This window comes from Antechinus flavipes, chromosome 2 (genome assembly GCF_016432865.1).
Source record: "Antechinus flavipes isolate AdamAnt ecotype Samford, QLD, Australia chromosome 2, AdamAnt_v2, whole genome shotgun sequence".
NCBI classification, from domain to species: domain Eukaryota; kingdom Metazoa; phylum Chordata; class Mammalia; order Dasyuromorphia; family Dasyuridae; genus Antechinus; species Antechinus flavipes.
The window spans coordinates 509638667-509927024 of NC_067399.1; the positions used below are offsets into that span (position 1 = coordinate 509638667).

Below are 288358 nucleotides of genomic sequence, written 5' to 3' on the forward strand. Positions count from 1 at the left end.
GTTTTCTTGGTAAAAATACTAGAGTGGGTTTGCCACTTCCTTCTCCAGCTTACTTTATAGATGAAGAAACTGAGGCAAACAAGATTAAGTGACTTGTCCAACATCAGACAACTAGGGAGTGTTTGAATCCAGATGAGTCTTCCTGATTCCAGGCCTGGCATTCTATTCATTGTGCCACCTGGCTGCCCCTCTCCTTATTTAAATAGTAAACACAAATGGAAAATAGCAAAGGGTAAGAGGCAAATTTAAGTGTAACCGTTATTTAATATCTAAAAATTTCAGGGCTTCTTTCCAAATATGCATCTTAACAAATAGATCACTTAAAATGTTTATCATAACTAATTTTATATGATGCATAAACAACCAAATACTTACTTCCAGGAGGGTCTGTCTATTCATGTTGATGAAGGAGTCACCTAATCTGATTCATGAGAGGATGTTTCAACTACACACATACACACATAGATATATATGATTACAATGAAGCCAATTCAAGCAAAGTGCATTCTATCTCACAGAATATATCTGAGTATATTCTAAGTGTAATCTGGTCTCACTAAAACTCATCTTAGGCTGGAATCTTAATTTTTTTCCTTTGACTCTTTGGTCATTATCAATATAGTTTTTTGGGTCAATGGAAACATAACAGTAGAAACTTTCCTGTCAGATCTGGTCTCGATGATATTCCTTCAACAATATCCCTTCAGATATAGCCAGGGACATTGGAGATAGAACCATTAATTTCTAATTTTATTTGAATTAAATTCCTTTCTGCAGAAATTATTCGTTCAATCAATGTTTTGGGTCCCTACCCTTGCTTGCCTCCCCTTCCCAAAGAGATCCTTGGAATACCTCCCTTAGATGTTTTAGAACCTGAGGAAAGCATCAGAAAACATACCTATGGGAGGCAGAGCCAAGATGGCAGAGGACAGACAGCTATCCAGCTGAACTCTCCTAATATTCCCCTCCAAATAATTTTAAAATAAGATCTCAAATTGAATTTTGGAGTGATGGAGTCAATTAAAGGTCAGGGCAAGACATTTATTCTAAGATTACTTAGGAGGTCAGTAGGAGAGGTTTGTGATACTAGAGTGGCCACCAGCATGGAACATACATGTTCTACAGGTCCTAGAAACAACAGTAACAAGTGACAGCAGCAGCAGCACAAGCAGCTTTAAAAGCTCTCAGCTTAGAGACAATAAGGAGGTTGCACAACTGGTCAGAGAGTGTTTAAAGGGAATCTTTTCTGTCATTGGATGTAGCTGATGCTGTTTGGCATTTCTATTGCCCGAATGGAAGTGGTGGGCAATGCTTAAACCTCACTCTTTTTAGAACTGGTTCAAAAAGGGAAGAACACACACACACACACACATACACACACACACACACACACAGACACACACACACACACACACCAGGGAAATAGGAAGGAAGAGAACAAGGAGGGTAGCAATTAAAGGGAGGATAAATTAAGGGAGGCAGTGATCAGAAGCAAAACATACTTTTGAGGAGAGGCAGGAGAGAGATGGGGGAGAGAGAAGCAGAGAGAGAGAAAAAGAGGAGAAGGAGAGAGGGAGAAAGGAGAAAACAGAGAGGAGGGGGCAGAGAGGAAGAGGAAGAGAGAGAAATAGAAGAAATAGAATGGAAGGAAATAAACAGATAGTAATTATGACTATGAATATTAATGGGATGAACTCACCCACAAAATGGAAAAAGATAGCAGAATAGATTAGAAACCAAAATCTAACAAAAATGTTATTTACCAGAGTTTACCAGAGACACAATTGAAACCAGAGTGACACAATTGAAACCAGAGTTAAAATAAGAAGAGGGAGAAAAATTTATTATGCCCCAGCTGAAAAAAAACAAAACAAAACAGGATTAGTAGTCACTACTTCAAACAAAATAAAAGCAAATATAGATCTAATTAAAAGAGATAATCAGGAAAACTACATTTTGATAAAAGTTATCATAGACAATGAAATAACATCAAAAATTTTCACATCAAGTGTTTTTGGTAAAGACCTCTTTTCTCAACTATATGGAGGACTGAGTCAAATTTATAAAAACAAGAGCCACTCTCCAGTTGATAAATTAAATACGATGTGAACAGGCAGTTTTCAGAAGATATTAAAATTATCTATAGTTATAATAAAAAAATACTCAAAATCACTAATCATTGGTGAAATATAGTCAAAACAATTTTGTGGTACCATTTTACACCTATAAAAGTTACAAATACTGGAAGAAATGAGGGAAAATAACTACACTAATGAATTGTTGGTGGAGTTGTGATCTGATCCAATAATTCTAGAGAATAATTTGGAACTATGCCTAAAGGGTTATCATATCCTTTGACCCAGTAATACCATTACTATATCTATACTCTAAAAAGATCAAAGGAAAAGGAAAAGGACATGTATGTACACAAATATTTGTAGCAGTTCTTTTTGTGGTGACAAAGAATTGGACATTGAAAGGGTGCTCATCATTTGAGGAATGGCTGAACAAGTTGTGGCATATGATAATGACAGAAGGATTAGGGGGTGGAGTAAGACCAAGCCAGGATCACTTTTGCAGCGGATGAGGAGAAGGGAGGTTGTGGAGAGCTTGTGTCTATTCCCTTCACTTCTACCCTTAAAGACCAAGAATAAAGACCAAGGACTTTTGCTTATCCTGATTCCGGCTGATTCTAAGGTATCCAGGGTGCTAACTCGGTCTTCACACATCCTTTTATTTTTATTTTTTTTATTATAGCTTTTTATTTGCAAGATATATGCATGGGTAATTTTTCAGCATCGCCAATTGCAAAACCTTTTGTTCCAACTTTTCCCCTCCTTCCTCCTACCCCCTCCCCCAGATGGCAGGTTGACCAATACATGTTAAATATGTTAAAGTATAAATTAAATACAAAATAAGCATACACGTCCAAACAGTTATTGTGCTGTGCAAAAAGAATTGGACTTTGAAATAGTGTACAATTAGCCTGTGAAGGAAATCAAAAGTGCAGGCAGACAAAAATAGAGGGATTGGGAATTCTATGCAGTGGTTCATAGTCATCTCCCAGAGTTCTTTCACTGGGTGTAGCTGGTTCAGTTCATTACTGCTCTATTGGAACTGATTTGGGTCATCTCATTGATAAAGAGTACCACATTCACCAGAATTGATCATCATATAGTATTGTCTTTGAAATATATAATGATCTCCTGGTCTTGCTCATTTCACTCAGTATCAGTTCATGTAAGTCTCTCCAGGCCTCTCTGAAATCATCCTGTTGGTCATTTCTTACCAAACAATAATATTCCATAATATTCATATACCATAATTTATTCAGCCATTCTCCAATTGATGGGCATCCACTTAGTTTCCAGTTTCTGGCCACTATAAAGAGACCTGCCACAAACATTGGTGCACATACAGGTCCCTTTCGCTTCTTTAAAAATCTCTTTGGGATATAAGAAAGACAAGGTTCTTCTCAGTGGTTCAGTGATCTAATGCAATCTCAATAGATTTTGGACAGAAAATTCTATCTGCATCAAAAAAAGAACTAAGGAGACTGAATGTAAATCAACACATGCTATGTTCACTTCTTTTTTCTGTTTTTTTTTTTAAATCTCTACCATAGTTTTTCCCTTTTGCTCTGATTTTTCTCTCCTAACACAATTAATAAAGCAATATATATATATTTTAAAAAGAAACAAAAAAAAAACAACTCTTTTCATTCTCAGTTCCTAATCTTGGGAAATACTTAATCCTCTGGGATTAATTTTAGACCAAAGATACTATTTTACAAAGTAGATTTAAGGAATTCATGGGATCATAGGTTTCCAATTAATAGGGATCTTAGAGATCACCTATTTCAATCTACTCATTTTACAGATGAAGAAACTGAGGTCCTGAAGGGTAAGATTATTTTTCTAAGGTTATACAGGTGAGAAGTGGCAGAATCAGAATTTGAAGCCAGGTCTTTTTACTGTATTTCCACTGTACCATACTCCAAATCAATTCAATTCAACAAACACAAAGCAGCTATCATGGGTAGTGCAACATAGACTTTGCTTTCAAATACCTTACAATTTAATAGGAAGAATCAGGCTAATATCAAAATAACTGATAGTAAAAAAAATCAATAAACATCTATAAAGTGCCTATCAGTATAGTGCTATACTGAGCACTAGGGATACAAATATGAAAAAAAAAAAGATGATCTCTGCCCAATAATTTACTAATGGAGAAAGACAACATAAAAGAAAAAGATGTAAGTGGTCAGGGGAGACATAGTGAAACCTAGAAATCCAAAATGAGTATAGCTTGGTGAGAAATCAGTGATATAGGCTAGATGGCTATTTATTGCACTGGGCAGGACACCAAGCCAAAACACTCAGTTCCTAAGTATCACTAAGTGCCTTGGATACCTTCAGTAGGAGGCCTCACAGGCATAGCAAACTAAATATATCCAAAGAGAATTTATCTTTCCCCAAAACCTTTCCTTAGCTTAACTTTTCTGTTAGAGTTGAGGTAATCATTATCCTTCCTTTCACCCAAGCTGCCAATCTCAGTGTTACCCTTGACTTCTCATTTGTTCTTAACTAACAGAGCCAATATGTTATTAAATCTTGTCAGTTTTATCTTAATGATATCTTTTCTATATGTCCCCTTTTCGCCATTCACATAATCACTCCCCACATCCAAGATCTCATCATTTCTCACCTGGACTAACACAAGAACTTTCTAACTGGTCTCCTTGCCTCAAGTGTCTCCCGCTCCACTCAGTTGTCAAAGTGATTTTCCTTAAATGTGAGTCTGAGTCTCCCTCTCTTACTTAAAGAACCCTGTTGTCTCCTCATTAGCTTCAGGGTCAAATATAAAATTTTCTGGTAGTCCTTAAATCATATCCTCTCCCTTCTTACCTTCCCACTCATCTTATGGACTGCACCCACACAGCCATGGACTGTAATCCAGCTACACTTTATTCTAAGTTCCTCTCACATAACATTCCATCTTTACACTCTGCTTTTGCACTGGTCATCCCTGTATTCCTAGAATACTAAATACCTCCTCACCTTCAAGCTTCTGAGGCTTTCTTTATGGTTCAGCTTAAATCATACTTTCTCTAGGAGACTCTTCCTGAACTTTCTCCCTCCCCTCTCCTTTTCTGCCCGCTATAAAATTACCTTCCATTTCTTCTGTATATATCTTGCAGGCACATCATAAACATATTTTTTTTCACCATTAGAATGTAAGCTCTTTGTGACCTGAACCGTGGTTTTTTTTTTTTTTTTTACTTTCTTTGTATCCCTGGTGTTTAGTCAGGGCCGGGTACCTATTAATCATTTAATAATGATTACTTAATTGAATTCTGTGCCTCATTTGGTCTTTTAGCATTCTTTCCCTAATCATTGTTCTCAGCCACTGTACCACAGTCATTCATCCTACTTCCTGCTGCTCGGATCTCCTTCCCCACAGGATAGGGCAGCAGGTCCATGGAGACATGACACTGGAATCCTGGCTGACAATATTGAGGCTTTTCAAGATTCCAGAATGTATCAGGGCTGGTTATGCCTTCTGTTGTTTGCCACCAGGGTCTCATAGCACCACCCTCCTTATGAATAGTCTCTTTGGGTGACTGTGGAAAACACCTTTCCCTTGACTCATAAGTCTGTTTTCAACATAGGGTCATCTCATGGTGAGTCCATTCCAATGACCTCCTTCTACGTCTCCCATTTAAAGAGTGCTTCTCACTGAGTCTTTTTGGGATTCTGGGCACATACATTATTATTTTTTTTTTACTTTCTGCTTCCTATAGTCCTCTAGGGTTGCTGCACTGAGTTTTGAGAAGTTATAATTTTTCCTAAAAGAGTCCTCCTGGCATGGATGACTGTGGCCAGAAAGAAAGGCCCATATTAAAGGACCTATATTGACTTTTGCTGTCTCTTCTTACATTTTGAAGCATAAAATTTACTTTTGCCCTTAGATAATATACAACCTGTTTGATAGAGATGTGAAAATGTTAATTCTTGGGTTAATAGAACACAAAGGATTGGGGCTACTCAGCAGGAGCTCTGATTGGTTGTACTGAAGTTTCTGCCAAACAGAGTGAGATCATGGAGATGTCCTTTTGAAAAGAGATCAATTCTAATGTAACTAGTTCTGAAATCCCTTTGGAAGATATTATTCCACCTTTATAACAAAGTACCACAGGGATGCCCAGTCTAAAAGGCAGTGAATGGCAATTAAACATTTCTCTCATGTCACTAACAGGGTAAGATGCCCAAAGATCCATCTTCCCTCAAAGAAATCCTAGGAGCTCTGGAGATCTTAGGATTGATTAAACCTTTCAACGATCACCTAGTCAATGGCTGTGGGTCTCATTAGAGCCCCTACTCAAAGATCCTGAGAACAGGTATGTGGCTACTACCAAGGGACAAGGGAAAAGGTATCTCATTTTTTATATTATCTCCTTTACTTGAAATTAGGAGATTTTCATCTTTCTTTAACAAGACAGGGTACCACAGCAGAAAAGGCTGAGAGTGATCATTACATTCTTGTCCACTTCCATGATCCACTGTCAGCAATCTGACATTATAAGAGTTAGTCTTATAGACTATCTCTTTATCTCTTCTTTAAAAAGGGACAAAAAAACCAAAAAACATTGCTTTTTTTATGTCCATTGCTTTCATATCAGCTTCCCTTAATTTCTTGTATTCTTACAAAGATTTTTATTGACTCTTATTGGATTTTATTGGTTTTCATTGGTTGATCTATTGGCATTCAGTGTAAATCCACAACCTCCATGCCAAATGGATGAATGAACATATGAATAAAAAAAATTATTAAGCACTTAATATGTTGGTCAGTCTGTCAGTGGGAAAGAGGTTCATAATGGGTATCTCAGATAAGAGTGAAATCCTTTTAACTTCTTTTCCTTGTTTTCCCCTAAAATTAAAAAAAAAATTTTGAGTTCTTCCATTCAATATTTAGCATCAGTTATTTGGTGAGATGATACCAGAGGATCTCAAAGTTGACACACAGTCTTCCCTGAGTTCCCATCAATTGTCTGAGATTCACAAAGAGTAAAATTTACAAAATTAGGGTTTGCATATTGACTCCCCATGTAGATGTCATAATGAGAGAGCCAGAGCCAGAATTTCATAAACATCCTTTCCAATTTTGCATTCTGCTGCTGCTTTACCTATCCTTCATATATCTTCCTGGTTTTCTGGGATGCTCAGGTATCCACATCTAATTTTCCCCAAAACTGTTAGTACTTTTCCTCTGGAGTAGGATGCAGTCATTGGTGCCTAAGTTCAAGGGGGTCAACCTTACTTTATTATTTATTAGGTAATTAGGGCCAGTATCCCTGAAGAACTTATCTTGCACCCGCCTCAGACAATTATTACCTATGTGACTCTGGGAAAGTCATTTAACCCCGTTTGCTTCAGTGTCCTCATCTATAAAATGAGCTGGAGGAGGAAATGGCAAATCATTCCAGTATCTTAGAAGAAAATCCCAAAATGGAAACACAGAGTCAGACACAATTGAAATGATTGAATAATGAAATGTTCCAGGCACTGTGTTAAGCTCTAGGTATATAAAGAAAGGCAAAGACAGCTCCTAATCTCAAAGAAATCACAATCTAATGGAGGAAACAACAGGCAAACACTTATATACAAACAAGTTATGTACAGTTGTCCTTTCTACATCACAACTTTTCCCCCATCATGGTTCTGATATATTGTGGGTTGGCATGAAAAATCAAATGGAATTTTGGTAGAAGTTTACAGAAGCTTCATATGACATACAAAGCCAACAGAAGACCCCTCCAAAAATGTAGAAACTCAGAAATGCACAAAATATATGTATAGTATCATATAATATCAACATAGTTGATCTTTTAATGCTATAACAATTCAGACTTCTTCTGTGGTACAAAGGGAGGGCTAAAACATTTTACGAGAATTTTCCAGATCACAGGAATTTTGCAACCTTAACTTCTGCTAGGTAGAAGAGATAACTCCATAGGATAAATAGAAGTTGATCAACAGAGGAAAGGCAACTAGAATATTAAGGGAATTCAGAAAAACTTTTTATAGAAGGTTAAATTTTAGCTGGAACTTAAAAGAAGCCAGAAAAACTGAGAAACAAAGATGAGAAGGGATGTCATTCCAAGCATGGGAGAACAAACTATTTTCTCTCTTTATCTTTCCCTCTAAGTTCCCCTTCCCCCTTCTTCCTTTTTCCTATCTCCATGTTCAGTGAAATGTATTTCTATAACCAATTGTGTGTGTATGTTCTTCCTTTATTTGACCAGTTTAAAGAGTGTTCCCTTCACTTGCTCCTTTTTGTTTGTATAGATATTTAATTGTACACACTGATAATGTGAGATAATTTCCTCCAAGCTTCCTTTCCTTTTTCTCCACCTTCACTCTCCTCAGTGTATTCTTTTTTTTTTTTTTAATTTTTTTTCTTCAGATCATTAAGATATAACAGATCCTCTTCCAAGGCTTGTCTAATTGTATCTTCCTCTATGAAGCCTGATGATAATAGAGTTCAGAAGGAACACATGTATCATCTCCCCATATTTGAATGTAAGTGGTTTATCTTGTTCATTAATGTTTAACTTTTTTTATTTTTCTCTTTGCTTCTGTTTTTGAACTTCAAAGTTTCTCTGCGGTTCTAGCTTTTACATGAGGCATGCTTGGAAGAATGCTTGGAAGTCTTTTATTTCATTAAATATCATTTCCTCCCTGTAATATTATAGTTGATTTTGGAGGATATGTTATTCTTGATTGTAAGCTCTGCCTTCTGGAATATCTTATTTCAAGTTTACCACTCATTTTTGGTAGTTGCTGCTAAAGCCTGGGTGGTCCTGACTGGCTTCTTGGTATTCAAATTCTTTGAGACTGCTTACAATGTTTTCCTTTGACTTAGAAACTCTGGATTTTGACTATGATCTTTCTGAGAGTTTTCATTTTGAGGTTTCTTTTAGGAGGTTACGAGTAGATTCTTCCTATTTCTACTCTGCTGGGATTCAAAATGATCTAGGCAATTTTCTTTCACTATTTCTTGTGTTCATAATGTCCAGATAGATCAATGATTCTTAAATACTCCCCTTCAAATCTGTTTTCTAGGTCAGTTGTTTTTGCTATGAGATATTTTAATTTTTTTAGCCATTAGACTTTGTTTTAAATATTTCTTGTTGCTTCATAAAGTCTTTGATTTTTATTTGGTCTGTTACAATTTTCAGAGAGTTTGTTGTTAATTCCCTTTCTAATTGTTCTATAGCTCATTTCTTTTGCAAATTTTTTATTCAAATATTTTCATTCCATTGATTAAAAAAAACACTTTTAGACTTAAAAAAATCTCTTATTTTATCTTTTCCAAGAATTCTAGTTGAGTCTGAGACAGGTGTTATTCTCTGAGATCTTGCCTCTAGATATTTTGAAGTCCCTTTTTCCGAAGTCATGTCTAAAGCATTCCTGCTACCATAGTGGCTCATTATGGTGGGATTCTTTTTTTTTTCCCAAAGTTTCCAGCTTTTGTCCTGACTTTGAGCTTGACATTAGGACTGGGCTATGACATACCTCTGGGATGGTTCTGTCGCTGCTTTATTGGAATATTGATTGTTGTGTTATTTCAGTATCTCTGGGACCAGCTGGGGTCCTTCAAGCTTTCTGTTCTCCCAGACTTACCTGATCCTGATCCAAGGAAAAGCCTATTGCTACCCCCCGGTCTGAGCTCTGATATTGCCTGACCTTGATTTAGGTCTGAGTAATAGTAATATGCTACTGACTCAGCCACTGTGATCCATCTAGGAAACTCTGTTGGTTGAAAAGGCAGAATCACAGCTTCCCTTTTGGTCTCAGCTTCCTTCCCTGGTTATTCTCTGTAGCCTGTCTTAGATGCTGGAAGTGAGATCCTGCTCTGAACCTAGACTGAGGTCTCAATCATACACTTCTATTCCTGTCTTCTGAAATCTCCATACATGGCCTCCTTATCCAGAGACCCTTCTATTCTGTGCAAGTTCCCTTCTCACTCTGCCCTGGATCTGTGATCTGAAAGTGAGTATGGGCAGTAAAGCTTCTAGCTCATACTTATCCCCATGGCAGTATCACAAGTATGGGTCCAGGGCTTCCTCTTACCCTTGTGTACAGCCTTCTTTTGGGTGCTGGAACAGCATGTTACTGAACTGACTCATCCCTAGTGTCCATAGACTTTGTCTGTCTCCCTCTGCCAAGCTGGATGGGCCAGATGACTAATTTTGACTTTTCCTGGATTTCCCCATCAGCATTTGGTCTGGTACATTTTTCTATATGTGTCTGGAGGCATCACCTCACTGCTGCCTATAGTCAATCATCTCTACTTTGCCCCACCTTATTTATCTTCCCAAAATACAAGGCTGCTTCCTCCCCCTCTACTCTACATTTATCTATCTATTATACTAGATTTGAATAAAGTATATTTGTCTATATATGATCTTTCTGAGGGTTTTCATTTTGATGTTTCTTTTAGGAGGTTACCAGTGGATTCTTCCTATTTCTACTTTGCTTATCATTCAAAATGATCTAGGCAATTGTCTAGATCAATATTCTAGTTATGGATCTATTCTACTAATGCCTCCTTGCTTCAGAATACCTAGTTCATCTTTCTTGTTGCCCATGATATACTTGTATATCGACATCTGAGGCTATAGATCTTCCTTAGATTTTGTCACTTATTAATTTCTGAGTTTCTCTACTTCTATTTTTCTTTCTTCATTGTACTTTCTATCACATCTAGTTTTATGGATTTATGTAGGTACTTTTATTCCCACCCCTTTCTTTTTAGATATAATGTCCTTTTATTAGATTTGAAAAACTCTAGACAAATAATTAAAAAAATTAATCCTTATTAAGTATACTCTATTCCTGTTCAGGAATCTATCACTGCATATAATGCTAATATCTCTGACCAGATCTTCCCATTCAATTCCCCAGGAAACAAATCCAAAAATCCAAAAATTTAGCCTCAGCCATCTCATCTGCTCTGTAATGAGTCTGGGACTTCAGGGACTCTGACTCCAGGCCTTCTCTGATTCCAGGAAGATTATCATCTGGAATCTCCTGGTTCAATCTTTCCGTGACTTCCAATTATATCCCTTCTGAAAAAGGAAACAGAAGAAAGACAGAATATCATAGGATGGATATGTCATGGCTCAAGTTTAGTTCATCCTGAGTCTCCAGGACCTGTGGTTTAGATGCAAATTTTTCTGGCATAGAAAAACTTAGGTAGGAATTACAGTGCTTTTAATGAGCAAAGGGATCAAGAAAGGATATGGAAGAGGGGAAGATAAGGCAGTGATGAGTTCCCTCTGGGTCTTCCATTGTGGTGACAGGCCCAGGCCAGCCATGCTACCTTTCTCTCCCAGCAAGGTTTCTGCCTCTGTGGACTTTGTCACCATGCTCCCATTCATGTCTGTCAAACTTGTAACTTAGGGCCAAGTTTTTTGTGCCAGTTCCTTCTTTCTGATTCACTCACCACTAAGCTTGTTGTGTTGGGTTTGGCATGGGTTTCTTAATTGTTGTTCTTAGCTAAAGAGATTATCCATCTAAAAATCAGGTTCCAACCTCAATTAGGGACCGAGGTAAATCTTATGGCCATTACCTGGGCTTAACTCTTGAACTCATGATCAAGCTTCTCTTACCTTACTTCCTCACTTTATCTCCCTTATAACTACCATTAATAAGCCATGATTTCCTCTTATCATTGTCCTCTTGAGGTCTTGAGGTCCTGAGGTTTAACCTTATCTATCTGGGCTATTTATCTTGGCCCTGATGTCTAGACTCAAGGCATTTTCTCCTAGTCTGGTAAATGTTATATTTCCTAGTCCTGCTGCTCAAATGCATTCCACACACCTGCTTTTTCTATCCTTTTGGGAAGGGATGGGGAAGGAAAAAGGGCATCATAGGAGTGAAAGTCCTTTAAGTTGAAACTTAATGAATCCTGATAAAGACTAATGTTCAGGGCCCAGATACAGATAAAGAGTTAGTTATGAGTAAGAAGTATAAAGTCTATATGAAGAAAGGTGACTACCTATCCCCCAGTATGTTATGGTGACATTTCTAAAGAAACTATAAGAAAATAATAGTTCCAAGACCAGAAATGGAAATTGGGCTAGTGATCTAATATGAAGCCCTGCAAATAAAAGAATCCCAGACAGGATTCAGCATCATGTCTCTGAATAACTTTCTGGTGTTCTTGTAGTGAGGGTAGAGGCAGACAATTTATAGATTATCTCTGGGAATTCGCCTTTCTTTTCTTCAGTATTTTATTCTTGACCCTAATATGTCCCCTGAGATTCCAGTGAGAGAATAATTGGGAATAGTAAAATATCTACCTTTTTAAAAGTGCCTATTGTTTTGGTCTCCCTGACCACCCCACCCCATCCTCTGCTCCAGTCAGGATAGTCAGTAATTTTATAAGTAGCCAGTGTAAAGAGGCAATAACAGGAAATAAGATAGGCAAAGAGGAATCTGGATTTTCCATACAAACTATCCCAAAGATCAAAAGAGCATAATTTGCAGATGTTATTTTTATTGTCATTAAATTTTTAAAAAATATATCTATTTTTTCCAAATACATGCAGATAGTTTTCAACATTCAACTTTGCAAAAGTTTGTATTCCAAATTTTTCTTCCTCCTTCCTGCCCTCTTCCTCCCCTAGATAGCAAGCAATTTAATATAAATTAAACATGTACAATTCTTCTAAGCATATTTCCATATTTATCATGCTGGTCAAGAAAAATCAGATCAAAAGGGAAAAAACACAAGAAAGAATAAAACAAGCAAACAACAACAACAACAACAAAGATGAAAATACTGTGCGTTGATCCACATTCAGTCTCTGGATGTGGACAGCTCTTTCCATCACAAGTCTCTTGGAGTTTGCAGATGCTATTTTAATCAAAATTCATATTCTAGTACCATGTGATGAATCAGGAGAAGCCATCTAGGCACTGATGTCAAGGGACTGGTATTATAATATGTAAATTCCAGACAAATTCTAGATCTCCACAGTTCCATGGAACATCAAATAGGTGCCTGATAACCTTGAGGTGATGACTGAAGTTTTACCAGTTACTTTGAGATTGCTAGGATATGGTAATAAACTAACCTCAAAGTGGCACAAATAGGAATTAGTCTGTGTTCCCCCAAAACCCTTTATACTAAGACCTCAGAATTGTGTGCTCATCCCACTCTCCTACCCCCAACACTTTCCCCTCTCTATGTGGACTGTGCCTAGTGCTCCCAGCTGGAATCCATGGTTAAGTGAGTGATAATTATCTGCCTTTCTTCCCTCCCCATACCATTCTCTATGCTATTTATCTCCTCACTATTCCATTCCCTCTTCTGCCTATTCCTTGCTGTTTCCCTCCCTTCTTTTCCTGATTTGTCTCTGCCTTTTGGGGCTTTTTGCCTTCATATTCTTTGTGCCTAATTAAAGTGTGATTGCCACCCCATTTCCCACTACCAATCATGGTACCCAAAACCTGGCCATCCATGTCCCCGTTTCATAATTTTATAAATTAGTGACCAATTGACCACCTCTTGTGTAATAAACTTCAGTATTCATTCTTGTTCACTCAACTTTTTACACTCACAAGACTCCCTTATCAGTTAGTCTCAGATCCAGACAAACCCAGGTCCAGATAAGACTATGATGACATTTTCTATAGGAAGAACACTGAGAGAACAGAGCATACTGAGAGATGAGTCTGGCAGGAAACTCAAGAAAGGCCATCAGAGAACAAAAGAGAGGCTTAGAAATGGAAACTTAGAGAAAGCACTAGTTTATTTGCCAAGTTTCTGGGCCTCATTTTCCCTCTCTTGCTATGTTCTCCCCAAGGTTAACCTTCCACAGGTCAGAGGTCTCTGCATTCCCGGGATAGCTCAGCTTCTTTCCCAGGGAAGGAGGCACTTCTAGTCCTGGGACACACCTGCCTATGTTGTGGGTGAGTCATTCTGTTCACCTCCGGAGTCAGCCAATCGCTTTCTCTATAGGGGGAATCTGTTAAGGTAAGAGGAGAAGGGGCCGTATAACCCTCTGGTTTCTCTGGTGGAAGCACCATAGCAGAGAACCAGGCGCCTAAGGCTGGATAAAGTGGGAAACAGATTATCCGTTTTTTCTTCTCTGCTTCCCTCCCCCCTCTCTTCTTCCCAATTTAGGATTCAGAAATTCTTGAACGAGCCAGAGTCAAGATGTAGAACTGAAATGGTAATTTCTCATGCCCAGAGTTATAACTTAGAATTCTGGTACCTAGAACAAACTTAGTTGAGAAAGGCGGGAGATGGAAAAATGGAAGATACGAAGATCCTGGGACATTCCAAGGCTCCCATATACTACTACCACTGGAAATATTGGGCATCCTGGGTTGTTTGCATCCCTCACACATACCCACGTCATGCCAGGAAGTGCACAGGAGGCCTGCCCTAATCACATGGAATTGTATTATTGGCTTGGTAAGGGAGAGAAGGATCAGGAAGCAAGGCATGATGGGGAACAAACTTTCAGGGATGGGGAGGTGGCTGAGAGCTTTGCAATGAAGGGAAACATACACACTGCTTCCCCTAGGGAGCTGACATTTGGGTAAGCATAAATTTAGGGAGAAATCCCTCCCTCCTCAGTCCCTGATGGCTCCATGGAATTGTGATTCTGCTTTGGCACCTTAGAGACACAGGTACTATAATAGAGTCTTACATCATTACCAGCCATCATTTCTTAGAATTAGTGTAGAGCCCCCAGATCTATATCTAATCTTCCTGGCCCCCTTATCTTCTATTTCTAGACCCTTTACCTCCGGGAAATCATCTCTCTTGAGCTGGCCAGAAAAAGGTGCAGGGAGGATGTAAAGGATCATCTGGCCTCTTTCTCTAAAATTCTGTGAGGATGTGAGTTTGGCTCTCACTGTAAACTTGTGAGCCCTGGATTCCTGTTTCATTCTTGGACTATGAGTAATCACCTGGAGACAGAGGAAAAATCTCCTGCTGGCACTCACTGCCCTGTGTTCTCAGCCTGGCTTCTTTGCTAGGAGATTGATCACAGTCCCAAAGTAACCTTTCTACCACACACACACACACACACACACACACACACACACACACATATACACAAAGACACACAGACACACACATAAATCTACACACACACAGACACACACATACACACATATACACAAAGACACACAGACACACACATAGATACACACACACACATATTCTCTCTCTCTCTCTCTCTTTCTCTCTCTCTCTCTCTCTCTCTCTCTCTCTCTCTCTCTCTCTCTCTCTCACACACACACACACACACACACACACTCCCCTTCATGTCCTGAGACTTAACTTTCCCTCCTTTATACTTGCTCCACTCCAGCCTTCCAACTCGAAGTTGCTGGAAGGGCAGCAGGCCAATGTAAGCAGCACGAGAAAAGCCAGTCATTCAAATATTTACTAAGTATATACTAAACATTTACTAAAATGGAGTGACCGTTCCATTTTGGAATTTGTAACAAAGGAGAAGAAATCTGCTCATAGTTTTGACAGATACTCCAGGTTTGGGGAAAGCAGATTTAGAGCTAGAAGGAACCTTTGACACCATGTAGACCCTGCCCTTATTTTCCAGATAAGGAAATTGAGGTTCAGAGACCCGTGTCCAGAACCATAGATAGTGTGTGTGAGAGGTAAGAATTAAATATGGGTCTTTCTTGTATCTGTCTAGCACTCCAGTCACACCAGCTTACCCCGATATCTTTTCTCTATCCAGATATCAAATATCTCAGATGAAAGGAGAGGTGACCTAAAATTCAGTGGAAGAATTATACACAGCAAGTTAGGGAGTTCTCAGGAATGAAATTCTGAAGATGTAAGGAAACATTCTGATGAAATGGGAAAGAGGATCTAAGAGAGTGATATGAATCCTAGAGACCTCATTGACCAATTTTGGTTTTTAAAAAGCATGAGAATGTAAATCTCTATTAGCCAAAGATAGAATATGAAAGCAAGGGCCAGAGACATAATTAAACTGGCAAGGTTGTATAAGAATAGTATCAGGATTGCTTATGCTAGATTTTTCTCATTTGCTTCAGTTTATTCTATGAATGAAAAAAAAAGATTTGTTTATTTTTAAAATAAGATACACTGGGGAAAAGAGGAATATTAGAGAAAAGTATGGGAATCATTGCTCAGTATGGATGGGAAGATGATAATGTATGATTTAGAGAAGACTAGGTGTTTCAATTCCTACTTTGTTTCTATTTTCCTTACAAAAGAGAATGATCTCTAGGCTGGAAAAGACAGAACCAAAATGGTTAATAAGAAGTTGAAATTCAAAATAAGTAGGAAGATGTAAGACAATGTTTGACAAAAACCATCCCAAGAGTAGAATAGTAAGGATTTTGACCAGGCCACCAGCACTGAACTTCTTTTAGTTCTCTTCTATATATTAAAAAAAGTTGCTTCAATGATCCTTTTTTTAATGACCCAACCACTCATGACTCCATACAAAAGGAAAGCCAAAGTGAAGGATTTTGGCAAGATGGCAGAATAGGTTAGTAAATTTCAAGGTCTCTTGATCTCCCCCACAAATAGAACAAATTTGTGCCTTAGGGTGAACATAGACTGGTGAAAAATCAAGAAGACTTAGGGTAGAATAGGGATCCTCCTGATATAATCATAGAAAGACTGGAGAAGATCCAAAGAAAGAGCTGGATTAACCTGTGTGATGTGCAAGTACCTTGGGACTATCTCCACAGAAACACCAAGTGGGGGGCCCTGAAGTGAGGACTGGAGCCTCAGCAGGAACCACAGAAACTTTTATCTCCTGCACTGTTTGTAATGTTGGGATCTGAGTCTGGGAAACTGAGGGGATCTCAACTGATCAGGAAAGCCAGACTCAGTTGTGCTGCTGAGATAAGGCCCTGGGCGAGAATGGATATATGGATTGCTGCTAGAGATGTTTGTATTTTCTTAAATTTGACCCAAGAGAATATTGTGTAAAAATGTTGAGTGCAGGATCAGTGGGGCAGAGCCGCTGCGGGCTGTGAGCACTTGCTGAAAGGTGGAGCTCTTGGTTTGGGGTTCCTGATCAGAGGCAAGAGCTGAAGTGAAGTCAGAGACACCATCCCTCCCAACCCAGGATTAGAGATGCTTACACAAATACCTTTTATTTAAAAAAAAAACATTGAGCCAACAAAGAAGAATCCCACCATAGAAACATACTATGAGAACAGGAAAGAACAGGGTTCATCTTCAGAGGAGGACAGTGAAGTAAAAAAAAAAAAAAAAAAAAAAAAAACTTGCACACCAAAGAATAACATAAAAGGGCTCCCTGCCCAGAGAGATTTTATTGAAGAACTCAAAGAATAATTTAGAAGTCAAATGAGAGACATAGAGGAAAAACAAAACAAACATGTAAAAAACCTTCCCCAAAAAAAGATTATTAAAAAAAAAAAACTTAACCAAGTAGAAAAAGACCTACAGAGTTTCAAAGATGAAAGTAATGCTTTGAAAATTCGAGTTAAGCAAGGGGAAGCCAGTGAAGCTCTGAGAAAACAAAAAATAACAAAACAGATTATAAAGAATGAAAAAAATAGAACAATGTAAAACATCTTCTAAGAAAAATGACAAATTGGAGAACAAATCAAGAAGAGAAAATGTAAGAATAATTGAATTATCTGAAAGTTGTGACCTAAAAAATTGACTTTGACACAATAATGCAAGAAATAATCCAAGAAAATTGTCCTGGAATGATAAAACATGAGGGGAAAGTAGAAACAGAAAAATTCCACCAATCCCCATTTCAATGAGATCTTTATGGAAAACACATAGGAACATTATTGTCAAATTTCAAACCCCCCAGATTAAGGTGAACATTTTGCAAGAAACAAGAAAAAAAAATTCAAATACATTGGAACTACAATAAGAATTATATAGGACTTAGCAGCAGCCACAATAAAAGACCACAAGTCCTGGAATCATATCTACTGACAATCAAAAGAATCAGACCTGTGGCCAAAATATCACATCCAGCAAAATTATCTATAATATTGAATGAGAAAAAAATGGATATTCAATGAACTTTCAGATTTTCAGGACTTTCTATCAACCAAACCAGAACTTAATAGAAAATTTAACACATAAGAGTCAATATCAAAGATCAATTTCAAGGAACTCAAAATGGATAAATTATTTATTTAAAAAAATGGGAAATTTATAGCATATGTTTAAGATTGATATCAACAATACAACCGTTCAAAGGAAAGATTGGGGCAGAGTTAAGGTAAAAATAATTATATGATACAAATGAAGTGCAGAAAAAGAGACATAGAGGAATTAGATGGGGGAGGAGAGCTCATAATTCTGACAACCTATTCAGAATGCATCAGGAATGGGTTCAATAGGCAACACTACATATATACTATGAAGAGTTTAGCATCCTCCAAAATCTATAAAGAAATAGGGGGGGAGGGATAGGCAGACAAGGAAGTAAGGACTGAGGGAAGAAGACAAGGGAAGGGTCCATGGATGAGGGAGGTTAAGTAATAACAGGCAAGTTAGGAGCATAATTAAAGCAAAGCAGGAATAGGAAAGATAAGTGTGTGTGTTTGTGTCAGGGTATGTGTGTGTATATGTAAGTGCATGTATATATCTACATATGTATATATAATTATATCCTTTCTTAACTACAGCCTGCTTAAGGTACATGGCAGAGAACAAAAGAACAATTTACAAGGAAGTAAAGAAAAGATGGACACTCATGAATATGATTTCTTTTACTAATATATGTTTTGTCTTGAACAGGTATTTGTTATATATTTTGAATTCTCCCTGATGATCTTATGGGCACATGACAGTGTTCTCTTTTGTTTTGTATTCATTTTCTGTTTTTCTTTTTCCTTATTCTGTTTTTTTAAAAATAAAATAAATTTGGAAAAAAAACAAAAGGAAAGCCAAATTTTTAACAAATTTAGCAAATAAGCAGAGTTAAACAACAACAAATCTACATATTTTCTATATTTAAAAATGTATGTTTCATTATATACCTAGAGTCCATTACCTCTCTATGAGGAAGTGTATACCAGGATTTTTCATCAGACCTCTGGAGTCATAGTTAATCATTGCCTTGATCAGTGCTCTAAAGTCTTTTAATATGTGTATTGTTTTCTTGTCTCTGCTCATATTTGCATTAGTAAATATAAGTCTTTTCATGTTTCTACTTATCATATTTGTCATTTCTTAATATTCCATTGCTTTCATTCTTAGGTATTTTAAAATTGCTTTTTTTACAATGTTATATATAATTTGTTATGATTCTACTCACTTTGTTCTGTATCAATTCATACAAATCTTTCCAGATTCCTCCAAAATCATAAGGTGAGTTTTTTTTGGTAATGTTATTGTGACAGGATTGGATTAGATAATACCAGGGTTCCCATTTAGTTCTGGACATGTAAGCTTCTGACCCTCCCCAAACTCACCAGAAGATGGTTAGCATTTTCTCTCCATACTTAAAATACTATATTCATCCATGTATAGGCCTTTTCTGGATCTGTTTCCAGCCTCTGTTCAACAAAACAAAGTTGGGGGTAATCCCCAACTTTGTTTTTTTCCCCTTTAAAAAAATTTTTAATTAAAGCTTTTTAATTTTCAAAAAACATGCATGGATAAGTTTTCAACATCAACCCTTGTAAAACCTTGTGTTTTCTCCCCACTCCTTCCCCACAGATAGGAAGTAATGCAATTTATGTTAAACATGGTAAAAATATATTAAATCCAATATATGCATACATAATTATACAATTATCTTGCTGCACAAGAAAAATCTAATCAAAAAGGAAAAAAATGAGAAAGAAAATAAAATACAAGCAAACAACAACAAAAAGAGTGAGAATATTATGTTGTGATCCACACTCACTTCCCACACTCCTCTCTTTGGGATGGCTCTCCTCATCGCAAAATCATTGGAAGTGGCCTGGATCATTTCACTGTTGAAAAGATCTTCATCCATCAGAATTGATCAACATATAATCTTTTTGCTGTGTACAATAATCTCCTGGTTCTGCTCATTTCACTTTAGCATCAATTCATATAAGTCTCTGCAGGCCTTTCTGAAGTCATCCTGCCAATCATTTCTTACAAAACAATAATATTCCATAACATTCATATACCATAACTTATTCAGCCATTCTCCAACTGATGGGCATCCACTCAGTTTCCAGTTTCTGGCCACTACAAAGAGGGCTGCCACAAACATTTTTGCACATGTGGGGTCTCTTTCCCTTTAAGATCTCTTTGGGATATAATCCCAGTAGTAACACTCCTGGATCAAAAGGTATGAAGTTTGATAGCCCTTTAGTCATAGTTCCATATTGCTCTCCAGAATGATCCCCAACTTTGAAGAGGAAGATACAGAGAGCAAGAATCTAGAATTGATAAGGAGCAAAAGAAAACTCTGGGATGATCCAGTTTGAATATGGAAATGTCTCATGGAGATAGTGCCTATTTTCACAAAGGAAGCTGGTCCTTGATGGATGGTGAAGAGTAGTTTGTCCCCACTAAGTCTAGCATGGAAGCTGTATTCTAAGTGATTCAAGTCATATACAGGTAAATAACCCATCACATTCAGGGATGTTGTAAGCAGAAGTATAGCAGTTACTACTAACCAGAGATTCCTTTGTCAATCAGATCCTTTACAGCTTCTCAGGAAAATAGATTGATATTACAGGCAAACTCCACTGCTTCCTTTTGTGGTCAATATCCCAGACTCAAAATAGAGTTGTTCAGGACCAGGGACAGAAACTTCTGATCAAAAGCCTATCATGAATGAATGCATTTAGAATCATTCCTACAGGGTTAAGTCTTCAGTGTTGTGTTCTTGTTCAGCTTATTTTTATATCCCCACGAACAAGGTGGAGGAAGAGTGCAGGGAAAAGTAAGAGAAACAAAGAGAAGAAGAGATGGGAGATGATAAGTACTGACAGCCTGGAAGCTTTGCTGAGGGGCCTGACTTTGTGCAAGTTGGTTTTGTCTGAGTCATTACCCATCCTTTACCAACAGTACTAAGCCTTGTCCAGGTGTGGAACCATATTATGGTGAATTGAGGTGAGATATGGACTCTTCTTGCCTTTCTGATTTTCCGACTACTATTCTCCATATATTCTGCAATCCCACTATGCTGGGGTACTTACCATTCCTCAAACATGACACTTCATCTCCCTTCTCAATGCCTTTTCATTGGCTATCTCTCTTCTCTAAGATGCTCCACTTCCTCATTTCTGCCTCTTGGTTTCCTTCAAGACTCAGATAAGCTCTTACGTTCTGAAAGGTTCCCTTGCTACTAATGCCTTCCCCTCTCAAATTATCTTTCATCTATGTTCTTGGTATATTGCCTCTCCCATTAGAAGGTAAACTTCTTGAGGGCAGGGACTGTTTTTGCCTTTCTTTCTATCCTGACTTTTGAGCACAGTGCCTAATACATAGTCCTTAATAAATGCTTGTTGACCAACATTATACAGATTGGGAAACTGAGGCCCAAAACAATCAATGATTTGCCTAGGGTCATAGAGATAGCAAATTGCAGGCTTGTCAAATCTCAGACCTGCCTCCAAGAGTGCTTTCCATTGTACTTGACTGATATCTTTTATACAGAAAGCAGGAAGGCTATAATTTCTCTTTGGAAAAATCATTCTGGGTAAGGAATAGCAGAAGCTTCCCTAGTACTTGAACAAAAGAAATTTCATCCCTGAGAAGGAAAAAGTTCCAAGGGGTAACAAGTCTTAAATGTAAGATTAGAAACAATTTATCTCAATTAAAGCCTTCACAGAGTAGATTCCCTAGTCAGAGTTTTACCTTCCTCCAATTTATTCTCAGTTCATTCCTCTTACTACAACCATTATTCCGTTAACTCCTCCCTGTTCTCTCAGTCCATCCCTCATTCTTCTCATGGCTTGTAGTAGTTAAATGTAAGGAACTCATAGCTACACTGAGTTGAATATAAATCAGTCCTATGTCACAGCAGTTTGACTATAAGATATTTCTGATCTTCCTTGTTAACTCAGATAAGAGATGGGGATGACTTGGGATCCCTGATGCTAAGCTCTTCTTCACTTTTAGGGTGATAATTGTTATCTTGGATGTGAGAGATTTCTTTGAAGAGTGCAGAAGCACCTTCGTTTTACAAAGGGGACATTGTAAACAAAACTCCCACCAGTCCAGAAAAATCAGCTCCAAATATAGCATAGAAATTGTCTTTAGCTTTTTTTTTTTTTTTTTTTTTTTTAAATAGCAGACATTTTCCACTGGATTCCTTGACAGCCTGAGGTAAAAGAGGCAGCTGACTCATGGTATTGTGGAAAGATTTGGAACGGGAGGATTTTAGTTTGGACCCCAATCTGCTACTTAACTACTTGAATGAATTAAAAAAAAAATCACCCACTATTTCTGAGTCTCAGTTTCCTCATCTTTAAAATGGAGAGTTTTAAACTAGATGATCTCTCAGGGTCTTTTTATATCTAAATTCTATGATTTTATGTAACAGTTTGCAGGATAGAGCTTATATACATCAAACATCAGCCATGGTATTTGACTACATGACCTCCAATGTTCCTCTCAGTTCTTTGAGCTCCTCCTCTCCATCAGAGCAGATCCAATCAAGGCAGAAAAACTCTGTCTACCTGAAACCTCAGGTAAGAGTCCCCTGGTGACTTTTTTTGAGGGGGGATCCTAGGAGAAGAGGAAAAGAGGAGGATTGGGGGTGGAAAGGGATGCTTCCTTTTTTTTACAAAGGCTCCTGAGTGGGGCGGGGCTGTTGGGGTAGCGTCCACCAGGTGAAGCAGGTGAGCCAGACAAAGGGACCCGGATGGAGAGAACCGCGCCCTGTACCCCCCTCCCTTTAGGCCGATTTGAGGGCGGAGCTGGGCGGGGATGCTTGGGTTCCTCCAGCAACAGTCTCAGCCTAACTAACAACCAAGCTAGGAAGGACGCTGGGTTGGCTGTGGCTGCTTTGGATTTTCAGATGGCTCTCTCAGACTCTAAGGGGAACTCTCAGATACCTTCCTCTGCTGCTTCCTCCCGATCAGATATTTTGATTGGTGAGTGATTTGGAACTAGGCTCTTGGTGGTGGATGGGGAAATGGTTGGAGATGGGGCAGAGCAGGACTAGGAAGACTTTACCTGAACCCAGGTCACGTCAGGCCCTTTCCAAAGGCCACAGACACTTAAGAGTACTTCTTTTCTCCCCCTCCTTCACTTCCACCCCTCGGCACACGGCGGCCTCGCAGGTCACCACCTTGCCAGTTAGAAGAGTCTTTATCAGGAGCACTATCTCCTCCTCCCTTTCATAGTAACCAGCACTTGAATTGCAGAGTAGGAAGCCAAAGAACAGAGTGGGAGGGGAGAAGAGGGTTTTTTGTTAAGGGAAGAATCAGTTCTTTTGGATTGGATAGAGGGATTTATGTGCAAGTCTCAATATGAAGCCCTCTTTCTCATAAACCAGAGAGATCCTTTTCACTCCCACTCCCCATCAGTGTTTCCATTAAAAAAACAAGTTTTACCATCTCTGCTGGAGTTTAAGGTGACCAGCAGTTTATACTAAGGAACATTCCATATGCACCCCAAATACATATTGACACAAAACAGAATGTGATAGGGGCAAAAGAGAGATTCAGATTAAATATTTTAGGAAAATTTGAGGAAGGAGAGATTATTTTCAGTTAGAGAGGATTTCTTACTTTCCTTTGATGAAAGTTTTCTGCAGGAGATAGGATTTGATCTAATCCTTGAGGGAAGGTGCTTGTGAGTAGAAATATATAGTAGGTCCCAGGCATGGGGAATAGTCTATGGGAATTTATTTTTTCTCAAGGACCCGACAGGAGGAAGTTGCTAAAAGAAGATTAGATTTTCCCAGTCCTGTAGGAGACAAGGAAGAGATTTTAAAGTCTTCTATCAGGGGCATGCTACAGTCTTGATTATTCAATTTTCAGTGATTTGTTGTTTTGTTGATTTTCTAGACTTTAGAAAATGATTGAGAAAATATGAATTGTGCAGATTAAACTTAAAAGTGTGTCTTTTGGGGGGGGTTAGGTAGAGTTACCAGCATATCCATGCCTATACTGCACTCCTAAACTACTCACCCAACTGAAAAGATCCAGAGGGCAAGGAGAGGTATTTATGTGTTTCTTATTTCTTACCCCAATCCTATTCTGGATTCAGACCTCTTGTAGCAGCCTAATCATACCCTGAGTTGATGGGGCTTCTTCAGATCCTTGGTCAAACCAACAAACCAACAAGGACTCTCAGAATCTAGGAAGAATTCTCTATAGATGAAGCTTGTCAGGCAGGTAACACTTTGCCCCCACCTGGCCCTGTGAATTTAGACACATAACTTCACCACAGTTGGATTTAATTGTTTCATCTGTAAAATGAGAGCATTGGGCTAGGTGATCTTCAAAGACCCCTTCCAATTCCAGATATTACAATTAATTTCATCCAGGTTTATGGTATCTTGTGTTGTTTTCCAAGGAATAAAATGAAAGTTTGCTATTAAACCAAACAACAAATCTGCAGAAGGAAATACTTATTTAGTTTATATTAGACATTTCAAGTTTTTTTGCATTCCAACAATACCACTAGTCGCATGTCTGAGCCCTTAAAATATCTTTAAATATTTCAGACGTAACGTTAAGAATTTATTTGATCATGTTCATCAGGGTTAGCTGTATTTTATTTTAAGATAATACCTACAGAAAGTGAAAGATAAGCTGTTTTGCAGATTTCTGATTTTGACATTCAGATCCCAGGATCTTAGAATTGAAATATATTTTATAAATTAATTCTACTTTGTTTCCAATGCAGAAAAGTTAGATTCCTCTGCTGGAATATTGAATTCCACTTCGACTCCCCATAAAAACCATTATTGTCAATTAATTAGTCCTATAATGGAATAGGCATCCTACCCCATGTCCTATTCAGTAGGCCAGGCAGGATTCATCCTGGATGAGATTGTCTTCATGAGTGGGCTGAAAAAGAGATTATTCCACGCCTGAGTGGAGGGGCTATTGAAAAGTAGATGGCTCCCTCTAACTTCTACTCTTTCAATTTAGAGTTCAGAGGCATGTTCTATTCTTTGACTCTAAAATATGTTTTGATTTTGGGAGCATAAGGTTTGAAATGAAAGGAAGCACTCCTTGGAAAGAAGTGAGGAGGAAATGTGAGGAGGAGATTATGGAGTATCCAATAGCTTGCTCAGAATACCAGGCTCACAGAAAGCATTCAAGAATCTCATCAGGATTAAAGGACTCTTGGGTGATTTATAGAGAGATTAAAAAAAAGGAACCAGGGTATAAGGGTTAGATACGACCAAAGTCACATATGACTTTATTTACTAAACATTTAGAATGTCATAATTAGTAGTAATCCTTCTATTTACAGTGACTCTTTCAAAGTTCAAAGTTCAAAGTCATTTGCAGACATCATTTATCTCCATCTTAAATCAGTTCAGCCATCTGGTTTTTCCCCCTTTTAAACTCTTCCTTTATGATATCTTCCCAAATTACTTGATTATTGAATAATATTATTCTAACATTTTGCATCTGCCTTCTGCTTTGTTTCATTTGAGCTTCTTTGAATTTTGATCAGCATTTTTGTGTCAGTTGTTGAGTCATGGTAACATCTGATGGATATACTTATTGAAAAAAGTCTCACTTTGCAAAAAATCAGATCCAGTTAAAAAACCAAGGTTCAAAGAAAGGAGGCACTGATGTGTATTTTTAAAAGGGAAAAACTTCACAAGAGGTATTTAGCAGCCCAGGAATTTTTCAGAGGCTGCACAATTCATTCCAAAAATACAACTCAATGTGCCCAAGGGGAGACTTGGTTTGAGGTACATGGGCATTAGATGTGTGCTGGAGTTCTCAGCATCTGCGTGGTGTCATTTCCCCAGATGTGGCCTTGGCTTGGGTCAGCCTTCAAAGAGCCAGGCACATGGTAAGTTGTTCTGTTTGATCCATTTTGCAATTAGATCTCTCTCCTGGGGTCTTTCTCTGGCATTGGAGCTCAGGGGCTTTGCTTGGATGGTTTGCGCTGAAGTAGCTAATCAGAGGATCCGGCTAATTTGGATCTTTTCCAGATTGGGGGTTGTTGATTGGCCGGGGGCTTTGAGGCTCAGCTGCCCTTTGGGAGGTGGCTGGGAAGGCAGTTGCTTGATGCTATAGTGACCTTGGAGCTCTCTAATATAAGCTTGGGCTGCTTAGTGATAAGTCCTTTGTAGGCAATTATCTAGCACGTGGGTGAATACGAATAATGGGAAAGCAGTGGGGTCTGTCTTATCTTCACTGCCTGCTGAATACTTTCCAAGACAGTGGGCATGTCCCAGCTTGCAAACTGTTTGCCTTTCTCCTCTGAGAGGCGGTGAGAAATAAATAGTAGCATTAATTAGAGCCAGGCTGTGTGCTAGTCTAGAAAAACAAGCACCCACCACCTACTCAACCCTGCCATGGAAGCAGCTGGTAAAATGGGACATATGTCCTTGCAGAGAATCAGTGTGCTTTCTCACAGTTACAGCGGATGGAGAATGAACTGGACACCCCCAGCTGGCACAGCATCAGCAGCCAGAGCTGCGGATCACTTGATTTTGGGCACGACAAGCTGTTTTCTTGGTGAGTGGAGATGGGCAAGGGTTGGGCTGGGCCTATATTTATTGAAATAGGAGGGAATGCAATGCCAGTGATCTGAAGGATCCCAATATCTAGAGCTTTGAAAGTTGATCTTGATGAATTCTATCATGGATGGAAGGACTAGTATTTCAGGATCCTGTGTGAAAGATAGTAATATTAAGAGCTAGCACTTATATAGAGAACTTTGAGATTTGTAAAATATTTCATATTTTCTCATTTGATTCTTACAGCTGCATTGCAATTATAATAACGAGGTGGTAGATGCTATTATCAATTGCATTATTTTACAGATGAGGAAACTGAGCCAAGGAGATTAACAGTCAAAGACTGTTTCTATAGTAGGGAAAGAGGTAGAACTATTTTAGCTTTTTTTCCTAACCCAAACACATCCCTGCTAAGAAATCAAAACCCTATTACAGGGGTCCTCAAACTACGGCCTGCAGGCCAGAGGCAGCAGCTAAGGACGATTATCCCCCTCACCCAGGGCTATGAAGTTTCTTTATTTAAAGGCTCACAAAGCAAAGTTTTTGTTTTTACTCTAGTCCGGCCCTCCAACAGTCTGAGGGACAGTGAACTGGCCCCCTATTTAAAAAGTTTGAGGACCCATGCCTATAACATATAAACCTGTTTTTCTAAGGAATTTGGTTTTTCGTTAAATCCAAAGCCCAACAAAGTAATTTGCATTCTTACTGCCAAAATCTTGGGCACCAAATTGCAAAGTCTGGTGTGAGAAATATTTTTTCTCTCCTGTGCTCTGCATTTCACCCGCAAGCCTTAGAGGGTTGTGATTAGCTAATTCCCAATTAGCTCTAGCTTTGACTGGTCCAAAGTTAAGTCTACAACTGACCTTTCAAAATCATAATGGACAGAATTTAGAGATGGAAGGGATTTTGGAAATTGTTTCATCCAACCCCTGAATTTTACAGATGTGGAAACTGAGACCCATAGAGATTATGGTTTGCTTGAATAGCACAGCAACCAGCACTCAAACTATGGTCATCTCCCAATTTAGTGCTTTTTCTGTATCCCACAGCCTCTCACAAGGCTATGCCAGTCAAAATATTTCCCAAATTTGATTGTTGAAACACAGGATTAGAGGTCAAGTTTTGATGGGAAAGATGGATTTCTTTCATAAGAAACTGTTCCATCGCTCCAGCACAGCTACTTTTTATTCCTGTTTGCCTTATCATCTACACGTGGACATACTATAACTGAGATTAGATAAAGCATAAAGGATGATTATCCAATACACATTTTCAGTACTGGAGATTCATTCACATGATATGTCAGGGATGTCTTGATAACATGCTATTATACAATATTAGATCTGGAAGTCTCCTTAGAATACAGGGGCCCTTAACCTTTCTTTGACAGACCCCTTATCAGAATGCTTTACTGCTTTCATAATGGAAGGCTATGCTAGATTCCAGTTAGCAGTCAGTGAAAATAAAGATGGCATTTTTCCCCTTCATCCAAATTCATGAAACTTCCAAAATCTGTCCATGGTCAATGAATATCAGATTAAGAATCCCTGATCTAGTCTAAAAATATAAAACCTGCAAAGTCAGGGAGAGGGAAAATGATTTGCTTTAGACTTCATGGTGGAGCAAAAAATCGAACCTGGGTCTCCTGACTTTTAGTATAGTATTCTTTCTAACGGGTTACCTTGAGAATCTAAATTTTTTTTTTTTTTTTGGCAAAGAAAAACCATTTGTGGCTAAGATGTGATTTCAATGAAGGATATAATATCTCATTTTGGGAGCTGATATTCTGATTCAGGCCTACCTGGCTTACTCTAAAGTAAGGGCCATTCTTGCATCCTTGCAGCAAATGAGGAGACAGAAACTATGGGTTTTTTCTTTGTTTCATTTTTTGTTTTTTGTTTCTTTAGCTGAGCTAGCTACTATTCCACCTTACACCAACAAACCATCACAGGGTTAATGCAAATCTGCAAACATAGTAGTTTGCACCTTGGAGCTGGCTGAGAGAAGAGTGGAGGGAGGTGGTTTGGAAGTTCTCCTACTTTGATATAACTCACAAGACAACGATGCTGTTTATTTGGTTTTATTTTCACATTCACTATGTATTTGTTTTCATAATTTTGCTTTTATTGGCAGTAAAGTGTTTAAAGTGACTGCTCTGTTGTATTTATTGATGCCGTTTCTTCCTGGAGAGGCGGTAATCTGCAGCTGTCTGGTGAAGACAGCTTAATATCTGGGCTGTTTTTCTGTTAATGGAAAAAAAAAGAGCACTATAGCAGCCATCTATTATAAGGGAATTGATGCTGGACTTCTCCTCTCATTCCTGTGTATAGAGACACTCCTCCCTCCACCTCTCCCCCCCTCTCCCCCTCCCCCCCACACTCACACACACACACACACACACACACACACGTCCTTCCTTTATAAGAGCAGACTTGTAGTGAAAAGATGGTGACAATTTAGCCTACTTTTGATTAATTTGAGAGTTTTGAGTTTTGGGGGAGGGATAAGGCCTTAAAATAAGGCCCTCCCTTCACTGAGAGCTTTAGCTATTAAAGCACATATTTGCATTTTGGGAGTTTCCCTTAGGTATACAGGGTGAATGGTGAGAATAATGGCAGAGGGAAACATTATTTGGGATATTGTAGAGTTGAGTTTTTAGATCCTGAGTGGATTCTTTTTTTATGAATTTAAGATTTTTCTGAGAAGAGTGGGGGTAGGTTGAAAATATATCTTTTTTCTCTATTTAGTTGCACTTTCTCTCCAAATTAGGACCCTGCCTGTGATGGAAGCTCTAAGGGCCAGCTTGAAGAAATCAGGGACATTCCTAATCATGCACAGGTTTTCCTTAGTGAACTTCTAGAGATCGGTCATTCAGGGATTTATCCCAAGTTTTAGAGTTTGTTTATACTTTTATTTTCCATCTCCTGGGGAATGATTTTAATAAATTTATTCCCTAGGGAATGGACTATAACTTTAAAAACCTTTTTCAAGCTTCAACCTCTGCCTATGTTATTTAAAAACAAAATCCCAAGAAGAAAGTGATTCATTTAAGCCTTACTTAGTGATATTCCAGACAATATAAGAGATCAAAGTATCATTCCCTTTGTGGTATCTAAGAAGCCAGGGGGGTCCTTAGGATATGGCCAAGCTGGACAGCAGCAGCAAGGCTGGAATCTTTCCCATCAAGGTAATATATCTATTTCAGAACTTACTTGTAAGGATGAGGAATGATCTGCATATTAGGAAACAGCCTGAGCATGGGAAGTAGGTGATACCCACTGATGGTAAGCATCTCAGCTGATGGGGAGCAGACCATCTTTGGAAGCAGTTTCCTTCTTATTGAGCCTCAGATTATCTTTGAAACTGGAGCCGTTTTCATTGAGTCTGTTATGATGGGAAAACTATCACTTATAATGTTGTAACACCTTGGGTAACTTGAATGTATGAAAGAATAGAGGCTGGGGAATATTTGTTAAGTGCTTAATAACACTTAATAAGTGTTAAGTGCAAAAGCAGTGTGGTGAGTGCTAGGGATACAAATGGAAAAAGCAAGATAGTCCTTGCTTTCAAGGAGCTTCTATTCACAAAGGGAAGTTTTAATTCCAAGTCTGATGTAAAAAGTAGTCATGTATCTTCTTTAATGTGCATTCATTGATAAAAACCATTTCCACTTCTGATGTTGAGCCATTTGACAAGTATTAAAGATTTTGGTGGTGAGAACTTCCCTTTTCTAAACCTCAGTTTCCTTATCTACAAAATGGGAATAAACTTCACTCTAATGGCACCAGAAGAGCCATGTGATATAGGAAGAGGCAAGCTCAGATTTCTGAATTCTAGCTTCAAGTCCTTCCACTGCTACTTAATGATTCTGTGAGGCCTGTGCCAGGGAGTTAAGCTCTTCCTACCCCCAGACAACTTTTTAAAACTGGGAGAACTGTTGCAAATTTGCATTGATAAGCTCCCAGAAGCTCTCCATACAGAAAAGAAATCACACATCTAATTTTTAAAAATATCTTTTTATTTTTCCAAATACATGCAAAGATAGTTTTCAGCATTCACCCTTGTAAAACCTTGTGTTACAAATTTTTCTCCTTCTTTCCCCCCACTCTCTCCCATAGACAGCAAGCAATTCAATCTAGGTTAAACATGTGCATTTTTTCTAAACATTTTCATATTCGTCAAGCTGCTCAAGAAAAATCAGATCAAAAGGTGAAAAAAAGGGGAAAAATAGGAAAAAACCCAAGCAAATAATAACAACAAAAGTAAGGTGAAAATATTATGCTTTGATCCATTTTCAGTCTTCATAGTTCTCTGGATGCAAATGGCTCTTTCCAGCACAAGTATATTGAATTTCCTTGAATCACTTCATTGTTGAAAAAAGCCAACTCCATCACAGCTGCTTATCCCATAATCTTCTTGTTGCTGTGTACAATGTTCTCTTGGTCCTACTTACTTCACTTAGTATCAGTTCATATGAGCATTTCCAGACTTTTCTGAAATCATCCTGCTGATCATTTCTTATAGAACAACAATATTCCATTACATTCATATACTATAACTTATTCATCCATTCCCCAAATGATGGGCATCCACTTGGTTTCCGGTTTCTTGCTACTGCAAAAATGGCTGCTATAAACCTTTTTGCACATGTGGGTCCTTTTCCCTTTTTTATGATCTCTTTGGGTTACAGATCCAGTAGAGGTACACATATCTAGTTATAAGAAAATCATTGTCCCATTTGACTTCACAGAGTTTTGTGAGAATCAAATAAGAAAAGTATGTGTATATTTAATATTGTTATATATTTAATTTTGTATTTAATATTTAACTTTTTAAATTTAATATTTGTTTTTAATTTAATTTTGTATTTGATATTGGTAGACATAGTTTTTATTTATTTAATATTATATATAGACAATATGATATATAATAAATAATGTAATATTCATAAAAGCTCTTTTAAAAATGTGAAATATTATACAAATGTGACTGTTAAGCAATCACATGAGAATGGGTGATCTGTCCCAAGGAGAGGACAGATCTGAATTTTCCCCATTACTCTTTTAGCTCCTGTGCCTCCAACTTTTTTTGTTGTTCCTTTCTTGTGAATTGTTGAATACAGAAATGATAACCCCGGTATAACTAATTTAGTAGCCAATTTTGAGCTCATCTGGCCATTCTGTGTCTTCTGAGAACCCCTATAAATAGTATCAGGTAATTTAACCTATGGCCAAAGGTGTTCATTGTATTTGAAACCAAAATTTGTATTCTTTGTTTCTAATTCATTTGTGAAATACTTTTATTTTCTCTCAAGTTTCTTTTTGGAAATCCAGGGTTGTATTAGAGCAGCTATGGGACACAACGTATAGAGTGCTGGGCCCAAAGTCAGGAAGACTCCTCTTCTTGAGTTCAAATCTAGCCTCAAACACTACTAACTATGTGACCCTGGATAAGTCATTTAACACTATTTGCCTCAGTTCCCATCGCTAAAAAAAAGCTGGAGAAGGAAATGGCAAAATACTTCAGTATCTCTGCCAAGAAGACCTAAAATAGTATCGTGAAGAGTTGGACACAACTAAACAACAAATGTAGCATTTCCATTGAAAGGATTTTTTTGCCTCCTCCCCCAATTAATCAAGGAATCATTTTGCTGTAGAATGGCCTATCCATTCCCTCATTCTCATTCCCTAAGATAAACTTCCCGAATAAACTTCTTAAAGAGGAATTCCCAACTGTGTAATGGAAAAATCTTGCCAGAAATTATTACAAGAGGAGATCCCCTTCTATACACAAACACATTAGTTTGGTCATAAGCAGGAAAAAAGGACAGGCTTTTTATCTAAAACAGGATGAGGAAGGAAAAACTATGTCTGCATCCAAGGGTTCATAGAAGAATAAATATGAAGAATATATTCTTAGAAACTAGGACGAGAGGAAGAAATAAGATCACATTCTGATTTGAGATGGTGTCCAGCTCATCTTATAGATGGGGAAACTGAGCCCAGAGAGAGAATGTAATTTGGTTAAGGGCATTAGGTTACTGACATGAGTTTAGGTTAGAAACTATAGTCCTTGAATCCTAAATGCCTTTAGAAATAAGGCCAGAATTTGGAGGCCTCTGAAAAACCTGTCCCAACTTTTCAGTTGAACTTTCTAGAAAGAATCTAATAGAGTTGTTAGTATATCCAGTTATAGAACCATACATCTAATTCACTTTTTCACCTTTCTCTTGCCTGAGGCTTTCTGATAGGGATGATTTAAATCAATAGCATAGGAACTAGCTGTTCTGTTGATCTGTGTGCTATATGGCTTTTAGAAGGTGTAGTATGAGTTAACTTGAGAAAGAATCCTATGGACCCAATGTTTTCTAAAACTCTCAGGCTTATGAACTTAAGTATTAAATAAGATCTTAACCAACACCAAGGTCACAGGTTAGTTTTGTGTTTTGTATTGTCATAGACTTATTCCTCTAGCTTAGTCAGAGGGGATCTGGACAAGAGAGAAAGGAAGGGGATACTCAGAGAAGCCGGTCTCCGCTAAGGGAGTTCAATTCCTATGATGATGGTGGGTCAAGAGCATTCTCCTATATTATGGTTATGTTGTCATAATGTTCTCTTAGAATTCTCCCTCTTGGAGAGGTTAGACTTTAAAGTTTTTGGTGGTGTTTTTTTTTTTTTTTTTGCCAGCCTCAGGTTTGACAGGCCCAAATTGCCTGTGTGGTTTCAGGGTGGCAGTAGATCTGATTTGCTTTAAGGGATGGAGACATGGCTTGTGTTTAGATCAGTAGCTGAATGCTGGATTGCAAACACATATGTAGTAGATTCCTTGGAGTGCTTTTACACCCTCTGCAATAGGGACTTTACTTCAGCATTAACCTGTTGCTTTGCTCCTATCCTAATAGAGTCCCATTATAGGAATTTCCCCTAAGCACTTGTTGTTCTATCATGTCTGACTCTTTGTGAGTCCATTTGGAGTTTTCTTGGCAAAGACACTGGAATGGTTTGTCATTTCCTTTTCCATCTCATTTTACAGGTGAGGAAACTGAGGCAAACAGGGTGAAGTGACTCTCCCAAGCTCACATAGCTAGAAAGAGTCTGAAGTCATATTTGAGCTCAGGAAGATGAGTCTTCCCGACTCCAGGCCTGGCATTTTGTGCACTGCACACCCGACTGCACCACCCAACCTGTTCTCAAACCCTGCTAACAAGGCAGTTGTAGACTCATTATTATATATTTAATCTTTCTTGAGAATGGAGGGAGGGACAGAATGAGTGAAGAAGAAGAGGTATGATTGTACAGTTTACTTCCTATGAAGAAAGAGTTTCTCTATGGAAAGTTAGGACTACAAGTCAGCAAATTTGAATTCAAATCCTAACTATTGCTATGTGATGTTGAGCTGGAATGACCTTCATCTTCATGCTCTCCACCTGTGAAATGGTAATAAAATTGGTCCTTCTCTTACCATTACCTGAGTGAAGTACTTGGAAGTGGAGCCTTAGGAGAAAATTTCTGTAATAAATTTTAGCCCAGATGATGATAAGCATACATACCAAGAGACCACTTTTCCTACCGAGCCTGTCCACCCTGGAAACAAAAGTGTTCAATGTGATATCATCATCACTCGTCAGGTGGTCCCATCTTGAATATAGCCTGCTGAGTTTGTCTTAAACCATAGGCATCTTGAATCCATAGAATCCGAGACATGGAAGGGGCATCCTTCATGGATCAGGTCGAGTTCCCTGCTTTTGGTCTTGGAGTTTTGGTTTTAGATGGTATTCTTCTGTAAGCTTGGATTCTTCTTAACTTGATTGGTTGGGTTGACTTTTGTGTGTTTTTCCTTTTTCCTCATAAGGGAAGACTGGCACAATGCTAGTCCTGTCTATGCCAAACTGAGGATGCCTCATTTTCCTGAGGACTACAACATGGCAGCTGCATCAGTATCACCCTGGGTCTTTCGGGAGTCAGTTATCTTCAGAGAAGAACCAGATGGCAAGACTTACGGTGGACGAGTAACTCATTTGAATCCTGTGATCTTTGGCCCAATGTGGAAAGAGCAGGACTTCAACTACGCACCTGAACCAGAGGGAATGTGTACAACTAGTGACTGGCCCTCCAAAATGCCCGTCTTTATTCCCATTCAGGCAGGAAGCCATCCTCAGTTCTTGAACCACCCAAGTGATTCCTGGAGGGAAACGTCACTTCAGCCAGTTGAGTCTCCCACTAATTTCCAGAGATGGCCATTGACAGGGGTAAAGAGAGCTTTCCCTGAATCTCAGCTGGAGCAGCTGAGGGAGAAGATCCAAGCACAGAAACATCGACATGCTAATGTTTTCCCTACCTCCTTCCAAGCTCGCTCTGGGACCCCTCAAACTCTGCCCTGGAAGCACGTGCCAAAGAGAAGCGTCTCCAAAATGAAGTTAGGTGCTTCTAAGCCAGCCCACCCGGGCCAAGTCTCAGCTTCCAACCCAGATCCCTCTGACACTCACCATGCCGTTTCCCATAAATTTATACCAAAGAGAAAGAGCTACAGAGTTAGATTTGCATTATCAACACCAATAGACCCACGTAAGTAACACTACTTGCTTTCAATAGGGAACTATGGTGGGCAGATGGAGGAAAGGAACTGGTGTGGGAGGGCAGGGTTAGGCTGGAGAGCCACAAAAGCCATGAAAGACAAAATGAGGTCATGGGATAGAAAGAATAAGAGAGTGCTTCTTCTGCATTCACAGGATCAGGGTTCAAATTCTGCCTTGGACACACTCTGTGCAACCTTGGGGCAAGTCATTTAAATTTCCTGCTTTTTTAAATATGTAAAATGAGGGTATTGGTCCAAGTGGTCTCTGAGATCTCTTTCAGCTTTAGGTTTTGATTCTGCTGAGAAAGAAAGCAGAAAGTAGTCTGGTAGAGATAATGTTAACATTTACTTATTACTAATAATAATATGAGGAGTATATAAGGGAGGTACCAGATAGAATTCGAAGATCATTGACCCCTCTGGTATAGCTACTTTATATAAACAAGTTGGCCAATGGCATCAGGAGGAGAAACATTAAGGAAAGGGGGAAGAATTGGATCATGAGAAGCAGTGTAAGATGTCACCATTTCAGAAAAAGTGAGGTTCAGAGAGGAATCTATGCAAGGATGGCTATAATGACCAATATTTAAGCATATAATACTTCGGAGGAGTTACAAAAATAGTGTGTTGTTCAATTATATCCAGCTCTTCATTTGGGGTGTTCTTGGCAAAGATGTTGAAATGGTTTTCCATTTACCTCTCCAAGCTCATTACAGATCCGGTCTCCCCCGCAACCTCGAAATCTTGTCAGTACTTGGCACAGTGTCCTGCCCCAGTAGGTGCTAATGGAATATTTATGAGATAATTAAATGAATATTAACCATCCTTGTCATAGTCTTTGAGTTTTCTTGGTAAATATTCTAGAGTGGTTTGCCATTTCTTTCTCCAGCTCATTTTATAGATGAGAAACTGAGACAAGCAGGGTTAAGTGACTTGCCCAGGATCCCAGAGGAAGGATTTAAACTCAGGAAAATGAGTCATACCAGTTTCCACCCCAATGTTCTACCCACTGCACTACCCAATCGCCCTATCTTACCAACTCCTTACCAACAGACACGTCAATTAGCATCTAATATACTTCTCATGATGCTTCATCTAATTATGATTCTTTTATACAGAATTTCTCAAAGAATAATTAGTATTTGCAGTAGGGTGCAGTCGAATCTCAATTACTTATCCTTTTTGTACCTATCCTCAAATGTGCTTTTAGGCTGTATTCCCAGAAATCTTGAATTGGTCTCACATTAGTATTAAACCATTAAGTATACATTAATATTATAGATGTTATATGTAATTACATATTGTATACACAATATTCTTTAAGCAAAAGTCCCTTTCACCTGGCATATAGTGGGTACTCAATGGATATTTGCTAATACAAATTGAAAACATGGCCTTATAATAGCAAGAGCACAAATCTCTTTTAGCCTTTGACTCTTCTCCTTTCTTCTTTTTCACTGGTGCTTCTAGCTCTACCCAAACTTGATCTAGTTCTTTTGATTCCAAAGCCAACAATCTTTCCATTTCATTTTTTTTTTTTTTTGGATTGGGCTAATCCCCACAATTACTTTCCCATAGAGCTGCATATATTGAACTGTGTGTGTGTGTGTGTGTGTGTGTGTGTGTTTATGTCACTAGAAACTAGGCTCTTGGCAGAAGATAATATCATTATTTTAAATAATATCTTACAAATAGTAATTAATAAAAATTTCTTAGTTTGTGTGTGATTCTTTGAGGGGTCAAGACTGACAAAAATCTCTCTGTATTCCTCCCCCATTGAATCTAGTATGAAAGTAGATAGGTCAACCTCAAGCTGAACTGTCAGGGCTGACTTCTGTTTGATTGATAAAGATGATGGCAGGAGCTTTTCCCTTTTGCAGCCATCTCTAATTTAATGTCCCTATGGTCATTAGCAGCATTCTGAAATGGCTTGAGTGTACTCACCCCCACCCCCTCACAGCCTGACTTTGGCAGTTGGCTGAGTATTAAATGCTGTTGGCCATTGCTAATGGCTCTGTTGAAGATTCCAGTGACATCTGACCAATTTATAAGCCATTTTTTCCCCTACCTGTAGGGATTGCTGAATATCCATTAACGCAACACTGCCAGCAATTATTGTTCATTCTGTGATCTCAATCTATAAGTCCCATCATTTACAGGCTGGTGTCATTTATATTTTCTAAAGTGTCTGCATTTTAATCTCCCTACTTATCCCAGCTCTGGGAACGAGGTGCTTTGTCTGGCTTGGTTCAGAGAGGAAGGAGAAGCCCTTTTAAGGAGTTTGTAAAGAGTCTTTCCCTACCATTCAAGTGTTTTTGTTGGGAAGAACCCAAGCCCACTCCTGTCTAAGAAAGAGTTGATATTTGTAGCATCTTATGAAAACTGAAGAATCAGGCAAACATCCTTTACTAGGTTACTGGCCTTGTAATTTCAAGCATGGAAAAAAAAAAGATCTTCTGGTTTTGTTGTATTAGGCAGCCATAAATTGTCCCCTAACCGGCCACAGACTGATCCTCTAAGATGGCAGCATCCTGTAATAGCAAGATCACTATGCCAGGAAACTCAGATTTTAGTCCTGGTTCTTTCCCTAATGGATGTGTGACCTTTAGCAAGTCATTGACAATCTCTTCCCTAGTAAAAATAAGGGACCTGATTGAATCAGGTGTTCTCTCAGATTTTTTCTAGCCTCAATAATCTTTGATTCCAGCCCTGACTGCAGACTCTTCTGTCAGCCCTGGTGTGCTACTGAGCTGTTTGTCTCAATCAATCAGCAATCATTTATTAAATGCCTACTGTGTAGGTCCAGTACTGTGCTAGGCAATGGGGATAGAAATTCAAAAGCAGTGTAGGTCCTACTCTAAATAAAAGAGCTTATATGTGTGTATGTGTGCATATATATACATACACATCTGTCTATCTGTCTATCTATTGGTATAGAAAAGACATATAAAAATAAAATACAAGGTAACCTTGAAGAAGTTGGTGGTAGTAGCAACTGAAAAAACTGGCAAATCTTCACCCTTTCCATTACCTTTCCCCTTCCTAGGGTAGATTGTGTTTGAACTATATTTTGAAGTAATATGAGGCTAACAGGAGGCAGTCTAAGTTAGGGGAGGAGTCTAGGGATGGAACACGATCACAGCAAAGGTAAAGAAATGAAAAGTGCGACTGTGCAAGATTATGGCTGATTCAGCACATTCTAACTCTGCCAATGGAAATATGGGTTCTAAAACCCTGTTCTACTCAACTGATAGTATCTATCTAGATGAGGAAGGGAAGGCAAAGGAAGGGAATAAGTATTAAGTACCTACTTTATACATTAGGTATTATGCTAAACATTTCACAAATATTATCTCATTAATCTTCATAATAAGCCTGAGAGGTAAAGTTATTTTCATTCTCATTTTACAGATGAGGAAACTGAGCCAAGAGAGTTAAATAATTTGCCCAGGGTCACACAACTAATAAGTGTCTGAAACAGGATTTGAACTCAGGCTTTTCTAAACCAGGACAATGTTCTACTATGCCATGTGCTTTCTTTTTTAAGGACTCCATGAATAATTTTCAATGGTGATACATTATAAAGATCTTAATGAGTTCTTTTCATCAGTCACTTTCTAGGACCATGTCACTCTCTTCACTACCAAGGTCCCTGAGAATCAATAGAAAGAGGAGCATGCAATGGAAGGAATATGTTCACCTCTATTGTTTTGGTGTCTAACTTGATGGAATCTGGCCATCATTTCTAAGTTGTCACTCTACTAATTTCCAAATGAGACAAATAGGTGGTACAGCAGATAGAGTCCTGGACCTGGAGTCAAGAAGACTCATATTCTTGAATTCAAATCTGGTTTCATTTGTAAAATAAGCTGGAGAAGGAAATAGCAAACTACGATAGTGTCTTTGCCAAGAAAACCCAAATGGGGTCATGAAGAATCAAACAACAATTACAATGACAACAATTTCTAAATTGAATATATACATAGCCAGCTGTCAGTTATATGTATAAGGGTTGAAAAGCAGTAATCCAGATGGTAAAACTATTTTGGGGTCATTTCCCAAATCATTTCTGTATTTAACTCGAAATGTATAGTATAACTAGGCATTAAATCTAGCTTTCAGTTATGTTGATCTTAGATTAATGCAAAAATGAGTTTGGGGGTATCAGAAAGAAGACAGCCTAAAATTAAGTGAATGCTTGTATAGGAGTGACCAATTGCCCTAGAACTCAGGGGATTTTAACTTGGGGTTTATGGATTTTTTTTTTGAATAACCATATTTCAATATAATTGATTTCTTTTGTAGGCCAATGTATTTTATTTTATGAATTTAAAAATATTCTGAAAAAAGGTTCATAGGCTTCTCCAGACTGTAAGCCTCCCCCGCATACCCCCCCAACACACACAGAGTTAGCTCCTGCCTCAGATAATCACACATAGATAATGGAGGTTGGGTTGTTTTTGTTTTGTTTATTTTTAGGGTTTTGAAGTAGTTTTAGGAGTGGTTATTGCATACAGTGTCTCTACTAGATTGTATCCTCTATAATTTATTAATTATAATAATAGCTCACCTTTTGATAGCAATTTAGATTTTACAAAGTTCGTTTCTCACAACAACTCTGAGAGATATGTTGTATACTTTATTACACCCATTTTACAGATGAGAAGGCAACCTCTGAGTAAATGGCTTGCTCAAGATCACACAACTAGTGATTAAAGATGAGGAGTCATATCTAGGGATCTTGACTCTAAAATAAAAGAGCTCTTTCTGTTATTACATCATGTGATCCCATTCCTGAGCTTCTTTGACTCAATAACTAATTTTATCGTGATGCTTATTTAACTTTAGGCTTGTAAATGAAATAGGTACCTTGGTAATTATTGTAGTCAATTATTGCTTTATCTCTCTCTCCCTGTCCTTTTTCTCTCTCCATCCTTTTCTCTGTCTGTCTCCTCTCTTACTCCAAACACCATCAAGATCAAAGGGATAAAACTAGAGTGACCACAAACTGCCAGGTATCTTCTCAGTCACCTTCTCTTGGAAAACATCTAAAAGGCCAAGGTAAGTTGTTTTTGTTGCTGTTTTGTTTTGTTTTTAAAGGGGGGGGGCAAAGAGACTTCAAAGTCAAATAAAAGCTTTAAAGAAAAACAAAATCACTTTGGTTAATAGTCTAGAGAAATTTAGATGGAATAATGAGGAGATGGGGGGGGGCGGGTAGGTTAGAGTAGGATGCAGCTCTATGGATTCTCTTTGTGACCTTTAAAAAGTCCCCGACCTGGGCCAAGTAGGATAGATGAGCTTATTCAATTAGGAGTCAGTAAACATTCTGGCAGTATTATTAATACTCCAGATCCCTGCTAGGACATCATCTTTGGGAGGCTAGCCAGGATGACTCTTTGCACAGGTTAAGAACTGATTTTACCAAAGTGAATTTTCTTCTGGAATAAATGATACCGATTGATACACGAAATTCTGTATCTGCTGATGAATTTTAATAGAGTTTTCTGTCTCTTTCTGGGCTTTCATTTTCCTATATGCAAAGTAGGAACTACAATCCTAAATTGCTTCAAGAGTAGTTACCTTAAAAATATCTTCTGTTAAATACCTTGGATCTGTAATCCAAAGTTACTATTCACAGAATTGTTAATTAGTAACTTAACCATTTCTGTTCATAGAACCGAGCAACAAAAGTTTGTGTAAAAAGTGAAAATAATGTCTTACTATATATTCATATAAATGGTGCAAGATGTTTCTAGGTGAAAAGGGAAGGCTTAAATGGTTGGGGGGGGAGAGAGGGTGTCAGTTGTTATTAGATCAGACATGTTTATGAATCACCAAAGGAATACTGAACCAGAGTGGGGGAGAAATCCTTCAGAGCTTATTCAGTACTTTGAATGTGAATTTAGGGATGCTGTGAGCATAATCTGCTGTGTGCAAAAAAAAAAAAAAAAGGTTATTTAAAATGCTTAAAATATAAAATAATTTTCTTCCTTCATCATGCCCTCCCCCTTTTTGTTTTAATGGATCATTTGAAAAATGACCTGCTCTCTTTCTGAGACTGGGTCACAAGACCATGCCATGTGGCACATTCATCATTGTAGCCGCCAATGTCACCAAGTCCGTGTTGACCATTAGTTCCTGTCAGTGACGAAGTCAAAGCAGGGCTCAAAAGAGATGAATTGGGGGTCAGGGGTCAGAGTCACAAGACCTGGGAATTGGATGAATTATAAATTTGCTGTAGTTAACAAAAAATTAAATCACAATAGTTATAAAATATTCATCTGTCCAGGCAGCAGGAAAATGGAGCCGAATGTTTAATTTTAGTTGATAGCACCTTGCTTTGCATTTTTTATCAGAGATTAAGTTGTTGCCAAGTCTTTGATCCCATACTTAGGGATTTAATTCATTTTCATAGACTAAAAATTCTTTTAAAAATTTAATTAAGATTAGATTACTTGGGGTGGGGAAGAATTAGGGTGAAGGATGTATCCAAAGGGCTCATTAATTTGTTTGCTACTCCCAGGGCAATCTTATAGTCAAGCTAAACATTTGGATGAGTGAAAATTTGAGTTGGGGGTGCTTAATATAAGAGTGGGCATGCCAGAAACTACATCTAATGCCAACTGGAAACTTCAGATGATGTTAAGCAGCTTCCATTATTCCTGGCCAGATGGGTTCCATGAGTGATCTTAATGATTCCTGGGAATTAAAGATTAGGTCAGAGGTGGAAACTGTTGGAGCTTGAACCTAATGGATCCAAGTGAAGTGAAAGGGATGGGAGGATTAATGCAAACCTTATATTCAGGATAATTTACATCTCAAAAGAGCAAGGAAAATATTCCTGTTTAATGGAAAAAGCATTGGACTTGGAAATAGAAACTTGATGCTAATTCCAGTTCTGGCACTGTGTGAGGTTGGGCAAGTCATTTTACTTTTCAGAGTTTTCTTTTCTTCATTGATAAAATGGAATATGATCTAAATGCATTGGGATGACACATTGGATATGTGTAGGGCCTGGAATCAGAAAGACTCATCTTTCCAAGTTCAAATCTGGCCTCAGAAACTTACTAGCTGTGTGGCCCTGGACAAGTCATTTAACCTTGTTTACCTCAGTTTCCTCATCTGTAAAATGATATGGAGAAGGAAAGTACTTCATTGTTTGTCAGAAGAACTCTAAATTGGGTCACGAAGAATCAGATACAACCAAAATAAATAAAAACACAACGAATTATCTAAATGACTTTTAAGTTTCCTTCTGACAGTCTGTAATTCTGCTCTTAGGTTTCATTTCGATAATAAAGATGCTTGCAATTTCTGAATTTTGTTAACTCAGTTGAACAGAGAATTGTACTAATAGAGATGATGATGATAGCAATGATAATATTAACAGTCTGAGTCAATATGTATCCCAGACACAAACTGAGGTGGATTCCATTATAGATGACTATTCCTTGGCCCTGGCCACGGGCTAACGCCATTCTATGGATGTGTATCTGTGGACACACAATGATTTTCTCATTCACACCAGCTCTTTCATGTCCTTTTTACATCCCTATTTCTTTGCACATAATAGGTTTATTTAAACTTTTTGAATTGAATTGGTCACAGGGAGAACTTGGAGAAAATACAGGCACAACTCAAAGTGTTTGCTAGCAGTCATGATAGGTAAGAGTCAACACTCTCATCTGTGATCTATACTTAGGATAATTCCTCCCTAAGTGTCCAGTGGCCTAGAATCATGGACACTGATGCTGCTTGTGTTGAGTTAATCCTTATTCTAGAACTTCCAGTTCCCAGGAAGGAAGATCGAAGTAGCAAATCCTGTCCTGAGGCAATCCTCTGACAAAAAAGGCCAATAGCTTATTGCCAAGGTCAGCATTGGCTGAGGATAACAGGAACCCGACTTTGTCAACTTAATGCCAGCCTGTCAGTGGATTTGGAGAGATCAGAGATCTTCTGGATTATTTACATCCTTTATTGGCAATCCTGCAATCTGAGGGGGTCAACAAAGCTTTATTGAATAGAATGAGAGAGAGAAAGAAAGAGACAGAGACAGAGAGGAAAAAGAGAGAGAGAGACAGAGAGAGACAGAGAGGGGAGAGAGAGAAACATCTCAAGTGTCTGTTGGTAGAGATTGTCTATGTATTTGTAATGATCTTGGTGCTGCTATCGGCATCTGGTGAATGTAATCTGAAATTATGAAGTAAAACCTTGATAAATGGTGTTTATTATATGACAACATTTATTAAAGAAAACTCATTTGTGTTTGTGATGTGGTAGATCGTTTATTTTTGCATTATACAGGGCCTCTCATTCTGCCTGGGCTAGGAGCTTTCATTGATTCTCTTTCTCTGTTCCTGCTGACTTGCACCAGTTTAAAATCAAATTAGTTTACTCTCATGAGGTGCAAATCATCAAAAATAAAATGATATTTCCATTAACACTCACTCTGGCTCACCAGGCAGTCCATTGAGCTTGAGTTACGTTAGTGATGATGCTCTCCCCTTGGCTAAGGAGGCGGTTTGGTTTGCAGGATAGGCCTCCCATTAGGTTAACAAGTTGCTGTGCTGGGAAGGCCAAAAGAGTCAAGGAAGCCAATTCATTTTGGTCAGTCCCCAGGCCTTGGCTTTCTCATTTGTTAATAAAGAGCATGGTGAGCAGAGGTGAGCATGGTGAGCAGAGGTAAGCGTTTGAGGAAATGCCATTCTCCTCATCTCCTGAATGGTTTGGTATTTTATTATTTTCAAAACACATTCACATCCACTTTCTCATTTGATGCTTATTAAGCAGCTCTGTGTGCTAAGTAGGGAAGGTGGTGGCCCTCCAGTAACAGCTGAGGAGAACAAAGCTGAGAAGGGGAGGGGAGTAATTTGCCTGTGGTCCTCAGGGAAGACATGGCAGGACTAGGGCCCACATTCTTTCCTCCACTATAGGGTACCTATGCATGGAGAGCTCACAGCTCACATTAAGCCTGTGAAGCATGATTTCCTTTTCTCATGACAAACCTTCAGGGTAAGCATTTTAAATATTCTTGCCATTTTTTCAGATGAAGGAAGAGAAGTTCAACTTATCCGTTATATGTGGCTAATTAATGTGGTAGAATTGGGACTCCATCAGCCTAACCTGAGCTTCCCTGTCCCCAGTGCTCCAGAGGAGCTCCGCTGCATCTAGGGGCTGTATGTTTTTTCTTTAAGATGCTAAGGTGACCGGCGTTTCTGCATGGAGAAAGGGACAGAGGCTTGCGAGGCTCCTCCTTGGGCCCCCTCCCACGTTTCTCCAGCTCCAGAAAAGGGCTCTCTCTGGAGGCCTGGCCACCACAAAGGAGTCAGGTATTTGGGGCTGCTCTGGAAATGGAATTCTCTCCTGAGTTTCTACTTCAGTTGTGGTTAGGAGGTACACATGTTGTATGGGGAGGGAAGGGAGGAACTGGACAAGAAACTAGAAGAGAACTGAACCCATACTATCTGGGGCCCTTCTCCAGAATATCTCCTATGCTGACCCATCAGTGATACCTGAAGTTAGAGAGCATCAAGTGCTTCATATCTGTGGGGGGTAAACATTGCCCTCTCCAAGGATCCATTTTCAAATATGAAACTTTTTAGGGAGAATTTTTTTGGGGGGGATTTCTTAAATTCTAACTAACCATTACCAAAAAAATTCAAATAAATCAAAAATTTTAAAAGATCACACATATAAATTATAAATCATTAGGAATTTGTTTTTTAAGTCAAATTAGTAAATGTTATCAGAATTCTTTTCCTGGTCTCTTTGACACTTTTCTTCTGTGCCTTAAAATCTATTGTTGCTAATTGTATAGCTTTGGAAAAATAATCTGTGTGTGTGTAATATTGTAGTTCTGATTCTGCTTTCTTTATGCTCTAGTGCTTTGCTTCCTATACGTCTTTCTGTATTCATATGTCAGTGGGAATAAGATTATCAGTCAGTTTCCTCCCTGACATGTGAGATGGGGCAATGTATAGATCCTAGCCACCTGGGGATGTGAGAGAAATATTTCAAACTTAGTAGGGACTATGTAATCGTGGGATGTCTGACACTGTGACTTCTGGGTAAAGGCTATGGGGAATAAATCTGGGCAAAGTCCTTTCTCAATACCCCCTTGAATTTCATCCCCATGGTGGCTTGTCTTGATCTTTCTCCCAACATTGCTCTATCTCCTCTTGCTTCCTTAATATTTCTGTGACTATGTTTTCAGGACTAACAGAGAAGACTCAAAAATCTGAGCACATACCACCCTCCCCCCGAGATATAAACAACCAGAAAGGAGCAGCTCCTCTCCGTGGGAACTCCCAGAACTCTCCAGAAAGTTCAGCACAAATAGGCTGTGGTGGTTCTGAATCATTCCATAGGATCTTAAACTTTTTGAAAAATCTCCAATCACATGTTCAAGAAAAGGCAGATCACAAAAGAACACGGCCCCAGTCTCCAAAGATCACATCTACCAAGAAAGCAGGCAAGTCAGAATGTCATTCAAAATCTCAAAATGCAGCAGTGAGAAGGAATCTTCAATTTGTCTCAGGAGGAAAGAACCTCTCTTCAAGGATGGGTAGTTCTAGGGCATCAAAAGCACCTGGAAAAGAAAATGCCTGCCAAGGGACTCTCAAAAAAACAAATAAGGGTGCCCTTCGTCCCTGTGTCACTGCAGAAATGCAGGAATTGATGAATCAAAAAGTATCTGAAAGAAAGAAAAGATGCCTTGAAGCCAAAATATATGTAAAGAAAGCCTTGGAGTCAAGAGATAAGTTGCGGGATGTAAAAGAGAAAGAAATTCCATTCAAGAAGTTGAATGCCAAAGCCTTACAAATGTCATTCAAGAATATTGGTTCTGAACAACAATCTCACCTTTCCAAAGTAAGTGCTTGATGGGAAGATTGTTGGCTGGGTGGTTCTGGCCCCTGGTCTTTTATCCTCTGGTGTATTAGCCTAGTGATTTAAATTAGAGCATACAGGGCCCAATCCAAGAGTCAGTATGCAAGCAGACAAGTGCCACTCTTTTCCATGATCATAGCAATGTCATTCATCTTGGAAAAATGTCTTTCATGTCATTTGGAAGGATCAGGAATATTCAGTTCAGGTAATCCCCACTGATGGAGGGACAATGCAGAGTTTTCATATATTCTTAAGAGGTCAAGATTTCCATCTTAGAATGTAAGATAGTGCTTTGAAGATGAGGGTGTGGATGTTGGGAGAAAATTTTACCTTACTGTGCTCCCTTAATCCAGATTGAAGATAACCTTCCACGTTGAAAAAGGACTCTCATATGTCTCTTCCACCTTTTTCCCAAGCAGAAACTTATGATGCCTTTCCCTTTTTTCAGTGTTGATGCTTCACATACACCGATACTAGACAAGTGTTTGTTGAAATATTGGTTATTTTTCCCACTTAGGCCCAGAAAGCCACGGAAAACAAAAGGGAGGCTGCTCAAGACCATGAAAAGCAGATACTGGGCACTGTGTTAAATAATAAAGAGCTTCAAGACAGGTGGGTATAAAGTAAACATTTATTGAGTGCCTACTGTGTCAGAGTATGTGGAACATACACAAATCAGATAAGCCACTGTGCCTGAAATGGTTGGTTTGAGCAAGGAGATGACACAAATAACAGATAACCGTGAAGTACAATACTGTGTAGTGAGTGCATTTGTGAGGTGTGATGTCAAATGGAAGTGAGGTCCAAGGGGGATGACAGCTCCATGAAGGAGATGGGATATATGTGGAACTTTAAAGATTGGGGAGGGATTAAGTAGGCAAAGAGGGTGAGGAAAGCTATTCTGGCCATAGAGAACAGCGTAACAAGGAGTGGAGGCAGGGGGAAAGGGTATGGCATGTTTGGGGAAGACAGAGAAGTCAGGTTTGTCTGGGTACAGAAGACCCGAGGATGGGGACCCATAAGAGAACGCTGCAAAGGAAGGCAAGGGCCAGATCGTGAAGGTCTTTGAATGCCAGACAAAGGAGCAGAGGAAAGACATGGCCAAATGGGGCAGAAGAGAGATTATTCTGACAACCACGGGGCAGAGAGGAAGTAGATGGGTGGGAAGATCCGTAGGACACTATTGCCAAGAATAAGTAGGCAGAAATGTGGTAAGGCAATAGCAGGGGAATAGAGAGAAAGCGATTATTAGAGAAATTATGTGGTGAACAGGAGTTGGTTATATGAAGTCAGAGAGAGAGAAGACTCAGAAAGGCTCCTTAAATGACTCCTTAAGTTAGGAAGGCTGCAGAAGGAACTCTCGCTCTGTCTCATGAGCACAGTGAGGGCATTTCAGGGGCATGAATCAGAAGGGGAGCCTTGTTAAGAATTGGCTCGGGAGAATGTGAACTTATATTACTGCTCAGAGGTTTCAGTTTTCAAATTCTGCCTATGGGCACATATACCCTTGCTTGACTTCTCAATGTGCAAGAATGAGGATACTTCAGGAGCTTTGTTTCTTAGTTATAAAAATGTGGGGTTTGAAAGCTATCTTATCAATTTTAAAATGGACACTAGAATGAAAGAGATGAAATAGAATGAAGAGAATAAACTGAAAACCTCTCCTTCCTCCTTATGTAAAGTTCAGATTATGTTATTGCTAGGGAGAAGGAGTTTAACCAAAAAGAAAATGCCCTGAGACTTGGCTTATTGTCCAAACCCAACTCTAAGAATGGAGCTGCTTTCTTTTCTTCAACCCCTTTAGTTTCATTTGGACTCTATAGTTCTGAACTACCAGCATCCCACCATGGCTTAGGTAGGATTAAGTTTGTAGCATGGGGAATTAACTGGATACAAAGGCTGAGATGTCTGGCATCTGAATCTGAAGGTGGAAGCAGCATCAAGGCAGACTAAAGACTTACCTCTCTGCTCCTTTGCTCTGGACACAGCTCATTTCACTGAGTCTTTTTCTCCTATGGTCTAGCTGTTTCTTCTGTCTTCCTCAGTGGTCTAAATGGATGTGTGTGGGGCATAAAATCTGCATCTCTCAGTTCTCAGGAAAATTCTAAATGGCTTTCTTTGCTCTACAGTTCTGCAGAGACTCCATCAAGGCTTTTCCTGAAGCTAAGACTTGACTGACTGCCAGGAACATTTTGGGGATGGAGGTGGGAAAAGGATCTCCAGTAATAGGAAATTGTTCTCAGCTTTCCTTTCTTTTGGTTTTGCAAATGTTCTTCTTATCTCCTCCATCAGATTATGAGCTCCTTGAGAGAAGAGACTTTGATTTTCAGGTATCCTGAGCACTTAGCACAGTGCCTGACTCATAGTAGGTGTTGAATAAATACTTATTAATCACTTTACTATGAACAGTCTCAAAGCCAGAAAGCATTCTCTTGCATGTTCATGAAACCTTTTTATTTTCAAATATTAACTTAAAGAAGATATCCCTTTAATTAAAAAAAATCTGATTAATACTATTTTACATTTCCAGATAGGATACAACTCTGATTCTTGTGTACATGAGCAGTGGTATTTCCCTTATAATAAAGAACAGTCAGTGTCTGACATTATATACAGTTTTCCACAGCTATAGTTCCAACCCTCAATTCCCTAAAGAGGAAAAACTAATTAAGAGTACAGTATAGTGGAAAGAACATTGGGGAGAGGTCATGGAGCTGGCTTTGGAGGAAAAAAACCTGGAACCCTGGAACATACTGGCTCTGAGACCCTGAACAATTTACTATTCTTTGGTACCTCCAGACACAGAGCAGTTGTTGATCTATTTTGGTAGAAGTAGTTTTCTCATTAGTTCAGCTCAGCAATAAAATTACAGGCTCAATCTAATCCCCCCAAAAAGGACATTGGATTTAGACTCAGGAAACTTAGGTTGAAAACTGATTTTGACTTTTACAGTCTGTGTGATCTTAGACAAGACATAAGCTTAGACCTCAAGCTACATTGTGTGAAAATGGGGGATAATGATAATATTTTAATAGCATCTGCTGTGTCTTGGGCACTTTACAATGTGCTTTTCAAAGACTGTCACTTATTTGATCCTCACGGCAACCTTGGGAGTTAATGCTGTTGTTGTACTCATGTTATAGTTAAGGAAACTTGAGGCAGACAGCACTTTAGAAAACTTTCAAGTGTTTTTGAATTGTTTGTTACTGTTAGTAGTTTTTATTTGAATATTTTTCTTCTCAATTATTTTTTCAGAACTTCCCATGATATTAAAACTCCAGTTACAGTTGGGGCTTCTAAAAGTGGGGTTAACCCTGCTCTGCCGGTCTTCAAAAGTATATCCCCTAGACCCTTGAAACAGCAAGGCTTGGACCCTCCTAGATCTTTACCTCCAGCTTTGACTCTTCAGTCACATCATCTTGAAAACTTGAGGAAGACTCAGAGTTCTATTGTACCTAACAAAGAATCAAACTCTGTACCCTACCAACACAATCAGGCGAGGATCCGGATTCTCGAGGCCACTGCTAAGGTGTTGAAGGAGAGAATTGAATTTCTGACTGAGAAGTTAAACCTCCCAGGAGTATGTCTGACACTTAATGGCAAATCTGAGAAGTGCATGAATGTACAAAGCACCAATATCTCATCAGTTCAGGAGTGCCCCACAATGATAGTATCATCTTGTTCTCTTGTACTTGGGCAGTCTTCCAGTCCAACTGCCTTGGGAACCCCTGGAGGTAATGAACCAGAAGTGAACAAGCCCCTCAGTGACAGAGAGAAAGAGATGACTCAGAAAGGTAGAAAAGATGGAGTGGAAATGGAAACAAAGGCCCCAGCTGTTCTCAGTCCTGCTGCACCTGCTGAAATGTTATCCTGTAGCAGCCCACGATTGAATAAACAACCAAGTCCTTGCCTTGAGGAAGTAATGAAACCTATACCTGATGGTAGGTCTATGCTAATCACAGTTCAATAGAATACTTTGACTTATATCAGTTTTAAAAAACGGAAATAGTAATTCAATTTATATCTAGATAAGTCATATATGTGAAATTGTGTCTATAGAATGAAAGCAAAAATTCAAAGAAGGTATGAGTCCCATTTTTAAAAGCCTTAATACCTACAAATTTTTTTTAAAAGATGGATATTATAGACTTTTTCTTTTCTTTTTAAGGAACACATCTATATTGGAACACATCTCTGAAATTTATAGTTATACTGTGGTTATGTCTTATGTTATTCCATGGAATCTAGTCTTTAACCTTAAATAAATCTTAAATTTACCTTAAATTAATCTTTAATGAATCTTCAATCTTTTTCCTTCTTGTATACTTCACTTGATGAGAAAAACTTTCCTTTTGCTTTGTATACAGGTAGGCACTTCATCATATTCAACAAAATATTTATCATGGAAATTCATAAACAACTGGATCAACATGTTAAGGGCATAAAATGAGGTCTAAATGGCTCCACAACCCATTTATTTAGTCTGATTGTCTTTTTCTGGCTCCACAAATACTAAAATAACATATATTCTTTGGCTATACTGAGACAGAAGCCTCTTCCTGTTTCATTTCAATGAGACAGAGTAGTTATTACCTCTAATAAATTTTATAGCTGAAGTAGTAACAAAAAATGCCAAAAATTAAGTGTACTACTTATGGTTCTGTTTCTACTATTTGTGAAACTACTTATCTAAAACTGAATACATAAGCACAAAATCAGTCTGATTGAGCCTAATTTTTTCCTTCCCAAACTCCACCCCCCAATATGTATGAAATTCACATATACTTATGGAAATATTTTTCCCTCCCAAATGGTCCAAATGAATGGTTCCTAAAATGAATGAAGCCTCTTAAGTAATTGTCTGTAAAAGTAAATATAAAGCAATAGAAATCCTAACCCTGTTACAATAACTTATTCTCCTATCTCTATAGAGAGACAAAGATAATTTCTCAACTCCTGGATTGGGGAAGAGATGGAACCTAAATCCAGATTCTCTGATATCTCATCTTCTCACCCCTTCAGTGCTTTGGATTGTAGATATAAGATGCTAGAAAGTTGATCAAGAGAAACAATAAATCCATATCTGTATGAATTATACATAAGCAATTTTGTGATAAACTTATAGTTTTGGAGAGAGCACTTTTTCTCTTTTTTACCTATACATAGTGTTTCCTTAATTTTTATTCCTTAATCCTGTTAACTTTAGAAAATAAGGTATAATCATATTTTCTACTTGTCCCTCTTTTCAAAGATTTTACTCTGACTGAGGATTCTGAAATGGAAGAGTGGGCACCAGAAGATAAATTCACCTGTATTCCTAGTTTCTTCACAAGAAGGTATGTCAACCTGGAGTTGGTCTGAAACTTAAGACAACCCTTATGTAGGCTGTTAAGCAGGATCAGATTCTATGATCAATTCTGTGATTCTTGATTGAACTCGGTAGTCTCTAAGAGAACCAGGATGTCTGGGAACAATTTTGGAAGAGAAGAGTCCTGTAGTGTTCCAATGTTATTCACTGAAAAAAATTTGTGACAATATTTTGCCTCTTAGATACAAAAAAATCACTCTTGTTAATCATCCTTTATTACAAGGAGAGAGAGAGAGAGAGAGAGAGAGAGAGAGAGAGAGAGAGAGAGAGAGAGAGAGAGAAGGAAGAAGGAAGGAAGGGAAAGAGGAGGGACATGATGAATTGGGCTCTTGCATCTGGGATGTATTGTATGGAACCCTCCATTCTTTCCACCCAGTTGTGTGACTGAGTACTCCTGGCTATGAAACAGGTCAAGGTAAATTGGTGCCCACAGGAATTGACCCACGCCCTTATGCTTGGTGGTTCTGTTTGCCAGCTACTGACCTAATTAAACACAGACCTATAGTGGTGAGCTTAGTAGTGTCCCAGTCCCCCGTTCTGAGGTTGTTTTTCAGTGAATGGCCTTGCCATCTTTGTGCTGTTGCAAGTCTCTGTGGCGACACTATAGAAACTTTACAGAAAACCTCTTTTCCTGGAATGAATAACCACCAACACAACCAAATAGCCCTTGAGTCGCACCGTTAGGATGTTGGGATTGGCCTGCCCCAAGCTGGGCCGGAGAAATGGACAGTGTGGCTAAGCGCAGTGTCGCAGAGAGCACTGGGTTTGGAACCAGGAAGCCTGGAGGCTTGTTGGGCCTCAGTTTCCCTATCTATAAAGCCCGTAGCTTGGACCAGAGGGAATCTGAGTTTTCCTCCAGCTCTGACATTCTGTGATCTGTGCTTCTGGGAAAGTCTGCTGCATCACACAGTGAGAAGGGTCTCTCTTATTACCCAGAGAGGGGGGAATTAGTTTAATCACGAGACACAAAGGGGCAGTAGTTACCTAAAGCAGTAGGATAAGAGACAGGATGAATAACTATCCCCTAAGAGTCCTGAAGAATCCTAGTTAGGAGAATTCTGAAGGTTAGGAACGAGCCACGGGCTTCATTACTGTCAGAGTTCCTGAGGAAGAACCAGAATGGGCTTTTTGTGGCAGCTGGAGAGTCAATATATATTGGAAGCTGACATTTTCCTGTTTTATGCTCTCATGTTCTGAGCACCTCGGTCTGTGCAGGAGGCTGTTAATCCTTGACAGGGATGAGAGAAGGGGAGGCATAGGCCTAACCCAGGCTGGGCTGCAGATGAAGCAGGCATAAGCTTCCACCATGACAGCTCCAGGCTGACTGGCATCCAGAGAGATAACACTGTCACAGGTGGGGATTATGGCCCAGGCCATTGTGAAACTAGATAGGTGCACGAGAAAGAACCCTAGGCTAGGAATCAGGTGGAATCTATCCATTATGGTTAACTTTAAGCTGTTGAGCAGGTTACTTGCTTCTCAGGATGAGGGTTGTGGACCCGAGGCTGGAAGTATTGCTATTCCCAAAATTCTGGGTTCTGAATACTGACCTGTAGGCTCTAAGGGGAAATAGTAACGGAAGTAGTGGTAGCAGCTGACCGGCCAGCAAATGATGCTTACTACCTCTCCTCCAGGCAGGTGCATGTTACTTCACCTCTTGATACTGCCTTAGAGTATTGTACAATAAGGAAAAAACCCTCTAAATTTGGAGTTGTAGGCCCTGGGTCAATCCTGCCTTTATCACTTACTGTCTTGGGTGAATCACTTAACCCTTCTGGGATTTAGTGAAGATTGACTGCTAACGTCCCTTGCAGTTATATATCTATAATTTTTTGTGGGTTTTGCTTTAACATCAGCTATTTTTTGTAGGAGGAATGAATCAATTACACACTAGAATGAGGGTAAAAATTCACCATTTTTAATGTGAGGCTAGTGGACAGTATCTACAGGGATAAAACTGTCATCAGGGGCGATATCATGGGTAGAAATCCTGACATAAACCATTGTGAAGATTCTCTTGTGTGGGAGAAAGTATTGTTCTGAGACCCAAAAAACATTGGTTCTAAGTTCAGCTCCATTGCTGGCTTACTTTGAATCCTGGGAAAGTTGCTTCCCCATTTGTTCAATAATGAATAGAACCAGCTACACCCAGCGAAAGAACTCTGAGAAATGAGTATGAACTACTACATAGAATTCCCAATCCCTCTATTTTTGTCTGCCTGCATTTTTGATTTCCTTCACAGGTTAATTCTACATTATTTCAAAGTCCGATTTTTCTTGTGCAGCAAAATAACTGTATGGATATGTATACATTTATTGTGTTTAACATATACTTTAACATGTTTACCATGTATTGGTCTACTTAACATCTGGGGGAGGGGAGAGGGGGAAGGAAATTGGAACAAAAGGTTTTGCAATTGTCAATGATGAAAAATTACCCATAAATATATCTTGTAAACAAATAGCTATAATAAAAAAGAAAAGAAAGATGCTTCCTTTCTCTGGGAGCCAGTTTTTTTTTTCTATAAATCAGAATTAAGAGAATCATTTTCTAACTAGTGAGTCTTTGAAAAGGAAGGAGAGGGAACTGGGACAATAATAGGTTAGTGTATTATTTAAATAAGACAGTAGGAGAGTTTATCCATATGTCTAGGTTGACTTTATAGCCGTCAGCTTTAAGCTAATATATAGCTGGAGGATTCCCAGGTTTTCTTGAAAAGAAGCAGCTTATATGTCCCTAATTAAGATACCATTCTACTCACCATACCAGTTTTCTCATACCTTTTGATACTTCTCAAACCTTCAATGACTCTCCCTTTTCCCACTCCCTCCCAAAGAGCATCTTGTCTCATATTTCCCTGAAAAATTGAGACAATTCATTAAGAACTTCCCATTTCTACCCATTTCATATCATTCATAACTCTTGACCTTTTTGAATATATTTTTCTTCACCTTTATTTCATATGAAGAGGTGGCCTTTCTCATTGCCAAGGCAAGTCTTCTACATGCACAAAGGATCCCATTCCATGATACCTTTTCCAACAAATTGTCCCCTCTATCACCCCAACTCTGTCCCTAACCTTCACTATCTCCCTGTCTCCTGGCTGCTTCCCTACTTCCATACAAACATGTCCATGTCTCTCCCATCCTCAAAAAACTTTCACCTGATCCATTCATCCCATATATCTCCTCCATTTCATGACTAAACTCTCCTTTGCCATTTCCAGGCTCACTTTGACTATTGCTCAGTAACCTCTCCTTCTGAGGTTCTTTCGATCCATATTTACTACTCAATCAACATTCTGGCTATTTACTGATGTGCAAGATGTGCTCCCTTTTTTTCTTCAATGAATTCACTGATTTTCAATAGTTTTCTTTTTCTCTTCCCCAACTTTGTCTTTATATTAGAAGACTTCAACATATACATTAAGATTTCCTCAAGTAACTTAACTTCTTAGTTCTTTAATGTTTTTTATTTCACATGACTTCATCAGTTTAACTCACAAGGATGATTATACCCTTGATTGATACACCTATAAATGTACCAGTTTCCTGTTTGGGGATCCTAAAATTCCTTTATCTAATCACAATCTATTGTCATTCCATTTCTTCCTCTGTTTTGCCCTATATTCTGTTCTTTGGACTCACCATAATCTTCAATCCTTCTACCACTCAGTTTTTTACTAGGCCATGATTCCTGCACTGACTGAACTCTCTTCCCTTCCCTAACCCTTTGATGAACCACTTCAATTATGCCTTCTCCTCCCCATTCTCACTCTCCCTTTTTCTCTCCTTCCCTTCCTCTCTCTTCTTTTTAGTTCCTTGCCCCCTTATGCTGCCAACTAGATTCTCATTATCATCTGCCTTTATTCCTAATTGCATGCTATTAAATGAAGCTAGAGAAAATAATGAAATCTTGCTGACTGGGATTACTACAAATTTATGTTGCAGAATTTTAAAATAGCTTTCTATTTTCCCAAATATAAGCAAAGATAGTTTTCAGCATTCACCTTTATAAAACTTTTGTGTTCCAAATTTTTCTCCTTCTTTTCTCCCTGCATAGAGAACATAGCAATACAATATAGGTTCAACATGTGCAATTCTTCTAAACATATTTCCATGTTCATCATGCTGCAGGAGAAAAATCAGATCAAAAGGTGAAAAAAGCCACAGGAGAAAAAAATACAAGCAAAGAAACAACAAAAAATTGAAAATACTGTGCTTTGATCCGCATTCAGTCTCCATAGTTTTCTGAATGCAGATGGCTCTTTCCATTATAAGTCTTTTGGAACTGCCTTGAATCATCTCATTGTTGAAAAGAGCCAAATCCATCACAGTTGATCATCCCACAATCTTGTTGTTGCTGTGTACAATGTTCTCTTGGTTCTGCTCACTTCACTCAGCATCAATTCATATAAGTCTCTTCAGGCTTTTCTGAAATCAGCCTGCTCATCACTTCTTATAGAATAATAATATTCCATTGTATTCATATACCGTAACTTAATCAACCATTCCCCAACTGATGGGTATCCACTCAGTTTCCAATTCCTTGCCACTAGAAAAAGGGCTGCCACAAACATTTTTGCACCTGTGGGTCTTTCCTCTTTTTGTGATCTCTTTGGAATACAGACCTAGTAGAGATAAGTCACAGAATTTTAATTGGGTCTTCACTATGGCTAGGAATAGCTTTTACCCATATCTAATTGATTCAGTATTCTACCCACCACAGTGACTTTTCTAAATCTTTTGATTCTTTCTCAAACCTCTGGCTTCTCTTATCCCTATTCGCTCAGCTGAAAATCATGTTTCATATTTCTGCCATACTTTATTTCTTCTATGGTCTTCTGGTGGGATGCAAAGATAGAAGGGAGGGTCTGAATTCTCTTCCCAGGAAAATGACCCAAGATTTGTGATACTTTGGTTTCTTAAAGTGGTCATTATCAGACATGTCAGTGCTGGAATTGAAAGAACACTGTTTTAAGTCAGAAAACTCAAGTTCTAATCATACTTCTTATTATCTTATGACTTTAGATAAGTTATTTAACCTCTTTTGATCTCCATTTCTTCATTTCTAAAATAAAGGATTACATTACATGAAATTCAAGATCTTTTTGAGCTTTAAATATAGTGAAATTCACTGATAATAAACATTTATGTTGCACTTATTAATAATGATACTTTACATTGCTTAGCATCTTAAAGTTTAAAAAGAATTTTCCTCATAATAATCTTGTAAGAAAAGTTGCAGTGGTCTTATTAGAATAAGTAAACTTAGCATCTAGTAAACTGAGGATCAGAATAAACTGAGGATCAGAGAATTTGAATGATTTCCTTTGATTACATAGCTAGTAAATACCAGACCAGGGGAAAGTGTTTATAACATTTGGAAGCATATGCAACCCCCAGATGTTTGTAACATGTAGAACACACCTAACTCCTACTCCAGTAATCACACAAACTGGCTTTAGATAGTAGGATGAAAAAAAGTTCAGTTGGTTATTGATTTCGCAGACAAAAACAAAGAAAAATGAGATATAACTTGGAACCCTGCACAAATTCCAGAGTGTATAGAAGCCCCTTCAAAATCTTGCTAAGAGTTCCAAGACTACTTCTGGACTAAGTTATAAAGTGACTTCTAATATCAGCTGAAGGCTCCTATGTTTAAATGATTGGCATAGAGAATAAGGAGCTTTTACTTCACTCCCAGTTTGTGGTTAATTTAGGAATAGACAAAAGAACACACTGTTTCTCTTGGTATTAAAAGTACTTAAAAAATAACATTCATTCCTTTGCTTCTATGGATTGGATCCTCTTTTTGTTCTGGGAACACTTGCTTGATAATGGCTTTAGTTTGATGTGGGTAGGTGTGAGACAGAGAGAGAGAGAGAGAGAGAGAGAGAGAGAGAGAGAGAGAGAGAGAGAGAGAGAGAGAGAGAGAGAGAGAAACAGACAGAGACACAGAGAGAGAAATATGAAATGAAGGGTGGGGAGAGGGAGATGGAGTGAATTCAGGTCTATGTCCTACAAAAAAAGATGTCCAAAAGTGATTCTTTAATAAGAACTTTTATAAAAACTAAAATCCCTTACAGAAAGGGTATATGAGGGATGTTTCTCTTGCTAAACGTTGCTGTGTTCTGGTAACAAACATGTCATCTGGTAATATAGGAACAGAGGTAATATTTGATGCTGCTCCACTAGAACTGGAGAAATTGCCATTAATTTAATGCAAAGGCTTTGTTTTGTAGAGATAAAATGACTTACTCTAAAATTGTTCTAAAGCATTTCTTGGCATCTCAACATTGTTCATGGAAACTGTTTGGAACTGATTTTACACTTGCTAAATAAGTTTGTTGATGTTTTCCCTCAAATTCTCCCCCTCTTCCTATCCTGTCTTCCTTAGTAACAACTTTGCAATTTATCCAGCAGTGAGACTTGGATTCACAGATGATTTATGCAACTGATTTGCTCTAACTAGAGTTATAAAGAGAAATGTAAATCCCCCAGAGTTTTCACCCCTTTTAGCACAGCAGAGAGGGGATTTATTAAAGAACTCCTTTATGCAAGACAGTGTGTGAGGGATATAAAAACAGAAATAAAACCTCCCCTGCTATCATTCTACTCAAGTGAAATAATAGATCTATAGTGTTTTGGAAATCTTAACAAATAATATATTTCAGCTGTTACTCGTTATCATCATTATTGAGGAATGCTCTGTGTGTGTGTGTGTGTGTGTGTGTGTGTGTGTGTATGAGAGAGAGAGAGAGAGAGAGAGAGAGAGAGAGAGAGAGAGAGAGAGAGAAGAGAGAGAGAGAGAGAGAGAGAGAGAGAGAGAGAGAGAGAGAGAGAGAGAGAGAAACAGACAGAGACACAGAGAGAGAAATATGAAATGAAGGGTGGGGAGAGGGAGATGGAGTGAATTCAGGTCTATGTCCTACAAAAAAAGATGTCCAAAAGTGATTCTTTAATAAGAACTTTTATAAAAACTAAAATCCCTTACAGAAAGGGTATATGAGGGATGTTTCTCTTGCTAAACGTTGCTGTGTTCTGGTAACAAACATGTCATCTGGTAATATAGGAACAGAGGTAATATTTGATGCTGCTCCACTAGAACTGGAGAAATTGCCATTAATTTAATGCAAAGGCTTTGTTTTGTAGAGATAAAATGACTTACTCTAAAATTGTTCTAAAGCATTTCTTGGCATCTCAACATTGTTCATGGAAACTGTTTGGAACTGATTTTACACTTGCTAAATAAGTTTGTTGATGTTTTCCCTCAAATTCTCCCCCTCTTCCTATCCTGTCTTCCTTAGTAACAACTTTGCAATTTATCCAGCAGTGAGACTTGGATTCACAGATGATTTATGCAACTGATTTGCTCTAACTAGAGTTATAAAGAGAAATGTAAATCCCCCAGAGTTTTCACCCCTTTTAGCACAGCAGAGAGGGGATTTATTAAAGAACTCCTTTATGCAAGACAGTGTGTGAGGGATATAAAAACAGAAATAAAACCTCCCCTGCTATCATTCTACTCAAGTGAAATAATAGATCTATAGTGTTTTGGAAATCTTAACAAATAATATATTTCAGCTGTTACTCGTTATCATCATTATTGAGGAATGCTCTGTGTGTGTGTGTGTGTGTGTGTGTGTGTGTGTGTGTATGAGAGAGAGAGAGAGAGAGAGAGAGAGAGAGAGAGAGAGACAGAGAAGAGAGAGAGAGAGACAGAGAGAGAGAGATATCCATGGATAATTAAGACAGGAGTGAAAGCACAAAGAACTATGGAGAGGAGGCTCAGGGATGGCTTCCTGAAGGAGGTTATCTCCTGAACTGAGCCTCAAATCTCTGCGATAAAGATTCTTTCCAGAAAGCAATAAACTGGGAAAACATTTTTATAGTCAAAGATTCTGATAAAGGCCTCATTTCCAAAATATATAGAGAATTGACTCTAATTTATAAGAAATCAAGTCATTTCCAATTGATAAAGGTCAAAAGATATGAACAGACAATTCTCAGACGAAAAAATTAAAACTGTTTCTAGCCATATGAAAAGATGCTCCAAGTCATTATTAATCAGAGAAATGCAAATTAAGACAACTCTGAGATACCATTACACACCTGTCAGATTGGCTAGAATGACAGGGAAAGATAATGCGGAATGTTGGAGGGGATGTGGGAAAACAGGAACACTGATACATTGTTGGTGGAATTGTGAATACATCAAGCCATTCTGGAGAGCAGTTTGGAACTATGCTCAAAAAGTTATCAAGCTGTGCATACCCTTTGATCCAGCAATGTTTCTATTGGGCTTATACCCCAAAGAGATACTAGAGAAGGGAAAGGGACCTGTATGTGACAAAATGTTTGTGGCAGCCCTGTTTGTAGTGGCTAGAAGCTGGAAAATGAGTGGATGCCCATCAATTGGAGAATGGCTGAATCAACTGTGGTATATGAATATTATGGAATATTATTGTTCTGTAAGAAATGACCAACAGGATGAATACAGAGAGGCTTGGAAAGACTTACATGAACTGAAGCTGAGTGAAATGAGCAGGACCAGGAGATCATTATATACTTCAACAACAATACTATATGATGATCAATTCTGATGGACGTGGCCCTCTTCAACAATGAGATGAACCAAATCAGTTCCAATAGAGCAGTAATGAACTGAACCAGCTACACCCAGCGAAAGAACTCAGGGAAATGAGTCTGAACCACTACATAGAATTCCCAATCCCTATACTTTTGTCCACTTGCATTTTTGATTTCCTTCACAGATTAATTGTACACTATTTCAAAGTCTGATTCTTTTTGTACAGCAAAATAACTGTATGGACATGTACATATATTTTTTGTACTTAACTTATACTTTAACATATTTAGCATGTATTGGTCAACTTACCATCTAGGGGAGGGGTTGGGGAAAGGAGGGGAAAAATTGGAACAAAAGGTTTGGCAATTGCCAATGCTGAAAAATTACCCATGTATATTTTGTGTAAATAAAAAGCTATAATAATTTTTAAAAAGATTCTTTCCAGAACTGTAAGGTGGCTTGTATGAATGAAGTGAGGCAGAAAATGGAATCTCAAATTTAGAGAAGAGTTAAGAATCAAGGTCGACTGAAAAATAGAATTCATAAAGGGGGATTCTATGAAAAAAAGTCTGAGAAAAAGTAGATGGGAGACAGATTTTTGAAGGTGAAAGAACTGGTTTCCAGGAGATTAAAATAAGAACGGGAAGCTAGAATTTGATGCCCTTACAGTAGGGACTGTTTCATTGTTTTATATCTCCAGGGCCAAGCACACAGTACAGTACTAGGTTCTTAATAAAATGTATTAATCAATTGATTATTTGCTTTTTCTAATTCCTACTAATTCTTAAATAGGTAGTGGTCTTCATATAGTCCCAGTTGCCTGTAGAACCCTAGTTTTATAAAGATAGGTTACTTAACTAGCATTTCTAGTAATCACACTAGTTTTCCTGAGTAGTTTCTTTCTTTTTATTGTTAATTAATTTTTTCAATTAACAATTAACTTTTTCTCTGCCACCTACTGAGAAGAAATACAAAGTCCTTATAATAGTCAAGAAAATCAAATTCACACATTGACCAATGTCTGAAATATCTGTTTTATTCTGCATATTGAGTCTATCACATCTCTGTCAGGAAGCGAGTAGCATTCTTCAATGCTGGTCTTCTGGAATTGTGGCTGGTCATTGCATTGATCTATTTCCTTGAAGCTTTCCAGGTTGTTTGCTTTCATAATGTTATTGAAACTATGACCCTCAAAATTTTTAAAACTTGGAGTCTTCAATGTGTTTTCATATTCATCATCTGATTTTTTCGTGACATTAATAAGTTAGTAGAATAACGATTATTACTTTCTTTACAGATGAGAAAACTTAGGGTCCAGAGATTAGATGACTTGCCCAAAGATATATAATTAGTTAGTGTCTGAATTGAGACTATAATTAAGGTCTCAAGTCCAGGCATCTTTCTGCTACTGACTTAAAATGGTCACTGCCATGGCTTGGTCTTTGAAAGGACCAAAAGCCGTTGCCATTTCAGGCAAGAGAAAATAGGAACTTTTTCTTCTCTAAGATAAGGATTGGTTGTTTGCTTTATTTCTGAATCTTTGATTCATAGAGTAAAAATCTCAGATCTAGAAAGAGACTTTAGAGATTATTTAGTCTAGCCATCATGAATGAAAACTCTTTTTGCTCTCCCTGTAATTATCTAATTTACAAGTCACTGTGGTTCTTCATTTCTTTTGCTATAAAATGAGGAGGCTGGACTCAATGATCCCAAATTTTCCCTTTTAATTCCTATGTTCTATTTGAACATTCTAAGTTCTCATATTCTATGTTCTAAGGTTTCTTCCATCTCTAATATTATAGCATTCTGTGTTCTCTTATAATGGTAGTTCTACTGCAGGGAACTAGGTAAACTGATAATGAAGTCGAAATGGGGACAAAAAACACATTTTGACATTTGCTGGGGAGAGGGATTACAAAGAGCTTTGGCAGAGGATTTGTCAAGGCTCTTTCTAGCTTTGTCTAGGCCATAGAGGAGAGGGGTTTCCTCTTCTTAATTCACTGGCTTAAATACCTGGGAGTTGGGGGATAGGCTTATTGACTGCTATTGATTTTGGAAACCTATGTGACCTGCCACCAGCCAAAGTATCTTATGTCTAGCTAGCATTCTGTAGTCTACAATATGGGTGGGACATTTTGAAGAACACTTAGACCCCAAGAATCACTGAGATTCCTAGAAGGGATGGAATAGTTCTCTTCTTTTACACTTATAGTTCGTGGAGGATAGTAATCTCTTCTAGTCTCTTCTAAGTCCCACTGTCTGCAGGCAGCATGTGAAGCCCTAATTACTATAAGCTATTTTTAATCAATCTAGCAGTTTCTGGGTCACTTTGTGCCAGGAATAACAGAAAAGCTTATTAATGAGAAATATGAAATGAGATTTAGCTAAGCTGATTACAGACAAAAAAGAAAAATCGTGCACATTTCCATACTTAATTTTTTCTATGCTTAAAGAAAATCCACAGTATAAACAGCTACTGTTTCTGTCTACTATACTCAGTCTTTGTTCTATCTATTTTGGACTTATTACCTTAAAGAATTGACTTTCCTCCTAATACATTTTTAAAAATCTATGTACTTTGCTAAGCTTACTTTTTTATTTATGTAGAGCTTCAGTTCAAGTCATGAACTAGCAACAAGCTATTCTTAGCTTTGACTCCAGAATTCCTCATTGCTGTGGCCCTGATCTTGTGGAGCTGAAACAACAAGGGTGAGGTTATAGGTAGAACTAACTTTTTCCTTCTTGTAATGGAGTGTCAGCAACCAAATCATTCTTAAGATATTTCTCAGGTATTAATTAATTTCTGGTTTGGAAAATGGAATGTTAGCTGAGGTCTTAGATAATGTCTGAGACATTTGCTCATAAGACCAATATCACAGGACCGATCTCTGTGTTTAGGGACTATTAACTTTATAAATACATTTTTTTAGGGTATAGATTTTTAGTTCTCCCCCAATATATCTGGCCTACTTGAAATTTCTACCATAAGCAGGAAGAAAGAAACATTAAAATTTTTGGACTTGACCAATGCAGAAATTCATTTTGCTTGTTTATTCATATGTTGCAAGGATTTTCTTTTTTTTCCTTCCTCCTTTTTCTCCCCCCTTTCCCCCCCAGTGGTAGAAGTCAGTGGGAGAGAGAGAAAAAAATCCATTTTCACTCATTAAAAAAAATTATTCTTATTTTTTTTTACTATAAGTCATAAGCATAGGTGAAAGAAAAAGAAAAAACTTTTTTTTAACTAAAAATAACTAAAAGTTCTTCTTCTACTGGGGTTGGGGAAAAAGAATGGAGTCATCTTTAGAGATTGATAAAACAACAGGTAGTTGCTCAGGAATATCCTTTTTTTTCTGTTGTTCTCTTCTCGTCCATGTCCTTCACATTTTTTTGTAATATTCATTTCAATTTGTTTCTATTCATCAGCCATTTTTTTTTCTTTCCAGGATTACCTGATTCTACATGGCATAGTAGATAGAATAGTAGACTTGAAATCAGGAAAACCTTGATTCAAATCCAACCTCAGGGAGAATCTTTGTGGCCCAGTCATCTCATTTCTAAAGTGAGGGGGTTGGACATGATGGCCTTGAAATTTCCTTATAGTTTTCAGTCTATGTGCCTATTATTTTTGTAAGCTTTTCCTACTTTGTCCATAGACAAGCAGTAGGCTTCTCTAGCCTTGTATTTTCAAATAATATATGAGCTCCTTAAGATCAGAGACCATTATCATCTTTCTTTGCTTCTCCAATAGCACAGAATGGGGTACAGAAAAAAGTTACTTACCTAGTACTAGGGTGGGTACACTGAAAATATCTAATGAATTCCTAATGAAATAAATTGTACATCTAAAACACAGGCCATGCCTTAGGTTTATGCTTAAGTATTGCAGAGCTTATGAAAGAACTAAATTCTTAATTTTCCTCTTTACTTCTTATATATAATAATGAATTAATTGATCTCCTCTTTCTCCCTGATTTCTTTTTTTGTGTGTGTGTTCATATTTGTATAACCATTCATAATACATTGTTTTCATTGGCTGCAAGTTATTCCTTTCCCTCTGGCAGTCAGTACATTTTTCACAGAAACAAATAAAAACACTGACATATTTTATTATTTTTATTATACCTTTTTATTTACAAAACATATGCATGGGTAATTTTTTCAGCATTGACCTTTACAAAACCTTCTGTTCCAAATTTTCCCCTTCTTCCCCCCAACTTCTCCCCTAGATGGCAGGTAGTCTAATACATGTTAAATATGCTAAATTATATGTTAAATCCAATATATGTATGTGTATATATATATATATATACACACACACACACACACACATATATATGTATATATATATATATGTATATATGTAGTTATTTTGCTGCACAAGAAAAATCAGATCTAGAAAGAAAAAACTAAGAAGGAAAACAAAAATGTAAGCAAACAATAACAGAAAGAGTGAAAATGCTATGTTGTGTTCCACACTCAGTTCCCACAGTCCTCTCGCTGGGTGTAGATGGCTCTCTTCATTACTGGACAATTGGAATTGGTTTGAATCAACTCATTGTTGAGAAGAGCCACGTCCATCTGAATTGATCATTGTATAGTCTTGTTCTTGCCATGTATAATGATCTCCTGGTTCTGCTCATTTCACTCAGCATCAGTTCATGTAAGTCTCTCCGAGCCTCTCTGTATTCATCCTGCTGGTCATTTCTTACAGAACAATAATATTCCATAACATTCATATACCACAATTTACCCAGCCATTCTCCATTTGATGGGCATCCATTCATTTTCCAGCTTCTAGCCACTACAAACAGGGCTGCCACAAACATTTTGGCACATACAGGTCCCTTTCCCTTCTTTAAGATCTTTTTGGGATATAAGCCCAGTAGAAACACTTCTGGGTCAAAGGGTATGCACAGTTTGATAACTTTTTGGGCATAGTTCCAAATTGCTCTCCAGAATGGCTGGATCCATTCACAATTCCACTAACAATGTATCAGCACTCACATATTTAATTATTAAGAACAGTTGGAAAGGGCTAGTAATCTATAGAAGCTATATGGTCTAATGAGTAGATAGAGAGCCAGCCTCTAGATCAGGAAGACCAGGATTCAAGTCTTCCATATGGTACCTTTCAATACTCTGGGCCACTCTCTTAAGTTTCTAAGTTGTAAACAAGGTACCAAATCTACATTAGTGGAAGGAATTTTCTATACAAATGTAATCAAAGGTTCAATCATTTCTAAAGGAAAATAAGAGTATATCTAGAGAGCAAAGATCTCATTGGAAAAGTTTATGTTCGAGGGATAATGAGCATGACATGGTTTTTTGATGAGAATATTTTATCGCCTGTATTTTAATTTTATTTTTTTAATACTAGCCTTTTATTTTCAAAATACATGCTAAGATAGTTTTCAACATTCACCCTTGCAAAACCCTGTGTTGCAAGTTTTCTCCCTCCCTTCCCTGAACCCTCTCCTCATAAACAGCAAGCAATCCAATATATGTTAAATATGTACACTCACTTCTTCTATACATATTTCCACATTTTTCATGCTGCATAAGAAAAATCAGAAAAAGAGCAAGTAAACAACAATAAAAAGGTAAAAATACTGTGTTGTGATCCACATTAAAGTTCCCATAGTTCTCTTTCTGGATGCAGATGGCTCTCTCCCTCACGAGTCCATTAGAATTGGCCTGAATCATGTCATTGTTGAAAAGAGCCAAATCCATCAATGTTGATCATCACATAGTCTTGTTGTTGCTGTGTACAATGATCTCTTGGTTCTACTCATTTTATTCAACATCAGTTCATGTAAGTCATTGCAGACCTTTCTGAAATTATCCTGCTGATCGTTTCCTGTAGAATGATAATATTCCATAACATGCATATACCATAACTTATTCGATCATACCCCAACTAATGGGCATCTACTCAGTTTTCAGTTCTTTACCACTACAAACATTTTTGCACATGTTTCCCCTCTTCATGATAGCCCTTTGGGGGTTATCACACTTTGGGCATAGTGTGAGTATTTTTAAGACAGAAAATAAAATTAGTGAGATGACAGGAAGTTTGTGATATTTTCACTAATGTGTCCTTCAGTACTATTCATGGAAAGTGAGTCATGTTAGGTTCAATGTCCGCTTAATATAGATACATATTGTAACTACAAAAGTATAGTTATTTAAGGTTGTCTTGGAATCATTATCAACTGTAGATTTCATCTGGTGGCTGTTCAGTATTCTCAGGTACACTTTGTTTCATGCAAAAGATTTGATTGTCTCCAGTGACAGAGCTCCTTAGCTTTCTCTGCTATTCTGCCTTATGGTTAAAAGCCTAATGAATTGGCCAAAGGCAGTTGCCTTGGTTTTATAAGCAAAAACTTATTTCATTTACTAGCAGAGTTCTAGTGATTACTTTCCCTCCAGTCTTCCCTATTTCCTCCTGAGCCACCACTAATAGTATACAAAAGCCACTTTCACCAAGTATTGACCTTTATTTATCATTTGTAGTCTAGTATAAATACTGTGTCTTTTAAGTTTTCCTATCAGGGCTTACTCAGATTCTCACAGTTCTTAAAAAAAAACAACCTCTCTCCTCTCCTCTCTCTCATCCCTAGGCTATTCCACATTCCCTATACTCTCTGTTGAATTCTATAGAGACCATGTTTCATTTGCTACTTTTGCTACTCACAACATAAAGTTCTATAGGTATAATGTGTTTGTATGTCACAGTTCACAGAAAGAATTTGAAAAGCAAGATAGCTTCATTGATCCTTCTGGAATTCAGATGGAAGAAGAATTGTCTGAATGTTCTCTTGGAATCTCTGAATCCTATAATGACATCAAGATACAAGACTTTCCCACCAGAAAAAATGAATTTTCAAGCTCTTCAAGCAAACATATGGGTAAGAGTGTATTTAATGAATTTATTGGATTGAAAGATCTATTATAGTTCCACCATGAGTCGGATAAGCAGCTTACCATCATTTTCATTTCTTTAGAAGAAAAATGTTATCTAAATATGACGTTGTTCTATGTGTAGCTTTAAAAAAAAAAAGGCCAGTGTTAGATGAATAGTAAAGAATGTTGTGATTGGTAATTTTAGAGCCAGTAAATGTCCAAGAGGAAGACGATTTGGTTAATTTCTTTTTCTACAGAGGACTTGCAAGAAGTATTACACTAATGAAAATAAACATAGACATCCCCTATTTGAATCATTTGGCTTAAAGGTTAAAGTGATTTCCTCTTGGGTCCAGTTAACTTTGCCACAAACAGCTTTCATTTACCTATGAATGGTTCAGTACAATTTCATGCTTTCTGCTGGTGAACCATCTCTGAGCAGGCCTCCACTAGAGAGGTTTTCTATGAAATAAACAAGCCATACAAGGATTTATTATTTATTGTTACACTCATTGCCCTAATGAGTCATTGTGCTCTATTCATTGAAATAAAATAGCCCTGGTCAAATTTCTTTTTTTTTTCTTTTCTTTTTTTTTTTTTAATAACTTTTTATTGGTAGAACCCATGCCAGGGTAATTTTTTACAACATTATCCCTTGCACTCACTTCTGTTCCGATTTTTCCCCTCCCCCAGATGGCAAGCAGTCCTTTACATGTTAAATAGGTTACAGTATATCCTAGATACAATATATGTGTGCAGAACCAAATAGTTTTCTTGTTGCACAGGGAGAATTGGATTCAGAAGGTATAAATAACTCTGGTCAAATTTCAAAAGAGCTATAGAGTAGGGGTCTACAGGTGGGAGCCACGGCTTGACCAGAAAGGAGTTGTTGCCTGACCACAAGACATATCTCGAGGATAGGAAGCCAGACAATATCTACTCAATGGTAGTCAGTTCTGAGAGCTTGCCTCCAACATAGCAGTACCTATTTATACACCAGTTAGCTCAGGTTAGATTGTTGTCCCTCGTTCTCAGAGAGCCAAAACGACATCACGAAGTTAGAGTTTGAGTTATGACCTGTCTGACTATGGCTGATCAAACCAATAGGAACTCGGAAGGCTCTGCCACAAGTTGGACATAAATAGTTCCTATGAACATTTGAGAGGCTTCTCTAACTTTATACTTCTACCGTTTCTTCTGAGATGATTCAATTCTGCTTCCTTCACAGAGCACAGAGCCCTCTGACGAGGGCACACTGTGCTGGGCGGTCCTGTGCTAGTATCTCCCATGTCGTACAATTCTATGTTTTCTAATTCTAAAGTTTTAAATAGAGAACTTGAAAGTGTCCTTGTATCACTTTTTCTGACCACCTTATGAGCATTTGCCTTGTGTGAGTTCTTCATAAAATAGTCTATTTGGCATTTGAACAATGGGGACGTGCTCTTTGCAGTAGAATTGGAATGTTTGACAGTTTAGCTCAGTCCCATACCTTATCCTGCCAGGTGAATATCCACAAGCATCCTCCCCCAACCCCCAGCAAACTCCCATTTCTGAGTCAGGCATTGGCTCCTTAGGGTATAACCTAATCATACCCCCAAGGATCCAAACAGCAGGAGTAGCAGGTGAGGTGAGGAAAATTTCAGTCCCTTCCCCCTCTGCTTACCTGATGGCCACTCTGGTTAAGGTAGAACAGAATGAGCCTCACAGAATGAGTAGGCATGGATGGGCTGTACCTCAGATTTCATGGTGCTATCCTTCCCAGCCAAACCCATTTTTCTTCCAAACTTCCTTATATTTGTTGAGGTCTCCATCTGATCATACAGATTTACAACCTAAGTGTAGTTTTTCAATTCCCAACTCTCACTCACCCCACAATCCAACCAGTTGCCTTTTTTTTAGCCTCCCAATATTTATCCTTTTTTCTATCCTCTTTACTACTATAAATCAGCCTCTCGTTATATTTTGACTGGACTATTACAATGCTTCATAATTGTTTTTCCTTCCTCGTAGCCTCTCTTTTACCCATCCTTCACAGTCCATCTAACTGATTTTCTTCAAGTGTATGTCAAACTGTCATTCTCTCAATAAATTCCAGTGATTTTCTATTGACCCTAAAACCAAATACTATTTCATCTTTATCTTATCCTTTTATATATATATATATTTTTTTTTGGAGTATTTTATTATATATAATTAGAATAGTAAAATTCAAAATAGTTCATCAATTATAGAACATAGCAAAGATAGGGCTCTTTTTTTTATTAGTAGAGGTGCAAAGTCAAATAATAAGACCACTGTTGCCAACAATGGGACCCTGTCATCCTGGCTAACATTTTCTGGTAATTTCTGGCAGTTCAATAGTGACACTGTATGATCTAGGAAGAAAGTTAATGAATCTATAAGGGAACAAAATTTACAGTGTTAGGGATCAGAAAATTGATCAGTAGTTATCAGTGCCATTCATAATAAATACATTCCTTCCTTCTCTAAATGATGTCACTGCTAAAAGAATTGCCCACTGTGACAATAGATTGAGCTAGCATGGGACAGAGGGTGGGGAAATATATGATACACACTAGCTTTATGACCATGGAAAGTAACTTATATTCCCAATGTCCTGGGAATTACCCAGCTACATCCATGGAGAGTGAGTGCTTATACAAGTTACAGAGAAATTGAAGATCTGCACTGGGTGAAAGGAGATTTTGCTCCAGGATTTTTCTGCCCAAGTAGAATTAGAGAGTATGGGAGACAAGAGTCCAAAGGCAACAGTGAGCCAGAATTTACATCAGTTAGGTCTAGGAAATTTTAATATTTATTTTAAGGGTAATTTTTACTTTTAAAATGAGTACATAAAGAAGGCACCTCAGGAGGGTATGAAGAGCCCTGAAAATGAAGTCAGGAGACCCAAGTTCAAATCCCCTTTTGATTTAGGGATTTACTTACTAACTATGTAGTATTGAGAAAATAATTTGGTCAAAGGGTTCTTTTGAGGCTCAAGTGAGATAATGTATATATAATACTTTGTAACCTATAAAGCAATATACAAGACATTCTGTATAATTTGAATTTAAAAATTATTATTAATACTTTGGATAAATTACTTATCTGAGCCTCATTGAGATTGTGATATATTTAAGCACAATGAAGGAAAGTTTTTAAAAACAGATATACAATAACTTCTTTATGGTGTTAGTGATACCTTAATGCCTAGCTATTTATTTGTGAAAATAAAAAGAGGTGGTTTGAAAAATGGAACTGTTTTTTATCACAAGATGACAATTGAGCAGGTTGACAGCTTGAAAGGGTTAAGCAAAAACAGAATGGGTGGAGCCAGTTTCACTCCTGGGAGACCTTAGTTTGCTTTGACCAAGTCATAGCAGATGGTACATTGTTTTAAGAGCTTTAGAGAGACAAAAGAACAAGCTCAGACAACCTGTACTTCAATAGATACTTAGAAAAAAATATAAAAGAGCTCTTGCTCTTAACTAGAGTTTTTTTCAGTTACTTCTCTGAGAAGAAAAAGAGTTTGTATAGTCAGCTGAGCCAGGTATGTGAGTCGTTGACACAACTGGAGAAGAGTACTAGGCTGTGGGGAAGATTGTATTTTCTGTCATGGGAAGTGTCTATGATATTCAGTCTCTTGTTGCTGGTGTCCTGGTTCAAAGGGAAATATTTTGGGGCAGCTAGGTGGCACAGTGGGTAGAGCACCAGCCCTGAAGTCAGCAGAACCTGAGTTAAAATCTGACCTCAGACACAACACTTCCTGGCTGTGTGACCCTAGGCAAGTCACTTAACCCCAACTGCCTCAGTCAAAAAAAAAAAAGGAAATATTTTATACGTAAACTAATGTTAACACGCCTTACTGCAACAGATTAGGTTGAGGGTTAGATTACTTTTTTGACCCAGTTAACTTTGTCACCCAATATACCATAACCATCTTTTAGTCAGTTACTATAGGGAGAAAACCCTGAAGACCTGAAGAGAGGAGGGTAAGAAGTAGAGACGAGCCATTGAATAGATGGCCTAACTTTCTGGCAAAGATGTCACCCATTCGTTGAGTATATTGCAAATTACACACACACACACACACACACACACACACACAGTATTCAAATAAAAGAAATAATCATATCTGTGGGTAAAATCTGACTTTTTGTTCCCTCCTTCATTGAACTCTAAAACAATTATCACTTCCACATCTTGACTTTCCCCATTGTTGACATAGGAAGTTAAATGGGAATTGTGGGGGGAGTTTTGCAGAAGCTACAGATGACAAATGGAAGCCAATAACATAGAAAAAGTTTAGAAACTGAAGATGTATAATACATATTACATATTATATTATATTATACAATATTATACAATATAAAACATACACACACGCACACAGTTGTATAATATCAATCCAAGATTTACAATAAGATACTTGTGAATATCCTGTATAAGAAAAAAGAAAAAAATTTTGACTTCTCTGATGTGAAGGACCAAAAATTTTTACGCAGATTTCCCCCTGTATATAGAAGAGTTAACTGTCCTGCAATATAACTGTGATCTCAGATATTTGAGTTTCTCCTCCAGTAATATAGATGGCAACCTATCTATGCTGTCCGACCTGCCCATATCCTTTTGTTAAGTACATGACAGGTGGCTTATCCAACCTACTGGGGATCTTGAGTTTTCTTGACCTCCTGCTTATTCAGGCAATATATTCACTAACTATCCAAAACTGGTTTTGCAGCTAGCCCATCTTTTTCAATTGATCAAGCACTATTATCAGTACTGAATTCATGTGGATTGCACATTCATTACTGATAGAATAAAACAAGTTTGTGAGACAACCCAGTACAAATACTATTATCTTTATTTTATCATGTGATCCAGAAAATAGACTGCTTCCTAAAGGCTACCTAGCTAAGTTCAGAAAGATTTATCACCAAGTAAGTCAACTTACAATTTGGTAATAATAAATTTTTGGACAATGGCAAGTCATGAAATAGAAAACAACCAAACTACAAAATGGTCCTCAGTCCTAACTTTTTTTTAGTTTATGGCAAAGAAGGAAGTGCAGCAAGGTAAGAAGTGAGAGCCATGGATATTTAGAGATTTGTGTTTTTGGAGGATATATTCATACCACAAATCCATGGGTCAATTAGAATATGATTAAGGAACATGAGGCACAGGAACTGTGACTTGCCAAGGTCACACACCTGGTTGGCATCTAGTTGGTGGACCAAAATCTTAAAAAAGATGTTGTGTCCAAATACTTTTTTTCTTTTCATTTTATCATGTTGGCTCTTGACCACCTATTTAAAAACATGAGGCTCTAGACTAAATACTATTTAGTGAATGACTTAAGTTTATAGGGTAGATATAAGGGTTTTTTATAAAATGTCCCAAATTACTGTGATGCTTTAACTTGGCCAACACCACAAACAAACAAATATCCTAATGTAGAAATGCTTTTTATTATGTGAGCAGCTAGCTAGCTTTCTAGTGGAAAGCGCATAGGTAGATTCCTATCAGCAGAGGGGGCTACTCTCTCAATTGAAAATCCATTAAGCATTGCTACTCTAAAATCAAAGACTGTAATTGTTGATTGATATTTTTCCTGAGATAAATATTTAAAGGGAAGATAGCCCCCATACTATTTGTTTTCTAAAAATTATTTTATGTGGGTTGAATGAGTGATCATGTGGCTAATTGAAGCCAGTTGAACTTTTAAAAAAATATTTTTAAATAATTCTTATTTTTCATTCTGAAAATAACAAAGACCAATTAGAATGATCATTTGCATAAAGGCAGAACAGGAAGTGAGGATTGTGCATGAAACCATAGGTTGATTTTGTACAATTGACTTTTCTTTTTTGATAAATAAGATCATCCAGAAGCCATCAGTAGAAAAACCCTTATGAATTAACAACTTTCATTTTCAATGATATTGTTATAAAATGACTAATTAGGCCCAGAATCCTAGGACAGGCAAGCTTTCCCCCTGGAAATCTAGGACTGACTTGGAGCCTAGCGTGTAGGTTCTCTTAGCCAGTTTCTTTTTCCAGAGAATAGAGTAGATAGGTTATCTCTTTTTTTCCTCCTCACTCCAAATATACCTTTTGCCTCCAAAGAGAGACCCACATGACTAAAAACCTGAATAGAAGAAAAGAAATCCATTATTCATTCTGGATGTCCTTAAAGGTATCTTTATTAGGCAATTCCTACGGAGTACCCTAGGTAAATCCCACTAAGAAAGCAGATGATAATGGTTTTATTCACTCCTCTCCTCCCTTCCTTCCTCCTAATATGCCTGTTAGGACAGGTCACGTAGGAAGCCCAACTAGATTTTTACAAATTTATGCTGCTTGTGATCAGGGAGATAGAATGAGAAAGTCAGTGCAAGGATGAATTAGTACAGTCTATCCCCACTGGGCTGGGGTGTGGATCAGGGTATTATCTTTTATAAAGGGAGAACAACAGATTGTTATAACATAGATGACTAGCAGAAAAAAAGAACAGATTTTCTCATACTTTCATTAAGTAGTTAGTACATACAAGAATAAAGTAAAATATGAAACCTGTGCTCAGGAAGTTTATAATATAGAAGAGGTATAAAACATTTGCAAATAATTATAATAGGGCAAAATGCAAGTAGTATGAAGGAAAGGGCCAAAGTAGTATAAGAAATTTGTGCTTGGAAAGGTAGCTTCCAGTTGGGCTCTAGTATCTTGGAATGAGGCAATTCAGATCTTCTATTATGGGATGGGCAATATTATCTTTTTTAAAAAAGATCAACAGTTCAGTCCATTTGACCATCTGATTAATTGAGAATCTGAGGCCTTTTGGGGAGGTGAGAAAGTTAAAAATGACTACTTGAATTGACATGTACTATTGGCAAGAGAATAAATATGTATATAGGGCCTACCATATGCCAGGTACTAAAATAAAAACCTTTACAAATACTATGTTATCTGACAATCACATAACTTATTGTCTATGTACATTTCTTCTATTCTGTATTTATATAACTCTAACAAATTTGTAGAACTTTTTATTTATCTCTATTAAATTTAATCTTTTTTGGATTATAAAAAAATGAGTGCTAACTTGCTGAAACCCTTGATACAAAGAGAGACTGTTCCAAGTCTTTGGATACCACCAGGGAATTACAGGATTCTATGGTGCTCTAGTTTCTCCCCAGAGGCTCTGCCCTCAGAGGGACAAGCATGAAACTGAGAATTGGACTAATTGTTGACCAGGAGAAGAAATGAAACAAAGCTTTCTTTAAGCAGCAGTACTGCTTCTGCTTACTCACATGGTTCATAAGATCTCCCAAGCCACCTTTCATCCTAGAATGCATGCTGTGCTGTTCTGTTCTAGCAAAGGCTATATATAAAACTACAGTTTGTCCAAAATGCAGTTCCTGGCCATAGATCTCCAGCACGGATGGAAGGGATGGCACCTTAGGGTTATAGTTCTGGAGCCCCAACTTCCTTATATTTCAGCCAAAGAAGCTGAAGCTCTGGGGAGTGAATGAATTGCTTGGGGTCATACAGGTCATGTGCAATATTTAAATCGAGATCCTCTGCTTCTATATATCTTTCCATTGTCTACTGTACCATGCTGCTTCCTAGGATATAGGAGAGTCATAGTGCACTTGCACAAAAGTGCACACACACATACACATATGTATACACATGGACTCATATACATATAACTTTAATACAGATATTTATGTATAAACAGAGTAATGAGGATTAATTTGACTCCCATTAAGCTTATTTTCAAGAGAAATAAAAAAGGGTGAAGTTGATTCTACAAATATATTATTATCTTCCCTCCTTTCAGAAGGAAAAATCTCAATTGGATATCTTAAAATGGCAATATTGTTTTCACCAAGAGAAATTCACAAAGGCACTAGACTTTGGCAGGATTCTCCATTGTATTTGGTTAAATGAATGCTAAATCAAATTAATATTTCATTTGTACTCATATTTTTGGAAAAATCCATTCTTGCCTTTTCAGATCTGCCTACCATTAGCCCCAAAAGTTTTTGATTCTGAGATTTTAACATCTGCTGACAATAATCATAAGGACAAGAAGGATGGTTATAGAGTCACTGATACAGTAACGTCTTTTACAGTCAACTGTCAATTATTTGTGGGCAGATTATCCATATCACAACCTCATGGCATGTTACCTGGTTCTCGCCCAAGTAGGGGTCAGAGAGCCTTGTGCTCCATGTTACATATGAAGGGAGATGTGACTCTTCACTGGTGGAGAGAATGTTGAGTATGATGCTATATACTTGTTATAAGGGACTTCTTGATATGGTCCCAAACACACTTAGGGAGAGATGTGTCAAGAAAAGCAGCAGACTTGCAGCAGAAGCTAGCTCTCCAACATGTCCCTGCTCCCTAGAGCATGTCTCCCTAGAGAATATTAGAATGAACCAAATTGGGGACAGCTAAATGGTGCATGAATAAAGCACTGGCCCTGGAATCAGGAGGACTTCAGTTCAAATCTGGCCTTGGACACTTAACACTTCCTAACTGTGTGACTCTGAGCAATTCACTCAATCCCAGTTGCCTCACAAAAGAAAAAAAAAGATTTTTTAAAATCTTTAAAACAACCCCCACCTCTCCCCCAAAAAAAGAATGAACCAATTTGGGTAAGATTCAGTCCTCCCTCTTGGCTTGAGCTGAGATATATCTCACTCTTAGCTGAAGAGCTCATTAATTTTTATGTATTTTCTGATATATTCTAATCTGTCCAACATCTCCAGTTTCTATTTGCCCATTTTGGATGGTTAAATGGGTTTGCTTGCTTTTTACTATTTGTGATGGTCTCTTATTTAAGCAACATTTAGAAGAAAAGAGTTAAGCGTTGGTGAAAGTAAACTACAATTGACTTTTTCCCTTAAAAATGATCAGGGGAGAAAGAGGTTTTTCTTCTGAACTCAGACTCACTTTGCCAGGTAACAGACAGATGTTGTATTCAATTTCCAATTGAATAGATCTAATTGAATGATTCCCCTTTCTTCCTGTGAGGAGATAAATGAAAAGCAGCTATTTTTAATATCTTTGGGCCTCTGTTTTCTCACCTATAAAATAACTATAGTAATCTGTTTTGTTCTGCTTATGGTTATTTTTTGAGTATCAAAATAAATCAGAGCTGCAAAAATCCTGTTGTTTATATCTTTCCCACATCTCTTATATCTATATAGCTACCACCCAGAGCTCAAGCCTTGAACCATTCTAAGAGACCTCCAAAACCATTTTGTATTCTGTAAATATCTGTATTCAAATATGTTGTTTCCCTTTAATAGAATTTAAGTTTTCTTAGGAGTAAAGCCTATTGGAATTATATCTTTGTTTCTTTAGCATCCAGCATGGTGTCAGTCACATGAATAATTAAAAAGGATTGTTGATTGATTGGATCAAAATGTATAAAAGCCCCTTATAAATGAGGTCACAGATGATAAGTTTCTTTTAATACACATTATTTGTTTTTCATTTTTTTTCAGAGGAATATGAAAGTTGCAACAAATATTCCAAAGATGTCTGCATGGACTATTTAAGCAGCATGCAACAGAAATCTCTTAACTTTCTTCAGAAAATGAAGGTATGATTTTGTTTCCTAGGAATTTTTCTATATTCCCTCAGACAGCTATTTGCTAATGTAAGGTTATAGATATTTTAGTTTTTAATATAAAAATCATTTTTATAAACTTCTCCTTTGTTAGCCTTTAACATTCTAAAACATCAAAGCCTTAAGTTATGAAAACTATAATTTTATTTCAACAGGTTATAGTTATCTTGAAGCCCCAAGTTCTAGATAAAATGCTGATCTGAGCACAGGGATAATTGTTTTATTTAATCAGTCAATAAAAAAGCTTTTATTAAGGGACTTCTGCATGCTAAGCATCGTGCTTAGACACTGGGAATACAGATTTTTTCTTGACCAATGAAAGAGAACTTGAGGTTCTTATTCTTGAGAATGGCTGGTCTCCCCTCTGAAAAGTATCCCTTCATTCCAGATCTGAATAACTGCAAAATTGGTAAGTTAGTGTAACTGACATCTGCATCCCAGTATTCTCATGGCCTATAAGTTAGAGGTTCAATAATGTTTTTTTCTTTAAAAAAATTTTTTTTCTCCAGTTACATGTAAAAAAAAACAATCTTTTTGGATATTTCCTTATGAATTATGTTGGGAGTGAAAAATCAGAACAAAAGGAAAAACCATGAGAAAAAAAATAGAAGAAATAAAGTGAACATAGCATGTGATGACTTCATTCAGTCCCATAGTTCTCTCTCTAGATGTAGATGAGTTTTCTAGGATTGCCTTGGAAGACTGAACCATTGAGAAGAACCAAATCTGTCATAATTGATCACCACACAATCTTGCTGTTTCTATTAATAATGTATTCTGGTTCTGCTTGTTTCACTCAGCATCAGTTTGTGTAAATCTTTCCAGGACTTCCTAAAATCAGCCTGTTCATCATCTTTAGAGAAAAAAAAAATATTCCATTACTTTCACATACCATAACTTATTCAGCCATTACCCAGTTTATAGTCGTCTACTCATTTTCCAATTATTTGCCATCACAAAAAGGGTTGCTACAAACATTTTTACACTTGTGGGTCCTTTTGTCTTTTTTTTTTCTTTGGGATACAGACTGGCTGGATCAGTGGCACTGGCTGGATCAAAGGGCATGCAGAGTTTTATAGCCCTGTGGACATGGTTCCAAATTGCTTTCCAGAATGGTTGGATCAAATCACAATTCTAGCACAATGCATCCATGTCCCAATTTTCCCAGATCTCCTCCAACATTTATTATTATCTTTTCCTGTCATCTTAACCAAGCTGAGGTAGTACCTCAGAGTTGTTTTAATTTGCATTTTTCTAATCAATAGTGACTTAGAGCAGTTTTTCATATGATTATAGATAGCTTTAATTTCTTCATCTGAAAATTCAGTGATGTTTCATTGAGAGAGATATTTCAAGACTGTTGTGGTTTTCTTCCTCATATAGTTACATCAGATAAAACAGGAAAGAGAGTTAGAAATTCTGAAGCATAGAGCAGAACTGGAAGCTGCAGAAACTCAGAAATCTTTGGATGAATTGGTCCTTAGGAATCATTTGAAGGTGAGTCCTAAGGTAGGCAAAGTATTCCTGTTTCATTATGCCTTTCTAAAGAGGAGGATATACATTGATTACTATCCTTAGTGGAAAGAGACAATTACAAAACTCTTGCTTCTGTTTGCATGTATGCTCTCAAGGTTAATTTTGCTTCAAGTCTCCTTTTTAAGAATTATATGTATATCAAATATTTTCTAAGCCTGTTTTCATAATGTAAAATTCAAGATTTATGAGATTCAAACATACTTCAAATATGCAAATGTGCTTTCATTTATTAATGACTATAGGTAAACTTTTGCTTTAAAATAAAGTTTTGGAAACATATTAACAGATGTTTCAGTTGATGTGCAGCCTCATCAAAGTAGATATTCTTTCCAGTAATGGATATAGTAACACCCCCATGTCTTCTCATCTGATATAACTCATCTGTCCTCCCCTAAATCCTTCACGGGAGTCTACCAACCCAAAGTGTTGCAGTAGCTCCTATAGATCTCTTGAGATTTCATGGATAGCAAAGGAGCATGCAGCCTATCCATTGGTATTCCTCACTCTTTCTATAGGCTACCTTCTTTTCCAATAATATATCTTCCTGATAGCATCTGTCAAAGCCACTTTTCATGTGCTTTGTAGTTCTTTATCTCTTTATTGAAAGAAGGAACGTATGTTCTCTGAGAACAAGATTAGTCATCACATTCCATCTGAGTTCCCTGATTTTTATTGTATTTATTATATATACTATTTTTCTGTCTTTTCTTTCTTTGCTTTGTATCAGTTCATATTAATCTTTCTACATTTCTCTGAATTCCTTATATTTACCATTTATAATAGTGCAATACTTTCTATTATATTCATTTGCCACTATTGATTTATCCATTCCCCATATATGGGCATTTACTTTATTTTCATTTTTTGGTTCTAAATTCCCCAACTTTAATTCTTCAGAGATTGTGATACTTCATGACTCACATGAGTTTTTCTTTTTTCTTTTAAATTAGATTTCTTGATTTTCAAACAAAGTTCTGCCTTTTATCCCTCCAACTTCTGCCATTGAGAAGGCAAGCGGGGAGGGGAGGGGGGTTATTACAAATATGTAATGTATGTACTCAAAACAAATTCTTGTATTGATCATATTCAACATAATGTCAGTGTCTGTACTCTTGAGTTCATCATTTTTCTCCTGGGTCTCAGGCATGCTTCATCATGAGAATTCTAGAAAGATGGTTGGTCATTGTGTTGCTCAGAGTTACCAGGTCTTTCAAATACAACTTTATAATGTTGTTATTATATAAATCGTTCTCTGGTTTTTGCTCACTTTAGTCTATATCAGTTCCTAAGAGTTTTACCAGGTTTCTCCAAAACTATTCTCCTTATCATTTCTTAGAGCACAATAGTATTTCATCACATTCATATGCTGTAACTTGTTCATCTATTCCCTGATCAGAATCTCCTCAGTTTCCAATTTTTTCACCACAACAAAAAGAGTTGCTATAAGTATTTTTGTACATATAAGAGATGTGTTTTTGATAAGAAATTATGGGTTAAGTTGAATAATCTGAGATTTGATACCAGTAATTCAAAGAAAAATATATTCAAGGCCATTCCATATAAATACCATTTAGCACTCATTAAGCATTTCATTGATGATGACACATTCTATCAAGTATCATAAAAAGAAAAGTGCAAAGAATTGGTCCTTTTCCTCTAGCAACTCCTAATGGAAGTCAGCTGTAGGGGTACCTATATAGATCAGCCATAAGGATAGCAGAATAGAAACAATTACACTAATCAAATTGCCCACAATTTGATCAAAAGCTATATAGTTTCCAGATTTTCAGAAAGGAGTTGTCAAACAGTTATGTTTAAAAAACAAAATTTTATCTCTGACTCCCTAGCCTAATGACTATTTGGTTTTCCCCCCTTTTAATCAGATTTTATTCATTGGTCAACAGAACATTTCAGAAACTACTAACATGAAAGTATTTAAATATGTCTGTACATACTAGTCCTTCTTCCCTTTCTCTCTTCCTTGCTTTCCTTCTTATATCCCCCTTCAGTCCATATTTTGGTCTTTCTTTCATATTTCCAGTTTCAGAATTAGAGGCAGCTAGCTGAATAATGTGCTGGGCCTGGAGTCGGAAAAGCTGACTTCAAATGTCAGCTCAGACGCTTATTATCTCTGTTTACCTCAGTTTCCCCAACTGTAAAATGGAGATAGTAACACCTTCTCTCCCAGGGCTGTTTGAGGAACAAATGGTCCCTGCTCTTAAGAAACTCATATTCTAGTAGGGAAGACAACATGCAAAACTATGCAAAAAGATATATATGTATATACGTATATAAAAGATCTATGCAGTATAAATGGGATGTAGTTTCAGAGAGAAGGCATTATCAGTGAGGAGTTATTGGTAGAAAACGGAGAAAGGATTCTTGCAGAAGTTAGGATTTGAAGGAAGCTTGGTAAGCCAGGAGGGAAAGAAGAGGGAGTAGAGCTTTCCAGGTATTTAGGATACCCAATGAAAAGATGTGGGATTGGAAGAGACAGTGTTACATGTGAGGGGTATTGAGAAGGCCAGTGCTTGTTGGTGGAGTTGTGAAATGATCCAACCCTTCTGGAGAGCAATTTGAGACTTTGCCCAAAGGATTCTAAAACTCTGCAGACCCTTTGATCCAGCAGTCTTGCTACTGATTCTGTATCCCAAGGAGATCATAAAAGAGAGAAAAGGACCCACATGTGCAAAAATGTTTGTAGCAGCCCTTTTTGTAGTGGCCAGGAACTGGAAACTGATTCTGTTGGGAAATGAATGAATAAATTATGGTATGTGAATGGAATGGAATATTATTGTTCTATAAGAAATGATGAGCAAGCTGGTTTCAGAAAAGTCTGAAAAGATTTACATGAACTCGTGCTGAGTAAAGGGAGCAGAACCAAGAGAACATTTACACAATAATCGTAAGATTATGTGCTGATCATTTGTTATAGACTCAGTCCTTCTCATTAACGCAGTGATTCAAGGCAATTCTAGTAGACATGGGGTAGAAAATACACATCCAGAAAGAGAACTATAGAGACTGAGTGTGGATCAAAGCATAGCATATTCCACCTTTTTGGTTGGTGGTTTGTTTTTTCTTTCTCATGGTTTTTTCCCTTCTGGTCTGATTTTCCTTTCCCAATATGGCAAATAGAGAAATAGGTTCAAATGGATTGTAACCTATATCAGATTGCTTGCTGTCTTGGGGAGGGAAAGGACAGGAAAATAATTTGGAATACAAGTCTTACAAAAATGAATGTTGAAAACTATCTTTACATGTATTCGGAAAGACAAAATATTATTGAGTAAGGAAAAAAGGCCAGTGCTGCTGTGGATGACCAAGAACATGGAGGGAAGGAAAGTATAAGAATATTAGAAAAGTAGGAAGGGAAAAAGTTATGAAGGGCTTTAAAAGCCAAACAGAATTTTCTATTTGACCCTGGAGAGAATATAGGGGGACCATAGCATTGATGGAGCAAGGAGAATGATGAGCTTTAGGAAAATCACTTTGGCATGAGTGCCAGATGTCAGGAGGAAGGACTAGAGTGAGACACCAGCCAGGAAGAACATCAATCAGAAGCCACAAACTATTGCAATAGTCCAGGCAAGCTTGAGGTGATGAGGCCCTTCATCAGAGTGGCAGCTTGTGTGAATGGAGATGGTCAAGAAATATTGCTAAAAAAGAAATGACAGGACTTACCAAAAGGAGTGGAATAAATGCCAGGGGAGGTCTGACCAGTACATTGAGGTTGTGAGCTTGTGTTAATAGTTCCAGTGATTATGTGATTTAATCCCAAATATCTGCCCTGTGCCCTGCCTTCACTGGGTCCTTATTTTTCAAACATTTTCTTGCCCATTTCTGTAATCATCTTAACTCTGGTATTTTGCTTTTTGTTCCCAGCAGGCTATTTCTCTCTCCTATTTACTTAAAGAAAACAAATTAAATTCTAGATAAAACAAACAGTTCTATTTGCAAAGTAGAAAAAAATAAATGTACATGAAACCTTCAATTGCCATCACATTTTGTTTGCCCTTACTTTCAGGAATATAATGAATTTGACATAAAATTGTCAAAACTGTCATCCTCTTTTGACTTTATCTAAAAGGCTTTTTTGTTTTTGTTTTTTCTGTTGGGCCTTGTCTTCACCACAGTCCCTTTTCCATTCACCTAGTACTATCTGTGAGGCAAGATAGATAGAAAAATAAAAGTCATCAGAGATCAGATAATTTTCTCAAGATTAGACTACATCTTCCAACTGGCTATGATCAGATTTTTAAAATATAGCTTCAGTGCATTTGAAACTACTCGTTTTATATATAGCATTTTCCCAATTATATATTAAGTCAATTAAAAAATAATAGCTTTTTATTTTAAAAATACATGGAAAACTAGTTTTCAACCTTCACTTTTATAAAACTGTGTTCGAAATTTTTCTCCCTGCCTTTTCCCCACCTTCTCCCCTAGACAGCAAGTAATGCAATATATGTTAAACATGTGCAATTCTTCTATACATATTTCTACATTTATCTTGTTGCACAACAAAAATTAGATCAAAAAGGAAAAAAGAGAAAGAAAACAAAATGTTAGCAAACAACAAAGAAGGTGGAAAAACTACATTTAGTCCCGACAGTTTTCTTTCAAAAAAAAAGATGCAGATGGCTCTTTCCATCATAAGTCTATTTAAATTGGCCTGAATCACTTCATTGTTGAAAAGAGCCACATCTATCAGAATTGATCATCACATAGTCTTGTTGCTATGTATAATGTTCTTTTGGTTCTACTCACTTCACTTAACATCAGTCCATGTAAGTCTCTCCAGGCCTTGTAAAATCAATTTTTTACAAAATTTTGAGTTCTAAATTTTTCTCCTTTTCTCTATCCCTTCTCTTCTTCCCAAAATTATAAGCAATTTGATATAGGCTAGATATGGGCAATCATTTAAAACATATTTCCATATTAGTCATATTGTAAAAAAAGAAAGGAAAGAAACAGACCAAAAGGAAAAAAAAACATATAAAAATAAAGTAAAAATAGTATGCTTTGATCTGCAGATCAAATTCTTTATCTTGATATGGATAGCATCTTCCATGTTGAGTCCTTTGTAAATTATCTTGGATCATTATATCACTAAAAAAAGCTAAGTCATTCTTAGTTGATTACGACATAATAGAAATTATATTTTTAAATTATCTAACCATAAAGCATATATACAAAAATATATCGACTAGTCCTTTTTGTTGTAGCAAAGAACTGAAAACAGTGAGTGCCCATCAAATAAGTAAGTGTTTAAAAGATTATTGTTGATATAGAAATATAATTGGAGTTATGAATTGGTCCAAATATTTTAGAAAACAAATTAGAACTGTATCCAAAGAATTATAAAACTGTGCATAGCCTTTGATCTAGGTCTTTCACACTAGTACTGTAATTCAAGGAGATCAAAGTAAATGGGAAAGACCTATTTATAGAAAAATATTTTTTTGTGGTGAAAGAATTGGAAATTGTGGAATGGTTGAGCAAATTGTGGTATATGATTGTGATAGCATATTATTGTACTATAAGAAATAATAAACAGTATGTCCTGAAAAGATCTTAAAGGAGGGAAAGGGATCCACATGTGCAAAAATGTTTGTGGCAGTTCTTTTTGCAGTGGCAAGAAACTGGAAACTGAGTGAATGCCCATCAATTGGAGAATGGTGAATAAGTTATGGTGTGTGAATGTTATGGAATATTATTGTTCTATAAAAAACTATCAGCAGGATGATTTCAGAGAGGCCTGGAGAGACTTACATGATCTGATGCCAAGTGAAATGAGCAGGACCAGAAGATCATCATATACAGCAACAACAAGATTCTATGATGATTAATTCTGATGGACATTGCTTTTTTCAGCAATGAGATAATCGAGGCCAGTTCCAATGATCTTGTGATGAAGAGAGCCATCTACACCCAGAGAGAGGGCTGTGGGAACTGAGTGTGGATCACAACGTAGCATTTTCACTTTTTTTGTTGTTGTTTGCTTGCATTTTATTTTTTTTCTCATTTTTTTCTTTTTTGATTAGATTTTTCTCGTATAGCAAGATAATTGTATAAGTATGTATGCATATATTGGATTTAACATATATATATATATATATATATATTACCATGTTTAACATATATTGGATTACTTGCCATTTAGGAAAGGGGATGGAAGAAAGGTGGGGGAAAAATTGGAATACAAGGTTTTGCGAGGATTAATGTTGAAAAATTATCCATGCATATGTTTCAAATTTTAATAAATTTTTAAAAAGAAAAAAGAAAAAGTGTTTTGGGTTTAAGGCATGCCCCTAGTCTATAAACTTCCAGATATCTTAGGATGTTTCCGTGATCAAAATTTACATTCCTTTGGGCAAAACACCCATAGGTAAGGATATGATATTCTATGTGAACAGAAGGAAGGTGAAAAAAAAGGGAAAAGGAAGGGGAAAAGAAAAATAAAATTGGACAACAGACAAATGAAATCTCCATTATATATATATTTTATGAAAAGCTATGGGTCAAATCAAAGTTTAAATCAATTCAGTGACCAATCTTGATTTCAGATGACTGGTGATGAGTAGAGAATTGGTGGACTATGGTTTGTTATTTCCTTAAGTCAAAGGCTTTGGGCCAGTTACATGAAGAACTCATAAAATGTCATCCTCCTGATTGTTATAAATGCTTATATTCAATGTAGTAGAAAGAGTAATGAATTTAGAAAAAGCTGGATTTAAACCCTCCTCCCGACACTTATCTCTGTAACCTTAAACAACTCACTTAACCCCTTCTCAGTTCTAAAATAAGAATAATAGTAACACTTTCATTTCCTTTATCAAACATTTGTACTAGAGAAATAACTTGTAAATTTTAAAATACACTTATGGCTGCTGTTGTTATTGTTATTATTATTATTACTTCAGCAGTCTTTGCACGGCAGCCACATCCATAGAACTGAACTAGACAATAAAGCAGAGAAATGGAAGATGCCAAAGACCCATGGAGGCCTGGAATCCACAGACTGTCTAACTGGGCTGTCATCTATGGGCAGGTAGGATGGACTCATCAATCCCAAAGCCAGACAAGTGATTTGACCTAAGCAGTGACATATCTCACAGCATTGTGCTGGCATCCACCTTAGTCTGCCTGCATGAAGGACTGACCCTAGCCTGTACTATGTGGGGTGCAGCTAAGCTGGCCCATCAGCAGGAAAATCAGAGTTGTCCCTCTTCTAGGACATGAGTATTCCTGACAGCTTAAGCAGAGGATGTCCCTCTCCAAAACCTAAATGGTATGTGCATACCACATGTGTACTGGGGCAGGATGTCATAAAATTACCTGTGTGCTTTTTATTACTATTTCTGTGTCCCCAGATCATATTCCAGCAGAACCAGTAGTCCAACAGTTTCCACCTGGGAAAGTGAGCCAAGGAGAAATTTATTGGGTTGCACAGGTAGGATTTTTTGAGGCTATCTCGTTGATGTTTATGTTCTTTGGTTACTGTGCCTTCTATAATTATTGAAAGGAGAGCTATTAAATTGATATACATTGTCACAGAATATATAACCAGACTCAAACTTTTACACACACACACACATCCCTTCATGTCCTGAGACTTAACCTCACCTCACCCCTTTTGGTAGAACATTCACTGACACAGGCTTGATTGAACTTTTTTTCTGTCTTAAGATGCTGATAAGGAAAGAAGAAAGCAAGACTGTACCACATCATCCCACTCCACTACATGGTTCTCATCAGCTTTTGGTTATCCAAGTAGCAAGGTATTCTCTAAAGAAGACTCCATGGACAGCAGCAGCCAGGTATGGCTCAGAACCAAATTCCAAATTCTCTTACAGGTTATTAATTCACATCCACTGTCCCAATGCTGTTTATTCCTCTAAGTCTCCTATCCTTCATACTTGAATCTCTTCTCAGAGGCTACACTTAGGAGCCCCTCAACCTTGGATTAATTCTCATAATATCTTACCACCTTCCAAGGCTTGTTGCCTAAACTCTATTTAGTCTCTTCATTTCAAGGGTGAGGTCTCCCATGTCTTTCATACTGAAAGTAAACTAATTTGTCTAGTGGCAAAGGGATAGGCTTTTTACTCTCAGATGATATGGACATTTTGATAGAGGTTTTCTGGAGATCATGAATTCTACCCTAGTTCTCTAATCCATTAGTAATTCTGATGATGGAACAACTTCAGGACAGAGTGTAGAGGAAATATTTGGGATCTTTTGGGACCTTCTAGAAGCACATTTCACATCTCAAAGGGAGATGACTTATTTCTGACAGTATCCTTTTTTTTTTTTTTTTTTTTTTTTTTGGACAGTATCCTTGAGACACTTCTTTTGGCCACTTGAAAAAAAAAATGTAAATCTCTTCTTCCATTGCTTTTAGAAGAATGAAATCTATCGGTCTAGCCTCTTCGACCACTTTAGCCTGAGGATGACTGATCAGTATTTAAAGGAAGAAGAGCTGAGAGCGCAGTACCAGATAGCCCTCCTCAAGCTCCGGGAGAAAGCCCTAGAGGAGAAAGTTATAGCTGAATTGTCATGGCTAGAGCAACAGAAAGCGTGAGCTAATCTTTACTTAAACCTGAGAATATGCTTCCTTGTTTTTCCATCTGTCTGGCTGTTTTAATATGTAATCTAAGAATTTTGGCTCTAGAGGGGATACTAAAGATCATCTGGAATCAGATGATGATTTGCCTCTGCCTAAGCTGTATCATTTATAGAAGATTCAATGAGCAAACTGTCAGAACCACATTTTTAAAGGGAGAAAAATCTGTAATTCAAAAGTATTTTGTACTTCAAGTATAATAATAATGTGTCTGATTTAGCTTTGATGTAGCCTCCAAGCTATATCCCTAGCAATGGGAGTAGACTCCATTGAACTGAGCTAATTTATATTTTCTTGTCTAGTGGGCTTCATGACCCAGGGTATTTGTGAGAAGATTAGATGGAGAAAGAGAGAGAGTTAGCAAGAGTGAATGAGTGTGTGTGTGTGTGTGTGTGTGTGTGTGTGTGTGTGTTTAGCTTAATCAGTGAACAGAGTGTGAGGAGTTAATCTTGTAATGGGAGAAAAAAGGGTTCATCAGTTGCTCAATCAACAAGTATTTAGTAAGTCTTTACTATGTATCAGGCACTGAATTTTAAGTGCTGGTGATAAAAAGAAAGGCAAAAATATAATCCTTGCCCTCATGGAACTCACATTCTTGTGGGAGAAATAATATACAAGTTACTATATGTAAAATGTATATACCCATAGATATAATAATATATATTATAAATGGGAGATAATCTCAAAAGGAAGGCACTAATAGTGGGGAATGAGAGAAACCAAGAAAGCCTTCTTGTAGAAGATGAGATTTGAATTGAATCTTGAAGGAGGTTGGGAGGCAGAGGCGAGGAGGGAGAGCATTCCAGGTGAGGAAGACAGTGTGTACAAGAAAATGCATGATGTTGGAGTGTTGCATGTAAGGAAAGGCTTAGAAAGATGGTATCATTGACTTATAGAGTATGTGGAAGGAAATGCAGTGTAAGAAAACTAGAAAGATAGGAAGAGATAAGGGAGTGAAGGTCTCTAAAAGCCAAATTGAGAACTATTATGGAAGTAATAGGGAGCCAGTTGAGTTGATGGAATGAGAAAAGATGACATGATTGACCTGTGCTTTAGGAAGATCACTTTGACAGATGAATAGAGGGTGGATTAGAATGGAAAGAGATCTGAGATAGAGAGGACAACTCTCAGATTATTGCAATAATTCAGGCAAGAGCTGATAAGGGCAACAGTTGTGTGAATAGAGAGAAGGGGACATATATGAGAAAAGTTACAAAGGTAAAGTTGATAGGACTTGGAAGCAGGTCAGATAGGTGCAGGCAGTGAAAATTAAGAGTTGAGGATGCTATCAAGCCTGGGTGACTGGGAAGATGGTGATACCATTAACAGTAGTAGCAAAGTTTGGAAGAGGGAAAGGTTTTGGCAGAATGACACTGAAGACTAACTTTAGTTTTGAATATGTTGAGTTTGGTATTCCTATGAGAAAAATCCAATTTTGGATATTCAGAAGACAATTGGTGGTAGTGACTAGAAGTCAGGAGAGAAATTAGAGTTTGGAAAAATTGATCTGAGGATCATCTGGTTGGAGATTATAATTGAATCTATGGTAGCTCAAGAGATAATGTAGAAGGTAAAAAGCTAAGAGCCAAGGACAGATATTGAGGGGAAGAACATAGACTCAATAAAGGAGGCTGAGAAGGAGAGATCAGATGTCTAGGAGATCTAGGAAAAGAGCATTGCTGCAGGACGGGGAGAAGAATGTGCATGGGAGACTTGCAGAGGGTTGAAAAGGTTTGGAGTAGTTATTGTGGTAAGTGGAATAATGCCTTGATTTTGGAGGTGGAAAGAGATTACCTTGCTGCCATGAAGCTTCAGATAAAATTACATCACATAAATTTATATTAAATATAGTCAATCCAGTTTAATGCTTTTTTTCAGCACATGAACAGGAGCAATGATAGGGTAAAGCACGAGCATTTCAAGGTCATAGCTTGGTAAGAAGTCACAGTAAATGACAGGAAAATGGGATAAGGGGACTTACATGTAGAAGAGGATAGGATAAAGTTGAACTAATTCTCCAAGGGGTTAAGAAAGGAAAGGGAAGAGAATATTGGCTAGGAAAGAACTAAAGGGTAAAAGGACTAGAAGTCTTGGTGAAGATGAAGAATAGGTGGTGTAATAATAAAGCAGAGAAAAAAATGGAATGATAAAATATGGCGATGGAGAGTATCATCATCTCTATATGAAAGGGAAGGTAGAGTAAAGGAGTAGATCATGGGAAATGAATAGATTGAGGAACAATACAGTTTAGGATGTTTGAAGGGTTTTGAAGGAAAAATATGTATGTTGAATTCCCTGACGTTAAGAACTGACATAAAAGAGACAGACATTAGCCAGGCACTAAATTCATTAAGTATGTTAGGGAGAGAGCTTGGAGTTTGGTGAATAATAGTAACCTGAATCTTAATTAGATAATAAATTTGAATTGAATAAACTTCAAAGGGGGAAGAGTCTAGAACTGGCAGCTGGGAACAAGGAATATATTGACTTCCTCCCCTAAGGAGTCAAGAGATATTAATAAAAGTTCAACTATTCCTGAGTGACCAAGGATTTCATGTCAGAGGAGGTATCCAATGAAAACCAAAAGATAGAAGAAGTTAAAAAGGAAAGATTTAAAATGAAAGCAAATTAGTTAACTCTATAGGATTCCAAAGAGTACCATGAAAGGGGATGGGCAGATGGAATGGGACATAGGGAATTAAGAGTTGAGGGAGAGATTATTATTCCTTGAGAAATGATTCCAGATAATCAATGGCTAAATTATCAAGTCTTTTGGCAGGTTCAGGGTTGGACCTGAGTTTTTGGCTAGGAAACAGAGGTTTCTCTCTTTCTGTGAAGGTCACTGGTCTAAATAAAAATAGATCTTGTGAGCTTATTCTCTTTATATATGTAATCTAATCTAAGCCAACTAGACTAGAGCTAACTAAAATAAATTGAGTCATTTTCAAATTATTCTTTCCAAATTATTCCCAGAGAACTTTTCTTTACTGCTTCCCTGCTTCTGTTGTCTTGGTTCAGTCACGCAGAATCAGAAGTGTTTAAAGTTACTGGAAACAATGCATTCCAGAATATTAATAATTTTAAAATTATCTGTGGCCCATACTAGTGACATGAATAACTGAGGTTTGACATAAGGCTAATGTTTAGAAGCCACTGTTTTTAGAATGACATGTTTAGAATGTTATGATAATCTTTGCAATTCTCACTACTTCTAGGTGTTTGGGGAACAAAAGAGATCACAGCTTAATGACTGAGGAACAGCACCAAATACTAATGGATCTGAAGAAAGAACAGGTAGGCCATCGGCAAGATAATAATACTGTTTCCTCAGAGGTCATCAGGAGCTGGCTCTGAGATTTCAATGCAAAGCTGGAATATCTAACACTTTGTGTTTGCATTAAGCTTCACATGTCAGCATGGTGGAAGATAGCAATAAATAATGCAAAAACAAAGAATGCAACATGGTGCACAGGAAAGAGTTGAGTTTGGATTTAGGACATAAATATGGATCTAGAATCTGCCACTTAGGAGCTGTGTGACTTTGGATAATATCCAAGTTTGGATCAACCACTTCCAAAGTCACTTTTAGGTTCAAATCTATGGCCTATGAAAATTTAGGACAATGATATCCACCCTTTGGACAACCACAAATGCTTATTTTAGATTCTGGTTTCATTGACTAGCTATAGAAAAGGTAAACTGAATTCTATGTCTGTTAGAATTGAAGACCATATCAGTTGTGAAAATAATGTCAAATTTGCCTTAGAAATACTATTTGCAGACAGCTTTGGGTCATACTCACAGCCAAAAACTTTATAAGAATTTTCTTAAGAATTTTAAATGCATAAATCACTAAAGAGTTAGCCAAAGATCTTATCTTTAAATTTCTCACCTTCTCTTCCTTCAGAAGTCTGCTTCTGTCTTCTCTTTGGTGTTCATCCTGTATACTTGCTAAGCTGGGTATTTCTTCCCACTTCCTTGCTTATCAAATTGAGGTTCTCTCTCTCTCTCTCTGGTTCCCAGCCTCACATCTTGTCCTGGCCATGTTCTCCTTGTGTATCTTATCCTCTTGGACCTGAGGGGACAACTGGTTAATCTGGTCTGCTAATTTGTGCTAATGTCAGAGGGCTCCTGGTACACTCTGTCAACTGAATTGCTGGAGCCTTTTGGAGATGACAAGTCTCATTGTTGTTATCTAATCCATTGTGACTCTAATCATGGGAATTTCAGGAGTAGGCAGAGGTAACTACATGGCAGAATGGTGGGGGCTTTAGCTTTCTTGTCTGGCACTGTGTCTATGGCTCTAAGTTTATTTCACCAAAATGAAGAGCCAGCTTTGTGATGCTAAATATGGCTATTTGTCTATGATTACTAATTTTCAATATGGAAAAGATATATAGAATTAATGACACTGGGTGAGAGACAATTAGAGGCTTTCTTTGGACAAAGTGGTTTTTAGATCACTGAGATTCTATTTTAATGTCCTTTGAAAGATTTTTGCTAGGTGACATCTTAGTGATTTGAAAGAAAGAATGTGCTCTTTCTCTTGGGCAGGACCAGATTGCTGATAATAGGTGATATTTGTTCATGGACTTTTATCTAGGAAATCTAAATGCTTTGCAAACATTAATTAAAGTTTATGATGGGTCCTTTTCCTTGCTTGCAGAAGAGTAATTTATTTTTTTGATATTCCATGTTTGAATCTCTGCCCCAGTTCATAAAGCAAGATGAAAAATATGACTATTAGATTCTCAGTAATTGATACATAAATACTATTGGTGGAAAAAAAAAGCAAAATTGTAGTTTCTATCAGCTTGTGGCATAGTCCTATTGGGATAACATATCTTTGCTCGTGGAACTGAAGATGTTTCAAAGAATAACTAAAATGATCATGGGTATGATTTAGTTTTTGATAAGATCTGTGATTTTATCAGTATATGGAGTTCTAGGTTAGAGAAAAATGAAATAATATTCTATAATCTGAAGAAATGCATGCATTTATTATTCATTCAACAACAGTTTTAAAAACCACCTACTATATGTATTAGGGACTAGAAGAAATACCAAAATAATTAAGACATAATCTCTTACTACAGCGCTTATAGGCAGAGAAAGAAATAGGATCAAAATTCATGTTGTGAACAGACTTGCAACCAAATCCAAGAATCATGGGGAAGGTGAGAACCAAGTGGGTAATTTGAGAATAAAATGTGATCCTACTTCAACATATAATAACATTAGATAACTCATTTCAACAGACAATCCTAACCTTTCCCCTATTTTGCTCCCTTATTTCTTCCTTCAGACACAGACCCTGGGGTTATTATCCTTTGTATTATTTATTTCTTTGTTAGAGTATTCCTCCTCTCACTCTCCATCCAATATTCCTTCTTTTTAAAAACTGCATTTAATGCTGTTTTGGTGTTACCAGAGCTAGGACTAATGGTAGAGAAAGTTAAAAGTTGCTTTGGGCATAATACATGGGCAGAACTGTAATGAGAAATGTGTTTGTACTTGATCTTTTTTTTTTTTTCAATGTACATCTTAATTCCAGAAAATTCCCATTCTCTACTATATGGTTATTTTTGCGGCAGATCATGTATATCGTGGAGACCAAATGGGACAATGAATGGATATGGAATTGTCCCCAAAGCTGGGAAGACCTGATTCAAGTGCTGTCTCTGCTGTAAACTGTCTTTGTGACAATAAACAAATCATGCTAGCTTTCAATGTCTCAGACAGTTCTCTAAGAAGATAAGCTAAGTTACAGAGACAGTGCTCACCTGCAGAAGAAACTGCTTAGATAGTGAAATCACAGGTTTAGTCTCTGTCTCTTTGGTCTCTAAAGGCCTGTGGTGGACAGTAATATAAGGGCACAGTTTTTCAGATGTCAGCGTACATGATTTTCACACCTCTCCAAGACACACAAATGCCTCTTCTTGGCTCTGATGAGGACTAATGCCTATTTCATCCTTCTTTATCTTATTCAGGCGGAACTTAAACACCAACAGAACATTTATGAAGTGGCTCATCAGGAGAGAAAATTTTTGTTGACACAACAAAAGGACCTCTCAACAATACAGCAGTCAACAAGCGATCTTCAATCGGAATTTACTGTCCTAGCCAGCAGACACCAGGTGAACTTCCCCTAAAAATGACCACAGGGAGCTGCCTTCTAAGCTTTTCCACTTGTCCTGTATCTGTACGTGGAGAGGGGAAAGGCCTGTATTCCTTACCTATATTCCATCATCTCAAACGATAAGCTCCCAAGGATCAGTTTGGGGCATTCCATTACTACCACTAATGGAGACGCCTCCCTTAATATGACTTAAGGGTTGAGTATGGCCTTCCTGCTGCTGTGATCTAATCATTATAACCTACTGGGTACTCTGCTGTGGCTAGGTCTCTCTGAACTGAAGCTGGACCTGATTACAGACACATTGTCCTCGTTGGGCCCCTACTCAAAGTCTTTCTGGCTTGGCAAGACTTACCGAAGCTTACACTTGGCTAGCAAACCCTTTGTAAACTCTAGGCCACTTTGCCTCCCAATGAGATATTAGAGCAGAACTGCAGCAGGAGCTCTTATTCATAAATATATAAACATAAAAATATATATATATAAAAACACAGAAAAGTTATTTGTTGAAACATTAAATGATATCATTCTTTTTTTTTTTTTAACCATTTTATACCTTCTAGGAAATCATTCTTCTTTGGTATGGAAATATTGCCACAGATAAGGGGAGAATATAATGCTGAATCATTGATTTTGTGTGAGATATTTAGTCTCTAAGCCTGAATGTATGATTTTCTAAATCTCCATTTGAGAGTGCCATATCATTTTATGTATACTGAATTATGTTTGTCATTAGATGGTCAAATGTCCATTTAGAAAGATAGATCTTATGATCTATCTTGGAGTGTATCAGTTTGATTCTACTTTACAGTCATGTCCTTCCTCTCCAAACCTGGCTGATAAGTACCTCTGGAACACAAGAATGGGGAAGGGGAACTAGGTTAGAAAATATAGGTGATTAAATGAAGCTTGCTTCTATTGTAAGGGACAAATCTTTTAAGTTTATGGCCTCTACCCCAGATTTTTCAACAAACTTTTATTAATTACCTAAAACAATTAGCTAGAAGGCACTCTTCTAGGCACTAGGAATGTTAAGACAAATAAGGACAATAGTACTTGCTCTCAATTGGTTAGTAGCATCATTTTAGTTGGCAAAGGATAACACATTCATAGAGCATCGTGTAGGAGACAGCAGTGCACTAAAAGCCAAGAAGCAGGGGATCTAGTCTTGCCTCTATCACTGGATAACTGGATAATTTTTTCCTTTTCTCTGGGCTTCAGTTTCCTTTTCTGTAAAATGATGGGATTGGACTGGGTAAATGACCTTTGATCTTTCAAAAATTGTTTTATTGATACTTTTTATTTTATATCACTTATTTCTTTTTAAAAAGTGAGATTTCAACTAACAAAAATCTATTTTCTCTCCTTTCTGCCTACCTATTAAGGAAAAAAAAGGCTTGTAACAAATATGCATGGCCAAACATAATAAACTCCTGCATTTAGCTATGTCTAAAAAAATTATGTCTCAATTGATTCTCATGAATCAACCAATTTTCTGTTAGGAAGTAGGTAGCATGCTTTATCATAGGTCCTCTGAAATTGCTGTTCCAATGATTTCTAATCTTCTGGTTCTAATGCTTTGTGATTGTTCAAATCTTTTTCTTCTTAATTTGATGATTTCTGTTTTAAAATTACATTTATTTCTTAATATATTCTTCCTCCTTCTACTACCAAGAGAACTGTCCAAGTTTTAAAACGAAAAGAAGGGGAAAATAGGCAAAATAGCCAAATCAGTGGGGCATCCATCTCAATATTATGCAATATTCTATATACCCTAAACCCCCAACTCAGCAATGAATGGTAAAAGATACATTTTCTCTTTGGCCATCCTTCAGCAAGTGTTCCATTTTGTTGTTAACTTTGTTTACATTGTTTTGTGGCAATTGTGCATATTGTTTTTCTGGTTGTGTATTTGCCTCATTTTGCTTAGTTCATATAAGTTTCCCATGCTTCTCTGAATTCTTTATATTCATTATATACAGTGCAGTAAGTAGTACATTGCATTTGTATCCCACAGTTTCTTAAATCATTCCCCAGTTATTAGCCACTGATTTTGTTTCCAGCTTTTGATTACCACAAAAAAGTGCTGTGGTGATTATTTTGGAGAGATATTCAAGATATTCTCTTCTTTCACTTGAGGAATATTTTATGATTCTAAGATTCTGAACCAATATTTCTGTGAGGAACTGAAGGAAATTAATTAATAAAGTTAAGATCAGAGAGGGATCCTTAGAGTAGAAAGTATTCTTGACTTTAAAAGAAAACATCCTTGCTCTAGGAAATAATCCATGAGAAATTAACACTGTGTTAGATTAATCTGCTCCAACAAAAACGCATTTATGCTTGTTTGTATGCATGTGTATGTGTTTAACATATATATATATGCATACATACATATATATACATATTCTTCCTTTGCTGTTGACTTATTTGTCCCTCAGTTCTTTTGCCCTTTCCCCTGTGCAAGTATATAATCTCTTTGCCAATTATGTGCATTTTTATCTTTTTTTGTGTGCTTATTTTTTTAATAGCTTTTTATGTAAAAAGTTATATGCATGGGTAATTTTACAGCATTGACAATTGCCAAACCTTTTGTTCCAATTTTTCCCCTCCTTCCCCTCCCCTAAATGACAGGATGACCAGTAGATGTTAAATATAATAAAGTATAAATTAGGTACATAATAAGTATACATGACCAAACTGTTATTTTGCTGTACAAAAAGAATCGGACTCTGAAATATTGTACAATTAGCCTGTGAAGGAAATTCAAAATGCAGGCAGGCAAAAATAATAGGGATTGGGAATTCAATGTAATGGTTCTTAGTCATCTCCCAGAGTTCTTTTGTAGCTGGTTCAGTTCATTACTGCTCCACTGGAACTGATTCGGTTCATCTCATTGCTGAAGATGGCCAGGTCCATCAGAATTGATCATCATATAGTATTGTTGTTGAAGTATATAATGATCTCCTGGCCCTGCTCGTTTCACTCAGCATCAGTTCATGTAAGTCTCTCCAGGCCTTTCTGAAATCATCCTGCTGGTCATTTCTTACCGAACAATAATATTTCATAATATTCATATACCACAATTTATTCAGCCATTCTCCAATTGATGGGCATCCACTCAGTTTCCAGTTTCTGGCCACTACAAAGAGAGCTGCCATAAACATTCGTGCACATACTGGTCCCTTTCCCTTCTTTATGATCTCTTTGGGATATAAATCCAGTTATCTTTTTTTTTTTAACCTAATAGTGAATTCTGCCTGTTTTCACTGACAAGGATTGAAATGTTAAAGAATGGAGACAATGTAAATCAACACATTCTCATGTTCAATTTTTTTCTTTTTCTTCTGTTTTTTTCTCTCGTAGTTTTTCCCTTTTGTTCTGATTTTTCTCTCCCAACATGATTCATAAATAAACTATGTGTATTTAAAATTAATGTACATGTTATCACCAGAAAACAAAAAAACTGAGGGGCCTATATCATGAGACGTAGATTTTGAACATTGCCAAAGAAAAATTTTGGTTTGCTAATGATGAAAATAAAAAAGATATCATGGAATAATCTGAACTATTTTTTTGGTAGTTTTCTAGTCCCTGGTCAGAAGCCATAGAAATCCAGAAGTCCGAAGATGAGAGAATCTTCAGACTTGAGAGGTTGGTTAGCAGTCCAGAGGGTTTGTTGTCTTCAACATCATCTTACACAGAAAGATCCTCTTCAGTCTTGCCTGACCTTGGGGAAAACCTGAAATGCTATGAGAACACACAGTGAGTGTGATTTGATTTCTTTTGGGGGGTGGTTAAGTAACCTGAACCTTAACATTAAAAATCATTTTTGGTGCACCTGTCTGCATGTGGTGCTGTGCTGTGCTCTACTCTACAGGGATGATTAATCCACTTAACTCTTACCTTCTGGAAACTTAGTGTCAGACTGATCTGCAAAAATAAATGAAACTAAGGCATATGGACAAAGGGATTTCTTAGATATGAAAGTGGAGTCTCCTTAGTATCCATCTTCTCTTTGCGAATATATGGATTTTTGAAATCTTCCTTCTTCAGTCCCTGATACTGTCCCCTAATCCCTACTTGCCTTTGGGATTTAGGAAGCTGGAGTCTGGCATGAAGAATATGGTCTGGTTCAATGAGTACATAAATATTGAGACCAGAATTATATTTCTGTGAAGTCCCAATAAATTGATTGTTTATTTCCTTAAATATAGAGAAGGATAGACACACAGCATTGTATAACATTATCCATTCTTTGAGTTCCCTATAGGAAAGAAATTATTGGCAGTTATGCTGAATTACTCCAGATGACCCCTTTGAATAGCTATTAAATGAGAGTAAGTTGTTTGGCAAAGGTAGGGATTGGCCTTACTATTCATCAAGGAATTTCTTTAAAAACACTGTATAAATCCTAATTTTCCCTTTGAAATGAAAATTGGTTTAATTAAAGTGGATTACTGACCTCTAGGAAAGTGCATCTCCATTTAAAGGGCCTGGCTTCCTTTCAGTGGCTGGCTACCTAAAATGACTTTATAATCTATAAACGTTGTTGCACTCATAAATCATGACCTATTTCCCTACCCTTCAAATATTAATGCTCAATCAATGCAATAGATAATGTGAATGATGATGGAGATGTGACAATTGAAGGAGAGGTATATTGAGAAAGGGAGCTTCACACAGAGCAATGGTCTGCCAAAGCAGATTCAGTGATAAACCACTAGCCACTTACATAAAGTCCTGGGATATTTGGAGCATTATTTATTTTAGGTAAAGGTCAGGGACTATTTAAAAAATCTGTCTGAGTAAAAGGAAGTAATTCCCTATTCCAACAGCCCATGCGTCAGTACTGTACTTTGCTTCCCTATGGGTGCAGTTTTCAAATAAATCTCAGCTTGAAACTGATCTATAATTCATGTTCCTATTGATTACAAGTCATAGGCATCTTTAAAAAGGTTTCTTGGCTGCACTTTTCCTGCTTATTACTGAGAAGGTTGCTTATGGTGACACAGTGACCATTAGCCCAAGTAGTTAGCAGATTCTGCAGATTCTTTCCAAGATGGAAAGTGCTTCTTGAGTCTTGGGAACTGGATGTCAGCTTTGGGGAAAGCAGAGAGAGGGTTCATGAAGTGAGAGGTGGGAAGGATTTGAGTAAATTTTGGGAAAAAAACTGTAGCCAGATCAGCACTAAATAAATTAATGGAGATTTTTTTCTTCTTCTTTAGTCTATTTCTTCTAATGTAGACCCATAGACTGGAAAGGGAAATAGAGGAGTCTTCAACTTCCCTCTCATAGGAGAAACAAACAAATCTGGACCATTACTGTTGTGTGACTATACCCAATCTATCCTAAACCCATATAGTCTTAATTCTTGATATTAAAAACCTTTATCCAATACCTTATTCCATGTGTCATTATCTGCAGTGCTAAGTTCAACATGGTACATAAAGAATCAAGTAGAAAGAGTCTACACTGTCCTTGGAAAGCATAAATATATGAGATAAAGAAATATTAAATGTGTCTATTAAACTCTTTATACATATCCCACAAAAATCCAGAATGAGTACAAGGAATAAAATCTCAGTATGATGTAGTTTATTAATGTATTATATGGATGAGAGTAAATAAAGTTCAGTATAGTATACCATACAGTGTCATTCATATACAGAATAGAAAAGACCTTAATTTCACTATACCTATACCCTGGTCCCACTTCTTCCACTAGTTGGCCAACCTACTTTATAGCATTTCATTTCACTTTGTTTAGCCTCTGTATCATTATCTGTAATGTATCTATAACATGCCTGCCCTATCTCACAAGACTATTGTGAGAATTAAGTATCATGCACATAATAAGCATTCAGTAATTATTAACTAGTTAAAGTGAAATAATTTAAACAAAATCCCCCAGAGTGTCAGTAGTACTATATCGGTATTAAGGTGTATTGTTATAACTGAAAAACAGGTATAGCCAAGAGTTTACTATATGGAAAAAAGGAAAGGTATGACTGAAAGATATCATTTTTCATCTATATGGAAAAAATCTATATATTTCTTTGCATAGGGATAGTGACAATGAATATCTTCATGATAATATGTTGCCTACAGACAATAGGCTTAATTTATTAGAACTCTTCAGAATCATTAAAGGGGGCATTTTTCTGGATGCTTGGAAGTAAAACACCTGAACAGGTAATGGCAGGATTCTGGGAATGGAAATGAAGAAGTTGAATAGCCATCTCTTTTCTTCGCCTTATATCAGTCAAATTCTTTTAGAATTAGAGATAACATAGGCTCACCAACAAAAAATCCTGAGCCCTTTGTAAAAAAAATTTTTATTTTTCACTAGAGTTTTAAAAGGTAACTTGCTTTGGATATGTAGGAAAACCAACTTTCTTTCCAGTGGTCTCAGAGAGTTGGCTATTGGAAAGATTTGGCCATATATATCTCTTTCCTAACTCACGGGTGAAGCAGTCCAAGTCATGAAGTATACCTTGTACAGCAATTTTGTACTGTGACAGGTACAGCAGGAACACCTGCCTACATGTGAAGAAGTGAAAAGGCCTTAAACTACAGTTGCTTAATTATTTTTGTGTCATGGACCCTTTTGGTAGTCTGTTGAAGCCTATGTCAGGATAATGGCTTTAAATGCATAAAATATATAGGATTATAAGGCAATCCAATTATATTAAAAATAGCTATCTTAATTTTTTTTTTTTAAATTGAGACCTCTGATTAAGAAACCTTGGCCTAAAAAATGACAATCAGATCTTAGAGTTGTAGGGGACTTTAGAAATTATCTAATGCAAATTTCCACATAATGCTGGAATCTGTTTTTTAGCATTCCCAATAAGTAGTTATTATAATCTCCATTTGAAGATCTCTAATGATAAAGAGCAGTAATTCACAATGTAGAACATTCCATTTTTGGACAGTTCTCATAGTTGAGCTTATGATGAACTAAACTCTCTCCTTATAACTTTTATCCTTGGATCTTGATTAGTTCTCTAATTTGGAGATACCTAGAACAAATTTAATAGCTCTTTCTAATGACAGTTCTTCAGATGTGTAATGACAATTGTGCTCTCAATTTAACGTTCCCATTTCTTCAACTATTCTTTAAATTTCATGCTTTGTAGTTCCCTTTCCATCCTGATACTGACCGTCCCCTAAATGAATTAAGGACTCAATATTTCTCTTATAATTTGAAGTTGACTCTTCTGCACTTTGAAAAAGCACAATCACAATCATTGAGAGCCAGTTAAAGGCAGGCATTTTGATGACATATTATAGAAGTGACTCATGTTTAAAGGGTCTAATGTCATATTTGGGCAGACCCTAAAAGTCATGACAAGATTTATTTGTAGTGATTTCTAGGTGGGGGAAGAGAGAAAGATATCCTATTGAGAATGTATGTAGAGAAATGTGAGGATACTTTCAAGTTAAGTCTCTCAGGCTCTGTAATAACATGCTGACTTAGAAATACGTGCTCCAGAAACCAGACTAACAGGAAACCTGGAGGTGTTCTAAACTCCCCCCCTCATCAGATTGACTGGAAAGGCAGAGTCTCAATGGGTGGAGTTTGAAATAATTTTGGGGGGTGAGTGTAGGTTAGGAGATTTGTTTTAGGCATTTATTGAAAGCAAGATGATGATGTTCCTCATGACTCACAGGCTGCAATTGTTTTAAGCAATGTGGATAGGTTCCACTAAATTACCCATTGTCACTCATCCATTTCTCCTTTTAACAAAAAGCATGCAGCTTTGGTTAAGGAAGAAGCAGTATATGAGTGGGAAATAATTCAAATTTGCACAGTCCACATAGGGATGATGCTATAACCTCAGTTTCACTAACATGGTGATCTAACTACTGTATACTGACTATTAAAGAATTCTTCACCTAAGAATCTACCACACTTATCCAAACAGCAAAAGAACAAGCATCATCTCTGCCCTTCCCAGTCCCCCAACTAGGAATGACAATGCAGCAGAGCCCTGGGGGCACCGAGTCCCATCAGGATGGTGGTTCCCATAAGAGGAGCATGATCTGGGTTAGAAAACATTAATTGATCTTTTGAACTGCCTTGCAGCCTTCTTGCTGAGAGGGAGATCCAGGGGAAACCTGATGAGGACTCATGCCTACAGCCACAGTGGCTGAAGGGGGGAAAGGACAGATCAATGGTCAGTAACATACCTGACCACAGGGAGCAAACTCTGGGCCAGTTCGTGAAGAATGACAACCAGGAAAATAAAGGTACTGTTGATTTTGCAGCTGATGATACTTCCATGAGGGGAAAATGAAAGGCATGCAGACTTTATCATTAAGGAAAAATATATTTTGCTTAACAGGTATCTGATCCCAAACCATTATCCTTTTACAGCAGTAATTCAAATGGTCTTTTAAAAGAAAAACACTAATGGTACTGCGGTATCCCTTGTATCTGAAGATGATTCTGCTGGTCATATGCATCAACATGGGCTACAATGAGTCATCTACAATCTTTCATCTGGTCTCCCTAGTTACCAACATTTGTGAAACAGGTGGCTGTAGCTTGGGATATTGCCTGTGATCCTGAAATGAAGCTTTTCTCTATGTAAACCTAGATGGCTAGGGTAGGAACTGCACCGATGGCAATGGCCTAAGATAATTGGACCTGAACATTCTCAAACTAGAAAAAGTCTTTTTCCCATAAATATCAACTTAAGACTATTTTTAAGATAGCACCTATATGAAATACATAGACATGGGGTATTGTTATAGATTCTTTCTGGCCATGTGACAATCTCCACCTTCTCTCTGCTGAAAATGATAGGGCAGATGAAATAATTTTGACAGCTCTTTCCCACCCCCATCCCTACCTCTCATTTGAACAAATACTGATACAGACATCTCCTCTGAAACTATTTGATTAATTTTTCTGTGGACATTTTGGAAATTAGTCTGAAGAAATTACTTATTCACTAATGGTACCAACAGATAAGTTTTCCTTTTGGAGGTATAATTGTATCACTTTACCTATTATTGTGAAAATATACTGGATGCCATACAAAATCTTTACAATACCAAGTAGATACTTGGGATACAATTCTAATTCAAGAATATATTAATCACCTCCTAAATTTAGTCCTTTTCTAACACTATTCTTTTTTATGAATGCTTAAAAATTCAGATAGAAGGTAATAAGAAGAGAAATTGGTTCTCTCCCCTCTTCTCCTGTGGTAATAAACATTTCACTTGCTCATTGCAGGATCTACCTTCTTGTCATTCAAGTGCCATGCTATTTCCTGATACATGTTAAGATGTTACATCCCAGGTTTTATGAATTGATTTCTTATACATCTTTGGTATTAGATATCAAAATACCTAGGATACAGAGATGGAAATGTACTACTTTAGGCTTGAACTGCAATTGATTCTCCCAGTTCCTGTTTTTCAAAAGTTAGTATTTTGGTGGTTCTTTAATCGTAGCAGTGTTTTTAAAATAAGCATCAAATACTAATTTAACTCATAGACTAATGACAATGAAATGCTTCTTCCCTGCCTCAGTTTCTTAGTTTTATTCTCATACAAATAACCTTTCAGAGATATGCTGAATTTTCTAGATTAGCTGCATAAAAAACACCTACATATGTAAATATATGTGTATATCTATACAAACATATATGTATTTGTGGGTATATGTATGTGATATATGTGAATACATGTATGTGTATATCTATCATACATATATATTAAAAATACACACAAACACATACATACACTGGTGTAGCATATTGGAGAGATGATGAAAGGCCTCCAACCAAACCAGTTTACTGTGATGCCTGAAAATTCCCGTCATTAATCACACAAATCATAGGTTAAGGCTAGAAATGTCTTTTTAAATACAAATCAAGTGAGAAAGGATGGGAATTATGCCATTATTGTCCACTGACATCTAATTATGGAATAATTAGATTAACTAGCAGAGAAAGGGTTTTTAAAGGAGATAGAATGTTAAGAGTAAGAAAAACAGAAACAAAACACTGGCTCAGATGGATTCAAATTCAGATTCTGATTCTTGACCTGAATTACCTGGCATGAGTAACTTTCTTGGACCTCAGTTTCTCATATATAAAATGAGAAGGTTGGACTATATGGCCTTCAAAGCCTATTCTAGCTCATTGATCTCTGATCCTATTAGAGAAAGGGATAGGACCATAAACTGGTCAGTTTACAAAAAAACATTTTTATATAAAATTCTGAGTTCCAGATCCCTTCCTCTCCCTCCTTGAGATAGTAAGCAATCAGATATGTCATACATATGCAATTATATAAAAGATTTCCATATTAGTTTTTATAAAGCAAGATGTAAATAAAAACGAAGTGAAAAATAACATGCTTCAGCCTCAGGAGGGTGGATAGTATTAGTCTTTTAGGATTGTCTTGCTGAGAATAGTAGAGTTATTCACAGGTCTTCATCAAACAATGTTGTTACTATGTATAATATTCTCCAGTTTTGTTCACTTCACTATGCATCAGTTCATGTAAGTTTTTCCAGGTTTTTTCTGATTTCATCTTGCTGGTCATTTCTTAGAGCCCAATAATATTCCATTGTAATCATATACCACAGCTTGTTTAGCCACTCCCTAGTTGATGGATAATTATTCAATTTTTAATTCTTAGCTACCATAGAAAGAGTTGATATATTTTTATACAATTAGGTTTTATTCCCTTTATTGGGGGGGGTGTCTTTGAGATTTTAGCAATGATATTGGTAGATCAAAGAATTTTATAGTCTTTTAGCATAGTTCCAAATTGTTTTCTAGAATGCTTGAATTGGTTCACAATTCCACCAAGGGTCAATTAATGGCTCAATAAAATCAGTCAATTTTAAAGGAAATGGAAGGGAAATGTACAGATTCTAGATTCTGCATCTGAAGTCTCGAGTGTTTGAAATATTGAAAATATTGAAAGCTGAAGATTGAAGGGTGTATCTGTCTATATGTATGTTGCACATGTGTATAATAGAGAAAACAACCTATTTGAAATATGTTGAAAGCAGATCCTTCCCCAGGCTATGTTACACAACTTGCTAACATTAGGAAACTCTGTGTCTTTCAGAACCTGCTGAACAGCACTGTACTAGTTGGGGATGTCGACAGCAAGAAAGCTCTTTGGAAATCAAACAAGATTCGTATCAGGTCTTTGCTGTGTGACAAACCTCTGGAAGCCAGTTATTTGCTTATAATAGCCTATTTAAAGAAATCATAATTCTGTTAACCTGTAGTGACATCTTGATTATAACTGCATTCTGTGAGCCAAAATAACTTTAACTGCAGAAATTTTAATATTTTCTAGAAGCTATCTAGAAAAATTGTAAATAGTTTGCACAATTAGTATATATATATATATATACACACACACACATATTTTTTGTTGGTTCATGTGCTTGTTATTATGCCTGTTTTCTTCTCCTCTCAGTATTGATTCCAACCTTTCATAATTTGTAGAAGCCAACTATAAGGACAGAGGAATATAATTCAAAGATTGATTTCAAGCCTAATATGGTGAAAAAAAGATCTCAAAGTAAGTTCAATCAGAATGTCATTTAGAACTTCATTTAAGAAGTGTCGGACACTCCTTCCCAAACAAAAAATCATACTTGATGCTGCTATTTGGGGCTAATTTTTTTTGGTCTCACAGGTGAAGTTATAGCCTCATTAGCAAATGGTGAGAGATATATGCAAGGACAAAAAAATGAACTCAACCTTTCAAAATTGGAAAGAAGTTTGGCTGGACAAGAAGGTGGTCAAACCTTTCAGCAGGAAGACAGTGTGAGTAAACAGTTTGAGCAATTCCCTCACATTGGAAATTACTGCATGATCTCATTATTTTTTACTTAAGTGTAGGAACACAAATTGGCCTTCTGTATATAAGGATCTGCAATTCTGAGTTAATTTGGTCTGTTACTTGCTAACCAAGTAAGATTAATAATGACACTAAAGTGCCAAAATGAAGCTTCCAAAAAAAGATTCTTACAGCAGCTTTTTGCAAAGATGGTCCTAGCCTATTTGTAGTTTCCATTCCCCCCCTAAAACTTTGTCTCAAATAATCAAAATGGACTCATTATCCCTTACACATGTTTTCTGGCAGGTTATTAACAGTAGAAAAAATCAGGAGACTTCAGGACTGGGCTCAGCTGTCATTAAGAGTCCAAAAGTTGAATCAGAAGAGGACAAAAGAAGGAAACAGAGGTACTTGTCTCTTTCTTACGTAAAATTATCATGTATTCACTGCTGCCAGGAGGACCAGTACAGTAGTTAGACGACCTCATGATGTCAGGAATGGGGGTTTGATCCTTACACACATGTTAAGCTCCAGGAAAATTTGTGAAATTTGTCATCAGCTACCTCCCCTGCCTCTTCCAAAGAATTTTTGATGCTTTGGCTTCCTATTAACCTGAACCTTATTCCATACAAGTATCTGAATGGAGTACTGAATTTGACTCCACCCTGTATCTCATTACTTGTGAAGAGAAAAAATAGAAGTTACCTCATTCAGTCAAACATGTACTATGAGCCCAGCACTGTGCTAAGCACTAGAGAAACAAAGAAAAGCATCTGGTCCTCAGATATCTATGAATATGCCCGTGGAAGGGCTATCCTCAGGTGTATTACAAATATATATTTTCACCAGGATTTTCCATAGACAATGCTCATAACTTTGTTTCTGATTCATTGATGATTTTAATGTTGAGAATTTCAATTCATGGACAGTTTTCATTGCCTAGTCTCTAATCATACTGCTGAAGCAGCTGCTTACTTTGAAGCCTTAGGAGAGGGAAAAAATTCACCACAGATTGATCTCAGTCACAAATGGAGCTCCAGCAGTCTAGTACAAACAACCAAAAGGATCCATCCTGCTGAAAATGGCATTATGTCCTTATGTAAGCTAACATATGAAGCTGGTTGAAGTTTGGCCCATCTTATGAAGAAATATCTCTGCATTGATTATGCATAAACTGCATAGACATACATATTAACAGAGACTTAGAGACTATTGCTATGTTTTTTGGGGAATGTTTTTAATTTCCCTGAAAAAGCAAGCTTCTTGGGACATAGGATCATAACTTTAGAACTAAAAGAGACCTTAAAAATAATTTAATAAAATCCTGTTCATTTAATAGATGGGTAAACCAAGCCTCAGAAAGGTAGGTTATGTTAGTTGCTTGTCCAAGGTTATCCAGATAGCATGAAACAACTATTAAACAAAATCAGATGCTCTGACTTCAAAACCAATCATCTTACCAATACACTATGCATTCCTTGGTTCCTGACTTGTTCTGAACCCTTTAAATAGCTCTGTGAATTTATCTGTACATTGTCTTTGCAGGATGAAGGGTAAATCTCAAGAAGTTCCATTGAAAACTATCCAGATGTGTCACACTTCTGCCATTCAAGGTAAGGCAGATTCCACTTTGGTAACAGACAATTGTATCATGTACAATACCAATCTCAGATTTATGCTTATTTGTTTGTTGCCTGAGCCTGCCTCCCAGAATTGAAGCAAATTTTAGAGATCATCTTGTCCCATCTTCTGTAGAATATATGAATCCTTTGTTTGAGAAGAATGCTAACAAGTTGTCTTGATCAGTGCTTAAACCAAAATAACAGGGAACTCACTACCTCATGAAGCAAACTGTTCCATTTTTCCATCTAACATCCTCATTCTACTACCTTCATCCCAGCTGATAATGGGCTCAAAAACTGCAGACTAATTTTAATTTTAATCTAAAATTTTTCTATTCCCCTCTATCCTAAACCACAGTGTGTTACAAAAGATTTAAATAGTTTTTAATTTTGAGTTGTGCATATCCTTAAAATAGCTTATTGCCATTCACCTAATCTTAAAATAAAACCTGTTATTTTAGGAAATACTCTGTCCTAGGAGGTCTTTTTCTGAAGACCTTGGTGTCCATTCCTTGCTTAGCCATGCATTTATTCTATGACCTTAGTCAAATCACTTCCCATACTTAGGTCTTACTTGCCCTCCTTTAAATGAAGGAAATGGACAGACGATCTTTAAGATCCTTTCCAGACCTAATAACTTATAGTTCCACATTAATATAAATGTTTATTCACTCAAAAAAAAGTAAGATATTTCAAGCAAGAAATGTTGAGTAAGAAGACTCATTGGTCAATTAAGTTTTACACTTTTGAACCTTTTATTTTAGTATCATTTCCACAGATTTAGGGAGTAGAACCCCTCTGGCTCCTTAATGTCTACCTTTCTATCACCCTTCCCCCATTCTCAAGTCATCAAAGATGTATAATAGGTGAGAGATTTTTATACTGGAGTAGTAGGTAGGACTCTAGTAACTTCTGAGCATTATTTATATGAATTTTCCTGTTTCTTAAGATGCTTCCTAAATTTAGCTCTTGAAATAGATTCTATTTTTATTTATATTCCAGAATGCAAAAAAGATCAAGAAAAGAAATCAGAGTATACTCAATATGATGAAAACTACTTGTATAATAAGTGTGATACCACAACTTCTGACTCCTTAAAATCAGGATCTGTTTTCAGTACCTCTTTAGAATCTCTTTCTTCAGACACAATATCACCATGCAACTCACCTCTAGATTTAAAGAGTGATCAGTCATATTCATCTTTTTCTGAATTTCAGAAAGTGACTGCCTTTCTAGTTAATGTTTCAGACAGTTTGATTTCAGCAAGTGACTCAGAAACTGAGAGTTCACAAAACACAGATGTCAATGAATGGCAGGCGTTCACTGACCAACAACCATTGAATGAGCTTTCTAGTCCTTTGCCTAATCCATCAGTAACTCCAAGGAAAGTAGATGAATTGATTTTGGCAGTTAATAGTGATGAGAAACAGCCGGATAGAGATTTCCCTTTAGAAAACTGCCAAGACTTACAGACACAAGGGAATAATAATATTTCATCTAATGACTCTCCTTTTGAAACAAATATTGTAAGTTTGTCAGGCAGCAGGAAACACAAGCTAAGCCTTTTGTGGACAGAGTTACCATTGTCTCAAGATTCACCCTCTGGAAAGCTGAGTGATATTCTTTCAGAGAATACCTATGTGGCACCAAGACAGGATAAAGAAAAGAGTTGTTCGGAGCATAAAGTTTGTGTTGAACCTAAGCTCAGTTCCTTTTCATTCTTGGATGACTTTTCAAAGATAGATGTTGATTTGAAACAGCAAGGACCTACAATTTCCCTGGATGAAGGAAAAGATCAGAAAGACCTTGAAATCGAAGACGTTTTAGTAGATGGGACAAACAAAAAAGAAACTGGATTTTCTCTCCCAGAAATCTATTTCATGTCATTTCCACCCCCAAACCTGAAAGCAAATTGCCAACCACCTTCACTGCCTCTTAAAATGTCACAGAGAAAACAAAACTCGTTAGTCAAAAAAGCTAAAGCTGCATGTGAAGAAAATCCAGAAGAAAGGCTTATTTCTAATAAAGTTAGTAAATATGCCGTTCAGCAGTTGTCAACCGATTTCAACAGTATGCCTGCTATACCTGGCCCCCAGATCTTCCAGGATGGAAAAATTGTTCAGTCAATATATGAACACAAGGCAGATAAATCTGATATCCATCACAGGATCTCAGAGAGCCATGAGGTGGTGATATCTCCTTCTGGGTCACTTAGTGGGCTGATTCCTGAGGCTGAGCATTGTCCAGCTATGAGAGTTGATAGCTCCACACATATGGAAAGAGATGGTCTGCCTACTCTCCAAGATAGCATCTTGTCTGAAATACTATCCCCTGTTGATGAAGTGCTTTCTTATGGAAGTGCTGGCCTTCCATCCCCAACCCAGAAGGTTTCATCTTTCCCCAGGGAAACTCTCCCTTCTCCTCCTCCTGACTTTGTGCTTTGGGCAAATGTCAGTGATATTGACTTCAATTCAGAAGACTTCCCTTCTCTGCCAGAAGAAATGATATTTCCAGAAGATTCCAAGAATGTACAAGATGAAGATTCATCTATTCAAACTGGAGAGTTATCTTCTTTATCTGATGAGATACTGCTGGAGGAATTTTCTCCAATACCTTTAGATGTAGGAAATTCCTGCTCGGTTCTGGATGAACACTCCCCAGGATGGGAAGAAGGGAGAGAAAGAAGTTTGGAAAGGAAGGAGGAATTGTTGAGAGTCGAACCACAGCAGGATATCAAAAGGAAGCAAAAAGTGGGCTGCTGGTACAGTCCTGCTTTGTCCAGAAGTGCCAGTAAAAGTCCAGCATCATTCTTCAAACCATCCATAGATGAAGATGGCAAGAATCCACTGGGATTGGAGGATGCAGAGAACAGAGAACATACACAACCAGAAACTCTGAAATTCAAAGAGACAAGCCATTTTGAAGGAAAACATTGGACTAGTTTGGTACCTGATGAAGCAAAGAATGATCATCACAAAGAAGACTTGGAAAGAGTAAAACATTCAGAGTGTGACATGGATTATGATGAAATATTTAGATCAGATAAAATGTCATACCTTTTGGCAGACTACATAGAAAAGCCAAGTGACCATAATTACCAAGATTCAGTTCATGATGAATCATCCTTAAGGAGTAACAAGTGCTATGATGAAGTCAGAGTGGAATACCGGTTTTTAGAGAGAAAGCCAGAAATAAAGTTTAACAATAGAGATGGCTCAATGACAACAGTAGCCACTTATCCTGAAACCCTGATGTTCCGACCTACAGAGATGGAGTCCTACTTTATTCAGTCTGAGTCTGAAAGACTTTTAAATAAAGATCTCTCAGGCTGCTTAAACGGCCAAAAAGAACAGCCATATATGGCACCTATAAAAAATGAGGCTGAGAAGTTACTTGAAGATGTACATCCAATGGAAGAGAAAGAAATCAACTTTAAAAATAGTGTAATGGGCTCTCAACTTGATCCCAGGCAAAAAACATATGGAATTGTAGATTCTGTATCTACTGAACTGACTAGAAAAATCCTGTGGGACGCCTTAGCTGTGTTTGCAGAACTTGCCAGACAGTAGAGTGTCTTCCTGTCCATGTTGTAACCCTTACTGATGAGGGAAAGCTCACTATGAAAAAACAGAATTGCTAATAATGCCCTCTTTAATAACTGCTTTGACAAACCACATATGTGTCAGTGACACAGAAAAGGGAAAATGGAATTTTGACAATGAATGATCAAGGACCAAATGGGTGTTTGGAGGGAATGGTGGTAAGAAGGATAAGGGGGATACAGGAGATGGGGGGGAAGGAGGGAACAGGAGAATCATGGCGTAAATTCTTTTAAGAGGCCATAATGACTTTTTAAAATTTCTTCATAACTTTTATCTAATCATAAATTTAAATTTCCTGACCCCTCTCAGGGCAGAAAAATCATATTATAATTAAATTGGTGATCAATGCTATGAAAGATAAAAATATGCAAATATTTTTGAGGATCACAGACAATATCCTGGCCCAAAGATTAGGCAGATATCAGCAATTTTTAAATTTTTAAATGAGATATATAAAAACCACAGGAGGAAAAAAAAAAACACATGATATATTTAGGAATGAAATGAGTGTCAATTTTAAAACAATTTCCATGTAGATTCAATAAAGGTATAGCTTCTAGAGCAGGGGTTCGTAACCTTTCTGTGTCTTTATCATGGATCCCTTTGGAACGGGAAAGGAAAGATCATGGACATTCATTTCAGAATAATGTTTTAAATTATTGGAAGAAATGCTAAATTTCAGCATATAGTGAAAATAAAGATGCATTTTTTTTCCATTCAAATTCACAATGTTCCCTTGAAATCTGTCCATAGACCTCTTGGAGATTGGAGGATCCCTGGTTAAAAACCTGTTCTGTAGTGGACAAGGTAACTAGGAATTTGAAAATGGTGACCCCTCTTCCCAAAAAATATAGTCATATGAAAAATGCAAACCCACAACTGAAAGACTGAGATCCTGGCTTACCTGTGTGATTTCAAGGATGACTTATTAGTCAGATTTTGATTGAATTCACAATTTTCTTTGATGACCTATTTTCTTCATTTCTAGTCATCCATATAGATATATGAAAACCATACTTATAGGAATCATTATTCCTATATTTCCTAACTTTCACCAACTAATCACTAATAAGAACTGGTAACACAAAAATAAGTTGCCATTTTTCCCCATTGTCCTTTATGAGAAAGGCAGAATAAAATCTGGAGAATAGCATTAAAAGAAAAAAAGTAAATCCTCCTGTTTTGGAGTGGCTGCTGAATAAGCCAAATATTAATGGTAAATTAATAATGAAGTTATAGAAAAAGGCATTTTTCTTTAGGCCTTTAAAAGTATTAGTGATATGCTTTTGGTAAAAAGGGTTTGGTGAAAAGTGGAAAGCTTTCATGAGTAGGAAAATCATATTTCTAGGTTTTATTAACATAATTACATGATATGAAACATACCCTTGTCTGAATGTGACAGATAGTTCAGATTAGCAGTTGTAAAATGAAATCCCAGTTTACATAATAATATGGGTAAATCCAGAATAAGCAGTGAATCAGAATTTTCCAATGGTGTTGAGGGCTATAGACATTTTTTTCTCATGAATATCAAAGTTTTATCACATCAGACCACTCTAAGAACTCCTAGTTGGCAGAAACATGAGTTCCCAGGCCAGTCTAGAGAGATAGACTAGGTAGATGATTCAGGAAAGAGCTGTTTACTGACAAGAGCTAGTTCTATCTCTGTCTACCTGGCTTTGCCTCTTTTATGTGACTCAGTCTCTCTCCTTTAAAAATAACAATACCATCTCCTGGTTGTGTAATATTATTAGCCTTCTAGTGAACTGAGAAGAAAAAAAGATTGTGTGAAATTTTTCATAGATATTTCTTGCAGCAACTGTTATTTCTGCAAAGATCTTTATTTGCACATACAAAAGGCCCTGGTTTTTTTTCCCCTCTGTAACAATTCTTTCCTCAGTACAAATTTTTAGACAGAGATGTTAGGAAGTGGCTGTTTATTCAGTAATAAAGAGGATTTCCTAAAGAAAGATTCATGAGATGATTAACTATGAGAATTAAACAACATTGACATCAGATCATTGTTTCAGAGAATGTGACTATTTGTTTGGTAATGATCCTGAACAAGAAGGGCAAAAGAAATACTTAAAGGATGTGTGGTAGAACAAGTATAGCTGAGATGTGACATGTAGAAAAGAGTGAGGAGAAATGAAGGATTAAGTGGCAGGTTCTCAGAGACATACATAAACATGGCCTTAAGATTGTATATAAACGTGTATTTACATATGTATACATAATTTACAAGCACAAGGTCATTGAAGCAGTTTTACTCTGGACAAACAGTGAAAACAGGAACCTAGTAGTTATATATTGTTCTCACACCTAAACACAAATCAGTGGTCAGATATGGAAATAATAGAAATATAGTCTAAAATGCTATTCTCGATTTTTGAAGATGATTACCTGGTTATGATGGGAAAATTATAGGATGAGTCATTTAAAGGTACAAAAGACTGAATGGAAAAAGTTATCTTTGCGATTGATGTAGATGCTAATGCTAAAGATCAAAAACAAAAAAACATTCAATCCAAAATCCACATGACTGTTTCTTTTATCTTAGTAGTTGTAGTCTGAAATGTAGGGAAATGGCTTATTGATAGTGCATGCTTATTCTCAGAGAGTTTTAAAAAATTATAGCTCATTTAGATAGTAATGAACACAAGGTTGGTATATTTTGTTTTGACATAAAGGATGTGTCCCAATAGTGTGTGACCTAATATTTATCTGATATTTCCTATACCACAAGAATTTTTACCTATTACATTGTAAAATGAAGAATCAACTTGTATTGTGATAAAAATCTTTCTCCTAATATAAGTCCTTGAATTCTGATTTTGGTGTGTTGTTTGTAGTAAAATTGTTCTACCTTTTGATAATGTTTCATTACAGTAAAGTTATTCTCATTCAATTATAAATTTAAAAATTTGGAGAAAATATAGACTTAAGAAGCTTAAAAATCAGAGACTATCAGAACTATTAGACATTTTAGGGTTCTTGATTTGCAACCTTCTCACTTTACAGATGGAGATAAGTAGAGGCCCAGGAAATCGCAGTGGCTTGTGCAAGATCACACAATGGCAATTTATTATGATTTAAGTAGGGCAAATGATTGAGACTGTTTATAAATTAATGTATTAATGATTCAGGGGATTTTACTTAAGTGGTACCAGGTAATGAATGTGAATTTTATGAATAAATATTTAAAATAAAATTTAAAGCTCTAATTTTAGATTTACTGAAATGTGTTCATCTATCTGAAAAATTTGAAAATGTAGGTACTTTGAGCTATAGTTTTCATATTGATTTGTTCCTAGTTTTCTGAACAAATTAGTCTGTAATTTTTTATTTTTCTATTTATTGCTGACTCCTTTGGATTTACGAGTCCATGTGGGCAGAATTATGTATTTTACACATACAAGTTTGGCACAATAATAAATCTCCAATATTGAAACTCCACAGATCCCTCTCAACTTCAATAGTTTCCAGTCTTATAGCTATTGGTTTAGCATTGAATGATAAGGATTGATAGAGCAGATATACAACTGGAGTGAGGTGTTTCTCATAAACATTATTTACCTATGTGACCAAGCTGCTCAGGGGCATCTATACAGAGGATTTGATGCCTTTTCAGTATTGCCCTTGAATGACTCTGTCATCAGGAAGAAACTACCACTTTTGAAATAATAAAAACCCATGCCTAAATCCTCATATGTGGAGGAAAGACAGCCACAAAATGACTTGGGCCAGAGAAGAGAAAGTATATCCACCGAAGGTGTTAGACATATTTAATCTCATCCAGCATTATGTGTACAAAGCTTTGGGCTTTGGCATCCAGATATATTGACCTGTTCAGTCAGTGGCAAGACTTCAATATCAAGATTACTCTACTTCAAGGTCTAATATTTTCCTTGCCTTGGCTTTGATCAATATTAACCTCTTGGGCCAATAAATCTTGATACTGGCCTCAAGAGAAGTCATTATCTTTCATAGAAAATGATTATTTCTCAGTTAAAGCCTACATTTAATTTTCCTGTAATCTGTCTCTTTCAGCATTGCACATTTAGCAGTGCCTCTCCTGCATAAAATGCCCATGAAAATGCCTTCCCCACCGGAGGCTTTAAATCCCAAAGCATCAAACTAACTTTACGGTTTCCTTTGATTCCTTTAGCTCCAGCAGCTAAAATAGGTAGGCTCATAAAATATAAATGAAGGCCACCAATGCTAGTTAGGAAGGGCCTGGCTTAAAATTAATTTGAATCACAAAAGCATTCATTAAACTGGAGTTTTCCTTCCCACACAAAAGATGTCAGACAACCTTTCTTCCCTAGTTTAAGGCTCAGTGACCACACTGGGCAGGCAGGAACACTGAACACATGTAGGTGCCAGGATTCTTTCACATCTTTGTTTCAAATCCAAGGGGGTAAGTGTATATGTACAGCAGAAATCTATAATGTGGAAAACCTAATCTCATATGGATCTTATGAAATTACTACAGAATAAGAGATGGAGCATGATCTTTGGAAGGTGAGTTACACATAGTGCCTCTAAGCCAAAGGAAATATTTTCCTTACTAGAGTTCACAGTGACTCAGGTTGAATTTAGGTTCCTTTATTTCTGTGTAAACATTGATCTATGTTAGTTATAAAATAACTAAGAGACCACGCCTAAAAAAAGTAGGGTGTTTTTTTTTTAATCTATGCCACTCTCATCAGTTTTTAAATTTGTGTTTCCTGTTGAGTTCTGTTCTAAGTACTATGCGTGAACCAAGAGAAAGCACAGTCCATACTCTGAAGTTAATGCATACTCATAGCATGTTTAAAAAAAAAAAAAAAAAAGGTTGGGGGGATATTCTAAATAGGCTATTCCTATTTATTGTATAGATGGGAAACAAGTCCATGGAGGGTAACTTATCTGATAAGGTCACATGATAAACTGAATCAGTGATGGGTCTTGAACAGGGGTCTTCCAACACCTAGGAATTAAAGTTATTTTTTCCTGACTCCTAGAATAAAACTGACTACTGAACCAATTTGTTTTAAGTAGTATATTTTTCCAAATACATACAGAAATAATTTTCAGCATTCATCTCTGCAAAACTCTGTGTTCCAAAATTTTCTCTCTCCCTTCTTTCCTTTCCCCTTCTCAGGACATCAAGTAATCCGATATAGGTTAAATATGTGCAATTCTTCTAAAGATATTTCCATGTTCATCATGTTGCACAAGAAAAATCAGATCAAATGGAAAAATAGGGGAAAAAACCCACATAAAAGGTGAAAAAACTATGCTTTGATCCACATTCAGTCTCCATAGTTCTATCTCTGAATGCAGATGGCACTTTCCATCCCAAATCTAATGGATTTGCCTAAATCACTGCATTGTTGAGAAGATCCAAGTCTATCACAGTTGGTCATCATGTTACCTTGTTTGAACTAGTGTTTTAAAGAATACTGTAGTGCCCCATTTATACTGAGGTGTAGCAACCTTTATCCACAAGAAGAGTCAAAATTCCCCTTTTGGGATTCACAAAGCCTTACCCACTTTTCCCAAAGACTTTCTAGAACACAACAATCCTTAGATAACTTTAACAAAATTAATTTAAAGCCAGGGCGATATAATAGCTAATTTTAGAGGGAAGAAAAACTTTAAAAGCCATTATTAAAAAACTCCATACCTCCAAAGAATGTTCCTTTATGATAGCACAAACTCGCCAAAGTCACCAGTGTTAGAAAGGATCACAAAGGTCATCTAGAGCAACACCCTCCTCATAAAGATGGGGAAAATGGAAGCCCATTTGGATAAAGTGACTAGTTTCAAAGTCACAAAGCTTGGTCAAAAGCTTTGGCTTTGGGCTAAAAAAATTTCCTGTCCTTTCTCACAGTTCTTTCCCCTCAGCTACACTAGGTCAACAAAAAGAGGACTACGAAGGATGGGGCACACTCAAAAAAGTCCAGTCCAATCGTCAAGCCTCATGGCCAGTTTGGCCTCGGGCATCCAAGGGTCACTCTAGGCAGGGAGCAGAACATAGGTTATAAAATGTGAAATAATCTTGGAAGACTCTCTGGCCTTCAAGCTCTTAAGCGACAAATGGGGAGACTGAGGCCAGAAGAGGGATGACTCCCTGGGCTGTGCTTTGAATTCGCCAGCCTGAGAAGAGACTGTGGGATACTGAAAGCAATTAACGACTGCTCTAGGGTCACTTGACAACGCACTTCCCACCCGTATTACAGGAGGCTGGAGACTTTATCGCGACATGTCGCCGTATTGCAGTTTTGGAAAGTGTTGGGAGTGTAGAGGAGAAGGGAATTGGGGTGGGATGGAGAATGAGCTAAAGCAGAAAACAAAACTTGCTCCCGAATTTTGAAAGTACGATCTCCTCCTCCCACCCATCCCCTTTAGATCCAGATTTGGCGGTATCGTGATTTAAGTGGGGTTCTCTCCCGGGATGAACCGGGAGCTATAAAGCTATCCCGCCCTGGAGCTGAGACAAGGGTCCAGGCGTTGCTAAGACAGCTCCGTAGCCAAGGCGGACGGCGGCACACGTGACGGCGGTTGCCAGGGTGAAAGGTCGATGCCCCCCCCCACTGGCGCGTCCAAGATGGCGGCGGTGGGGCGCTGGGGCTGGGGCTCGGGCGGAGGGCCCCGCAGGTGGTCGCGGCCGCGGCTAATCTGGATGCTGCTACTCGCTTTTGTGGGGTCCGGGGTTGGAGCTGCCGGGGCCCGGCTGTACAGCGACGGCGGCGCGGACGCCGTATGGGCGCTGGACGCTGGGAGCGTGCGCGCGGCCACGGGCAACAGCTCGGCCGCGTGGCTGGTGCAGTTTTACTCTTCGTGGTGCGGCCACTGCATCCACTATGCGCCCGTGTGGAGGGCCCTGGCGCGCGACGTGCGAGGTGAGCGGGACGCGCAGGCGCGGCGGGGCTGGACTCGGCACTCCCTCTCTCTTTTCCCCTTCCCCTCTCACACCTACCCCCCTCCCACCCCTACCCCACACGTCACCTGAACTACCCGAGCCCGAAACCTCTCTGGAGCGGATGGCAAAGAGGGAGATTCCAAGATGCCCACCTGGCAGCGCAGACCCCGACCTCCCTCCCGCCACCCCCGTCACGTCCTAGCAGGGAAATCTCGCCTATGGACACCTCATCACTCCTGTCCCCTGACGGCCCTTCTAGGGATCCTGAGGACAGCGCCATAAACCTGCCAGGTTCTAGGTGTGAAGGAGGTCCCCCTCATCCCTGCCCCACAGCCCCCTTCTCACGCAGGTACTATTCGGATGAAACCCCAGAGAGAGGGCTCCCGCTGCCCAACTCCTTCCTAACCTCTTCCTGCCCGCATCCTCTATACTGCCCCACTTTAACTGGTAGCCCCGCTGGCTGTGGTCGCATTGTACCGCCAGGATCCCTGACTGTGACCATCATAAGGGGTCCTTCTGCATACCTCTCCAATATCTCTATTTTGGGGTATCTGGAACCCAACCCCAAACTTGAGACTTTTTCTGAGTCCCTTAGTCCAAGTAGTTCACTATTCATCAATGAAGCACTTGTTGCCAAGTCCTCATTCCCGTTTCAGGAGATCTGCAGTATGCAGGATCTTTCCCTGATTGCAAACACTTCCAGCATTCCCAGTTCTTAGCATCTTCCAGCTTGGAATTCTTACTATCTATCTGACTCTTGTCTCTCTGCTTATCTCTCTGCTCTGAAATTCCTTATATTACTATTTAATAGATTTTTTTTTTTTTGATATGATAGTGTTAAGTGCAAAATAAAATCCACAGACTTCAAATTGTAAACCCAAATGCCCGGATTTTAAAGCTGGATGAAATATGACAAGGAGCCAGTTCATATATATTTAAAATCTTAAAATCTGTTCTTTGGGAGGTCCCTGTTATGCCTTGTCAAACTATTCATGCCTGTCCACAGATCTTTTGGATTGATTATTTATTTCTTTTATGTTTTATTTATTTATGTTTTAACATTTTGAAGGCCGTTTGGATTTCTGCTTTTCCCACCTTTTACTTTCTGCTCTTTTCCTTTACAATTTTACAAAGCTAACTTTCAAAGCTAGTTCAAACTGAACAGATTAGTTTTTTTTTTTTTTTTTTTTTTTTTTTTAACTAGGGGAAGCAGATTGCAAAAGCTTCAATAAGTCACTGTTGTTTTAAAACTGTATTTAAATTCATCTGAAGAAGAAACTCTTTCTTCAACTTCAGTGAGGTTTGGCCTGGGTTGTTTTTAAGTGTTGAACTTACCTCTAATTACATACTTCCATAGGCAAGAGACTGAACAAATTGGTATTTTCTTTTTTCCTTTTCCCTCTATTCTCTGCTAAGCAAGTATGCTTGTTTTTTTAAATCCAAAAAAGGACTTTTGTATTTTTTCTTGCAAATGATCATTTTATATTTTTTAGTCCTCCTTAAGTTCTTTATAATATATTAATTGTGACCAAGATAAGAATGTTGTAGACAGAGATCTTGTTCTTTTATTTAGTTATCACCCTGAATGGGTAAAAGGACTAATAATAGTATAAGGAATTGGCTTTTGTAATTGATATAGTCCTGGCTTCTTTAGATTACAAGTCTAAATTAATAAGTTAAAATGTTGCCTAATAGGCTTGTTGTAACAAGCCTTTGATGACCTTTCAGATAGGGGCTGGTTCTACTCTTTTATTTGCACTAGAATTGTTGGAACTGAAAGGGTAAAAGATAATTTGATTCAACCCCTTCATCTTAAAAATGAGGAAACTGGCAATAGACTCTTTTGTTAAGGAGCCAAGCCAGGACTCAAATCTTATTGATCATAGACTTTGAGCTGGACAGAATCTTAAAAGCTATCTTATTCAGTCTCCTCACTTTAGTGATGGAGAGCTGAAGCCAAGGGAGTTTAAATGACTAACCAAAGTCAAATAACAAATAAGTTTTTTTAGATGAGATTTGAACCAGATCTTCCTGATTTCAAGAATATCAACTTCTCCATTATGCCATGTTGCCAAGTCAAGCACTTTCCCTACTAGTTCCTGCTTCTTCACTGTTGAAAACAATATACTAGTTTCTTGGTTTATAAGCAATGTTTTAAAGAATCCTGCTTTCAGGACAAAGTATGGTCATGTCAGAGAATGGGTTGTGTTTGATATAAAATTACTTTTGAATATTTTCATATGAGAAATACAGAGTATGAAATTTAATAGATTTTTTTTTTTTTTTTTGGAGAACTGATGTGGGTTGAACACTGTCCTTTTTAATGGCATTTTTACTTTTGCTTATATAATTTTATAACCTCAGTAAAAAGAGAGCTATTTAGAAGGTACTGTGACTTAGAAAATTTTGGAACTGAGTCTACACAGTACAAAAATTTTTTTCCAATTATGTGTGACTCATAGACTGAGAGATTTATTGGAAAGGACCTTACACTACATCCTAGTTCAACCCTCTCATTTTACAAATTAGCAAATTGAGACCCATAGAGAAGTTAAGTGATTTATCTAAGGACACAATGGTAGTAAATGACAGGGGCAGGATTTGAATCCATGTCTTCTGACATTATTCTTTCCATTTTACTAATGGACTTTTTTATGGATGATTTATTGAAACTCTTTTAGTTATTCTAGAGCTCTGAATTGAAATTAGTCTTTTCATTGCTTTCAAGTTTTGTGGAAATAGAATTAATACTTTTTAAGGTGAAGGTAGACTAAGCTAACAAAAGGTTTGCTGTGTAGTTAGCCAAAGATTTTTCCAATATTTATTTTGATAGGGTTTATTTTTGTCATCTTTGAGTACTTTGGAAAAACAAAACCCTATTCTTTGTAGACCATTTGGCCTGGAGCAGGAGCTGCTTACTCAATTTGCAATGCATGCCTAATTTGTAATGGGTATCTAACTGTCCTGGAAGAGGAGGGGAAAAAATGAACAGCAATATTATGTAGATTTTATCTACTGTTACCTGTCTGACATATTGAAAATAAAATTTCCAGTGAGAATTTCAGTAAGTTGAGTGTGAATCCGTCTTCTGCACAGCTTTCAAAGTAAATTTCTTAAGATACAAGTATAATTATGTTACTCTTGTGTTTAAAAACTTTCTGTGACTTTTTACTCCTAATATAAAAAACTCCAGTGTTGGTTTTTAAATGTCTCCATAATCTGACTTCATCCTTCAACTCAGCTTTATTTCACATTAATCCCTTTCACAATCTTTCCTTTTCAGTGAGTGGACCATTGTTTATTCCCCAATCTCATTTAGCTCTTCCTCTCCCCTCACCCAACTTTAATACATTTGCACAAATCTTTCCCTGTTCTTGGATTGCTCCCCACCCTCCACCCCCATGTCAAATCTCAGAAATGTCCTTTTAGCTCAGCTTTTGATTACCTTTGGTGTGTTTATTGTATCTCTTCCGTTCTCCCATATAAAATATACATTTCTTGAAGCAGGAACTGTTTTTGTCTTTTTGTTTCTGTAGGCCTCTCATAGTACACCACACACACAGTTAGTGTTTAATTTGTGAAATTGAATTATTTTTGAAAGTGCCAAGGATCCAGCATTATCACTCTTGCCAATTTTTTGGTGGTTGTTTTTGTCTTCTCAATAGTATTTTATTTTGGATCAGTGGAATAGGTTAGATACACATGACACAATAATCAATAACTAAAGTAATTTAATATTTGATAAATCCCAGGACTCCAGCTTCTGGGATAAGAACTCACTGTTTCACAAAAATTATTGGGAAAACTGGAAAATAATGTGCCAGAAACTTGACATAGATCTACATCTCACATCTCATATCAAAATAAGGTCAAAACGGGTATGTGATTTAGGGGTGATACTATTAACAAATTAGGAGAGGAAAGGATAGTTTACCTATCATCTTTGGAGAAGGGAGGAATTTGCCATTCTTAAATACTTTCCTTTTTCCTCCTTGCTTCTCAGTGTCTCTCTGTCCCTCTCCCTGTCCCTTTCCGTTTCCCTCCCCCTCTTCTTCCTTTTTTCCCTCTCCTTCCCCCTTTCCCTCATTCTCCCTCCATCCTTCTCTGTCTCTGTCTCTGCCTCTGTCTCTGCCTCTGTCTCTCTCTGTCTCTCTCTCTATGTCTCTGATAAGCAGAAAATTTGAAGGAATAGCATGATTAGTATGACTTCAACACTGGCTGGGAGGATCAAAGGAGAAAAAATTATGGGGATGGAGAAGAGGAAATGGGCAGAAAATGCAGAAAAGAGGAGATAAATGAGATAGCATTGGAAAGAGGAATAAATATGTGTAGGAAAGGGCATAAATACTAGGAAACAGATTGACGTGATCCTGCTTACTCTCTCCTCACTAACTACTTTTTTTTTTCCTTCACTAACTTCTCAAACTTTTTGTAGTCTGGCTTTCAAACTTCTCACCCACCTAAACCCAAAAAGATTGAAAAATGTGGTAGACTAGAGGAAAATAAAATTAGATCTATTCAGAACTGGTTGACTGCCTGGACACAAATAATACTGGTGAATGTTTCAGTGTCACTGTGGCAGAAGAGTCCCAACCACAGTCATGTGCTCTTTAATATTTATATTCTTGACATGTGTGAAGGCATAGATGGTATGCATATCAGATTTGCAGGTGGCCTAAGTCTGGAAAGGATAACTAACATATTGGATAGTGGTCCACATCAATCTAGAGCTTTGAGCTAAATCTAATAAGATAAAATTCAGTAGGAATAAATGTAGCTTTAAACTTACGTTCAAAAAATCAATTTTGTGAGTATGGGACATTGAAGAAGCATAGTTAACAACATATCTCAGTATCTAAAAGTTTTAGCAAACTATGAACCCAATTAGTCAGCAGCATAAGGTAGCAACCAAAAAAAATTAATGGAAAGGGAAGCATAAAGAATAAAGAAGTAGTAGTTCCTCTATGCTAATCACTAATCTTACGCTGATTATTTAAAATTTGGAGTATTGTATTCCATTTTTTGTGTCACAGGTTCAGAAAGATATTGTTAAGCTGGATCCAGATGAAAATACCTAGAATGGTAAAGGACCTTGAATTCATATCAAGTGAAGATTGTTTGAATAATAAGTGGAAGATGCAAAAAAGCAAATATGTGCTTGATGTCTGGGGAAAAATAGTTTTCCTAACAGAGTTCTCCAAAAGTGCAATCCCTCAATAGGTTGTGGACTTCACCTCATTGGAGGACTTTAAGCAAAAACTTAATGGCCTCTTGTCATATTTTATAGTAGAGATTTCTTTCTGGTATGATTATAGCTAGGCCACCATTTAGGCCTTCATTTTCTCTTAACTGTATTCTAGCAATAGACTTCTTTTTTTTTTTTTTTTTTTAATGCTTTAAGGTTCACAAAGCACCATATGTATATTTTCTCTTGATTTAATTCTCAAAACAATACAATGAAGTATATAGTATTATAATCCCCTTTTTACAGATCAAATAACTATGGTTGATCAAGATGAAGTGATGATTTTTTTTTTTTTTTTTTTTGCTATTTTTGGGTCTGTATCCCAAGGAAATTATTATTATCATTATTTATTTAATTATTTAATTATATATTTTATTTTATTTTATAATAACTTTATATTGACAGAATCCATGCCAGGGTAGTTTTTTTTACAACATTATCCCTTGCACTCGCTTCTGTTCCGATTTTTCCCCTCCCTCCCTCCACCCCCTCCTCTAGATGGCAAGCAGTCCTATATATGTTAAGATATGTTGCAGTATATCCTAGATACAATATATACTTGCAGAACCGAACAATTCTCTTGTTGCACAGGGAGAATTGGATTCAGAAGGTAAAAATAACCCGGGAAGAAAAACAAAAATGCAAATAGTTCACATTCATTTCCCAGTGTTCTTTCTTTGGATGTAGCTGCTTCTGTCCATCATTTATCAATTGAAACTGAGTTAGGTCTCTTTGTCAAAGAAATCCACTTCCATCAGAATACATCCTCATAACAATATCGTTGTTGAAGTGTATAATGATCTCCTGATTCTGCTCATTTCACTTAGCATCAGTTTAGCAATAGACTTCTAATTGGCTTTCAGTCTCTTTTCTCTCCAATTCATGGTCCATAGAGATGATACAGTGATGTTCCTAAAGCACAAGTTGGACTTTATTGCTCAGGAAGCTTCAGGAACTTCCTATTATTTCTAGATCAAGTACAAACTCCTCTTAAATTTACAACCCTTCACGATATTAGGTCTAACCTGTCTTTCCAGACGGGTAGACTATATTCCTCCTCATATATTTTCTGTTATATCCAAACTGGCATATTTACTGTTCATACTTTGTGCAAAGTGCCCCAGGGTTATCATGTACTCCTTCCTCATCTTTGCCCTGCTCCTTATATTCTCTCTCATCCCTTCAATTTTCATTTCTTGTTCCATTTCCTTCATGAGACTCTTAAATATACTTTATATTTATTTTGTATATATTTTATATTTATTTAGATTTGTACTTGTTTTTATTCCCTACCACCACCAATAAGAATTTGAGATCTGGAGGGGGGATTGGGTGACAGGAACCATTTCTTTTTGTATCCCTCTTGCCTATAGCACTGTGTTATATAGTAGGAACTTAATAAATATTTGCTTATTGACTTATTGATTTAATATTTGGTCAGATACTCTAAAGTGTGACATATCTTGAACTGTATTTAACTTTTAAAACTTTTAAGCTGTCTTATTCTATACAAATATTACATGAAAGTTAAAAAATTTCCTTTCAGCTCTCACATCATATTTTATTTGGATACCTTTTATTAATTTATGTTATGTTTTGTATTAATGATTTGTATGTGTGTCCCATTTCCCTTACTGTACACTTACGTGCAGTAACTAATCTTAGTCATTTATGCATTTCCCTTCCATCCTAACCTTGTGCACAGCTACATGTAATTGGTCCCTAATAAAGGTTTATTGAAATGAATTTGTTGAGCTACATTATAAGCACCAACTGGTAGGGAGTATATATTTTATACAGAACCTGCATAATGCTGGGCATATAGTTAAATGATTGGAGGAGAAAAAGAAGGCTCCTACTAAGGAAAAGAGGAATGCAAAGAATAGATAGAAAAGAAGGGAAGAGGGCATAGAAGATGATTGATGTTATGGGCATTATAAGCAAATGCTAGCTAAATCAACCCTGTCACACATCTTATTTCTACTTGAATGCTGTTTCATATCTTATTTATTTATTTTTAAGTAATTGATTTTATTTTCAAAATATCTGCCAAAAAAAAAAAAAAGATTTGCAAAGCACTTTACTTTTCTTATCTTATTTGATCCTTATAATAATTCTGTGAGGCAAATGCATTTATCATCTTTCATGAATCAAGAATGGTGAAATAATTTGTCCAAAGCAATTGAGTGGATACTAAAATCTTTTAGTAAGGTTACTAAAACTAACTTAAGACTAGTTAAGTGGTAGCCTTAACTACCTACCACTCCAGAGTTCTTTTCATTCTACCACGATGCCTCCCACTTGTTCAGTATCTGAAAATGTGGAGGGCTCGTTATTTAATGGAACTCTAGGCTATTCAAGAAAAGATTAAAAACAATAAAAATCAAACAAGTCTCAGCCAGAGAAGAAGCTCAGTTCATAATATAAATATGGAACTTGGGAGAAGTCTTTTTGTTTACAAAAGGGTCCAAAGCTTGTTGATCTTACTGTTAGTCATTGAGGTGTGAAGAGGCAGCACAGTAGAATGGGAAGAATACTGCATCTGGATTCAGATGACCTGGATTTAAGTTTTACCTAGGTTACATGCTACCTGTGTGGCCTGGCAAGTAGCTTAAGTTTTCTGGACTTCGATTGGCCTTTCCTGTAAAATGAGAGGATTGTACTAAATAACCTTAAGTTTTCTTCTAAGCTCTAAATCCGTGATTTTTTTCTGGTGTTTCTAACATTGCCATTATTGAAGGTCACTGATTTAGATTCTGCCCGAAGGGCAGAATTAGATATAGTGGGTAGAAGTTGCAACTAGGAATTTGTAAATTTGAGTTAACAAAAAATTATGATTTGAATTATCCAAATGAGTGGAAGGGAAATGGTTTCTCCTTCAGTGGAAATCTTCAAGCCAAAGATGAACAATCAATTAGTGGAGATATTATGGAGTTGATTCCTATTCTGATGTGGATTAGACCTTGATCAGAGGTTCTTGATTTTTGTATGTCATGGACCCCTTTGCCAAGTAAAGTCTGTTTTTATAAATGCATAAAATAAACCATGTGTGATTACAAAGGAAACCAGTCATATCAAAATATAGTTATAAAGTATTTTAAAATTGTTTAGAAAACAAATTCATGAAATCCAGGTTAAAACCCCTAGACTAAGTGACCTGCTCTTAAGAAAGTCCCTTCTAGGGACAGCTTAGATGGCCCAGTGGATGGAGATCCAATCCTGACCTGAGTTAAATCCTGCCTCAGACATTTAATACTTCTTGGCTGTATGACCCCAGACAAATCACTTAAACCCAATTGCCTCAGCAAAAAAAAAAAAAAAACAAAAAAAGGCCCTTCTAACTCTAAGATTCAATGAATTAGTGATTCAACCTAACCAGTATTTATTCCGAATAGTTATGCCTTAACTTCTTTACCTGTGAACTTAAAAATATATTGGGATCATGTCTGTTTTTTGAAAGGTATACTATTAACCTAGTGCTTAAGTCTCCCAACTCACTAAGGTTTAACTTAAGATGTGTCCATAATGCTATCTCCAGATATTTTATGCATTTATTGTTATTTGGAATGAGATTTCCGTGTTACTGTTTCTTTTATTATTATTATTATTATTATTATTATTATATAGAAATGCTGTTCGTTTTTGAGAATTTTTTTTGATGCTTTGCTGAAGTCCTTGTTTCAATTAGTATCTTTACTGATCCCTGGAGGTTTCCAACTATTATATACAATCAGCAAACAGGGATGATTTCAGCTTCTCTTTACCTATCTTGATTCCTTTCATTTCTTTCTTTTGACTTTTGCTATTGCTAGCATGTCCAGAACTATATCAAATAATAGTGGGAAAAGTTGGCATCCTTATTTCATTCCTATATGTATTAGAAAAGATTTTAATGAATATTTTTATATTTCCTATTTTTTATATTTTTTACTTGGTTTTGGTTTTTTAGTTACTTTAGTTTGGTTTTAATATTTTAAAATGCCTATACTTTGCTTATGCTCATACTTGGTAAAGTTTTTAAAGTAAGAGTGTTTTATCAAACAAAAGCTTTTTCTTTACTGAGATGATCATGTGGCTTTGGGTGTTTTGGTTTTTAAAATAATTAATTATGTTGATTATTTTCCTAGTATCAAATCAATCTTGCTAACCATCCTTGCAACCTTGATATAAATCCCACTTGATCATAATGAATAATTTCTTGGATAGATCGATGTAATTTAATAGGGTTTTGTTTAAAATTTTTGAGTCAGGGCTGGTCAGTGAAGTTGGCCAAAGGTGTTTTGTTTTTGTTTTTGTTTTTTTCCTTCTGGTGTATCTTTCCCTGATTTAGGTTTTAGGACTGTATTTGTCACATTGTAATGCCGGAGAAAACTGAGGCAAGATAGAGATTAGAGAGTATTTAATAATTTATTTAAAAGGAAGAGATTTACTGGGACTAAAATGGATCCATGGTTTGGTCCCAGGGATGAATGAGACTATCTCATTCTCCAAAATACTCGAATACTATCTCAGTCTCCAAAAATCCTGCAAATGATGTGAGTTCTCAATGATCTATATACACATGGCTCAGACTCAGGGGTAGATTAAGGCAGGGGCAGAGTCAGGGTGCTGAGAGTAGGAATGGGACTCTGACCAGGTGGGGTGAGCCACCAGAGAAGATGGGATGACATAATGGGGGAGGCACCCCAGGGATGGGGAGAGACATCTTGATAAGATGGTATCTGATATTCTGATAGCTTTGGATGGGGAGAGGCATTCTGATATTCTAAATTACAAGCTCTTTTATCCTTATCAAATATTCTGACTAAGAAGGAGGGGTGGTTTTGCAGGATTGAGCAGAACAATTATAAACTGAGGCAGTTTGTGTATTATTATTCTTTAAAAGTTTTATAAAATTTCCTTGTGAATCAATTGGCACCAGGAGGTTTTTTATTTTGTTTTATTTTGTTTTGTTTTTCCCCCTTTGATAATTCCTATACAGCTAGATCTCTTTTCTAGGATCAACTTATTTAAGCTCTCTGTCAGATCTGATAGTTTGGGTAGTTTTCATTTTTGAAGGTATTATTTTTGTGTGTGTTAGCATATAACTGTATATATCATTTGTTCTGATTGTTTTTATTTCTTTTGGTTTTGCTGTGATTTTACTGCTCATTGGCATTTTTTAAATTGATTTTCAGCTTCCTTTTTAATCAGGTTAGGGAAGGGTTTATAAATTTGATTAGTCTTTTCAAAGAATGAGCTTTTAGTTTTATCATTTTTATTTCTTCCAATTCATGCCTAATTTTAATATTCATTTTTGTGGTTACTTTAGTTTTATTTGTTGATTTTCTAATTTTAAAAAATTGATACTCAATTTATTAATTCTCTCTTTTGGCAATATGTGGTTATAAAAATACTAATCTTCCCCTGGAGGACATTGGCTACATTCTAGAACTTTTGGCATATGGGTTTCATTATTAGAATTTTCTTTTACATGGTTATTGTTTCTGTGATTTGGTTTTTGACCCACTCGTTATTTAAGATTTCCTTATAAAGTCTCCATGTCAGTCTGTAGCTTTTGTTTATGATCTCAGAATCAATTCCTATTCTTATTACATTATGATCTATAGAGACTATATTGACTGTTTCAGTCTTTTTACATTTATTTGTTAATTTTTTTAAAATGTGGAGCAGGGAACTATATATCCCCCTTTATTATCCCATTTAGAAAATGCCACAAGTCTTTTAATGCTATTATTTTCTCAAGAAATTTATTCAGTTCCATATTGGCTCTTTCATTTCTCTTTCTGTGAGATATATCCAAAACTGATAGAGGTATATTGAAATCTCCTGTTTCTAATTGTGTTGCTCTCTGTTTTTTTGGAACTCAAATAATAATTCTTTTATGGATTTGGATGCTAAGGAATTTGGAGTATTTATTACAGAAATTGCTTTGTTTTCTATTTCAGCATGATTTCCTTGTTTGTTTGTTTGTTTGTTTTTGAGTATTTGTTTTTGCTTTTTCTCATAGTATAAGGGCAGCTTTTGCTTTTTGAATTCACTTAATGCAAAGTAATTTTTTTTCCCATCCCCTCTGTTTTATTTTGTGCATATACTTGTTTTTTAAATGTGTTTCTTGGGAGCAACAGATTTTGTTTTCTTAGCAAATTTGTTTCTCTTTTTTGTTTTGTTGGGTTGTTCAATCCATTCACATTTAAACTTATGAGTTAAGTTTATACTTTCCTTTGGTTTCTAAATTTTTTTTAGCTATAATTCCTCTCCCTCTTTTGCTTTAAATACAGTATTTTGTTTTTTTCAGTTTAGTCATTTTTTAAAAGGTGATTTGGTTCCTACGGCCTGACTTCCCCTCATCTCTGATTTCTTCCCTCCTTTGTTATTTCTTTTAAGATTTTGTTTATTAGTTCTTCTCTCTTACTTTTATCTAGTTAGATATTTCTTTTCCCTCTTTTTTCCTCCTAGTCAAGTGGATTTGTTATGCCACAGTTCTCTTTAACTGTCCTGACTCAGTTTCCCTGTCTCAGTTTCCTTAACTGTTCTGTCTCAATCTCTTATAAATTAGCAAGATAAAAGAGTAGATCTCCTGACTCTTTTATGGATTTACAATATCCCTTAAAATATTCCAAGATAACCCACGATATCTTTATTTCTTTGTCTCCGGATTTTTTTTAGGGTTTTATGGCTTCCCCTCCCTGATAAAAACTTTCCCTCCCTTTCTCTTCTTTGTCTCCAAAAAGGTACTTAAAGGTTAGAGGTTCTTCCATTCATTGCTGGAGTGTGGTGGCTGGCAGTTGTATGCTGGACTCCTCCAGCCCTGGGATCAACATGGATTCCTTGGTCCCAGTATATCTTTATCTTTGTCTGATTGGATAATTTGAGACGAGAGTCCTGTCCAGTCAATCTTACTCTCCCATTAATAAAATATTAAAAACTCTCTAATCTTTCTCCTGCCTCAGTTTCTCCGGCATTACAGATTCCCCATTTTCTTTTCTTCTACAACTAGTCCTAGTATTCATTTTTTTAGTTTTGCCATATTTCCAAAAGAGATCTTTATACTCTTCATTAATCCATTGTCTCTTTCTGTTTATTCTACTCCTTATTCTCTGATTCTTGACCTCTATATTCTTTTGATCTTTCTCTTTTCTCTGTATTCACACAATCAAAGCTTTCCCATAATACTTTATAGGCTATCTCTTCTAAGCACTTTCTGTCATTGTTTTGTGGGGTTTCCCCTTTTCCTTTGGGCCTCACCGTACAATGCCGATTTTTGAAGGTGTTGGAAAGGAACTGTCACTTGGTGGAGCCTCTCCCCTACCCTTGATCTGTATCCTTGTTTGTTGACCTTTTTTCCCCCTTCTTTTGCCTTGAAATCTCATTCCTGTGTTTATGCTGTCCCATTTTTATTGGTGCATTTGCCTCCTGGAGTTTACAAACACCACCACCCCTTCCCAGGGCAAGTACATTTTTCTTGTAAATCCTTAGTGTTTCATCCAGTGTGAGGTCCTTTTCTCCCTTTACTCCTTATCAGTAGAACCTCTCCAAAGTACTTCCTTCGTTTTTGTTCCCTTTTCAGTCTTTCTGCTCTCATATAGTCTTTTTTTTTTTTTTTTTTGCCTATTTTCTTCTCCCTTTTCATATACCCTCCCATATCGTAATGAAGTCCTATAAAAGAAGCATCCACTTAGGCAATGTCATCAGGTTTTTGTCCTTGCCTCCTCTGATCTGCCTCAGCTCTGTTACCTCTACTCAATTTACAATTTACATTTTCAATCCTGTTTCCTTGTGTTGTTCTAGTCTTTTTTTTTGGTAAATGCCCCGATTCCTATGGTTTGTGTATTTTTAGAAAGGAATTTCTTTGTAATTTTTCTGTAGTTACTCTTTTGTTGGTGCTGTCCTTAGCTGTTGATTTTATTCACTCCTGGATTTCTGTTGTTTGGGGTGTTTGCGAAGCAAATGCCTTTGGTTGTTTTTCTTTATTTTATTAAGTTTCAAATTCTTAGTTGTTATTAAATGTCTTTTTTTTTTTTTTGTCCTCTATGATTAAGTATAGATTTGGAGGATAGGTTGCTCTAGAATATAACCTGAACTGCATTGCTTTTCAGAACATATTATTCCATTTCTCACTCCTTTTTCTGAATGAGTGTGGAACAGTCTTGCATTATTTGAATGTCCTTTCCTTTGTAATTTCACTCATTATGTTGTTAAAGTGTTTTGTCTTGCCATATTTTGCAAGATATATGATCCTTAGGTTGTCTCTCTCTCTCTCTATATATATATATGTCTGTCTTTAACATGGGTAGTTTTGCTTGCATAATTACCATATTTTTCAGTGTTCTCGTTTTTTTTAGTCCTTCTAGGTTGTTCTTCACTTCTTTGTATTTGCATTCCTAACCTATTATTCTCTTTTCTTTGATGAGGTTTGCCATTGCAAATTTAAAATTTTCTGTTCTGCCTATTATTTTTCTCATTTCCCTTTTAAATCCCTCAGGAATAGTGTGTGTGGTTCATTGTTCTCTTCAGATCTCACAAATTTGTCTCATCAAGTATTGGGTCATTCTTCTTTATTTTGTAATCTCTATTCATAGATGGCCTGAATTGTTTTACTTGATCTGGAGGCCATATTTCCTTCTATTATGACTGTTTTTCCTTTGATTTATCTTTTTATGTTCAATGACTGAGATTTCTTCTTCCTGAAATCTTTGATTGTTTCAATACCTTCAGTCTCATTTTTGCCACTTGTTTTCCTTATTACTCACTTTCTGACTCCTTCACTTCTGATTGTGGTTTGTTTAGGGAATGGATCTCAGAGAATTTCAATCCCCTCTCACACAGGGCAGTTCTCTGAATGTCTACTCCAACTGACTTGTGAGTGGCCAGAACTAGCTCCAGCTGGATGTTGATGTTCTTTCAATCAAGTTTGTTAGAGTGCTACAGAGCACAGAGCCCCCTTCCCCACTTCCTCTTCTTACCTCCCCAAACATGTCCTGGTCTGCTGACCAGTCCAGCTCCCTCTGTTCCTCAGTTTTGTGCCTTAGAATCAGCAATTCAGTGCCTGTTTTCTCCAGCACTAGCAATTCATTGTTTTGCGGTTCTGTTTTGTTTGGGTTGTAGCTTGTCAGCTTTTTGCTTCTGAAGGACTGCAGTTGAGGTCTTGCAAATTTCAGTAACCAGAAACTGGGATTTCCATAGCACTAGAAAAAGGAAGAGGGCATCAGAGTTTAAGAATAGGTTTCAATATAATCCTCTGCTGGGTCTACTAGGGCAGTCTTGCTGGTGGTAGTGTTGGAGGTAGGGAAAGGATACAGAGTGTAAGCATCAGTTCCTGATTTTTTTTTTTTTTAAACTTTGGGATTCTGGATGACTTGGACTATGGAAATTTGTGAAATTACCTTATTTGTGGCACATAGTATCTGTTATGGAGATGTTTGGGAGGTTGTGAGGATAAAAGAAAATTTCTTGTATTCGCTCGTTTTCTCACATGATCCAGAAGTTACTCTAATACTATCTTTAGCTTCTACAGAGCACAAAAAATAGTGAGAATATTCAAACTTTGTGAACTGTCTTTGTTTTCACCGTTTAAAAAAGAAAAGATCTACTTCCAGAGATATTTTATACCTTGAGAAGAGCAGCCCCTGTGATGTCTGGGTACAAAAATATTTAGCTAGTTGTAATATTAGGACACTTTTTTTTGTTTTTGTTTTTTAATAATTAAAAGGAATCTTGTTGCCATCATTGTATTATCTGTTAAATTTAAATTTGGGTCCAACAGGTTAATTTAATTAAGATTCTGAAATCATTCACTGGTTTTATATTCATCCTAACAAGTATTTATTAAGCATTTAATATGTACTAAATACTGGCCTCGGAAGTAATAATATAAAGGCAAAAATAAACAACAGTTCCTGCCCTCAAAGGCTTATGTCCCATTGGTAAAGCTAATGTCAAATGAAGAACAATGACAAAGATGGGTCAGTGGCCTTGAACCAGAATTATATAATTTCCACCCTCTTTTCTGTATTTTGACATTCTAAATACAAAAGCATTATTACTTTTAAAAAGTTCACCTAGGCATGGTATATACTTCTGTTTGACTTTAAAACCTACACCATGAAGCAAATCTGAAGACATGTATTTTTAGAACTGTGTAAGTTTTTTGGGAAGGTCAGTGAAATAGTGTAATAGACAGAGTGCTGGACCTGGAGTCAGGAGACTTGAGTTCAAATTTTACCTCTGATACTTAGTAGCTGTGTGACCTTGAGTAAGTCACTTAACCTTGTTTGCCTCAGTTTCCTCATCTGTAAAATGAGCTGGAGAAGGAAATAATGAAGGACTCCAATATCTTTGCCAAGAAAAATGGGGTCCCAAAGAGTTAGACATGATCGAATGGAACAAAATTTTGTGGGGTACAAGTTGCAAAACATATCTATCTAATCCTATTTTGCCCAGGAAGAAAAGTTAAATAATTGAAAATTTCTGGAAATGGCTCTAATCATGTTTTCATTCAAGTACTTTTAATTATAAAGGCTGAATATAATGTATCCCCTCACCCCCTCCTCTAGATGGTAGGATGACCAGTACATGTTAAATATATTAAAGTATACATTAAATATAAAATGAATTTACATGTCCAAACCATTATTTTGCTGCACTAAAAAGGAGATAATCACGCCCTCCCTGACATCTCAGGAAGGGAGATGAAAAGCACCAAAGGGAAGTGGGGTTTGCTAGCAGGTTTCTGGGCTCAAGGGTCTTATTATGCACAAACCCATCAGCATGGGAACACATAGCACATAGCAACAACGCAGAGGCTATTAGTGATGACTCTCCCCACAGTCAGTGCAGGCTTGATGTGTTATAACAAACATGAATTATGCACCCAAGTAACGGTATAACAAACAATATAAATCAACAGTATGATGTAAAAGATTGCCAGAAGTCCTAGAAGGAGAGTATGTAAACAGCAGTCACACATACACCTCTTCAGCAGCCAAGAGATAGTCCAAAACCAGTCTATTGTCCATTGCTTCACATATCAGGGAATCCAATGATCCCCCCAAGTTTTTGAAGTCCAGCAAAAGTCTTTTTATGTCTTAGGGAATCCAATGATTCCAGCAGATTTTGAAGTCCTGTAACAGTCTTATCATTTCTCAGAAAATCCAATGATTCCTGAGGGATTTAAAGTCCTACAACAATCTTATGTCTCAGAGAATCCAATGATTTCTGAGGGTTTTAAAGTCCAATGATTTTCTATGTCCATAAGTCAAACGCCATAACTGCCACACTCTTTCAGTGGTGGGCATAATCAGCAACAGAACCACCCGATGTTTCTTGGGTCTTCTCCTTCGTTTCAAGGGTCTGCTCCGTCTCTCTGCGATGGACAAGGCGAATACGGCTCGTTGGCACCCATCTGATTCCTTCTCCACCTGTAGAGATACAAGCAAACCCTCTCCCCCAAGCAGTTAGCCTATCTGGTCCCTTCCATTCACCACTTTCTGGGTCTCTCCACATCACCTGGCGATTATCTAAAGATAGTGGAGCTGCTCGCACTGGACATTGCCCTTCCGGTGGGTTATAAAACCTGTCTGCCGGAGCCAGTGCATCTTTGTCAAAAATCGAGAAGTTAATAGTATAAAGTGCTAGATTTAGAAGTTCTCTAGGGTTACCTGTGGCTCCCCCTTTCTTTTGTTTTTGGAGCAACGTCTTAATATCTCTGTTTCTCCTCTCTACTATTGCCTGTCCTTGAGGATTAAAGGGTATGCCAGTGGTGTGTAAAATCTTATACTGTGCACAAAAGTGTGCAAAATGTTTGGAGGTGTATGCAGGACCATTGTCTGTTTTTATTGCTTGTGGCACACCCATAATGGCAAATGCTTGCATGAGGAATTCAGTGACCACTCGGGCTGTCTCTTTTGCTGCTGGTATGGCAAAAGTGAATCCTGAAAAGGTGTCTACCACAACATGGATAAAAGACAGACGACCGAAAGATTTATAATGGGTCACATCCATTTGCCAGATTTCATTGGGTCTCAAACCACGAGGGTTCTTCCCTGGAGGCAGTGTAGGAGCATGGAAAGGAAGGCAAGCTGTACAGCTTTTTACTATGCTCCTAGCTTCCTCTTTTGTAATCCCAAATTGTAAACGCAAAGCTCGAGCAGCCTGATGGTACTTAGAATGGGATTCCTGGGCCTCCTGAAATAAAGGTGTACTAGCTAACATAGTTAAAAGGCTATCTGCCTTTGAATTCCCATCAAAAATAGGGCCTGGGAGTCCACTATGTAAGTGGACATGCAAGATATAAATCTTACCTGGATGTTTTCTCACTTGCTCCTGAAGTTCCTTAAAGAGCTGATATATATTAGAAGCTGCAAATTTTATTTGGGCTGTGGCAATTCTTTGTACCACACCTACTGAATAGGCTGAATCAGATATTATATTTATGTCTCCTGGGTAATAAGTGAGAGCTAACATGATCGCATACAATTCGTTCTGCTGAGTGGACTGAAAAGGAGTTCTGACTACTCTCTTTATGGTTAAATCATGAGAGTATACAGCACAAATATTGTGTTTGGATGCATCTGTAAAGATAGTTGGTCCTTTAAGAGGAACTTTAGAAACTTTTTCTTCAAGAATCCATCGCCAATTATGTAAAAGTCTGGTTATCTTTAATGGAGACCCATGTATAAAATTAGGAGCCATAGCTAATAAAATTTGCCACTCTGGGATGGTCTCACAACACACATTAATTTGTGTATTGGTGTAAAAGGTGTATATCTTATCAGGTCTTGCCCCAGATAATTGTACTGCTCGCTTAATGGCCTTTAACAAAATTCTAGCCACAAGCACTGGGTAAGGAGTAAGGCTTTGTTCTGGTTGTGCCGGGAGGTTCACCCACTCTATCACACTGTCTCCTTGATGAAGGACTGCTGTGGGTGCCTCTTGTGTGGCAAAACTGTTATTTCCAAAGGTTTTTGAGTGACTCTCTCAACCACATTGGATAAAGCCAGTTCAACTTCTCTCAAAGCCTCTTGCGCTTCTTTTGTAAGCTGGCGTGGTGAATTTAAAGCACTGTCTCCCCTTAAAATATCATATAATGGTTGTAACTGATAGGTAGTCAAGCCTAACACTGGTCGCATCCATTGGATATCTCCTATCAATTTCTGAAAATCATTTAAGGTGTTTAGCTTCTCTGTTCTTAAGGACAGTTTTTGTACTGTAAGCACCTTAGGGTATACTTCATATCCTAAATATTGAAAAGGAGCATGTCTTTGAATTTTCTCTTCAGCTATGTACAATTTGTAGTATCTTAGTGTTTCTATGGTCTTTTGTAGATAAGCTTCTAGCATTTGTTCCTCAGGTGCATATCCCAATATATCATCCATATAATGTAATAGCATAACTTTTGGAAATGCTTTTCTTATTGGAGCAAGAGCAGCAGCAACATACATTTGACACATAGTGGGGCTGTTTTTCATTCCCTGTGGCAAAACTGTCCATTCATATCTTTTATAAGGCTCAGCTAAGTTAACGCTGGGCACTGAAAAGGCAAATCTTTTCATATCCTCCTTATCCAGAGGGATAGAATAGAAACAATCCTTAATATCGATGACCCAAAGAGGCCACTCTCTAGGCAATTGAGTAGGAGATGGAAGTCCAGGCTGAAGAGTTCCCATAGTTTCCATCTGTTCATTTACTTTTCTTAAATCAGTGAGCATCCTCCATTTTCCTGATTTCTTTTTTACAACGAACACTGGGGAATTCCAAGGACTTAGAGAAGGTTGTAAATGTCCTTGTTCAAGCTGTTCCTGTACTATATCTAATAAGGCCTGAATTTTATCGCTACCCAAGGGCCACTGTTCTATCCACACTGGTGTATCAGTTTTCCATTGGATAGGAACAGGTGAAAGTGTTGGCAGGCCTTCAACAGCAGCCCTGCTTAAAAAACCGAAGTACTCATTTTTAACCCTAATTGTTGTAAAACATCTCTTCCCCACAGATTGATGGGGAGTTTTTCAACTATAAAAGGAGTAAAAACTCCTGTTTTGCCTTCAAAAGTCCATCTCATAGGGGCAGCACTAACTTCAGCTGCTATTGATCCTCCTACTCCAGACATATAGGTGTCTGCTTTAATCTTTGGCCAGTGACCGGGCCAATTGGCACCTCTAATAACTGTACGATCTGCACCTGTGTCTACCAATCCTTCCAATGGTAGGCCATTTATATAGATCGTGAGCATAGGTCGGTCAGCTGTTACAGCTGCTGTCCAGTAAATTCCTGGATTTTGTGGTCTGGAGTCAGAACCTGGGTGACAATCACCAGGTTGCTTATTAGGATTCTGTATGAGTAAACCTGATGCTACTACTTCTCCTGGGTGATAAGTCACACATTGTCTACCTGTATTAGTGACTGGGATATTATCTACACATTCCCCAGTTTCCCACATCAGTGTGTGGATGGACACTGTTTTGTACGTACAAAAAGGAGGTGAGATGGTCAAGCCTACTGTGCCTGGAGGTAAGGGATCCATAGGCTGGAGAGGAACAGATTTCACCTCTCCAGGGGGTATCTCAGTTGTCCCAGCTGCATACAGCTCTATTCTCCCCAATTGTAATTCCCTTCTGCCATCAGGTTGCTTCCTGGCTGGTTGACTGTGTAATCCCCTTCTCCCATCATATGGCTTTCTGGCTGATTGGTCATGTCTGGATACTGGACTTCTAGGCCCTCTCTGGGTGCACCATTGGCTGCCATCATGCCCCAAGTGTTTTTTGCCTTGGGCCCTGGGGCTGGGCCCCTCATCCCGTTTCCCTGAATCTGTCTGCATTCTGAGGCCCAATGGAAGCCTCTGTTGCATTTTGGACATGGGGTTTGGGGTCTTGTTCTCCCACCTTGTTTTCCCATTCTATCTCTATACCAACATTGAGCTTTCAGATGCCCTACTTTTCCACACTGAAAGCATCTACGAGTCTCTCTGGAAGTCCCTTGCCAAGAGGGATTCTGTCTTCCCATGTTTGGATTTTGGGAAGTCTGCACCATAGCCTGGGCATAAAAGGCACCTGTGTCCACTGTGGCACAGCGTCTTATGATCTCCTCTAAAGGAGCATCCCTGCGCAGTCCTAGTATAATTCTTCTGCAAACCTCATTAGCATTTTCCTTAGCAAGTTGCCTTATCAAAACGTCTGTTATTGGATTTTCTCCATTTGTTCTTGTGATAGCTGTCTGCAAACGTCCCACAAAGTCAGCAAAGGGTTCATTTGGCCCTTGTGTTATTTTTGTGAAGGCCCCCCTCTTGTCGTCTTTATTGTGGAGGGAAGCCCACGCTTTGATAGCATTAACAGCAATTTGCTCATATGCTGCTACAGAATAATTAATTTGTGCTGCGACATTTGCATAAGGACCTGTACCTGTAAGTAGGTCATAGGTGATTGCAGCATGAACTCCACTTTGACTATTTTGTTGGGCTTGTATCCTACAGAGCTCACTATATTCAGAAAGCCACAAGTAGTTTTGTCCAGGTTCTAGGCATATCTTTGCTATAGATTTCCAGTCATCAGGGGTCAAGATTTCAAAAGACAAATTTTGTAATAGCATCTTAACATAAGCTGATGTAGCCCCATAAAGAGTGCAAGCTTTTTTCAGGTCTTTGAGGATATCTATATCAAAAGGAGAGTATCTTCTACTTTCTTGACCTGAAGAATCAAACTGTTGAATAACTGGAAAAATGTGGTGTTGGATTTCCAATACATTTCTCCCTTCTTCTTTGGCCTTAATTAGTCCCTTTTGCAGTCTACTCAAAGGAGCAGCTGGACGCTGTGGGGGAGGGGCTGGATGCTGGGGGGGAGGTGCTGGTGCTGTCACTGCCCCCCCACTACCCCCCCCCCCCCTCACTACCCCTCTTCCCTCCATCCCGGAGGGTGGAGTTGATGGAGGAGAGTCAATTACCTGCTCCTCAGGTGGGGCTAAAGCTGCCTCAGATTCATCCCGCCCTTGAGCCTCACTTAAGTCTTCATGCCCTGTGGGGATATGGCCATTAATCTGTTCTTTGTCTTCCTCCTTTACCTCAGGCTTCCGCATTTGGCCATTCTTAAGAGTTTTTTCCTTTTCTCCTAAAACTAGTACGGTATTTTAAGGCCATCTGTATCGTATTGTATAAATAGAATGCCTCGAAGGGAACTGACTGAGGGTTGTCAATGTTATAATCAGAGATCTGTTGACCAACCAATGCCCAGTTACCCAGAGAGATTTGCTCTTCCTCTAAGAACCCAGGGGAGGTGCGTTTTAATGTACCCAAAAGTTTAGCTGCGTGTTCCCAAGATACAACTAGCCCTTCCTCTTCTATCAGGTCACGCAGGCTTTTTATAACACCACTCCTGGGTGGGGCAGGGGTTGGGGGGTTTGGGGTGGGGGATGGAGAATCTTTACCTAGGATCTGTCCCATTTCAGCCAAAAAGTTACTGCTTTCATTTTTAAGAAAATAAGTTCCCTGTTTGTCTTATACTCACCTAAGTTCCTGGTCACTGGAGACTTCTTCAGTGAAAGTAGGGTCCTTGGTTCCCACGCTTGGGCGCCAAATGTAATGACCGCGTGTTTAAAGTCAGCCGGAGTCAGGAATTCAGGTTAAGGGAAAAATCTTCAATATTTATTGAAGTGAAGAGGTGAATAAAGATTGCGATAGCAAATATAGGCGGTTGCGACAGGAAGCCAGCTAAGAGAGAGGGACGCGAGCCGAGCCAACCGTGGAGGTACCTGTGGCAATGGCCGTCCCAAAAGTCTCCCCTCCCCTTCCTTTTCCACTCCCCTGCCTCCACCCACCAAAATCGTCATTTCCTATACAACACATCAGGACTTGCACAAAGAGTGGGTGGGGGCCATTCTCTCTCCAAGCTTATCTATTAATAGAGTATGGTTCAATTACTATTTAGCCTCATGTGCTTGGGACCTCAGTGCATCAACTCAAGCCTCAGCCCATTACAGCTTTTCTCTTCTCATTGCCATCTGTTTGCTCATGCCTTGTAAGAGAAACTTTTAAAAATGTTGATTAACAAAAAACCAAGTTTAAATGCCTGAGGCATCCCACTAGAGACTTTCAAACTTGATATCAACCCATTAATGATTAATTTTTGGGTTCAGTCTTTCAGCCAGTTTCAAGTCTACTCAACTGTGTCATAATCAAGCCTATATCTCCATGCATAATGAGAACATGACAAACATTATCAGTGTTTTGCTAAAACCATCATGAAAAGATAGAAAGTTGGTATTTTCCCCATGGTAACTCCCACAGGGATATCTAGAAGATAAAATGAAATAGTGTATGTAAAAGGGCTTTTTGCTTTTTTCCCACTTTATGTACTACACAGTTGATAAAGATGGCATTCCTTTAAGCATAGGTCTGATCATGTCACTTCCATGCTCAATGAACTCCAATAGTTTCTTGTTATCTCTGTAAACTGGCCTTTAATGCCCTTTGCAACCTGACTTCAATATATTTTTCTAGATTTATTTACACATTTCTTTCTTTACCGTCCAGTCAAACTACCTTCCTGTTTGCTCATATATTCTTTCACCTATTTCTCTGACTTAGCATAGACTGTTCCCCATGTCTCTAATTTCTTCCCACCTCATCTCTTTCTGCAATTTAATATCTTCCTAGATTCCTCCAAAGTTAAATTTAAGGACAACCCCCATCATAAGGCTTTTTTTCCCCTGATCTCTCTAGTTATTAGAATCCTCCCTGCACCTCTGATATTACTTTGTATGTATCTTGTATCTACTTATACTAGCTTTGTATCCCCAATAAATAGCCTGGTGCCTAGCACTTTGTACATACTTAATAAATGCATGCATGCTTGCTTAAATGCTACATAATTATAAATTATCATAATAGTTGCTTCTCATAGGGTCTGAGACTGATTTTGTTCTCATTTACCACCATGCCAGCTTACTGAATTAACCAGACTTACTAAAACATGTGGCACAATACAAAATAAGAATGGCGTTTAAAATTGCTATTTAAAAAAATCTGTGTTAGGAATATTAATCTTAGATCCAGATTTCACATCTGAAACTCCTTTATTCCTTTGACAAACAAAGAAGAGAGGGGAAAAAAGGTATTTTTGAACCTATTGAGAACAATTGGCATTCAAAAAAAGTCCAGATCTTGAAAATAATTCCCTCTGAAAATTATCTGATGGTCAATTTTTATCTTAAGATTTATCCTAGTAGTTATTTATCCTTTTGATATTGGTTTGTTGTAGTTTTCATAAATCCATTTTGAAAATTTCTGGAAAGTGATCAGTAATTTTCATTGTATAATATATATTTAGTAGTTTAACAGGTATCTAGAATGTCCATCTTGCCAGTAGTTTGATAATTAAATCATGTCTACTTAAAATCCTACACTACTTTCTTTATTAAAAACATGTTTTGTTATTATGAACTTGATGAACATCAGCAAATATAAGCATTTTCTTATACAAAGAACAGAAAAATAAAATTGTATATGACACTGTGAATCTTTATTACAGTTTTTTAAAGTACATATTAAAGATAATTTTGTAGTTCCAACACTTCCCAGATTGTCTATGTCCCATATAGACTTTCTTCTGTTGTTCTGCTTATTTTAAAAATATTTTATTGAAACTTTTTTGTATTTAGCATCACTTATTAGGATCCCTTATTCCCTCCTTATAACTCTTTTGCTCTTCCCTCTAAATAAAAATTTCTCTCTATATAAATAAATATAATGAAGCAAAACAATACATATATTGGTCATCCAAAATTTTTTGTCTCTTTTTCTACCTCTAATCCATAATCTTTCTGCCAAGAAGTGGAAAGCAAGATTCATCACCATTTTTCTGGAGCTGTAATTAGTCATTGAAATGATCAGAGTTCCCGTAGAGTGTCAGTGATTGTAAAATATTTAAGACAAAACTAACTGCTAACCAGTTGCCTCTGATGAGCAAATAGGCCAAGAGTCTCACAAAACAGCAGTGTGCCCCACTGGCCCTGCTTCAAATACAGACTCTTTTTCCATCATCTAGAGAAAAGGACTAGTTGTCCCCACCAGCTGCCAACTACCACCCACAAGTCAAGCAGTTTGGTTGAAGCAAAGCATTCTGAGCAACCAATGGAAGCCAGCATGTGTCAGATGAATCAAATCTCTGCTACAACCTTGATTTTCCCCTCTTCCCTCAGATTCTGATGTTGAGATAGCCTAGGGCCCTAAGTCCAAGATTCTTGGAAATAGTAATCTCCACTACCTCCCCACTTTCTTACTGACCTTGCTCCAAGCTTGGGCTTTGCAGCTGGCATGGAGAGGAGCAATCACTTTAGAAGGGACTCACCTTCCTTAACATCTCAAACACTAACCGCTGACCAGCTGCAATGAATAAGTATATAAACCCAAGGTCTCCAGGGTGGAATGGCCCCAAAACTGATCTTGTGTCCAGCCTAACTTCTGCAGCCATTATAACAGGAAGCTATCATTCTCCATGGAAATATGGCCCGGCAAATAATTCCTTCAAATAATACTGAAGTTCCTAGTTCTTGAGCAACCACTGCTACTGATCAATCCAAACAAAAAGAAAGTTCTTGCTACTAAAGTCCTTGTAACTATCAAATGGTTCGACATGAGAAATAGATGTGATTATGTCAGTGGAATTGACGTTGAGATGAATTACCAGCTACTTTTGTTGTTGAACCTAATGACCATGTAGCTTTTTCAGATAACTTGTAGCTGAAACTTCTTTTATGTGCTATCTCCCCATTGGAATGTGAGTTGGAGCAGGTACTTTTCTATTTGTATAATACTTGAACATATGTGTTTAGTAAATGCTTTTTCATTAATTCTTTAAGAGCTTTACAATTCCCTTCTTCTACAGTGTGGTAGTCATTGTAGAAATGTTCTTCTGATTCTATTTGCTTCTAGTATAAGTTCTTTGAGATTCTTCTAAATCTATCCTTTCATCATTTGTCATGATACAATATATTGTAATTTTTTCAGTTATTCCCCAATTGATGGGTACCCACCTTGTTTTGAGTTCTTTGATACAAGTGCTGCTCTAAGTATTTTGTACATAAGGTTTGATCTCTTTCTTTGATCTCTTTGTGTTATTTGCTTAATAGTGAAATCACTAAGTCCAAGAGTATTATAGTTTCATGACTTTTGGGGTATAGAACCAAATTGCTTTACAGTGGATCACTTAAGAGCTTTACCAACAAGACATTATATTGCTTTATGGTCCCTCCAAAGATTGTCACTATTTTCTATCATCTTGCCACTCTGATGAAGAGAGTATAGAGCCTCAGAGTTCCTTTAACATGCATTTCTCATTTTTAATAATGTTTTATTTCCCCCATTATACATAAAAACTTCTTTTAACATTCTTTTATTTTTTTTAAGTTTTGAGTTCTAAATTCTATCCTTCCATAGATTATACATGTATAATCATTTAAAACATTTCCACCTTAGCCATTTTATGGAAGAAAACTAGAACAAAAAAGAAAGAAAGACGAGAAGGAGGAAGAAAAGAAGAAAGGAAGAGAAGAAAGAGGGAGAGAGAGGAAGGAAGGAAATGGTATGCATTGGTCTGTATTGAGATGCCATTTTACTGGAGATAGATAGCAATTTTCATCATAAGTCTTTTGTGATATTCTTGTATTATTGTATTGCTGAGAATAGCTAAGTCATTCACAGCTATGTCATTTTACAATATTGCTATTACTATGTACAATTGTTGTATTGTGTAAAATGTGTTCTCCTAATTGTTCTCACTTCACTCTACATCAGTTCATTGTAAGACTTTCTAGAATTTTCTGAAATCATCTAGCTGTCATTCTTTATAGCACAATAATATTCTTTCACAATCATATTCCACAGCTTGTTCGGCCATTCCCCAATTTATGATTCCCCTTGATTTTCTATTCTTAGTCATCATAAAAAGAGCTGTTATTGTTTTTGTACTAATAGATCCTTTTCCCTTAAAAAAAATCTCTTTGGTAGACAAACCTGGTAGTGGTATTGCAGAATTAAAGGGTTGCATTTCTCATTATTAATGGGTTGAAGCGTTTTCTTTATATAATTGGTCATAGTTTGTGTCCTGTTCTCCCCCAACTCCTCCCCTCCCCCGACTTTTTTTGAGAATAGCTTACTTGTATCTTCTGATCATTTTATCAACTGGAAGAATAATACTTGTTTTTATTTATTTATTCATTATGCATTTTGAATATTAGGTTTTATCAAATATTTGCTGAAAAAGATTTTTCCCAGCTCGTTTTTTTTCCAATTGTAATGTTGTTAATTATGTAAAGCTTTTAAATTTTATTTGATTTAAATTGTCCATTTTATCTTCTCTTATCTTTTCCTTTGTTTGGTCTATAATTCTTCTTCCATTGATATTTCTTTCCCTGCCCCTTTTATTTGTTGTGACATGACTTTTATATGTAACTCACATAACTATCTGGAGCTTGTTGTAGTATATATTGTGGGAGATATTGGTAAAAACTTAATTTCTGCCAGACTGCTTTCCAGTTTTCCTAGCAGTTTTTGTTAACAAATGAATCCTTAACCTATTATTTGTAGTTCTTAACAACACTATGCTTTTTATAGTTGATTTCTTCTAAATCTTGTGTAGCTAATCTGTTTCATTAATCAACTTTTCACAGCACTCTTTTCTTTACTATAACCTATTAATACTATTAATAATTTGCAGATAAAATTGCTATTAAGCTCTGTAATCTCACTACTCAGACCTATAAATCCAGCATATGTGGTTTCTACTTTTAAAAAGTCCTATGATAAGGAAAAATTCAGAATGTTGCTCTGTGATATGCGAAGTGAAACAATTTTACTATAACCTTTTGCTTCGTTACATATCTGTGAGTGTTTTTGACTTAAAGATTCAAGAGAGGAACATAGCTTATTGAAAAAATTTAATATCAGGAGACCTGACCTGGGTTCTGATCCTACCTTCATTAAACTTTGGGCTAATCACTTCTTTAAATCTTAATTTCTTCATAAAAATGTATCTCCTTCCTCACAGGTTGTTACAAGACAGATGCTTTGCAAAAGCCTTATATGTGTGAGTTACTACTAACAGGGAAGTTAACTAACTATTGTAAAGAGTTTTTTAGGGCTAATTAATGCTGAACCATAATTCAAGAAGCTTAGAGTTGGAAGGAATTTCAGAGCTCATATAGTCTAACTCCTCCCCTGAACAATAATCTGTTCTAAAATATATCCACAAAGTGATTCAAACATCTTTCTAGTGAGAATGAACCTACTGCTGCTGCTGCTACCACTATTACTAGTTTACTATGTACCAGTTACAATGCCAAGCAATTTATAAATATTATTTCATTTGATTTTCATAACAACCATGGAAGGTAGTGGCCATTATTATGTTCCTTGTTTTACAGATGGGGAAACTGAAGCAAACAGAAAAGGGATTTGCTCAAGGTCAGACAATTAGTAAGTGTCTGAAGCTGGATTTGAACTCTAGTTTTCCAGACCCCAGATTATTGGGATTATTAATTTCCCCCCGTTTATTAAGGCTGTTCCTAAAATATGAAAGTGTATTGGATTTTGATTTCGAGGACCTTGTTTGAATCATCAGATCTGACACTTAGTACTTGTATAATCTTGAGCATGTTACTTAGTATCTTCCTCAAATATAAAATGAGGGGATTGGCTAGATTAGATCAAAGCTTCTTAAACCTTTTTTAAATCTTAAATCTTTTTTGCCCAAGAAATTTTTACATATTCTCAGGCATGTAGGTATATAAAATAGATAAATAAATCAGATATTTACTGATAATAAATCATAATTTCATGACCTCCACATTCAGTTATGAGACTCAAATCACAGTTTGAGAATATGGGAAGTAAATGATCTTTAAGATCTCTTTCAGATCTAAGTGTGGTATGAGGATCATTTGAACACACTAATTCAGGTATGGTCTCACTTGTTCACTTATTTTAATCCTTTCTGATTTTTTGTGACCCCATTTGGATTTTTCTTAGCAAAGACTAGGAATGGTTTGCATTTCCTTCTCCAGCTCACTTTGTAGATGAAGAAGTGAGACAAACAGGGTTGTGTGGCTTGTGTGGGGGGGAAAAGACCACCAGCTTAAATAAATCAAGGAGATTTCTCAAGGTAAAAGCAGAAGGAATTTTATTAAGATTTCAAGAAAAATGGCATCTCTCTCTCCCAACAAGCAGTCAGATAAGGAGAGGCGACATACAGTAAGCAAAGAGTATTTACATATGGATCTGGGGTTATGCTCACTTATAGGTTGGACCTTTGCCCTGATTTGTCAGAACAAATGACCTCACCTTCTAAGTCATAAATGAGGAAAAACTTCTAATCCAACTACATCTTTAGAATTATTAAATTACCTTATATGGGAATTTTAATGCCAAGATGAGACTGAAGTCTCACAAAGAAAAGGGCTATATGGTCCCATTCTTTGTAAACCACATGATTTCTGGAAAAAGAAATTTGGGCCTGGGGTACAGGTGACCTCTCAATTTTTAGAACAGTCTCCATCTTGTGAGACAGCTTTCACAGTTTACTTCATTCACTTGTTCACGATCACTCAGCTACTAATGGTCTAAGAAGGGATTTGAACTCTGGAAGATGAGTTTTCTTGATTTCAGCTCTGGTACTCTATCTTTTATATGTACCACCTACCCATCCCTAGGTAATTTGACTAGATTAAAGTAAACAGAATTATCATTTCCCTAGTCTTAGACATTGTATCTTTCTTGAGGTAACCTAAAGCTTTACTTAGCTTTAAAAAGATAATAAATTTTCTTTATTCTGAATTTCAGTATCAGTTTTCATAGAAAAAAGAGGCTGTAATCTGTATGTAATCTAATCTAATTTGTATAGTTTACTGGTGTGTGTGTGTGTGTGTGTGTGTGTGTGTGTGTGTGTGTTTATGTGTATGTGTGTATATATATACACACACATACCAGTTTAATTATTGAATTTATTCCTTAAAATGCTCAAAGATATTTTTCTTTCTTTTTTATATTAACCTTTTATTTTCAAAATACATGTAAATATAGTTTTCAACATTCATCCTTGCAAAACCTTGTATACTAAATGTTTCTCCCTATCTCCTTCTCCTGGACAGCAAGTAATCCAATGTAGGTTAAGCATGTACAATTCTTCTAAACATATATCCACATTTATCATGCATCAAAAGAAAAATTACATCAAAAAGGAAAAAAAAAGTGCGAAAAAATATATACATTTTTATAAATTGTCTAGGAAGTATTAAGCTATGAAGATTTTTTTTGAACCCTAATTCTTTTACCTACAGTTAGCTATAGCTAGCTTACCTAACTTTGTGTCATCTACAGTTTTTATAAGCATGTCTTTAAGTCATTGATTTTAAATAAATTAAGTAGTATCTATCCTTTTTTTATTTAACTTTGTTACAAAGATTCACTTTTAGGAGTAGGTTTGAAGAAACTGCAATATAAGGACAAAAGCTGTCGCTAAGATGTCTTATAAAAATAAATTTGCCTTCTTCCTGCCTGTCCTCCCTCTCTCCACAAACAACTGCAATGTAAAGCTGATCACAGAAGTCCTAAGATACACTTATCAGAGCCCTCCTTCCAAATTAGAATCAATAATAGATATTATGACATAGAATCAATAATGACTATTCTTGAATCTGATCAATTCAACCAGTTCTGAAATTCGGTAGCTAAGTGACATAGAACAGAGCACTAGACTTGAAATCATGAAAACCTGAGTTCAAATCTGTCCTTGTATCTTTAGTATTTGTAAAGTTAAATGTAACTTTATCTAACACTGGTCACATCACAACCTCTATCTGTCTCATTTTCTTGTCCTAATATAGGGATAATAATAGCACCTATGCCTCAGATTGCTGTGAAGGTAAAATAAGATAATATTTGTAAAGCTTTTTGTAAACTTTAAAGAGTTGTGTTGATACTAGTTATTTTTTATTAGCATTAATAATATTGTTACTGTTATCTAAAGGGTAGATAACTTTATCTAACACTGGTCACATCACAACCTCTATCTGTCTCATTTTCTTGTCCTAATATAGGGATAATAATAGCACCTATGCCTCAGATTGCTGTGAAGGTAAAATAAGATAATATTTGTAAAGCTTTTTGTAAACTTTAAAGAGTTGTGTTGATACTAGTTATTTTTATTAGCATTAATAATATTGTTATTTTTATCTACCCTTTAGCCTCTATGTCTCCATTTTTTACTAGCAATGAGCAAATGTTTTATCCTCTCTGAGACTTAATTTTTTCATCTGTAAAATGATGATGATAAATTTATTTTACAAGGTTATTCTCAAAATCAAAAATATTATAATGAAATAATTTATGTAAAGCTTTTTAAGTCTTAAAGCATTACATGAACATTGGCTATTATTATCTATAATAAAAGCATGGAAGCCTGTTTCAAATGTTTGAGTAAACTATATTTGTGGTATTCCTTTACTCTACCATTCTAATAATCCTGTCATGAAAGAAAATCAGGTTAGAATGGCACAGACAGTTCTTAATGAAGCCATGCTGGTTCTTTGTGATCACTAATTCCCTTTGTGAGATGTTAATTAACCATCCTTTTAGTAATGTGTTCCAGAATTTTGCCAGGAATTGCCATTAAGCTCTTTAAGATCAAATTTTAAAACTCAATCGTTTCTTTAAAATACAAAAAAAATTTAAACTTTTTTTAAAAAGTCCTTATCCAGTTTTGCAGCACCTCTGTTTTTCATGATCTTATAAATATCACTGATTCAATAATTATATTTTCCAGTTCTTTCAGGATCATGGGGTTTAGTTTGTCAGGGCCTGGTGAATTGTACTTATTAAGCACTCAAGATGCTCTCTTATTTAATATCTCTCTACTTAATAAAGATTTTAATTTAGTTGCAACTTTTGTTCTGGTCTTTCTAGTTCAAAGATAACTTTACTTGGGAGAGAAAACAATAACAAATGAAAGATGACACCATCTTTTATTATTATCATTGTTTTTTTTTTTTTTTTTTGGTTCTCTTTTCTGCAAGTTAAAAAAAACAAAACAAATCAATTTAGCATTCCTCATTCTAAACTAGCATAACTTTCCTGTAAAAGGACAAATTTAAATTATAGGACCCTACTAAGATTTAATATTAATTTTCCATTACTTGCTATCACTTCCATCTGTGGTACTCATCTTTTTAAAAATCAGATTTGATTGGAAGTAACTCAAAAATATATTTTATCACCAGCATGTGTAGAAATCTGCATAGGTGATGATTTTAAAATTATTTTATACAAAAAATAACCAAGCTGATACAAATAAGTTTTACTGTGAAGAAGTTAAAAACATGGTTTCCAGCTCTCATTAAGAGCTATGGACCACCTCGCCCCCTTTTTTTAAAAGGCAATGGGTGAGGAAACTCCACTATAATCGCATCCCAGCTGGTGCTCTTTAGCCTAAGTGTTTAGCTGTGGATGGGCTTGTATTGTTATAAAAGTAGTCTATTTGCATTTAGTTTTATAGTGTTTCTCAATTCATTGTAGGTCTGGATCTGGACAGGTGGAAAAGGCAGGAGGAGGGGGAATAGTGAAAGTTGAATGAGACAGATACCCTGAAGCCAAACTTTTTTTTTTTGGCATTTTATTTGATAAAATAGACTGTTGTATCTTTTGTGTCCCTGTGAATACCCTTCCATCTGCTGTGGGATGCTTGCAGTTACTGCTGGCGCCTGTTCAGCTGTTGATATGGCCAGTGTAACTGAAATTCTCATCAGCTGTTCCATCCTTCCTCATTTAAACATGCTTTTACCACCACTACCACATCATCAACAACAATAACAACAACAGTAAAAACTCAGATAAATTTCCTCAGTTTCCTTTGAAATACCTGCCTGTTTGGGTTTGAACTTGAAATGTTCATGCTCTCTATTGGAGAGAAAGTTTTAGCAAGTGTTTTGTCTTTGAAAAACTTTTCAAATACATTAGTTCATTTACAAGAAGCTTCATAAAAATGTAGGACATGCCCCAAGCATTGACATGCTGAGTAATTTGATTTCCCTCTTCCAGTTTTCTAAGAGATAAGAAATTAAAGCATTCTAGCTATTTTACTTCTAAGCAGTAATGTTATTAATTCTGTGTTTCAGTTCATGTATATTGCAATTGAATTTTAAGCTTCAGGTAGGATTTCCCTTGTAAATGAGGGAAAGAATAATTTGCCAATTTAAAAAAATTTAAGATTTTTATTTTGCTTTAAATTGCCTACATTTCCCAGTACATTAACTAAATTCTTAAAAATTTCAAGATGAGGGTAATTTTTAAAAGTATAAGTATAAATCTTTGTAATTAAGCAACAATTTAATAATTAAAATAGTTTATTGTATGAAGTGAGATAGCAAAGAAGTCTGGTTCTATAACCAATGGATCAATGAACCAAACTAACATTTCATTTTTGGTAGCATGATTGTATTCCTTTAACATATTACTTCTGTGCTTAGCATAGCAATAACTCTGAGTTCTGGAAAGCTAGGAGCTTGTAGGACACAAACTCTGTTAGATCATGTCAAGTTGCAAAGACTTCATTGGGCCTGATGAAGTACTATACGTTTGTATCCCAAAGAAAGTTCAAAGAGAGTTAACAATAGCGTTACGGAAGAGCAATAAATTTTTCAGCCCTGATACTTGTCTTAGACATTGTAATAGACTAAAACAATGAGGGATAGTGATTTGAGTTAGAAGTTGGGAGCATCTTCATTGTTGGAAGCACAGATTCTAGAAGTATTGAAATAAATAATTATTTATGTGTCTTGAAATATGATTAATAGTGCTGCCTTTTATTAGCCAACCAAATATGCACTCTGCCTGAAGACAAATAACAATGCAATGTAGAGTCCTAAAAATGCTTAGTCTAGACAGCTAGTGGTACAGGGGGTAGAATGCTGGATTTGGGGTCAAATCAGAGGGACCCTAGTTTGAATCCTGCTTCTTACATATTACCTCTGTCATTCTGGATAAGTTACTTAATTCTTATCTTTAGTTTCTTTATCTGTAAAATGGAAATAATAGTAACACCTGTCTCAGTGTTGTTGTAAGGATCAGATTAGATAAAATGTAAAATGCTTTGCAAACTTTAAGATACTAAATACATGATTGACTATTAGTTATTATTATTATGAGATAATGTTTAGCACTGGTGTCAAACTAAGTACTATATGTAGTCAATGTTTTCTAAGCAAATTATAGTGAGGACTAATTTTTAATGCTTTCTTTAGGAGGGCACAAATAGACATTTGGGGGACCAACAGTGATGGGGTTCAGTTATCATAGATCAGAGGTTTTTAAATTTTTGTGTCATAAATCCCATTGACAGTTTAGTGAAGCCTATAGACCTCTTTTTAGAGAAATACATTTTTAAATAATTAAAGAAAACTCTAAATTTCACCTAAAGGAAAATGAAAATAAAGATGCAGATATTTTCACATACAAGTTCATAGATGCCCTAAAATCTATGCAGAGATCTATTGAGAGACCATGGACCCCAAATTAAGAACCCTTGCCATAGATAGTTAGCTGTCCTAGCATTATGAAAATAGGTTGGGATCAGTTCTTTATTATCCTCATGAGCTGGTAAATGTTGTCCACGTTCTCTTTTCCTCAGCTGTGAATATGGCCTAATTAAAGTTTGAAGATGATAATATTAATAGCAGCCAGGTAGTTCAGTAAGTAGAATCACTAGTCAGACGATAATAATAGTATCTGCCTCATAGAGTTGTGAGGTTCAGATGAGATAGTATTTATAAAGCACTTGGCTGGCAAATGCTAGATGTTTAATAAATGCCTGTTCTCTTCTTCTCTACGCCCCATTTCTTATTTCTCCACCTATATAGCTAGTTTTTTTTTAAGTAATAAGAATTTAGTTCCTTTGTATCTGATAGGATAGGATATGGATGACTGAATCAACAAACATTTTTTAAGCATGCTGCATACCAAGTACTCTGCTAGAACCTAAAGAAACATTTTGTACAAATTTGGATTTTCGTTATCTAAATTCAATATGGAAAACTAGATTATGTCCAGCTTCCGAGTTATGATTTTAATCTATATGAAACTGAAAAGTAATTTTGAAGAAGCATATTCCCCTTTCTAATGTTCCTTAGTAATATATGGGAAAGTATAAAACCATGTTTTTCTTATTGGGTTGTTTTTTTTTTTTCTTTTGGCATTAATAATGACTTCATATTTATTTTGTGCTTTGTGGACATAAAGTACTCCCACAGTCATTGTTTTATATAGTCCTAATAGCAACTTTCCATGAATAGTAAATTCATGTACTATTATCTACATGAATTTATATTCCAAAGATTGTACTAAAGCCTTTTGTTGATTATGATAATTCACATTTATATAGAACTTTAAGGAAATGGTATACAAACTCCATGTAATGAAGCTCCCTCTGTGTTTGTGTGTGTTTTAACAAACCCAGGCTTTTTATAAAACCATCTATGAAAATAATTATTAGCTCATAGTTTATTCAAATAAAATTTAAAATTGATTATAATTTTGTAACACATAAATCTCAAACAAGAAAATAACAATGTACAGATATCATTTACCATTTTAATACTTATGATTTGTAACATAATAATCACAATTATATCATTATTAACATAAGTATACTTTTTGAGTACAGTTCCTCAAAACTTGATGGCATTCATATTGGTTCTCATGATTTTTCAACCATGTCATCTCATCTTTTTTTTCTCTTTTTCTTCTATTTTAGAAAACCCCCTTATCACAAAAAATGTGAGTAGTAATAAAATGCATACCATCTATTTTTCCTTGATAAGCCAAAGAACTCATTATTCAGACATAACTGAATCATGAGATTTTCTGGCCCAGTTATTTTACTAAACTATCACAAGGCAAGTCTAGTGGTTTTTCTTCAGGTGGAGTAAGACCAACAATATCATCTTTGTCCTTTGCAGATAGGTTCTTTTTTCACTTGTGTTTAGAAATATCTAGGTCTTTATCATTTAATGATAATTGCTGTCAAATGATTAATAATTAGTTCTAGACTATATTCTATTTCGTGTACAAAGTAGACATTTTAAAAATTAGGAAATGTAAAAGAATACTTTGAATGTTTTCATAAAAGAAACAATAAATTCAATTTTTAAAAAATCAAGCTATGTAGTTGAGGTTTTGCATTGATTTATTTAGAATTCACAGCTTTTCAGAAGTATCCACAAAATATTTAAGTTTCAGGAGGAAATTTTTGTCATAGGATATCATATGATAATGGATATCATATCATAGGATAAATTTCCCTTATATTTAATAATCATCACTGAAAAATGATGATTTTGTTCTTTCTATTTTTTAAAGTCTAATACTCTTTTAAATGGTTTGGCATGAGAAAACTAGTGTGTTTTGCAGTAATATAGAAATGCCCTGTGTTCTGCTCTCTGTCATCACATAATTTTGCAAAGAATTTTCCCAATGATGTACTGATTTTCATAGTTTATTGCTCTTGTCATGATGTGAAAAACTATATCGAACTCCTCTTTCCTATTTCTCAATTCAAGTGATTATAAAACATGCATTATGTCCATATTGCACAAAGGGTCTTATTTTATAGTTTTTGCTTCTAAAATCTATGTTTTGACAAGATATCAACTGAGCCAAATTCGTTTAACTCAGTTTTCCCAGAATGTACCATTTTCATTAAAACTTTGTCAATTATAATGAAAATTTCTATTTATATGATGTTGTCGTCAATAGATTTGTAATATAGCAAATGTTTCATAGCATAGTTTCAACATTATGCATATTTATTCAAATGAGTATCTTTACATCTATTGCTTTGTCTTTTGGTAATGCAAAATAGGAAAATTTTAGTTTCTCAATTAATTGATTTTTAAAACTCTGGGTAGCTAAGTGGCACAGTAGATTTAAATGTTGATCCTGGAGTCAAGAAAAGTTCATTTAAAATCTGACCTCAGATACTTATTAGTTTATATGATCCTGGGCTAGTGATTTAACCTCCGTCTGCCTCAGTTTCTTCAAATATAAATTCAAGTCTATCACATTGCTAGTAAGTGGCATAACTAGGATTTCCATGCTTGTCAGTAAACTCCAAACACAATGTCCTTTTTGTTACTCCGCTTTGCCTATGAAATAACCATTTGTGTCCCATCATTCAGTCAAACACCTGGTAAATTCAATGAAATAATTAAGTAACCGGTTTACAGAATTGTAATTGTTTAACTAGGTTTACTGGTAAAAATTCATTTAAAATGGTTAATCTGGCAGTTTCCTAAATTATACTGTTCTAAGAATTCTAAGAAATTAAATAGTTAAAACTTTCTTGGGATCTTTTTTGGAGATAGCACTCCAAGTGCTATGTAAATGCCAAATTATATGTGTATGTGTATTTATATATCTATTGTTACATATAATGGGAAAAATACAATTTCTGAATTCACAATTTTTTTCCTTCCATTATAGTGCTTTCCTTTTACAATGTTTGTTCCTTCCATTATAGTGCTTTCCTTTTACAATTTAAAATTTACAATTTAAAAAATTGTGAATTCTGAATTTAGAAATTGTATTTTCCCCATTATTTAGAATGGGCAAGAATATGTCCTTTTTTTTTTTTTTTTTTTTTTTTTTTTTTTTTTTTTTTGTCTTTCCCCATTTCCTATCATAGTACCTGGCTCTAGATAGGAATTTAGGAAATACTTTAGGTGAATTAAATTAAATTGATAGGACCTGCTAAACTTGATTTTGACATATCCTTTAAGAACCCTAATTAACTCCTTGCCATAATGAGACATCAGAGTAATTTAAGAAGAGGGTAAATTCAATAGAGGGCAAACATAAAAAGATGAACAATCAGCTAAACCAGATTTAAACAATACATATGTCAGTACTTGTGTAATTGCAAAAGAAAAAGACTTTGCCACCATCTCGGGATCCTAGGACAAGTCACAGGGTCTTAGCTTCTCTATCTGTAAAATGAAGAGTTTTGACAAGGAACATCACTAGGAAAGTTCCTTCCAATTCTGTTATTGCATCATTCTATGGTTTATTGAATGGTAAATGAAGAGAGTGCTGTAGGAGATATAGATTAAGGCAGGACAGGACATCTTTCTTCTTGTTAGTCAAAAAAAACTTCGTACAGGAAGTAACATTGAAATAGGAGGAAGGCTGAACTTAGTGGGAGTGGGGAAGGGAGTTAAGATGACAGATGACAAAGTACTCTTTAAAGTGTCATACTTAAGTTTTTACTTTTTACACATAAACACTTTAGTCTGAAGTCTTGGACAGTGACTTACCACTTACATTTTTTTTCCTTTTCAAAACATTCTGTTGCCATCTGTTATATTAACTGGATGAGAGTATTAACTATTCTGTAGTTCTATGCAATTTGAGAACACAAAAAGATATAACCTATGATCCAGGACAGCTATAATTATAATTCTTTTTTCCTTTTATCCATTTGACATAGCCAAATTTTAAAAATTTGCTTACCTTGTCCAACTAATATGTAGTGTGTTCAATATTTACTTATTGGTCATAGAGACAATGCTTTCATTTTATTTCCTTGATTTTTATACATATATTCACCTAATTTTACAGAGCAAAAATAGCTTCATATTTTAAGCAAAGTTGGTGAATTAAGTAGAAAATATCACAGAATACTTGATACATATGAACTTTTAAATGTGTACAATTTTAGTGACTCATTTTAAATTCAATATGTTCTTGCTCCTCCTCTCACATTTTCACATATCTTCACATATCTAGTGCAACAGCACTAGAGAACACATCACAAAAATGCTCAAAGAAAATTGTTCATATGAGATAATGATGATGATAATGCTGGTCATAATGATGTTTATGATTGTTATTACAGCCTCTTAAAGTTTATAGTGTTTTTCTCAAAACAATCCTGTGAAGTAACTAGCATATTATTATCCCCATTTTACAAGTGAGGAAACCAGAGCACAGTGAAGTGACCCAACTTGTCCATTGTCACAAAGCTCTAAGTTGAGCCTGAAATTTAAAATCAGGTCTTAAATTTTATTCTGTGTTTCAAAGCTTCCCATCAAGATTTTAATGATATATACTTTAAAGTCAAACTAAAGAGGTAATTATGCTTAAGAATCTAGAGATCATCAAAGAAATCTTAATCAATAGCAGAGCTAAAATCTATAATTAGATTATTACTACATAATTTAAATTTCCTAGTTATAGGGGGGAAATCTAAAAGTAAAGAAAAAGTAAAAATTTTACCTTCTCTTCCAAAGTGTGACAATAAGGAGATTTTTAAAAAATAGTACATGCCAGCAATATATTTGATTTGATAGGCCAATTATTACTTGCATTTACCAAGTTTCATATTTACTTTTATTTGAATTAAAAATTTGCAGCTCTTCTTAAAAGACCAGCTTTGTAAACCGCATCCCTTCATCTGTAAACACTTGTTTAATATATCTCTAGTTGTATTAGACACTGTCCTTTCACAGCAATTTCTGTTAACAGACCTTTATCAATGAAATCATTGGCTTTGTGAGCTATGCAGTATTTTGAGCTGCTGAGTGATCTGCAAATTCAGCAGATTTCAATTTGCTTTATTGCCATCTATGATAGAAGATGCATCTATTTTGTTAGGGGTTTTATACCTCTTACTCATTTGACAGAAAATAATATTAATGTATTTAATTGATGAAGCAAAAAGCAGCAGTATTTGTTTCCTCAAAGGAGAAATCTAACAACCAAGATAAGCATCAAAGAAACCAATTAATTCCTTTTTGGCCCTTTTTCCTCATCATCTTTCAAGTAAAATCATTGGATCAATTAACAAGCACTTGAGTGCCTGGTGACAATGCAGATACAAAACAAAACAAACAAAATGAGAGTGTCTGCTCTCAAGCAGCTAACATTCTATGGGGTTAAACAACATGTACTCATATAAGTAAATAAAATATGTAACAGGTAAATACAAATTAAATTTTGGAAGGTGTGCTAGCATTTGGGTAGATCAGGAATATAAGATGTATTAAGGGGTATAATGCTTTTTTTTTTTTAAATAACTTTTTATTGACAGAACCCATGCCAGGGTAATTTTTTACAGCATTATCCCTTGCATTCACTTCCGTTCCGATTTTTCCCCTCCCTCCCTTCACCTTACATGTTGAATAGGTTACAGTATATCCTAGATACAATATATGTGTGCAGAACCGAACAGTTCTCTTGTTGCACAGGGAGAATTGGATTCAGAAGGTATAAATAACCCGGGAAGAAAAACAAAAATGCAAGCAGTTTATATTCATTTCCCAGTGTTCTTTCTTTGGGTGTAGCTGCTTCTGTCCATCCTTGATCAATTGGAATAGAATTAGCTCTTTTTATCGAAGGGATCCCCTTCCATCAGAATACATCCTCAAATAGTATCGTTGTTGAGGTATATAATGATCTCCTGGTTCTGCTCATTTCACTTAGCATCAGTTCATGTAAGTCTCGCCAGTCCTCTCTATATTCATCCTGCTGGTCATTCCTTACAGAACAATAATATTCCATAACGTTCATATACCACAATTTACTCAACCATTCTCCAATTGATGGGCATCCATTCATTTTCCAGCTTCTAGCCACTACAAACAGGGCTGCCACAAACATTTTGGCACATACAGGTCCCTTTCCCTTCTTTAGTATCTCTTTGGGGTATAAGCCCAGTAGAAACACTGCTGGATCAAAGGATATGCAGAGTTTGATAACTTTTTGAGAATAGTTCCAAATTGCTCTCCAGAATGGCTGGATGTGTTCACAATTCCACCAACAATGTATCAGTGTCCCTGTTTTCCCACATCCCCTCCAACATTCCACATTATCTTTCCCTGTCACTCTAGCCAATCTGACAGATGTGTAGTGGTATCTCAGAGTTGTCTTAATTTGCATTTCTCTGATTAATAATGATTTGGAGCATATTTTTATGTGTCTATAAATAGTTTCAATTTCTTCATCTGAGAATTGTCTGTTCATATCCTTTGACCATTTATCAATTGGAGGATGGTTTGATTTCTTATAAATTAGAGTCAGTTCTCTATATATTTTGGAAATGAGGCCTTTATCAGAACCTTTGACTGTAAAAATGTTTTCCCAGTTTATTGTTTCCCTTCTAATCTTGTCTGCATTTGTTTTGTTTGTACAAAAACTTTTCAGTTTGATATAATCAAAGTTTTCTCTTTTGTGGTCAGTAGTGATCTCTAGTTCTTCTTTGGTCATAAATTCCTCCCTCTTCCACAGGTCTGAGAGGTAAACTATCCTATGCTCTTCCAATTTATTTATAATCTCATTCTTTATGCCTAGGTCATGAACCCATTTTGACCTTATCTTGGTGTATGGTGTTAAGTGTGGGTCAATGCCTAGTTTCTGCCATACTAATTTCCAATTTTCCCAGCAATTTTTGTCAAATAATGCATTCTTATATCAAAAACTGGGGTCTTTGGGTTTGTCAAACACTATATTATTAAAGTTATTGGCTGGTTTGTCCTTTGAACCTAACCTGTTCCATTGATCAACTAGTCTATTTCTTAACCAATACCAGATGGTTTTAGTAACTTCTGTTTTATAGTATGATTTTAGATCTGGTACAGCTAGGCCACCTTCATTTGATTTTTTTTTTCATTAATTCCCTTGAAATTCTTGACCTTTTGTTTTTCCAAATGAACTTTGTTGTTATTTTTTTCTAGGTCATCAAAGTAGTTTTTTGGGAGTCTGATTGGTATAGCACTAAATAAATAGATTAGTTTAGATAGTATGGTCATCTTTATTATATTTGCTCGCCCAATCCAAGAGTATTTAATATTTTTCTAATTGTTTAGATCAGACTTAATTTGTGTGGAAAGTGTTTTGTAGTTTTACTCATAAAGTTTCTGATTTTCCCTTGGCAGATAGATTCCTGAATATTTTATACAACCAGTAGTTACTTTAAATGGAATTTCTTTTTGTAACTCTAACTGTTGGGTTTTGTTAGTGATATACAAGAATGCTGATGACTTACGTGGGTTTATTTTGTATCCTGCAACTTTGCTGAAGGTGTGGATTGTTTCTAATAACTTTTTAGTAGAGTCTCTGGGGTTCTCTAAGTATACCATCATATCATCAGCAAAGAGTAATAATTTGGTTTCCTCATTGCCTAATCTTATTCCTTTAATCTCTTTCTCAACTCTTATTGCCAAAGCTAGAATTTCTAATACAATATTAAATAGTAACAGTGATAGTGAGCAAACTTGTTTCATTCCTGATCTTATTGGGAATGGTTGCAGTTTGTCCCCATTACATATGATGCTTACTGCTGGTTTTAAATAGATGCTACTGATTATTTTAAGGAAAAGTCCATTTATTCCTATACTCTCAAGAGTTTTTAATAGGAATGGATGTTGCATTTTATCAAATGCTTTTTCTGCATCTATTGAAATGATCATGTAGTTTTTGTTAATTTGATTATTAATATGGCCAATTACACTGATAGTTTTCCTAATATTGAACCAGCCCTGCATTCCTGGTATAAATCCGACTTGATCGTGGTGTGTTATCCTGGGGATGATTTTCCGTAGTCTTTTTGCTAATATCTTATTTAAGATTTTAGCATCAATATTCATTAGGAAGATTGGTCTATAATTTTTTTTCTCTGTTTTCAACCTACCTGGTTTAGGTATCAGTACCATGTCTGTGTCATAAAAGGAATTTGGTAGGACTCCTTCAATCCCTATTTTTTCAAAGAGTTTATAAAGCATTGGGGCTAATTGTTCTTTGAATGTTTGGTAGAATTCACATGTGAATCCATCTGGTCCCGGGGATTTTTTTTTAGGGAGTTGATTAATAGCTTGTTCTATTTCTTTTTCTGAAATGGGACTGTTTAAGCAATTTACTTCCTCCTTGATAATCTGGGGAGCCTATATTTTTGGAGGTAGTCATCCATTTCGCTTAGGTTATCAAATTTATTGGCATGAAGTTGGGCAAAATAACCTAAGGGGTATAATGCTATCATTTTAAAAGATCGATTGGAGTCAGGCTGTAAAGAGTTTTAGATGACAGGAAATTTTGTTTTATATGCTAGTAAGTGATAGAGATCTGTGCAACTTCTTGAGTAAAAGAGTGACATTATCAGACGTGCTTCAAAAGTGTCACATTGGCAACTGTGGGGAATATATTACAGAGGAGAGATGGTAGAGACAAGGAGATTATTTAGGAGGCTATTGTAATAGTCTTGGAGAGAGATAATAGGGCCTGAAGGAGGGTAGTGATCCTAGAAGTTGAAAGAGTGAGCAAAGAGGAGTTGGAAGTATTAAGATTCCTTAAGTTTTTGGAATTGGGTAGAAAGGAGAGAGCAAAAAGTGAAGGATAATAACAAAGTTGAGAACTAGATAACTGGAAGGATAATTCCTCAGCAGAAATAGGCTAGTTGCAAAGGATAGATTTGGAAGAAAGTTAGTGAGTTCTCTTTTGGAGATTTTAAAATATCTATATAAGGTGAGCTGTCCAGGAGGCACTGAGGACTGGATGCAGATCTGTGGTTCAAGAGAGACCAGGGCTCCTGTAGAGATATGGGTGTAATCTGTGTAGAAATGATCATAGAATCAACAAGATCACTTAAGAATGAGAGTATAGAGAAGAGGAGGCCCAGGACAAGTTTTGAGGGACAGCCACTGTTAGGAACATTCCCTCAGATTCATGCTATCCCTGAGCTTTCTTATAATTCCTGCCCTCCATTTTCAGACTGGGCTTCTGCCATTAGAGTTGCAGTCTTGGATTGTGCTGCAGAAGAGAACTATGATACCTGCAAGGACTATGGTATTCATTTTTACCCAACTTTTAGGGTGAGTTGCTAATCTGCTCTATTATTTGTACTTTTAGCTTGAACTAATACATCTTTCCATATAATTTCTACTTTTTCACCTTCTGTCAAGACATTTTTTTGTAAGGAATTTCATCCAAGTTGCTGCATTTATATCTCCATAGTTTATTCTTACCATTTGGGCCAGGTTCTTGAACTTTTCCAAAGACTATGTGTGTTTTGCAAATGCTTCACTACATTCTCAGCTCCCATCAGAATGGAATGTGCTGTTTTTGCTAGACTATTTCCTTATTTTTAAAACATTTAAGAAAAACTGTCTGGAATACAGAAATAAATGTTAGTAGAATATCTAGTAGATGAGTGTGCATAGTAAGACGTTTATTTTTAATGCCTTGTTTTTTTTTTTAAATGGAGGCAAGGAAACAATATAGCCCCATGAATACCAACCAATTTTGCTAAGCATATAAAAAATACTAATGTTCAGTTAAGTCAACACTGTACTCTGATATCTCTTGATAGGTTTAGGCAAGGTTGTGCTTTTTCCTCCCACTAGAGGGCACAATTTAAATTTCTAGCTTTATGGTTCCCTGGCAATTGAGTTTCAGCCTAAACAAAAGGAACAGAATCAACCAGCAGTCTAGTTTTGTTTTTTAGGTCGAAAATCCCTACTTGCCAAGTTTCCAAAATGTAAAATGCTCATTAACAAATTTTATGAGAAAAATCATTGATTAGGACACTTTCAACATTAAAATAAATTCATTAACTTGCTGTAACATCTTAACAAGTCACAGCCTCTTTGAGGGAATTTAGACTAAATTATCTTTTAAGACTCTTCCAGTTCTAACACACTATAAGTATATGCTTAGTTGGAATGCTACCTAGCCCTGGCAATAATATAAAAATATTTTTGTAGTTAAATAGAATTTATATGTATATATAATCTGCTCGGATGTATGGACAGCTTACTATGTGGAAAGATTGTTGGAACTAGACTTTGTCAAAAAGACCTGGCTTTAACTCCCATTTCTTATAACTAAGCCTACAAAGTTCATAATTCATTTAATCATATTAAGCCTCAGTGTATTCATCTGCAAATAGGGATAAAAGTACATCTACTCATTTGAGAGGGTTGTTTAGGAGAGTACTTTGTTAAACCTTAAAGTACTAGGTAAATGTGAATTATTCTTATCCGATCTGCCTTTTTTAAACTGTTATATTAAATGGGCTTATTTCTCAGACTGGTCAGAAAAAATAGTTTTTGAATATTTAGTTTAAAAATCTGATTATGTGAATAGGAATATTATTTTAAACTATGTCATATTTTAAGTTATATAATTTTGAATACAATAATGCCAGTAGAAAAATTCTGAAATTCATTGAGCCATTTTTTGGGGGAAAAAATTGTTTAAAGAGGTCTAGTTGTAAAAGCACACATAGGATTGTATATATCTATTGTAATATCTGTTAGCAAGAATTTTTCTTATTTGTTTAATTTTTTCCCTCAGTATTTTAAAGCTTTTACAAAGGAGTTCACAATTGGAGAAAATTACAAAGGTATGAATATGCTCATTATATTTGAAATAGACTAGGGTTATCTTGTAATCTGATTACATTTAAATGGTCTTTAGGCTAGAACAGTGATCTTAAAGTTAAACAGAGAAGGGGAATGGTGAAAGTGGGGAGAGTGAGCCATAAATAAGGATCCCTGTACATTGTATATCAACACAGAAAAGCAATTATTAACATCTATGTTCTATTCTGTTTTTATTTATTTTGTTAACTATTTCCCAATTACATTTTAATCTGGTTCCGGTCCTATTCAGGAATGCTGTAGCCCACCTATTTGACATCTCTGGGCCAGAGAACTCACATTATATAACCGCTGTTGGTAGATTTTACATACATCAATATTGTGACCTCTTTGTTATTTATACTCAAGAAAAAGTTAGGAGTTTTATAAAAGTTTGTATTTCTCTTTGTGTTTGGTGTTTGCCATGTAGAAAAGTAGTAGTGATTTAATTTTTTTATTTTTTTCAGCAGGAATTGATAGAGAGCCACAGACAGTAAGGCAAACTATGATTGATTTCCTCCAGAATCATACCCAAGGAAACAGACCTCCTGCTTGTCCATCTTTGGACCCTGTTACGTAAGAATATTGGTTGTGAAAAGTAGCATTTTGGGCTCCAGAAAATAAGATTACATAAGAAATCTATGTTTAAAACTCAAGTTAGTTCTTTTCAGGTATTGATTTGCTTGCTAAACCTAGGTATTAGGCTTCTGTTCCAACTTAAATTTGGGTTAGTTTGGCTGCTAGGAATAATATTAAAGGACTGCTAAGTTCCCTTTTAACTCAAAGATTCTTTGATTATGTGGCTTGCAGAAGATGGTAATAAGATGACCAAGATCTTTTGTAAATTAAATTAATTTATTTTTTCCTCCTGAAAGGTCCAGTGACATTTATCCTCTCTTGGAAAACAGTGGTGGTCATTACATTGCTATTTTGTTTGAAAGCAATAACTCATATGTTGGACGAGAGGTACTGTATAATTTTTTCCTTTCATCTCATTTTAAAAAATCATACCATGTAGTTTGTTTTCATTTGCATACAGTCAGAATTCATATTCAGAAGTGGTTAGCTGTTTCATAATTCATTTGGGCATCTTTTCAGTATTAGGTCTTGTTATTTCATTTCATATACCTTGCATTATTGCTAAATTGCATTACAAACTATTTTCCAAACTTGACTTTTCATCTTCATCTTAATCAATACATCAGTAATCATTTATTAAGTTTGCTAGTCACTGTGCTAGGTAGGCTTTAGGAATACAAAAAAATGAAATAGTCCCTGCCAAAAAGTAGAGACAGCATCTGTATATAAATATATGTATGTGTGTCTTATACCTCTCCTCAAATTGTTTTGTACTCACTTGTATCTTCCCCCATCAAATGTAAACTTCTTAGAGACAGGGACTTTTTCTTTGTATCTCTATCTTTTAGTTTAGTACCTTGCAGTTAGTAGGCATTTAGTTTTTGTTAAATTGAATTGAACTGAGGCTTAGATTAGCCAGAAAGTTTTTAATGTAAAACAGGATCTTCGTGTTTAATGTAATTTGGGACTTTCTGACCATTTGAATTTCTTTTTAAATGTTTTTCCTTGTTTTAGGTTTATTGTCATTAAGGCTATTTCAGAAGATTTACTTATATCCAATTATTTTATATATCAAAAATGAGCTATTTGTGTAGTATCCTGCTTTGGGCTCATTTTGAAGCTGTAAAAAGCTTATCATTTTATCATAGTTCTAATTAAACTTTAACACAATTGTAAGGATAAGTGACTAATGTTCTGTGAGAATCCTCTTCTTAGCAAAGTCAATAAAAACTTTGTAGGGGCAGATATTGCAATTTGTGGATTTTCCACTGAGTAACCAAGTTGCCCACATCATGGTCAGAGGTGCTAAAAGATTGGGCAAATCAGCTTAACTCCTCAACTCTTTAAAGAGAAACTTGGCTGGGGAGGAGCTAAAATTGTGCACTTTAAAATGTGACTTTATCTATTCCTGGACTTCTTTAATCCAGGCTATGCCTTATTTCTGTGCTCCAGTTGATCTGTGCTCTTCTTGATGTTAGTACGTTAGGTGAAGCTCCTGTGATGGTTCTATGTGAACAACTGGACAAGAGTCACACAGGATGATGGGAAATTTTGAAGTTTGTGATCTCTATTCTTAAAGAAAGTAGACATACTCCCTATGAATTATGTATTTGGTAGCCAGAATCTTTATTAAAGTCATTTTGTAATTAGAGCAGAATTATAATAGAGGCTTTAGCATAGTGTAAAAGATAACATGTTGTAGCTTAACTCTTAGAATAGACCTTACTGGGAAGTGATCGACTTGCTTTCCTACTTTTTGTTGTTGTTGTTATTTTAAAAGTAAATATAGAAAATTTTTATTTTTTCTGCCTTAGAAGGGAAAATATTGAATGTCTGAATTTTGTAAAAATTATAGTTTTAGTGGTCTAATTTATTATATGTTCTGTCATAGAAATTTATTAACATCTTTTAAAAAATCATTTCTTCACTTGAAAATTTATTGAGAAGTAAAATAATGTATCAATTGTAATTGCAAATTATAATAGAAAAGAATTCTGTGCTTGGCTAATATTATCTTTGGATTTTAGGTAACCATGTTAAACCTTTCCCTGTATCTATAGATAATTGAGAACATGTTCTACATACCTTACATTAGATGTCCTGAATAGATCAATTAAGATCTGCAAGTAGATCTCAAAGCTTTGCCTGTTTGTCTCTAATCTGGCTACCACCACTCTTGTACTTTAATCTGAGTGTGCTAATATTCCCAGGGGAGAGGAGAGGGCAGCCATGAGAGACAGCCTTGTAACCTGTTCCCCATAAGGATTTTGCTAACATCCTTCTGTCTGGTGATCCAAGACTTTGAAGAAAAGCAAAGTGACTTCTCATAAAAAGCATGGGGATTCTCCCATTTGGCTGATAGGCATCTTAAAACTAACTAATTTCTCCTGTCTCTATATTATGTAGAGGTTTTTTAAAGTGAATATTGCATTAGTGATGTCACTTTCCTGTTGTGTCCCCTCTTGAACTTTTTTTTTGCTTGCTTCTATTTTAAAATATTTTATTTATGTTCTTTCTTTCTCTTATACTGTCCACACTCCTCCCACCAACAGAAGCTATCCTGTGTTTAAAAAAAAAAAGCATATGACCCTGGGCAAGTCACTTAATCCCAATTACCTCAGGAAAAAAAAATATGCGCGCACACACACACACACACACACACACACACACACACACACACTATATATGTGTGTATGTGTGTGGAGGTGTGTGTGTGTGTGTGTATGTATTAGGGGACAGCTAGGTGGCGCAGTGGAGAGAACACCAGCCCTGAAGTCAGGAGGACCTGAGTTCAAATCTGGCCTCAGACACTTAACACTTCCTGGCTGTGTGACCCTGGGCAAGTCACCTATCCCCAATTGCCTCAACAACAAAAAAGTATATTTACAACAAATATTAGTACACTGGCTATATCTGAAAACCTTTATCACATCTTTAATCTCTTGCTTCTCTGTTGAAAGGTGAGTGGCACATTTCATCATCAGTCTTCTGAAGTCACAATGAGTCATTGCATTGATTAGTCTTTGATTGACTGCTTCCTTGCAACCTTATCAATGTTTACATCCTAATGGTATTTGGTTCTCATTCTGCTTGCAGAGGAGAAGCAACACTATTAGGAGATGTGTGTTAGGAACACAAAAGATTTATTAATAGTATTTATCTTACATTAAAAATAATAGATTCATCATGGATTGTTGAATAGATACTTGATCAACTTCAGTTAGCTTAGTAATAGATAAAATAGCTCATTTTGATTTTTTGTGTCTTGTCAAAATTAAAAAATGTAAAGATAGTTGTTTCAGCTAAGGAAACTGCTAGGTTTTTTGGTGCTTTTTTAAAAGTTTGCATAGTTTTAAGCTAAATTGAGAAAATAAATAACATCACTATTATAGTAGAAACACAAATTGGTCTGCCATTTTGGTATTATACTGATTTGCTTATGCTTATGAATTTTCTCAAGTGACAGCTGAAATAAGATGCCTGCCAGCTTTTATGTGTGGTTTCTGGAGAAGACTGGATATGTGGCCAAAAAAAACAAACAAACCAAAACACTTGATATTATTAGGAGGTGAACAGATAGTTTTGAAGTTTTTCACAAATCACATTACTTTCTAGTAAATGTTGCTTTGGTGGATCTGTGATTTAATTGGTGTGGCATTACCTTCATCAATATAGATTGTAACACATTAAATGCATAGGAACACAAATAGCATTTGTATTTAGGAGAAAAAACAACAACCCAGGCTTCTGTAAAGCATAGATGAGCTTAGTAGAAAACTCATCTTTCACTGGCTGAAGTATTTTTTTAGGACAAACTATGTTGTTTTGGAGTTGATTTTAAAAGCAAACTTAACAAATAAAAATCTTCAACTGCTAAACTTTGTCTTTTTTGTTTTTAAGTCTTATGAATGATACATTACATTTTCTGCATAAAAGTAGATTTCTTAATCACATTGACTACATGAAAACAAAGCTGAAAAATCTTAAAGAAGTGGTAGATGCAATGATGAGCTTATTTTAATTTCACTAAATATTATTATATATATGTTATAGATCAGTACATGACAATTGGTTTTTCACCATAAATTGACTTAATGCAAAATTTTAGTTATTATGTTGATTCTAAATTTGTTTTACTTAGCTGTTTTTTCCTCTGGAAAAAACTACCATGGGCAGTGTCCTTTACATTCTATTTCTCTTCATCTAGGTGATATTAGACTTGATTCAGTACAAAAACATTGTGGTAAAAAGAGCACTGAATTCTGATAAGGCATTTCTCAAGAAACTTGGTGTTACTTCAATCCCTTCATGTTATCTGATTTATCCAAATGGGTCTCATGGATTAATTAACATGTAAGTAAGAGTATATGCAAGATTTGGCTAAGGTTCCAACTTTTTTTTTTAATTTTAGAGACTAATAAATATATCAACATATTAGAACTAGGGAAATCAGTCATTCAACCAGGATTTACCATATGTCTGTTTTGTCCTAAGCACTGGAAATTCAAAAACAAAAATGACATACTTCCTGTCCTAGGAAACCATCAGGTAAATAAATAAGCACATACAAAATAAATACAAGGTAATTTTTTGGAGGGAAGGGCACCAGTAACAGGGAAGACCAGGAAAGTATGAGTATTGAATGGAGTTTTAAAATAAATGAGATCCTCCAGAGCAGAAAGGAGGTGAGAGTGCATTCCATTTAAGGAAGAGAAATGGAGACAGGAGATGGAGTATTACATGTGAGGAACAGCAAGAAGATAATTTAGCTGGACTATCACGAGAAATATGAGAAGAAGAGTAGTGTATTAAGGTTGGAAAGGTCAGATTGTCAAGGGCTTTAAAAATCAAGGAGAGGAATTTATAATTGTTCTTAGAGTAAAGAAATAGGCAGAAATCCAAAAGAAGACACCATCTTTGGTCAAACTTAATAGAAACCAATTTCATGTGGGTTGAATCTGTAAATAATCTGTATACCTAGAAATACTCAAGATAAGATCTTTTAGATGTAAATCATGTAAATAGATGTTGAAAGAAATTCAGCAAATATAATAAAGAATAATGGAACAATGGAAGGAGAAGTCAACAGATTCTGCTCAGACTGGATGAAGTCAAGTCCTTTATAATCATCTGATATTGCATCCTTCAGTTCTTGTTTTCCCAAGAAAGCTTCTGTAAATTGACTTGGTTCCCTCCTAGCCTTACCTCCTGGGAAGGAACTATACCTTTTATAGTGAATATGTCCCAATTTCTTAAGCAAATTCATTATCCTTTTAAGATGTAGTTGATAGAGAATTGGTTTTAGGGCCAGAACTTCTAGGCCTGCCTCTGACCCACACACTATTCGAATGCCTTTGAAAAAAAAAACTTAATTTTGGGGGGCTCTGGGTTACTCTCTGAGAAAATAGTAGCCTACAGTGGTAGATGAAGTATTTCACCTGGAGCTCCCTCCACATTGAAATCACAGATCCAGTTCCCTCTCCTCTTCATTTAGTACTTCAGTCCATGTGGGCACTCCTTCCATCTATGCAGATTACTTCTTTCTTTCTCCTCTTCCTCCTTTCCCCTTGTCTTAACAGATAGTTAAATGTGCTGCTATGGGCATAAAAACATAGCATCTAGTAGCCAGCTTTCCAGTAGTGATTACCTGAAAATACATTACATAAATTTGGATAAGTTCATAAACCAAATCTCTCATAAATTTGGTTGGTATATGCTAGGCTTCTAGAATCTGACCAAACGTGTTTGAACTTAGAATGAGATAGTGAACTCACAGAAATTAGTAACCAGTCACTGAAAAAGAAGGGACCAACTTTCAGACCTAAGGTAACTGACTAGACCTACTAGAATACAGGTTTGCTTCGTAGGTAAATTCTCTAATGGCTAGTAATAACAATACAGTTTGTGTAGCTTTATCCTTAAATATAATATTAATATTATAACATCTTTTTTCCTTCATGCTGTTTTGTTTTTTCTTTGGAGATGAAGGAAGGTGTAGGCCATTTTTAATGGTAACTTATGATTATTTCTATGAAATCTTAAGAGGAACCCAGAACATTTTTAAGTGTCTTATAATTAGAGTGAGCAACACTCCTAGGAAATCTGGCTCCATGGAGATAAGGAAATTAAGAGACAAAAAGTTTAGGAGTGTTTTTCACAGTTAGTATCTGACTTCCCATTATATTCAAACCATTAGTCCACAGCCCTTTTTAACTAGAATTTGTTATCTTAAAATGAGAAGGTGTCATGTTAAACTATTATCTTCTCATATATTTGAAATAAAGTTATTAATTTAAAATCTGAGTTGCTGTTTTCTTCAGCCATTACTGGGTTTCTTGTCAAGTCACAAAGCAGATTGTGTTAATTTACAATAGCCGACATTCATGTAGACCTTTAAAGTTTGCAAATTACTTTCTATACATTATCTTAATTTGTCCTTATGACAACTCTGTGAGATAGTTACTACAGGTATTATTATCTCCATTTTGCAGATGAGAAAACTGAGGCTTTGAGGGGTTCAATGACTTGCCCATGCTTGCATAGCTAGTAAGTATCTGAACTTGGGGATCAAATCCAGCTCTCCCAAGTCTAGAACTCAGTTCACTGCATTAAGCTGCCTCTCTAGGAGTATCTTAGCAGAAAAATTTCTAAATTAAATGAAAAGTGTTTCTTGGGATTTTAATATAAATTAACTTGTCAAGGTTGTTAGAAATCTTATTCTGAAATTAGTCATTTACCCATGAGTTTTCACCCTAATCTCTCTTTTTTTTTACAGTTTAAAGCCTCTCCGTTCTTTCTTCTCTTCCTATTTAAAGTCATTACCTGGTGTGAGAAAAAAAATGTTCTCACAGTTTCCATTTACTGTAAAACCAAACAAAGATGACAATTCAGAGATTACAGTCTGGAGAGAATTTGATAAGTAAGTATGGTGAATAGTTGGACATTTAGGTAGTTAAATTTGATAAGAACTTTGACAAGAAGGACACCATAAATTGATAATGTTTTGGGAAAGAATTTGTTTAGTAGTTAAACTTCTGAATCACACATAATACACAATTTCTTCAAAAAGTAGCTTCACATCTATATCTCCATTGGGATGAGGGAGAGCAAAGAATTTCTCATAAAGATAATGCAGTTTTTTAAACAGAATTTATGATGTGTACCTTAGGTCAAAACTTTATATGGCTGATCTTGAGTCAGGGTTGCATTATCTCCTTCGAGTGGAGCTTGCTTCTCATAAGACACTAGAGGGAGCCGAGCTGAAGACCTTCAGGAATTTCATTACTGTCATTGCAAAGGTACCGTATACATGTGCAATCTTTGATTACATTTGTATGGGGAATTTAATCTGTGTTGAATGAAAAGGTTGGCATATTTGAAGATGAGAGGATTTCCTAAGATCCTTGGATGATTTTGTTTCCTTTAACTGTCCAAACCTGCATTTTCTTTTGGAAATAATTTCTTTTTTTTTTTTTTCTGGTTTTTTTTTTTTTTTTTTGATTTTTAAAAAATTATTATAGCTTTCTATTTACAAGATATATGCATGGGTAATTTTTCAGCATTGACAATTGCAAAACCTTTTGTTCCAATTTTTCCCTTCCTTCTCCCCAACCCCTCCCCCACATGGCATTTTGACCAATACATGTTAAATATGTTAAAGTATAAGTTAAATACAATATATGTATACATGTCCATACCATTATTTTGCTGTAATCGGACTTTGAAATAATGTACAATTAACCTGTGAAGAAAATCAAAAATGCAGGCAGACAAAAATAGAGGGATTAGGAATTCTATGTAGTGGTTCATAGTCATCTCCCAGAATTCTTTTGCTGGGTGTAGCTAGTTCAGTTCATTACTGCTCCATTGGAACTGATTTGGTTCATCTCATTGTTGAAGAGGGCCAGGTCCATCAGAATTGATCATCATATAGTATTGTTGTTGAAGGATATAATGATCTCCTGGTCCTGCTCATTTCACTCAGCATCAATTCATGTAAGTCATTCCAGGCCTTTCTGAAATCATCCTGCTGGTCATTTCTTACAGAACAATAATATTCCATAATATTCATATACAACAATTTATTCAGCCATCCTCCGATTGATGGGCATCCACTCAGTTTCCAGTTTCTAGTTTCTGGCCACTACAAAGGGGGCTGCCACAAACATTCTTGCACATACAGGTCCCTTTCCCTTCTTTAAAATCTCTTTGGAAATAATTTCTATCTGAAAAGATATGTGTATGTGTTTTGTGTGTTAACAAGCCAATGAGCCTACATGTAATTTGATTAGCTTTTAGATGATCATTTCAGGTTTAAAACCCAAATGTTTCAAGACTGTTTCTTTAAAGAAATCCTGAGAGGAGTTCTATTTAGCGAAGAGAGATGCTTCTATTGAGTATCACAGATACAAGGCATTATGTATTATGAATTGTAGCATTTAATGAACCAATCATAGAAATCAAATAACTTGCCCAAAGTCATGCCACCAGCCAGTATTATGGCTGGTTTTCCAACTCACTTCCTCTTACCTCCAAATCCCTTATTGTTCTCAATTATGACTTTCAGTTTTGAATAATTCATAGATCCAGGACCAAGCTAGAAGTGGGAAGCTGCTGCTAGCCGCTTCTGGAGCAAGCTGAGAAATTGTATTCTTCCTCATTTCTGTAGTGATTTTCTGCTTCTTATTGTTTATAAAAACCTATTTACCCAGTTTCTGAATTAACTAATTTTTTTAAATTCCCAGATCTTTTCTTAAAGTCACTATTAGGTTCCCTGGCATAAAATATATGGAAACTAGTCCAAAAGTTGGTATACTACCATTTGATATTTTATATAAACTTTCCTTCCCTACCCTCTCCCATCATAAATAAGAATTTATTCCTTGGTGATCTTTAATCACCAAAAGTTACAATATGACAGTTTCAGATGGTTTAGCAGAGTCTAAAGGTCCTCCCAAAAGACCTTAAATGGTTTTTCTGTACAGTTCTTAAAACAAGTCTTATGAAAAAGTTCACCCATAAAGAAGGTAGATATGAGATAAATTATTAAGATTTGTGAATTTGAAATCTAGGGATTCAGTTCCCAGGTAAGGAATTATTCTTTTGGCTATGATGGAATACTATAAATTGGGAAGAAGACATCAATCAAATAAGTAATTATTTAAGTAATAATAAGTAATTATATAAAAACTTTAGACAGTTTTTAGGATTTTGATTTTCAATATATAAAATCATGGGTCATGATTTCTAAATCTCCCTTAAAGGAAGAGTGTTTTCTGATAATAATAAAATTGTTAACTTTGAGATTGTTTTTATTAGATTTAGTGGTAGTGACTCTTCAGAATATAGTGTAACTCAAAAAGGGTTTGAAACATTCCTTCCCTGTTAACTTTTTTAATAAACTCATTCTGCTATGTATTTACCATTCTATTTTACCTTAGTTTTTAAACTATGCAAAACAGTATAATACCTTTTTTTCCCCCTTTTTTCTTTAATCACTAATGAGATGTTTCTAAAATTGTCCTTTGTTCTAAATTCTTTAGACATTTATTTATCATGTGAAAGATTAATAAAAATATCATTTGAAGGAAGTTTCTATAAACAAAAACAGCAACAGCACATAAGGGAAGACACATAGTTTATTCTTGAGCAAAAAAAATGACAGCACTGAGATGCAAAAGGATCTTGACTATTCTGAAGGTTGGGCCAAAATTAAGACATAAAAATTAACAGAGTAATTGTTAAGTCTTTCATTCAAGATTAGAAAATCAACTAATTTAGCATAAATTAAGAAAACCTAGCTTAACAGCAATTTGTGTGAGAGAGAAGTATTTAGGTAAAGAATAGTTCCACTGTTTCTTGTACTATTCAGAAAATATATGGAGTGCTTCATTTAGTTTTGGGTACCACATTTGAAGTCCATTGATAAGGTAGAGATGAATGACTAAACAAATAAAAGTATAAAGATTATGTTCCATGAGGAAATGTTGGAGAAGTTAGAAATAGAAATACTAGAGAAGAAATGATAGCAGGATATGATATAGCTATCTTCTCACATTTAAAGGGCTACCATCTGAGAGTTAGAACTATGGGATACCAGAGTTGAAAGTCCTTGAAGTTCAACCATTATCTGAGCAATAAATTTACTGATTGTAACTTCAGAGGACAAAGCCTAGGACCAGTTGGGTGAAAGTTACAAGAGATAGATTTTAACTGTTCTGTAATATAAAGAATTTTATAACCATTTATAGAACTCTCCAAAAATGGACTGGGTTGCCTAGTGAGATAGTTGTTTCCTATCATTGTTAAAAATATTTTCAAGGGGATTCCTGCATGGTATGGGAGATTGGACTAGATGATATCTGAACTCTCTTTTAATTTTATGATGCCAGAAAACAACAACATATGTGCCTAATAAACTATTATTAAGGCATTTTGGGAAGCCAGAATTCATTTTTATATTATGAATTTTAAAAACAAAACAAATGAATTTTGTTTCAAATAATAATGAGCTTTGTGCAACATATTTCAAATGTCTAGTATGTGCAAATCGGTCATAATCAGGTTTTTCCTCAGAATACTACTCAGTAGTAAAAAAAAAAAAAATCTCTAGCTGCCCTCATTTCCTTTAAGAAAGTGTAGCACTAATCTTTTCATCATATTATCCCTCAAATAGCCTTCGTCTTTTCTGATGGATCCTGGCCAGATGATTCAATTTTGTTGCATAGCTATTAGCAAATCAAGACTGTTCTTGTCTCATTGGATGTGCTTTTTTTCTCTCTTGGTGTTTTTCTCATTTTTCCCTTTAATTTTAAACATGTTTCTCTGTTGGCCTCATATAAATGATCTGGATGGCTCTTTAGTTGATAGTAAAAATTGTCATTTACCTTGAAAAATGTCTTACAAGGATGTATAGATACTTTTAAAATTGCTAGTGAATAGATAATAGTGTTTACACATTTCCATACCCTGGTCTAAAAAATTCCCTAGTGTTATTAAATAAAGAAGTTGATGATTTAGGTTTTTGTTCCAAAATTATTATTAATATAGGATTATAACTTTAGTTTTTAATAGTCTCTGCAAACATCTTTATTTTACAATTGTACTAAGACTCTCATTTGATGTAGATCCCTAAGTAAGAGACATATAATCTCCTTATTAAGGGGATATAATGGTTATTTTTTGGACTTTGGTTTGTTTTGTTTTTGTTTTTGGTATAAAGATGCTAGTTTGATGTGTCTGATTTAGGTGACCAAAACTCAAAATAGCATGAAAAAGAAACTAATTAGTGAAATATAGATATGCCTGCCATCCATACCTGCTGATCAACAATTTAAATAGTGATAGCAAAGAAGCCATGAGCAAAAAAGCACCGGAGTCTCTGAGTGGAATAGAAGGAATTAGCAGCTGTTTTATCACAAAGAGCATCACATAAATAAGTGGGCTGTTACTTCAGGTAGGCTTGCAAAGCTTTTGACATCTTTATAAATAAACCATATTCAGGAATCATTTCATCTGTTTTTGTAAAGTAGCTATCTCAGAGTGAAAATAAGACAACTATTTTAATGGAGTTGGACAGCTGTTTAAAATATAAAGGAAAGGATGATTTTGTATCTACTCAAAACTGGGAGGAAATTGGTATGGCCTGTAACTTTTCAATAAATTCAGTCTGGGGAAAGGTTCTAGATAGACAAGTCTGCACTATCATAACTTAGATTTCCCTTTCCTTCTCTGCCAATAAAATATTGACTTGGAGAGATCATTATGTAAAAGCCTTGCTTAGCAAGGCTTATACTTTCAGAGTTCAGAAACACAATTAGAATCATTTGAAAAAACTGATCAAAACTTCCCTTTGTGAGAGTATGACACTGGAGGTTTTTCCTGAGTGAATCATATTGTTATCATTCATCTTTTTCAGCTATTTCCTGGCCGACAACCTGTGGTGAAGTTATTGGAAACATTACAGGAATGGTTGGTCAGCCTTCCTCTGGACAAAATTCCTTACAATGCAATTCTGGACCTAGTCAATAACAAAATGCGGGTAACTTCTAACTTCATATTCTAATCTAAAAGGAGATGCATTATAGTCAGGGACTAAGAGCATTGTCCTTATGGCTCTGATCCTTAGTTCAGATTTGTGATCTGTGGAGCAACTCTCCAACCTATGGGGTCTGGTAAAAATTCATTAAAACATGGCCTAGATTCTACAAGTTAGAAGGAAGAAAAGTGTTCTGAGCATGTTAAGCTTTGTTCCTAGTAAAAAAATCAACAAAGTCACTATTTCAATGTCCCAGATATACTGATGGTAATGGGTTTAACTATATCTTTCCCTCCTCCTCCCCAGCCAGATGAACTGTTTATTCCTTTGTTCTTTGGGGAATAAGGCCCAGAATTTGTTGTTCATATTCTCAGGATCCTTTTGTATCTTTTCCCCCAACAAATTAGTTTGACATTGTCAGTATCTTAACATCAACATCAACATCAGAACAGTTAAGTAAAACTTTTTGTTATAAGATTGAATAAGCTTAATGGACCTTCAAGGCCTTATATGCCAGCTTCCCTACTTTACAGATAAGGAAACTCAACCCTAAGAAGGAAAATGATTTGTCCAAAATCATATAAATAGTAGCAGAACAAGGGATTCAGACCCAGGTTTTCTGAAAACTAGTAAATATCTTTTCAGTAAATATATCTAAATTTCATATCTTAATATAAGTAAAAAAATTGATTTCATTAAATAAGTAAATTTAAACACTTGTATCTGGCCATAGTGCCAGGCCCATTTAAAAGCAATAGTTACAAATGTATTTGAAGTTATTCCGGTAATGCAAAATATAATTTAAGTAACTAGTATAGTTTCAGAGAAATCAGAACATTGCATTTAGAATTTAATATTTGTTGAGGCTTAAGAGTTTTCTCATTTAGTCGATATTTATATAGAATTTTTCATCATGTATTCTTATTCTTCTAAATAAATGATTTCTTTATTGCTAACCAAATATCTTAATAATTAAATTAAACAAGATACCATATTTGCCAGTGTCCACATAATATATATTAGTTTTCTAATTATCATTTTTCTACAGTATTTTATTAATAAGAGCTTTGTCCAGTTACTTTACATAGTAAATGTTGTCCATTTCATTAATCAGTGTTCAGTTAGAAATAAAAATCTGTTTTCTACCTTAATGTGCCTACAAAGTATCTTATAAACTTAAGTTCTGAGCAGTGTTTGCCATTATACTAATTTGAAATGTTCAGTAGATCTATAATGCAGTAATATCATGAAGTTTTATACATGTAAACATATATACCATTTAATACATATTTTTATAAAAGTAGGAAATTAATGATGGCAATATAACAAGACTAAACTTTAAATAACAGATAAAGTATTCAAACTTCTCTTAAAATAATTGATTAGCAGTTGTTAATATTCTCAATCGAAGAAAGAACATTTAACAGTTCTTTTTGCATAGCCATGATTTCTAAGTTATTATGATTTTATTATTATATTGTTTTAATATTTACTCATCAGCTTGCTTTTCAAAAAGTGTGATGTAATGTAGTCCCTCTGAGGATTTTATTATAACTGTGTTTTGTATTTTTATTTTTCTTCTATCTTACATGAAATCTAATTATAATTTGTTGAGGTAGTAGTATTATCTTTCAGAAATAATATTGCTAGTTTAGTGAGATACATGAATATATGTGATACATTTTTAAGGTCTATTGATAGAAAACAAATCATTTCTGTATATTTTGAAGACTATCAATGATGTAATTAAATGCAGAATAGTATTAGTTTGATTTAAAAAACAAAATGGACTTTATAAATTCTCTTTCAGATTTCTGGAATATTTCTAACTAATCATGTTAAGTGGGTTGGATGCCAAGGAAGCAGACCAGAGTTAAGGGGTTATACTTGTTCTCTTTGGAAACTTTTCCACACTTTAACTGTCCAGGCTGTAGTTCATCCAAGAGCTCTGGCCAACACAGGTATGTGACATTTACAGATGAAGTGATTGTTGACTATTACCATAATTTATATATGCTTAGGAAACATGGATCTATATTCATTTGACTCTCAAGGTATCAAAAAATTAGGCACAATTCTTTTGTTCCCAGCCTAACTAGACTGGATAAAAGTGGCTCATAAGTTTTTCTGTAAAAATTAAAATTCAGGATTTAGGAATTCTGGAATGAATTGAATTTCTGCTTCCATCCAGCGCTCCATGAACTTGACAAGTTTAGGTGAAGGAAGTTATAAAGAAGAATGATTTGTCTGTGTTTCTTTCTGAGTGACATTGTATTTTGAAGAGTCACTAAAACAAGGAAAAACACATAAAACCAATTTGAATAATGATATTTTTAGTAAAGAGTCAGCCAAAGTTTATATAATAATAACAGCTGGCATTTTGTGACCTTTTATAGTTTACAAAGCACTTTATATGCATTATCTCCTTTGAACATCAGGTAACTTTATGAGGGAAATAGTAGAGGAATTATTTCTATTTTGTAGCTGAGGAAACCTGAGGCTCAGGGAAGTAAAGTGACTTGCTGTTTCAACTTGTCTACTTGGTTTTCCTGCATTGGTCCAGTCCATTCTCTATCCACTACCAAAATTATTTTCCTGAAGTTCAAGGCTGACCATGTCATTTTCTCAATAAACTCTAATAGTTCCCATGAAATCTAAAATGAAGTATTAACACACATTTAAAACTCCTTTTAAAGTTGTTTTTCTAGTCTTATTACATTATTCCTCTTCCCCTGGCATTCTAGTCTAAGTAGCTGGCTTTACTGTTCCTCAGACACAGCACTCCTTTTGCACTGATTGTCTACATGCCTTTGCACTGACAGTCCCATATTTGTAGAGTGCATTCCCTTCTCATCTCCCACTCTTTAATTCCTAATGTCTTTCAAGACTCAGTTCAAGCATTTTCTTCTACAAGAAATCTTTCCTAATCCTTGTAGCTGCTGTTGCCTCTGTTACCTGCTCCTCATTACTTTGTATATATTTTGTGTATGTTCATATATGGACATGTTGCCTACCTCAACAGAATGCAAACTCTTGGAGGATATACTTTTTTACTTTTATCGTTTCACCCCCAGTTTTTAGCATGATATCTGGCAAATAGTAGATGACAGAAAATTTGTAGATTGATTTGTTGATTGATTATTTGTTGAATAGTTCATTGAAGAATGTTCTGGGGTTTTTTTTGGACTTGGAATTTTGTCAGCTTCTCAATTTAGAGTAATTCCTAAAAGACAAACTCTTTCTAGACATCTCTCTCTAGGACTTAGTGCCATTAATTTTAACATTCTGTTTCATATCAAGGCAGAAGTTTTTTAAAAGACTTGATTCAAGAAAAACTATATACAAGAAAGGTTAAGTCTTTCAGATGAGACACTATGAGGTTTGTACCTCCTTCCAAGCATATCATTCAATTCACTTCATTGCTCTTTCTTCCATAAGGCTCTCTATCTCCCTACTCAAGTCCCAATTAAAATCCCAATTTTTACAGTCCTTTACTGATCCTTTTTAATTCTAGTGCTTTCTCTTCATTGATTATCTCCAGTTTATCCTGTATATATATAACTATTTGTAATGACTCTCCCATTAGATTGTAAACTCTTTTAGAATAAGAACTTTCACCTTTAGTTGTATCCCCAATACTTAGCAATAGTGCATGGCACAGAATAGGCAATTAAATATTTATTGACTGTTAGAGCTGGATACTGAAAATATAAAAACAAAATATAAGTAATTTCTTTCCTCAAGGAACTTAAGGGTGAATGGACATGTATACAGATAAGTAAATATAAATTCTATGTGAAATAATTCTGGGAATGTGGACTAGAAGTTCAAGGGATCATGAGTCTCAATTTATGAAAGTCAGACCAAGTCCTAATTTAGAATGCAAAGCTAAACTACAGAAATCTAATTTTTAAGTTAAGAAAATCTTTAATGTGAGAAAAAGAAAATAATCAGACAGGAAGCAATTAGAATATGAGAAATAGAGAAAAATAATTCACAATTATACACTTATATTTACTTATCAGAGTGAACTTGAATTATCCAACCCCCTTCTAAGTGTCCCTCTGTTCATTTTTAAATAAGAAGATCAGACTAGATTTTCTTTAGCTATGATACTTCATGTCCTTGCTAGGAATATGCTTACATATCACTCAGATACAGGCATGAATGCAATAAGTACAAAGAAATGGTTGAGCCAAATGCCCCAAAAAATTTAAACTAGCACATTTCAAGGGAGCTCTGCATATCTCTATAGCCATTGTTGAGCTCAATTTCAATCAAAGCTACATGCTGCTTTTTTTTTTTAAACAATAAGTTCTCTCCATGAAAAAAATATTTCTATATCAATACTTTGGATTTAAATTTCTCAGGAACATATACCTTTATGTTGTCCTAGTTAGAAATATACCTAATCATAATAGAAATTCAACTAGTACAACTAATTTGTCATTCAAAGACAAAAAAATTAACAGTGAGAAACAATTTTCAACTGAATAGGCATCAGAGGTTTTGTAGAGAAGGTTTGTGTGTGTGTGTGTGTGTGTGTGTGTGTGTGTGTAAAAATAGTATGAGATAAGAGAACCATGAACCAGGGCTAAAAAGCTATTCACATGTTTCTAAGTAGCTTGAGTCACATGGAAAGAGTTACTAACAGTATATTTCAGTTTTATTTATGTATTTTTTGTTTGTTTATTTATTTATTTGTTTGTTTGTTTAAGGCCTTCCAACACATCAGATAGAATACTAGGCCTGAAAGGCAAGAAGACCCAATTTAAATCCAGCCTCAGATACTTAATAGCTATATGATCTGAGCAAGTCACTTAACTTCATCTGTAAAGTGAGGGTACTAATAGCACCAACCTCCCAGGATTGTTGTAAGGATCAAATGAAATAGCACAGTGTATGCACTTAATTCTATGTGAAGTAATTCTGGGTGTTCGAGACAAGAAATTCAAGGGATCATGAGTCTCAATTTATGAAAGTCAGACCAAATCTTATTCTGGAATGCATAGCACAAAGTATGTACTTAATTAAGGCTTATTTCTTTCCTCATGCCATTAAAAAAATAATTTTTAAACTAAAACCATTTGATATATTATCATGTTGTGTTTTATCACTGTAAAAATTCTTCAAGTCCTCTAAAATTGAAGAAAGAGAAAATTTTAAAGTAACATTGTAAAAGATCCTCAGTATATGTTAACTTAGTAAAAAAATTAGAGCAGATATGTGATGAGTGTATCTTATACCCAAAGAATTGGGTCAGTCTGAGACAGCCGGATTATGTCTTGGAAGGTTTTTCCTCTCCTTATTGCATGTTTAAATCCTATCTGCTAAAAAGCATGATGCATTCATTCTCTAATCCTTCCCACCACAGGTAGGGTTTTATGGTTCTTGTCCATTTTAAAGATTAGAGTTACCCTAAATTTGTAGTAGTTTGTGGGAGAGAGAAAAGAGGAGATTACTCAGTGATACATGGCAGATGTTAGTAGAAGATCCAGCTCTCAGCTTGAAAAAGAAAAAAATGAGCCATTTTGTGTTTATAGAAAGAAAAAAAAACATACCAAGAACATTTTTTCTTGGTTAGAGCAGTTTAAAATTTTAAATTATTAAATTAGGATATTAAAATTAAATATTAAATTAGAAGCTTGTTATTATTTTAAAAGTTTCTTCTTGTAATACCTTTTAAAATATATGTATGTGAATATGACTAATATGTAAATAAAAATTGCTAACCATTTTAGGAAGGTGATGGTGTGGGAGGAAGGGAAACAATTTAGAATACAAAATTTTTAAAAATGTTAGAAATTGTCTTTACATTGTAATTAGAAAAATTACTATTAAATATATGTGTATATATACATATATATAGGAGTCAAAATATAATATATAGAAATGACAAACTTTGTGACTTAACTCATGTTACCATTTTCATCACTAAATTTAAAAGAATTTCTCAAAAAGTGTACCCCTTGCTATTCATTTCTCTTCCCTAATCCCTTCAGCTCATTTTAAATTAAATAAGACAAGAATTATGAATATTAGTAACATCTTTAAACCAGGATCCTCACTCTCTGTAATGTAAACTGTCATCCATTTAGAAGTAGTAAAATTATTTTGTAAACTTTAAGAAAGAATTCTTCTTTACCCTCCCTAAATAAACATCATATATATATATATGTATATATATATATATATATACACATACATACATAACATGCATATATATATAAAACCCCTAAAATGTTGTTTATTAGTGTAGTTCATTTGACTTCGGATTCATGATTTGGATTAAGAAAAATTGTTTTGAAATTATTGTGTAGTATTTCTTTTAATACTGATGCTTAATCTGTTTTAATCTCATGGATCCTTTATACATTTTTGTTCAATCTCTTGATATTAAATGTTTGAATGGAAATTTCTTTGTTCACAATAATAGATTCTCTTTTACTTTTTATGTTTTTAACTTTAATATAATGTTAATTATTTCCTTTTGACTTTGGAGTTTCTTTTCTTAGAGCTTGATTGAATTTCTTTTGGCATTAGAGAGAGGGGGGAAAGATGGAGAAGGCATTTATTAAGGTACCTCTTATATGCCTACTATTGTGCTAAGTATCAGAATACAAATACAAGAAAGCAAAGCAATTCTTGACCTCAAAGAACTTAAATTTTATTAGAGGAAGATAATTTATAAAGGGGAACTATAACTGAAGACCTGGTTTTGTACATATATGCAAAAGGTGACCTCTTAGGACATATTCATGTTTTTTAGGTAGCTTTTGGAAAATATACATTTGTTTATATGATTTGAAGTGTTGAAATTTCTTCTGATTCAAAGATGTATATATAACCTTATAAATAGTTTCAGGCTTTACCAGTTTGATAATCATTAGAACAAAAGTATTCTCATCCAAGAAATTATGTGAGTAACTAACTTAAATCATTTTTTATCACTCACATAATAGATAGCAACCAAAAGAAGAGTGACCATAAAACTTAGTTTTTGAAAATTTTGTGTGTTATTCCAAACCCATTAACATTATGTTTTCAAATAATTTTAAAGGGAAAACCATGGAGGAACTAACAGTCATTCATGTTTAGTTATGGTGGTCTCCAGAGAAACCTTATAAGCTTTAAGATGAATGAATATGCACATATACATATATATCAAGTTAAATATTTGATGAATAGTGATAAATAACTGAATGCTAAAACATAAGCATTATGAACAAATGAAACAATAATTCTAATTTTGAAATGAAAAAGTATAATTTAAAATGACCAAGTCAAACAATGACACTTAAATACTATGGCAATTCTCTCTAATTTCCAAGCTACTGGCTGGTAAATCAGACTTTTAACAAAGTGTATTACCCCTTTATGTATAGTATGCTTAATAGTATTCTAAAATCCTAAAAGCATGAAGAAGCCTTCATCAGGCACTCAGAAAAAAAATCTATTTTCACGTTTCTATAAAAATGTTTGTGTAATAGATATTTAAAAGCACATATTTATTTACTGATAAACAGCTTTTATCAATCCTATATCATGTACAAACTATAAAATAAAATGGGCTGTTTGGCTTTGAAAGCTATGCCACGTGTGTTGGTTTTACTGAAAGTGAGTGTCTTTTTCTACATGCCTAGCCCTTCCACATGAGCCAACCAACATTTATTTAGGATGGCGTATATACTGTGCATGGTGAGTCAAGCCAGTGTTGTTCTTGCAGGTTTTGAAGATAATCCCCAAGTGGTTTTGAAGATTATGAGAGAATACCTTGGGACATTTTTTGGATGTAGAGAATGTGCTCAGCATTTTGAAGAAATGGCTAAGGAATCCATGGACTCAGTGAAAACTCTGGATGAAGCAGTCCTCTGGCTATGGAAGACACACAATATAGTGAATAACAGGCTAGCAGGTATGACAGAAATGACCGTAAAAACTTGCTGACCCTTTATACACTAGGACCAAGACTAGGACTAGTTAATGAGGCCTACCCACCTGGTGTGGCCAGTGGGAATCAATTTCGAGGTGAGAAGCCGAACAAGTGTCTTTCATAACCCTGTAGCAGCCAACTTTGTAAGTTACTGGATAGAGGTTTGATTGTCTTTAGTTTGTGATCTAGTACCATAGTTGGCACATATAGAAGAGCTTCATGTCCCATGCTTCACCCAGTACTAAAGGGCACATATTCTTCAATTAGCAAAAATCCACCTTTGCTCTCTCCCTCTAACCCTGCTCCCCATTTCCACCATTGTGATTAAAAGAAAAACAAAATTTTTACCATGCACATGTAGTGAAGCAAAACAGATTTCTACATTGACCATGTCCAAAACAACATACATTTCATTTTCCTCTCTGCGTCTTTCATCTCTCTCTCTAGAGGTAGCCTATTTCATTTTTAGCCTTCTGAAATGAGTTCCTAATTCTGTCAAAGTTGTTTTCAAAAATATCACCAGAATAATATCTTTGTATAAAATGTTCACCTGTTTTTATTCTGTTTCTATTCAATTCAATTCAATTCTGTTTTATTCTTCAATCTCTATCAGTTCATATAAGTCTTCCCAGGTTTCTCTGAAACCATTCCCTTTATCATTTTTTATAGCACAATTATATTTATGTACCATAATTTGTTTAGTCATTCCTCGGTATATTGGTATCCCCTCAGATTCCCATACTTTTTTACTTCAAAAAGAGCAATAAATATTTCTGCACATCCTTGACAGAACTGCAGGCTCCTCTTTGGTTAGGAATTTGTGCCCTGATTATTTTTCCACAGGCTTTAGATTGGTCCAAATCTGGGAGTGATACTCCTGCTTTGCTCCTAGGCAACTGCTTTTGCTTTCTTTTGAACTTGTTCCTCTTTCTGCACATCACTTAGAACTTGTAATTGCTGGGGTGGAGGTATTAGTGGGAACAGGAGTAGGCATAGGTCCCCTCATAAGTCTACCCTGGAACTATAAGCCAGAAGTGGATGGTATACAACGTAGCTGCTGGTTCACCCCTATTTCCATCTTAGTCTTTTTTTTTTTTTAATCAGCAATGCTTTCATTAAAGGTCCATTTTTTTTTCCCCTGTAGGATTATATTCATTTTTGCTAGATAATTCTTAATTCTATGCCTATATCCTTTGACTTCTGAAATATGGTATTCTAAGCTTTCCAGTCCTTTATAGTGGTGACTGCTAAATCATGTGTGATCCTGAATATTTGAATTCTCAATATTTGAATTTTTTCTTTCTAACCACTAGTAGAATTTGTAGTCTTTGACCTGAAAGCTCTGCATTTTGATTATAATGTTCCTGAGATATTTTATTTTGGAATTTCTTTCAGGAGATGACTGATAGATTCCTTCTGTTCTACTTTAATCACTGGTCTTAAGAGATCTGGAGATTTCCTTTTAATATTTCTCAAAATGAAATGACTAGTTTTTGGTCATGATGTTCTAATAGTCTCCTGATCCTTAAATTTTTTTCTCCTTGATCTGTTTTCTAGTTAGTTATTTTTGTTATGAGATACATTTTTTCTTTTATTATTTTAGCCTTTTGACTTTGTTTTAATATTTCTTGTTGTTTCTTGGGATCAAGTCTGAGCTTGTTCTGATTCACAGCTTTCTCTTCTCTGCCATCTTGGCTCCCAATATCACATTATTTTACTGTTACAGCTTCCAGGGAATAACAAGTTTGCATCAGCAAACTGAGAAACACAGTAGGAACAGAATGAAAAAAAAAAAAATAGGATGATTTAAGCTTCTCAGACCAATTGTATGGGACAGAAGAAATAGGCATAGGCTGGGAGTCAGGAGGGTTTTTATCCTGGCTACACCACTAATTGACTATGCAAACTTAGGTAAGTCACTCGCCTTTCGGCCTTTCTTTCTTCATCTGCCAAATGAGGAGGTTGAATCCTAGATGACTCTTTAAATGTGCACAAGTTGAATGGATTCAAATTAGAATTATTTAAATGAGTTTTATACTTTATTAGGCCTTCAGCATTGTCATTTAGTGAAAAACTTAGAACTCATAGGATCCATTTTTTAAAATATAAAGCTAACGAAACTAGATTTGCAATTTCAGTTGCATGAAAGGAAAAGTTCTGTTCTGAAACCTTTAGTGCCATCGAGCTTTCTCTTAAATACAAGGTCTCAAAGGGAGATCCTGTAGGAAAGCATAACCCAAGACAGTGCATCCTCACTAACAGAGACCTGTTGACAGGGGGGTTCTGTTAGCCCTCCTCATCTAGGATGGAGAGCATAATAAGGCAAGCTTTATTCATACAAGACACAGAATGTTTTCAGTGCTTCTAGAAGAGAGGTTTTTAATTTCTGACCAAATCAAACATTGTTTTTAGAAATGGAAGCATGAATCTCTGTTTGGTGCCATGTCTAAATGCCCCGAGACAACAATGCTAACTTTAGACAGAAACAACTTTGGAGTATATTCATCAGAGATACATCACTGACCTTGTTTAAAACTAAATAAGATTCCCTCATAGACATGCTGTCTTCTCCAGTAGTCAAATCTATTTCTGAGCAAATATTAAACTGATTCAAAGTATGAATAATTTTCAAGATCATATTAAAGTCTTCTTTCATACATAAAGCCCATTAAAACAGTAATGTTCAGGAATATCACTAATTGAACAGGATGCATATTCTTAAAGTTAACATTTAAACTACTTCTGAATCAATACTTGATTAAAATTAGGCTTAAAATAATTCCACTGGCAAATAAATCTTCATGGAAGATGGATGGAAAACATCACTGAAATACTGGCTTTTATTTAATCCATTTGTATTACAAAAACATAAGTAAAGCACTAAAGAAAATTGGTTTTTGTTTGCACTTAATACCTGGATCAGGATATGTAGCATTAGTTACAATTTACATATGTAATACTGTTTTGTTCACTATCAGTGACAGTTTGAAAAAGCTCTCCCTGTGGTTAACAGTTATTCATGACTGTTTTTCTAATACTTGGGGATTGTCTTCACTGATTTCAAGGAATATTGAAAAGTTCTCAAATTAAAAATAAATTTAACTCACTTTCTAAAAAGTAAATCTGTTCATCAGCATTGTGATGATATAGGTAGGATTTTTTTGTGTGATATAGGTAGGATGTCTGTGAAATTAAACAGAAATGAATTACAATAGGAAGTAGCAGAGAATTGCTGATATAATAGTATCTAAAGAAAACATACTTTGTAATTTAGCTGCGATAAAGAATCTATGTTATAATAAATATTATTTTTTATATGCACCTTTTATGTACAAGGCATTGTACAAAATCTTTGTAGACTGGTATCTAGTACATGTTTTTAAAGTACTATTTGATTTATTTCTGATAAAAGAGGATAGATTTGATTTGATGTCTTCTTTCCATTTTTTTGTTCCCCTTTCCCTTCCTACTTGTAGGCCAGCCAAGTGAAGATCTCAAATTTCCAAAGGTACAGTGGCCAACACAAGATCTCTGCCCAGACTGCCATGAGGAAATTAAAGGCCTGGACAGCTGGAATGAAGTACAAGTGCTGACTTTCTTGAAACACCATTATGGCATCAAAAATATCTTATTTAAGTATGCTGAAGATCAGGATGAGACTAACGAATTAGAGGTCAAACGAGAGTCAAAAGGAGATATTATTCTGAAGAAACCAAATGGACAAGAACCGAATCTGGATCTGCCAAATATTTTAGATCCCAAATCTCATATTTTAGATAAATTAAATAATAGACCTGACAGAGAGAAAATTGAACATCCATATGAATCTAAGATTCATATAGAGACCAAACAGTCTGGATCTTTCTTAGGGACTGGCTTTTCAAACATTGACATGAGCCTGTGTGTTCTATTATATGTCGCATCATCTGTCTTTTTAATGATAATGTATTTTTTCTCTCGCATGAGGTCCAAATGGTGGAAAGTAAAGTATTATCGCTCACCAGTATAAAACATTTTTTTAAAAAAATTATTATTGTTGATAAATCAGAGACAAAGTTTCTTTGTAAATGGCAAATTGTCAGCATCAGATGCAGCTTTAATATTTATGATCAGGGATTTTATGCCATAGTAGAATTGGGTTTCAAATTACATTTTCCTCATTCTATATTCAATCACTCATTATATGAATGTCCTGTTTTGCAAAGAAAAAGTATCAGACCTTTCCATGGCAATACTTATGTATTTCATAACATTCAATATTCACGTCTTTTATGGATCCATAGCATAAAGAATTATTCTTTATTTATTCTTCCATATTTCAGAAGAAAATTAAATGCTATCCCCCATATAAAAATATTTCCCACATCCTAAATTTTCTAAACAAAATATCTCTTTGCTGCTCATTTATCAAGACTTTGTTTTTATATTTGGACAAGCACATAGTGATATTTTTAAAGATAACAGTCAAACATTTTTGATCCATTTTATGGTATAGGTTGCATCTTGGAAGGAGAAGGCTTTCAGGATAAATGCTCAACTCTCTGGATACTGAAAATCGTCTTCTAAGATGACATTTCTTTAAAGTTTGGGGTAATCTGATTATACTTTGTAATTTTTACTTCCTGGGCTGTTCCCACATAAAGTAAAGGGAACTCTCACTAGAGATAGAACATAAAACCTGAAAACAAACAAGATCATGTTTGAATTACAGTGGTAATACCTCAGAGCCAGTGATTCCTAAGGAAGCAGAAGAAAAGTCCTCAGTGATTTCTATACTTTAAAGGTTGCAGATAGCAATTTTATCTGAAGTCATCTGAGTTGGTGGAGATTTTTTTTTTTATTTAATAAATTTCAGATAAATGCACTCCTCACAGATTTGTTTTGTGAAGAAACAAAGCCATTTCTTACTTCATTCTTTGAGGTTAAATTATTTGGGTTCAGATTTAAATAGATCTTTATAAGGCATGACTCTGGGTGGGTTGTTTTTTTTCCAACCTGTTCATAAGAAATATGTGAGCAAGTGAATGCTTTTAAGGTCTCTCCATCCTGTGATTGTCCTCTTTGTATGAGTGGATTCAAGTCTTGCCTGGATTCTGCTCATGTTCAGTAATAATGTTAATGGAATAAAGAGTTATTATTACAGTGTCACTATGATTTGGACCATTGCGATGTTTCTGTTATAGAGTCAGAGTAGAGCCAGGCAACTTGACAGAAGTGTACTTTAAAATAGAAGTTAGAAAACCATATCTATGCCAGGAAGATGGAAAATAGGCAAGGTGCCATATCCGTCTTTTAATAAATAAAAAAATCTAAAAGCTTATTCCAGCATTAGATTATTAAATTAGGTTTTGTACATGTTTTTCTTAATGCCTAATATTGAACACTGTGATGAAATGACCTTTTTCTTATTTTGGGTCAAAATTTCCTGTTTTATCATTGTGTATATAAAATACTATAATATTTCAACATAGTATATGGACTTCTAAAGAAAGCCTACTATAGTAGGGAGGAGTGAGAATTCATTTAAATATTATTGATCTTGGCCAAAAAGCCAAGAAGCAATCATTTTAATATTATTCTTTACTTTGAGAACATAGTGAAAGTGGAGTTGGTAGTTAGGTCTGGAAAGGTGAAATATGTTCACAGGATCTTACTAGCTGCCAGTCTTTGCTGCACTTTAAATAGACAAGGAGAGAACAGATCATTTTTATAGGACAACCTCAGCTGTTGGAACTTAATTGGGAATTCAAGAAGAAACCCAGTTCTAAAGCACAAAAAGACAACCACTCTGTTCTGAATGCTAGAATTAAAACTGTACCAAGGATTAGACTCTTACGACTTTTAAATGGTTTAGCCATTTAGAGTCTCTGGACTACTATGTTAGACTGAAGTCAACAGAGTAAATGCACTTGAGTTTCACTTCAAAGGAGAGAAGCAGCCTTATATGTGTTTAGGGAATATGCTAGATTGCTAACTTCCAACAGATGAATAAGGAATAGAAATTAAGAGTCTAGATAAAAAAAAGTGGGAAACCATCTCTAAGTCATTAAAAACATGACTGCATTAAATCTTGCATTGTTTTTTAAAATGTTATCTTTTCTCAATGTGGTAACTAACTTTACCATTTTCTCAATTGGATTAATGGAAGGAAAGTTTGCTAGTAGCAAAGGAGGGTCAGTTAGACTAATGGGGATTTCTTAGAGTTTAGGATGGAACTAGTGATAGTGGAAAAGAGAAAAAAAAGAAAACTATTAGGGCAGAGATTTTGGGATTGTGAGATTAAAGACTAATGACTCCCTGGCCTTTTCCCTTCACAGCATTTATCCTTCTCTGGTGTCAGAAGAAAATAATTTCAAAAAAAATAAAACTTTAAGAAAAATAATGAAGGAAGGAGACTAGAAGATCTCAAAGGTCCCCTTCAGGTCTGAGATTCTTTAAACTATGGCATATAGCAATTGTTCAAATCCTTATATAATTAAAAGTTGAAAGTTTTTATCCCCTTTGAAATGAAACTCTATAACATAAACTCCATTTTAATAAATATCTGATTTCCTAATACCCTACCTCTACCAAAATTATGCCTATTTTTACCTTTTGTCATTTTATTTTAAACAGGAGGGATATAGTATTAGTATTTTAAAATCGGAACAGAATAGCATTCTTGATTTGTCACAAAATAGCTTTTGATTTGTCACAAAAGATTTGTCTGGAGACATATGTATGTGGATTTTTAGAATGATTTTGGAAAGCACTGCTTTTTTCTTATATTTAAAAAATGTTATATGATTGGCTAGAGAGTCTTTTGGTATTTACAAGACATTTTGATGTTGATTTCACTGTTAAAATTTCAGGGCAGTAGATAGTTTTAGGAAAGAAAGAGAAAAAAAAGCAAGAAACCTCAATAAGGTGTTTATTTGTTTGCCCAAATGTTATCAACTTTTGTTTTATTATTTTTTACTAGATAAAAAGACAGAAAAAAAAAAAGCAAGAACCTAAAGAATTTCATTTCTCTTATTGGTATAATGAATTTCATCCATTCTACTGTCAGTGGAAGAGGGGCTTTGGATGATCTTAATTTATGTTGCATATTAGATTTGGTCTTCCAATCTTTATGTTTCTCAGTTCCATAAAGGGAAGTTCAATTGTTGGAATATGAAAGGGTCAAGTATTAAGTTTGGAGAGGGAAGAAATGGATGCACAAAAAATGTAGAAAGTCAAATATTCTTAATCCAGAAATGTGTTCTGATTCATGTTTGAATTATCTTAAAGTAGCTTCCTTTTAAATGACATTAATTAGATGTGACATCATATCACCTAATGATAGGGTTTTTAAAATTTTTTATTTTGCTAAAAGTTCTTAGAATTCAAAGTGAGCCTTTAAATTTCATAGCATCGTATTGTAAAGTTACAGTGGTTTGGGTGATAAGTTTGTGTCCTTCTGAGAGATGATGTTAAAAGAGTTTCAATGGAGAACAATAAATATGAAATTTACTTTCAGGGAAGGGACCAGGAGGCCAAATTATTTCTCTTCTCTAGTGTTAGTGATGGGGGGAGCTACTGTGCCAAGAAAACCAAAAATATTTTCTCAATTTATTTTAAACTAGAAATGGTATACTACAAATAATGTTCATGTTTGAAATTGATATTAGTATTTTTTAGTATTGCTGAGGTGTATTTTCTGAGTCTAGAGATAGCATAAAAAGTTGATGAAAGCTAGTAAATATATTTCATTAATTTAAATGCTTATTTATTTTTTAATGAAAGGATTTTGATGAAAAGCCAGTTGATAAAGTATTGTTATTTCTCTCTTAACACAGAAAAGGTCCATTTTGTATTGAATTGGCTAATTCTGCTGTGTACATTTTTGAAATAAAAGAAGTCTGACATTTTAGAGAGTTGTTATTGCTATTTTAAAAAGTGAAACCAGCTCTAATAATGAGTATATAATTATCATTGTTGTTTCACACCTCCTTTCCAAACATCCTTTCGATTAGCATTCTAAATTCTGAAATTCATTCTCTCTCATCATGAATGTACATATGTCATTTGAAGAATTACCTTCTTTTGAAAACCTTTTGCATATCAAATTAAAACTGGATTAATGTGACAACCGCACTAGCACCCAGGACACCCCAGAATCAGCCAGAAGCAGGATGAGCAAAAGTCCTTAGTCTTTATTCAGACACAGGATTGAACAGGATGGAAGCAGAACCTCCTCAACTGCCTTCTCCCTCATCTACCGCCAAAAAGTGACTCTGGCTAGTCTTACTCCACTCTCTAGTTCCTCCTACAATCCTCTGTATACACCAATCATTGAGCCAGCACAGGATAGTGGGAAGGACCATTTTCCAAGTATATCCCCATAGAGTATTATCCAATTGGTAGTTAGCCTCAAGTGCTGGGCTGTCCTGACCTCAGTGCATCGACTCAATAGTTTCAGCCCTCTACAGATTTCATTTACTTGAGACTTTCTGAACTCTTTTGAAAGAGTTATAATGCCATGCAGCTGTACTTTATTTTATATATTTGTTTTCTTAGAAGTTTATTTTAAATTGAATTGTACTTTAAGTGTATTAGGGGACTTGCTGTTTAAAAGAAACCAGTAGTCAATTCTCTTAATGTGAAAATTGTATACCCAACTCTCATAAAAATTAGTTCAGAACTTTAAAAGATAATAAATTTTTCTAAAGTGAAGCACACCCTGTATGCACACCCAGATCCCTACTGCTAATACATTAATGACCAAGTAGATCCTTTTCCATTCAGCAAATTTTGGGTGAAGTCCAAAGCATTTATTTACCAAAGAAAAAAATTTTCTCTACTATTAGGTATAGTCTTAATAGAATGTAAGCTCCTTGAGGGCAGACATATTTTTTGGGGGGAAAGAAATACCTTGTACCCATAGCACTTTGCATAGTGCTTTCCTTACATACTAATGTTGAATTTCTTAAGTATTCTGTAAATTGCACAGCATTTGAACTTCTTGTTAATGTAGGGGTGGATAATCAAAAAATAATTTGAAGTGTATACTGTCACTTTCACTATGGAGTCATTTTTGGTCTCATATTTAAAGAAACTAATATGAAAATGCATTTGCCTTCTGTGGACTAGAAGTGGTGAAGCAAACTGAAAGGAGATGATCTTAAGAGGGAGTAAACATTTTTCATTAATGAACTACTTTCAGATAATTGTAATCTGACTAATAAAGGTATAATGGGGTAATGGGGAAGGTACTGGCATTGCAGTCAAATGACCCAGATACAAACCCTGACTCTTACACTTTCTTTTGTGACCTGGAGCAGATCCCTTATTAGCTGTGGTCTTAGCTATCTCCAAATTCTTTCTAAATCTAAACAGGAAAAAGAAGGTGCCAGTAGAAATGGGGGAGGGTGAAGATGAACAGGAAAATTCCCTCAAATGAGTTGGCATCTATTAGGGAGTACCAACATAATAAGAGACTGATGCTATGACAGGGCAGCTAATGTTGAACTTTCTTTACCAGTGCAGATTCACACTGCAACTTACAGCTCCCTAGGTGACTAAGGGATTTTGATTTGCCCAGTGTCACACAGTATTTGGGGACAAATCAAGATCATCTATTTCATGCTACCTCTCAGTATTAACAACAGAAAGTTACAGTTTAGAACACAAAAATGATTAAAAGTCTGAACCCTAAGCTGCACAGGACTCTTGCAATGATAATAGCTTTTTTTCCACAGAAGGAATAATATGTCCAACAATCTCTTTATAAGATAATTTCACAGTTGTAATTGAATGGAAATCATTCAGTCCAATCCTCTCATTTTGCAAATATGAAAAATAAGATCTAAAGAGAGGTAGCAAGTGGCTTGACCAAGATCATCCTTTCAATAAGTGGTGGGGTTGAGACTCACACTCAATCTCATAATCAGACCAGTTTTTCTGCTAGACTTTTTTCTGTCTACTCAAGAGCCTTATCCTCTCATTTCTTTTCATTTATTTTCCTTCCTTAGTTGAAAAAACATTTTCCTAGAAGGAAGAAGCAAAAAGCCTTCAAATTTTAGGTCCTAAGGGAATTGTTAACTTGGAGGAAGGAATACAGGGATGGGTTCTACCAGATCTTTTCTTGCTAGATAAGTCTTGGGGTTGAAGGATAATGTGTGAATCTTCCAGCAGACAACATTTGCTGATGCTAAGTGGAAAAAGCTATTGATGTAGAAGAGGCCTGAATTCAAATTCCATCTAACGTTGGTGTCTGACTGAATAGGGATAGCTCAGTGTTTCAGTGGATAGAGTGCTCAACCTTAAATTGTGAAGATCTCAGTTTAAAATCTGGCCTCAAAAACCAATTGTGTGACTTTAGGCAAGTCACATCCCTTTTTGCCTCAGTTTCCTTATCTGTAAAATGAGCTAGAGGAGCTGTTAGACTTGACTGAACAAAAATAACAAAATTGGAAAAATTATGCTTGTAATATCTACTGGCTTCTTGTGGTCAGATAAGTGAATACGGCGTATAGTGTTTTGTTAACCCCAAGATTAAAAGGTAGCAGTAGCTATGTGTTTGAAGGTGGAGAAATCTAATCAATTTCGGGTATAAATGTCACATATGAACAATTCTCAGTGCTATGCTTTTCCAAAATCTGTTTTTAGAGGGAATTGAGGGATTCTTTTAAATCATTATGGTTCCCTCTCACAAGTTAGAGGAATTTCTGTTTCCCCAGCTTTTATTGTAACCTGATAGGAGACTTAAGTAAATCTTCCTGAACCTATTTTTGTTGTTGATTCCTGTGCATATATAAAACTCATTCAAGATTTCTTGGAATATATAATGAGACAAACTTGTTTAATAGCCCTCTTTAATTTTTAGCTCTAAATTCTCTCAAGTCCTACCCTAGCCCATTGAAAAACCAAGCAATTTGATAAATATTATACATATGAAGTCATGCAAAACATTTCCATATTAACCATGTTTAAAAAAAAAAGCAAGAGAAAAAAATATATCGTTCAATTTGTACTCAAATTTCATTAATTCTCTCTAGAATTGAGTAGCAATTTTTTAAACCATAAGTTCTTTAGAATTGTCTTGGGTCAGGGAAGCTAGATGGCACAGTGGATGGAGCACTGGCCCTGAAGTCAGGAGGACTTCAATTCAACTCAGGCCTCAGATATTTAATACTTTCTAGCTGTGTGATCCTGGACAAGTCACTTAACCCCAATTGCCTCATCAAAAAGGAGGAGGAGGAGAAGAAGGAGGAGGAGGAGGAGGAGGAAGAGGAAGAAGAAGAAGAAGAAAAAGAAAAAGAAGAAGGAAGAAGTTGTCTTGGGTCATTTTAATTTACTAGAGTAGCTAAGTTTTTCACAGTTGATCATCATTACTACATTGCTGTTATTGTGTACAATGATCTCCTGGTTCTGCTCATTTTACCCTGCATAAATTTATGTTTATATTATATATATATATATATATATATATAATATATATATATATATATATATATATATATATATATGTCTTCTGAAACAATCCTTTTCCTTAGTTTATACAGTACAATAGTATTCTATCATCACACTCATATACAACAATTTGTTCAACTGTTCCCCAATTGATGGGCATCTCTTCAATTTCCAATTCTTTGCACAACAAAAGGACTACTATAAATAAATTTATACATATAGGACTTTTTCCATTTGGGGATAGACCTAATAGTGGTATTGCTGGGTCAAAAGGTGTTATACATATTTTATAGCTCTTTGGTCATAATCCCAAATTATTCTCCACAATGGTCAACTCAGTTCACAATTCCACCAGTTCATCAGTGTACCTATTTTCCCACATACCTTCTAGCATTTGTCATTTTCTCTTTCTGTCATATTACCTAATCTGATAGGTCTGAGGTCATACTTTTAAATTATTTTAATGTACATTTCTCAGAGGTGATTTCGAGCATTTTTTCATATGATTATAGATAGCTTGGATTTCTTCTGAAAACTGCCTGTTCATATTCTTAGTTCATTTGTCAACTGGGGAATGGCTCTTATTTTTTATAAATTTGGCTTAGTTCCCTTTATATTTGAAACCCATTGGATTTTGGAATTAGGAAGACTTGGATTTGAATCTCACTTAGACAACTGCTATTTCTATATCCCAGGACAAGTCATTTAAATGTTTTGGGCCTTGGTTTCCTCAATTGTAAAAATAAAGATTTGGATTTAACTACTTCAAAGATTCCTTCTAGCTCTAAATGTATAATTCTATACCTTCTTATAGAAAGGGCTGCAACTAGGTGTAGGGGACCAAGGATAGTTTAGTAGAAAGTGAGAGTTAGACATGAATTGAGAATCCTGGATTTAAATTCTACAATTTACAGTTAAGTAATTCTGCAGTCATGGTCATGGGAGAGGGGAAGGGGGGAATGAAGAAAGGAGGAGAAAATTAGAAGAAAAACAAAAGAAGGAAGGGGTAAGGAGGAGGATTTTTTCTGAACAAGGCTCTATTAACCCAATCTAAATCTATGGGCAGTCTCGCTTTAATCTCTCTCAAGGCACTCTTAAACAACATTATATGTGGGTCATTCCGTGGCCTCCAAGCACTTTCATTAGCTCTTGTCGAAGGAGAGGGGAATCAACAAAGTGATGGAGAGCTCTCCTTAACCTTTATACTTTGTAAAAAACGGACTCAGCACTATGCAACAGTTTGGGTACCAGACCTGCCTTGGAGACATGGTGATGACGATTCTTCCTGTTCCACTGAAGATGTTGAAGACTTGCCAAATCCGAGGAGAGGATGATCTTTGTTAGCTCTAGGGCCTCTCTAGTCAGGGAATGTCTCCATAACATTGATCAGGGAGTAAGGTTAGAAGCGCACTTCTCAGCATAGCTGCGGCGGCTTTTTAAGCCACTCGAAGACTGACAAAAGGGAAGAAGCAGCAGTGAATCTTTGAGGGAGGATGCAAGATCCTGAGGCGAAAAAGAGACAGAGATGTTCACTTTTTCGACTGAACAAAAAAACTAAATCTAGTACAAAATGACCACTCCTTGGAGTGCAATGCCTGGCCAAGAAAATGGGCTGGGGGATTCTCTACCCCGACCCTGAGCCAGCTCGAGATGTAGTTTGATGTGTCTCTATGGGTGAAATTTTCTCGGATGCCTGTGGATAATTTCTTCCTCCGTTGCAGTGGTAGCCCGAGCTCGTTCTACTGCTCAGTGAAAGCGGGAAGCACATTATCTAAAATGAAAGGATAAAACAACAGAATAATGATAACGACAAATAGCTAGAATTTATACTGCATTTTAAGGTTTGAAAAACGCTTTGCACTCATTACCTCATTTAATCACCACAACAATCCTGTAAGATACGTGAGATCACATCCATTTTTCAGATAAGGAAACTGAGATTAAAAGAGATTAAATGATTTATCCAGGGTCACATGGCTAATAAGTATTTGAGGAGAAATAAATGGAGGCTACGACTTAACAGGAAACGCCACATCCCCCGTACTAATCCCCCCATCCCCTAAAAGGATACCTGCTTCATTAGTGTCACTCAAGAGTAAGTTTGTGTCCCAGAGTAAAGAGAGCAGGAAGATTCGAGAGCCAGACTGAGGAATGGCCCAAAGAGAAATTGGGAAACCCTTACACCACACCTAGGGCAACTCAGTCCCACAGGTTGGGAATCCGCAAATGACGAAGAATACATATTATCTGGGGCCATTCACGAAAGGCTCCAGACTCGAATAAAGTCAGAATACCTGTCGCTCCGCTATTCTCTGTGGGAGGCTGTATATGCCTAGACTGAGTCTTTAAAAGAAAGGGCTGAGGGCGGGCAGTAAGTACTTCGATACCCCCGAGAGCCAGGACTGGGGCGGAGCATTGGGCGGGGGCAGAGCTAGGGGCGGAGATCAAGGCCGCGTGGGTGCCTCCCTCTAGCACGCTGGACAGCTCCCCTCCCAGAACCTTCGGGCCCGCGGTTTTGTTAAGCTGAAAGCAACAAACGAGTTGGCCCCTGGGGAGGGCGAGGGGCGTCTCCGACGCTTGCCCTTACTCCCTCCCAACTCCCACTCCCGCCCACTGGCCCCCGTCCCACTGCCCGCCCTCCCAGCTTAGCCCCTCGCCCTGGCCGAGCGCACACTGAGCCTCTAGGTCGCCACAGTACGGGCTGAGTGAGAAGTCTTCTCTGTCCTTCCAAGTCAGCCTCAGGAAACCAGAGCCCCGGCCGCAGCAGGGTGTCAGAGATGCTACTCGAGCCGGACCCCGAACGGGACAGGGAGAGGCCTGGAGTTCCTGCAGCCGCAGCAGTCTGCGCCTTCGGCGAGACCCAAGGTAAAAGCTCTGAGGCCGCTAAAAGGCCCGAATTAATTTACTTCCCATAAGTCTCAGGATATACTATGTATGAGTGTGTGTGAGAGTCAGACAAGCTGCTCGTATTTGGCGCATTTGATAGTAAGAAAGTGAGAGTGTAAGTAAGTGAAAATAGTAAATGTGGAAGTGGGAATGAGGGTAGTAAAGTGTGGGGTTCTAAGTGAGTGAGGGTCGTAAATGTGGGAGCCTAAGTGGATGAGGGTAGTATAGTATGCAAGAGAGTGTCTGCTGCTTACTCTGTACCTTAAAGGACCGCTTAAAAGTGTTATCCTGTTTATGTGAGTATATAGAAAGATAAACCCCGCTTTTAGGCCCTCAGCATCCTGAGAAGCTGTCCCCAATCACCAGATGCATGGGGCTGCGTGGGGACATTCCTCTTTTCTTATCTCTGTTCTTTAGAAGATATCCCCCACAACCCCCAAAATACATTTATAACGTTTACGACCTTTCGGACCTTCTAGGAAGGGAATCCCAAGTGAAGGGAGAAGGGGAGGTTCTCTAGGTTGTGGTGCTTTCCTCACAAGATTTTCCACAGTCCCCCACCTCCGCGGTAGTTCTTCAGGTCGTTGGCTGAATAATGAGGGCGATTGTTGGTACCACCCTGGCCAGATGCCGAGCGCGTGGGGGACCCGCCCCCAACCCATCACTCAGCTGGACAGGCCGGTCCGCCCCCTCTCCTCCCTCACTGCCGGAGATGGGACGAAGCGTCACACACTGTGATACTTAAGCACAGACTGTGCCCCTTTCCATACCCTCTCTGGCCCAATCTGACCACAATGTGTGTATCTGCGTGGGGCTAAGGACCGATAGAGAAAAGCTGGGAAAATCAGAAAAATCCTGTTTGCACTTGTAATTCTCTGTCTCTCTTTGTCAGTCTCTGTCCGTTTTTCTATGTCTCACTCTCCATCTCTGTGTCTTTCTGACTGTGTCTCTCTGCGGCCGTGTGTGTGAGTGTGACTGTGTGTGTCTCTTCATTCCTAGATTCCAGAGAAAGACAGAATCATGACAGAACAAGAGCAGGAGGTGGGGGGAGGTTGTTGGATCCTAAAGAAGTGATGCTCCTCTCCCTTCTTAAAGCTAACCTTAAAGCTTCTCAGTTCTCTGCAGTCTTGTATTCCCATTTCCCTACCAGGTTGTAGGTTTCTGTCATTAGCGATCTGTAATTGTGTTTCTGTCTGAGTGTCTCCTGATCTAGTTGATCTGAGGTCCCAGCCTCTTCAACATTAGTGAAAAGTAGTAAGCTCCATCCCTACTCAACGCCTTCGAATTCAATTGCTTAGTTTACTTTCCTGCCCTGGGAAGTGAGGATGGGGCAGGAGAGGGAAGGACTCCAAGATTGGGTTTCCCGATGTCTTTTTATCCTCTACGCTGGAGATCTGGATGATTCAAGTATATCTTCCTTTGCCTGCTCTGAGCTCAGCAACTGAAGGATGAACTAGGAGCAGAATCCCCCAAATTATCTAGCTTTGCATACTGAAGGAAAGCGTGTATATGTGTCACTAGAGCTTTTCCTTCTCTCCACTTTCTCTCTGTTCCCTCTGACCCAGATCCCAGAAATCACTCCTCTAGTATCCCTGAGATGGAAGACGAGAGATCAAGCCAAGTTTTAGGGAACAGGTGTTAGGGAAAGGATATGGCAAAAAACAAACAAACAAAAACTCCAAAGCTGCAATGAATTTTAAGCTATCCCTGACCCAGATCAAAAGGTTGGGAAATGCAAAAATGGGTAACAATGCAGAGGAGATGAATCTAAGAAGGAAATCTTGTGAGAAAGAGGGAAAGAACGTAGTGCTTAATAAAAGAAAAAGAAGCCCAAGGGCCCGGGAAATAGTTCGGGGGGGGGGGTGATAGACTGAGAAGAAATCTCCACTTCAGTCCCTTTGGTTCGCTCATGCCCTTTGAATCCCTATTCCATCTTAAATTCTTAGGAAAGAAGGAGGAATTCACCAAGTCAAAGTTTTGTGGGCTTGGTTGTGGCTCTATATTTTAACAATTTTTAAAATGCCCTTCACCCCAAGTCTCCTCTAAGGCAGCGCCCTTTCATCTCGAGTGGACTTTGGATGCTGGAATAAAAAGCTGTAGTTTATTTCGATTAAGACCACCTCAGTAAACAGCACTCCGATTGATTTCCCCAGGCACTGCAGAAAGGATAATTCCTTTCTCAAGGTCTGAAATGTGCGAGAGAGCAGGACTGAGAGATCTCGGACACAGTGAGGGGTCCCAACATCTCCTGGATCACTCTTTACAGTCACTGAATTAAATTATCGGTCTTGCTGGATCTTCCTCGCCCTGGAACAATACTAAGAACTGGGACCTGAACGGGTGGGCATTCAAACGGACCAGCACACATCAAAGAGAATAATTTGGGGCCACTTATTACGGGTTCCAATCTTGGAAGAATTCCGTTTCCATACCATCCTTTTCCCAAAAGGAATTTTTTTCCCCACACTGACTTCTGAACACTTACAGTTAGCCCGAGCCGGGTCTCAGCATGGGAATTGGAGGGGGCGGAGAAGGTTGGTGTTCCGTGGACCTCCGGACACCTGTGGCCTTCCTCTCGCTTCCCAGAAGCGAGCCTGGAAGGAGGGAGACAGGATTCATAATAAGCTCTCCACCGACAGGAAGAACTTCTGGAACCTACTTTTACTCCTAGGATCGGGATCTCCCGAAGTCAGAATACTCTGCAGCCAGGACAAAGCGGGGCTTCTCCCGGAAACTATCCCTAGATGCCGAGTTTTGTGGTTGTTTTTTCCCCTCCCCGGGGTGAGGGAGAGAAGTTGAGGTTCTGCTTCTCCGGGGCTTGGGCTTGAGTTTCCAGTGAATCTTCTCCAGATTCAAACTATCCCAAGTGAATTACACAAACTGGTCTCCAAATACCCTTCTAGTCTCTATCTTATTCCCTAGGGACCATAGCTCGGGATGCGGACAAAAACATTGAGGGAATTTCAAGCACGCTGCCGGTGGCGGTCAAACCAAAGCGGTTCCCTGCGTCCTCCCCCTTCCCCATCCCCCACCCATAAACACGACATCTCACTCTCCAACTGCCCCGCCTCTCCCAGGCCCCGAGAGGCTAGCGGAGCCCCGTCCCTCTGGGTGCTGTGGCTGTTAATTAGTCTTGTCTCAAGGTACAGCAGAAACCAGTCACTCTGCGCCCCTGTGCGCTCCAACGCGTCTGCCAGACTGCAGCTCCCCCACCCCTAAATACCCTGGTCTGCAAGTGTAGGCGGCCTCTGAGCTCCCCTGTAGACGCCAGGAGCTCACCGAGCACTCCCGAAGGGGGGCGGGGGCATAGAAGGTGGGAGCGAGAGGGGCGTGGGGAGAAGAGGAAGGAAGGGGAGGTTCGGTATCCAAACCTAGTCCGGAGCGCGAATCCCGCGAATTAGGAAGGCCGATAGAGGGTTATCTGGCCTGGATCTGGCCCTGCCTTTTCGACAGTCCTAAAGTTTATTTTCCGAAGAGTCCTCCGGGGATTCTCCCAGCTCCAGAAACCAAGGGAATAGGCGACGGGCGATGCAAGATGGACGCCCTTAAAGAACTGGGGTCGGGGAAAGACTCTGCCGGGACAGACATGCTTCTCGCACTGCTAGCACAGAACGAGGACCTGCGCAAAGGTAGGGGTACAAAGGCCTGAGCCGAGATCCCTCATACCCAACGAGGCCCAGAGAGGAGGGAAATCTTATAGGGTTCTTGTCCATCTTCCTTGTTCGGTGAAGATTCTTTGAGTAGGGATTTCTTGAACCACGTCTTCTTGGTTGTCCCGAGTTCAGGGTCAATCTTCTGAACCAGGGAGCAAAGCTTAGGTGCCAAAGCCCGCTTGGGAAGGATTCCCGCAACTTGAAAGAGGCCAGTTCTGGGGTGAAGAGAAAAAAAGGTACTAGGAAATGGTTTGTTTTCAGAGTCCACAGGAAAGGCGGACCAACTGCCGCCCCAACACCCCCGGAGGATTGTGCCCCAATCTTCGGGCTTTTCCACTCCCTCCCAGATTAGAGGGAGTTGAGCGTTCTCTGTGTCTGGAGCAACTTCTCCGTGGGCGCTGGCAGCCGTCTCCTAGCCCCTTCCTCTCCCAGAGCAGGGGACAAACCTGGCTACTGTGACTTCCCGGGTTTTCTTCCTGGAGAACGCGGGTGAGTGCAGGCCCTGAGCTCAGGACAACAAGACCAGGGATTCCCATCTTGTTTAAGGAAAGGGAGAATCCCCGGGTATCATCACTAAAGGCGGTCGGACCGGAGGAGCCAGGGTCCCTGGGCAGGCTTTGTCCACATTTTGAAAATCCGGCGTTTAGTGCGTATAAATTGCTTTGGGGCATGTTTGTTAGTGCTGTCTGTGTGGAGAGCTTCGTTTTCTATTTGTATAGAGGTGTAAACATGTATGTTTTGAATCTGTACTTACACATTTCATTTTACTTGTTTGAGGTTTGTGGTGTATTCACGTGTTTTAAAGGAGCTAATTCTTCCCCTGGAATTTGAGTCTTGGTTGAATTTTGTGTTCTTAAATATTTGTATTGTGTTCAATTCGTTTGCATTGTATATGGGAGTGTGTGTTTGTGCTATTGTTTTGTGTATGGTTTATGCATATGTCCTGTATTTTTCTTTAGGGCTGTGTTTCTATGATGGCTAGGTAAATCTAGTTTATGATGTTAGTTTATTGTGTGTTGGATTGGGTGAGGATGTTTTGTTGATATACTCTGCTCAGGGCTGTGTTATATTGTGTTAAGTTAATGTGTATCTTATAGGTTTGTCCTGGGATCTCTTAGGTATTCAGCTTTGTTCAGGGATTTACTGGGTGTTCAGCTTTCACTCTGAAGTATGATTCTCTACAACTCAGGCTCTAAGTCTCAGGCCTTCAGTGAGGGAAACAGCTTCTGTACCTTGGGGATGAGCTCTCCCCTGATGGAGTCAAGTCTCAGATGAAGAGACAATAAAAGGGAAGCTAGTCCAGGCCAGAGCTTTCTATTAATTCTGCTAAGAGAAAGAGGCCAAAGTGGAGGAACTAGAAGAGAGCATGGCACAAAGCAGAGTCAATGCAATACTGAGTAAAGAGGCACACTCATAGGCTGCAGGTCTTCAGGGCAAGTGAAACTTCCTGGAAATGGTGCCCCATTCTCAGAAGGTTCTGTGAGATTCAGTTTTTGGGATTCTCTAATCCCACTGACTCTTAGACACATTCTATTTATTTCCTACTCAGATCAGGCCTGTAATCGATCTCCTTTCCATTCTACCTCTGTAACATCTGAATCCAGACAAATTTTAGGCCCACGGATCCAGAACCTAAATCTAAAGGTGAGACTGAATCTGTCCCCAAACACCCACCTCATAATTTCCTCAGATAGCTTACTTGCTAACCAGGACTTCTTAGTGTCAAACTGTAAAGTACTTTCCTGGTAGGTCACAGAACATTAGCTAGATTCTTTCTCAAGGCCAAGGCTCTGAACAGTGCTAAAGATACTGAGTTATCCCTCCTTCTGAGCCTCTATAGGCCTCAGCATCTTGCAGACTTGGAAGTAACTCCTGGCTTTGACTGGTGGGAAAATTGGCATGCTATTCAGGCCAGTTCTTATACTGACAAGATGCTCTGACTTATATATCAGGAAACTCCTGCTCCTCCTCCCCTAATGCCCACCCCCACCCCAGCTATGTGAACACATGAAGATCATATTGAGAGCTTTGATGGGACTCTATCCTCCAGTAAATCCTTATACAAACCTCAGTTCTCTAGGGTCACAAAGTAATAACAGCTCATACATATCATGTCACATATGTAAATGTGTGATTTTGTGTATATGTATATTATTACTTTGTGCAATCATTGCAAATCATTTTCCTTATAAGAAGCTCAAGTATTAGATAAATAACAACTATTAGTCCCATTTTGCAGCAGAGAAAACTGAGGTTTGAGATTAAATGATTTGCTCATCACCACAAAATGTCTAACCCAAGACTGGAACTTAGTATTCTGATTCCAAGCTTAGAGAAACTGAGCTGCAGTGACTCCCATAGGTGAGAAAGTGGGAGTAGTCCTGGGGGTGGGAGGAGGAGAGAAGGGTCAGATCTAGGGGTTCGGTTTTGATTCAACCTGCTTTTATTTATTTATTTTTAACGGAGGTTCCAGGGAAGGGGCTGTCCTAAGAGACTAGGGGAAAGGGGTGTGGTGAGGTGGGAAGAAAGGGAACGAAAGCGTCCAGCAAGACCTGCTCCTGGAAAGAGGGAGTTAGCGAGTAAGCAGAAAGGAAAACGTCCATAAGCACTCCAGAATATTGTCTAGCAGAGCGCAACCTGTCTGAAGCCACGATGCAACGTAAGAAATATCCTTGAGGACGTTAGGAATGGGAATGGAACAGGAGGTTAGGAGGTGTTTTTCGGGTGCGGGATAGGGAATGGAGGGAGGGATCTTTGTTTGGTAAGAATATCAGCTCTCAATAATAATACCCAGAACTGAATTTTACCGGGCATTGAGTCGCAGAAGTTGGCGTTTTCTGAAATTTTCAGCCGTCTCCTGCGCCAGTTTGAGGAGCTGTCCGAATTTTGGGGTGCTGAAAATCTGAGCTAACCTAACCTTTACTAAAGAGTCTAGATTGCCGCGTCGCTTGTTTGTCCACTCAACTTTCGTAGATTATTGTCACCTTCCCTCCCCGCCCCTCCTCCCCCCAATTCTTTTTCGGTAACCTAGCTAGCTGTTTCCAGAAGATAGTGTGTGTGTGTATGTGTGTGTGTTTTGTGGGCTGGATTTTGGGTGTAGTTATATATTAACTCAGGGACCCCCGTCTCAGCTGTACCTCCGTGGACACAGATCAGAAGTCTATCTTTCTGGATTGTGAATTTATCGGAACCGGAATGGGTAGGTCTGGGCTTCAAATACTGCTCAGTTTGCCCCAAACCGGGAACTAGGTAACATTTTAGGGTAAAATCCGCGTTGTGTGTAATCTAGGCCCCTAGTGTAGGAAGCCCTGATACCGCTAACTTTACGGGGCCACTGAGACATTGTTTTGAGTGAGGAAATAAGGCCATTGGACCGTTGACTTCTCATCTTGGAATCTTCAGAGCATCCCAACTGTGAGTTTGGAGACTACAGAAATCGTTTCCTTTTTTCCTCTTTGCTCTGACTGTTCCAGTGGTTTTGAATTCTGCCATGCTGTCCGTAGACTAACTGTTGAGGAGTTCATGGAGTTGCATTCTTACCTCCCCAGAATCCTTTCCATCCCCTATCCCTGCTGAAAGAACTAGAGCTAGGGAATGGATGACTAACACTGTTAGTGTTTCTACATAGGTATCGTTTTTAATCTTTATTTTGGGAGGAGGATAATCCTTTACACCACATGTGCCTTTGGGGATAAAAAGAAACACTCTCATTGCAGAAAGCCCTCGCTCCTTATCCTCCATTCCAGGGAAATACTAGTTCCAATATCTATTATCCAACACCAAGCTCTTGGAAATGCAGTTTAGGTTCTGCCACTGGCTGCAAACTGAGTGAACTTGTTCGTCAATTCTTGTTGAATTGGGTGAACAGAGAGGAAATGGTCCTGGAATCAGTTGCTAGGGTGCAATGACCATTATAGAAAGGGCAAACGAACTCAGAACAAACTTGGAAGTAGAGAGAGTGTACCCACGTGTGTATGCAGACAAACAGCCCTCACAGACTCTGAGTGTATCCAAATGTGTGAGTGCGTGTGTATTGGGGAATGTAAATTCTAAAGCAGTCACAAACGTTGCATACTAATGAAGACATCCATGGTGTATCCGATAAATATATACACAGTGTACCCTACTAGTAGTATATTTCTTTCTATACTTGCATCATAGTCAGCGTGTTTCAATATTCAATTCAATATTTTGTGTGATCAGATCCAACTCCAACTATAAAATTTCCAAACAAATGCTACATAATATATTCGGATAAGCAGTTGCTTCTGGGACAATCTGTATGCAACAGAACTAACGGGAGATCTGTGCGTTTGCTCCTGTGCACTGCCTGTCTAAACATCTTCCCGTTTTCATCATATACTCATACAAATCTGTGGATGACTCACGAAACCTGAGTTTCTTTATAAGAAATGACCATTCACACTGCATCTTATAGACAAACAAGGTCTTTTGAGTGTGTGTGTGTGTATGTGTATATATATATATATATATATATATAGAGAGAGAGAGAGAGAGAGAGAGAGAGAGAGAGAGAGAGAGAGAGAGAGAGAGAGAGAGAGAAGTGAAGCATATAATTTCTGTGTCCATCTCAAGGAATATGGAATGTATAGGGCCGGAATGGGAAACCAAGATAAGCAACGGGAATCTAGCTCTGTTGCAAATCATTAAGTCAGAGAATTGTAGGAAGAAAATTTTCCCTTCTGGCTGAGATTCTCGGAGATGGGCCCCAGGAAAAGCAGCATGAGCTGAGCTCTCCATCCAAGTGAGTCTCTTTCCTCCCTTTCCCTCTTCCACGCAGAGATCCCCTTGTGCGCCGGCTGCAATCAGCACATCGTGGACAGGTTCATCCTCAAGGTCCTGGACCGGCATTGGCACAGTAAGTGCCTCAAGTGCAGCGACTGTCAGACACCGCTGGCCGAGAAGTGTTTCAGCCGTGGGGACGGCGTCTATTGCAAGGAGGACTTCTTCAAGTGAGTTGGGCGGCGGGGAACAACTGAGAACTAGGAGCAGAGCTAAAAAGCTTCAGATCAGTCTCCTGAAAGGCTGACCTCCCGGCACTATTTAAGTCTTCCCATTCCGGAGTTAAAGGGCATTCAGCCGAGACAAAACAAACGGGGTACAAGGTTTTGGAGTGGGGTGAAGGTGGCAGAGAAGTTGGCATCTTCTGTTTCTTACAAAGCAAAAGTCCGCAGGGCATTCTTCTATAGGAGCTCCTACCAACCCTCTCAAGCACTAGTTGGCAACTAGTATTGATTTTCGAATCGAAGGAAAATCACTGTGAGCTCCGAGCAACTTCTGTTCGATGTAGAAGTGTAGAGAGAAGCCACACATAACGAAACCTGCTCGGAATAGCCTTTTCCTCCGGGAGACAGGGGAGCCCATTGGGGCGGTAGACCCCTGTATTCAGTTCGCTGTTCATGGCTTTGGCCGAGTGCTTCCGAAAAATCTTATCATGCAGGGGGTACAATCGGGTTTCTGTGACTCGAGGGAAAGCCCCTTCTCAATCCTTCGGAATAGAACTCTACCAAAAAATTGTTTGTTGGAAAAGTTAAAGCACATGGGCTAGGAAACCAGATGTACACATAAAGATTGGGTGGTATTATAGTCGTGTTTGTATAGCTAAATTTCTTACCTATCTATTATCTGATTCGATTCTCCCAGCAATCCCGTGAGATAGATATAGCAGGGGTTATTATAGTCATTTCACAGATAAGGAAAATGAGGGCCTCCGATATGATTTTTAGGATCACACTGTCAGGAAGTAACAGCTTGGATCAGAACCCGAGTCTGTTGATTCCCGGACTCGAGCTTTTTCTGCTACAGCAAGATTTTAGTTAGTATCTTTATCATCCGTGTACCCTCTCCTGCTCTGCTCCTATCCCCCCACCGCTACCCAAGCCCTAAGTCTTTGGCCTTGGTATATTGCAGGAGGTTCGGGACCAAATGCGCGGCGTGTCAGCAGGGCATTCCGCCTACGCAGGTAGTTCGCAGGGCTCAAGACTTCGTCTACCACCTACACTGTTTCTCCTGCGTTGTTTGCAAGCGGCAGCTAGCTACAGGCGACGAGTTCTATCTCATGGAGGACAGCCGGCTGGTCTGTAAAGCCGACTACGAGACTGCCAAGCAGCGGGGTAAGGCCGCGGCAGTGCTGGGTGGAGAGGCGGTTATTGGGGAAGAGGGGCAATTAATCTTCAGTGATCTCCTATCTTCTCTCGGGGAAATCCTGTAGTTCTCCCTAGAGGCACATCCCGCTAAAGGAGGGGAAAAGACAATCAAGTTAGTTCTTACTCTCCGTGGAAAAGAAAGTTAAGATTTCCCTGGTTGCATTTCGTTAGCTAAGAGGGAAAAAAACTATCCGAACACATATGTCACATGAGTAAATGTGAAGAGTGGATTTGATTTTCCGAATAAGTTTTTCAATTCTGGCTGTGAAGTAAGCCAACATGGCTTATGACATGGGAATGAGGTGGGGAAAAAATAGGTACTACTAATTTAAAAGAAGATGGGAGGGAGTAGAATTTGAAAATGATCACAGATTATATATATGAATCCAAGAACAAAACTTTTTCCTGTTATTCTTGTCAAATCATATAATAGGTATAAAAATGTATGCCTTTTTCTCTTAGAAAAGGGCTTATCCTTTCATCAAGAAGAGCTCCTAGACTCCTATAATCTTAGAATCACAAAATTAGAGAAACGACAGAATCTGAGAACAATAAAAAGAAAAGAACCATTAGATTCGAGAAGTGAGAATACCAGAACTGGAAGGGATCTTTGAAATCTCCTGGCCCCCGACCCCTTCCCTCATTTTATGGTTCCTAGCTCCTCTGGGTTGCGAGAGCTTCAGGGACCAGGGAAGGGTGTCCCTGCGGAAAATGGTCAGCGGAACACTCCTGTCGTTGCAGAGGCCGAATCTACAGCCAAGCGGCCTCGCACCACGATTACGGCGAAGCAACTGGAGACGCTGAAAAATGCCTACAACAACTCGCCCAAGCCCGCGCGCCACGTCCGAGAGCAGCTTTCGTCCGAGACTGGCCTCGACATGCGGGTGGTTCAGGTCAGAGACTGCTCTAGCCCCTTCCCCTCCCCACCTGGGTAGAACCTCAATTACCCGGGCTCCGAGCCCAGAGTCCTTTCTGGAGACAAACCCGCCGAGCTCAATACTGCTGGGCAGGATCCGATGTCAGTACACAGGGCCAAGTGGGGCCCCAGGTGACCTGAATCATTGTTCATTCCCCTGTTCTCTTCCTGATCACAACCTAATCCAGGGGAGCTTGTAACCTTTCTCCTTTTTTTATTTTTTATTTTTATTATTTGCAGTCTGGGAAATTCGATAGGAAATGCTGGGAACTTCTCGGAAAGTGTTTAAATGCTTAAAATAAAAGACATGAGATTGCATAGGAAATCAATTATATTGAAATGCCTCTATTAAAAAATATATTTTTTAAATTAATGGGCCCTAGATTAAGAACCCCTGCCTAGATTAACACAGAGAGAAAAAAAAAATCTACCTCTTAAACGCTTAACTGAAGACCGCCTAAGTTTAGCTTTTTCGGTGTCTGAGCTCATTTACTCATAATCTGCAACACCCCCCCCCCCTCCCCAGTTAAAGATAAATGCGGGAAAAACCGATCTCCAAGCCCTCAAACAGGGCCGAAAACAGGAACCAAGATTTAGCCTTTTTCACTTCACCTGGCAATGTTCTTCCCTTCTTTTCCCCCTCCCCCTCTCCGGTCCTTCATTGTCCCCAACAGGTTTGGTTCCAGAACCGGCGAGCTAAAGAGAAGCGACTTAAGAAGGACGCGGGTAGGCAGCGCTGGGGTCAGTACTTCCGCAACATGAAACGTTCTCGGGGCAACTCCAAATCCGACAAGGACAGCATTCAGGAAGAGGGGCCGGACAGCGATGCTGAGGTCTCCTTCACAGGTGAGCAGGAGCGGGGAGAAGGGCGTCTCTCTTCCCCTATCCCACTTATTCCTCCGAGTACTTGATTCAGACTTGCAGGCTGGTATTCGCTAGGGTAGTTGTGCCCTCTTTGGCTTAGGGAGAAGGAAAGAATATTACTGCGGAGCCTGGGGAGAGATTTCTTTTATTCTTGGATGACAGCACGAGAGACTTTGCAGATATATACAGCTTTCCTCCCGGTCTCCAGATTTTCCTATCGAATCCTTCTCCACACCCTCAATCAGCAATTGTTGGTTAATTTAGACAATGAAGATGGATGATTTTTCAAAAATCCTCCTTGCTGACTGGATTATATGGATTGGTTATCTACATTGATCAACTGAACTGGATAATTGTCTGCCCACATTTCCCTCTGTTGATCAACCTTTAAATTAGAATCTGAGTTCTGCTATTTTAATGTTCTTGCAAGGGTGTTGTAGCTAGATTTATGGCAAAGATTTTAATCAATGGTTAAAAACCATCAAGAAAAAGTAAAAAGATAGTGTTAGAAATGACTTCAGAAATTAATGATAGCACATCTCTTTGTATGTAATGTATTATTTATATTACAAAAGGCCTCTCTGAGAATAGATGGAAAGAATCTTAATTCAGAGTTGGACTCTGATCTTTGTTCTGTTTCTAATTAGCCACGATACTGAGGCAAGTCACTGGACTTCAGTTTCCTTACCTGTAAAATGGGGATGGCATTAATATCTCCAGTTAACTTCTCCAATTTGCAAGTGATGTCAGCATTTTGTAACATTTTAAGTCCCACAAAAGAGTCTGGGGTTAATTATTATTTTTAATCTTCATTATCTGGCAGCCTCTTCTGGGTGTACATGGTGAGCAGAACACAATTAGAATGCTTACCTTCTCATACCTTCCTGTATGAACTAAAACAAAAGGAAATGAATAAATTCGAGGCAAAGTTCTTGCCATTTTTTTCATTTAGAAAGTCTGATTCAGTTAATCAGACAAATCTTTTGTTAAAGATAGCTATGCATACAATGGATAGAGCAATGGGCTGGACTCGGGAGGACCTGAGTTCAAATCTAACCTCAGACATTAACTTGCTATGAGAACGGAGGCAAGAGGCCTCTTAGCCTTTGTTTCTTCATCAGTGAAATGAAGATCATAGTAACACCCTACCCAAGGTTGTTGTGACAATCAAATGAGTTAATACTTATAAAGTAACTGGCAAATATTAAGCCTATAGTAAAGGCTTAATTCTTCCCCTTCTCCTTTACTGTGCCTTCTCCTGGATTAGGCAAAATCAAGAAAACCAGATTTCAGATTTTAACTGGATGATCACCAGGAAGCAATTGTGAGTGAGGTGAGGGAAGGAAAATCTCAAAACTAAAGTCTTAAAGATCCCACTACAAACCTCAGTTTTATGTCTGCAAGAATGCCTGCCCTTTCCTATATCCTATGTGTAAATGATGTACTTGCTGATTACCAGGAATGAATATTTATTATGAGGAGATTTATTGTGAAATTGTAATATTTTATTCCATATCCACTAATTCCTATTTGTGAGATAGCTGAACAGGGGTAGTACTTAGTCTGTGACTAGGTTTAAGACTCAGTCTGTGGGCAAAGTTATAGGTATTTAACTGTAATTAGAACTGGAGCAGAAGTCAATCCTGAATGACTCGATCTTTAACCCAAATTAGTGCTCAGTATATGTCTTTGGTTAGGACTCAGTCTGTGACTTTGGGATCTATTTTTATTATTATTAATTAATAGCTTTTTATTTTCAAAATATATGCAAAGATAGTTTTCAACATACACACCTGCAAAACTTTGTGTTTTCTCCCTCCCTTCTTCCCCATCTCTTCCCTAAATGCAAGTAATCCAACATATGTTAAACATGTACAATTCTTCTAAACATATTTCCACATTGATCATGTTGCACAAGAAAAATCAAGGGATCTATTTCTTTAGATGAACTACCCAGCTATTCTGGTTTGTAATCCCATGAGTGGATTTGTCCCCAAAGTTCAGGCCATCTGGTGGTTTTTATAACACTCTATTTTCTTTATTTTCTCTATTTCTATTCTAGATGAACCATCCATGTCAGAGATGAGTCACTCCAATGGGATTTACAGTAATTTGAATGAAACTTCACCAGCGATGGGAAGGCCAGTGGGCACCAATGGTAGTTTCCCAATGGAGCACAGTGGCCTTCCTACTCAGGACCAATATCATGACCTTCGATCTAGTAGCCCCTATGGCATCCCCCAATCTCCAGCCTCCTTGCAGACCCTCCCTGGTCATCAACCATTAATCTCCAGCTTGGTTTACACTGATCCTGGCCTAGGCATTGTGGCTCCAGGTGGACCTGGTGTGCCCCAGCCCATGCGGGTGATGGGAGGAAATGGACCCAGTTCTGACCTGTCAACAGGGAGCAGTGGGGGCTACCCTGACTTCCCAGCAAGCCCTGCCTCCTGGTTGGATGAGGTTGACCATGCCCAGTTTTGATACAGGATGCATTCCCAGCCTTACTGGAGCTTGAAATCATAGGCTGGGTATCTGAGAACAGCGGGACTCCAGACTACATCTGTGGGGAGGAGGGACAGAAGGATTGACTCCTGCCCTCCCTCCTCTTCATGTGCTGATCATCCAACCAGGTCATGGGCCACTTTGAAGACTTTGGATGCAGGGAAAGAATGTCAGGGGATCCCCCCCCCCAAGTTCTTTCGGGACAAGACTGAATCCCCAGATGGAGACTTTTCAGGTTTGAAGAACTCTCCTCTTTTTCTTTCTGACTCAGCTCATTCTTGTACATGAGCATGGACTGGGCCTCATTAGCAGTCTCCAGCTAAAAGGGCTGGTATTTGCTTTTAGTTTTTTAAAACAGTCTTCTATTTTACCCTTAAGAGAACATGTCTGTACTGGTAGAGGAGAAATGTTGCTTCATTTACAAGCCAATTCCTTTTCTAATCATTCTTCTCTGGTTGCACCTCCCTATCTTGGTCCAACACAGCTGACATTTTGGAATGCTTATTATTATTATTAGATGTTATTGTTGTTATTTGAATTTACTGTTTACACATCAAACATCAGTTACTTTAGTAAAAAGAAAAAAACCAACTTTTATTTGGAGCCCCACAAATTCATCATCTATTTTACTTTCCACATGGCATTCCTGACTCATGAGTCAACAGTTCAGCATGGACAGCGTCGGGATTTGAACCTTCAGTGTTGCTCACACACCCTTCCAGCACACTGGTGATTGGATATCTGGTACACTAGCTAACTGGTTTCACTAGCTAACACAATTTCATTTACCAGAGTCCCTTACCCTTACCAGAATATTTTTCTTTATAATGACAATGTATAAAATCCTTTGCATTGTGAGTCTTTCACTAATTCAGGCAGCCTCTCTTCTCCAACCATCACTTCTACCCCATCCCTTACATAAACATATTCCTATTTATCTTGACTGAGTGAGAGCACTACTTACTCATTGACTTCCTCCCCACACACACACACACACCACCCTACTACCAGCACCTCTTGGGTGAGAAAGAGCCCTGTTGGTTGGAGATGCCTCTGTTTATGTGCTTACTTCCATCCACATCAAACTGTCTGGCAAATATAGCAGACAGCTCCTCCTCTTCTATTTGAGTGTATCCTTTCTAAGGGATTGTTTTCCCTGCCAAGATTGGTTTAAGTTTGTAAACACCTGGGGTTCCCCTTTTACTAGTTTCTTCTAAGACAGGGAAAACCCAAGATGGTTTGAGCTGCACTTAATGTTTGTTGCCAACACCCCCTTGCTTTTGTCCTTTTGTTGGATTTGGATTTGGGCTTTGTTACAGCTTTCCCTTGGACAAGGAGTCTGTTCCACATTGACTCTATTTTGTCTGCCATAGGCCACTGGTCACCATAGGAGGCATCTGTATTTCAGGAAGTTCCTCCAGGCTCAGAGAGAGCTGATTGTGAAAAATGAGAACAAAAAAACAAAATCACATGTATGTTGTTACCTGTAAAGATGAATATTGAACTAACTGTAGATTATGTGAGCGTCCAGTGTCTTTTATTTATTCTCTGATGATCAAATATTTCAAGACTTCAATAAATTTGTCAGTTAAAGTCAATTTATTTTTAAATGTCTTTTACTAGATTTGTACAAAGGGTACCGAGCCTGACCAGCCAAAGCCCCTTTCTGAAAATAATGAAACATTTTGTTTAAAGGGCTGCGCATTCATCATGGAATAAAAGAAGCAAGCAACACGGAAGTATTTGCATTTTGTTTGAACATTAGTTCCCATTTGTCATTTAATTTTGGCCATGTTTCTGATGATTTGGAATATGATCAGAGCTCTGCTGGAATAGTGCAGGAGACATTTTTGTTCAGGTACAGGTTGGATTAACTGGCTTCTGAAGTCTCTTCAATTCTAAAGAAATTCTGTGTGTGTGTGTGTGTGTGTGTGTGTGTGTGTGTGTGTGAGCATACACACAATCAATTTGTATGTATTCAGTGCCATGGGAAAGGGAATTTGAAATCAAATAATTTATTCTGGGTCTTAGGTTAAACATGGTTGGAAAGGGCAAAGTGATTTATATTTCCACTTGCATATTAGGGATTTAGTCAACTTATCTATAAGCATTTATTAAGTACCTACTCTGTTCCAGCATGGTTGAGTTCCTTGGGGATACAAAAAGAAAGCTGAAAAAGAATCTCTGCCTTCAAGAAACTTAGATTTATATCTGCAAAATAACATATGCATATGAACATAACATGTAAAATGAATGCAAAATAAATAACAAGTAATTTGGGAGTTGGAGAGACCTTAGAAGTTAGGTGTTGATCAGGAAAGTCTTTGGGTTGGAAGTAGGTTTAAACTTAGCTTTGAATAAAGATGGAAATACTCAGAGGTAGAAGTGAGGAGAGATTGCAAGCCAGGCATCAGGGACAGTCAGTGCAAAGACATGGAAATGAGAGATGGAGTATTTGTGAAGATCAGTGTGTAGGTCAGTAAACAATTACAAGCATTTCAATTATAAACAATGTTCTTGGATATGAGAGTTCAGCTACATCTGAGAATTTATGGATAGAGTTCTGGGTGTCTGGGTTGTTTGAATATTGTGTGCCATTTTAAGAGGATTTAAAGAATTAGCACAGTACAGTGTAATGAATGATGAATTTGAGTGAATACATAAAGCATTTGTTAAGCACGTACTAGGTATAAATAATTTGATCTCAAAGGACATGGATGAGAATCCTTCTTTCACTATTGACTAACTTTATGATTTAACCAAAATCATTTATTTTTTAGAATCTCACTTCACTCACTCATAAGTTTAGGAAATTGGACTGGATGACCAATTCTAAATCTACTAATGGCGGAAGTATTTGCAATTCTCTGGAATCTTTTGGCATGTTTCATGCACTGTTAGGATATAGCTTGAGGTACTTGTGGGGCATACATTATGGGTAATTGCAAGGCATTGTGCTTCTGATATCTCTTTCTATTGGAGGGAGAAGCAAGGGAAGGGGTGTCCATGGGTACAAGGAGGAGGTTTCAGAGGAAGGTCTGAGCAAAACCTTCATGGAAACTGTCAAGGCAAGCGCAGGAGGGAAGCCCATTTGGGAAGTTATTTGGGGGCATGTGATTAAAGTTTCATGAAATTAGATACTGGCATTTACTCAAGTGGGATGTTTAAATTAGTCATTTTTTGAGCCCTGATCAATGATGGTTTCCTTATGGACTTACCAGGAGTTGGCTTAAATGCAATGCTTCAGGTACTCCTTTGATTTCTTCTCATTAATATGATTGAATTTTAAGAAATGATTGCATTTATTCTTAGTTTAAAATCTTGTGGAACTATAACATAAGTTATTCCTGTGGATAACATCTCTACCACTAGTTTCTGTAGGTCACAGGATCCTAGAATCTTATTGCTTGGATGGATTTTAATGACCATATTGGCCAACTACTTCATTGTATAGATAATGAAGTTGGAGTTTAAAAAGAAAGTGAATTATCCACGTTCATTGCAGAAATGGGGCTTGTTGCAGAGCTTTTTACATTTTCATTTTATTATGGATAAGATTTTATTATATATATTTTATATAATAAAAGGTGTTTTAGCATGCGTAGTAGTTTATACAGAACATTTGTTGGAGACCTAGGCCTGTAATTTCATCAGTAAGGAATTTCTTGGTATGAAAAACCCTTCTCTATCAAATCAGATCAGCAAATCATCACCCTGAAATTCATGATCCTAGAGCCCATCTGTAACTATAGTCTGATTCTGTCTATCCTTTCTAAGCCTAAACTTGTAATTTATGAGTTGCCTAGGGCACTGAGAGAAAAAGCCATTTGCCCATGGACACATCACTAGTACATATTAGAAGCAGGACTGGAAACCAGGAAAACCTAAGATCCAAGCCCAAGGCAACTTCAAGGCCAACCTTTTATCCAATATGTCACGATGCCTCCTATTTGGAGTTCACAAAACACATTCTTCACAATAACCTTGCAAAAAATTATCATCTTTACTTTCATATTAGATCCTGGGATGTTGTTTGGATACGAGTATCATGAAATTGGAGGTCGAAAAAAATCATGTGAAGGAAACTAGGGAAGACTGGGGAGTGGAAGCTAAAGACAAAGTTCCCTCTAATTTTTCCTTGAGGCACAGATTGGTAAGAGCTTTTAGGCAGGGTAGAGATAGGAAAGGCAAGAAACATGGATTTAGTACTGGCTTTACCACTAACTTTCTGTGTGATGGATCCTAATAAGTTTACTTCTTGAAGACTCTAGGGCAAAATGAAGGAGTAAAGGCAAGTAATCTATAAGAGACCTTCCAGATCCAACATTTTATATTACCTCATCTGGAGCTTCTTGGCTGTCATCTCCAGATCTAGAAAGCTAAAGGCAAAAGGAATAGAGGCAGAGTAGAGAGATCAGGGAAGTAGAGGGCAATACTGAGCCAAGCTCTCTGATATTCAGGCTAATAGCAACCAATGCTTTAGAGAAGGGAAGGTCACCTTTGGTGACTCCCCTCTTCACTTACCTGATTCTAGGAAGCTTTTCCTGGTTGACTCCACCTGTCTGATCCCTCCTCTGCCATGAATCTTCAGGTCTTGTTGTTGTTTGTTCTTGGTTCTCAAAGAGGACCATGACATCAGGGAGGTAATGCCATGACATGCAAGTGAATTGGATTTAAGTCAGGGAGGACTCCCTGACTGTGTAAGGTCACTTTCTCTTCCAGAACTATCTAAGTCCAGTGGCCAGATATAGATCAGGATAACTGGAGATGGCCTACCTTTGGGTCTTACATGCTTAGTTCAAACACTATTTTGTATGGCGTCTGGGCAGTGAACCTGATCCAACTCAAAATATAGCTGTTCAGTTTCATCAAGATCAGGGCAGTGACACTATTTAAATATACAGAAGTTTTGCTTTGAGTAATTTTCTGGTTCAAGAAAGTCATTGCCCAAAGAGAAAGTTGTAGAGATGCTCTGTTGGATCTGTTGATATTACAAACTGGACAGGAAAGCATAGACAAAGCCTGGGCAATCTCACTTAAGGGGACAGTGGTCTTTTAAAGTATATTCAGGAGTTTGTTTTAATAAACTGATTCCCAGACTAAACTAGCTCCAGAACCATCCACAGTGTACAAGCTTTCCAGCTAAAAATCACCTTCTGGATACTGGTGAAAACAGCATCATTAGTGTGACTATGTTCACAAGATGCATAAACTTCCCCAAAATGGCTAGAGCTGGTCAGTATTTAATACATGTCAATTCTAAGTGAGTATGTCCAAGCAAGTGGTCTTTGTGGTTAGTTTAGTGAAGAATTCAAGGCACATGGGCTATTTATTGATTAATGTTAATGATGTCATCTTATCCATAAGGTGCTTTAGAATTTATAAAGCATTTTTACAGCCACTATCTCTTTTGATTTTCACAACCACCCAGAGAGATGAGAAGGAAAGCTGGATGACCATATGGATAGGTTATAGAATGAATGTTGTAATTAAGTAAGAGTTGGATAAAATGTTTTCTGAGGTTCCTTCCAACTCTATGTTTCCATAATTATTTCCATGTTACCAACAAGAGCACTGAGGTTTAGGGAGATCAAGTGGTTATGATTAGCAAATGAGTTGATTTTTATTTGTTCAATTATTTTAAGTTGTAAATAATTCCCAGTGACCCCATTAGAGGTTTTCATCTTGGCTTTAAAAAGACTTGGTTTCTGTAGTGTTTTGCCATTTCCTTCTCAAGCTCATTTTGTAGATGAGAAAACGGAGGCAAACTTGCCTCGGGGTCACACAGCTAGTGAGTGTCTAATGCCAGATTTGAACTCATGAAGATGAGTTCCTGATTGTTGATTCCAATTCTCTCTCCATTGTGCCAATGAGCTGAGGCTTAAATCCTGACATTTGGATTCCAAAGTGTTGTTTTTCTCATACTCTCTTTGAAACTGGGAAGTAAAACATTGTAAAAAATTGTAGAATACAAGGGACGGAAACACCTCATCCCTGAGAATGAGTTCTGTTTAATACAGTCAGAGTTGGCACAGGGAGGTCGGAGATAGTTCTGGCACCCTTGGCCAGGATCAACTAAGAAGGAAGAAACAGGTTGCAGCCTCTCTCAAAGTTCTAGCAAAGAAATTGACTTTTTCATGAGAAATTGAGCTTTCAGTCACTAAAAGATGGGATGTATGAGACTAAATAGAGTCTGAATAATGAATGACAAGAAAGGAGAGATTTCTGCTTGGAGTGGAAAGTTGGATGATCCCTAAAATTCTTTTTAATTCTGGGATTTTACACAGAAAAGACCAAGTTTCAGGTATGCAGTAGGTGCTTTAAAAAGACTTGGTTGCTTTTTACCACATTGTTTGGCTATAGAGGAAATGTTACATCTGAATGTGGGAAGAAAGAGTGACAGAAAAAAAAAGAGTGAATAAGTAGTGGAAAAGAAAGTAGGAGAAGAGGAGGGAGAAAGAGGACAGAAAAGACAAAAAGATCTATGGGAGGGTCATAATAGATTGCATTGTCAAGGGGGATTATAATAGGCTTGGGGAAGATCAGCTGTTAATTGGATCCCAACAATGAATTTGACAGGAACAAGTAAAAATATCCAATAGTATCCCTTACACCATTCAGTCTCCAGTTGTGACCCTGGAGAATGCCCCTTAGTGACAACTTCCTTTTTGTAAACTACTTTTCTCGGAGTAATTGGGGGTACAGTCATTTCATAGGAGTGCCTCTTATTGTCCCAGATCTCTTCATGGGCTAATAGGAATGACGTCTCTCCTCACTATTATCCCCTTCCTCCCCTTTGGCCTGGCTCTTGTGTGGGGAGCTTGTACAAGTCTGCTGTCAGCTTGAGAGGAGTTAATCACAGCTGACAGCTTCAGTGCCACATAGCAGTTAGAATTCATGTAACAATTTAGCTTCTAATGAACAGGCTGCCTGGCAGACATGACTTCGCCGGCTGGGCCCTGCCAGTCCCCGGGGGGACCTAAAGGAAGGGAATCAGGAGCCCAATAACCGAGTGACTCGTTGGAAACAGAAAAAAGAAACATGGAGTCTCATCCAGGTGAACAGTTGATCCATGGTGTGCTGAGGGAAGATTCAGGTCTGTCCGTGTCTCTGACCTCCTGTCCTCAGTGGGAGTCCTTCAGCTACGGCTCTCTGGCCTTGGGAATACTTGCATCGACATTTCTAATATCCATGATGTGGTGGGTGTGGGCACTCTCTGTGTTGTCAGAGACTGCAATACCTTTGTGCTTTGACAGCCTTTATGAATAGGAGTGACTGAAAAAAATTCATCACTTGTTGGTCAGCCCTCTGGTGCCGAACTACTCTGTACTGAGGTTGGTATTCAGACAACAAATACGCACAATTTTTCAAACTCAAAGTCTCTCCAGCTTGATAGCTTCTGCCGGAGTTTGCACTCCACTGGCATAGCACCAGGAATTCAGGATTATCTCTGCACCAGAATAAGACCTCCCGAGAATAAGTGGCCAAATTAAGAATAACACCTTAAATTTATAGGTTCTGGTGAAAAAAACATATTCCCATAAGAACATATGAGAAAGGTTGGGACTGGAGTTATGAAGTCACATATTTTGGTCCAGATTGTGATATTACCTATATAGAAATTCCTTCAAGAAATGAAGTTCAGTAATTCAAGAGTAACATTGATTTGGAGAGTTTTTTGAGTCACTGAGATACTAAGTGACTTATCTATGGTCACATAGTGACAGTTATCAGTCTCAGGACCTAAGCTCAGGTTGTTATAACTACAAGCCCAATGCTTGCCTATTTGACAGCTGGGACTCATCCAGAAGCATGTTTTCCCATTTTAGGCTGCCCAAAACCTATCTAGGAAACTTTCAAGGTGTATTATTCTCTTCCAACCGTTCTATTCATCCTTTCTAACCCTTTGCTCACTTCTAGATGGACATTGATATCCCTATTGTCTACCTGAAAGGAATCTAGGATCTTTATTCCACTTGGATCCTTGTTCCCTTCCCTTTTCCCTAATGAATTAGGGTGGTTCCCTACCAGCACCCAGCTTTGGGAAGCAAATATCATTGATCACATACTTTGTGTGCAGGAAGTCACCAACTACAATCCTTTAGGCAAAATGAAAGATACCAGAACTTACCATCTGTCCTGTCCCTATGATATCCATACCTCTGAGCATACCCATCTGACCTACTGCTGGCCTTAGGAATTGTGGACCTTTCCATCTGTCCTGCCACTCTGCCCTTCCATATGTGTGTCTCCAGTTAGAGTGGGAGCACCTGAGAGCAGGTTTTATTTCTTATTTGTATCCCCAGCACTTAGCCCTGGGCTTGGAACATAATGTAAGAACTTAATCAGTAATTCATTACATCAAATAATGCCTCAAATATTCATTTTATTGCATCTGGAACAATTATCAAAGAACAAGGATGATTTTTTATCTACCCCATGGCAACCTTGTGGTATTAGAGAAGAGACTGATGGGCTTGAGTTCTGACTGGGATTCCCTGTATAATCTTGGACCACTCACTTCATGTCTGCTCTCTGAAGCTCAATGACTTTATATATGATATAGATATAACAATGATTTTTTTTACCTAGTTGTGAGGATTAATGTGAAGACACAGACTTGTAGAAGAAGAGGATCCACCTCTACACTGTTTGGAAACGGCTCCACAGAGAGACTACCCCGAGCTGAGCAGGGCAAAGTGCCTGGGATGAAATGGGCTTTGTCCACAGACTGAATACACTGGGCTGGTGCATCTGAGATAAGCCTGGGAGCCCTCTGCTTTCTGGGTGTCCCCATCTGTTAGCAAAGCACTCAGCCTGGGGCAGCTCAAATGCTTATGAATAAATTGTGTGCCTGTTCTTTCCTCCCCACCCACAGACTCTCAAACAAAACTGTAGCATCCTGTGGCTCAGGGCCTTCCTTCTCTCTGGACAAATGAGCCCAGTAACCTATCCCGGAGGATTTCCCTGCTTAGCCACCAGTTCTGGCCCTTTAAGGCAGGACAGGTTTATAAAGTGCTAACTGTCCCAGTGGGACCCTCAGACTGTTTACAGATAACATCAAGCTTGCTCTCTCCAGCTGGCAGCAGAAATCTAAATTAATTCAGGAACTGTTTCTGTAGCTCTGTCCCTCAGCAGCTCCCTCGGGTTTCCCCTCCCCCTCTCCCCCGTAGTAAAGAGAGAGGGGATTTGAGACAATAGATTGGGCCACCATATCTCTGGACAGAGATAATGGCTTCGGGAGCTGAAGGCATCTTGAAGCCGCTCACCCTGTGGTCATTTGGAATTGATACCATCCTAGCATTCTGATCCTCAGAAAAATTGTGGCCCCCGTTTGACATCTGCTTCCCTTTTCCTAGTAGAGATATCTTCAACTTTCTATAGTGGAAAGAACATTAAACACCCAGGAGATCCAGGTTCAAATCCCAGACTGGCTGATTACTAGCTATGTGACTAGCTAGCTCTCAGTTTCTTCCTCTGGAAAATGAAAATGACACTTTGCAATCCCTACTTCCCAGGGCTGCTATGAGGAAGGCATTTGTATAACATATAGAAAGCAATATATAAGTGGGAGCCATTGCTTTGGATAGTTTCCCTAAGCTGAATTCTTGTCTTCTCACTCTCAATTGACTTTCAACTGAGCTCCATTTGTTATTGTTCAGTCTTATCAAGTTCTTAATGATCCCATTAGGGGTTTTTTAGGCAAAGATACTGGAGTGGTTTCTTCTGGCTTTTTTTTTTTTTTTTTACAGATAAGGAAACTGAGGCAATCAGGGTTAAGTCACATAGGGTCACACTCTAGTAAGTCAGCTCCTCCTGACTCCAAGCCCCCCATCTCCATTTAGGGATCAGAAAATAATGGCTTACGTATTATCTCTTCCCAGAGAACTCTGGAAGTCATAATAACCCACAAGAAAAGCTTTCGAAAGCTAGAATGTCAGGGAGTAGGAGATTTGGGAATTACTCATTCTACCTCTTGGGGAAGTCTGATGTGACACACAACTTATGTTCACAAGTTTTGCAAGGGTAAAATAGATCATAGAATCAAATATTAAGGGGATCTTAGCAGTCATCTAGTCTCTGTTGATTGTAAAAATAAGATTTAGGCCCAGAAAAGAGATTGTTCAAGGTCACATAGGAAGTAAATGGCAGAGTCAGAATTCCTCTGACTGCGACCTTTTTAATACCTCGTGTAGCAACATTCACTTTTTTTTTTTGTATTGTGGGGGGCAGGTGCTGTTTTTCTTGGATGTTAAGTTGGCGCTCTGTTTACTCTGCTCTGGGAGTCTAACAAAACAGGCTCCATCATCGTTCCCCTTCCACTACTTCCACTCTACTGTGAAAGCCGCAGTAGAAACTCTGTGCAGGGTGTTGCTATATTAGAATGAGAAAAGCAGATAATCGAATGTATACAAAGACTTAATCACAGACCCATTTTATAGCTAGGAATACTGAGGCACAGAAAGACTGCCATTTCCTTTAAGTCCTACAGCAGAGAAACCTCAATGTAAGACCTTAGGAAACTGCTTTACTAAATCTTCATTCTTTTGGAAGTTGATCTGGTCAGACCACATCTCAACTCTTATGAGATATTTTTAAGTTTATGTTATGAGGATTATGATCCTTTTAAGACCACAAATTTAGAGCTGGAAGGGACCTTGATAAGCTGGAGAGCATTCTGAGGAAGGCAACAGAACAATGAAGAACTAGAAGATCATGGTATATTGAGATTAGTTTGAGGCATCTTGGAGATGTTTAGCACTGTGCCTTGCGCAGAGTAGGTACTTAGTAAATGTTTATTAATTGATTTATGCTTAGCTTGGAGAAAAGGAGATTTAGGAGGGACATTAAAAATTTACTTCAAGTATTTGGAAGGATGTCAACTGTCAATAAAAAGTTTTTTAAAAAAAAGGATGTCAAATGGAAGAGGGATTGGAATTGTTTTGCTTGGATCTAGTGGGCAGAGTGGGGAGTTGGAGTTGCAAAGAGGCAGATTTCAACTTGATATAAAGAAAAACTCTCTCATAAGGAGAGATGTGCATAAGGAGAATGGACTACATTTGGAAGTAACGGGAGCCTCCTTTCTAAAGGTTTTTGAGGAAAGATAGTTTGACTACTTGTTGCCAGAGTAGGGACTCTTAGTGAAATGACATCTGGAAGGAGGCACCTGGGGGGGGGGGGATGGATAGAGAGCTGGACATGGAATCAGGAAGATGACTAGTTTGTGATCCTGAACAAGTCACTCAACCTCTGCCTCAGTTATCTCATCTGTAAAATGAGGTAATAGCACCTACCTCACAAGGTGGTTGTTGTGAAGACAAAATGAGATAATCTTTGTGAGCACTTCATAAATCTCAAAGCATTATGTAAATGCTAATTATGATGACTATTGACCCCTAGATTACTTTTTTATTCAGGGATTATGTGTTTCTGAAGATTTGTGCTGGGGAATAGGCCCAGAGTCTCTAGTTAGGTACTTAGTAAACAGCAGTCAGGGCAGCTAGCTGGTGTAATAGATACCAGCCCTGAAGTCAGGAGGACCTGAGTTCAAATCTGACTTCAGACACTTAACACTTCCTGGCTGTGTGACCCTGGACAAGTCACTTAACCCCAATTGCCTCTGCCAAAAAAAAAAAAAAAAAAAAGGGAGAAGAAAAGAAAAAGAAAATAGCAGTCAGTCCCTCCTATCTATGGTTTATTGTGAAAGTGAGTATGTTCTCAGCTTCCAGTCAATCAGCACATTAATCAAGGTCCTACTAGGTATAAGGTACTGGGAATACAAAGACAAAAGTGGAATCTTAAGAGAGGGGACAATATATGTACCAAGTATATTGGAGATAAAGGAGAAGGAACTAGCAACTGGGAAGGGAGGAGATCAGGAAAGATTTGCAGCAAAAGGTGGCACTTGAACAGAGGTGACCTTTAGGAGGTTATTGAGGAAGAGAAAAACAAAGTTCATATGGGGGAAATCTGTACTGTAAATGAGAGGCAAGACATATATAAATGGAATATGGTCTAGTGAAAAAAAAAAAAACTTTGGAATTAGTAATCAGGATACCAGGTTTAAAACTCTGGACCTTTCCCTTCTTAGCTATGATTTGAGCAAATCTTTTCACCTGTATGAGTCTCAGTCTTTTAATCTATAAAATGAGGGTATTAAAAAATGTTTATTGGGAGAGATGTTAGGAATGGCCATGATGCCAGAAGTACTATATAAACTGAAAAGCTCTATAAAAACATGAACTTTTATTAAATCATTAACATCAAAATTATTAGGCATAACTTGTTACCCAAAAATATATGAAAAGGGCAGGGTAATACAATGAAAACTGTACAATACAGTACTATAGGAATAGAAAACAAAGGAAGCTCACTGTAGGTTGGAGTTAATCAAGAAATGTTTCTTAGTGTAAGAAATTTGATCTGAAGTATACACAGAATGGAGAAATGATTGGGGAGGGAGTATTCCAGGCTGAGGGTATAATACAAATGGAAATGGGGTTAGGACATGAGCAGGGTATGTTTGGGGGATGGTGATGAGACCAGTTTGGTTAGGATATAGTTCATTCAGAATAGGGAGGAAACTTTGAGTGAAGTCTGGGCTTGACCTGTTGGCTTGTGGGGGCCATATTCTGAACAGGGAAGAAGCATCGTGGAAAGATCTAAATGGTAAATGGCATACAGACCAGACTGGATTTATGGAGACTATCTTGTTTTCTCTGAGAGTTGTGGGATCTGAACCAGAACAATGAATTAAGAATTCTTGGGGAAAATCCTCCTCCACTCCCACCCCCAACTCTGAATTTCTGCAGTGTTGTAGGAATGCTGAGCCAGCACCTCAATAGCAGGGTGAAGCCATCATCTCTCGTTTTCTGCATGAGGAAGAATAAAGAGGATTTATTTAGGAAAATTAAACAATTTATTTTGGGGGGTTTGAATTCAACTCACAATATCAAGGCCATCATGTTGCAGTTGATGACTCTGAAATGCAAAGATTTCAGCGATTACTTTTCTCCTGACAGAGTCAAGCCTTTGCTAAGAACATGTGTACAGCTATAGACAGAGTGATTTTCAATCTAATTAAATTTCCCAGGCAGCAAAGGCCCCCTATTCTGCACCCCTCCTCCCCATCACTCCCGACTAATTCATGAGTGTTGCATAGTTTAATTCTCTCTTGAAGTGGATTCACCTCTTCTTCCTTCCGGAAGTCTGGCAGGTAAATGAGGGGCACCTGGAGGCAGCCAATCCCATCATGATTAAATCAACTCAGGAATGTCCCCCTATGTGAGGCCACCCAGAATCCTGCCAGGCTTAACTGAGCTTCAAGAGAAATTTGATTCAACTCATGTTTTCGATGTCTCCTGTGTGCCCACACCAGCACTAGTTACAGGAGGGGGCCGGGGGCGGGGCGGGGGGGGAGAGAAACTACTAAAAGAGACACAATTACTGCCCTCCCAAAGCTCATGGTCAAGGCAAGAAAACAGTTTTGGAGTCACAGAATTTCAGAAAAGAGATATTTGATCAATGTCCCAAAAAGTAAAGATAAGAGCTATAGAAGTTTAGAGGAGCAAAAGAGATTGCAATAAACTAAAGTTAACAGTCCTGAGTAGTCCTGGAGTACTACATTCAGTTTTGGGTGGAGTGATGGAGAAAGTAGCTGGAGTCAGGACAACCTGAGTTCAGATCTGCTCACAGAAACTTAATAGCTGTGTGATTGTAAATAAATCACTTTGCCTCAGTTTCCTCAAGTATAAAATAGGGATAATAATATCATAGGGATAATAGGGAGAATTACTCACAGTGTTATGAGATAATATTTGTAAAGTACTTAACATAGTTCTTGATACTTAGTAGGCATTTAATAAATGCTTGTTCCCTTCCCTACATCCTAAGGACATTGACAAGCTAGAGAGTGTTCAGAAGAGGGTGAACAAAATGAGAAAGGGACTGAAATTCATACCATAGGAGGATTTATTAAAGGGAATGGGATGATCTAACCTGGAGAAGACTGAGGAGTTTGGGTACAATAGTGCTAACATGTAGAAGAGAAATTAGACATTCTTTTTGACCCCAATAAGCAGAATTTAGAGAGAAATGAATAGATTACAGAGAAATAAACCATAGTTTAATATAACTGTAGCATCTGAGCACCTTCCTCTTGCCTTTAGGACCCTCAGAAAAGCTATCCCAGGTTAAAAGTATCCAATTGTGTCTATATCCACAAAAAGGCTTGTCACATATTACATATATGTACATACATGTGTACATAATATGTATACATGGTATATAGTATGCATATACATGATCAGCACTTTCCTAACTCCCATGTCTCCTTTCTTTTTTTTTTTTTTTTTGTTGAGCTGATCAAGATTAAGTGACTTGCCCAGGGTCACACAACTAGTAAGTTTCAAGAGTCTGAGGCCAGATTTGGACTCGGGTCCTCCTGACTCTAGCACCTCTTCTTAGGTTCCATGCTGTTCCATGAAATCCAAGAGCTTTACTCTTTACCCAAAGAATGGTCATACCCTAGATCTCACTGTCACCTATGACTTGCCACCTTTTTCATTTTAAATTCTAAAAGTCTACTCTGATTCTATTCTGCTCTCACACCGTCCCTAATTTTTAAACTCATCAAAACCTTTAATTAGCACATCCCTCTTGTTCTCAGTCTTCTTATCTGGCCACACCTTTATCTCTGCAAAGTTTTGACTCTGTAGGTGAACAATTCAACCTTCTACCCAGATTTTTCTAATCTCATTTATTTGATCAATCCTCCATCCTTGACTACTTTTACCATCTACTTTCCCCACTTCTCCTTCAGAGCCAATGAAGATTGCCAGAGGAACTTCCACATCTATCCTGAGTTCACTGCAAAGTCACATTATCTTATCTCACCTGGCTCCTACCTTCTGCATGGCAGAATCTGTATTTTTCCTCCATTCTGTTCCTCTAAAAGACTGTTCAAGCATTGCCTTCTTTCTTCAAACTCCTCACGGCTTCTTCAGCCTACTCTAAGCAAATGCCTATGCTTCTTGCTTTACTGAGAAAATAGGTGACATCTTTCAGGAGTTTCCTTTTCTCTACATTTCTTCATCCAGTCTCCCTTTACTCCTGACTCTGAAGAAATGGCATCATTCTTTGCCAAGACCAACTCCTCAGTGAATCCTATCAATCATATTCTCTATCTCCCTGTTTCATTCTCTCTGTTTCTCTCTATATCTCCATCTCTCTTTCTATCCCTGTTTGTCTTTCTGTGTCTCTTTCTCTCTGTTTCTACTTCTTTATCTCTTGTCATGAGATGACATACTACATGGCATAGTTTTATGGTACCCTGGATATACTGGATACTTTGGATTTGGAGTCAGAAGTCTTGAGTTTGAATCTTACCTTAGACACTAGCTGTGTGACCCTAGATAATAAAATCTCTTATCAGTCTCAATTTCCTCATCTCTAAAATGGGAATAATAACACTACTTCACAGGTTGCCTTGAGGATCAAATCAGAGATTATCTATTATTAGATATTATAATTTTCAGTCCTTATTTTTCTACTGGCTTTTTTCCTGTTGTCTTTAAATATAATTCATTCTATTCCTTCTCTAAAAATCACTTGAGAAGTACACCCTCTCCAGCCATCATCCTATATTATTCCTTCTTTCCACAACCACACAAAAAGGATAATAAACACAAGTTTCTGTCACCACCTCACCAGTTTCTCACTTTCCCATCCCTTTCAATCTGATTTCCAGGCGTGCTATTCAACTGAAATTGTTCTTTCCAAAGTTACCAATGGTCTCTTAATTCTTTTAAGACCTATGACTTTTTCTCAATCTTCATGCACCTTGTTCCCACTGAGGCTTTTGAAACTGTTGCCTATTTTTTCTCCATGGATCCTCTCTCCTTCCTTAGCTACAGTAACACTGGTCCTCAATCACCAGACTCATAATTTCAGAGTCATCCTTAATCCTCCTTTTCCCTCACTCTAAAATATAACTATTTGCCATTCTTTAGTGATTTTGCTTTCACAAGATTTCTTACTTCCATTCTCTTCTCTCCCTTATATCACCACCACCCTTGTTCAGATTTTCATTATCTCTGCTTTGGAATACCATAAAGATCTTTCTAATCTGTCTTCCTGCTTTTAATATATTTCCTCTCTAATCCTTTTTCTACACAATTTGAAAAATAATCTTCCTAATTTCCCTTGTCCATAGAACTTCAGTGACTCCCAATGTGTCAAGAATAAAATTATTTTACATTTAAAGCTCCTCACAATTTGGTTTCTATCTTTTCCTCTTTACTGTAACCTCCTAGTTACAAATCAATTAGAATACTTAGTATTATGGATCTAAATCTAGAAAGGGTCTCAAAGTTTATCTAGTCCAACCCTCATTTTACAGTTAATATAACTGAGGCAAAAAGTCATTATCCTTTCCTTAAAAATCACTTGAAAATGGCACATCCTACAGCTGCCATCCTACATCATTTCTCCTTTATATATACATTCATACAAAAAGGATCATATACACAAACTACTGTCACCACCTCGCTAGCTTCTCCCTTTCCATCACTTTCAATTTGGAATAATATTGTGCTTTAAGAAATAGTAAGAAGGTGGATTTCAGAAAAACCTGGAAAGACTTATATGAATTGATGTAAAGTTAAGTGAGTAGAACCAGGAGAACATTGTACATAGCAACAGCAACATTGTACTATGATCAACTATGAATAATTTAACTCTCCTCAGCAATACAATTATTTAAGTCAATTCCAAAGGACTTGTGATGGAAAATGCTATCCATTTCCAAAAGAAAAAGCTGTGGAGTCTGAATGCAGTTCTCTTTCCCAGAGAATTATGACTTTAACCTTGAAGAAAGTGGAGAATACTGAAGATGTATGAAGACTTACACTATTTTTTACTGATTTTTCCCAATGAGGATCCAGCAAAAGATTGCTTTCCAACTAGATTGAGAGGTGAGCCAGGTGATAGTTTCACTTTGATTCAGAAAGGGCATAGTTCAGAGATTGCTCATAATAATAATATGAAGCAATAGGTATCTCTTAGTGAGATGGGGATATACAAAATAGATATAAGGTGACTTGGAGATTTATATGATGAGGGGATCATAGAGAATTTGATGCATGAAAATGAGTCTTGAAGGAAGTAAGGGATTCTGAAAAATGGAACTCAAAAGGGAGAGCTCTTCAAATATAGAGCATCACTTGTGAAAAAGTTCAGTGCAATATGAAGTACCATGTAACAGGAAAACAAAAAGTCCAGATAATTTGACTGCAAGGAGGAAAGTAATGTACAACAGGACTGGGATGAAGTATGTTGAAGTCAGATTGTGAAAGATTTAAATACCAGAGGAGTTTATATTTGATATGACTAATAATAGAGAGCCATGAGCATTTACTGAATAGGAAATGATACAGCAAGATTTGTGCTTTAAGAAAATCAGTTGGCAACTGCATAAAGACTAAAATAGAAAAGATGCTGTTAAAATAGTCGAGGTTGGAGGTGAGGAGGACCCAAATCAGATTGGTAGTTATGTAAATAGATAAGCATGGATGCAAGAGATATTATGAAGGAAGAAATGACAAGATTTGATAATTAACTGGCTATATGGGCTGAGTGATAATAAGGAATGAGTCAGCTGATCTGCTAACAAGCAATCCCTACTAAGTGACTATAGTGTGTCAGGAACTGTGCTAAATACTGGGGATACAAAGAAAGGCCACAATGACCACAACAAAAACCCTAACTTCCAGGAGCTTATAGAATTTGAGCAGAGTCTTGGTGGGAATTAGGGAAATGACAGACTTTAGAGGTAAAAATGGCCAAGCATTGCAGGCATGGAGAGTGACCCATGAAAAGTCACAGAGATGGGAGATGGAGTGAATGTCATATGCAAGGAACAGTCAATGTGCCATGTAATTGGATTGTAGAGGGTATGGAAAGGAGAAGAGTAAGAATACTGGAAAAGTAAAAAGTCAGGCTGTGTTTATTTGGCAAATAAGGAGTTTATATTTGATCTTGGAGGTAATAAGAAATCAATGGGGCTCAATAAATGTATAACATGGTCATATTTGCTTTCTAAAAATCAGGTTGGAAGCAGATAGGGGCTAAACTAAAATCTTGACAAATGAGTCAGGGAGATAACATAGAAGACTATTGTAATAGTCTAGAGGAGAAGCAGTGAGGGCCTGAGCAAGTAGTATCTGTGAGTGGACAACAGAAGATGTAGACAAGACACATTGGGACAGTAGAAAAACTAGATTTATAGATGGGTTGGATATGAGGGATGAATTAGAATGTGGAGTTGATGGTGACATTCAGATTTCAACCTTGGTGACGGGGAAGATGATAGTGATAGAGAAATCTGCAAAAGAAGGGTTTTTAGGGTAAAAGATAACAAGTTCTGCTTTGAGCATGTTGAATTTGAAATGCTCATACAATATTCAATTTGAAATAGCCAAAAGGTCATTAGTGATGTGTGACCATAGCTCAAGAGAGAGACTAGGGATGGATGTAGGGACCTGAGAGTCATTTGTATAAGATTATAATTGAACATGTGAGTGCTGATGAGATCACTATTTCACCAAGTGAAATAGAATACAGCTAAAGGAGGAGAGGACCCAAGACAGAGTATTGAGGGTACTCTTAGTGGTCAAGCCATTGACCAAAAAAGGCTGAGAAGAAATGGTCACACAGAAAGGAGAAGTAGGAGAGTCATAGAGCACAATGAGGTTACAAACTCAGGTGATTGGAAGGATAATAATGCTTTCAGAAGAAATATAGAAGTTCAAAAGAAGGAAGTTTAGATTTTGGTGAAAAAATAATGAATTCAAATTGGACAAGTTGAGTCTGAGATTTTTATGGGACATCCAATGAAAAAAAAATCTATTATACCAAGGTGATATAGGACTACAGCTCAGGAAAGAAAGTAAGCTGGAAATATAGAGGTGAGAGTCATTAGTATAGAGATGATGGTTGGTCCCGTGGGAATTGATGAGATCACCAGAAAGAAGGCCCAAGACCCAGCCTTGATAAACACTTAAAATTAGGGCAAAGAATATGGATAATGAACTAGTAAAGAAGAATGAAAGGGGAGAAAAAGGAAAATGTTACAAAAACCCAGAGAGAAGATAATATACAGAAAGAGAAGATAGTCAATACTGTCAAAAGTTGTTATTGTTCAGTTATTTTTTTCATTTCTGACTCCCTGTGACCCCATTAGGAGTTTTCTTGGCAAAGAATTAGAGTGGTTTTCCATTTCCTTCTCATTTTACAGAAGAAGAAACTGAGACAAATTGAGTTAAGTGACTAGCCCAGAATCAGATCTTCCTGACTCCAGATTTAGGGTTCTATATACTGCATAACCTAGAAATCATATTAGAGAGATTTAGAAGACTGTGAAAAGAAAGGAAATAAAGGTTAAAAGTGTAACTCATTGTTGAGTTTGAGATATGGGGGAGAGATCTAGGAAAAGAGTTTACAGGAATTGTAGAGTCTAAGGAAAGTTTATTTTTTAAAAAATGGGGCAAGATATAAGCTTTCCTATTCTTAAAATTCAGGTGCCATCTCCTCCATTTAGCCTTCCCTGATCCTCCCAATTTTTGATCTTTTCTTTCTCTCTAATAATTTTTTCACCATGCTTATTGGTAAGAACATTCTAAGACTCTCTTCCTATGGTAGCAGCTAGATAGTTTAATTGATGGAGTGGTGAATCTAAGAATCAGAAAATGCTGAGTTAGATCTGGCTTCAGACACCTAACTAGCTGTGTGTGACCCTGAATAAGTTCCTCTGCCTCAGTTTTTTCATGTGTAAAATTGAGGTGATAATGGTATCTATTTCCCAGGTAAATGTGTACAAACTATTCCAAGTATAAACTGATAGAGTATTTGTAAAGAACTTAGCAGTGTCCAGCATATAGAAGCATTTAATAAATGCGTGTTTCTTTCCTTCACAGAGAGAGTAGGGATTGGGTTGTCTTGCCTACAGTAGGCACTTAATGTTTGGTATAATGAATTGATGACTATCATAAAGTTAACTGTATTCATGAGTCCTTACTGTTTGAGTTTTTTATTTTCTGGGATAGTCCTTTGTCAGAGATCATAGGACCCTAGTAGTTGAGTTAGTAGGAATTTTGTAGGGGCTACCTTGTCCTGCTCTCAGTTACATCATTTAAACTTTATGAAGTTTAATTTCTTTATATGTAAAATGGGTAAAATACTACTTTCACTACTTTCCATCTAGCATCTGCATCAGGAAATAAGTGGTACAAAGTACACTATTGCTGTTCAATTCCACTTTGCTCAATGGCCAATGAGTGTTAAAAATCACTTCAAAATGTAGATCTATTGTTAGGTAAAGTCACCAACTTCTTTTTTGAAGAGAGATGACAAGAACTTTTGTAATCAGTCTCTTTTTCTTCTTAACTCAATTCCCAGAATATCCAGGCTTAACTCTGCCTGTGAACAGACCACAAGGAGCCTTTTGGACCCATGGTTTTAATTTGTGCTAATCTTATCATTCTGCTGGCATGTTTGGAAATTCTGAATTGGTCCCCCAGGTACTTTTCTGGAACAGTACCACAGACCAATTGATCTGGCCTTGGATGAAGAAGCAGGTTGTTGATCATGGTCCAAAGATTTCAATACCTGCCATTCCTGAGCCAACTGTCAATTCTCTTACTGGGGATAGAGTTCCTGGAAACTGCCAGGTGGCTCCATCCCTTCTGTTGAGCAGCTTGATATTGGGCTAAGTGATTATAGGTACAATTGCTCCCCTAAAAGAGAGTCCACAAGTTGATTAGTCCCAAGATAGGAACTGTGGGTTACATGAGAAAGGATGCTTGAAAGTAGTAGCATGGGTGTCTCAGACCCAGTAGCCTCTCTCTGATGAGTACACCGAAAGATGACTTAGGGGAATAAGTAAATATCCTCCCTAATATAATCTTACATGTCAGGGATGTCCCCACATGTCCTTTTTGTTGTTTAATTGTTTCAGTCTTGTCCCATCCTTTTTGACCCCATTTGGGATTTTCTTGGCAAAGATACTAGAGTGGTTTGCCATTTCTTCTCCAGGGGATCCTTTTTGTTAAGCAATCAGGTTAAGTGACTTGCCTGAGGTCATAAAGCCAGAAAGTGTCTAAGGATGGATTTGAACTTTATAAACCTTAATTTCCTTATATGTAAAATGGAAAATATGACTTATACTGCTTTGAACTCCAGTCTTCTTGATTCTAAGCCTAGTGCTCTATCTACTGAGCCACCAGCTGCCTCTAAACACCTTTAGTTTTTCTTAATAACACACAATATTTATCATTAATAACCAAATTTTATATAGGACTTTATGGTTTGAAAAATACTTCACTTTGATTATCTCATTTATTTCTTTTAATAGTCCTGTGAGGTAAAATAATTATTAAAAATCCCCATTTCAGATGAAGAAACTGAAGCTCAGAAAAGTTGTGACTTTTCTCATGATTACTAATTTATCAAAACCTTTCCAAAACTCATTTTTATCCAACCTATACCTTTTTGAGGAGGGAGTTCTATATTTAATTCCCACTAGGTAAAGTGAATTAATAGTAGCTACAATTTATGTGATGCTTTAAGTTTGCAAAGTACTTCATTTGTTATTTCAAAATAACTGTCAAATAGGTAATACAGGTATTATAATCTCTATTTTATAGATGAGGAATTCAGGCTCAAAATTAATTGACTTGAGGGAGGTAGTGGTATCGTGGATAGAGCACTGGTCCTGGAGTTAGGAGGACCTGAGTTCAAATGTGAACTCAAACATCAGCTGTGTGACCTAGGGCAAATCACTTAACCCCAATTGCCCCTCCCCCAAAAATAATTAAATAACTTGTACCACTATGATAATTGTGGGACTATGTATAGAAGAATTGCAGATGCTTAACATATTGAACTACTTGCCATCATAGGGAGATGTGTCGGGGAAAGTAAAGGAAAAAAATTTGGAACACAAGGTTTTGCAAAGGTGAATGTAGAAAATTATGCATATGTTTTGAAAATTTAAAAAAAAATTAATTTAAAAAATAAAAATAAATAAATAACTTGCAATTCATTAAAATCAGAGGTGAGATTGAACTCAGGTCTTCCTAATTCTAAACACTATATCTATATAAAATAGTAAACTATTAACATCATAGGACTTAAAACTGAAAAGGATGGTGTTATCTAGCCTAACTTTATTTTGCAGATAAAGAAAATGAGATCCAGAAAGAAGTGACTTATTCAATGTCACAGTTTACATGAGGCAAAAATGGAATCTAAACCCAGTTTCTCTACCTCCAAATCCACTTTCTACTGTGCCAAGTAGTATAGCCTATGACTGATCCTAAATCTTCCTCTTTCAAACTCCATGGGTCTGCCTTGTTTCTAGTATCTCAGTTTTGGAGAAACACCTCCTGTCTGTCTACTTCCCACCTCTGCCAACCCCCTATTTCCTACCTGAATGTATGGGACTATAACCATATATTTTCCCAGTCTGAATGTCTCCACACTGAAACCAACCTATTTTCCTGTCTTCTTATGACCAATCTCCCATCATGTCACTCCATCCCCCAAAGTCATTTTTATGGCTTTGTTTTGAGTCTCCCCCAAGTTTGTGAATTTGTCCTATAGCCAGTATCTAACCCTACACATGGTGCTCCTTGACCATGGTTTTGGGGACTGTAATGGTACCCACTCAACTCTGTGGTGGTTGGTTTTCCAGATCAGACAGTTAAATCATTTACCTCAGTAGAACACTAATAAATCAGAGGGTTTTCAAAGAAATCAGTCTGGCTATCTAAATCCCAGCAGATGTAATGATCAATCCTTTAAACCCATAATTGTTCAAATTACTCTGGGCAACATAAAACATTAATTTGGAAAAATTTAATAGAAAAAAGCTCTTTAAATCCACAACGAGATAAATGGTCTCCAGCAATATGACCTTTTTCCATACTGCAGTGACGTTGAAGAATCGGAAAGTTATTTACATTTTCATTCTTCCGTGGAAAAATGTTGACAAGGCTTTCACGGTGTGGCAGAGGAGATAGGAAATGCAGCACTTTTCCAATTCCTCTTTCCTTCCCCCCTCCTCCACCCACACCAGAGGGGTCTCTAATTAATGATAGAGCAGCGACTTCATAAACGGAATTTTCATCAGTTTGCCTCCGTAATCTGCGGGGTGACACCATCTCCCCCTCACACCCCCACTCCCAGGGGCTAATGTAATGTAGGGTTATTTTTTATCATAAAAATATTCCATCCTGACCATCTGAGTCTCCCACTTTGCATTTTAAAGCAGGTGGGGATGTGGGGGCAGGCTGTCACATTTGGTTCTTTCCATGTGTTAGCCAAGGGTAAAGCCAGAGAAAAAAATCACAAGGTGAGAGAAAAATATGGGCTATGAAAATGTCAGACTGCATGGCCTTCTGTGTGTTTGTATATGTCACATAAACATCTTTTTAGAGAGTGTGTGGGTGCAGGTAAAAAATATGTGTGTATACACATGCCCCCCCTACATACATATAAATGTGCACACGTACATATTATATTATGATACTTCACATTTATATAAGCCATCTCCCTTTCCAAAGCGCCTTCACATAGATCTTCTCATTCAATCCCCACAAAAGTCCTAGGCAGGAAGCAAGGCATGCATTATTATATTCACTTACAGATCAGGAAACTGAGGCCCTGAGAAATCAAATCAGTTGCTGGAAGTCACACAGATAGCCATGGAATTGGGGCTGAAACTCAGATCCTCCAGATTCCCAGACCAATGCTGTATTTCAGCAATGTGGTACTAAGGCTTCCACACAGCAGACCAGGGAGTTGCTAGTTCTGATAGGGCTGTGTTCGTACCTGTGTCACCCCTTGGACTTTAGATCTCACCGTCCTCATCTATAAAATGATAAGAATGGATGAAGTGGTCTCCAAGGTCCCTTTCAGTTGTAATGTTTGAGATCTCACCACAGATTACAGAATCAGAGTCATAGAATCTCTGATTAGAAGAACTAAGATGGAGAAGTGACTAGCAAATTGGATTTGGCATCAGGAAAATCTGGATTTCAATCCCAATTCAAATACTTACTAGTTGGGAGACTCTGGGCACTTCATCTCATTGAGCCTCAGTTTCCTCATTTGTAAAATAAAAGGTTGGACTCCATAGTTTCCAAGGTCCCTTCCATCTCTACATTGGACTCCTCTCCTCCTATGCTAGGCCCCTCTCAGGTCTCTCCAGTTTTATAATCCTATAAACTTAGTTTTCCTGATGACCCTCCTCATCATACTTAAACAGGAATCTTCTCCATAGAATCCTTGATAAGTGGTCAGCTAATCACTTGACAACAACATATAATTAATAATATAATAACAATAATAATAAATAACTAAGGACATCAATAAATTGAAAATTAGGCTAATGTAAAAACTAGACTCCATAGCACATCTCAGACTTGTTCTTTTTAAAGTAGATGCCCTTTATTTATATAATAATTTATATAATAATAATTATATAATTAAATTATATAATATTTATATAATTATATAATATATTATAATATATAATATTAAATATATAATATATTTATATAATATTCAGCCCCAATTTATATAATACAATGCTGTGATTATCCCCCTACCCACCTTATAGAGAAAAGCAATTAAACAGAACAATTCAGTAGTGTATATGCCATTCCAACCTAGTAGTTCCCCCACCTCTTTGCCATAATGAGGAAAATATTTCCTTATCTGTTTTCCAGAAGCATTATGTACTCACATAGTTTGGGTTCCTAGTAAACCTTTTGATTTAAATTAATGTAATGTTTGTGTGGCCCAGGAGAGAGAGAACCAGACTCCAAATCAGGAAAATCTGTGTTCAAATCCAGCCTCAGACACCGACAAGCTGTGTGACCCTCAACAAGTCATTATCCTATTTGTCTCAGTTTCCTCACCTGTAAAATGAACTGGAGAAGGAAATGACAGACCACTCCAGTATCTTCACAAAGATATGACATGATTGAAAAAATGAACAACAATTGTATATTTTAATTTGATTCTTCAAATTTCACTTCAAATTGCCATACAACTCTTCCCATGTATTCCTGAATTCTTTAAATTCCTCATTTCCAAGGGTCGGAGGTCTCAATGCACCACATAGCCAATTCTTTCTTAACACTTTCTTTGGGTACAGGGTCATCTCTTTGGATAGTGAGAGGGGTGGAGGATATCCCAGCTGGTAGTATGTGCTGTGTTTTTCTGTCCACCTCTCATGCCTGTTAATGACCTTGCAGGGATTAGGGTGGCCCCTTCCATATGCCAGGAAGTTCCTTCTGCTGGCAGCTGGTGGGAGGGGAGGGAAGGATGGATGCTCTGGCCTCTTGGGGGTGGGGGTGGAGGTGGCTTACAACAGAGAGTCCAGGGATGTTGTCAATTCTGGCCTGTCAGAGCCTCTGAGGGCAGTGGCTGGGGGGATGATTTAAGGCTGGAGTGTGGCAGGCAATGCGCCTAGGGAGGGGCTTCTCTTAGCAAGCAGGTGGGGAGTACTTGAAGATCATCATTATTATCATAATGATGATAACAGGAGTCCCTTGGGTAACACTGAAAAGACTAGGAGATGTGGTTGTTTTACAGGTCTTATGCTGGAACATCTTTTGCCTTAGGCTTAAACTATTACCTGAGAGTTCCTCACATTTGCAAATGGCCCCTTGTATGACTCACTACCAGGTATAACAGGAAATGTTATCCCCAAGGCTCAGAAACAAGTGATCTCCCCAAGCTCACGAGGGAAGTCCAAGACAGAATTAAGAACAGAGTCCCACTCTCCCCATTTTCCAGGATACCATGAGATCATAGGTTGAGAACTGCAGAGGACCTCAGAACACCCAACTCCTCATCTTACACATATAGACAGGTTTGTGACTTGTACAGGGGAACCTAGGAGGGAAGAAGTCCCAAAACTGAGATTTAAACCCAGGTCCCCTGATTCCAGTATTCTTAGATATTCCACAAGATCATGACATTTCTCCACATTGGCTCCAAGTCACTGGAAATGGAGGGAAGACATGGAAAGAAGGAAAAGGGAAGAAATGCGGAGGGGGAGGGAGGAAGGAACAAGAAGAGAAAAAGTATTAAGTACTTATTATATGCTAGTCACTGTGCTAAGTAAACACTTTACAAATATTATCTCATGGGATCCTTCCAAGAATCTTGTGAAGTCAGTGCTATCATGATTCCCCTTTTACAGTTGGGAAAACTGAGTCAGGCAGCTTTTAAGGAACTTGTCCAGGGTCATATACAACTAGGAAGCATCTGTGGATTATATTTGAAGTCAGGTCTTCCTGACTCCAGTCTAAGCTCTCTTTCCACTCTGCCATCTACCTATCTCTCATCACTACACAAATAATGCTTAGTTATCTTCTAGGGAATTCTACCTGCCTCCGGAAACTGGGGCTAAGATGGATCTTGCCAACTCAGGTGAACCTCACACAACACAATAACTGTGTTTATATAACATATAAATCCCATGTCATCAAATGGAATCTTAGCTTAAATATCTTGGATGTTGAGAGAAATTGACATTTAAAGGACAAATCAATGCTACAACAAACTGCAGATCATTATTATTACTATTTACTAACATTAGTAGCATTCTTAATATTAAAATTATGTAATCTCAATATTAATAATAATTTATGCATTCATCAAACATTTTCTCAAATGGCCATAGTACTATATAGAGAGCACTGAACTAAACATAAGGAAGATAGTTTTCCTAAGACCTATGCCCTCATGGAGTTTAGAGTACACAAGGAGAATGAGGCACAGAGAGCAACAAAACATATACAATGTTTACATAATAAATGCATTCAGCACTATGTTTTGTATCTCTTAGTGAGAGTCCCTGGGGGGAGAATTGTTGCTTCCTGGATCATTAAGGAAGGGGCTTTGTGAAAGAGGTAATGTCTGAGAGCTAAAAAGAGAAATTCTTCAGGCAAAGGGCAGGAGGCTGAACATTCTGGGCAGAGAAAACATTACAAACATAGGTATGGAGGTGGAAAAGCCTATGATGTGTTTGGGGACAGAGAAAGATCTCTTTTAGACTTTAGACATAGAGGGGAGGAATATAAGGTAAAACTGGAAAGGTGGAGGAGGACCAAACTGTGGAGTCTTACTTGGCAAGCAAAATAAAATCTGAACTCTCTTAGGGAGCACCAGAGAATCCCTGGAGCTTTTCAAGCTGAAAAAGCGACCTGACTAAGGAAGATTAGTCTGGTACTAGTGTGAAGATTGATTTGGAGGGGACACAGAGAAGTGAGAAGATCCATAAGGAGGTGATTGCAATTGTTAAAGCAGTTGATAATGAGGATCGATGGCAGAGTGATGGTAGGAATACAGAAGAGATCATAAAGTCTGAGGAAGTTTTTGTGGAGTTGGCAGTAACCTGGGCAGGAAGGATAACGTTAGTACTTTCTGCTCTCTGAGAAGGCACCTAAATCTCATGTGGGATGAGCCCGGCAGGTCCTTCCGAACATGAGCAGGGCAGTGGTGGCCGAGCATGGGGTGTGTGTTTACTAATAAGTTAGTTTGCACTGTAGCAGTATACGCTTTAATGAGACAGCTAGAAGGACTTCCTGAGTTTAAAACTGAAACACTTGGTTGCCAAAGAATTGTTTAAAGTCCTTAGGAACTTTATACATACATACATATAAACATACATGCACATACATATATATAGACATGTTATAACATTGAATTTTTGTATAGCCATGTAGTAGAAAGTGATCTTTTTTGAAAATCCCTCCTGGAATGTGGAATATTCATAGAAGGTCACAGTTGGAAGAGACTTTAATGAACACAGATCTTGAATTAGAAGGAAACTCAGATCGTCTAGTCCAACCCCCTCCTTTTACATTTTAGGAAACTTGAGCCTAAGGAGAATAGAATAATGCAAAAGATGGGATATGAGCAGAGGTCCTCTGACCTTAGAGTCTGTGGTCTTTGCACTGAACCACACTGCTCTCTTACTATGTGAGCCAACGCCCATACTTTTAGAAATGGGAAATTGGAAGTTTGTGGTAGAGATTGCATGGGAAAAGAAATTTAGCTCCTTTCCTGCTCCCAACATGCTGTGTCTACATGTCAAAATTTCTTTACCTATTGAGATGAACCCTTCTTCCCCCCCACATACATAGAGTGATTTCATAATTCACTTATCAACTTTCAGCTCAAACCCCGCCAAATTCTTTTCTGAAATACATCGTTATTGGTATTTCTGAGCAGCAATCCTGCAATAACAAACCTGGGTTCTCTCCCAGGGATGAGATGGCCCTGGTGGGGAAAGTCTTGGTGCCATATTTCTGCCGGGTTATGAGAAGCTAAAGGGAAGAATCCATTTGTGAAAGAGGATATATTTCACTTCTCTTAAATATCCCAGCTGGAGGCCCACCATCTGATTACAACTTGTTATGGGGAAATTCATCTGCATGTTAATGACTAAAAATGCATATTGACAATTTTCATGTTCCCCAAACACATCTCTCTGGATCAGGGCAGTAATTATGCCAGGTGCTTAAAATCAAAGGGGCAAATGTAATTCTGAGTTAATTTGGTGGAATTGGAGCAGGGACTGGCATGAAATTGAATCTCAGCATGAAGAGATGCCCTGCAGTGTTAGGAAAACTCTGATTTTGGTCCAAATGACTGATTGTCCTCCAGTCCATTTATAAAGGGACTCTCCATCCTGTCCCTCATTGAGAGGTTCCCACATAATCTGCTCCTCAGCCATTGTAAAGGGACAAAGTCTTCCGCTCCTCCCAGGCCACCTGCCTTGTTCTGGATTCAGAAAGGTCAAGGGGTCGAGGCCTGGGATGTTTTATTTGTGACTCGGAGAGATGCTTGTCATGTTCACAAGTGCCTTCATGTGTTCCCTTTTTTCCCCTCCATCGTCCTCTGATGTTGAGCTGGAGACAGGGGGAGGAATGACAAAGAATTAGGGAGGGAGAGCGGGAGAAGCCACAGCAAGTGAGATATTCATGTTTTGAAGACATCGTTGACACTGACCCCCTGGGCCATCTGCTCAGACCTCTGTCTCCAGTAGTGGGGACGGATGATCTAGTCATCCACACTCTCATTTGGTCTTCTTTGTAAGTTGACTGCCTGTGTCAATGGATTATCAGTTTGGGACCAGGTTGGAGAAAAAGGCCATTTCCCCGTCTTTGGAGGTAACTAATTATCATGGAGGTAGGACTTATACTGGCCTCCCAGACAGGGCATGCTCTCCAAAATAATTAGAACTAATTAGGGAGTGAGAATGGTTCAGTGTGACCCATCTCCACTATTGGAGATATTAGTCTGAACAGACAGTCCAGGGAATCAATATAGAAACATTTCCAAAATACAAACATGTCATTAAGTATCACTGTTATGGTTCTTCCTTAAGATAAGTTATGGAATTTAGATAAAAGAAATATGAAAATGTTATTGCACAGGTCAGACTGTGACCATCAGAGTGATTCCCTGGAAAATCTTGATTTTAACTTCTTTTGTTATTTTCTTTTGGCATTTATTCTTATTTTAATATTCTAGTTAGTGTGAGCTGGACGGGAAAGGTATTTTAATCCAAAACTCTTAAAATGACAGATTCTTAAGATAAAAGGGAACATAGAATCATCTAATTTAACCTCACACTCTCCAAAACTCTCCTTTACAAATGCCCTAAAATAGTGCCTTTTCCTGCTATTTAAGTAACATCTATGACCTATGACCTTCCCTTCAGTATCAGAAACACGGTGAACTCAAAAGAAAGGTAGATGGTTCTATTTACCCAGCTTAGGGAATGTGGATGGGTCTCTATTGTACATCGGTCTGAGAAGTGATGCTCTTGATCTCCAGTATAAGTCAAAAGCAGAGAGAAAAGTGGGCAGTCAGGGGAAAATTATGGAGAAATGAGATATTGTCTTGGCTTCTATAGAGTTTGAGTTTTACAATGTGGACTTGTTACTGTATTTGAATTATTAAGCTAGAATACCTTTTCCAACCTCCAGCTTGGTTCTCTGAATTTCCCCTGCCCCCCCCCCCCCCCCCCCCCGGCCGCAAACCCCTCACCTTTGAAGACTCTTTCACACCTGTGAATCTCTCTTCTTAGTAAGCTTAGGTCTTTTGAGGAAGTACCTAAGTTAGTCATGCTTACTTCTTCACTTCTCTTCAAGCTGTTCTTGATTCTTAGGACTTCACCTTGTTTTTCCCCTTCCCCGAATGCTCATCCCACCCATCTCCTTTTCAGCTCCCTTTTATGTATTATCTAGTTCCCAGAACAACAGCAAGGTGGCACAGTAGACAGAGTGCCAGGCCTGGGACTAGCTGTGTAGCCCTAGGCAAGTCACTTTACCCTGTTTGCCTCAATTTCCTCATCTGTAAAAACAAATTAGAGAAAGAAGTGGTGAACGCCAAGAAAACACCAGTAGGGTCACAAAGAGCTAGACACAATTATAATGACTGAGCAACAATAATAACAAAATCCCCAGAAAAAATGTAAACTCTTTGAATATAGAAACTAGCTTCCTTTGCTTTTATTTGTATTCCCAGCATTTAGCATACTACCTGGCACATAGTAAGTGATTAATAAATCTAAAAGAGAAAGAAATACTTCCATTGGCTACTCTTTTGAGGGATAGAACATATCATCCTGATACTCTACCTTCCTTTTTTCTCTTTCTACATAACATTTTCAATGACTCAAAATGAAAGAAAACTGATGGTTCCCTTTCTCAAAAACAGTCTAATTGGAAAGATAAGGTCAGTATACCCAAACTTGGGCACAACACAAGACCAACTAATGCTAAGCCATATGTTGAGATGGTGAAAGATTATTTCAAGATAGTAGAAAGAAATGACAATATGGACTTAGACCCCTCAGGGAAAGACATCACCCAAGAAGGTGAAATGTGAGCTGTGTTTGGAAGAATAGACAGAATCCAGGTAGGATGATTAGTGCAGAGAATATTACAGGGTGGAAAAGAGTCAGTGAGTCAGTGCCAAAGAGAAAATGAAGAGAAAAGGACTTTTGGGATTGGGGACGAGGAACAGGACAGAAAGGGAGGCAGAATGAGTGAGGGACCTAGATTACAGCTAAGTAGAGGAGACATTTGAGGCAGAGAGGGTAGGTGCATCTATGAGACTCTGCCATTACTCTCTGACAGATGCCAGGATTCAGAATGACACCCTCCACCACCCCCAAGAACAAATCCTTAAAGTGACAAGGCTTAAAATTTAATTAGCAGCCTCCTCTTATGCAAACTCTGCTCATTAAATTGAGTGTCCTATTAGCTAAAATAAGGCAGGGGGTGGGGTGGTATTTGAATATATGGCTATTTTCAATAAGGAAATTAATAATCCTAGAAGGAAGTTTTATGGCACATCTCTTTACTGGGAGTCTCCCCTTAGAATCAGCTTGTTCTAAAGTTGGCTAATTCCTTAGGTCTCCTTCACATGAGCCTCCCCCAAATCATCCATCTGACATCAGATGTCAGAGGTGGAAATCTTACGGGAAGTTGTCAGCAGCAGCAGGTTATACAATCTTCATGATCAAAGCCATGAAATACATGATCTTTAACATGCTAAATACCCCAAACTCCAGAACAATGGGTCATACAGTATCTCATCACTCCTAGGAAAATAGACTATGAGCCCACCCAACAAAAATGAGAGTATGACTTTTATGTTCTGAGCTCTTGGAATGGATAAGCAGAGCTATATCTAGCCCAGAGAAAAGGAGACTTTGACTCAGGGCCCTGATATCCTTTGTTGACGGTGGGAAGATTGAAGGCTAAAAAGGTAAGAAAGCTGGAATGCTTTTTTTCACTAGAGGGAATGTTTCCTTCCCAAGAAAGCTTATATTCTCTCTGTCTTTTGCTGTTACCACCAAAGCCCATGATGGCCATAACTGGGAGCTCCTCTCTGGGCCCACATTTAACTATACCCTCCATGGGCATGAGGATTGGGTGTTCTCCCCTCCTGCTGTAACTGTTCTCCTGGTCAGATGTTCCTTTGTGCTACCCTTCCCCCCAAACTTTTATTCCGGGTTAAAAGAAATATATTCATTGCTCTGCTTCTGTAATCAAAGAGAAAGAGAGACTGAGGGTGCTTAATTTTGCCATTCTGGAACATAGTTTCAGGGATCAGATGCGGATCAAGGTATTGACTTGTTTTTAGTCCCCAGACCCCCTAAGTCTGATCAGACTTCCCAGGATCCCTCCATCCTAGACTATCCTCCACATATACCTTGTAAGGAGATTCCCTTTTGGGCTTTGCCATGAAACAATTAGATAAAGAACAATTTGCTTCCTCTCTTAGGCCTCAGTTTCCTTATTTGTAAAATGAAGAGTTTGAATAGGATCATTACTTAGAGTTACTTCTAGTTGTGACATACAATGATTCTCATTATTTCCCTGCTACAACTATTTCTCCTTATAAATAATGCAACATCTCTCTCTTCTCAATTTGAAGATGAGGGGAATAGAAACAAAAGGTAAAACAAAGAAAGGTAGTGTTGCATAGAGACCTCATTTGGATTTAGATATCTATCTCTGTAACTATGTGTGTGATCTTGGGCAAGTCTCTTCTCCCCCTCTTAGAGCCTCAGTTTACTTATTTACAAAATGAAGGGGTGGCTAGATATTCTATGCGGCTTCAATTTCCACTTCTTTCATTGGATAAACCTGAGATTTTAGCTAGGGCTAGGACCATACATATATAGTCTGCCAGATCACAGGATTTTTTCTGCGTTTTCCTCTGCCAAAAATCTAATTCTGGAGTAGCGACCTTTTTCTTTGAGCTTCAGCATATTATGCTATTCCACCTAAAAGTGTATATATGGTGTTTATGCCCTCATGTAGCCCCCATATCTGGTCCCCACCGCAAGGGCCAGCTGCAACAACTTGTCCCACAATCTGAGTATGGGTGCCAAAGTCAGGGCTCTGTCTTTTCTCCTTCCTCAGAGGGGGGCATCTGGCCATGGATCTGTCTTCCCATCTGGCCCTTTGTCTGGGCTGTGGCTCACCACCCCGGCAGTGCTTGGGGAGGTTCCCGTGGGGTCCACGGCAGGTCAGCCTCCTGCTTTGCTTCCCTGGAATGGCCTCCTGTTGCCACTAGTGTGCTATTTGTCAAACTCCTCCCCCCTATCCCATCCTTCTTAAGAACACTGGGCTGCTCTGATCCTTGACCCATAGCAGCTTTTTATGAAAGCTCTAACCTCTTTCCTTCCCCAGGCTCACAGGGAATGCTCAAGAGCTATTCCTCCAAAATCTCCAGGATGCCTTCAAGGATTTCTGAAAATAATTGGAACTCTTTTTCTCCCTTTTGTTCTGCTCACCAAGATACCTAGAAACCAGGGGCCACAGAAAAAAGATTATGGATCTAGTGAGTATTATCCAAAGAAAGAAAAGACTCCCAGTGAAAACCACAGAATATGAAAGCAGCAGGTTAACCCTGGGTATCCCAGGGAAAGGAAGCACAAGCAGGATGGATTGGCAAAAAATGATCCCAGAAGCAATCAGAAGCATCAAAGGAGAAGGCGATGCAAATCACAGAGTTAACTAGATTTTGCTGCTCCATTATCAGTCTTTGAATGTTATTATTAGCAATAAATTTCATATCCATAGAGCAAATGAGATAACATTTATAAAGTACTTTGTAAGCCTCAAAGCACTTAAATGATGCTATCATCATTATTATCATGATCATCATTCCTTTGCAACCGGCTCAATTTTTCCCTGAATTAGTCAGATCTGATTTCCAACACTGTGGGCTCTTGCAAAGATCAGGCCACAAAAATTGCAATTTCCGTGGATTCTCCAGCTTTGCAGACCTTGCCATCCCTTTTCCCTATCATATGAGGCAATGTTTGTAAAAATCACATCGCATAGTGCCTGGTACATAGTAGGGCTATATAAGTGCTTATTCTCTTCTGCTTACCCACACAATCCAGCTATGTACCAAAATATCCTTCCCCTGGCCTAGTTCAGCTGCCTTACCAGAAATGAAAGGCTAATAATTATATCTCTCATTTATACAATATTTTCAGGTTTGCAAAGCAATTTATGTGAATTATTTCATTTGATCCTAACAACAACCAGGAAAGGTTGGACTATAGCTCTAATCTTAGGATGGACTTCAAAGGTCATTTAGTACAACTCTCTCATTTTGTAGAAATTAAGTTCTTTTGCTTAAGGTTAAGTAACTCACCCAAATCACTCAGTTTACACTACTGAGGAGGGAATTGAATCCTTAGTCCTCTGTCTCCAGCCAGAGTCAATGTTCTTTCCACTGTACCACACCTACTCCCTAAAGACATCCATTTCCTTTGAGTGACCATTGACCTAAAACAATGGGTTACCAAAACAGAAGCTATTAATAACTCCATATCACAAATGAAAAAAGAATTGGCTTCAGAGAGTTTAAGTAATTTGTCCAAGGTCACACAGCTAACTAGTAAGAGTCTCTGGCAGGATCTGGACCCAGGTCATCCTGACACTATTCCCTAGTTCAGGACTTCTTAGACTTTTTCTACTTGCACCCTTTTTATCAGAGAAATTTTTACATGACTCCATATATAGGTATTTAAAATAGGTATGCAAATCAAACATTTACTGGTAATGAATTATAATTTTATGACCCCCACATTCAGTTCTGAGGCCCCAGATAGGGTTGTGACCCACAGTTTAAGAAGCTGGGCATGACATCTAACTTCAGAATCACCACTGGTGGCAAGAGAGAGGAAAAGGGAGAATTATTCTACAATTTTGCTGACTGAGTTTTCCAGGGGTGAAGTCTAGGAACTTCTCAATTTTTTCCCATTCCCTTTTTACTTTAATTTCACATGAACAGGCAGCTGGGAACCTCCAAACATAGCTTGCAGACCTGAATCCTGACCATTTAAACTAAACATATTTATATGCTGGGGAAGGTTTAAAAAAAAAAAAAAGCAATTGCATTAGATGAAGAACTACGTTTGGCTTTTACGGATTGTTTATGCGATGTTGCTTTTGTCCGTTCCTTATCCTCCAATATTAAAAAGGATTTGTGTCTATAATAAATAATGCAGAGTTAAATTACATCCGCTTTGGCTTAAATTTTCATATTCCCATTGCCCATCTCCATAAAGAAATTATGTTTAAGGTTCCAGCATTGGTACAGCTGTAGTCCGTGCCCCTGATGGAATTACTATTCAAGATGGGGCAAGATTAGTTTGGGGGATGGGGAAGTGGGGTGTGAGGGGAGGAAGGTTCTACCTACCAGGGGAAAAGGTAAAAGGTCAGAGTGCAATGTGCACCCAAATTATTTATCTCCCTAATAACTTAATAGATTGAATATATTATGTGTCAGTGACCTTGCAACACAACCAGAGACCCTGTGGCTGTGTGGGGAAATATATGAGATGATAATAAGTGGTACTTGTGTAGAGGCGGAGGAACACATTCTTTATGGTAATGATGCAGCCACAGCAAGGGCACCCCAAGGACAGACCAAGGGAAGCTCCACACTGGCTGGGGAGGGCGGTAGAGGGGAAGAGATATCAGCAGGAGGTCTTGCAGAATTACCCCTGCCCTACTCCCTATAGAGACCCTGGGAAGGGCTGGCTTAAAAGGACTAGCTTGCCTACTCTCTATAAGGGGATTTGATTCCTTCCTAGACTGAAAGATCCAGGATAAAGCAGGGTTTAAAGTTCCATGGAAGGTTAAAATGGGTAAATTTCCTGGGAAACTCCTTTTATGTTATCGGGTGTTATTATTGACAACACAGCAGCATCTATTTTGGATGATTTCATATAATTTTATTTTTAAATTTTTTCAGAGAGATGTGGGATACCTTTCTTTAACAAGACCTCTGACAGACAAGCTTCTCTTTATTACTGACAAAGCTTGGTATTGGATCACAAAATGGCTCATGCTATTTTCATAATTCTTATAAAAATGATTTTCATGTCATTGTTTCCAATGTCTTTTTATTGAGTGGGATAGGTGCCAAAGTAGCCTTTGATTCAGGGAAATATTTACTCACATTTATTTCTAGGGGGCTCCTTTGCTCCCTTCTCCCCGAAGGCTTTGCAGAGGCAGATTTGACATCTTCAGTCCTTAACACTGAGTTGACTGGCTTGTGGAAAGAATCAGCACTGGGGTCTGAGCACTGCAAACCTGGTTTCAAGCTCTTGCTCCAACACAACCTAGCCAAATGATCACAGGTCAATCATTTCTGCTCTCTATGCCTGATCTTTATTTTTTAAGGGTCAATAGTGCTTGCCTCCTTACAGGAATGTTATGAAACAAGCCATTAGGAAACCTAGAAGCACGATAGAATCCAATACTGTGGGTAAGGGACCCTTCAGTGTCCCCGAGCTCAGTTTGTGGACAATAAGCAACAACCTTCCTCTGACCTCTCCTTTCCCACCCCCTGACCCCACCTAGGCCCAAATAGCAGGCTTTCAACATCCTCTTTCAAGAATCCCAAACCTTGTCAGCTGCTAAGAAAACTCCAGGTCCCTCCAGGCGGTCACAATCTCCGCCTCTTGTCACCAAGTTCAGTGCCTGTCTCCCTCCTCCCGGCCTCAGCCACTTATTGGAGCAGTCTCCTGTTTCTTTCCCCTTGTATTTATGGCCACTTAATCTGTGTGAGCAGCCAGGCCCAAATATATCTCCAAGTATTGATCAGTTTTGGGCTGATAGAAGTTCAAGCTCACGAGGTCCTGATCTCTGACCCCCAAATAGGATATGAATCTCAATCGAATAGACTGATATTCACACATGGTTTCTGCCCAGGGCTGGAGGCTGCGGGAAAAATCGATGAAGAGTGCTAATGATTCACGATTTATAGAACAGCTGCCATTTTAATATTAGAATAAATGTTATATTGCAAAGGGAGGGGAACTTAGGGGGTCGCATGGAAAATATTTCTTATGGAGCCTTTTCTGCTCGAAAATGATGTGCGTGGAATTTTATGAAGTCTAATTTATAGGCCTCATTTAGGCTTATAATTTAAAACTCCTTATGAGAAAGATATTAACTAGAGTGCTTCAGGGTAGAAGGAGAGGAAGGGAGGGAAGAACCAGGCAGGCAGGCTTCTGAGTTTGAAGGAGTGGGACAGTTTTTGCTCCCAAAGTTAAATTATGATGCATATCTGTGGGAAGCCAATGAATTTCAAACTGAGTTCCCCCACATCTTCTGTCTTTCCTTGAAAGGAAAAAGAGTCCTTAAAAAGGTCTTAAAAAGGTGGTAGAGCACAGTGGGAAAGGAGCTGAATTTGCAAGCAGATGACCTGTGTTCAAATCTCAAGACTGATGCAATCATGGGGATTTTAGGGAAATGCCAGTCTCTCTAGCATTGAGTCTCTTCTGTAAACTGAGAGGACTGTGCGAAATTATCTCCTGCTCTCACTTCAGTCAACAAATTCTATAGACATGTATTAAGTGCCTACTATGTGTAAGGCATTGGGCTACATGCTGGGCATATAAAGTAAAAACAGGGAGCAAGCAGTAAAAACAGAGCAGGAAAAGATGGAGAGACTGAGTGTCCCGCTGTCTTCAGAGTCAGAGGGTAAATCAGCTTGACTTTAACACAGTTTGTGAATAGAGCACAATGCCTTGCATATGTACATGTGTGTATACATATGTATATGTCTATAAAAATATATATACATATATTTGTTGCTGTTGTTCAGTTGCTTCCATATCTGACTCTTTGTGATCCCATTTGGGTTTTCTTGGAAAAGATAATGGAGTGGTTTGCTGCTTCCTTCTCCAGTTCATTTTACAGATGAGGAAACTGAGGCAAACAGTGACTTGCCCAGAATCACACAGTCCTGATTTGAATTTAGACCTGGCACTCTATCCACTATACCACCCAGTGCCCATCGGTAAATATGTGTGTGTTCATATCTGTGTGCATGGTGTTTTGGTTTCTTTTGATTGCATGCATATACATTATGTACAAGTATGTGAGTATATATGTATGCATATTACTACATATATAGATTTGAAACACGTTTGAAAAGAGAGAGAAGTGCCAGATTACAGAAAGTCACGAATGCCAGGAAAAGTTGTTGGAACTTTACTTAGGAGACAATCAAGAATTGGTTATTTGACTCAAAGAGAGACATGGCCAGAGTCCTCAGATCTTCAGATTGATGTACCTTCATCCCAGGGATTGGTTCAGCCTGTTGGGAAAGAGTTGTATATCCCCGGAGCTTTGGTTAAGAATTCTGTTTCATCCTTCCTTTTCTAGTCCTCAATCCCTAGCTAGAAAAACACCAAGAAAACTGACAAGGTTAGAGGGGGAAATGAGGGGAAAAAAATACCACCCTAATAACATAATAAAAATGATTTACCCAAAAACTACACTATGGATTTAGTACAATACCAATTCAATCAATCAATAAGCATTTATGAAACACCTACTATGTGTCAGTCACTGTACTGGGCCCTGGAGATACACAGACAAAGAATAAAACCATCTCTATTCACAAGGAACTTATACAAAGCAATACTTTATAGAATTAGACAAAATTATAAAATAATTCATTTAGAGGAATAAAAGGTCAGGAATATCAAGTGAATTTTTTTAAAAGACAGAAATTCTTGGGATTATTAGATTTCAAACTATTCAAATATTTCAAAGCAGTAGTTACAAAAACTATCTAGCATTGTATAATAATTTGATCCAACTGTTCTGGAAAAATTATTTATAATTATTTATAAAAATTTGCTAAATTGTTTATATCTTTTGACCTGGAGATTTTACTACTGAGATTACTACATTCAGAGAGAAAAAGACTGAGACAGAAAGAGACAGAGTCAAGAAGGAGAGGCAGAGGCAGAGAAGAAGAAATGAAGGGGGAGAGAGAGATCCATATGTCAAAACAATTTTAAAAAGCATTATGGTAATAAGAAAGTGTAAATAAATAAAATATCTAACTAACAATTGGGGATCTGAGACTTAGTTGCCAAGCACTACTATGTCAAAACAAAATAACTATAATTTTAAGATTAATTTTTAATTAATCTTATACCCAACAAAAGTGAGAAAGCCTTTGTCTCAATTTCAAGATCACTACTAATGTTGACAACCAGCTGATAACTGGCGATCTCAGTCAATAATTAACCACGGGAGCTGATGGTACCATTGTGGAAGTACCATTACCTCTTTTTTAATTTTAATTTTGGTGGTATTACTCAGCACCCAAACTCATTTTGATGACAGTGTCTCCTGGGGATATTGGGACAAGACAAGACTGGTTCTTTTTATAAGTCTCTAAAGCAGGGGCTGCACTTTCAATTGAGATTGATGTATTTCTATAACAAACTCTGTGTGTGTGTGTGTGTGTGTGTGTGTGTGTGTGTGTGTGTGTGTGTACAAGTATTCAACCTTTCTTTATCCAGTACAGATAAGAATGAAATTTTCAGATGCCTGCTTCTCAATGCCTGTATCCCATTCTTCTTGTCTACCTCATTTATGGGAAAGAGTAGTTCCTTCTGCTTATGAGACATTTTTTCCATAGTGTATTATTCCCCACTCCTTCTTCCTTCCCCCCTTACTGGCTTTTCTTTAAATCAACAAAATAGAATAAGACCACATCCAGGACCTATGTTTGCCTTATCTAACTCTGTGACCTTAAAAAAATATTAGAATTCTGACAATACATTTGTCTCTTCTCCCAGTAAAATAAATACTTCATAATCATTTATTCCCTTCTAATCTCTTAAATGTATTTACCTTTTTAGATTTCTTTGGTCTCCTGTGTTTTCATTTCATGATTGCTCCTTAGCTTTGGTCTTTTCATCAGGAATGCTTGAAAGACCTCTATTTTATTAAAAGCTTCATTTGTTTTTCTTTTAGAAGATTACACTCAGTTTTTCAGTGTAAGTTTCTCTATAAGCTTTTTTTCATCTTTATTTTTTTGAAATATTGTATTTTAAGATTTTCTTTCCTATATAGGCGTTCTTACTAAGTTTTCTTAGATCATTACTCTGGCTCCTCTTCAACTCTTTCCTTTCTGCTACCTATTGTATTTTCTTTTTGATGTAGAACCTCTAGATTCTGGCTATGGCATTCCTGCTTGTTTTCACTTTGTAGTTTCTTTCAGAAGTGTTTCTCTCTTTCTCTCTCTCTGTATATAGATAGATACAGATATTCTTTATTTTTATTCTGATCTGGGCTGCTCCTGGACCTTTCTGTCTTTTGGTAGTCCTTCTCCCCTCCCTTTCCATATAGAATCTCAGAATCAGAAATGTAAATATTGCTCCTTTCTTATGTAGCCATATTTTTAAATTAATTTTTTTCAACCAAAGTAATAAACTTCTCTTTGTCTCTGTCTTTCACACACACTCTTCCTCCTTTCCTACCTCCCTTCCTACCTGAGAAGATAAACAAAACTGTTACGTTCATATAAAGAGAAACAAAACAAATCCTCCTTGCCCCACCATTAGCCATGTTCCAAAAAAAAGGGGTCTCAATTTGCCCTCTTATGTTGACATTTTACTTAAGAAAGGCAAGAAAAAAACATTTTTTTTTCTGAAATACAGATTGCTGAAAGAACCTAAGAGAAATGCAAAGTTCTGAAAGAATCTATAAGAAAATAGCATCTCATAGGCCACGGTTCTAATATTAGAAAAGTCTGCAATGTATTGTTCCCCAAAAGTTTAACTGACTATTTTCAGGATTTTGATTCTTTTTGCTGAGAAACTTTGAATCACTGGATATTGAATGGAGATCTTAACTGGAGGGTCAGAAAGATCTCAGAATAATAATAATAATAAATAATACTTTAGAAAGTTGTGAAGATCAGGTAAAATAATATATGGAAAAGTATTTTGAAAAACTTAAAACCCCCAATAAATGGTTATTATTATTTTGTGACTATAGGACTGTTTATAATAACTATTTCTGTCACAGATAACAAAAGTTTAGATTTTAGATTTCATAACCTAAGTTAGACAGATCATTGTACTTAAGAAGGTCTTATTTTGGGCCTTAGAAGTCAGATCAGAAAAAAAAAAAAGAACCCTGCTGTTTGAAAGACCTTGATTGAAGGAAGGGACAATGCTGTGCTATAGAGGAAGAGCAAGAAGGAGAAAAAACTGCCTTGGTCAAGAGAACCACTAACACCTTGAAATAAGGGAAGCTCCCGAAAGTTTTCTCTATATTGATTTTTGTTGCCTTCTCTGGCTTGAGAGGAGAAAATTCTTAAAAGTCTGTCGAGGGTAAAACCTAAATAGTTTTTTGGATTCCAATATTAAAGGGAACTGCTTTTTACTGAAAGAATGTCACATTGCCTTAGTACCAAACTAAAATAACAGACCTTGGAAGCTCTGTGTACTTCAGGCTTCTGGCTGCTATTAGCCAAAAGTTGAGAATAGCAGAAAGAAAAGATTTGGAAAAGGAGCAATTTCACCCAGCAGATGCTGCATGGTATAGTCTGTGTTCTATAGAGACATCCAAGGCTGAAGTCCAGAGTAAATTGGCTCACTACTGTGCTTCTATAAATTGATATTCCCAAAGAAACTGTGCAAATTGGTAAAATAAGGTGATCTACAATTATGGGTGGATTGATATATTTTGAGGGTTTTTGATTTTGCTTTTTTTGTTTGGCTAATTTTTCATATTTAAGAATTAATGTGGTCATTGTGACTGATTTGTATAAATGGGAAGATCTACCCACTGGCCAGTCTATCCACGGGGAAATACTCCCAGCTGCATAACTTTGAGTTGGAGTGAATGAACTTAGCCCAGACAGAGAGAAGGGGGTGTAAATGACACATTTGGAATCATACCCTCTAGATCTTCTATTAAAAGAATTTCAAAGATCATTTATTTCATTCTGACCATTAATTAAAATCTACTCTATAGCATAACTAATAAGTAATCATATAGATTTTGCCTGAAGACCTCCAATGAGGAGAAACCTACTACCTCCTCAAGCAGCCTATTCCACTTTTTTATGGCTTCAATAATTAGGACATTTTCTTAAATCAAATCTAAATTTGTCTTGTTGAAACTTCTATCCATTGCTCCTAGTTCTATCCCCTGGGGTTAAGTAGAACTAGTCGAATCCCTTTTCATGATACATCTTTTAAGTGCTTGGAGACAACTCTCATCTTCCCTTATCCCACTTAAGCTTCTCTTTTCTCAATATCCCTGCTTCTTTTAAGGGCCCTATCTGGCATGATCTTAACACTCTTCACCATTTGGGTGCTTCTAGATAATTTCTAAATGTCAATGACCTTCTTAAACCACCAGAATTCTCCAGATGTGATCTGAACAAAACAGGATAAAATGGACACTATAATTTATTTCTTTGTTGATTTTGTAAAGTCATGGTAATTATGAAGTCATGACTTAGATTTCTGAGAAGCTGGTGATTTGAGCAAAGAAAAAAGAGCACTTCCCCTCCAATCACATGTGGTGTCTCCCAGACCCAGTCCAAAACTACCTTTATTCTTTCAGTCATTATACAAATGCTATTGTTCATGAGGGATCCTTAATAAAAGAGTATGGGTGGCTTAGTGCTCTCCCTGTCTCTACTGCTGGCATTTATCTCTGAGCCTTTATGCTATTGACTATGATTCAGGATTAAGCCCAGATAAAAATTCATATTTGTGATTTGAAATGTATTCTCCATAAAACTTCTCAAGCTTTGATTTTATAAAAGATATGATCTTCACTTTGGGTGTGTTATCTCTGAATTCATATCCTAGAAGGTTGTTTTCTTCTGCTCTCATATAAGCACCAAAATGAATAGCCAATCAATTAAATTTTGCAAGATAAATTTTTACTAAAGTTGTGTGTCTTTGTGACGCCAAAATAGTCAATTGATTTAAAAAATCAGTGGAAAAAATCCAGCTGACTATTTGATGAATTGACTGGTCAATGCATTCAAAAATGGTCATTTTTTTATTTCATCTTCTCTGCCAAACTAGGCACAAATCATCCTTCAGTGATCAGCTCAAGAACCACCTCCCTCAAGCAGCCATTCACAACTAATTCTACCCTACAAAGGTATTTCCCATCTCTGAATCTTTATATCCATAACTCCTGGCTTGCTATTTAGAGCTAGATTTTATACTGTCCTCAAGTACATAAGTGCCACAGTGGATATAGTGCTGGGTTTGAAGTCAGAAAGACTTGAGTGCAGTTCTGGCCCTAGTTGACCATATCAGCCATGTGACCCTTGACAAGCCACTCAGCTTCTGTTTGCCTCAATTTTCTCCCCCTTCTAATTATCCTCTGTACATTTCCATTATATATATCTAATCTCCTTGACTCTATGGACTCCAAAGTAATCACAACATCTCTTCCAAAGGGGCTTGATAGAGGCTAGTTGAAATGGATAGACAGTAGAGGGGGTAGAAAGGCATGTTTGAAGGATGGAAATTGTATTGGCTGAAATGTAAGCATATTTAGAAGTAAAGTATTATAAGATAAGGCTAGAAAGATACAGTTTTATAAGATTACACCAGCTTTGGATGCCAGGGAAAGGAGTCTAAACTATAGAGAGGCAATAGAGAGTTTTTCATTTTTTCATTGAAATGTTTAAAGTGGAATTTGGACCGAAAAAATTTTACTCATAAGAAAGAGTATTATAGCAGCAGCATGCAGGTTGAATTGATGGAGGCAGAAAGTAGAGGTGGTCAAAGTAAGAAGCTTTTGCATTAGTTCATGTGGTTGGTAATGAACAATTCTGTGGAGGCAATGAGAACCAAAAGAAGAGAGATCTGAGAGAGAAAATGTGAAAATACATTTGACTTTGTAATAATCAAAGCTATCCAATATGAATGAACTAATTTCATGGTGAGTTTCTCATCATTGTAATCAAGTCACATAACATTAGAGCTGCAATGGATCATCCCGTTGACATCTTAGGGAGTGAAGAGGAAAAGAACAATTATTAGATGTTTACTATATATGACAGGCACTGTGCTAAATGCTTTACAAATATAATCTGATTTGATCCTCAAAGCTACCCTGGGAAGTAGGGATGTTATTTTCTGCATAACAGTAAAGAAACTCAGGTGACTTGTCCAGGATCACACAAATAGAAGAGTTTGAGACCAGGATTGAACTCAGATCTTGCTTACGCCAGACCCCAGATTTCTGTCTATAGCACCACCCAGATGCCATATGGGGGAAGGTTGGTATTCTAGGAGAAGGTTAAGCAATTATGGTGATAGAGATGCTCCAGAAACAACTTAGAAGAAGAGCATGAGGGACAGTGCAGTGGACAAGGCACCAGCTCTTGGGTCAGGAAGACCCAAGTTCAAATACAGTCTCAGACATTTGATGTGACCTTGGACAGCTCACTTAATCATGATTGCCTTACAAAGAAGAAGAAAAATAAAAAATGTTTTTGTCAATGAAATGAGAATGCTAGAGGAAATCATTGGAGAAAAAATGAGAACTATTGAAGAAGGAATTGCAAAGGTAATTAACAACTTGGCACAAGTACAGCTAATAGATGGGGAAATATGGAAGATAAATGAAAGGTGGGGATGATAGAAATAATATACAGAAGAATAAGGGATGGAATGGGATCACTTTTGTATGTAGAGAAATTTGCCTTGATCTTGAAATAGGCAATCTCTTCATGTAAGACAATGGTAAAGGAGGAAATAGTGGCAGAATGTGAAATGATCTCTGCAAATAGCCTAACCTTTTTCACGGTTGTCAGCAGAGAGTGAGGTAAAAGGAACCATGAGAAATTTAAGAAAGGATAAAAATTTTTTTGAGAAATCCAATATCATGATTGGAATAGTGAGTTAATTAAAGAGACATAGGGGTTGCCTAGCCAGAGTGAATCTTAGTTCAGATTGTATGACAAAAACTTGTAGTGAACCCAGTCAACATAGTTTTGTGATTTTTCTCCAATTTTCTCTATTTTCTCCAATTGTTGAATTCCAATTCAGCAATGTAGGGGAAGAAACAAAGAAAGCAGATAGTAGGAGAAACCCAAGATTGAGGCTTAATGCAACAATATCTGTGATACACTAAGGGGGCAAGGCTCTCTAAAAAGGGGAAAGTACAGAGTTGAACTGGATCAACAAAGGGTCAAGATGGGGAGGGAGAACTGTAACTAATTTAGTGAGGAGGATCTAAGAAAGAACTGAGGAAGCAAAAATTTGGAGATTCACAATAAAGAGAAGTTTAGGGTTTGCAAGGCAAAAGGAGAGGGGCATTGACAGTTCATAATCATAGAAATGATAAATTTGTAGATTATGATAAGATCATGGGTATGATCTTTTTTGCATGTATCTATGTTAGGATCAAGAAAAAGATCATATAAAATGAGTAAGTTGAATAACTGAGACTAGAGCGTTTGAGAGAATATCAAAAATTCTTAATTCAATTCAACTCAATGAACATTTATTAAGTGCCTAGTATATTCCAGACACTGTGTTAAGCTATATACATATAATATATATGTATATTATATATTGTGTATATTATATTATAAATTATGTATATATAATGTGTATATATTATGCATATTATATATACATACATATTTATGAAAAATAAAAAGAATCCCTCAAGGAGCTTTCAATCTAATGGGGGAAGGGCAACATACAAAAAGAAGCTGGAGGGGCATCTTGATCTGTAGAGTTAAAAATAAGCTGAGCTGCTAATGGAAAGTGGAGTGAATAGAAAGTCCATTTCCACTCCCTATAAAGGAAAGCTTTGGGAGGAGTTCAGTGCTCCACCCTCCAGTCCTCCAATCACGGGAGAGAAGAGGCTGAGGGAGGTGTTGAATATTCAAGTCTTGGTCAGCAGCAGACCTCAAGTACAAAGTAGAAGTTGAGGAGGGAAGATTGAAATAGCCATTGTCTCCTCCAATAATGTACTCCAGGGGTTTGGTCCCCTTTGCACTTTCATTCTTATCAATAATGTGAGCATTTTCTTCAAATAAAAGGAAGCAAGTACAACAAACCATACAGAACAATTACTATTCCCCATTCTAGCCATTCACAACTCTTTTTCAGAAGTGGAAGAATCTTACATTCAGTGTCCATACGTTTCTACTATTGGGAAGATATCTTACATATCTTGGTTATGGAAACACATTGACAATAGTGTGAAAATTAACACCTCTTTCAGGATCCAGAGCAAAATATAGATTATTGGTAATTCTATTTTCAGTGATAATGCTTCTATTGAGCACTATTACCATTCACTGTATGTCAGAATTAGAAGGGTCCTTAAAAAAAAATTTCATACAACAGTTTCTTTGCATGGAATTGTGGTTCTCATAATGTAGTCCAGAATTCCTGAAGGTCTCCAATATTCCTTTAGGGGTCCATATAGTCAAAATTACTTTAATAACAATACTCCAATGTTTAATGTCTAGTATAGTAAATATTGCTATATATTAAACCATACAATGCATAGTCCTCAATAGTTTTTTCCAGAATATAAAAGGGTCCTGAGACAAAAAAAGTTGAAAATCATTGATGAGGGTGGAGAATGGAGTGTAGTCCAGTATACTGGAAAGAATATTGGATCCAAATCTGAACTCTGCTACCATTTAGCTGATGACCTTGGGCAAGTTAATTAATTTCTCTAGGTCTCAGTTTTTTCATCAATAAAATGGAAAAGTTGGATTAGAAAACATCTAAGGTTGCTTCCATTTTAAATCCTTAGATTCTATTCTATTTGCAGAAAGGGAAAGTCATGCAGTAAGTAAATAGAAGAGTTGGCTGCTACAGCCTGGATATCCTTTCTCCTATTTCAATGATCTTATATGGTATAGTGAAAAGAGTGCTGAACTTGAATTTGGCACTCTTTGAAGCCATGTGAATTTGGGGGGGAATGACACCTCTGTGGTTCTCTATTTCTCCATCATGTAAAATAGAGGTTAATATTTGCACCACAATCTAGTTCCCAGAGTTATTCTGAAGTAGGCTCTTTGTTAACCTTGAAGTATTAAATCAACCAATTAACAAGTATTTACTAAGCACCTACTATATGTCAGGCATTGTACTGGGGATAAAAAGATATAGTAAAAACTTCCCCTGTCCTCAAAGAACTGACATTCTACTCAAGACAATAGGTATACAAATAGATACATATTTAATAAGTGAGACTCCTGGGAAGCCTGTGAGTGTACTAGCTGTGATTTTATCAGAGTGACTGTGGCTGATAGCAGTGAGAATCTTTTACAGTGGAGAGAATGATTACTAATGGAGTTAGCTTAAGCTAGACCATGTCAACAGTACTACATATAGTTGGACAGTGCAGGGCCAAGGTGAAATGTATTTGGTCTCATTACCAATATAGCAAAACTTTTTATGATCTTATGAGGTTCAATATTAACCTTCTAATCATAAATATAACGATGTTTCTGAATTTGTTAATTCTGTTCAAGCATACTGTGGTTCTATGTTTAGCATTTATCTTCAATACAGGAATAAACTCCCTTTCCCATACCTGATGCACACCAGGTACATTGGGTACTTCTTTTACATATCCTCTTTTGGAGGAGGTCCTAGACGTAAGTCTCTGAGATGCCACAATGGGGCTTTATTAAAGAGTCAATGTATGAGAAAAAATATCTCCCTTTCAGTAGAAGCAGGCTTCCTTGCACCGAACACAACCCACTAAATTCAATGTTTGGGTACAGAGCAAATAGGGAAGAATTCCAGCTCTTGTGGTCTTACGGCCAGTTCACTTGTTTTCTGCAAGGGAAGATTTCAATCAATCAGCAATGCTTAATTTCTTTTCGGAGTCCAACATATGTTTGGGACTTCTTCGACTCTAGTTATCTCCATGGTATCCTCTTTTTGAGGTACTACTCATAATAAGTAGGGCTAAAAACTTGATAGACTGCTAAAAAGTAATTCTGTCAATTGCTGAAGAGCATCAGACGTTTATAACAATGCCCATTATGGTGGTATATGTCAGGGTTCATATTGGATAAATTTTCATATTGGATAAATTTTTCTGAAGTGTAGATTTTTTTTAAAGTCTACTTAAAGCAGTTTAGGTATTCTTATGGCTGGAAGTTTTTGATCAGTCAAAAACATTTTTGTTTTGTTGTTTCTACTGGAGTGTCTCCTTTGAACAGAACTGCTGTGTTTTATTTAGCTTCTAATTTTATGCTAAAATGATACAGTCTTGCTTATTTTTTTTGCCTAATCATGTACTTAAGTACCGACATCTATTGCATTTCTGAAAACTCAGTAGTTAAATCTATTAAATCTCTGAAGCAATATGCTAGAATTTAATCCAAATGAAGGTTTTTGATGTTAAGAATACCTTCTGGGGATGTTGAAAATGCCAATGCTGTTTTCAATGATGCAAACAAAATCTTGTTTGTACGCTATCAATAGGCAAGAGCAGGGGGTATATTTTAGCATCCCTGGGAAAATGAGATTTGGAGAGATTGTATGGAAATTAGTCACTAAATCTCTACCTACTGATAATGAGAAAAACACAAGAAAACTCAAGGTTTTCCTGAAAATATCTTTTTCTTCTGCAGATACCATGAGATGCATGTAAGGCTAATAGTAGATGATGATAGAGATGGTGAATTAACAAGTGTATATTCGAGGAATTCCCTACTCCAAGTTAAGAACCTTTTCAGGAAAACATGCATGTCCTGTTAAGGAAGAACTATTTTGGCTCTGTAAAAAACAAGATTCTGAAACATTACAACAATGGCAAAGAACTAAAATGGAAAAGCAGAGGTGATTAGTAGAAAGTCTCAAGGGACCTGCATTTGATTTTGCATATGGCCTCAAGTCATAAGACCCTAAGGTTACTTCATGAAAATGTGTGCAAAAACTGGAAAGAAAATATAGAAATTTGAAGATTACGTTTAGTTTATCAGTACCTATTCATAAGAATAGTTAGTTCTCTTTTTGCTTTGAATTGAAAAGCTGGTAGCCAAAGATGCAATGGATGGGAAACAAATGGAAATCTCAGATGAGCCACAGCTTACTGGAGAATAATAACGAAGAAGAGAAGGAGGAGGATAGTGATATAAGCAGGTTTGCTCTGAGCATGAGCCTCACTTAACATGAAGCATTCTGCTTTCCTTTGTTCCTCTGCTACATGTCTGGGAGCATATTCCTTTGATGGACTACTTAGATGGAACAGGCTGCCTCTTTAAAAACTGTCAGATTGAGATAGTCTTTATTTTTCTTGCATGCTCATTCCTGATATACCCAGAAGGTACCAAACAGTAAAGATCAAAAATAGTTCTTACACAACCCAGGCACCATGAATTGAACTGGGAAAAGGATAAAAAAGAAGAGAGGAACTTCCCCTTCTCTGTGATTTGGGTGAAGACCATCCCTATTTAGGTTATATTCATATGAATTTAGGGTTGGTTAAGTAAATGTGAGTGTCAGAAGGAAGGTGAACACTAGCTCTAGTATCTTCAGATCCAGTGGAGCATCTCTAGTGTGTCAGAATTTATTGCAACTGTATCCAGCTCCTTCAACACATAATAATTCAACAGCTAGATACCTTGATACTTCATGCCTCTTGGCGGGAGGGGGAGAGAGGGGTGTCAAGAAATACAGAAGCCACTAATAACAAAGTATAAAAAGACCATTGACTCTTCCACTTGGAGAATAGATCTAGAGAAATTTTATTCTGATCATTCTTCTTTGCTTAAGAAATGAAAGGATCATTTGAGGGAAAAGTTCAGCATGAAGACTGGTGAATTCTCACTGAATGAGTGAGATGTAAGATGCCCAAAAAACAAAGGACAGAACATACCTCAATGATTTACAACTTTGCAAAAGTTTAACAATGAAGTCTCAGATACAGAAGGCGGCAGAATCTATCCTAATGATCTACTAGAGACATCCATATGGAACTCTAAACTGCAAATGCTTCATCCAAAGAGAGGAAGAAGAAGATTGGTAAGATTTTGATGTGTGTGGACAACTTCACATTTTTGAACAAAAGAACAGATATGGACCACCATGACATGCATGAATTGAAGCTGGAGGTTTTCACTAGACCTGCAGAGTAAACACCATCAGGTTTCTAAGGCATAGGAAGACAAGAAGACAGTTTTCATTTGGCCAATACTCTCTCTGTTTGAACATATACCCCAAAGACTCACTAGTGGGATCATTTTTCAAAGACTTAAGAAGGTGATTGAAGGTACAAACAACTTGGATGTGTTAATATACTTACATGACTTTATTGCCTTTGAGAAGACATTGGAAAGGCATGAGAAAATATTGGTGAAAGTGTCAGATCAGCTGGAAGATGTTGTTACTTGTTACTTGAAAAGTTCCAGAGTGGCAGAGTTTCTGTCAAGGATTTGGGCCATATAGCATCTCAACAATACAAACCCAAACTAGACAGACTCATTTATCAGCTAGAAAGGGCTTGAGAATCTTTGAGAACAAAAGTCTATTCTAGTTGTAATTACCCTAAGCTGCTTGATGAGTGCTCTCAGTCTGGGTGTCTCTATGTCTGTCTCTGTGTCTGTCTGCCTGTCTGTCTCTCTCCCCCATCTTTGTCTCTGCCTCTCTCTCTCTCTCTTCCTCCTCTCTCTGTCTGTCTCTGTCTCTCTCTCTCTCTGTCTCACTCTCTGTTTCTCTCTGTCTCTCTGTTTCTCTCTCTCTCTCTCTCTCTCTCTCTCTCTCTCTCTCTCTCTCTCTCTCTCTCTCTCTCTCTCTCCCCCATCTATTTTTCGATTTCTCTTTCTCTATCTTTCTGCCCTATCTCTCTTTCCCCCTCTCCCTCCCTTTTTCTATCTTGTCTCTATCTCTCCCCTAGCTCTTTCTCTGTCTCTCTGTCTCTCTCTGCATCTGTATCTGTCTCTTTCTCTTTCTCTGTGTGTATTTCTCTCTTTCTTTCTGTCTCTGTGTGTCTTTATATCTCTTCCTCCATCTCTCTTTGTCTATCTTGCTCCTTCCCTCCCTCCCTTTCTCTGTCTCTTTCCCCCCTCTCATTTCTATTTGTCTGTATGTCTCACCCCTCTCTGTGTCTCTGTCTCTCTGTCCATCTCTTTCTCTCTCTTTCCTTCTCTGTCACTGTCTCTGTCTCTCTGCCTGTCTGTTTCTGTCTCTCTTTCCACCCAGTCTCTCTTTTCCTCTGTCCCTCCCTCTCCCTCTTTCTGTCTTTCCCCCATTTCTTTCTGTCTGTCTTTTTGTCCCTGTCTCTCTCTTTCTCTCTCTTCCTACTTCACTCTTTCTCCTTTTCTGTCTGTTCCCTAACTTTCTGTCTCTCTGTCTCTGTCCCTCTCTGTATGTCTCTGTCTTTCTCACCCTTCCATCTTTTTCTTTGTCACTATCTTTTTCTCTGTGTGTATCTCTTCCTGTCTCTGTCTGTCTGGCTCTCTTCTTCCTATCTCTTCCTCTGTCTCTCTCCATTTCTTTCTCCCCTTCCCCATCTCTGTCTCTCTGTCCCTTCCCTCTCTCCCTCTCTCTTTGTCTCTGTTTCTCCACCCCCACCCCCATCTCTCTCTGTCTCTCTGTGTGTATGTATCTGTCTGTCTGTCTTTCTCTTTCTCTCCTCCCACCCCCCCCCCCACACTTTTAATTAACAACTAAAAGCAGAAGAACAGGAAAGGTCAATCTGACTTTTGATATTTCTACTGACTATTCCTCCATGTTTGGAATTCTCTTCCTTTTCATCTCTGCTTCTGACTTCCTTCAAGTTTTCAGCTAAATCCCACTTTCTATAAGAAGGTTTTCCCAATCCCCCTTAATGTTCATGCTTTCCCTTTGTGGAGGAAATGTATCCTGACTATATCTTGTTTGCACAAAGTTGTTTGCATGAAGTCTCCCCCATGAGCTCCCTAAGGCAGGGACTATTTTGCCTCTTTGTATCCCCAATGCTTAGCACAATTCCTGGAACACAGTAAGCACTTATTAATAAGTACTTCTTCATTTGGCTTAACTTGACTTGACCCTACTTCTTCATCACTGGGTAGAAATTGTTGGGATATGAAATGGGAACAGGGTTTTAAAGACTTGATCAACAGACTTATGTATACCCTGGTATTGAATCTTGTAAACCTGGGCAAGCCTTTTTTGCTGCAAATCTTTGCTAGTTCAGAATACATAGAAGCAGTCTTATTCCAAGAGAGAAACTTTTAATCAGAAGACATAAGAAACCTATTTCACTCACCAGTAGAGAACTTGCTGAGAGAGATTTAACATCTCCTACACAAATTATAGTTCTTAGTTGGATGTGGCCAAAGTAGGAATTTGTTTCTCTTGACTAAGCAGAGTTGTTATGAAGATGCTGCTTTTTCTTTTTTCCCAATGAGAGGAGGAATATTGGAGGAGAAAATAGATTTTTGTTAATTAAAAATAAAATTAGGCTAAAACAAAAAGAAAGCAAATTAAAATTCTTGAAATTGAAGTGAGTTGTCACTTAGAAGTTCAAAGATTATGTGAATAGAGTTCAATAAGTATAGACAGACAACAATCCATTGACACATTTCAACCAGAGCTAAATTGGACTCTACCCTTCAGAAATGAGCACTGACACCAACCAACTTTATTTTTTTTTTAAATTTTATTTTATTTAATAATAACTTTGTATTGACAGAATCCATGCCAGGATAATTTTTACATGACATTATCCCTTGCAATCACTTATGTTTCGTTTTTTCCCCTCCCTCCCTCCTCCCCCCCCCCCAGGATGGCAAGCAGTCCTAGATATGTTAAATATGTTGCAGTATATCTAGATACAATACATATTTGCAGAATCGAACAGTTCTCTTGTTGCACAGGGAGAATTGGATTCAGAAGGTAAAAATAACTCGGGAAGAAAATCAAAAATGCAAATAGTTCACATTCATTTCCCAGTATTCCTTCTTTGGGTGTAGCTGTTTCTGTCCATCATTTCTCCAATGAAACTCAGTTAAGTCTCTTTGTCAGAGAAATCCACTTCCATCAGAATACATCCTCACACAATATCGTTGTCGAAGTGTATAATGATCTCCTGGTTCTGCTCATCTCACTCAACATCAGTCCATGACACCAACCAACTTTAAATTCAGCAAACACTATTAGCCAGAGAAGATGCTGTCTTAGAAGCCACATGAGTCTGAAGCTATAGTAGTATCCATAGAAATGATAAAGGAGATCCATTACATCAACAAAGTGAATTTCTATTACATAAAAATATAGGTGAGAATCCAGGATTTTCACCAGAGAATGTCATTTGTAGATGTGAGTTCTGTCTCATCAGATCAGTTCTCTTTACCCTCAGTAGTTCTTGGGTAAACTGATCAAAGGACCAACTGCGTAATGAAGAACTACATAAAGAAATACAAAATAAGGACATGTTCCCCAAGAACTCAAGCTATGTTTCCCAGGGGGCAATTTACCATTGAGAGAATGGCATTATGCAATGGCAATGCTGCACTGACCTCACATATGATACCAGGCAACAGTTGGTACTGCTTGAGGCATTTAACTCAATAGCCTTGGAAATAATATGCAATAACTTTGAATACTTGGGTCAAAACACTTGGTCTATTAAGAAACAAATTCTAATGCACCTAAGTAATAGTACATGTTAATAAGAAGTGTGAAAATTGTGTCTGATAAATTCAAAGGAAATTACTATAAAGCCATGCTATAGACTTGAGGAATATAAATACCAGCAAACCAATGGAACTTATATACATTAACTTCTTATCTTCAGAAATAGGAAAAATCTAAGCAAGTGGTGATAGATCATTTCACCCTGAATGCACAGATAAATCCTATCAAATCAGTCAAGTCAAAAAGCAGATTCCAGGCACTGAGTACCACTGAGGATACAAAAAAAGGTAATTAAAAAAATCCCTTTCCTTAAGGAGTTTGCAGACTAATGGGGCAGACAACATGCAAACAACTATATGTAAACAAGGTCTATACAGGATAAATTAGAAATAATCAGGAGCAGATAGGCACTTGCCATAAGAGGGATCAGAAAAAGCTTCCTAGTGAGTAGGATTTTAGATGGTATTTGAAGGAAGTAAGGGAGGAAGGAAGCTGGGAGGCAGAGTTGAGGAACCAGGAAACTTTACAGATGTTGGTTTCTGCAGAGCAGGTATTTCTCTGCCCATGGCTTTCCTGAGGATCTATACAGAAGATAGCAAAGATATAGAAAGCAGGAATCAAGAAGTCTTGAACTACGCCTCCTCACTTTCAGGCAGCTTAATTAACAGCCTGAACTTGTCAATTGTACAGCTGAATGTGTTGGGGATCCCAAGACTTGAACAAATGACTCTGTAGAATTAGCAGATATTATTTTTAGTGTACAATACATGAATGATGTCCCAGGCTTTTCTCCTACATGCTGAAGTTTAGGCAAATGCCAGGCTTAGCTACTATTCACCCCACATATTCAGACAGTTGCCACAGCTTGTCATTTTGACATTACCTGTATCTCTCCTATATTTCCCCCTTCTTTTTCCTCAGTCACCCCACAAACTCAGCCTCTCATCACCTCACCCAGATTATAGCAATAGCCTTTTCATTGATTTTTAAAGTCTTTTCCTATTCCAATCCATTCCCCCCAACTCAGCTATGATTTTCCTAAAATTCAGGTGTGACTTAACAACCACCTCATTCCAATGAATCCCTTTTACCTCCAAGATTGCATGTGCATTTGAAACTTTTCACAACTTGGTTCTTTGCTTCCTTTCTAGGTTTCTTACTCTTTATTCAATCAGTCAGTTTACATTTATTAAGTGTCACTAGGCACTAGGACCCTAGAAGACAAAGCACTGGGAATACAAAGAAAGGCAAACAGACACTTCCTGACCTCTAGAAGCTCACAATCTAATCAGGAAGACCACACATAAATGACTCTGTATAAACAAAATATATGCAGGATAAATAGGAAATGATTGACAGTGGGAAAGCCCTAGAATTAAGAGGGATTCAGAAAGGTTTCCTGTAAGAAGGGATTTCATCTTAAAGAAAGCCTCCGGAGGCAGGGTTGAGAAGGGAAAGCATTCCAGACTTGAGATACAGCCAGTGAAAATGTCAGGAGCTGCCTTCTCAAGAAGGGAGATGGAAGCGGGAGAGAAACAATTTGGAACAAAAAAAATTAAAAATGAATATTAAAAATTATTTTTACATATAATTTAAAAATAAAATAGAGAAATGAATGAATTTTTTTTTCATTTTTATAAAAAGAAAAAAGAAAGTGCCAGGAACTGTTGGATGGAGTGAATTATTCAGGGAACAGCAAGGAGGTCAGCATCACTGAACCAAAGTATATGTAAAGAGGATGGGGCTGGAGCGTAATATATAAGACTGGAAAGAATGGCTTTGAATACCAAATAGGAAGATTTTTATATTTGATCCTGAAATGTTAGTTTATTGGAGTTTGTTGAATAGGAGGGAGGTGGGATTTGATCTGTTTTAGGAAAAACACTTTAGTGGCTGAATGGAGGATGAGTGGGAGAAATAAAATGTGTGGCAGGCAGACCAATCATCAAGCTAATGCAAATGCCCAGAGAGGAGGAGATGCAAGTCTACACTACGGTAGTGACAGTGTCAGAGTCCCCTGTATGTTACCCTACGTGTGAACCCTCAGATGTGATATTCCATCCTGTCCTCAAGTCTTTGCATTAGCTGCCTCGCAGGTCTGGAATGCTCTGTCCTCACCTCTGCCTCTTAGAATCCCTGGCTTCCTTCAGGACTCAGCTTAAACACCACCTTCTTTTTTCAGCTGAGGCAATTAGGGTCAAGTATCTTGTCTGGGGTCACACAGTGAAGTATTGAGTGTCTGAGACTGGATTTGAACTCAGGTCCTCTTGACTTCAGGGCTGAATCTCTATCCACTGTGCCATCTAGCTGCCCAAAACAGTACTTTCAGTAGAAGTCCCAGTCTTTCCCAGTCTCTGCTGTTAGAATACTCCTCTCTTAGATTATCTTTCATCTACTCTTTATGTATAACATATGTGCCTAAATTAACTTCCTCTTCACAATCCTTTCTTCTTGAGGGCAGGGACTCTTTTTTCACTTCTTTGTAGCCCCAGGGTTTAGCACAGTGCCTAGCACAAAATAAACACTTAATAAATGTTTATTCAATGATTAAATGAATGAGAAAGAATGTATGGAGATCTAACCAACATGCCTCTCATCTGAGAGATCAACTGAAGAAGGCCCATTGCTTAGCTATAGCTTCCACTCCAAAAAGCTTTGAAACAAGCAATGGTATCATGCTTGAGTTCATTGTCAAAATCTGCAGCAAGGAGATAGTTCTGGTTAAAAAAAAAATCTTGGTGTTTAAGGAACACAAAAGAGAGCAGACTATTGGAAAGCCATCTCATACTAAGTAGTTGAAAGAATGGGCAACTTGTCATCTATAAGATAGCCCCAGGGAGTGGTTGGGGTCCTACCAAGATGATTCATTGCAACAAACTATTGCCTTTTGGGGAATTAGATCCCTTGGTGAATAGAGGGAAAGAAGCAATGCAGAGACTCTAAGAAGAAAAAGAAAAAAGCCAGTTGTGGAGCGACTGTCAAAGCTAAATAATGACTCAGGAGACAATAATTCAAATGAGGAAAATAGTGAGCGTTGGTATCAACTATAGGATCATAGAAGTCAATGGAATTCATCTCAGTCCCAGAGGAGCTTGTGTTCAAATAGAGAAGGAGGGTTAAATCCTAAAGAAGCTCCTTTTCTGCCTAATAATTCAGTTGGGGAGACACTTAGGGAATAAAGGAAATTTCACAAAGCCTGGATAGAGTAATCCTGGGCCATTCACAGACTTGGTAGGTCATAGTAATGACCAAAATGGCTTATATAGTACTAGAGAGGAATTGGAAGAAGTGGATACTCATGTAGCCAGATAATGTTCATTGGTGGGATGCATGTAACAGATGTTTTGTGTGTAACTGCCATGTATGCTACAATGTGTTATATATGACCTACATCTTGTTATGTAATCTACTTGCCATGTAGTTATCCTTTGATATCATCCTGGTTTGCATTATCATGGCAAGGAATACTCAGTTTTCTTCAAAGTACCACCTTTTCTTAATTACAGCCACCCTTCTACTAATGTTTCCACTCTCAAATTAATTTGTATTTATGGATTAAGGGACAGTTAGGTGCACAGTGATTAGAGTGCCAGGACTAAAGTTAGGAAGACTCCTTCTCATGAGTTTAAACCTGGGCTCAGACATTTATTAAGTCACTTAACCTTGTTTGCCTCAGTTTCTTAAGCTATAAAATGATCTGGAGAAGGAAATGGCAGACCATTCCAGTATCTTTGCCAAGAAAACTCCAAATGGAGTCACAAAGAATCAAACATAACTGGAAAAATAACTGAACAACAATGCAGCTTTCTACATATATTACATATTTTGTATGCATACATGTGCACATATTTCTAGTGACAAAGAATATGTCTTAAGGTCAAGTATTGTTTCTCTTTTTTATCTTTGAATAGCCAACACCAGCAAAGTGCCTGCCGCTTAGTGTTATTTAATTATTGCTTGTTGTTTGATGTATCAAATGAAATAATGCATGTAAAATGATTTGCAGAACTAAGTGTTTCATTAATGTCATCTATTATTATTTTATTTCTTCATGTAGCATATATTTGGTCACATACAGTATGCAATGCTATATATAAATGATATATGAAACTTTTGCATCCTTGGTCTACTGTACTTACTGTTTTCATATGTGCTGTTGATTATATACTGTGTTCTGTTTGCCACATGTACTGATGCTAGCTAGCTTCATGTCATTCTAATATGAGTACTACATATTACATATTTGAATGTTCATTGTATTTTGTGGTTGGAATGATTACTTGTGACTATATTTTATGCTGAGTTATGTTGTCTATGATGTATGTTCACAGATGTTAAAATGTACCAATATAATTTGCAATGTTTGCAAATAGTTCACTTGGAAGAGGATATATTATCTGTCCCCCCACCTCCCTTCAAGATTCAGGGGTAAATATGATCAGGGAGCTTGCCTGGCCATTTGATTGAGAGAGGAAGCTGCAAGTAGAGGAACTTTTAAAAAGATGAGTTGAAATGTAGAAAATGAGACTGAGAAAATAAAGGCTTGTTAGCAGAATCTCTTGGACCACCTAGAACTTGATTGATAGGCAATATATGTCTCACTGAGGGCAAACACACTTTTCTAGTTCTATAGGGCCAGAACTATCAATTAAATCTATATATCTGATAAGAGCTGGAGAATGGCTACACAACAGTGAAACCTTGCTGGACATACCATCTTGCCATGCTGTCATTGGGAAAGAGAAATAGAGTGTGTTTAATTCCTGTATCATACCAGTTCTGAATTACTATGCAAAAAGCCTCAGTAAAGATTCCTCTAGAGCAATAAGAAAAATTGAATTTTCAGGATTTTGGTTGGTGTGCTGTCAGGGAGTTAACATGGAGACTTCAGGAGAATTGAAGGCTGCTGAGTGTTTATGTTAGGTGTTAACTTTTTATTAACTTTTTTTGACTCATTTCTACTACTTTGATTAAAGCCTCTATACAAGAATGTCTATACATTTTTAAAAAAATGTCGCAAGGTAAGGAGACAAGAGCAGGAACTAGTAGGATCAGGACAAAGTCTATAATTTGTCTGGTAGAAGTGCCAATCTTTGCCTCAGAGAGTTAGGAATGCTGACATCATCCACAAAGGGACAAAGTTAAGTGATGAGAAGTATTAGCTTTACTGAGCAAGAGATAGACCTAGGAAACTGGGCAGTGACCCAGAGTATCTTCTGGTATTGAGTAGTCCACACGACAGAGCAGTTGAGATCTTGAATGAAAGCCAGATTCCCCAGGGGTCCTGACCATGGAACAGGACCAGACATTTGACATAGTACTGCTTATTGTGCCATTTTCATATGTTTTCATCTGGCTAAACATGTTGGCAATATAAAGGAAAAGGAGGCTCATCTAACATGACTAACCTATTCTACTTGAAGATTGATACTAGCAAAAATTTTTCCCTGCCTAAATATCTCAAATTTTTACAACCCAAAGAGGTTCACATAAGTTATTTTCCTTTCCCAAATTCTATGAGAGAAATATTTCTGTTGGATTATGAATTAATATTCATTCAAAGGAAATGTGAGGCTAGAGGGAAATTCATTCTCATTTCACAAAAATATGTTTGCCTTAATCCATTAAGAATTTTGCTGCCAAAACTGGCTCTCAATTAGCCAGAAGCCACCAGCAGTAAACTTTTTGGGATAATTACATGAGCTGGACTGAGTCATACAACATTTTGAGAACTAATTCTGACAGTAAACATTACATGAAAAGCCCCAGGAATGGAGACTCTGAGAACAGTCCATGTCCCCAAGTCAAGTTCCCTGTCCAATAAGTAATTAGCAGGTACATTTGTAAAACCCTGACCTATTGGAAGCAGAAAAAATTACTTGAATAGAGGATTAAGTCTGATTTGGGCAGGGATTAGCTTTTCTTCGAAGAGGTGTCTTTTTCCATTGCTGTTGTTTCCGGACAGGGGGGTAAAAGGCCAGTTGGGGTGAGCTGCCCAACTGAGTAACCTTCCCAGAGCTATTCTTTGCTTGCTGGTCTGGCGGGATTCTAATCACACGAGGTTGGAGTGAGATTGCTTGCAGGGGCCTGAGCAGGCATCTTCACCCAAGCTGAGAGATTGATGTCTGAAGGTTGGGCTTGGATTGTATACTAATAACACAACATCCTCTCCCCTCCCCAAAGCCCAACATAGGCAAGATCTAAACAATATTGTAACTGGTTGAAAAGGGACAAACCCAGCCAAAGGACATCTTTACTTCTCTGTTTAAGAATCTTGGCCAAATAACAGTTTCTATTTCCTTTGTTTCTTTAGTTGCCTGGCTCTGCTGGTATTCTACAAACATAGCTATGATCTGTGGTGGCATTTCTAACTTTACTCAAAATGGCAGAGTTTCTAGTACCACTTACATAACTTAGAACTTGAAATCAGTAGACCTAAGTCTAAATCCTAGCTTTGGCACTTCATTGTAGAGTGTTTCATCACTCCCAGCCTCAGTTTTTTTTTTCTGTAAAATGAGGAGATAATAATACTTCCAATAATTACTCAGCCTTGTTGGAAGCAATATGTTTTATAAACCTTAAAGCTCCATTGTAAGTGAACTGTTTAAAAAAAAAAACACACACATACCTGAAACCAGGGTCTCTCATTAATTTGTTTTCATGTTGAGTTGGGAATACTCTTGCTACTAATATCTGAGTCCTAATCCTCAGGACTTTCTGGAACCTCTGAGACCAGCTGGTTCTCCTTTTGCTACGGCCTAAGGAGGGATGTGATTGCCTAAACTCACAAAGGTTATTGGTAATTGAGACTAGAGCCCAGATTTTCTAACTTGTAAGCTAGGATTCCTACCACTGTACCCTTACATTATGGTTCTTTTTCAGTACTTTGATATCTAATACTGAATCTGATCCACACAAAGATATGAATTTCTTATTTCTATTTCAAATTCTTTTTTTGAGAAATGATTATGAAAAAGGTAAAATATCTTTACATAGCTAGTAGATTTTTAGGACTGACCATGGCATCTTATTGGATTGTTGCATTTCGTTATTTATGCCTTGGGAAAGAGACTAAAAGTTCTCTCCATCCCAATCCCATGGAGGTTTCATATGAGTCAGAAAATATGGAGCTAAAGGGACCTTAGAAATTATCTCGTCTAATTTGTTCATTTTACAAATGTGCAAACAGGTCCAGAGAGAAAAGACCAGTTACCCAGGATAACATGATAGTAAATAACAGATCCAAAATTGAAACTTAGTTCCTCTTATTCTAAATTTGTGACTCTTTTCCCTATACCATGCCTCCCTTATAAAATTCTCCCCCTAGACTTAACAAAAACCAGAGCAAGTCCTCATAAACCCTCTGGGCACTCTCTCTCCCTCTTGCTTCTGTTCAATCTGGGATAACCACTCTTTCCATTTCTCTGGTTCGATGTTTTTGATTGTTTAAATCATAAATGCCTGAGCTGTGGCCTAAGAGGTCCCCACTGTGTCTTTCTCCATAATGAAATGGCGAAGAGTCGTATGTTACTTTCCTCCATAAACTCATTGCACACTTTACATAAGAGTCAGATTGGGCTAGTGCCGCGTGAATGCGCGTACATATTTTACATTCTCAACTTTATTAAAGGAATGGCTCCCAGGCTTGGAAAGGTTGTGTTCTCTCTCTGGTCAATTCCGATCTTGAAAGCTATAAATCTCAGGGCATATGATTTGTTATTCCGAGTCCCCTATAAATTAAATCTTTCTTGATGGAAAGGTTGGCGCTCTCTATTCTGGTTTAGGTCACTATGTTGGGACAAAGTAAGTGGCTGGACATGCTGTGCTGAATGGGGCTGGATGGGAACCTGGCATCCAAAGCTTGTCTACACTCTTCCCCCTGCAAAATCCTGCAGCTTCTGAGTTCTTTTATTTAAAAAAAAAAATTCTTTTGCTCACCAGTGAGCCTAGTTTGAGCAAGTGAAGAATTGTCAACCCAGACTGAATGGTTTGAAATCCCAAGATTTTCTGAATTCCTGGACATCTTTCCTAATGTAAACTATTTGTACAGTTTTCTAAAAATGCTCTAATTTAGATTATTTACCCTAGAGATATATACCAACTTCAGAATATTTCACTCATCTTGAAACCAAAGACAAGAAGTCTCAAGCAACAGAGAATTAAAACACCTTTACAGTTTTCCTTCTCTTTGAAATTTAGATATTTAGATAGATATTGCAAGTTCTAGGATGCAACTGGGAAGCATGTGAAAGAAATAGTTTGTCTCTGCTAGATGGTGGTGAAGAGAATTTGCCCAGAGTTCCCCCAATGAAACAGCAAGAGTAGGTCTCAGGATGAATTAAATTTTAGCAAAGAGACATTGGATCTTCAAGAGGCCAGAAAAGCTGTCTACAAATACCTTGCCTGAAATGCTTTTCCTCCTCAACTCCATTTAGAATTTGTGACTTCTATAAGACTCAGTTCAAATATACTGGTCCCTGCCAGAAGCCAGTGCCTCTCCTACAAGATTATCTTATATCTTTTCTCTTTATCTCTCTCACTTCTCTGTTTTTTTCTCTCCCCCCTCCCTTGTCTTCTCTTGATTTTTCTCCCTCTCCACCCCATTTATTTCTCTGTCCCTATCTTTTTTATCTGTCTCCATCTCTTTCTTTCTTTCTCTATCTCTGCCTCCCCTCCCCCTCTCTCCCCTAACTGTTTCTGTCTTTTCTCCTTTATTCCTCTTCTGTCCCATTCAAATAGTAATTCCTTGAGTGAAAGGAGTGTTTCAGTGTTGTCTTTGTATTCTAGCAGAGTGTTTAATATAACAGGTGCTTAATAAATGTTTGCCTGGTTGATTAGATGATTACTTGTGATCCCCAATAGGCTTGGGATGACTTCAGTTAATTAATTTCAATTGGCTAGACGCAGAAAATGTACTCCTAACTGCAAATTCTTATACTATTTCTGAACTTTCTCAAGTTGATTCCTCTTCCCTCACCCTGCAACAAATTAACATTTAGGTCTGTATAAAGTCAATGGACAATTCTTCTGTGAGAAAGCAGAGAAATAATTATCACTTAAAACAAGAAGTTTATTTCTATTCATCTGCACACAAGAGTTTGTGGTATACAAAAAGATGATCATGCTAACAGTCATCTTACAAAATAAATTTGTTCCAGACCTGTGAGGCAATATGATATAGTAGAAAGATCTCTGGATTTGAAGTTAAAGAACATTAGTTCAAAACTTGACCTTACTACTTACTATCTTATCATGTAATTCAGCCTCTTGAATCTTAGTTTCTGATTTGTAAAATGGGAAGAGGGGCCAGCATCAAACTACATGAATTCTAATGCCCTTCTCTAGGTATCGAGGTGGGATGCTGGAAAGAATGTCAAGCTAGGAGTCAGGAAAACTCACCTTCCTTAGTTTAAATCTGGTCTCCGACAACTCTCTAGCTGTGTAATCTTGGACAAATCACTTAATACTCTTTGCCTCGGTTTCCTCCTCTGTAAAATGAACTGGAGAAGGAAATTATAAACCACTCCAGTACCTTTGCTGAGAAAACCCCAAATAAAGTCACAAAATATCAGACAAGATTGAAATGACTGAACAACAACAACAACAACAATAATGTCCTTTTAGTTGTATAATACTATTTCATCATGTTGAAAGATTTTACATCAGACCATCAACTGTTTTGTAACTTATAGTCTTAGAAAGTTTCCTGGGAGCACTCAGATATTCAGGGACTCATCCAAAGTTGAACAATATGTCAGAGACAAGACTTGAATCCAGATCTTTCTGACTCCCAGGATAGCCCACTACCTATTCAACCTGCTGCCTCTCACAAAATAACTTAGTAATTTGCATTCTCAGTTCTTCTGTCTCTAGTTTAATATAATGCTATTGTGTGTCAGTTCACCAGAAGTAATGAGGGCTAAAATTTGAAACAAAAAGATTTATTGTTTTGGTTAGATTCAGTAAGAGTTAAGAGTGCTAGAAATCACTTTGCTGGGGTTGGGAAGGGGAGTAACAGTTTGCAAGAATCGGGGGTCAGAATGGAGGAATGTCTCCTCGTCTAGACATTTGATGCTGGTGCTAAAGCCCCTGAAAACCAAGAAGGGAAAGCAACCCTGGGAAACAGAGAAATTCTGGTTTCAGGACCACGGAGATCCAATTCCCCTTGCTTTGTGCAAGACTTTGAGTCCACATTCCTGCCCTGGCAGAGGGATTGGTGATTGGCACAGAACACAAAAGCCTTAACACCTCAGCTCCCTCAAATTCATCTTGCAAAACCATTATGCTGATGAATCAAATTGTTTCCAAAGGACCAAGCCTTTTTGGTTGATTAGTCTCACACACGGTGGCAGCCCTTGAATCCCTCCCTTGAAACCCCCCAATTTTTTTTTTGTATTCAACAACTTTCACTTTATTAAACCTGGGCATGCATCATTTTCTTACTCCCACAACCTTTCCCCTAAAGCACTTTTAGCTGGCCTGAGGAAGGAGTCCATCAGGACTAGTGGTTGTTTAATTGTCCTTGAGTGTGAGATTAGACTCTAGAGAACTTGAGTTATTTAAATACCAGCGATATTAGTGTTAATTTTAACATAGTTGAAACAAGCCTCTCTATTTTTTTTTCTTCTTGAGTCAGGCTTTCTGAGAACACTGGGACAGCAAGTGGCAGATGCCCAAGTTCAGTGTGAATAATGGATGGGTCAGAAAGATACATTTGGTTAAAAGCTCCCAGCATAAATTCAAGTTGCTTTGTTGGGGGATATTTCAGTCATGCTAATGTGTCTAAATTAGGGCACTCTTAACATCAACAAGGCCTAGTCTTGCCCGTATATGAGAACCCCATGATTTGGAATCAAGAAGCTTGGGTTGAACCCCATATTAAGTGACTTTGAACAGTCCACTTGCTTTCTCTGTGCCTCAGTTTCTTTATTTATAAGGTGCCAATGAAAAGGTTTGTAGGGTCTACCTTCTAATTTAAATTTGGCCTTTGCCAAACTTAAAGCGTTATAGAAATTTGAGCCATTATTTTTATTACTAATAACAATTAACAGTAACAATAGATTGTGTTCTCATCTGTATGTACTCACTTCTTTTGCCAAATCAATTTACAACCTATACATCTCTACAAAAAATGCATTGCACATCTTAACACATTACAACAGAGATAAATTATTATTGTTTTCTCTATCATCATCATTATAACTAGCTTTTATGGCATGTAAGGTTTGCAAAGCATTTCATATGTCTCATTTGATTCTCACCACAATCCTATGAACTAAATGCTATTATCTTCATTTTTACAGATGAAAAATTTGAGATTGAAGGAGATTGTGTGACTTGTCCAGGGTCACACAATTAATAAGTGTTTATGCAGAATTTAAACTACATCTTCATGTTCAATCCTTGCCTATGTCTTTCCATAAATCCTCCATAGAGATTTGCCTAATAGAGTGGAGACTTTTCTCTGGATCTTTTAATATTTCATGAATATCAGTACAGCCCAGTGTTCATTCTTTGTTCTTATTATGAGACCAGCTCACCCACCTTCTTTTCACACATATCCTCAATGATGCCTTCTATTCCATTTCTTTCATGCAAATCACATTGGTAATATGCTTCAGCTTACTTACAGTCATCATACATCATTCCTTTATCCTTTGGGTACCCTAAAATTTTTATTCTTTTAAGATTGGAATATTCTATGACTCATGGACATAAAGTATCATTGGGAGAATATTAGAGTTTGAAAGAAAACCATGTTAATAAAAAATTAACCCTTTCCAATATGTATTTCTTTGTTTTATCTCTCTCGTTCTCTCTCTCTCTCTCTCTCTTTCTCTCTCTCTCTCTCTCTCTCTCGCTCTCGCTCTCGCTCTCGCTCTCGCTCTCGCTCTCGCTCTCGCTCTCTCTCACACACACTCACACACACACACACACACACACACACACACACACACACACATTCATGGTTCTCTAAGAAATTCTGCTTCTCATCTAATTCAGTTCCAATTGATCAATGATGGACAGAATCAGCTACACCCAGAGAAGGAACACTGGGAAATGAGTATGAACTATTTGCATTTTTGTTTTTCTTCCTAGGTTATTTTTATCTTCTGAATTCAATTCTTCCTGTGAAACAAGAGAACTGTTCAGTTCTACACACATATTTTGTATTTAGGATATACTATAACATATTTAACATGCATAAGACTGCCTGCCAGACTGGAGGGAGGGAAGGGAAAAATCGGAACAGAAGCGAGTGCAAGGGATAATGTTGTAAAAAATTACCCATGCATATGTACTGTCAATAAAAAGTTATAATTATTTTTAAAAAAAGGAAATTCTGCTTCTCCCATTCCTACTAAAAATACTAGAGAACATAGGAATAAATTGAGTTTTCTTTAAAATGATAAGTAGCATCTATCTTATAGGTAGCAGGGATAAACAAGAAGCATTTCCCATAAGATCAGGAAACAAGGTTGCCCATTATCACCTCTACTATTCAATATTGTATGTAACAAGGAAACAAAATTATCACTCTTTGCAGATGATATGATGGTATACTTAGAGAATCCCAAAGCATCACCTAAAAAACTACCAGCAACTAATAATTTTAGCAAAGTTGCAAGACGTAAAATAAACCTACATAAATCAACAGCATTATATGTTACCAGCAAAGTCCAGCAGCAAGAGATAGAAAGAAAAATCTCATTTAAAATAACTGTAGAGAACACAGCAACATCAAGATTATGAGATGATCAATTGTAATGGACTTGGCTCTTTTCAACAATGAAGCAATTCAAGGCAATTCCAATAGACCTGTGATGGAAAAAGCCATCTATATCCAGAGGGGGAATTATAGAGACTGAATATGGGTCAAAGCATAGTATTTTCACCTTTTTTATTGTTGTTTGTTGTTTTTGCTTGTTTTTTTCCCCTTTCTCGTATTTTTTTTTCTTTCACCTTTTGATTTTTCTTGTGCAGCACGATGAATAGGGAAATATGTTTTGTTGTCTCAGAGAAAAGGAAGTTATCAAGGTTTCTGCCCTTATGAACTCTCCTGGATGGCCAGTGTAATTTGATTGTACCTGAATACAAATATCTGGGTTAGAGAGAGAAGGGAAGTTTGGTTTCTTCACCTGTCCCCAGGTGAAGTCCCTGCCCAATTTGTCTTTGGACATGAAGGGAATTGCTTCTTTTAAACCGATATTGTCATTTTTGCATCCCCACCCTGATCTCAACAGCCAGATTTTTGACAAGTAAATCTCATATTTTAAACACAGGATTAATTTTTTTTATTACTACAGTGGGGATTAAGCTACAAAGCCCTGAACCTCCGAAGTAAGTCTGTGACATCAAAATGCAGCAAAGAAAGCAAAATCTCTTTTAAGGGAAGGAGGAGAAATAAATCTACATTAACCCTTTCTGATCTCCAGGATCCAAGAAAACTACATTGTGCTTGAATACAAGGAGTCCTAAATTTGGATTCAGAAGACTTAAGTCCTAGTCTTAGCTCGATTCCCCCCATATGATCTTGGACAATCATCTACCTTCATAGGACCTCAATTTATTATGTGCAAAATGAGGAGGTTGGTCTGGATGTTCCCTGAAGTCTCTTCAAGCCATAGGATCCTAGCATTCACATATTTACTGAGCTTCAGCTACCATTTGTAAGCCAAAGTCCTAGGCTATGGTTGTAAGCTGGAAGAAGACTTACAATCCATCTGATTCAAGTTCTGCTCTCTACAGATAAGGAAAATGAAGCCTAGAGGAATTGATCAGGATCACATAGGTATTGGTAACCAAAGCAGAATTTGAACTTTGACTTGTTGGATTTCAAATCCTGTGCCCTTTCCATTCTACCACTGCACAGAGAAATAAGCCATGCTTCCTATTCTCAGAGAGTTCATAATCTAGATGGGAGGAGAAAACTTATAATTACAAATATATCACACATTTTCTTGTACAGGGTGTGGTGCGGTGGTCAGGGAAGGCTTCTTGAAGAAGGCAAACTTTAATCTGGATTCTAAAGAATGAGCAGGATTCATATGGGCAAGAAGAGGAGGCCATAGCACTCCAGACTGGAGAAAAAATAGTGAAGGAAAATGGCAAAGAGGTGATTTTGTACAAGGTGCTGAGAGAATAGGTGAAACAGTCTAATTGAGTTGGTGGGTTTGTGTAGGGGAGTAGTGGGAAAAGAGGACTGGAAAGGAGGGGGCAATTTTTCAAGGTAGCTGCCAGTCTAAGAAGGTCAGTAGTACAGACCTTTTTCTGATTCTCTATCTCTTATCATTGAGGATTATTTAGGAGGAAGAGGTTTGATAGTGTCTCATGATCCCCAATCTATTCCTATCCTTTCTCCATAGAACCAGATTGAAAATGCAATGTTTTGGTCTCTAGTGAAGCAGTCCTATAGTCAGAATGGCTGTCCTAACTTGAGTAGACCTGGTTTATCCCTAATTAAGTGCCTCAACTTCCTGGAATTAAGCAACATTACCAGCAGTCCTTCCAAAATCATTATCTATTCTTTGTTTTCATTGGTTCTCTGGAATTTTTTTTTCAATTATCAAGCATTTGTTTTTTCTCCCCATCACCCCTGCCCTTAAACACCAGGGAAAACAAAACAAATCTTGCAAAAAAAATATACGTTAAACAAAACAAATTTCCATGGTGGCCATGTGTATTTTATTCTGTATATATAGTGCATCACCTGTCTATCAAGAGGTAGATAGCATTCTTCATCATCAGCCCCCTGGAATCCTGGCTGATCTTTGTGTTAACTTTGGAATTTTGAAACAGCTAAAAACTGGAATCTGGACCTTAGAATATCTGCAGGTGACAAAAGGCCTCTTTGTGCAGCTTAGTTTTTTTCCTTACTTTTCTCCTATCACACTTAGGCTTTTCGATCTTTAATGAGACTTGTCTACTAGTTATCAGCAATTCGTGATGAATTCGAGTCTATGCCAATTCTGTGGCTTGGCTTAAGAGAGGAAAATCTCTCTAATCACTGGTTAATTACCAGCTATTTTAATCAGTATCAGGACATTCTTAAAAAACAGATCAATGGGCAATAGATGATTATGTGAATCCAATAATTAAAGCTCTAATGTGAAGTGTTTGCCGACTTTTCTGGGACAGGGCTGGAATGTTGTTTAGCTTGTTAAAAAGGTTGCAGCTGGAACTACCAGATTTATGCTCAATGACTTTGAACCTCACGGATGAAATAGAGGGCCAAATGGCTAGTGTCCAGGTCATTTAAAATACTGCCTCCTCCAGAAGATTTCTCTGACCCCCCTACCCAGTCGATAATAATCACTTCTGTTTACACCCCCTTGTGCTTCTCCTATGCACTTCATTATTACTACTGATCATAGCTATCTTTTTTTGAGTCTTATTCTCACTAGTAGATCATAAATTCCACAGGAGTCAAGACTAGATCTGAACTAAACTTTCTGTCTCCTTCAGTACCCAACAAATTCCTATGCACATGGTATTTAATAAATGTTAAATTAAGTTATAGATCAAAATAGGTTTTATAGTCTACTTATTAACTTACATTCTCTTCCCTCACTAGCCCAAATTCTCTTTTTCATTTTTATTTTCAAGAATGGAACTAGGGATATCAGAATCACAATTTTAGAATTTATTTCAGAGGTTGTTCACAACTCCCAGAACTTTATATTAGGTGATTGGGATACAAAAACAAAATGAGGCAGTCTTAGCTCTCAAAGGACATGAGGGAATTTAATGGTAATCTTGTTACAGAGAAGTAAACACAAAATAAAAAATTTTAATACAAAATATTGGGGTGATGGGGAATTAACAATTGGGGAATCAGAAAGGACTTCTTGTAAGATGTGGTTTTTAAGCTAAATCTTGAAGGAAGCTAGAGAGATATAAGAAGTAGGGGTGAAAGGAGAGAATATTTCAGGATCTGGGAATGGCATGTGCCAAGATCTGAAAGTGAGAGATGGAACAGTTAATAGGGGGGAACAGCAATAGTCCATCCAATTCCTGAAACAGGAATCCCCTCTAAAAGTTACCCCGGTACGTGTAACTAGACTCTTCTTGATGATTTCTAGTGATGGGAAAACCCAGAGGCAGGTAGTGGTGCAGTTGGAGTACTGATTCCAGTGTCAGGATGACCTGAGTTCAAATATGGTCTCAGATACTTCTTGATTGTGTTATCCTGGGAAAGTCACTTAACATCTGCCTACTTGAGGTTTCCTAATTGCAAAATGTGGATTAATTATAGCACCTGCTTCCCAGGATAGTTTTGAAAATAAAATGAAAAAATATTTGTAAAGCACCTGGCCCACAATAAATGTCTTTCCTTCCTCTTGAGATACTTTTGGACAATTCTGATTTTTAGGAAGTTTTTTCTTCTATCAAGCTTAAATCTGCTTCTGTGAAGACTCTTCAACCTGGGTTTCTATAAATGTGAATAGCAGGTTTCTCTTCATGTAGGCATATCTATACAGAGTAGGGAATATTGGGGGAAAGAGGTTTAAATAAAGGTCTAATTAAACTGCATTCTAAATAATTAGGATGCTTCTCTATTAACTGAATATCTGTCTTAATGAAATCTTTTCCCTCCTTATCCTTTTCGCTATCCAGAATAGGTAGCCTTTAAGACTATAGATTTGTACGTGTTGTATAGCACAGAGTACACTGAATTTAGAATCAAAACATTTGATTTTGAATACTGGCTCTGCTACATTCAACTTGTGACTTTGGCTATGTCATTTTTCCCCTGTAGGTATTAATATCTTCATCTATAAAATGACGGAATTGAAATAGATTAATGCTATGATGGATTTGGGATAGATTAATGCTAAATCCTTTTCCAAATCAAAATCATATAAGTCTATGATTTAGTCACCAACTATGCTATTCATTCATTTTCAGAGAGTGTTGATGCTTGGACGAATAAAAATATACAAGGACCAAAGCAATTGTAAGAAGGTTAAAGGTGCAGAATACACTGTGCCCCCCATGCCAAATATTTTAACCCTAAAAAAGCCAGATTTAAAAAGAGCATAAAGATATCCTTGAAAGGAAGGAGGAAGCACAAAATAGAATATCTAGGAATCCAGAATCATAACAATGATGATAACAACATAACATTTCATCCCACACATACACTTAGTATTTTTTTCCAATTACATGTAAAGATAGTTTTCAACCTTCATTTTTGTAGTGGCACTGGATCAAAGAGTCTGAACAGTTTTTGGGCTCTTTGGGCATAGTTCCAAATTGCTCTCCAGAATGGTTGAATCATTTCACAACTCCACCAGCAATGCATTAATGTTCCAGTTTCTTCACATCCCCTCCAACATTTATCATTTTCTTTTTTTGTCATCTCAGCCAATCTGATAGGTGTGACGTGGTACCTCAGAGTTGTTTTAATTTGCAATTCTCTAATCAATGATGAGTTAGAGCATTTTAAAAAATAACTTTAATTTCTTCACCTGAAAATCGCTTGTTCACATCCTTTGATTACTTATCAACTAAGGTTTGACTTAACAACATATTTCTTAAGTCCTTAAAAGTTAATGAAGTGGGACAGCTAGATGATACAGTTCTGGAGTCAGGAGAATCTGAGTTCAAATCTGGCCTCAGGCCTTAATACTTATTAGTTATGTGACTGTGGGCAAGTCATTTAACTCCAATTGCCTAAACAAACAAACAAAAAATTAATGAAGTACGTTCCTCCTAACAATACTGTGAATTAGATGATGGGAAAGTAAAGACAAGAGTTTTCTCCTTGCCTCAGTGCTGGAGCATGTATCATGGACTCACTCATTCATTTTTATTTCATTATACTCCAAACCCTGTATTAAGTTCTGGATTTACAGTGACACAAACAAAAGTCATTGCTGTCATTAAGAATTTTTACTAGTAGAGAGAAACAATAAGGAAATGGATAAATACAAAAATATGCTAAGTATAATCAAAAGTCAGAGGAATCCAGAAAAATCTAAGAGGAGCCATGAAGAAAATGAAGGATTTAAAGAGGTAGAAGTCCAGGAGAGAAGGCATTCCAAAAGCGAACATTCTGTACAAAAGGACAAAGATGGCAGATAGATGATCATGGAGGTGGAACAGCTAGAAGGCTCATTTAGTTGGAAATAGAGTGTCTAAAGGGATTACATGAAATGAAACCACAAAGGTAGACTGGGGCCAGACTGTGAGGGCCTTTAATGGCAAATAGAAGAAGAAATATTTTATCCTAGGTGGGGAAAAAGAGCTACTGGACCTTCTTGAGCAAAAAATATGACATGACCCATGCTTTAAAATGTAGCCTGTGGAAAGAATTAGAAATTGAGGGGATGCCCATGAATTGGGAAATAGCTGTATAAAATATGGTTTGGGATTATGAAATAATATTATTGTTCTATAAGAAATGATGATCAAAATGTCTGGAAAGTCCTTCATGAGTTCAAGTAAAGTGAAATGTATTGTGTATAAAGTAATAGTAATGTTGTAGGATGATGAGCTGTGAATGACTTTGCTAATTCTCAGCAATGCAATAATCCAAGACTACTCTGAAGGACTTATGATGAAAAATGCTATCCCTACCCAAAGAAAGAACTGATTGTGTCTGCATACAGACTGAAGCATATTTTTTTTTAATTTTCTTTTTTTCTTGAAGTCTTTTTTTTGGGGGGGGGATTCTATATTTTCTTTTGCAACATGACTTTTATTAAAAAAATTTTGCATAACTTCACATGTGCCTTCTCAGTCTGGGGTATGAGAAGGAAAAGGGAAAATCTAGAACTTAAAGTTTTTTAAACAAATGTAAAACAAATTATTTTACATGTAACTGAGGAAAATAAAATATTTAAAATTTAAAAATATACAAAAAATAAAATGTAGCCTATATGAGCCTCAGATCTTCCCTATTAGTTGAGTTTTTGAGTTGCTACCGAGCAGTAGCAGCATACCTTGTCCCTCTATTCCCCCTTTTCCCCAACCCATCCCTGCCTAAGGAGACCCTCAAGTACATCCAAGTCTATCCCCTTATTTTACTGAGTTACTGAAGCTCATAGAGAACTGACTTATCATATGCAGAATTAATGGCAGAACAAGGTCTTAACTTCCCTTCCCTCCCAACACACACAATATACCTATACATACACCCTACTGCAAATTCCCAAATTTGGCATCAGATAACTGGGTGAGCCAGGACAAGTCACTTCACTTCTATCTGCCTCTGTTTTCTCAACTGTAAAATGGGGATAGATAGCACCTACCTCCCAGAGTAATTGTGAGGATCAAATGAGATAATTTTTGTAAAGTGCTTAGCACAGTGCCTCGTATCTAATAAATTCTTGTTTTCTTTCTTCTCAGCCTGCTTTTTCTTCTAGCCTGCTTCTTTCTATCTAGCAGGATATTTGCTTTCTGAATGGAGCAGAATACTCATGATTGAGATGATTGGAATGAGATCAGGTGAAATTAATTTAGCTCTCCTTCATTTTTCCTTTATGGTATATTATAACCTAGAGGAAGGAAAAGCATGTCTACCCATTATGAGGTTGCTGTGGTACTGGGGCTTCTCACCTTTGTACCAGACTGACCAACTTCTTCTGTTATAGCTTGTGGTCAAGCACCTAGCAAGAACAAGAAGCCAAGCCAGGATTCAATCCTCGTCTTCTGCTTTCACTCTTTCCATTAGGCTCCACTATTTCTCTAAGTCTGAAAAGTGTCAATGTTTTAAAATAGGTTTTAAAGATAGAAGGGAGCTAAGATAACATTTCAGCCTTCTTTTATTGATGGTGAAACTGAGGAAGAGAAGGCATTTTGCCCTAAGTCACACAAGTAGCAAAATTGGGACAAGAACCCATGTTTCCCGACACCTTCCAAAGTTCTTTCTATACACTATGCAACCCAGAGCTAAAAGTACTTAATCAAGTTGGGTCCAAAGGAAAGTAGTTATCAAAATATTGTATCCAAATGTCTTATTTTAACGGCAAACGCTTAAGGATGTACCTTTGCATGGACTAGGCAGAGATGGAAAGTTTCAATGGTGAACCAGGGGAAAGTCATTGTTTTCCTTGGGGGGAGGGAGGAGTAAATTCCTCACTAGTTGGCCTCTGACTTTCACTGTTCCCTTGACTTAATTTATCCTTTTGTCTGTCTCAGGCCCCAGGTGGAGATTACCAGTTCTATGGGAAGGTTAGGTTACAGTGGCTCCCCTAAGCCAGCACTAATGAGTTTAGAGACAGGTGGCGAAGGTGAATTTGGTTGCTGTTTTTATTTCATTTAAGAAACAGTATCCTCAGCAGGGAGGGAGGAGGGAGGCTGGTGGCTGGGGAAGGGAGGGGCAAGTTTCAGAAGGTAGGAAGGAGAGGTTGTTCTGTCCCTGAAGTGACTTTTCTCTGCCATGTCGACTTAAGGCCACACACGTGAGAAAGAGGGATTAATCTTGTTTTTCTTGGCCCAGGAGACAAAACTTAGAGCAGCGGGTGGAAGTTACAGGGAGGTGAATTTCGCAAGGGCAGAAGGACACCCTTCCTAATGATTACAGAGATCCATAAGTGAAATGGGTTGCCTTGGGTGGTAACAATAACAACATGCATTTACTCCGAAGTTTAAGTTTTGTAAAAAGCTGTTTTCATTATTACCAAGGCCGGGAGGACAAGTATGCTTATCACTATTTTTACAAACTAGGAAAAGAGGCTCAAAGAGTTTATGGACATTGTTCCTAGTCCTGTAACTATTATGGGTCAGAGCTAGTGGGATTTAAATCAAGTTCTGCATTGCCCTGTGTGGTAAACTCCCTAATTCTAAAAGTGTCCAGGGGAAAAAGAAATGCCTTACTTGTAAGGAATATTATAGATATAATTGGTTCTTTAATCAAGCAAAAAGTATTTATTAAGCACCTATTAGGTGCCAAGGATGCAACAAAAATGAGATGGTCCCTGCCCTTAAGGAGTTCACAATCTATAATACATATATATGACACACATATATGTACATATATATTATAGTCTATAAGACATATATACACACGTACATATATACATATATTACAGTTTATAAAGCATATATACATATATATTACAGTCTATAAGACATATATATATACATATACATACATATATACATATATATTACAGTTTATAAGACCTATACATACACACACATATACACATATATACGTCAGGTGGGACTAGATAAGTTGACTTCCAAGGTACTTTCTAGTTCTAAGATTTTATGATTCAACAACAAAAAAAATAATCAAATATATTTTCTTGCTATTCTCTGAGCAGTTGAGTAAAATTCTTAGGGCTTTGTAGGAGGGGAAGATCACTAGTAGGAAAATGGTCTGTAGCTGGTTTGCCAAGTAGTCAGAACATGCTGGTTATGGGAGCCAGGTTTTTATCTTGACCTCTGTACTGTAGACTAGTTTCTCTCTGCTTCCTGGACACAGATTACATCCCTAAATTTGGTTAGAAATACACACCATTAGTCACCAGGGAAACAGGATGAAAGTCTGGATTGCTCCAGGCTTGCCAATTCCTGGCACAGGAGACAATATAGCTACCTTCATACTCAATGCAATAGAAAAGAAAGAATACTGAGTCAGGAGTTCAGAGACTAAGGTCCCAGAGCTACCTAGGTGACCCAGTGGATTGAGTGCTGAGACTGGGAATCAGGAAGATCTGAATTAAAATCCAGTCTTAGACAGATAGCTGTGTGACACTGGGCAAATCACTCAACCACTATTAGCCTCGATTTCCTCAACTGTAAAATAAGAATAAGGTGGCTGTGAGGATCAAATAAAATATTTGCAAAGCATTCAGCTCAGTGTCTGGCATATATTAGATAATATAAAAATGCTAGCTAGCTGTAGTAGTAGTAGTTGTTGTAGTCATAGTCATGGACATGGAAGGGGAGGAGGAAAAGAAGGAAGAGAAGGAGGAGGAAAAGGAAGAGAAGGAGGAGGAGGAGGAGGAGGAGGAGGAGGAGGAGGAGGAGGAGGAGGAGGAGGAGGAGGAAAAATGATTGTGGTTGTGGACGTTGCTGTCCAGCTCTGCCAGTGACCGGTGTGACTTTGAGTAAATAATTTCTCTTCTCTGGACCTCAGTTTCCCCATATGTAGAGTGAGATTGGATTAAATGGCCCCCAAAGTCCATTCCAGCTGTGATATTCTGTGATTCTAAATCTGGCAGAGACCATTCCATTGTGACTGTTAACGTTTTCATCATAAATACAAGAGCCTTTGTATTAACAATTTCTCCAGGGAAAAGGAATTGAAAGATAGTGCTTTCCAAGGGTAGGAGTTTATGCCTTGAGTCCTAGAAATGGAAGGGAACTTAAAGGTCACATGATTCAATAACTCGCTTACAGATGGGGAAATTGAGGCACATAAAGTCTTTTGCTCAAGATCACACAGGCAATGTGTGAGGCAGGATTCAAACCTCAATTCCCTGACTCTAATATCTTTTCTGTTACATGATAAGATTAATAGTGATAACAAAACATCACTTCCTTTAAGGGATTTTGCCACTAGCCAGCTTGGACAGGGCTTAGCTTCTTCCTCTTCATTCTCTGGCTCTTCTCAGCACAGGAGAAAGGGAAGGAGCCAGCATTTCCACATTCACTGGGGTTGTACTGCCCTCTGTTGCTGTTCTTTCTATCCCATCAGTTCTGGGGGGCAGACACCTCCCCACTACTGGGCTGGTCTACTTGCCTCCTCTCCTAAGACTATGGGCTGTTAAGCCAGCCCTTATTGATCAAACTATATATTACCCATGAATACTCACTCCGTGGGCCAAACCTTGGGATTTTTAAAACAGGTTCACCAAATTGTCAATTAAGTGAAAATCAATCCTGAGTCATTTATCACAGTGTTAATCCGTCCATGCAGTCTGAGGGAAAAAATCAATCGCTTTCTGTCACGGGGGAGCAATTGAGTCCCGGTACAGGACCAACATCTGCTGTATCAGGCCGAGAGCTGAAATTTATAATCTCAGAGAAAAATTGCTGCCTGCCAGCCAACACATTAGAAACTTCTGAAAAGTTATCCCGCAGAGGGGAGAGAAGCATAAAGAAAGAAGAGGATTTTACGCACCTGCTCTGAATGCAGTCAGAATATTTGCTGGACCTGGGATTGGACAAATCTAGAAGAGGGAGACTGAGAAAGAAGCAGCTGATATCTTTAAATAGGCAAGCTCTCTCCGATGGGGGAAAAACAGTGACAGCAATCTGTGTCAGCAGGGGATAGGGAATAAATTGGTGACTGAAAAAACACTGAACTTCTCTCTTTTTGTCCCCAATCCCCCTCTCTTCATCTTCCTCCAAAACTCACAAAATCTCTAAGTGGGAAGGAACCGTGGAATGCACTTAGCACAATGTATATCTTGTTTTAAAATTTTTTTTCTGCAGAATCTCTGACAAATGGTGCCCCAGCCTCAGGTTGGGATTCCTCTGACCCCAGTATTGGGGGAACGCATTGCTTTGGGAAGCAACACATTCCATTGTTGGCCATCTTTGCTAGTCAAAGGCTTTTTCTTTATATCAAACTGTGCTACTTGCCTCCCCACCCCCCACTTTTTACCCCATTGTTTTTACTTCTGCCTTCCAGAGAACAAATCTAATTCTTCTTTCTGCATAATAGTGTTTCTAAGCCTTGGAGCCAGTTTTCATGTTTCTTTTGCCCTTCTCCAGGCGATGCCCCCACCCCAGTTTCTTAAACTGATCCTTATGTGGAATAGTCCCCAATCCCTTCACCAATCTGATAATCCTCTTCTGGACAAGCTCTAACTTATCTCTGCCCCTCCTACAAGGCGATTCTCAGAACCAAACATGAAATCCTTGATGTGATCTGACTTTATCTCTTCTGTATTTACATATAGTCAGAAATGGTGCTTCCAACATCTACTTTTCTTTTTTCTTGGGGGTAGTAAGAAAAACTTGAAGGACTCAAAGGATTAATGCAAATGAGACTTCATACGTTTTTTTAGTCTGATTGAATTCTTCTCAGCCCTCTATTCTGAGACAAGTTTATGTAATAAACTGTGCTGGGCAGTGTGATGGACTTGCAATGAGGAAGATTTGAATGTGCCTTGGGTATCGACATATCAATGTAACCTATTTTAAGACTCAGTTTCCCTTTCTCCAAAGTGGAGTTCCTATTTACATCTACTTCACCAGGTTATTGTAAGAATCAAATTAGATAATTAGATATAAAATGCTTCCTAAACCTTGAGGTGCTATGTAAATGTTAGCTATTATTACTCTCTCTCC

At 37.3% G+C, this 288358-nt stretch overlaps 3 protein-coding genes and 1 long non-coding RNA gene across 10 annotated transcripts; 3 read left to right on the top strand and 1 right to left on the bottom strand.

The window, feature by feature from the left end:
* The first annotated feature begins 5591 nt into the window (after nt 1–5591).
* On the top strand, nt 5592–113466 carry CCDC187 (coiled-coil domain containing 187). Of its 5 annotated transcripts, none has more exons than XM_051980338.1 (29): nt 5592–5686; nt 6262–6403; nt 8473–8588; nt 22568–22715; nt 24112–24192; nt 26584–26684; nt 34538–35250; nt 40238–40321; nt 45474–46129; nt 46665–46759; nt 49403–50088; nt 51399–51483; nt 66844–67016; nt 76532–76629; nt 78040–78153; nt 85119–85246; nt 85569–85648; nt 85885–86015; nt 86600–86775; nt 90037–90115; nt 92812–92958; nt 96541–96722; nt 101050–101213; nt 104061–104140; nt 104450–104525; nt 104643–104773; nt 105093–105193; nt 106332–106399; nt 107411–113466. In XM_051980338.1, exons 4-29 carry the CDS (start codon nt 22605–22607, stop codon nt 109975–109977), a joined length of 7107 nt encoding a protein of 2368 aa, XP_051836298.1. In that variant the 5' UTR covers nt 5592–5686; nt 6262–6403; nt 8473–8588; nt 22568–22604; the 3' UTR covers nt 109978–113466. The 5 variants fall into 5 exon arrangements, with proteins under 5 accessions (XP_051836298.1, XP_051836299.1, XP_051836301.1 ...); XM_051980339.1 differs by having other exon boundaries at nt 85122–85246; XM_051980341.1 differs by lacking the exon at nt 40238–40321.
* Nucleotides 76880–91389, bottom strand: LOC127550988 (uncharacterized). The gene is made up of 3 exons (XR_007950991.1): nt 90714–91389; nt 85534–85607; nt 76880–77054 (listed from the first exon to the last, which is right to left on the bottom strand). It is a non-coding gene; the product is annotated as an uncharacterized LOC127550988 (long non-coding RNA).
* A 2480-nt stretch (nt 113467–115946) lies between the features above and the next one.
* QSOX2 (quiescin sulfhydryl oxidase 2) lies at nt 115947–190040 on the top strand. Of its 2 annotated transcripts, none has more exons than XM_051980343.1 (12): nt 115947–116900; nt 159952–160052; nt 161536–161584; nt 162068–162176; nt 162476–162566; nt 166387–166532; nt 168955–169098; nt 169348–169477; nt 174097–174219; nt 176027–176177; nt 181943–182131; nt 185626–190040. In XM_051980343.1, exons 1-12 carry the CDS (start codon nt 116579–116581, stop codon nt 186156–186158), a joined length of 2088 nt encoding a protein of 695 aa, XP_051836303.1. In that variant the 5' UTR covers nt 115947–116578; the 3' UTR covers nt 186159–190040. The 2 variants fall into 2 exon arrangements, with proteins under 2 accessions (XP_051836303.1, XP_051836304.1); XM_051980344.1 differs by having other exon boundaries at nt 162071–162176.
* Nucleotides 190041–196359: 6319 nt separating this feature from the next.
* LHX3 (LIM homeobox 3) lies at nt 196360–210549 on the top strand. Of its 2 annotated transcripts, none has more exons than XM_051973921.1 (6): nt 196360–196447; nt 204923–205094; nt 206053–206255; nt 207030–207181; nt 207879–208050; nt 210131–210549. In XM_051973921.1, exons 1-6 carry the CDS (start codon nt 196360–196362, stop codon nt 210547–210549), a joined length of 1206 nt encoding a protein of 401 aa, XP_051829881.1. The 2 variants fall into 2 exon arrangements, with proteins under 2 accessions (XP_051829881.1, XP_051829880.1); XM_051973920.1 differs by lacking the exon at nt 196360–196447 and adding an exon at nt 200004–200097.
* The last annotated feature ends 77809 nt before the right edge of the window (nt 210550–288358 follow it).

What these genes read in the sequence shown, in the direction of transcription:
- CCDC187 (XM_051980338.1), top strand. Translation starts at nt 22,605, where the DNA reads ATGGTATTTGACTACATGACCTCCAATGTTCCTCTCAGTTCTTTGAGC. An exon ending in CTGTCTACCTGAAACCTCAG is followed by an intron (nt 22,716 to 24,111) that starts GTAAGAGTCCCC and finishes GGGGGGGGTTAG; the next exon opens with GTAGAGTTACCAGCATATCC. An exon ending in TCCTAGCCAGCAGACACCAG is followed by an intron (nt 92,959 to 96,540) that starts GTGAACTTCCCC and finishes TTTTTTTGGTAG; the next exon opens with TTTTCTAGTCCCTGGTCAGA.
- QSOX2 (XM_051980343.1), top strand. Translation starts at nt 116,579, where the DNA reads ATGCCCCCCCCCACTGGCGCGTCCAAGATGGCGGCGGTGGGGCGCTGG. An exon ending in ACTCATATGTTGGACGAGAG is followed by an intron (nt 162,567 to 166,386) that starts GTACTGTATAAT and finishes CTCTTCATCTAG; the next exon opens with GTGATATTAGACTTGATTCA. An exon ending in TCATTACTGTCATTGCAAAG is followed by an intron (nt 169,478 to 174,096) that starts GTACCGTATACA and finishes CATCTTTTTCAG; the next exon opens with CTATTTCCTGGCCGACAACC.
- LHX3 (XM_051973920.1), top strand. Translation starts at nt 200,004, where the DNA reads ATGGACGCCCTTAAAGAACTGGGGTCGGGGAAAGACTCTGCCGGGACA. An exon ending in CGAGACTGCCAAGCAGCGGG is followed by an intron (nt 206,256 to 207,029) that starts GTAAGGCCGCGG and finishes CTGTCGTTGCAG; the next exon opens with AGGCCGAATCTACAGCCAAG. An exon ending in TGCTGAGGTCTCCTTCACAG is followed by an intron (nt 208,051 to 210,130) that starts GTGAGCAGGAGC and finishes TTTCTATTCTAG; the next exon opens with ATGAACCATCCATGTCAGAG.